At 42.3% G+C, this 278,369-nt stretch overlaps 13 protein-coding genes across 25 annotated transcripts; 6 read left to right on the top strand and 7 right to left on the bottom strand.

Annotated features, from left to right (window-relative positions):
- Positions 1–8,607: 8,607 nt before the first annotated feature.
- Positions 8,608–11,182, top strand: six7 (SIX homeobox 7). Its single transcript, XM_070929819.1, has 3 exons — positions 8,608–9,015; positions 10,520–10,683; positions 10,972–11,182. Exons 1-3 carry the CDS (start codon positions 8,608–8,610, stop codon positions 11,180–11,182), a joined length of 783 nt encoding a protein of 260 aa, XP_070785920.1.
- A 3,388-nt stretch (positions 11,183–14,570) lies between these two features.
- LOC139305632 (actin-related protein 2) lies at positions 14,571–20,792 on the top strand. The gene is made up of 9 exons (XM_070929545.1): positions 14,571–14,724; positions 15,676–15,786; positions 16,891–17,049; positions 17,366–17,495; positions 17,661–17,797; positions 17,907–18,056; positions 18,364–18,509; positions 18,635–18,767; positions 18,876–20,792. Exons 1-9 carry the CDS (start codon positions 14,677–14,679, stop codon positions 19,044–19,046), a joined length of 1,185 nt encoding a protein of 394 aa, XP_070785646.1. The 5' UTR covers positions 14,571–14,676; the 3' UTR covers positions 19,047–20,792.
- Positions 20,793–21,602: 810 nt separating this feature from the next.
- rin1b (Ras and Rab interactor 1b) lies at positions 21,603–34,472 on the bottom strand. Its single transcript, XM_070930144.1, has 11 exons — positions 34,329–34,472; positions 33,255–33,369; positions 32,962–33,034; positions 32,388–32,479; positions 31,211–31,392; positions 30,578–30,862; positions 29,662–30,211; positions 26,669–26,977; positions 25,894–26,025; positions 24,969–25,138; positions 21,603–21,926 (listed from the first exon to the last, which is right to left on the bottom strand). The coding sequence occupies exons 1-11, from the start codon at positions 34,470–34,472 to the stop codon at positions 21,603–21,605; spliced, it is 2,376 nt and encodes a 791-aa protein (XP_070786245.1).
- A 36,876-nt stretch (positions 34,473–71,348) lies between these two features.
- gal3st3 (galactose-3-O-sulfotransferase 3) lies at positions 71,349–74,032 on the bottom strand. Its single transcript, XM_070930121.1, has 2 exons — positions 73,950–74,032; positions 71,349–72,675 (listed from the first exon to the last, which is right to left on the bottom strand). Exons 1-2 carry the CDS (start codon positions 74,030–74,032, stop codon positions 71,349–71,351), a joined length of 1,410 nt encoding a protein of 469 aa, XP_070786222.1.
- A 29,272-nt stretch (positions 74,033–103,304) lies between these two features.
- Positions 103,305–109,230, top strand: ccs (copper chaperone for superoxide dismutase). The gene is made up of 8 exons (XM_070929727.1): positions 103,305–103,439; positions 103,691–103,763; positions 104,750–104,887; positions 106,287–106,461; positions 107,067–107,127; positions 107,576–107,653; positions 107,790–107,893; positions 108,324–109,230. The coding sequence occupies exons 1-8, from the start codon at positions 103,305–103,307 to the stop codon at positions 108,481–108,483; spliced, it is 924 nt and encodes a 307-aa protein (XP_070785828.1). The 3' UTR covers positions 108,484–109,230.
- Positions 109,231–111,976: 2,746 nt separating this feature from the next.
- Positions 111,977–117,238, top strand: rbm14b (RNA binding motif protein 14b). The gene is made up of 5 exons (XM_070929956.1): positions 111,977–112,325; positions 112,720–113,767; positions 114,121–114,533; positions 116,697–116,766; positions 117,229–117,238. Exons 1-3 carry the CDS (start codon positions 111,977–111,979, stop codon positions 114,431–114,433), a joined length of 1,710 nt encoding a protein of 569 aa, XP_070786057.1. The 3' UTR covers positions 114,434–114,533; positions 116,697–116,766; positions 117,229–117,238.
- Positions 117,239–121,065: 3,827 nt separating this feature from the next.
- Positions 121,066–152,397, top strand: actn3b (actinin alpha 3b). Of its 7 annotated transcripts, none has more exons than XM_070929951.1 (21): positions 121,066–121,363; positions 139,568–139,682; positions 140,148–140,267; positions 141,170–141,256; positions 142,332–142,419; positions 142,722–142,800; positions 143,498–143,579; positions 144,105–144,190; positions 144,362–144,454; positions 145,200–145,430; positions 145,799–145,946; positions 146,335–146,485; positions 147,469–147,577; positions 147,768–147,908; positions 148,160–148,342; positions 148,937–149,071; positions 149,514–149,693; positions 149,787–149,933; positions 150,245–150,310; positions 150,507–150,665; positions 150,849–152,397. In XM_070929951.1, exons 1-21 carry the CDS (start codon positions 121,229–121,231, stop codon positions 151,005–151,007), a joined length of 2,694 nt encoding a protein of 897 aa, XP_070786052.1. In that variant the 5' UTR covers positions 121,066–121,228; the 3' UTR covers positions 151,008–152,397. The 7 variants fall into 7 exon arrangements, with proteins under 7 accessions (XP_070786052.1, XP_070786053.1, XP_070786051.1 ...); XM_070929952.1 differs by having other exon boundaries at positions 150,245–150,320; positions 150,502–150,665; XM_070929950.1 differs by having other exon boundaries at positions 139,568–139,781.
- Positions 152,398–152,448: 51 nt separating this feature from the next.
- Positions 152,449–162,175, bottom strand: prkd4 (protein kinase D4). Its single transcript, XM_070929505.1, has 18 exons — positions 162,018–162,175; positions 159,817–159,955; positions 159,317–159,448; positions 159,043–159,197; positions 158,733–158,928; positions 157,991–158,074; positions 157,013–157,172; positions 156,549–156,672; positions 156,376–156,453; positions 155,845–156,058; positions 155,555–155,580; positions 155,385–155,457; positions 155,157–155,263; positions 154,880–155,041; positions 154,315–154,413; positions 153,958–154,225; positions 153,309–153,394; positions 152,449–152,845 (listed from the first exon to the last, which is right to left on the bottom strand). Exons 1-18 carry the CDS (start codon positions 162,171–162,173, stop codon positions 152,681–152,683), a joined length of 2,424 nt encoding a protein of 807 aa, XP_070785606.1. The 5' UTR covers positions 162,174–162,175; the 3' UTR covers positions 152,449–152,680.
- A 3,564-nt stretch (positions 162,176–165,739) lies between these two features.
- On the bottom strand, positions 165,740–172,427 carry LOC139305619 (kinesin light chain 2-like). Of its 6 annotated transcripts, none has more exons than XM_070929518.1 (14): positions 172,200–172,427; positions 171,716–172,060; positions 169,898–169,913; positions 169,517–169,718; positions 169,232–169,421; positions 168,964–169,137; positions 168,677–168,776; positions 168,034–168,083; positions 167,716–167,783; positions 167,298–167,406; positions 166,896–167,048; positions 166,491–166,615; positions 166,233–166,290; positions 165,740–165,873 (listed from the first exon to the last, which is right to left on the bottom strand). In XM_070929518.1, exons 1-14 carry the CDS (start codon positions 172,425–172,427, stop codon positions 165,790–165,792), a joined length of 1,902 nt encoding a protein of 633 aa, XP_070785619.1. In that variant the 3' UTR covers positions 165,740–165,789. The 6 variants fall into 6 exon arrangements, with proteins under 6 accessions (XP_070785619.1, XP_070785621.1, XP_070785620.1 ...); XM_070929520.1 differs by lacking the exon at positions 169,898–169,913 and adding an exon at positions 171,327–171,332 and having other exon boundaries at positions 169,517–169,733; positions 171,730–172,060; XM_070929519.1 differs by lacking the exon at positions 169,898–169,913 and adding an exon at positions 170,531–170,536 and having other exon boundaries at positions 169,517–169,733; positions 171,730–172,060.
- Positions 172,428–180,950: 8,523 nt separating this feature from the next.
- Positions 180,951–230,211, bottom strand: LOC139305660 (phosphofurin acidic cluster sorting protein 1-like). Its single transcript, XM_070929577.1, has 24 exons — positions 230,057–230,211; positions 201,505–201,592; positions 200,462–200,551; positions 198,916–199,041; positions 194,047–194,191; positions 193,860–193,951; positions 192,807–192,884; positions 190,134–190,193; positions 189,338–189,498; positions 188,354–188,447; positions 187,007–187,090; positions 186,587–186,708; positions 185,701–185,836; positions 185,293–185,397; positions 185,091–185,197; positions 183,945–184,099; positions 183,549–183,659; positions 183,319–183,421; positions 183,188–183,230; positions 183,064–183,106; positions 182,829–182,970; positions 181,747–181,985; positions 181,194–181,313; positions 180,951–181,069 (listed from the first exon to the last, which is right to left on the bottom strand). Exons 1-24 carry the CDS (start codon positions 230,209–230,211, stop codon positions 180,951–180,953), a joined length of 2,718 nt encoding a protein of 905 aa, XP_070785678.1.
- Positions 230,212–235,708: 5,497 nt separating this feature from the next.
- sf3b2 (splicing factor 3b, subunit 2) lies at positions 235,709–245,094 on the bottom strand. Of its 2 annotated transcripts, XM_070929742.1 has the most exons (22): positions 244,964–245,094; positions 244,452–244,498; positions 243,982–244,032; positions 243,321–243,551; positions 242,884–242,934; positions 242,460–242,547; positions 242,132–242,226; positions 241,775–241,883; positions 241,478–241,575; positions 240,953–241,207; positions 240,661–240,783; positions 240,477–240,557; positions 240,114–240,341; positions 239,840–239,989; positions 239,582–239,671; positions 238,904–239,011; positions 238,692–238,799; positions 238,118–238,260; positions 237,544–237,645; positions 236,999–237,098; positions 236,545–236,736; positions 235,709–236,085 (listed from the first exon to the last, which is right to left on the bottom strand). In XM_070929742.1, exons 1-22 carry the CDS (start codon positions 245,091–245,093, stop codon positions 236,014–236,016), a joined length of 2,652 nt encoding a protein of 883 aa, XP_070785843.1. In that variant the 5' UTR covers position 245,094; the 3' UTR covers positions 235,709–236,013. The 2 variants fall into 2 exon arrangements, with proteins under 2 accessions (XP_070785843.1, XP_070785844.1); XM_070929743.1 differs by lacking the exon at positions 242,884–242,934.
- Positions 245,095–249,551: 4,457 nt separating this feature from the next.
- capn1 (calpain 1) lies at positions 249,552–270,461 on the top strand. The gene is made up of 22 exons (XM_070929993.1): positions 249,552–249,671; positions 249,955–250,259; positions 252,688–252,757; positions 254,576–254,694; positions 260,548–260,681; positions 261,477–261,645; positions 262,809–262,892; positions 263,872–263,957; positions 264,501–264,575; positions 264,811–264,971; positions 265,619–265,779; positions 265,964–265,975; positions 266,110–266,321; positions 266,590–266,629; positions 266,720–266,785; positions 266,872–266,929; positions 267,043–267,107; positions 267,232–267,300; positions 267,538–267,616; positions 267,790–267,906; positions 268,068–268,126; positions 268,300–270,461. Exons 2-22 carry the CDS (start codon positions 250,005–250,007, stop codon positions 268,324–268,326), a joined length of 2,118 nt encoding a protein of 705 aa, XP_070786094.1. The 5' UTR covers positions 249,552–249,671; positions 249,955–250,004; the 3' UTR covers positions 268,327–270,461.
- Positions 270,462–270,575: 114 nt separating this feature from the next.
- On the bottom strand, positions 270,576–273,766 carry pnp5a (purine nucleoside phosphorylase 5a). Its single transcript, XM_070929710.1, has 6 exons — positions 273,585–273,766; positions 272,613–272,782; positions 272,431–272,534; positions 272,067–272,242; positions 271,695–271,885; positions 270,576–271,290 (listed from the first exon to the last, which is right to left on the bottom strand). The coding sequence occupies exons 1-6, from the start codon at positions 273,605–273,607 to the stop codon at positions 271,073–271,075; spliced, it is 882 nt and encodes a 293-aa protein (XP_070785811.1). The 5' UTR covers positions 273,608–273,766; the 3' UTR covers positions 270,576–271,072.
- Between the last annotated feature and the right edge of the window lie 4,603 nt (positions 273,767–278,369).

Raw genomic sequence — 278,369 nt, 5'->3', positions numbered from 1 at the left:
GGCCATTGGGATTGGAAAGCTCACATACACGTGCAAAACTTCAATATTAAATACACAAGAATTAGTCAAAATGTGAGATGTGACAGACAACACTATGTAGAGACATCTCAACAACTGTAGTACAAATTATAACTCATTAAAAGCAGGTCAAATTATTATCCAAGTGTGAGGAGGGGCTAAAGAAGTTCAACATTAAAAATAACTGAACTTTAATTTGTTTCAGATAATACCCAATAAACAAAACCCACCCCAAGTGCAGTCAAGTATCTGATGTGTGACTGCTGGACCACAATGTGTTCATGTTTTGGTCCATGTTGAAGACGATCCTCTCATTAGTGAGTGAGTGCTGCTCAGGGGTGACACATGTTGACAGATGTCACTATAAATGTCACATGTTTTCAACCACGAGCCTCTAGAAAACATTATACAAAGACACTAACATAAGGGTTTGTGTCTCTCCCTTAGCCCACCCCCCTTTTCAGGACAACTTAGATGGCTTTAATATGCGCAATGGTCCACGTATTCATCCTAAACTGTTTAGTACAGGACTTCCCTATGAACCAAATAATTACAGACCAGTTCTGACACATTTACTTTTGTTTACTTGTAGTCGCTGACAATATCTATAAAAACTGCCTTCATTTTTACAGCAAGACTTATAGAACAAGCGTCACCGTTTATATTTGTTTTTCAAAATAAAGTAAACGTAAGTGCAAGTTCAGCCACAAAACAGGAAAAACCAGTACAAACTGTGTCATGCTTCAACAGGGAGAACGCAGGATTTCCAGTTGAGGGACTTCATGCAAGTAGTAAATGAACTTAATCATTTCTTCCCCCACCCTAAACAAAGAAACTGTAACATACTATACTGCACAGTATGCCCCAAATCCCTTCGAAAATCAAGTGGAAACACACCCCTCCGACACACCACGCTGCGCTTGGCAGGTCAAAAATTGTCCACATCAGTGGCACGCCAATGCACACATGTACGCCTATCCTACAATCCCATGTTCCCGCCTTCCCCTACAATTTCCCTCTAAAAGACAAATTATCCTGCCAGGGCTTCTTTCCACCTGACAGCTGAGCGGTCTTTCTGTCGAGGCCCTGACAGCATCAGCAGCACAGAGGGCGAGGCTGGGCCGGGCTGGGCCAACCAGAGAGGATCAGGGGAACGTAAGTCACCAAAGCAGGAATTAATGAGCATTATAGTATTAGGTAAGAATAAGTCCCACCTTAAATCCCTCAGGATTCCTAAACAACTCCAGTAACACCTGTTACATATGATGATGGAGGGAAGCAGAGGGAGAGGAGGGTTTTATGACGAAGCAAGACAGAGGGTGTGATATGAATATCAGGCAATATTCGCACTACGTTTGTCTTACATAAAATGACAAATAAAGCCTTGTCAACTTTTGTTTTACTTGTTTTTTTAACTCGGCACTGTATGTAGAAGCTGCTCTGGTTGTGTTGTTTCATGTCAGAAAGTCCGTTTAACTAAAACTAAAAATGAGAACAATAATCAGCGTTTTACTGAATAATTGAATGAACCCATAAGAGCAGCTGAAACCAATTAAAAAAATGCAGATAATAACAATATTATACAGATAGTAACAAGTCAGATATGCAGATATGAAAGTTTTCATGCTCCTGGTATTACTTTAATAAAGTCTACACAAGATTAAACCTGCAGTGCCATCAATCAAACTAAACCTGAGAGAACGTATGATTTATTTAACACTTACTGGACACATTAATTGAGGTGATGGCTGTCCAACAGAATTCATTTAAATCATCCAACATTTTTAAGTTTTTATTGAGTGTAATGTGCAGCAGGCCCTCGAAATCCCAACAAAACAGGGACAACGCATTTGATCTCATGTGATTCTTTCAAACAAACAACAACAACAACAACAACAACAGTCAAAGGGTTTCCAGGCTTTGTTTGGGCTGAACATCGAGTCTGAAAATGGTCCTATTTGTACTCTGTTATATCACCTTCTGTGCCGCCCAGACAGTCAGCTCTCAGTATTCAAAGCTCCATGGCCACAATCAGCAAACAAGAAAACAAATAATCCAGTGCTAGCAGTGATTTGCAGAGCTATTTTTTTAAAGGCTTAAATTAGAGTTTGCCAGCTAACCGTGAGCTTGCGGTAAGCTGATCCCTCAAACAGCGTACATGATACTGTCTGAGGGTGGTTCATTGTACTGCAGGGAACAACAACCCAATCCACCGGTTAAAGATACCTGGAAAGAACATCTCATTACACAAATAATCTCCAGACTTCTCACTTCACACCTTGAAGTGCAAAGGAGCTTGTTGCTCTGTCTCACTTATTAATTCTCGCAGAGGATTTCCCTGGAAATGTCACGATACCGGGCACAGTGACACAGCACTGCATAAGAGAAGTGAATCACGTCAGCTGCCGCAAGATCAGTGACTTTTAAGACATTTCCTTCTGGGCTCCTGGTACTTTTTGAAAGCCTAAAGGAGAAAATTGATCTCTAGAATATGCTTGTCATGACGTGATTATTTCCTGATCTACTAACTATTAGCTGTAAAACTCCTGGGAAGTCTGTTATTTCCTTATACACATCTTGAAATTCATAGAAAACCAGACCTGACTCATTTCAGGTCAATAACATTTATTAACAACATATTCCCTCGACCATAAGTGCTGACACTCTTATTTCTGACATAACTACGACTTCTTCCATAGCTACGGATTTACCGTGACGATAATTTGGTTAACATTAGCGTCAGTATTCTTTTAGTTTATTTAGTTAACCTCGTTATTTTGGTCAAGATATATATACAAATTGAGGCACAATACATTTATTACTTAAACTGCATATTTGCTGTGAGACCAGGGTTTAACGTAACACTAAACTGGTCACAGAAAAAGAAAAATAAGAGAAAATAAAAACAGATTGATTACACTTCATGCACTCTGTATATAGACAATACAGTGGAAGTAAAATAAAGTAAAATAGTTTGTTATCTGCAACAACTTTGATAACACTGGCGACAATTTTTGTTGAGTTAGGTCTGACAGCTGTTTTTAACTAATTTTTGGGTGCGGAATCCAAAACTGATCTCAGTTTTTCTCTATCACGTCAAGTTTTTGAACTATAGGATCCCCGTTTTCTTAATAAATATGAAAAATACTGTACTTAACAGATATGTGTGTGATAGTACTGACCTATTGGGAGCTGCACACACCTCTCACCGCACTGTCTCAATTGTGACTGCACAAACAAGTTGCCACGTAGCTGTAGATGAGTCCAATCGTAATCAGCTGGCAAGTCTTACTACAGCTAATCAGTGGAATTTTGCTTATCTGGAGGGTAAGCTGTGGAGAAAAAACTTGACGTGCTAGAAAAAAACTGACTGCAATTTTGGAATCAGCATGCCAATTTTAGTTTTAATCAGCATAAAAATCTAACTCAACAGAATTTTTTTTTCAAATTGTTCCCCAGTGTTATCAATTGATCATTAAAGTCATTTTTAAGCCAAAATTCAGCTTCTCAGAATGAATATTTTGCTAGTTTTAGTCGTGATAATGAGTAAATTTAATATCTCTGTGTTTTGGACTGCTGGTTTGAGAAAACTATTTGAATTTGAATACGTCAGCTTGGAGTCTGGGTGGGCATTTTTCACTATATTCTGACATTTCAGACACCAAACAATCCAAAGCAATCAGTAGATTCATTGACATAATCATTTGCAAAACTGGCTGTCACAACTGGACAAAATTAATAATTATATAAGTTATAAAAAAGCCAAAACTGCAAAATAGAAATTTCACAAGCTTTGCATTACCTCTCTTTGGGATCACAAAGTCTCTCAAAGTGTTTATTAGGCAGAAACTTATAATATACTACAACCAATAAAGCTTTTTAGATATTCACACGGGTTTAGCATTAATATAAATTAAAGAAATAGATACACATACACGTGTATGTGTATCTATTTCCTTATTTATATTAATGCTTTATATATATTCAAATATATAGCTGGAGATTTAATTTAAACCTCTATTTGGTTTTAAAATTTTAATGAAATCCCCCATCAGTGTTTGCAGTCCACATTTACTTTATATCACCTGTGTCTATTGAATCAAGAGATCTACCTCTGTCTCTCCTCCTCTCACCCAACAGCGGCCGATGGGGAAGCAGTTTTTGCTGTTTGTTTGGCGAGTGCCCCCGGCGTGGGCTGAGAGGTAAAGCTAACACACAGTATGTTGGGGACGAGGGGAGGGGAGGATGCAGGGGGATAGACCTGTCTGAGAGGATACCGCTATTGAGTTGCAAATGAGCTTGTAATTAGCCCTTACACATTTGCCTGGAGGGAATTAGTGTGTGTGTGTGTGTGTGTGTGTGTGTGTGTGTGTGCGTGTGTGTGTGTGTGTGTGTCATTGTGTGTTTTTTAACCCATTTTCCTTAGAATAGGGGTTGATGGTGATAAGCAGATAATACTAATTACTTCTCCTCCCAATTGCTTGTTAATTGTGCTTGGTGTGGATTTATACAGCATGGTAATACCCCCCATTCCACACACACACACACACACACACACACACACACACACACACACACACACACACTCATGCATGCATGCCCCCTGCTTTGCCTGTTGGCAAAATCAACAGGTCATTTTTTAAGCAGGAGGCTTCTATTTAAGCCACTAATTAATTATGCCAAGTGGGGTTCCACCATCTATGGATCCGGGCAATGAGGTGGTGTGTGTGTGTGTGTGTGTGTGTGTGTGTATTAATTTGTAGTCGCTAACAAGTTTAACACATTGTCCAGTCTGTTCTTGCATTAAAACACCATAGTGACCAAAACAGTGACCAAAAATATCTCCTGAGGACAAAATGTCTTTCTGTTTATAGTTTACTTCACATTACGGTGAAACCGGAAGTTTGATTTTGTAAAATGTAAAATCATCCTTTGTCAACCACTTGAGCCACAGAACAACATATCCAGCCATTTCCTTTACTCGTTTACCCTGACAGGAAGCCAGTAAGTATTGGGCAGGAGGCCCTGCACAGGTGTGAGTCTATCACGGGGTTAACACTGATAGAGCTGTGGAACAACTCAGGGACTGGATCCCCTGAGGTGTGCAAGACCAGACTTGTAACAGGCCAATAAGGCTTGTCCCATGTCAAATGAGGAAGACTCTGCAAGGTATAAATAATGGAAGATGGTTAATCTCCACTGTTTTTCTTATTAGCAGCCTATAAACCCGGAAGTTTTCCATGGATTTAGATTTGGTTGACCATTTGAGGTCAACTTCCTGACAGAAAACATGAAGATTTACCTGCAGCGTTGGTCTCTTTCATTTGACATCGGCTCAGTCTGGCCTTCAGATCTGGTGCTTTATGTCCTGTGGATGATTCACCACCTGAATTAGGATACAGCAAAAGACACGCTACGTCATCTACAAGCAATTATGGCTTTGAGTGTGTTTGGTCTGTTGAAGGTAACCTCAGAGAACAGGTAAACTCCACACAAAAACAGGTTCAAACCTTGCTGTGCAGTGAGCTGTTCATGACTTATCTTTAGCAGTGCTTCATTCTATGATGTGAAGAGATAAGATTTGAAAATCCTGAATGTTTCCCTTTAAGAGAGCTGCTGCTCAATTCCTCTCACCTGATCCTTTAAAGGATCCATGACACCTGATGAAAATCTTTGTAGCAGCTATTTAACATTAATTTAACATAGCAATTTTGGCTATGAATTTCAAAATAAAAGTCGGTGCGACATACAGGAAAAATATAGGTTACATATTTAATCACTAAAGCAGATTATTAATAATAATTGCCTAGAGGGTAGTAATTCCTTAATATATCGATAGCACAATCAATATGTACAGTATAATTAACCCCCCTGACCCCCCACCCCTCTACAAACACATACATCATCTGCTCATCCCATCACCATCTTATCATTCATCCTGTCCCAACGGCTTGGGAACGCTTAAGCAGATTTTGGTTCAGTCTGCCCTCAAAGTGTTAAACAGATTGGGTCGGGGGATTTCTTGTAATGAAGGTGAGTGTGTGTGCATGTGTGTGTGTGTGTGTGTGTGTGTGTGTGTGTGTGTGTGGAGGTGGTCAGTGGCGCGAAGTGTCTGAAACTTGGAGGGGTTAGATTAACTGTGAGCATGATCTTCATTGAGCTCATTTCTCCCCTTCTGTGCCAAAGAGTGTGACACACACACACACACACACACACACACACACACACACACACACACACACACGTACAATCACACACACCCCCCTTTCCATTAGCCCACCAATCCCACCTGGTATTTTAATCTAGATTTAGGATCTAACACGTATCAAATGATTGCCTACTGCTTATAAAGTAATTCTATACGCTTTCTATACCCTAAACTCTAACGAACAGCATCTCAGGAACAGATCCTCCATGACTGCTGCTGAAAGGATTAGTCGACTAGAGAGAGAATATTAACTTACGTCTATTCTGATAATTGATTAATTGCGTAAAGTAATTTATAAATATTTGCTCATTTCAGCTGCTCAAACGTGAAAATATTCTGCCTTTCTGTCTTATATTATAGTAAATTGAGTATCTTTGGGTTTTAGGCTGCTCGTTGGACAGTTATTTCTGGTAGATTTTACTGTTATATAAAGTTACAAACTTAATATATAATAAACTAAACAATGAGTAAAATCATTTTAAAAAGTCACGCAACATTTGAACATTTCATTAAAAGAATATCTGTTACATTCCTGACAAAATAAGTTTATGCAAACCTGACACTATAAATACAGATTTTCAAGCAACTATTAATCAAAATAAATCATAATTTAAATCTTATTTGTAACTGTTTTGGGTCCTTTCTAAAACTGTGGTGTCATAATTGGTGATTAAGCTGTCAAACGAAGCCTCAGTCAAAATTACAATGTTGAGGAAAAAAAATTTGGGGGTAAAAGTTGCTTTATAAAACCGGACAAACATTTTAATTGCTTAATTAATAATTTATTAATTTATTTTCTTACACATGCAGTGTATCCATTCAGGAACAAAACTTGATATGTAGCATCTTTCAATGTTTCATCAGTAAATATTATCCTGACAAACACAACTAATTTGCGAGAAAAGGTATTGAGATGACGTCTAACTTACATGGACTTCACATTTTAATATCAACATTGATCAGACTCATGTAGTCCACAGTTCATTTCCATTTAAACTGAATTACTTCTGCAAGTCTATGTGTGCATTAGTAGACAATCATTTGCATCTACTATTGAATTGGGACTCCAGATATTCATATATCAGTGCTGAGTGTCTGGCAGCCTCGTATCTGTATTCTAGACAGATTTGTACATTTTAAGCCACTTCACCTTATTTTAAACCAGATGATCCTTCACCTGACTGCAACCTTTATGAAAAGCCTCATATTCACTCCAGGCACTAATCTATGCCTGCCTTCAGAGGCGTTTATTGTAGGCTTGAAGTGAAATTGTAAATATGTATAACTATAAACATTCTTTATTCAGGCTTTGTTCCACTGATTTCTGGCAAAAGTGACATAAATATTTTCCCTCTAGGCAATGATGAGCACATGAAGTGCAGCATGTTTGTATTATAGTTGACAGATGCTTACAGGATCCTTAACCTGATTAATAAGAAAATTATCCTAAGACTGATTAATGAGCTACTGAGATTAGAAGGACTGAACCAAGCAGCAGATCATTAATTCCGTGTCCTGGAGTTGCTCTCGATGTCTAGAGGCGTGTTCATTATGTCTTGTCGTGGGGAGAGGTCGCTGAGGATAGTCTATAGGTGTAACAATGTCTGTTTTAATTACATGGGTATTATCTGGTCGGGGATCTCTACAGCTTTGTGTCCCGACACGTCCTCTCGGCCAAATGTCGAGGCACATGGGATACCGATTTTCATGAGCACCGTGATTTAATCGTGCCATCCAAGTGTGTGGAAGAATTACTGCAACTTATTCACTCATTTATATAAAGGCAAAAACGACCTAATTTCTTGGCATTTTCTTCTTCTGCTGCTGTTAAAAAACTGAGTTGATTTCTGTTCTCACTCCATATTTACTCCCCTCATCATCTGCTCCTGAGGCAGGGCTCCATCTCCAGATCGGACCTATTAAATAACCTATCGTCGCTTGTTTGCTCTCTGCAGTCATCCTGGCAGTCAATGTATCCTCAGGCTAAGCCAAACAAGCTGATCAGCCAGTCACCTCTGTACACACTACCCCCCACTAAGAGGCTAATGGCCGGGACGTATAATCCTTCTCAAAACAACCACAGAGATGCTAATTGTATCTAGCTATAAATACAGTTTGACTCCTTGTCCTCTTTCTTTATTCGGCTCTCTGGAAACCTGGAGCCGCCGCCGCGCGCACCGGCTTCTCTGAAACATTTGCCCAAATACCAGGAAAGACTCGGTGGCATCAGGGCGGCAGCAGATAGATGCTGCAAGTGTCATTAAACTCGCCATCATCTCAAAAGCGCACGGAGCTTTACGCACGGTTGGATACACCATCTCATGCGTCTCCTGAACATTTCCTAACTTCTTCGGTGAGCTACTGAGAAGCAACTCGCCGAGATGTTCCCACTGCCGATGTTCACACCGGACCAGGTCGCTCGGGTGTGCGAGAACCTGGAGGAGACCGGGGACATCGAGCGCCTCGGCAGGTTCCTCTGGTCCCTGCCAGCCGCCGTCCCTGGCTCCGCCGGGGAAGCCCTGAACCGACACGAGTCCGTGATGCGAGCGAGAGCGCTGGTCGCCTTCCACGGCGGAAACTTTGATGCTCTTTACCAGATCCTCCAGAACCACCGGTTTACGCGCGAATCGCACGCCAAGCTTCAAGACCTGTGGCTGGACGCGCATTACCGAGAGGCGGAGAGGCTCCGGGGGCGGCCCCTGGGCCCGGTGGAGAAGTACCGGATCCGCAAGAAGTTCCCCCTGCCCCGCACTATCTGGGACGGCGAGCAGAAGACGCATTGCTTTAAGGTAAACACCATGCAGCGATACACGTTGTAGAGTTATAATTTAATGAATGTAGTGGGACCCCGGTACAACCCACGTGTCCCCCCCGTGTTTGGGCGCAAATTGAATTGATCAGCCGCTGTTCCGGACCTCATGTTATTATACCTGTCATAACATATACTCATTATATGAAATAGCATCTTAACATTGGAAACTACAGGTGCTCTCTTGTGCTTTTTAACCTGACGCTGCTGCACAAAGCAGCCTGGTCTTTGAGCTCTTAAGATGATAAAGATCAGAGCTGGTTATCCCTCTGCCTTCTGCCGTGAAGTCTACTGAACTACTTCAGACACAGTGGAACTGATGCAAGATCAGAGATCTCATATACGTTTTCTGACCAGGATGCTCATGCTTTGAGATCAGACAAATTGATTATGGCTCCTAAACTAATCATTTTACCACTGATTCTTGTGGAACTTGTGAATGCATCATGTTAATATTACTGATGTTCTTCTCACATTTGTCTCATGTATGATATATGGCTTATACTCCTAATTTCTTCTTAACTTATTTATGTGTGTGTGTCTAATGTGTTATTGTGTTAAAATGGTTCCTTCAGCATCGTTTTTTCTCTCATCTTTTTATATTCCATTTGCTGTGTGCAGCTGCCATAGACAGATTTCCCCACAGGGTTTATTGTTTATTTATTATTCTTTAATTAGCACCTACTCCTTTCAAATATGAACACCACTTTACAACTGTTATGAGCACAGGCCTGCAGGAGTCTAAATGAGCCATCTATCAGCTATCCTGGAGCCAATATAGAGACATTCATTCCATCATCTGCAGACTCCTTTTGTTAGAAACCACTAATGTCCTGATGTGCAGAGCATCTTGAGCACCATATCGTGTATTCAAAACATACAGAAACATTTTAATTTTTCAGTGTCATGGGAGCATACCCTTATTTCTTAAATTTCACAAGAGAGGAATGAGCTACAGACCCAGAAGAAAAAAAGTGGCCTCTTACAGGATTCACAGGTTAAGTTGGTAAAATAGTGCATGTTAGAAAGCAACAGAAGCATGCACCATGCCTCTTTATGTGTGTGTGATCTCCCTCATGTGGCAGGGTGACTATTGTTCATAAATGTAGTTAATCTTTAATTCCAAACCTCAGGAGAGATAGTCTCTCCAACAGCCTATTAAGCCCCTTAACATGATCCCATTTAGTGGATATACATTGTTATGTATACTTCTAATGTAGATTGTAATCATCTATTTATAAATCCAGACTAATACGATTATACTGAGCATCATATGAGAGTGATGAGATTATTGTGGTTTAATAGGATGATATCAAAACACCATATGGTGTCTTTTCAAAGTGCTATGCTTCAAGTTTTATTGCTCAAAATGTGCAATTCCATGCTAATAAATTGTACTTAGTACCATCTACTTAACATGCATTAGGATAGTTGAATGAAGAACAGCCGCCTAAATATTCCATACATTTCTATGTGTTCTCCAGGAAAGAACTCGCAGTTTGTTGAGAGAGTGGTACCTCCAAGACCCCTACCCCAACCCATCCAGGAAACGCCACTTGGCCCAGGCCACGGGACTCACACCCACACAGGTCGGCAACTGGTTCAAGAACCGCCGCCAAAGAGACCGCGCTGCATCCGCAAAGAACAGGTATGTGAGCAATGTTTATGCTGATTACGAATAAAAAGGAGGAAAGGGGCAGAAAATCAGCTGTTATAGACTCAATTTGTGTTTTGTCTGAGAAGCAGAACTCCTCTAAAGAAAATGTGAAAAGGTCAGTTGGCCTTTAGCAGTTCTGTTAAAAGGCAAACAACTGATATTATGAGGAAATAATGAGGAAAAATGCAAATGTATGTCTCTGCCTGAAGAGCAGCTCTGCCACACTGTTATAAAAATAATCCAGTATGGGACCTCACTCTCATCTCTGCCTCTACCCAGAATGCAGCAGGATCCTTCCCTCCTGCCCTCTGAGAGCTCACCTGACGGCTCCCTTCAGGAGCGCCGCCATCACCCCCACTTGTTGCCTGGCTCCCCTCGCCACCTGGGCAGCCCGGAGGCCAGCGACTGCAGCACAGAGAACGAGCGCAGAGGAACGGGAGCCTCCACCCCGGAGATCTCTGTCAGCAGCGACAGCGAGTTCGAGTCTTGAGATGATGGACTTCTTTTCACGGACAGACTCTCGTTGCCCTGCAGAGGCGAGAGCAGCATCCGTCATCAGACTCAGACGTATGTAAAAGACATTTGAACTGTCTGTGGACATACTGGATGTGTTCTCAGTGGGAAGATGAGGCCACTTGATGTGGCTGTGAGTGGACATTGTAAGAGAATGATATGCTAATACAACATGCACTTAAAAAAGCACCATGGCACATGACCTTGACTGTTGTATGAATTAGTTTACAGCTGACAATGACTCAGCACTGTTATTAGACAAACGTAGATCGGGTCCTTCTACATATGCAACAGTGTTTTTCAACGATCAGACAAAGTATTTATAGAAATAATGCCAATGGTCTTTAGACAATGTGAATATTAATATTAAGTTTTGATACAGGTTTCAGTAAATATTTTGGGATAGATGATTTTCTAATAGTTATTATCTAATCTACATGATTCATTTGTATGGAAATTGTGAGCACACAATGAACAATGCCTTGAGTAGGCTATTAATATATGTAACTACATTTACATGCACATTGCTACCTGGATTATCTTGGAACTGTGGAAAGAGTCAGGCAAACAATTTAATTGGTTTATTTCAAACACATAAGGTCTAAAGGTTAAAACATAACCTAGATTTTTGCTCAGTTATTTGATCATGTGCCATCAACAGTGGCACTTTGCCCATGCAGCAAAATGGTTATAAACCAAAAAGCAATGAAGCAAATGAACATAAAAACAGAAGAGTTCTTGTAGGGAAACCATGTAAACATTAATGTTGTTAATCAGAGTAATCAGGTTATAATGTGCATGTAAACAAATTGACTGACGAATTAAACACATTTCACTGCCTTAAAAAGGAACTAAGGGCATCACTCTTTTACAGTGCTTCAACAAATAATAGCATAAATTTAGACAGACTTTATGTAATGTATGATGCACATGTGCTGCTAAAATACAAAGCATTTTGTTACCAGCTGTGTTTTACCTGTTCACTTCTCTTTTGGTTACTGTTTGAAATGCGTAGGGCCTTTTTTAAACGCTCCTGAGCTGCTCTGATGATGAATCCCTGCAGGAGCTGAAACAGAGAAGTTGAAACAGCGAGAATGTAAAGCACTAATCGGTCTTAACTCAATGTGCCTATTACATTTGAGAACAGTGAGACCTCGTCGGAGATGATTGTGTCCTCGCGCCAGAACGTCACACTCAAAGGCCTACTGTTTGCTGTCTTTCTTACAACCATCATCATAACTCATTACTGCATTTGAATGAAAATATGTATTTTGTAAATGTTTTATGTAAATAAATGAACCTATTTTTATCCAAAGTTATACTGACTCAGTGTGTTGTTCTCTTTTTGCCACTTCCACATAGTGTAGAAAAGAACAATACTACATTAATTTATGCAACAGTCCAATTTTCAGGTTTGAACATGTTTCATATCTTATCAATTTAAGCTTATTTGGGCGCCAAACACCATTAATATTATTTTTGTAGCTCATTATCATTGAAATACCTTAATTAAATTGCTTTGCATTTCACTGGAAAGGTGTTTTTGTTAATTTAGGATCTGAGATTAAGTGTAAATTCTTACACAAACCAAAAAGATTCTGTCTAAAATATTGTCACTAAGTCCACTGAAGGTATGGGAGGACAATGAGGGAACACAATCTGTGCTAATTCAGATCAAAATAAAACACTGGACTCACCCAACAATTAAGTTAAAACGATGGGAAACGATCATTTTTCACCCAGGCTGCATAGCTTTCTTAGCCTCGTCTAATTCTACTTTATCTGACTGTCTTGTTGGTTAGTAATAGCAGCCTCCGTATGGCTATAAAACATTTTTGTATAATGTAGCCACAGAAGAATGCCCCCAAATCAAGTTGAAAAGTATGACTGCCACCATGTATTGCTCCATCTACATTTAATAACACAAACAGTGACAAAAGCAGAGCTACAATTGATGGAGTTGATTTATTTTGTGAATGAAAACAGAGATGGATATGTTATGTTTGATCTGCCAGAGAGTGATATGTCCTCCCGCTGTGGGAATTGTCTCAGGAGCTGAGCGCAGACAAAATCAGTGAATAAACTGTATTCTAGTCTTTCTCTTGCTCACTACATCAGAAAATGACACACATTATGTCAGACGTTTTCTGTCTTGGTCCTCTGACATTTCACCATTGTTCCCAAATGAGTCAAATTCATGAAACTCTCTCACATTTTATTAAAGCAGGAGAAACACAGGCGTAACTAATAACATTAATGGTTAAATGTTAGTGGTTACACCCCTGTTAGCAAGTGGCAAAATGGTCTATTCAAGTTAGCTAAGTTTCACTCCACATTTGCCCTTGTCACCTTATAAAGTTGATATGGCCCACAAGTTAGCGAACTATTAACACATCCAGCAGACACAGATCAACATAGAAAACACAGAAACATATCTGGCTCCTTTGCTGCTAAATGCTCCACTATGTTAGCAGCTAGCTAGTTGCTAACGTTGTCTGTTGTAGAGTAGCTATGTAGAGTACAGTAACAGTACTTTGAAAACCTCAGAGGTTGTTTCACAATACTTACCAACATTTTGAGGACGTTTCCAGTTTCCCAGAATAGTCTTCTACCCAGCTTGAACGAAAAAAATTGTTTCTGCTATGCAATGAAGAAGATTTTCAACACTGTTGAGGAGTTGCAACTGTTTACCAAACAAAACAAAGATGGCGGCCAGAAGTGAGTCTTTTTGCTTGGTAGCCAAAAGGCAGAAAATTATGAAGGGTAAGTTACAAAAGTGAATTGATAAAAATGGAAGTGATGTAAATGCATGCGCTATTGTAATTAGATTACATTACTTTTGTAATTTGATTACTTTTCAATTAATAAAAATATATTAGATAAAATATTTAAATTTTTCTGAAGTAATTTGTTTTTTATGTGATCTGTTTACCTTGGTAATTTAATTACTCTTGTAATCTGATTACTTTTATAATTGGGTTACTTTTGAAAGACATTTTTAAATGTAACTAGATTATAAAACTTTTAATGTAACTCTTCTAATTGGGTTACTTTTGTAACGTTGATCATTTGGTAACTTTTGTAATTTGATTACTCTTGTAATAAAATTACTTTTTAAATTTGATTGCTTTTGTTATCGAATTTTTTTGATAATTTGATAACTGATGAATTGACACATTTTGTAATTGGATTACCTTTGTAATCTGATTACATTTGTAATTTGATTACTCTTTCCTTAAAAAAAAGGTGAAGTGTAAGTCTCCCTCCTCCCTGGCCACAAAAAAAAATGGGCGTCTTCACATTCAGTAGTCCCTCCCACGTTTGAAGGAGTAGCAAGAAGACTTCTGCTTACCTGTCAGTCGCAGTCACGGCTAAATTCATGTGTAATAATCTTGAATTGGTTATTTGTTAGCCAGACCCCTGTCCTGACAGGAGGGAGTATCTTGAGCTGTTTACAGTACTTGTTTAAGCATGGACAGCGACGGAAGAAAAGTGGTGGTCTGTGACAATGGGACAGGGGTAAGTCAAGTGTCTATTTTGTACCATACAGTAGCTCAGCCTACTAAAAAACTTGTGGTTAGCTTGGATTCAAAGTGTTTTTGATGCAAACAGGTGTGTTAAATATCTGTGTTTTATTTTAAAGCAGCTGTTCTGACAAGGTAAGGTTTGCTTCTGGATCATGTAGTGGTTCACATCTGAAGGGTGTGAATGCGTAGCGCATACTGCAGCCTGATTCCAACATCTGTCTGGACTTGTCACTCTGCCTCTGATGTGCACACACAGCCATAAATGGTTGTGATGCTCTGAACTGAGCAGCAATTGGATGACAAGCAGGAAGAGGGATTTGAGCTACTAAAATGATACTGTATTGTGGCATGTAAATGTTGATATCCAGGCATTGCAGTTAAGACAAATATGAGTTATACCTGCAGCCAACAGCTTGTATCCTAGTTTTGCCTCTGCTTGGAATGTATTGCATCCCTCCAGGCTAAGGAATGTGTCTATGGCCACAAAAACGTGTTGAGACACTGCAGTATGAGGTGTAGTCATGGCAGGCAGAGAAGCAGATAGTCTGTAGTGAACAGCAGGCCATTTAAAAGCAATGCAACATTTTTATTTCCCTGTGCTTGTCAGATGAATCATTCCACATGCTTTTACAAATGTAATGACATTGAAATTGCGTTGTCTGATAAATAACAGACAGTCTGGTAAATGCATCATGAGAATATCCTCTGGGACAGTTTCCTGGGTACAGATTAAGACTAGTGCCAGATTATGCTGAATTGATCTGATTTATGAATGGAAATTATAGACAAAAAAAGCTTATTGTGGGAATTAATGTGTAGCATCGATTCAGGGCTGTACAAACAAACTTTCAGTTTCAGTCAACATACAAAAACGAGAACTTTAATTCACACACACACACACACACACAAAATGAAAATATTTTATTCTCACATCCCTCCACAGTTTGTCAAGTGTGGCTTTGCTGGATCCAACTTCCCCGACCACATCTTCCCCGCCATGGTGGGTCGACCAATCATACGATCGACCACCAAAGTTGGCAACATTGAGATAAAGGTGAGGTTACGACTTCCTCTTTCACTGAACCTGGCAGCATTTGGGTTGTGATCAGGGACAATTCAATAGAATAAAACATGAAAAGTCTGTAAACCTTTCTAATTTCATGTCTTCTTTCATTTTTTTCCCATCCAATCTGATGTAACTGGTTTTGACTTGAGATAAACGCAGCAACAGAAACCTGGATTCACTAACAGACCTTAATAACAAAAAACGGTATCTATATGTAGTTGTATTCTACTCAAAGCTAAGGTAATGACTGTCTGGTAAGTCTAGACGCACACTGTGAGACTTTTCCAGCTAATTAAACACCTGACCGACCTGTTCTCCTCCAGCGCTTCTTATCTCTCAGCTCATACGTTTTAAAGTGTCTTAGTACTGTACACCTGTTAGCTTCCTAAGACACGGTTAAGTTCATATGTTCGTGTAACCTGAGGTTATGCAGATCGTTCAGACCTTTACCCTTGTAATCCTCGCTTGACTGCACACAGACAGGATATAGAGCAGGAGAGCAAAGGCCACAAAAAATACATTGCGATGGTAAGTTTACCATTTAGCCAGTTTACCATTTAGCCCCTTTGTGAAGATAATTTTTTGGAAATGTTTGCCTTTATTTCATAATCAACAGCAGAGTCAAGACATCAGAGTTCCCAAGATAATTGTCTTTCTTTTTTCCCCCAAGTAAGATATGTTGAAACCTCAATCATTTTTGAGTACTGACCAAAATGTCTGTAGCATCGAGTATCAAAAGTTGTCATTTAGTCGGATTAGTCTGGTTATTCTTTCATATATTACTTATATACATTATTATAAGTTCTTGTAAGAATGATTGAATCAAAAGATATATACATAGAGAGAATTCTAAACACTGATGTATACATTAAACTAAAGTATTGTAAAAGTACTGTGCCAAAATTCAAGTATCGTATTGGCACTGGTATTGAAATGACACTCCTCCTTTTTGATTTTTAGTCATATTGAAAGAAAGGGTATGCTTTAAACTTCCGAAAAACATTTCCAGTCCTAATCCTGTATTTATACAAAGATCTACATCTTATAGTCGGCCTCTACTCAGGTTAATCTCCTCCTGCTCTCTTCCATCAGGACCTGATGGTGGGTGATGAGGCCAGCGAGTGTCGCTCCATGCTGGAGGTGTCCTACCCTATGGAGAACGGTATGGTGCGCTCTTGGGACGACATGCTCCACCTGTGGGACTACACCTTCGGCCCCGACCGCCTGAACATCGACCCGTCAGAATGCAAGGTAGAACATGGCTGGGCAGATGTTGTCGTTTCACCAAATGTTGTATGCTATTTGTATTTTGTTAGGTGCACATAAGAAGAGACAAGTTGCAGGAGTTGCACAGTGTAAACCTTTCAAAATAAAGCTCAGCGACATATATAATTATTGTAACATCATGTGACGTAACAAAATAAAATTCATAAAATACTAAAATGTTCTGTATTCCAGCAATAATATAAAAATATAAACTTTTATACTATGCATGGAAAAATAACACTACACATAGAAAGCTTTTAAAGCATTCACTTAGTTTGCATTTAATTTGTACTTCTTCGAGATCCTGCTCACTGAGCCGCCCATGAACCCCACCAAGAACCGGGAGAAGATCACAGAGGTCATGTTTGAGAAGTACCAGTTCCACGGCATTTATGTGGCAATTCAGGCTGTGCTCACTCTGTATGCTCAGGGTAAGATCTCAAAACATCAGCAGTAAATGAATATGTAACGGGTTAAAAACACAAGAAATCAAGCTGTTAACTTCTCTTTCCTGTTCAGTCTGACCTCCAGGATGGATTCACTGATTGTTGGAAATGATCATAAAATACTCTTTTGGGAATCGATCCTGTCTACAGGTTTGCTGACCGGTGTGGTCGTTGACTCGGGGGATGGTGTCACCCACATCTGTCCGGTGTATGAGGGCTTTTCTTTACCCCACCTCACACGCAGGCTGGACATCGCAGGACGTGACATCACACGCTACCTCATTAAGGTGAGCCGGGAGATGCCTGGTTCAGTGTTTTGGATCAAGGGTCTCAATATTGCATATGAGGAAAATTAGACAAAGTGAGAAAACACACCTTTTCTCTTCCCGCCATCAGCTCCTGCTCCTCCGCGGTTACGCCTTCAACCACACGGCCGACTTTGAGACAGTGCGCATGTTGAAGGAGAAGCTCTGCTACGTGGGATACAACATCGAGCAGGAGCAGCGCCTGGCCACAGAGACCACCTACCTGGTGGAGTCGTTCACGGTGCGTTGAAGAACAAAATCCCAGGGTAGCATTTTTAGTTTTAGTCTAGATGAAGTAACGGTTTGACATTTTGGGAAATTCACTTTCTTTCTGAGAGTTAGATGAGAAGATTGATACCACTCTCGTGTCTAAATATGAAGCTAAAGAAAGCAGTCGGTTAGCCTAGCTTAGCATAAAGACAGGAAACAGCTAGCCTGGCCTGGTGTTTTGTATGAAATACCACAACGGTGACTGTTAAATAGCAAAGATGGCTCCAAAAAGCGAAGATGTTCTGATTTTTCTTAACTGGTTCTTCCGTCTGGTGCAGCTCCCTGACGGGCGGCAGGTGAAGGTGGGTGGAGAGAGGTTTGGGGCCCCTGAAGCTCTCTTCCAGCCTCATCTCATCAACGTGGAGGGAGCAGGAGTGGCTGAGCTGCTGTTTAACACCATCCAGGCTGCAGACATCGACCTCAGGTCAGAGTCTCCCCACTGCCGTCTTTACTAATGACTGTAAAAAGACATAATGCAGAAGATAAACAGGGCATGTGGACAAACAGCACACATCATTTTCCCCGTCTACCATCTGTTTGTCTGTGCAGGGCAGACTTCTATAAGCACATCGTTCTGTCGGGAGGGACCACCATGTACCCCGGCCTTCCATCCAGACTAGAAAGAGAGATCAAGCAGCTCTACCTGGAGAGGGTGCTGGACGGAGACGCTCAGAAACTAACAGTAAGAACTTTAATGTCCACGGCATATCTGCTTTACTGGAGAATGATGCAGTGGGGTTTAATCTACCGTGTTTTAATGACCTCTCCTCTCTTTTCTTCACCCGTGTAGAAGTTTAAGATCCGCATCGAGGACCCTCCCAGGCGTAAACACATGGTGTTCCTGGGCGGCGCGGTGCTGGCCAACATCATGAAAGACAAGGACTCCTTCTGGCTGAGCAGGGCGGAGTACGAGGAAAAGGGCCTGGGAGTGCTGCAGAAACTGGGAGGTGGAGTCAGATAAAAAATAAAACAACGTCACCTAAATATTTCAATTTTTACATCAACCTATCACCTCTCATGGCCTGGCATGCTGGATGAAAAAGTTTGTATTTTTTTCAATTAATCAACTGACAAAATATTGACAACAATTTTGATAGTCGATTCATTGGCATTTATCAAACTAAAACGCCAAACATTCTCTGGTTCCAGCTTCTCAAATGTGAATATTTGCTGGTTTTCTCTGTTTATATCATTGTTAAGGGAACATATTTGGGTTTTGGACTGTTTTGGACAAAAGAAGCAATTTGAAAAAAAATATTTTCACCATCAATGACATTTTATAGACAATTACTTTACAGATTAATTGTTACAACAAATAATTGTTAGTTGCAGCTTTAATCCCTGCTGAGGTTAAGTTTTATAACAGAAAAACAATATCAGAATGTCCCATATTGTGCCCAGAGCTCCTGGGACTTTGTAAAAGGCTACTGGAAACAGGGGAAAGTTATGTTAATGTATGTTTTCTGACTGATGTAGAACATGTGAAATGTTTAAAATGGTAAATAATCATAAACCTTTAATTGTTATTTCTCAAAAGATTATAAAGAATGCAAATTCTTAACCTTGCATTTGGGAAATATCAGTCCTAATACCTTATTAGGCAAATGTATCAGGATTTCTAACAGTGTCATCTTTCTAAGATGCTAATTAAGTGTAAAAAGTGAGCAAGTGCTAATTTGTTAATAGCTGAAATCAAGTACAAAAATATAAAATCTCATTATAAACCTCACACCTTGAATAAATAACACATTTGAGGGTTTCTGGTAGTTAAACAGCAGTGGAGTAAACTGGTGTTGTTGTCTGCTGCCCTCTGGTGGTCGAGTTTGTTTAAGACATCAAATCACAACATTCACAATCCCATTACAGCACAAAACTGGATGTGACAACGTTGTGAACAGATATGGCAATTTTTATTGCGATACTGAGTTACCTGACAAAATACAGTAATGTGTTTTTACACTGAAAAGAAATAGTGAGCTCTCACAATGAACACATGCTTCACGCACACACGCACCACATTCGCAGAACCTTCACGTTAAATGAAAAAAAAAGCATGCAATAATGTTCAAAACACATCATCGTTCTCAAAATGAACCTCCTCAGCTGATTAAAAACTCCAGATATGTTGAAAATCCATACTTTTGATATCTACCCAACAAATTGAACAATTAAAAGTTAGTTTTAAATACACAAATATGATAATCCATAATGACACTGAGTTGAACAGTCAGTTGAAAGTGATGACTTGCAGCAGGAGTCACCAGCAGCTGGTGACTTTTTACATTTACATTCAACCAGGCACCATGAGGTCCTGGTTTATTGGTCAGACTGTCCTCTCAGTCCGGGTCATAACGCAGTGTTATTTTACAGCGCGGCCAAGAGAAACAGTAGAACTCAAAAGCAGTGGATTGAAACGTGAAATGAATGCAGTTGAAGATTTTAATACATTCGCAAGTCATTCAGTAGATCTGTTGCAGGTCGTCTCGGTGTGTCGATGTGTTGCTTCTTTTTTTTTTTCTCACATGGTTTTAAAAACAGAGAGCTGATGCTTTTCTATCACTTCCCTCCTACTCGCTCATTACTCCACCTGCCAAAAACACTTAATAGAATACGCGAGCAAGAAGGAGAGTCTGCGCTTTTTCTCAAAAAGCAAAAATAAAATAGTCTCTGTGGGTGATTCTAAAAATAAACAGCTGATTTAAAGCTTCCCTGGAGCTTGTAAACCTGATTTCTTTCAAAGTAAACACCTGTTGTATCACAAAATGGCCTCTCTTTATCTGTTTTTTCTTTTGTCACTTTGGTATTGAGGTTTGGTCTTGGCTATAACACATCTCACCTTTTTTGTCAAACTGTATTCCAGGGGGGGCACAGAAAGGTTTGTATCCCCAAACCCTTTAACAACATGGTTCCATCCAAAGATCTGCAGACTTTTACACATAAAAGTGAAGTAATAAAACATCCAAGTGTCTTTTAGATTTTGCCCAGAACTATACAGTGAAAGGGTTACATCACCACGGTGGACAATTTGCCTTCTCGTGCGCATACAGGAAGTGATTTAGTTTCCAGGCAACAGTAGTCTCACAGAATTTGTCTTTGGATTTGAGCCTCCTCATGTTTTAATGATGTAATCCCGTCATGGTATAACTCTGGGTTCATGTTTCAAATAACAACCAAATCCATTTATTACACATTTTCCATGTCACAAATAGTACACTCCTTTACACCAGCAGCCACACTGAGTGGTACATAGTACAACTTTTGGCAACAGTCCCTATGTTGGTCCTGCTCTGCTCTGCATGTTGGTCCATTTAGGGAAGAGTTTACCGTTTAAGGTCTGCTCCTAGTCGGGAGAAGGGCTGTAGTTTTTCACAACAAGTCCTGACCCACGACGAGACACAACACACCGCCGGAGAGAAAGAGACAGAACAAGAGAGAGAAAGAGAGAGAAAGCGAGAGCAACCATCCATCTCCTCCTCCTCCTCCTCTTCCTCCTCCCTCCTTCCTCCATTCCTCCCACTCACTCCTCACACACCGACTCGCTCAGGTCCACGGCGCCACCTCTGGTGAGCCGCCGCATCTTGCTGAAGTCGTGGTCGGTCCTCAGGTAGGAGAGCGAGGGGCCTCCCTCGCTGTGGCTGGCCAGGTCCTGGGGCTGGGCCTGAGGCGGCAGGGCCCTCATCTCACCGCCGCTGCGCCAGTACAGGGTGTATTGCTGCGGGTCGGACACTCCGAAGGTGGCGGCGCACAGCTGCGCCAGGGCCTGGCTGGTCTCCCCGGCTCTCCACTGCAACGTCCGCACGGCGCTCCGCTCCCCGTCCTGGAACAGTATCCGAACGCACCTCTGGAGGGAGGGAGGGAGGGAGGAGGGGAAGAGATAGAGAGAAAAAAAGAGTGAAAATATACTGTATTCATGCAAAACAGAGGTCAAGAGGCTTATGGAGTGAGGGCAAAAGAGGGGGAGGAGAGAGTGATGGAGCCAGAGGAGGAGTGAGAGCTGTGCGAGCACACAGGCTCATAATCCACTACAATAAATAAATGAGCCAAAATGATGATCAGAAAAGAAATACTCTCTCAAACAAAGCTTCTACTTCCCACACACACAACCAGCAGGTCCAAGAGCTTCATAGGAAAACCGTCTTCGTGAAATTGCTCTTTTCTCTGTTGCATGTTACAGCTTCATTGACAAACTCCCAGTATCAATCCACTACAGCATGTCCACGTCCAAACTGATCAAATAATAATCCATTAAGCTCGCTCTACCTTCTGGTGGAGTTTTCCCTCTGCACTTCAAAAACAGAAACTTTTTGACATTTTCAAAAGAACAAAAAGCGATCAAACACACAACTAACGACTCTGTCTCAACAATTGCCACTCTTCAAACACTTACCAGCAATTGTGCCGTACCTAAGCTATTATATAATGTCAGATTCAACCACCTACAGACGCCCTCACAACTCTCTTTAAAACACACACACACAATGAAAACATACTGAACATAATCCTTTTAGCAAACATCCAACCTCGAGAAACCAGTGACAATCCTCTTCTCTGCCACACACAAACACACACACCACACATCCTACCTGCACACACAACTACCCCCCCAACACACACACACACACACACATACACACACAAACAGATGGACAAGTGGCTAAATATGCTCAAAACAAAAAAAAAGAAAAAGAAAAACACACATCAGCAATTACAATCAACAGGTCTGCCATCATCAAAACTTACAGAGTCACTGAGCTCCTCGCTGTCCGTGTGCATATTGTGTTTGCCTGCTTCGATGGGTAGATGCAGCTCAATAAATTTCATGTTATCTGACCGCCCACTTCTTCATAGCACTTGGCTCACTGATCCCCGCCTGTGTCAGTGGAAAATCTGGCTGCCGGGTGAGTTAGATCGGCTATTTGAAGCCAGGAGAGGCACCACGTGACGAGACAGAAACGTTGTGGATGACAATGCCTTTTTTCCATGGCATCTGGTGGAACCGTTATACCAATCTGGGGCCGGGAGAGTGATAACAGGAGAGTGTAGGTAAAAGTCAGCATGTGTGTGTGCATTAGTGCATGCCCCCGTCGTAAGCCGACGGCCCCAGATCAGCGGATTACCTCCAAAAATGTCTAAAAACTAATCCCCTCAAATGAATTTGAAACGTGTTTGCACGCAAAGGAGGGAAATCCAGGTGTGTTGTCTGACTTCTGACGGATGACCCACTGTTCCACTGAAGAGCTTCACCTTTTGCGCGACCTCTAGAAAATTTGAGTACTGTCGTCAACTTCCCAAGCGGCAGCAGTAATACCTGAGATCAGCTCTGAATCAAATATGGGTCACTGTTCTGCTCGTCGTACCCCGCCTGCCATTGTCACAGATGTAGGATAATCTGATGTTGCTCAGCGTGCATCGCCATCAGCATAATTAATGTAAAGTCTGACCTCTTTGGACGGATTATCGCCTTGTTTTTGTTGCCGTTTGTGTTTTTTTTGTGCCATTTGAAAGACAGACAGACATAAAATAGGTTCAGGTGTGAATTGTGAAATGTGGAAACAGTTTGTCGATGATTCTTAGTGTCTGTTTGAAAACTTCTTTAAGTACCAGATAAACTGTTTAAGCCCAGGACATCAGGACAAGTACTCTAAAGCCAGGAACACATTAGATGACTTCAGAATCCAAGCTGTATTAAGACTCATCACATATGTATAGACCAAATTGCACAGATTACATTATTCTACCTGGTTGCTAACCAGTGGTGGAAGAAGTATTCAGATCCTTTATTCAAGCAGAAGTACTAATACCACACTTACACCACATGTAAAAGTTCTGTAACCATACCTTACTTAAGTAAAAGTAAAAAAGTGTTATCTGTGGTGAAAAATGTGGTGATACGTGGTTTTCACTGAACCGAAAGGGTATGAAACTGTAATAAGAAAAGTTACTGAAGCTGTCAGACAAATGAAGTAAAAAGTACAAGATGTCCCTCTGAGATGTAGTGGAATAGAAGTATAAAGTTATATAAAATGGAAATACTCAAGTAAAGCACAAGTACCTCAAATTTATATTTAAGTAAAGAACTTAAAAAGTAAATGTACTTCAATTCCAACACATGTGCTAAGTAGCTAAAACTACAGGCTCGGATTTGTCCACATTCCAGTTGTAAATATAGCATGTTTGTTACAACTGTGACCTTGATTGGTCCATGAGAAGGTGAGAGTTTTGAATCCTGGACACTATGTTATAAAGTGCCACACAATGACTGTTTTTAAGGTGCTTGCTTGCTCCACTACATGTATTTGATACCTTTAACTACATGATGTATTATCATAGGTGAAGATAAGATAAAATACTTTCTTGATCACAACTTCACAAGCTACCCAGCAGTATATAAACAGTAGAATTATGAATGCATGGCTTTTACTAGTAACAGAGTATTTCTACAGTGTAGTATTGCTATTGATCTGAGTACTTCTTCCACCCTCTGCCAAACTCCATCCAAATTAATGAGGATCCCAATAAACTATTAACAACAACTTGTATTTGGGAACAGTATCTGGAATAAAGAGAGAAAGGGACTTATGCTGTCAATCATGTTATATTACACAAATTACAAAAATACATATGTTATTTTCACATTAAAAAAGTTCAGTTTTTTAAGTGTAGTTTTGCCATTATGTCATTCATGGTACAGTGGAGAATATCCATTGAATTGTTTCACTGCATAATAAGCAGGAGTTCCTATTGTCTGCACATCAATCAGCACTTCACACAGGGCAGCTATGTGTGACAGCTATAAAGTAGATTACTGTACAAACCCACACATACTCCAACACTACCAGTGTCTCTGTGATGTACTACTACAATCAAAACATCTGGCACCTACCTGGCTCTGCTGGTTCTCCTTTTGTCTCTGCGCCTCTCGGCTCCGTCTGCAGCTCCACTCCTTCAGGGCCTCCTGGGCCTCCGGTGTCAGGCAGCCTGAGAACGGCTGATCCCTGTCCAGGCTCTGGATCAGACACAGGCTGGCGTACACACTGGTCAGGTAGTACCCACCTGGAACCAAAACATTCCCCAATAAAAACAAACAAAAAGAAAAAGAGAAGATGCTTCAGACTGAGAAAGAGGTAAAAACCTCACCAAGACTTAGCTTCTAATAGCTAGAAATAACAGCCAAATAGCCTGAAGTACAAATTTAGAAGAGGACCTAATGATTAATGAGCAGGTACTAGTAACAACTACTACTAGTACTACAAGTAGTAACTAATTACTTAATTAATTTAAATCAGTTCATTTAAAAACTGACTTGTTTTCTTAAGAATGTAAAAGTGACAGACAAAAGTAAAGTTATTAATAGTAAAAGATCATCTAGAGCTGAAATAATTAGTTAATTAATTGACTTGTCAATGGACAGAAAATTAATCAGCAACTAAAAGTCATTTTTTAAGAAGAAAATGCTAAAACTTCTCAACTTCTCTCAAATGTGAATTAGTAAATAGTAAATTGAATACATTTTATATATAGAATAATTTTGGGCTGCTGTTTTGATAAAAGGAGCAGTCAACTTGGGTTTTGTAAAATCGTGATATTTTTGTGGCATTGCCACTCACACCAAATGATTAATCAATGAAAATAATTGTCATATTGATAATGAAAAAAATAATTTGCTACAGCCCTAATTGCATCAGTCACAAGTAACTGGCAGTAAAGTAACTTCTGAGTAAAAACATAAGTGGGTAAATATCCATAATTATAATAACAATATTATCCTAAACAGCCGACAGGTAGCATTTTTAGAGTTTAGGTCGTACCCTCTCCTCCAAGCCAGGAGGGCTCCAGCAGCTCCATCATGTACTCCACCTCTATCAGGATATGAGGCCTGTTACACTCCACAATCACATAAGACAACGACGGCAGGAAGTCATCCCAGCTCACTTCCTGTCCTGGAAACAACAGGACAGTATAAGGGCAAGCTTTTTGACGCAGGTTGCTTATATATATATCTTATATATCTATAATTTGAAAAAAGATGTCTTTTTGGACCAAATCTGTGTTTCACGCAGGGTTCAAACTGGAAGAAAAGTCAAAACAATCCCACCACCATCTGTGTTTTCCAGACACACAAGAGCTTAAATTTAGTGTAGTTACCTACCTAATTAGACTTTACAAATGTTAGCTTAGTATACATATGAAATAAGTTACTATATTTAAATATATATATGTATAATTATTATAATATTTGACTGTACTGACATGACAATGCATTAATTTCCAACTGCGGCAGGTCGTGATGAAAAGCAGACAGGTCGTGCCAAAGCTCACACAGAGAAAGTGTGTCTGAAGTGTAGAGCTTCTGAAAGTGACAAGACACTTAATCCCGGCCTTTGATTGTTGACCTTCAATCCTTTTACAGGAAGGCTTTCAAGCAGCAAATACAGCTTGTTTAAAAAAGTTACAGCAAATAAAATATTTCCAGTTTTCTGTTTTTGTTGACCATCTCCCTCTGTGAATAAGGACTGCTAGTAATAAAGCTGTTTTTGTTTTTAAAGTTACAGCAGAGCCTAATAACGATGTACTTGGTCTCACCATGTAAGGACCCCATGGCCTTGTGGATGCACTTGCACACTTGCAGCAGCAGCAGCACCTTGTCGATGGGTGAGTGCGTCCTGTGCATCAGGATCAGCTTCTGCTTCACCCTCTCCACGCCGCGGCTATCAGGGACACCTGTCCGCACGCCGAGCCGCTCCATGGTGGCGTCCCCCTTCAGATGGAGCAGGTTTTGGGTGAGACGCTGGCTGGTCCCGTCCCGATTGTGCAACTCCACCAGAGCTTTTTCAAGGAGGGACTTCAGGGGCCTGAGCACGCAGGAGAACATGGCCCGCTCCAGCGCCAGGTCTGAGGACAGAGGTAAGGGTTCATTGTTTGGGAGACTGCAAAATATGTATGCTACTGTGAGACTGTTTTATTTGTTTGGTCATTTGCAAGTAGAGAAATGTGTCTACATATCTAGAGGCACTGGCAAGAGGCCCAGAAAGGTATGCTGATATTGCAATAGAAGAATTTGGGTGAATGAAGTGTCAAAAATAAAGGTGGAATCGCTCTTCCACGTTTAAATAAATAGATTTTAAAGAGTTGCTACCACCCTATACCCCAATTCCATTATCCATACAGGACGGATGCATTTTAAGCAATTAATCAAAACGAAAGTCCTATGAATTTACTCCCTGAATAGAAGTAGAACGCCAATCAATAAAAAAAGATAATGATATCTCCTGTCCCACATTGTATCTTTTCATTAGGACCTTACTTTGTTGAAGACATCAACATGAACTACCCAAAAAAGCCGTAAGCTTCAGCGTCAGTTAGAACTTAGCAAGCTGTGAGCTAACTGTCAGTGACTGTCAAGATGGTTTGCTGAAAATTGTGTGTCAAAGTTCACCACGTTTAAATTAACATGAAGTATTTGCTTGGATTTACAAGTGTTAGCATAAGTCAATGAGATACATCCTGTTAATTAGTGATCTTTAAAGGTGCATATTCTTGTTTGCAGGCTAACCTAGGCTAATCGCCCCCTGGCTCTTTGCTTAAAAACATGCTCTCACACAGACATGAGAGTGGTGTCAACCATCTCACTCTCGCAAAAAGAAAGCGAATAACTGTATTTCCCAACATGTTCAACTACTCCTTTAAAACCCCCTTTGCATTGTGTCAGAAATGCGCTGTCATCAAGCTGAAACAAGGCTATTTTTCTTCGCACCTGAAAAGCCAATATTCTGGAGATCTACACTCTTCTTTTTTTGGCCTGACAACAGTGATATGTATATACACAAACTCGTGGATATGTTACACATGCATGCTCTCACACGTGGAAACACACACACTCAGTGATTCTCCTGCAGTCAGTGGGCAGTCCTGACTAGTGGGTAACAATTCTCCAGAGCACACTGTTTTCCACTCATCATCAATATCCTCCTCTCCCTCCTCTCCATCCTTCAGGTATCCCTCCTGTCCTGTATAATCCCCCAACATCTCCCCCCATCTACCTTACTATATCATTCCCCCTTGTGATTAATCATTTACGCCCCCCATCCTCTGCTTCTCTACCTCCCTCTTCTCCTCCCTCCCAGCATGCCTCTCTCTTTTACCAGCTCTGGAGAGTAACACATTACATGTAATGTGACTACAGTCTTGTTAGTTACAGCCTAGTTCTGAAAAATGCTGTGTTTTTTAGCTATTACTCAGAGATCTGTAACTGATTACATTTTCAAAGTATCCTGCCTATTTCTATCCCTCCCTCCCACCCTCCCCTGAATCGTGCTGCTCTTCGAGTGAGCGTGGGACTGTGATATCTTTTTATGATAAACGAGGGGGAGAAAAAAAAATGCAAATGCCTCCCACCGACGCAATGCGAGATAAATCAGAATCAGAGCGCAGGAAGGAAGGACGGGAGGAAGGAAGGCAGCGGCCGAGCACTCTCCCCTGAAGCCTCTGCACTTGCCAGGCAACCATCCATCATCACACATTTACACACACACACACACCTGCGATCACACACTCGCAGCCTCACACAAAGGAGTCCAAAAAAGAAAAACCTACGCACAGGACTGTGTCAAAAGATCTGACTACAATCCTTCCAAAGTAACACCCTGCGATGTCTTTACAATAATGAGAAGAATCACACTTTGAATGCGATGGATGGGAGTGCAGGCGTGTCGGGCAGGGCTTTCCTAATGCTGTTTTCTAAATACCAGAGACAATATGAGCTCTAGTGAATGAGGCTCTACCCCCCCCACGCAAACTACTTTGTGTTGACAGTGCCTTTCACTGGTGCCTGGGCAGCCCACCATTTATCAGAAAAGGCTGTCTGTTTCCATAGACCTGCGTCCTCTGGCACTGTGCTCTATTGAATCAGTGTTTTCTAATAGTACAGATCTTTTTTTTTTTTTTACTCTCTCTCTCTCTCTCTCTCTCTCTCCTCCGGTCCCCTGCTGCACTCGCCGTCTCCTCATTGTGATGTGATAACCATATCACGCATGCACACCAAAAAATTCATACGGTTAATCCAGCCCAGTCAGCTAAATTCAATTAAATAATCCGTTTAGTTGTTTACAGTGACTGAGTTTCTTTGCCGACAGTCAAAAGTATTGAAATTGTGTAAAGTTACTTTAATGTGAATAGTTCCACAAACGGAAATCTGTTTTTTTGTGGAAACACTTTCTAATAACCCCCTTTTACGCACTATAAAGCCCCTGTAAGCATTCAGTACACCTGTACACAACCAACACTGGAACCTTTTTGTAATTGTTGTTTCAGCAAATGTCAGTTAATCATTGTGCAGTCAGACAAGAGACAATTTACTTTAGTTTGTGCAACAAAGTGAAGAATTCAGTGTGCTTATTTCTTTGCAATACTGTACTGCCTCACAAGGATTATGCACTCCTGTGAGTCCACAAGCCATTCGAAAAAGTCAGTCAGTATTTGAAAGACATGGTTCATGCTATGGTTCAAATATAATGTGTTTTGCTTTGGCGAGAACAATCTTGTGTATTGACACGTTTTCCAGGTTTGTGTTTGTTTACCTTTCTCGTTCTCTGGCACCAGGGTTTCAATGGGAGGCTCCAGCTCTCCACTGTCCAGCAGGCAGCACTTGGCCTGGGACAGAAAGAGGCGCAGACCCTGCAGGAGCTGCACGGAGGTCACACGTGACGAGGATGAAGAAGAGGAAGCCACGGATTTGAGCCCTTCTCTCTGTTCCAGGAGGAAGTCCTGAACCATGCCCCCAAAGGTGGAGCGCCTGTCTCTGGACAGCTCCTCCACCAGTCGCGTCAGCCTCTTGTCCGGAGCAAAGAAACACACAAAGGCCTCGCTCATGCGGTGCATCCCACCACGGCCTCGAGAGCGCACGAGCGGCGGGCGCTGGTAGATGTTAGTTTGGGCTCGGGCCATGCTTTCTGGATCTGAATCTGAGTCATTGTCCTCATCCATGCTGCTGAAGGAGCTGCTGCTGTCGAGCTCGGCCAGGGAAGGAGCCGGGCGGCGCTCCAGGGCCAGAACTGCCACCTCGATGCCTGCATCATCAGCTCGGGCGGACTGTTGGGGCTGCGGAGGCTCCTCCACCTTTCCAGATGTCTTGAGCAGGACAGAGGAGATCATTTTACAGCATGATAATTAAGTGATGGGTGCACAAACAATATTAGTGAATGAATCACACATAGATACAAGACAGAAAGGGGTTACCTAAAAACAATCACGACGGTATTGCCAGTAACAACTAAGAGAGTAGGGACAGGTGAGGAGAACCATTTTCCACTGTGTTTTTGAATAATAGACATAATAGGCTGGAGTACCAGATGAGCTGAGTTTACAAAATAAGAAAGCATACTTAGTTTGAGACATTCATGGTTGTTTATATCATTAAAAAACATTAATGACCGTAGACAGAGGGCTCCACATCAGTGGATCTGAAAGACAAATACAGATGCTAACACGTCTTACTTGTGGCACAAAGACAGACATCATGTCCTCTTCCTCTGCAGAACCCGGTGACACAGCAGGGGTTCTCCTCAGGACCCCTGCCCCAGCATGAACTCTTCTCTGTGGGTTGGTGCCGGCCTTCTGCAGCCTCTCTGACCCGCCGGGCTGCTCCTCTGATGAGGAAGGTGAGTAGGAGCCGATCCCCTCGAGAGACAGATTCATGGAGGACTCGGAGAGCCGGAGCCGCATGCTGCGCTTGAAGCGGTGCCGTTTATTGGAGGCACTGTGGTTTACTAGTTGTGGCTGCTGTAGAAAAGAAAAAAGTGGATTCAGTCCTTCATCTAACAAGAGCTTGTGGCTTTTTGAACTGTTTATTTTTCAAAGGGTATGAGGTGAAGGTGAATGGTAGCTATTTCAGCAGTCATGTAGGAGGACATATTTAGAGTACTTGTAATGGACGTAACTTTAAAAAAGTGAACTTTCACAAATAAATTCACACACGTTTTCAACTGGCTTTCATTGATCTTGCTCAATAATCCCCTGACACCCTATAAAGGACCATGAGACCTTTAAAATAAGGTAAAATAATAGAAAACCACAGAGTCCTTTAGTGTTCTCAGAGAACGCTCACATAACCACACCTTCGCTACTAACCTTGCTAACCTCCAGCTGTAGGAAGAGCGGGTTGATGAAGCAGAGTTTGCCTTGTCTACCTCGGGTCAGCAGGGTACATCGGTCCTGGATCGCCGACGTCTGACCCTGGCTGCCGCTGGTTGATGCAACCAGGTCAACCGGTCCGTTTTGGATCTCTGAAGCAGTTGGCGCATTCCAGAAGTCTAGTTGGAGGAAGAAAGTTTGGATACCAAAGTTTTTCAGTTACACATTCAATTCCTGCGGATATACCAACCAACCAATTTGATCTTTTCTAGTTTGTTTGCAGTAATTGTGCAAATATTTCAAAATCAATGTGTTTTAAAATTACACACATGGAACCTTTATTTTCCTCTTTCAGTACTAAAACACAAACAAGTTGATCTGCTGCAAGCTGAGTAGAGCAGACTGATACTGCAGAACCATGGTGAGAAATAGTCTTTTATCTTTGAGCTGCAGTCAGTGGCACATACTGTGTCGTACTTGTGTCATTTTTAGCCATCTTGAAGTCACACCTCGCTCCCTGCTTCTGCGCTGCATCAGTACATGTTGCCATGTTAAAATAGATGCAAGCTGGCAGTCTCTACTTTAGCCAGTTATTCCTTTAGTTTCTCACATTTGCAACACGTTTCTGAAGAGAAGCCATTGCAGAGTATCCTCACTGTATCCAGTACTGCAAGGAAGTCATTTTGACAGGTATCTGTGTGTAAAACATTTGGCAATATGTGTTGGCATGCTCTCTTTTTAATGTGAAAAATAGCATAAAGAGTGACTTGTAAACAAGACTAAGAGTCTACAGCCATGCTAGCAGCTCTGTGAGGCTAGCATTTGATTGCTTTGAGCTAAATGCTAATGTGAACATGTTGCCATGCCCACAATGACGATGCTAACATGCTGATGTTTAGCAAGTATGTGTACGTAACCAAAGTTTTTTGACCTGCTGATTAAAAGTCAAGTGATCACCAAAGTTATTACATGTGAATGATATGAATATGAACGTCTGTCCTAAATTCAATGGCAATTCATCCAAACGTTGCTGAGATATTTCCATCTAGACCAGTAATAGACCGACCAACGAACATTGCACAATGCTAGCGTTACTTAGTAAAGTAACTAATGTTATTTAGGGCAGGAGAGTACGTTTATTTTGAAAAGGATGAGAGGTCTTCGATCCCTGTACCTTGTCCCATGTGTGAGATGGCCTCCAGCTGCCTGTGTGTTGTGGCTTTAGCGATGGCCTCTGGTAGCTGCAGCGGGAAGGGCAACACATCTCTGCAGACAAGAAAAGAATGAACACAGACATGTTAAATTAAACCCTGAGCATGTGTGTGCACATGATATTTCCAGAGGGGTCTTGGCTGAGTACAGGTACACTGCACGGCCAAAAGTATGTGGACACACACACGTGATTGTTGCACATCTCAGTCCAAACCCATGAGCCTTAATCTGCTACTATAACAGCCTCCACTCCTCGAGGAACACTTTTACATATATTTTGGATGAAGTGAAGTTTTGGATGGGGTTGAGGTCAGCGCTCTGTGCAGGCCAGTTAAGTTCTTCCCCACCAAACTGGGAAAACAATTTCTTTATGGACCTCACTTTGTGTAAGGGAGCATTATCATGTTGTGAAGTGCTGCAATTCAATTCCCTTCATTTGAACTAAAAGGAAACCATGAACAAAGGTTGTTTGTTTGGGGACAGGGATGTTCACATACCTTGGGCCACTCTGTGTACCAGTTAAAACAATACATCACCTGCTGATACAGTAGAAGGCCACCAGTCGACACAGGTCAGGGAAGCTGAGTGCTGAGCTCTCCAAGGCGAATGCTGGTTATAGAACAGACAGAGTTTGATTGACAGCTGTGGAGGCAGTGGGAGACAAATCTAACAGGAAATATGGCAGCTGCAAATAATTTGGAGGACCCATCCTCTGTCCCACACTACTGCACCCAGCAAGTGTATGAACCGCACTGCACCACATGCGGTGAGCAGAGAAATGTAGTGTTATGTGGATAATACGTGCTAATCTAGCCTGTTTTATACTTACTGGAGTCCTCCTCACAGATGAAGCACTCCTTAACAGAGGAGGCACTTTTGTCTGCTGTCACTCTCCAACACAGCACCTTCCTCTGGCTGGAGCTGCATTTACGCACCAAAAAGGTCTGTAAGCACCAACCACCACCACCACAGACGACAAGAATAAAGCACAGGGGTGTTATTGTCTTTTTTTTTTAATATATTCTCTTTTCACAGGTTTTTCAGGAGAAGGCACAGATGGTGCAAACAGCAATGTAAAGAACAAAATAATAGCTACATAACAGTTTCTTGTTCATCTGTTCAATGTCAATTTTCATGATTTTCAAGCAAATTTTTTATGGATTTGAGTGTGTGGAGGTTGCTATTATAATATCAAATACATGATAACTGTGACTTAAATAGTAGTAAAGATTGGAGGCATGCGGAAACAGCTAGCCTGGCATGCTACAGCATTCTCCCCATAAAACCACAAATTGTCATTACATCTCTACACATTTGTGTACTAATTAACAAACAAGATATAACAATCAGTGAGCTTTAGAGGTGCTGGTATTTTTAAACTTAGCCAAGCAGGCCTAGCTGGGTCCCCCTGCTTCTGGTGTTTAGGCTAAGCTAGGCTAATCGCCTCCTGGCTCAAGCTCTATACTTAACGCCCAGACATGAGAGTGCCCTTTACCTGACTCCCAGAAAGGGAGTGAAAAAACAACAATTTCTTTAATCAAGATAAAACAATTACAATTGTCCCATAAATCTTAGCTATATGTCAAAGCCTCAGAAGAGCTGCAGTTTTCTTTGTTAACACAACAAGATACTGATGTTTTAAAGTGAATATTCATATTTCCCAAGATGTTGAAATATTCTTTTTCATGTCTTCAATCAAGATGAACAACAGTTAGCTCCTGCCTCTTTGGAAAATTAAAGTTAAATAGTTAAAAGTCTCACAGTTTTATGTGTAAAACTTGTAAAATGTAGTGGAAAATATGATTCTTTGTGTATCCTAAGTTTATCAATGGGCCCAAAAACGTATTCCTGTATTATTTTAACTGATAAGGTCGCATGAGTGAAATAATGCACTTGTCCGTACCCCAACAGGCTCTCTGAGCAGCATATAGAGGGCAGAGTCCTGGTTGAGTGACAGCTGCAGCCACACAGGATGTGTGAGCAGCAGACGATCCAGGACGCTGAAGGCCCGCTGAGAGCCTCGCTGGGTACCGCCCACCTCCTGCATCTGAAACACATGTACCAGGTTATTACACAACAACCGTCACATGAGTTGTCTTTGTCATTATTTCAGCCCCAAATAATGTATTTCTAGTGGTATTTTTTATTTACTAGAGCAAATTTGTTGTAATATGGAGGGCTGGAGAGGTAAACAAGTAAAATTAACACTATTTTATTATACGATATTACTGGCAAATTCCCCAAAAATAAAGAAATGTATATATTAAAAATATATATATAACAAAGAGGAAAAGGCAAAGAGTATCTAACGTTTTACTGTCTTTCATCTTGCTGAATATGTACTGTTCATTTCAGCTTTCCTCCATCTTATTGGCGGCACCAATCTCACTTACGCTACACCACCAGCATGACATCACAATCAATATCACGTTGTAGTGACATAAAAATCATGAAATCCCATCAGACTGTGACTGCATTACTGCGTAATCAGATTTGTGTCAGATTCGGGTTGCCAAGTAAATAACAATTAAAAATGTCATATTTAATGTAATTTCTTAAAACAGCAGATATTTTGTTTCATATCGCAGACAAATGCTGATTTTAGGCAGATATTTTATGCCTTTATTAGATAGCTATAGTGGAGAGATGACAGGAAATGAGGGAGAGAGAGACACAACAAATGTTCCCAGCTGGATTGGAACCGAGGACGTTGTGATTCATGGTTCACCTGTTCACTAAAAGTGGCTTTAACTAACTTATCCTTCACCAAACATCAGTTCAAAGTTTTAAACATTTTAAAGCAGCTTTACATCCTTCTGCTCATTCTATAATCTAAAGTGTTGTTGTGTGCTTCAGTGAGTTCTTCCAAGTGCTGTACACCTCTCCTCCTTCTGTCCTCACTATAACAATATACCAATGAGTGTTTGAAGTTACACTTTCTGGGGGAAAAATGCACCTTTACATGTACTTAAAACAACAGTTGTTCAGTTTGAACTCTGTGCTTTCCATATTTTTGGCCATTTAATGTTAACATTCAATCACAGATTTACTGTCTCTCTCTCTCTCTCTTTCTCTCAGATTGGCTTGCTGCTGGATGTCACACTGTGTGGGCTGCTGGCGAACGCTTGTGAGCGTAGCAGCAGATGGTTGCCATAGCAACCTGGGCCTACACATCCTACCAGGCATTCCCACTCAGTGAAACACCCTTTCTCTGACAAGTTGGAGATGCGCGTGCATGCACACACATACACACACCCACACACACATATTTATACCGTGTACACACACACACACACACAAACATTAACACACACTCGCACACACACACACTATCTTAAAGGTTTTCCGGGGTGCAGAGGTGTTTTATTTCTAGGAAGCTGTTTTATTTTGTATTTTTTGGAATAAGGGACAAATAAAAAAATGAATAATAAAATAAAAAAAGTGATGCCATTAATAATCAGTAATTATTTTTGTCGCTTCCTCCCTCACATCAGAGCACCAAAGTTCATTTCTGAACAATGACTGTTCTGCTCCGAAATCAGATGCAGCAACCTGTTTCAGTGGTATTAGAGGAAGCTTTATGAATATTGTTTTCATTCAGTAACACATTTGAATTGTTCACATTTTTCCTCACCTCCTGCCACTTATTACATAACTCTCCCCTCCTCTCGGGGGAACCAGTTATCCGTGCGCCAATCTGCACTCTGTGGGACCATTAGCAGTTAACAGTAAGCATGAGGGGGGTTAGGAATCAGGTACAGCAGATATCAATCATAGGAGGGGGTCGGTGTTGTATAATAATCACAGGTCTGTTCTGACAGCTGTAAGACTTGTGAAGAAACTCCTAGAGAGCCATACTCAGATAACAGAGAGTTCAAAATCAAAAATACAATAGCAAATATGTAAGGAATGGATTAAACAGTGAGTTAGTCTGCTCTAACCTAAGTGTAAATGCTAGCATGCCCGGCTAACTAGCGTATTACCTACAGAAGTATCCTTTCCCCAGTTTGTGCCTCTCATGTAATAGCACACATCAACCATCGGTTTCTCTAAAAGATAATTAACCAACAATGTTTGAAAAACCTAAACTAATGGTTACCTCTGTGACTCGAGTGTGTGCTAATACACTGGGGCTAGTAGGAACCTAGCATTTCTTCCAAAGGCAAGGGGCATGTTATTAGCTACCGACATTTTGTAGATTTTACAGATTAGATTAGAAAAATACCTGGTCAGGACTGACACATCCGATCTGTGGGGGCCAAGCCATGCTACTATATCAGTCTAGAGGAAGGATCTGCTGTGTATTTGGTTTGGGGAAGTTCATACTCAAGCAACTCCAGCCAAACTTGCGCTAGATAGCAAAAGCCAAACTCATTGATTCCTCATCCTAAAATCCTTTTCCAAGCTTGTCTTTTCTGTCATAAGCAATCAAACCATTCAAGGGTTATGTTAGAACAAATTAAATTCTTTAAATTACATTTTTATTTGATAATACAGCACTATAATATTAAGGCTAACTAGCTGGGTGAAGATGCTGACTTTTTGCCTGTAACATATCACTTTAGCCTCAGTCTTTTAGCATTATCATGATAATGTATACGGCCTGGGTGCATATTTAAGACCCCTTTATAGGTTTTTGTTTTAAAATGTCAGTCAGCTGGAAACACTCCGGCTAAAAAGTTAGCCGTAGTTAGCTACAGTTGATAAGATCTGCTAGCGACAATCGTCACTTCAGCCGATAAAATTGCCGATCGCCTGCTAGAAATGAGGAGCATGCTTTTATTTACTTGTCTGAAATCAAAGACCTATTGTTTCAGAAATTACTGTGAATTTTTCTGCCACCGTTATTTTTATTAACTGTGTTGTGCTAGAATAGAAAGGTTGACAGACGTAGGAGCAGGGCTTAGAAAACTGTCAATTGCAAATAAATAAAGCAGAGTATGGTTTTATACCTGATACACCTCAGACATTCCTCACTTCAAAACAGACACACTTCACATGAGCACCACATGTCAACAAGCGTCCTCATCTTCAAATTAAGAGTCAGATGTTTTATTTCAAGGTGTGCTTTAAAAGAAAAGCTGTGAGTGTGACTCTGAGTGGGCCTGCAGAGTCACCCCTTTGCATATCTGGAGCCAACCACCACGCAGATCCGCAGTCCGATGACCCAACCACACAAGGCTATATGACAAGCAGAGAGAGAGAGAGAGAGAAAACAGAGAGCAAGACCCTTGTGTTTCGCTAGCCATTTCCAGGTCCGCCTTACATAAAATGCAACGCTGCCCACACACACAGAAAGCCTTATGTAATTCCCTCTGAGAAAGAGATACACACAGAGAGGGAGAAACAGAAGAGAAAGATAAAAGATAAAATGATGAAGAGAGAAAAGAAAAGCCGGGGACTGAAAATTAAAGCTGGGTAAGGAAATCACAACTTCAGTGAGCCCGCAGCGCTGCAGTTCAAGCTCGCAGACTGGAAATGTAATAAGCAGAAGACGAACACTGTATATCTAACAAGGTGTTTCTGCACCTGAGGGCAGCAGCAGCAGCCGGGAACCCAGCGGGATAGACCAGAAAATCTGATGCTGCTGAACGCACTGAGCACTTAACAAGTAGATGAAGAGACAGTTAGGGCAAGACTTGTCTGAAGGGGGGTGGAGGGAGGGAAAGAGAGTGCTGAGCCCAGTGGTGGGAATCGGTGTGGAGTTGTAGAGGAAAGTGGAGTTTCAGAAAACCCTAAATTATGTTCCCTCTTCTGGGAGACGGGCTCAGTAGAGGGGGAATTAGGCTCGTGCAGGAGAAACTGGAGTGAGCATTTATAGTGCCAAAAAATCAGCAGGCTGCTAATGGGTATGTTGGAAAGGGTACATTAGATTTTATTGTTCAAATGTTGACTGACTGCTAGAGAAAAACCTGAGTAGTTTACACCTTTTTGCAGAAGAGATGAGGAATCTGGAAAGAAATCTGAACACAACAAAACTGGACAGAAGGACTGACCGACATGCTGGCTGAGCGATTGATGACGGAGCGGTGGCGTGACTCAAACACTTACAGAGGACAATCTTTTAGCAGAGCTGAGAAAACAACAGGTGCTGAAGGTATCAGTGTTGAGTTACATTTTCCTGTAGATGTTCAAGGTGTTGGTGGAATAAATAGAGGTACGATTTACGCAGAAATCAGCAGTCACTCATCTGGCCACGATGTCATGCATCTGTGCATCAGATACACAGTTTTTCATATCCTTGATTAGAGTGTATTTAAGGCAAATATGAAGGCTTTCAAGGCTGAAGGTGAAGCAGAAGTTAAATTGACCTAAATAAAGCCGAAGGAGGATGATAAAAACACAGATCAGAAGAACAGTGTAGGACGAGAGAGATCAGTGACAGTGAGCAGCTGCTCAGCGAGAAGCTCAGTCTGGTGCAGATGGACAACATCTTGGTGTCCAGATTTGTCCACCTCCAGACCAAGTGGCCCCATCAGGTTACAGAGAAGCACAGTAGCGCCCCCAAGGGACCAACGGTTTCAGCCTTATTTGAACAATCTCAACACCGTGCCTCCTCCAGATGTTCCCTCCAGATGTGAAGAGTTTTGTCAGGTGCTGCTAGGAGAACCACCTACAGCTCAGCGTCTGCAAGATGAAGGAGTTTGCAGGAGATTTCCAGTGGAGCCCCAAACACACTGGAACTACCCAGAGTGAGCTGGTGAATAAAGTGGAAAAAGAAAGAAAAACAGTCTTAAAGGGTCTTTAGTTGTTTATATGATTGTTTGTGTTTCATTTTTTGTTTTTTGATTGATTTAAATGCTCTTTGTAAAGCGCTCATAAAGGCCACAAAACACAGGTCTGACAATAAAGTCGATCTTGTTGCTGGACTTTTTCCCCTTTAAGGCGGTGAATAAGATAGAAGACACTGTTCTTCTTGGGGGCGAGTTTTCAGCATGTGAACGCACCGCCAGATGTTTGCTCTGGTGAGCTAGAAAGGCAACATAAGCATAAGGGATGCAGGAATATGTTAGAGGAACAAACAGCACATTTTTCAAAGCACACTTCAAGTGTTTAGTTTGATTTTCCACCTTCCAGGGAGACACCGGTCACCGCAGGATGGTAGCGTTGTGTGTTGTTACTGCATTCTACAAGACGCCATCATCCAAGAAACAACCAAATTTACACAAACTTCCATCCATATTTACGCATTTGTTGAAGGTTTGATTGCTCACCGTCATATTGCAGCTCAACACCCTGGTGCTCTACCTGTTCAGCAATGCAATAAAACAACAGAGAGCATACAGTGTAACCTAATTTTGACATAAATAAATAGATATAACTGAACCTAACCTCACTTTTTTAATTAATGAATTCCTGGAGTTAGGTGTGGTGATTTTGCTGCTTTCTGTTACTTCTACTCCAGTTGGTGATTTCCTACATTTCCCAGAATTACTTTCAGCAGCCTTCACATGCACATGAACTTGTATTCAGCTGTATTTTGTGTAGGTGGATATAAGCCATAATGACAGAGATAGTAAAAGCAAAAGAGCGCAGGTTCCCAGTGAAGAAAAACTGCCCTTTACACTTAACACAGCACGTCTTCGAGCTGGATTGCATTCCGGTCCCTTGAGGATACAGCCAGGATACAGAGATTAAAATGTTTACAGTTAATGTATTCTCATAAACTCAAGTGATAAATCATCTGTACTGTACATTACATTTCGCCAGTTTATCCACAGGAAAAAGAGAAACAACGCAAAACGTAACAAAATCAGACCAGAGACGGTTACAGAGACAGCAGCAGAGGGAGGACGAGGAGGAAACCGAATCCTCCACAACATCTCCCACCCCCTCGACACCGAGCTGATCTCCAGCCTCTGCTTCATCATCCAAGGTGCAACACAGAGTCTTCACAACATTTTTCTCCACGGATGTAACCTCCAGCCAACAAACATGTAACGATAGTGAGACTGAAAACAGACAGCGGTGTTGTGCACTTTGTTCACTGTCATATCCTGCATAAGGTATTTCCATCTGGAGATTCTGATAAGCAGCAAAGCACATATCCAGCCACTGTAAATTCACACGTTTGTCTTTATCATCTTGTTTATTATACATTTTGAAATTTTTATACGTTTTGGTTCTCTTACAGATTTTAGATATTTTGTTTTTTTGTTCTAATTTAATTTTCTGTCTGTTTCACATCTGTTGCACACCCACATGATGCTGTAATCCACACTTTTTTCATACTTTTCATCCGACCATGACATATATTCATGTCTACATGTTTACAGTACCTCAGACTAATCAACAATCTCCCTAATTTTCAACAGGTTTTACTGTCAGTGTGTCAACTTCACATTCAGGAAGCAGCAAACCTAACTTAGTTGTGACCTACTTGTACCATTACACCGAAGGAAATGACTCATATTCAATTTATATTCAAACTGTCCGTCAGAAAAACACACACTTACAGACATTTCCAGCAGGAAGTAAACCCCAAATTTTACTAAAACTTTTGCAGTCCACTCACAAAATAAAGCGTCCATACACACTGTCAATGCTCTGTGTCTTTGTGCAAACTGTCACTCTCTGCAGAGGCACCAGGATGGTAGAGTTGCTTATAAATTCAAAAACTTGAGTTTATACGTCTGCATTTTAAACCATGGCAGGTGCACCCCAACAAGCTGATCAACATCGCTCAGTAGTGGGTATGAAGAGTCTCCAACTACGACGATTATGCCAGGTTTTGTTTTGTTTTTTACAATTATCCACCACAGAGAGCCAGCGTCCTGCCGCCTCTCCTGGCTAGCCTCAGTTCCACCAGCTTCTGTCTCTTAATGAGGGATTTTACAGCCTTTCTGTGCAGGAAATCTGTTGAAGTAGTCATTTTAACACACTTCTCTGTGATGTAAACGGCTCTATTCAAACATGACAGGGTCCCAATAAGGCTTGAGAAAAACATTTAGTCCACTCCACTAACGCTAAAGTTGATAAATACGCTCACCTATTAACACACTGTATCTCGTCAAAAATGTTAAAATGACAGTTTGTGTTTTTACTGGGAGTTTACTGCTTTAACTGTTTAACTGGTGAACAACAGCTGGGTGGAGTAACTTCCTGTAGTATTTGTTGTCGCTGGGAGGTTGCTAGGCAGCCAGCGAAGATGCCACACAGCACTGGGCGGATGGACAAACTGTTGTTTGTCAATAAATAGCCACAGCTAACATCTAACATTGAGCCCTTGGAGAGAAAGGAAATAAGCGTTGCACCAGTTGAAAATAGCTATGAGAGGGGGCAGCACTTCAGCTCTACACAGGTAGACGGATACCTTATGAAACGAGTTCCTCTAACATAACAAACAAAGCTGAATAGTTGACCACACTAATGAACATTAGTTGTTTGTTGTCACAAACAAACTTTGTCAAACTGTGTACTTATCATTCATCTCTATTCATCGGGTTTGACGCCAACCGCAGGCATCAGTCTGTAAAATCTCTCATTTGCACAAGAGTGACCATGACGGTGGCTAAGTATAGCCAGCAGCCCATCACTGCATGCGTAGGATGACTAATGGAACAACATAATTGCAGTGGGCTATAAGTATCCGCAGGGGGCAACAGTGGGCACGGGGGCCTGCTGACTGATGACAGGTGTCCGTTTTGATGCCTGCTGCAAAAGCGCCGTAGCGATGGCACTCAGGGCCAGTGACAAGGAAGTGAGAGCTGTGTGTTACCGAGTGTGTGTGTGTGTGTGTGTGTGTGTGTGTGTGTGACGAAGTTGTACAAAGGCATTAATATGAGTCAGAAGTAACACTGGGGCTGTAGGAGAGAAGAAGAACTGTTAGCATAACTGTGAATATTCATAATTTTAGAAGCATCTCGGTTAACTGGTGCGGTGATTCAGAAGGGGCATCATCACAAATAGTTCTGTCAGACCAGTGGTGTGTGTGTGTGTGTGTTTGTGTGTTTGTGTGTGTGTGAGAGAGAAAGCTATAGAGTATCCATCATGATGTCATACAATCTTACTTAAAACTGTCTCATATATCTCCATGAATGGTCTCCAGTGTTTAATTTTTCTCTGCACTTAACTGAACTAAACCGACTCTGAAGTGACACTTTGCTTTGACTCTATAACACATATAATGGGCTGCTTGGGGTCCTATATTTACAAGTGTGAGGCCCTCAGTTAGTCCATGTATAAAATAATCAAATTGATGTCCAAAGCAATGACCCGTCTCCCACTGTTATGTGTCAAAAAACAAATTTTAATTAATTAATTTGACTAAATAACAAGTCCTAACAGGTGAGTGAGGAAGCTGTCAATCACTGTCTGCACCTGCCCACGCAGAAGAGATCTAATCAGCCACTATTATTGAAAAGTGTGTATAATGTTTTGATTGATGATTGAATAAAGTTTGAATTGAAGTTTGCTGATTATTTTTAATTAAGCGATGACTTATGAATATTTATCACTGAGTCTTGTTTTTTCTCACCATGTTTTTGCGCTTCTTTGTGAAGGCTGCACTTGGCTTACGACGCCAAATTCATCCATCTGAACCGGTCATCGAATCTAGCAATGAGTTTTGAAATAAATTTTTTTTTTCCCTCATAATAAGCAGAGAGAAAAAAAACTGGCCAGAATAACAATCTTTCCACTTGTCTCCCGTGAAAGCTAAAAACCAACTTTTTCCAAGATGCTGTCACTTGTTACTGTCACTCCTCAAACACACAAAACAAGTAGAATAATCTCACCGTGCTGTCAGAGCTTTCACACTTATTTTAATAAAGATGCTGAAAACCGGCTTCAATTGCTTGGAAACATTTGCATTTTTAAGAAAAAGACGAATGAAGTGACAAGAAATGTAAATATCTCTAAGGACTCGAGTAAAAGCATATTTATTTAACAGTATTTGTGGGGGGACGATACGAGATTCATGCACTTAAAAAGTCACATATCCTGCCTTTTCTGATCTGTTTTGACCTCTAGATGACTGTGTGATTCACAGTGTGACTAATGACGGATCGGCAAGAGGAGCACTTCATACATAACGTTATTTTTGTAAAGGACTGTTAGGTAATGTCAGAGGTTGTCGATAAGTGAGTGTGAATAATACTTCTAAAAAACCAGAGTTTTGTTGGGGATGTTTCAAGTAGATATTTGGCAAAATAGGGGCAGCGCAGGAGTACAAGACTTGTGTTAATTTCCAGTTTAACTGCCTTTTGAGACCTCGTTCTTTGCCGACAAGGATTTATTTTCTCTAAAATCAGATAAGATCAGTTAAAATCTAAAGATGTTTTTTCCAGAGAAAAAACAAAAAACACATGACAGGACAGTGGGTTAGCAGACAAAATATTTAGCATTTTGCGATGTAAAAACTCTTATTTTGCCCGTAAGACTTTCTAAATGTCTAAGATGTGTATGTTATATCCTGTTCCAGACCTCTCGAGGGTTTCTACACTCTCGTATGAATCCTCTGAGCGAAGCCTTGACAATGACAATGAGGGATCACTTTCATCCTCCATTTTCAGATTGTGTTAGAGTGACCACAAGAGGACAAACGCCTGCATGAATACTCTACTCTCTGAAGTGCTCTCCTCTTCATTTTCAACTTCTGCTCTGTTATCAACTCTTTTGAATATTTAAACGTTTTCTCAAAGCTTTTCGGAAAGGGACATCTGACTCCAATCACAGTCAGGTGTGTTGGGTTCGGCCAATGGGGGGAGGGGGGGTTTTGACACATGTAAGGAGTTCTTCTGTTGAGGAAGGAGCCCTTACTCTTTAATTCTACAAAATGATAATGTTTGATGTTATACTGTTGTACTGTATGTTATGTATGTATAAACTGATGTTATTGTAGCTACACTCGATGTGACATTGTCTATATTGGAGCATTTTTTACACCAGACTTGCCTAAGAAAAATACGAAATAAGCCTCCTAAAAATACTGCTCTGGTTGTCTAAGAAACATACCTCCATAAAAGTGTTTTAAGTGATGCACTTCCTGATTTAGTCAGTACCCAAATACTGCTGATGTTTGGGAACTAAAAAATGAATTCTGTTGAACTACATAACATCAACAGTGAGCTGGGAGGAAATGTGGGGGTGTTATAACAAAATCAGGGAGTGTGTTTTTCCTCTAAACTTAAGCGCATCTCAAAGATGCTAGCAACTAAGATAACCTCCACATGTGGCTGCACCTGTAGTAGAGATATATCTGTGTTGAAGTTTTGCTGTTGATATTTACCGTCTACAGGGTGGTAGGATGGTTAGAGGGTGGAGGTGTGTGGTAAAGGATGGTGTGGAATATGAAGGAGGTACAAAAAAGCAAAAGTCAGTCATGCTTTATTTTGCAGGTCCCTGAATTCCATAGCAACATGGAAAGTGGACGCAGGACAATATAATCAAAGGCAAAGATACAACAGTTAGACAAACGTAACGACTGTAAATAGAGGATAAGGATGAGGTGGAGAAACGGTAAAGAAAGGGCATAAACCAGCATTGAAAAATGGAAGTGTTTAGTTTGTACAAATCGCTGACTCATAATTTGGGTTTATAAGCAGCCACTTGGTAACCAAGAAAATATTAATTTGTAACTTGAATTTATCTGTAATTTACAAAACACACTGAAAACTTTGAAGTGTTTTATGTGTTGAACTGCACATTAGCATATTAAATAATTTCTTTAAAACTCTATCATTGGCGGGTAGCTACCAAATTACATAACCCTTTTTCCAACAAATGTCCTGAGAGTGAACAGTTACACACTCTGTGTTAGCTTGGAAATGTTTCCTGTAATTAGTGGGAAAGTGACGCACCCATGAAATAAAGTGTTACCTCATGTTAAAATGAATTCATATCCATTTTAATAAGTTGACACGGTGCTCTTTTCTTGTTTTTTACTCTTCTTAAGACGGCCTTATGACCCAAGGAATGCAGTTTTCAGTAATAAGATTATGTAACATTACTTATAGAAACGATTGATGTCACTGGTCAGTATTTGTCATTTGGTGCTTGTTTGTCATAATTTAGTGTTTTAACTTGGTAAGAAACAGCCCTCAACTGAAAAATAACTGAAACACTTCACAGCAGCGAGTTTTTCTTGCATGCCAGCCATCATTTTATACGAGTGGCTGCCAGATTTTTCAAAATGGTGGACATTTGCTTCAGGAATGAAGCGCATGTTAGTTGCATCGGTTCCTGTGTTGTGTTGCATGACGGTGGCACACCTCATGGAGCAGTGATGGGGGAAGCCTGCCATATACATGAGTCAGGTTACTGTAACGTGTCTGTCTGCGCACCACTTCCAGCACAGAGGACAGGCTGCTCGGCGAAGGACTGAACTCTGTCCAACAAGCTCTGAGCGTCATGCTCGGGCACACTGCGATCACACTCCTCCTACACAACACAGGGCAGAATGCAGCCCCCCTACACACACACACACACACACACACACACACACAAATATATACACACATTTGGTCATGCCACCTTCAAAATTAACATGTCATTCCACACTCAACAATCACAGACATCATGTAGGTAGGCTTCATAATCACAGCGAGGGCTTGTAAAGCAATCAGCCCTGCTCAAGGGGCCTCATCTGCATTAAAAAAACAAAAATCCAAAAATCAGCAGTCATGTTAAGTCACAAAACGTCACTTACAGTAATGTGCCTCTCAGAATTAACGAGCAAAACAACAGCAAGGAAGTGGGAACATCACATCCACTCCCACGCAGGCAGGATGGCACTTCAGTTTTAAAGTTATGTAACAGTCCAATGGTGTGAGATTACATTCACTTTGCCCTCAGAGGGGAGACGAGAGATCAAGATACTCGAAAATAAAAAGTCTGAGTGGCTAATGGAGCGTTGTTCTGGCTGCTAAACATTAGTTCACGTCTAAAGCAGATTTTAGTTGTTTGGAATATGATTTAGGTTAGCGGCAGGGAAACTGAACTTCTGCTCCTGTATGTAAAGAAACTTTGAGGCTTTTGTTTTCTCTGGACAAAAGGAAACCTGCATCACAGCGCTCAGATGTTTCCAAAAATCATCACCAAAAACTTAGAAGAAAGCCAGCTGTCAGACCACACAGTGGGAACAACAGCTCCTCTGACTACCTGAGCATAGACCTGTGGCTGGCAATAATCTGAACACCTACACTTTGTGTCTTCAATGCCAGGCTGAAACAATTAGAAAACCCTTTCACCTGTTTTCAGCTGAAAACTTCTCTCTTCACACAATCAAGTCATTATTTTTGGCTTTGGGTGGGCTGCACTGGCTGACAGCCTGAGTGACATCACCGCCATACCTCAGTTACGGTCGCCCTGATCACTAATTGATTAATTGGCAGAGCTTGAATGTCACATATGCATGAATCACCGAGCAGCATTGTTTACCAAGACGTCCCCTGCTGACCGGAAACTACGTTAAACAACAAACGCCAACGCGCTTTGAACTTGAGAATAGAAAGAAACCTTCAAAGGGAGGAGAAAAATATTAATACAGATACTGCAGCCCGCAGCCAGCATGCATGTGCCAACTCTCCAGGAACTCCCGCTGCATTCTTACTTCATTCAGTCTATTTTTTAAGCATGACAACCGACCGCGTCTTTCTTCTTTCTTTTAACGCAAATTCCGCTTCAAAAATAACTTACCTTCTTCTCTGAAGGTGGGAACAGGTGCTGCGCGGCGCTGTGCGTGCTCTGCGGTCTAATTAGGCGTCCGAGAGAGTTTTAATGGTTATGTATGAAGACAGTGCTGAGCCTCTGAGTCCGAGCACCATGCTGTGGGAACACGGGCTCGTCAAGGAAATGCGCACAACACTAGTGACAAGGCGGAGGAGCGCATTTTTAATTCTGTCTGAGCATCTGAAGTGATACACAGTCACATCAGACACTGTGTGTGCCCCCCCCTCCTCCCTCCAGCCTCCTCTGACACACACACACACACACACACACATATTATGCCACAGAAAAACGTTTATTTAGTCAGTCAGACCACTTATGTCAGTTAGAAAAATAAATAAATAATAGAAAAATAATAAAAGAAGGTGTTTCCGGTATAATAATCCTGTGAAATAATACTATGCAGATGTATTCAGTCCCTCAATGAATATTATAGTGATACCAAAAGGTATAAAAACTCCATAAAGGACAATATCATCCATATTAATGATGATGATTAATAATGAATATTATAACTCACCACTATGAAGCAACAATAGACTATAAACTCTAATATTAACAGGTTACAATTATAGAAAATATCATTAAGACGCCATAAGAACGCCACAGAGTATTAACTAAAAACCACCTAATCATCCTTTTTTTGTCCAGATATCCTCCTCTACATAAAACACTCCGTTTAGGTGGGAGAAAACAGCCAAGGCTCTCAAAATGCTAATTGAATCATTTTGCAATTCTCCAGTGAGGCACATTAATTAGAAATATCACAGTCCTCTAACACTGTGACCATGGGAAAGCTGTTAGAAGCGTCATATAGGCCGAACCGGAACTGGACTTTGACGCACGGTGCGCTTTTTTTTTTGTTGGTGTGTGAGCTATTTCTGGACTGCTGCATCCAGCATATTTTTTTTTTTCCTTTTTACAGGTGAGGAGATATAGTTCTGCTTCTGCTCACTAGGGGGCGCCACAGGCCGCGTTTAGCTTCACCTGCAAGGACCAAAAGCACCATGATCACCACTGAGGGGAAACATTCTGGCTCAGCTTGACGGATAAAAGGTTAAATAGGGTACGTTTTAGGAGCTGGTGCCTTGTTTGAGTGTCCATGTACTTTTGGCCATATAGTTATTGTGATTCAGACTTAAACTTGACTCCTTCTTTATGTTTTCATCCTAATCTCTTGCCACATTATTTAATTTCTAAATAAGATTAAGTCTGAAACGTGATAATGTCCCTGCACATTCCTCATTATTACATTTTCTAATTGCTCACAAAGTTTGTTGGTGCTCTGCCAGCTCCAGATGTTTGGTGTCTGGCTGCGGATCATTAATCTCCGGGCCTCTTTCCACGCAGCTCATGACCACAGTCATTCCTCTGCACTCTAATCGAATCCGCCTTGTTTTCTGGTTCCCAGTAAGTCCTTGTTGTCTTGTTGTTTTCATGCCTCTCTGGATTCATGCCTGCAGATGATGAGTGTAACTGTGAAATCCTGCCATTTTGAAAACGATGACGATGACACTTACAAACTGAGTGACTGAATGCGTTTACACTTCTCATGTTCTCCTCCATAATTTTAGCAGAGGTGCTGTTAGGAGAAAACAAATCTACTCTTTATCCCTTTTCTGCTCTTGGTTTGGTCACAGATCCTAAAATTAATGATTATTCATTATTTTGAATGCATCATAATGTTAAAAAGGTCAGTAGCCAGGATTTTAGAAATACTGATGTCATGAGTCAAAATCCCTGCTGTTTTTATTAATAAGTCTTATTTAAATGGAGCAGTTGTTTCAGGGAAATTCCTCTGGCAATCAGCAACTCACAAGTAAATAAACTTTAACTAAATAGAGCTTTGTCTCCATTTTCCCTGTCTGTAGTTCTTTCCAGAAACTTTCTAGGAAGTGTGAAATGCTGATTAAAGACAAAATAGAGTATGAGATTCAGTTGAAAGCTCCACAAAAGCTAGTAAAGGGACCTTGTGTTCAGGTTGTTTTCTCACACAAAAAGAATTACCAATTTATTCCCCAAAATAAAAAGGTGTAAATGCCGTTTCAAAGCTAACAGCTATCAGCATCTTCACAATGACAATGCTAACATGCTGACGTTCAGAAGTGTTTACCATGTTCACCTTAGCTTAGCATCACAATGACAATGTTAACATGCTAACATATGCACTAAACAGAAAGTACAGGTGAGGCTGATGGGAATGTCATTAGTGTATAAAGGTATTGGACAAATTTAAACTTTGACTTGATGGTGCTACAGGAAAAGTCAGGGGATGATCGATTTCAGTAGGATTCCTCCTCTGGGGACCATGAATGTCTGTACAACATTTCATGGCAATCCATCAAAACCAATAGACCAAAGTGATGCAACAACATGCAGACGTGACCTCAGTGTCCCCATGGATAGCTACAGCCCTGCTAATATTGACTCTGTCTTTATTTTGGGGCTAAATTACAAAATTCTGGTCTGCAATGAGAGGAAAAAAAACAAATATACTGTAACCTTTGTCTTTTTTGTGCACTTAAAGAAACACAGTGTTTAATAGGAATAGCTCATTTGTGGCCAAACTGGCACAAGAAGCTGCATCATTCCAAGGTCGGGATGTGTGATGTGTTTTTTTAACGTCCCATTTTCTCAAGCTGCGGTCTGCTGAACGCCTTCGGGGGGGGGGGGGGGGGGGGGGTTCATTGCTGGGTGTTTGCCATGTTAGGACAGCTCGCTCTCTCCAGCATCTTTCACATGCCAGATCACTGTGGGCCAGTTCCTCCATCCACTGAGTGGAAAAACCACTAGTGTGGCAATCTGCAGCCACTCGGAAACCAACAGCGCCGGGCTAATGCTAATTAATTGGAAAACACACACACACACACACACACACACACACACGAGTTATCGCTTTCCTTTTTGCCCTCTTGCTCCCTCTCTCTGCACACACACACACTCATGTCGCCCACAGCCCTTCAGTGTGTGAACTAAAATGGAAGTGATGTGTTGTGGTCTCAACGCTGCAGCAAAGCATCTCTGACTCACACACAGAGAAATGAGCAGAGACACGGACACTGCTCATGTAAAACACTGTCAGTGTGTGTATACGTGTGTGTGTGTGTGTGTGTGTGTGTGTCATCATGTTACACTCATGTCAGATACCGTGCGTGGGCTCATATCATATGCTGTGGGGCGGCCATGGAGACGGGAGGGTGTGTTGCTGCTCGGACCTCCCCGTGTCAACTCGAGAGCTCTTCAGGGAAGGTAAGATGACGGATGGATGACAGGAAGCTGCATAGCAACAAGTGGCGGTGTGTCTTCAGGAGATACTGCATGCGAGTGTGTGCCTTTAAGTCCACAACCACACATGGTAATAAGATTAACACTCTGTCACCTCATTAATTTTGCTATTTACACAGGTTAATTTCATTCAACACAACACTTACAGAATAAACATCACAGTTTGTTTGATTTCTAATCCGTTATATGAATCATTTGTTTCTTTCTTTGAGATTACCTGGTTGTTGGGGGAGGTCCCTTCCTGGTGGAGCAAAAGGTGAGCCTGAGGGCTGAGGACTCTTAAATCCCGGAGCCAGCTCATTGGGCCGAACCATGTGCTGCCATGTCACGGGGGAGGGATTTGGGTTTAGTTAGTTTTGCTTTGTATTTAGTTGTAGTTGGTGTCCATCTTGTTTACTCCTTGTGTGTTATTTGGTTTGGACGAGCCACTATATATATATATATATATATATATGTTCCCTCGTTTGTTCCGTTAACACCTTGTTTAAGTGTTGTTATATTGAGTATAGTTATGTTGCATTGATCTCTTTTGTAGACCTCATTATCAACATCTTGGTTTGTAATGTTTTTGCATTTCTTAGGGTAAATAAAAACCAAGTTTTCAGCTCCTGTTTCCTCGTTGCCTCACTGCTTGGTCCCTAACAGTCCCTCTCCATTCAAAAATGTGTTTTTCTTGGATGTTTGACCTTCTCTGTGCAGAGTGTTTCCACATTCATCTGCTGAAGGAGGAAAGTTGCTCTGTGCTCACCTACGAGAACACTACGGGTGCAGTATAAGACAACAGTCCTGCAATAAATCCCACCTTCATGAATGTTGAGTTTTTGTTCAAACGGTTGCTGTACAGAGAGGTGTTTCTGTTATTTAGACTACTCTCACTGATGTGAGTGTGTGTTTAGGGATTTCTCGCCCGTGTTAGCTTAAAAGTTGGGATTGAAAGTTCATTCTTGACCTTGGAAACAGGATATCTGAAGCTCCATCTGCTGAGGAAGACTGTATCAAAAGCTCCAGAACAGCTTCTAAATGGACCTCGTGGTGACATTTTGTTGACTACTGTTTCCGAGGTCAAGAGTTACTCTAAATTAAAACTCTTGTGTGCATGCAAAATCACATTCTATCTTTCTATGAAACCGCAGAGGACAAACAGGATGTGTTTTATGTGTTTTGCGATCAGTTCTATGCAAATATCAGAATATATTCTGCTGCAGTATGTTTGCTGCATGATTGCACTTTAAAGCTCTTAAACCGTCAGACCCACTGACGAGTCAGACAACACAAGCTCAAGCTGTTCAAACCCGCGGATTTACAAGGATGCCAAATACGTCCAGCTGAAAAGAAAATATGCTCAAGACATCAAGAATATTTAAATTTGAGAAAGCGGTGCAGCCATGAAAACAGAGAGTCTTGGGTTTGAGACTGTATCCACACACAGACATGCCAAACACACGTGCCAACACTCTCACATGCACATTTCCCATGATGCCCGAGGGGCCGAGCAGCATATGACAACAGGCAGAAGAGCTGACTTGGTGGTCCGTGTCCCCTGCACCCTGTTATTCCTCTGTCTGTCTGTTTGCCTCCCTTCATCACAGATCAGCCCTCCTCTGCACGGCTCACTGAAGCAGTCGAGTTGACACCTTGTTCGCGTCTCCTGGACTCAGAAACTGACAGCTGAGTCACAGAGTCGGGGCTCTGTGGCCGGATAACGTCCGCAGAGGCCAAGCAAGCGGATGCAGGAACACAGTAGGACTAGAACGAGCTGAAGGAGCTACACCAGGCTGATACTGACGACACTGTAATCAGTTAATCCTCAGTCTAGTCAAAAAGCAGCATGCAACTGCTACTCAGAGTGAGGAGTGAGGGTGTTTGCCAAGTGGACAGGACACACAAGGAATTTGACCTGGTTAATTGTCAGACTGTGAGAGGCTGAATTTATTGTCCATCAGGGTAGAAAATAGTCTTCAGCTCAGCAGGACACGGTCATATGTTTTTGGTCCACTTCTTCCTTATTCAACGATTAGTTACTATTGGACGTCAATGTCTCAAAGATCAACAGTAGCATTAGCAAGTGTTCTGGCTTGCTGATTAATCCTGTTTGACAAACAAATAAAAAATATGCACTCGATCGATAACTATATAAACACATGGATGTCATTTATTGCTCATGCAGAGCGCCAACTGATCCTGGTGTGGCTGGATATCAGACACTGATCCTGTTTATATACAGCAAGTCTGCACAAAATCTATAAATATAGTCATCTTCAGCTCTGCAGATTTAATAGTGGCAGAGAACCATCAGAGAAACACAGACAAAACATTAAATACTGCACAGGTTTAACAGGTCAGTTGTTGGAGTTTAAAAGCCGATCGCATACAAAAATACATCTTGAAAACGTTGAAACCCTCAACAGCTTATAAAGAACAGGCTATAAAGTCAGAAATCAGGAGTTTAAAATGCTCATCGTGTTCGGAAGATACCTCCCAAACCTCCCAAAGTTCAAAGCCTGTTCAGTAGTATCAGTATATCATATAAAATCACACATAGTCATATATCAGTCACTCAGTTCATAATGTCAGATTAGACATTAGTGCACTCTCAACTGGAGATCTGTACACTATTATAGTCCCTCACCTATAAATACTGTATACATAACATCACTGCAAACTGTTTTTATAGCTTCTTTCCAGGCTGCCATTTTCTGTCTCAGTTCATGTAAGAACAGCACGAGACTGAATGCAGCTTATAGCCGACTGTATGTTGCCTCGTGTTTCTTTTATTTCTTCCCTTGATGCCACTTTATGTCTTATGTAAAACTGCCTTTTCTGACATTAACTGAAACTAAACTGATGTTGTGCGATGGAAAATAATTATCAATAACCTGAAGGAAACGTGACTTTAATATCTATTAAATGCAGGATGTTGACGCGTTATGTCATCCACCTCTAATAAGACAAATGTTCTTCTGTCCGCCAGCACATAAATGAGTCTGTAAAAAAATAAATGCAATCAAATTCTATTTTCTTCACATTTCATGGATTCATTCTTAATTAATTTAATTCTTAATAAACCCCTGAGTGTCGCATGTCATTGACTAATTGTGCTCTTGTGTCAACCTTTATTAAACCCCAAAGCAATGTTATTAATTAATGCTGTTTGGTGCTTCCAGATGGTCTAAATGCTGTTTCAGAGGCTTTTTTTTTTTTTTGAGATGACATAGAAAAACAGAGCAAGAAACTGAAAATGATCATCATAAATGTCAATAATTAAACGTTTTGTTTTATTTAATGTGTGTTCGTGTGTGTGTGTATATATATATGTGTGTGTGTGTTAAAGAAAGACAGAAGGAGAACAAATAGACAGGGACAGAGAGAAGTCCCAGATCACAGCCCATCCACTGGAACAGGCACTTTATAAAAATGTTTTGACACCAACATCTGTTCGAGACGCCGCACGTCAGCTGAAGCCTCCTCATCTCCTGCAGCTGTCGTCTCGCTCGCCACGCCGTCGTCTGACTGAGGTGAAATCACACAATCCAAAACTGCCTGTACCTGAAAGTCTGTTCAGGTGTCAGAGCTGTTGTCCCTCACCCTGCAGAGTCTCGCAGTATTACACAGTGTGTGTGTGTGTGTGTGTGTGTGTGTGTGTGTGTGTGGACTGAATATACACTGTCAGGAATGAAAAGGCAAATAACTCAATGTACTTATCTTTATAACCCATAAAAGACGCTTTGTGTGATAAGATGCAGTATTTAATGTATTCTTTCTGGTGTTAATGAGAAATTTTCCAATTTTAATTTAATCTGGCTACAAGTGCTGAGTGTGAAATATGTGTCAAAATGGTGAACTCATACAGAAAGGAGCCCGTCGCAGACGCACTGATTGGATGGGGAAAGGGTTGTGTTGTAGTTTTCTACTTATCTCTACTTTTCCGTGTATTTCACACACAAGGAATTTGTCTTGGTGTTTTGCTGCATAACGGTCGCAATAAACATGATGAGAGAAAAGCAAAAACAAGTAGTGCAAAAGTCAAGAATTGTGAATAGAAAATATAAATGTACAATAGATGAATTTGTAAAATATATCTGTATTTAAAATAGAAACGAGAGAAAAGAGCTTTACAGTGTACAGTCTCCTGTACTTACTCCGTATCTGTATATAACTTTAATTCAATTTCTATTTATGGTTTAATTCTACTAGTTTTTGTACATTTCCTTTGTTTTTATCTTTTTTGCATTGTTATCTGGTTTGTCTCTTGTCCTGCCAGAAACACCAAACTTTCCCTTGGAGATCAAAAGATGTTATCTTATCTTAAAATAAATTACATTCCTTGAAGTAAAGTTACAGAAGAAGAAGTATACCTTAAATTCTTAATTCCTATTTTGGAAGGCAATATTATCCAAAAATACATTAAAATATATATTTAAGCATAACTTGTGTTGATTCCAGTTTATGATAAACTTAGTAAATTACTTCTGAATGCATTATATATATAAAATGTACATTTATATACTCTAGTACAATAATATGAACACTATACATATAGAGTAGCCCTACTTTAAGGGGTCTGTTTTGGTCTCTAACAACTCCTGAAGGAAATATCTGGCGCTTTAGCTGCTAAATGCTCCGCTACGTTCACCAGCTAGTTGCTGATGTCGTCTGTCTGCCGTTTGGTGCCGGGCAGGTAACATACAGGGGGTTTCTTTGAGATTTTTTTGCTATAAAAAAGTTGCCTGCTGCTTCTGGAAAGTGCTGATGAGAGCCGAGAGGGGGAAGCTGTGGGCCATAAAACCAAAACAGTGAGCTGAAAGACACTTAAAGGCTCACAGTCACAGGCTCACACATTGCACACAGTCATTTGACCTGTTGTGAACATAGAAATATTGTTTAGTGCAGCTTTAAGTACTTTTAGTAGGTGTTGTAACAGTATATTGGGCAAACAACTGGGTTTTAAACATCATTTTAATAATATTTTTGTCTATAAATCACCCAGCACTGAAACTCATGCAGTCAGTTGTTGTCAGCCGGTCACATTTTAATCCTCAGCAGACAGAAGAAACAGTCACTGATAATGAAAATGATCTGCAGTTGTTGTCTCACACACTAACACCCCCCCCCCCCACACACACACACACACACACACACAGTGAAAATAAAGCTCTGTGTCTCCCTTTCTTCTGTACATACATTCACATAAACACTCCACCTCCAGTCCTCTCCTCTTTGTCTGTGTGTCACCAGAAGCTCTTGCATAAGCATGCCACTGCCAGCACCATCAGGTCATCCTACAGAAAAAACCCTCCAGACAAGAGACGGATAGCAGCAGGAAGTGAGTGAGAGAGTGTGAAAGTGGGCTGGGGAGTGATGGAGATGTGTGCGAGGAGGCGAGAACGCAAAGGAGAATATGGTTAAGTGTCTTCTTTTTAACTGAGGATGGGGTGAAGCGAGGGACGTGTAAAGTGAGGGATGACAGGCGTGACGATCACACCTCTGGCTGACTCATCCTGCCTCCACCATCGGGCACATTCATCTGTTAACCGCTGAGAGGCCTGGGTGATTGACAGATGGATGGATGCATACAGGAAGTAGAATAGCAAAGAAAAAAAATATGTAGATATTGGTTTGCACTAAAAAATATATGTTATTATGTAATTCCTTAATACTGACGAAATGTTTATGCTCTGACAAAATAGAGAAAATGAAACTTTTTTTTCTGTAATTAGTCAGCCCTGGTTTCTGTGCACCACCCGACACTAGATGGGGTGACTTTCTCCAAATCAATTCTGCAAAGTATTTTTAATTGTTATTTCCACTTTATTCAGAAGAAACCGCATGAAAAATCACATGCGAGTGTCCTTGTTCCATGTTAAACCTGCATTAATGTTTTGGCCACTTGGGGGCAGCACAACAAGCTCTTGTAACATCACCCATATAAAGTTGTTACGGTGACTGTGTTAGCAAACATTTTCTTGTTTACATCCAGCGAATGCAGGCCAACATTATCATTCATTTGGAGTTGTGTTTTCTGTCCAATATTCACTCTTTTTAGCTGTACTCCCGAGGGAAATATCTGTCTCTTTAGCTGCTAAATGCTCCACTATGTTCACCTGCTAGTCGCTAGCGGCGTCGGCCATTTGGTGCTTGACAGGTGGCGTACGATGGGTTTATCTGAGCAGGAAACCGATAAGAGCGGAGAGAGTTGCGGGCTGTTAAATGAAAACGAGCTCAAAGATGCTGAAACACTCAGCGGAGCAGGGACTTCAAGCAACCCTCGTTCACACGACATGTAGACATTTGATCCATTCTTAATCTGGAAATATTGATGAAAGCAACTTCATTTTGGCATTGCATTGTACTGAACAATGTTCAGGAAATAAGATTTAAAATCTAATTTATTGGCAGCTTCTGCATTATATCTGGTTGTTGGATTTATACTTGTTAGCATTACAAATATTTCAAGAGAAAAAGCCAAATACATAAAAGCTGGCTCTGATAACTTTGGATTCCTGTCTAGAGATAAATTTTATCCCAAAATGCTCAGCAGCAAGCAGCTGGTCTGTATTTTAGATGACCCAAAATAAGCCCAGGGAGTGTTTTGGTTCCCTCACTGCTGCGGGGTGTGTGTGTGTGTGTGTGTGTGTGTGTGTGGTTTGGATGGGAGATAATTGTGGTTTTTGCTGAAGAGGTTCTCCCATTTTACTCACTTCTGCTTGAATATTTTGTGGTAATTATTCGGTATTTATCAGCAAGAAGCAGAGAGAGAGCAACAGCCTGCAGCAGAAAACAAGACACCAGATCTGTTCCTCCGAGCTCCCACTGAGCTCACCTGCATGTGTGTGTGTGTGTGTGTGTGTGTGTGTGTGTGTGTGTGTGTGTGAAAGAGTGCTTGGGGTGTCCCCATAGACAGTATGAAGCTTTGTCTCCGACGCCCCCCCTCCACCCCCCAGAGAAGAATAGGGTCAGATTGAGATTCAAGTTCACCGCCATCAAGGACACATCCGCAGCTGTGATCACCACACACACACACACCACACACACACAACACACACACACACACAACACACACACAGCATGGAGCGTGCTTTCAATCCGCATTCAAAGAGGGAGTCTTTGGGGAGAGACAATAACTGCACATGCATATATTTGGACATGTAATGAGGGCACAGCCCACCAATTAAGGAGGACTGGTGTGTGTGTGTGTGTGTGTGTGTGTGTGTGGACCACTAGTCCCGGCAGGGGATGGAGACGAAACCCAGCGGAGGGGAACCGACCCCATTCAGAGCTGGTAATCCAATTCTGAAAGCTGTCTCTCAGAGGAGGAGTATATGTGTGTGTGTGTATGTGTGTGTGTGTGTGTGTGTGTGTGTGTGTGTGTGTGTGTTCAGACCAGTCCAGGGTGGGTGGGGTTGAGGTGGTGGTGGTGGGGGGTGTAGAAGTAGCTGAGAGTAGTTCTTTAATGTGAATGCAAAGCAGAGGAGGGGTCAGATTACTCCCCATCTCTCTCCTCTCTCATTTGTTTTTTAAATCCATGACTCCCGCTCGCTCTCTTGGGGGGCCACGGCGGACAGTTCAGACCACCGCCACCTCACCCCCACCATGCTATCCTTTGGTTCGATAACCCAATAACTGAGTGCTTTTATCCGAGGCTCAAGTTTCATGCTTTCTCGCTCTTTGGGATCCTGAACATGACAAAGAGAAAAAGACTCATTAGTCAAAAAACACTTGATGAGATGAGAACTTTATTAAACTAAACTTTATAGGGAGGGTTCATTATTTTATGTTTTAATTTTTAATTTTTTAGTATTTCTCACCAAATAAAAGCTTGTTGAAGATGCTGGAGCTGATATTACAATGTATAATGATAGGAAAAGCACCTGTAGAGGCATCAACCAGCCAGTGTTTACTTAAAAATACAGTGAATCTATCTGTGTTCATGTTTGAAAATTAATAAAACTGAAAAAAAAATACACCGGCAAACAGCTGTTGTAACTGTATTAATGGTTAATAAATCATTTAGTAATGCCTTTTAGATCAGTTATAAGCTCTAACATTAAAAAGAACAACAGGTTCTGAAAGATCTCCTGCTTGTGAGTCATTAATAGTAAAGTCGTTCATAAAAGATCCTCGTGTGCACATATTAATGTTAATAAATGGGTTGTTTTGCTGATGTCCGGCAGCTCTTCAGTAGAAGGTCAGAAGAAGTCCCCTGAATGATGTATGGATGGATGCTTTAGACTGTTGCATTATTGAAACAAGACAACAGAAAAACAAACCCCTGCTCCTCTGCGAAAGACGCAGTCGCTCTCACATTCAGTCATAAACACAACAAAGAAAAAATGCTGAAACGCAGAGGTGAGATGCATAATTCACCTGAGTTTGGTCTAAGTCTGAGGTGTCGGGAGGAAAAAAGGTGATGTATTTACACTTTGATCTTTTCTGGTGTTGTCCATTTTCAGTTCTTAAGCTTCGTCTTTGGCAACGGAAGTGAAACTCTGCAACAGGATTCGAGAGAAACAGTCGGCGAGAGAACACAAGAAGATAGATAAGAAGGACGAGACAGAGGAAAGTAAATGATGTGTGTGTGTGAGAGAGAGAGAGAAGAAAAAGTGGGGCTGATAGTGAGCGGGGCGAGGGGTCCCTCTGTAAGGCCCACCAGGTCTCCATAAGAATGGAGCGCCGCAACAGAGCGGCCGTTATTTTCTTTGTGAGTCCAGGAAACCAGAGATGCTCCTCCGCTCAGCTACCGAGTGACATCAACCACTGGGGGAGAAGACACACATACACACACAAAAAACTTCCCTGCGCATTAACACACACTCTGGAAAAGAGACACACTCCCACAAACACATGCACACACACACACACACACACACACACACACACACACACACACACACACATCCCTGAGTCTTCTAAATGGCTAAATATTTGCATACACTGCTGCTCCAATTATCCTCCTGTCTTCCTCTTCTGCTCTTTTATCTGCGGGTGAAGACAGGGTCTGTGTGAGGTTTAATGAAAGTGAGACAGGCTCTGTCATCTCTCTGACACCGCCTGCTGTCTCCTTCTCGTTGCGCTATTATAGCAACAAAAAAAAAAAGGAACAAAAACAAAGACTGCCGTGAGGTCGTAGGCGTAGAGCGCGGATGACTGTACACAACATGTAAATATGCTACATCTGTCATCATACACATGTGGGGAGATTTGGTGAAATGAGTTTGATGCAACTGCACATTTTCCATGAAGGCAAAATGACAGTCAGGCTTTGGAATAAAGTAAGTAAGGAAAGTAAAGTATTTTGGCTTTTGTTTTTGCCCAAAAAACAATCCTATTTTGCCGGGATCAAAATAATACTTCAATCCTAAGTGGATTTGTTGCCTGAAATTAATCGTTATGTGACAAACAGGTGAATCCTGTTTCTTGGAAATGTCGTGCTGTATAATCCAATTTGTGGTGAAGGAAAAGTTAATGTTGACTTTGTGCCCGCAACATGTATGAGATTGAATTTTAGCGATATGAGTGTGTTCTCATGTAACAATCATTTTATGAAAGTTAGGCAGACCAGGGGCTGGTTTCACAAAATATGTCTAATTCTTTTGTCTAATGACAGTTGCAGATACAGACCTACTCAGTTTGTGGTGTGTTGTCTAGCAAGTAAGCTGAGAAGGGAAAAGTTTTTAGACACAGCAGGAAATGTGTTTTTTCTTTTTGCTGATGTTGCTTGACTCATTACTGAATTTCACTGCTAAGAAGTAAAGAGCTGAGCAGCTTGAATCTCTAGCTCAGTCAGCCATGCTTTAGTTCAAAAAGACCCTTAATTAACTAGAAATACTGAAAATGGGGCCAATTTAAATGAAAAATAAGCCAGTTTTGTGCGACAGACATTAGACATCTAAGTATATTTGTGAGATCTAAGACACATCAAAGTTCACTGTTGACAGATCAAACAGGAACATTTTCACTGTTTCTGAAATCAATGTTTTTTAACTGGGGTGCCAGCAGCTCCTTAATCTTAAATCTGTTATATTTTACATTAAATTTGGTTTACCAACAATATGGAAAATGATATAAACACTATGGAATTATGGCATTTTATTTTAGGTGATTGAAAGGAAAAGAAAGTTCTCTACCCAACGTCAGCCTGTGGCATTCCTCATGCTCTTTGTAGCTCTGCACACCTACACATAGTACACAGCCGTGGCCTTGCTTTTCTTGCTTGATGTTTGGAGCTAATGAATGTTTAAAGAGGACTTTCTACAAACAGCCAATAATAACGGCACAAACCTGACAGCTCGGTAGACAAATACAGACCATATAGCGTCCGCAAAGACACAAAATTTCAGCTGCTCAGTTTGCTGCTTTCAAGCCACCATATCGATTCACTAACTTCATCAGCAGGCAAACACACATTCGCTGTGCATGCATTCAGGTGTCAGACACACTCACATGCACACACGCCCCCACATGTTAGTTCAAGACGTCTCCAGTTGAAAAGAAACACGTTTCCCTGGGAGGTTTCCAGTCCTTTCCCTCTCTGTTTTCGATATCGAGCGGGGCTTCACTCTGCAGAGAACAAAGTGTTTGTTTTATTTTAGATCACAGCTCCTGTGTGGGCACGGGGTCAGAGAGTGGTGCACTGCGGAGGGAAGTATGAGGCGGGCTTTGAGCGGCGGCCATGGGAGTCTCAGTAAACAACAGGGCCGTAGGTGGAGGCTCTAGGTCTGCGGTCGATTCAGCCGCTGGAGCCGCTGCAGGCTGATAAAGACGAGGTGTTTTTTTTAATGTGGATTTTCACATGAATCTGTGTTTTCTGCCAAATAAGTGTGTGATGCAAAGACCGTGTCAAAGTGTGTATACCTCCATCTATACAGGTGAATAACTTGATTTGTTGGTTAGTGTACAGCACAAGCAGGGTAGGGGAGGATGTGTGTGCTGTCGTATGATTGAGTGTGTTCACAGTTGGGGTGTGTGATCAGCAATCAGCACAGGCATCCGGCACACAACTGACTTGATAGCACATGATTTCTTAATGTGTTTCCTCTAATTTTTTCATCACCCATAATCATCAATCTCCTTCAGTTTCATCGTTTTGAACCCTTTTTAACTTGTAAAGCTTTCATGGAAGGTTGCCATCTGCATTTCCGTCTTATTTCTTGTGACTCACATTTGTGTTTATTTGGGAAACACAGTGACCTCCTGACATGTTCGTCATCTTGTTGTGGCTACCTGATGAATGTAAGTCCAGTTTTTGGTCTCCACCAACTTATTCTTGGTGATAGCGATGTATCTCCAGTTTCCTTCAACGCATCACCATTTGTCCAACTAAGACTTTCCAATGGTTTCATTTGTTAAATAACATAGTTGATGCAGACACAATCGGATACGAGCGATCAAAGTAGCTTCTTGTGGTTGTCTGTCGACCGAAGGGTACAGGATGAGGAGTATAACCACTGCTCCGTCTCATTGAGAGCAGCCTGTTGAAGCGGCACCTGATGCCTCCTGGACGCCTCCATGTGAAGACATTACAAACACCTCCAACCGGATGGAGACTCTGGGAAGAGATCCAGAACACGTTCAAGATTATATTTCCCATCTGGCCAGTAAACACTTTGAGTTGGACCAGAGAGAGCTGTTGAGAAGGGGAGAGGTTTACTGCCACCACAACCTAGGCCTGCGTAAGTGGCAGGATGGATGGATGGATGGATGTTATTGCAATAAAAGCCAAAACCCTGACAGCAGCTTCATGTTATGTCATGTTTTGTTACATTCATTTAGTGGAAGAGCTCACTCTACACTCAGCCCACTTCCCACCGCCTCCTTTCAGGCATCCTCTGAGTCGTTCCCAGCCTTTTCTCACTGCTGGCCTTGCCATTTGCACGCACAGACAGCTTTGAAGGTAGCCGTCCCCCCATGGACCCCCGTGATGTTGTTTAATTAAGGCGTTTGTGAATCTGCGTGTCACTTTGTGAGTCAGGGCACGCGTACATGAGGAGCTGTGTTTTCCTGTGATGCCTTTATGTGTGTGTGCTGCTATTTGTTTATTTCATGTTTATGCAGGGCTGATTTAGCTCCTCTCTTTCTCCCTCAGGCTTGACACCACATCTCACACACACACACACACACACACACACACACTAGAGGGACTAATTAAGTCGGTCACAGAAATGAGACCTAACCTCCATCCCTTCACTGGCTCATGTGAACAGAAACGAAAACAAAAATGGCTGATGGCCGTCCATCCGTCTGTCCCTGCGGCTAAAACTTGATCACAGTCCCGGCCGTCTGCTGTGTGTGATCAGAGCTGACAACAACACATTCAGGCTTTCCTCTCATCCCTGAACCTCTCATCACTCCATCCCTTCATCCCTTCAACTGTCCACAACCTCTCCGAACATCTCTCTGCATGAGTAAAGTGTCTTCCATGTTGGCAAAGCCCCACTTCTAGAAATAAATAGCAAATACAAGTAGGTGGGGCTTGATGTTTCAGGCCACGCCCCCTCCAGCCTCAGTTTACACAAGTTTAGTCTCAACTTAAGGCTGTCATGCCAAAAGCTGACTCATATCATTTTTTGGCACTTTTTTGCTCTGTTAACAGTCTATCATCCAGACTGTGTAGTTCTCTTCCTGTATTGCAGTCATCCTCAGTGTGTCCTTCTCCATCACCTGAGCTTCACACCCGCCTACACACCTGCTCCCAATTCCCTCATCAGCTCCCCAGTATAAATATATATATATATATATATATATATATATATATATATATATATATATATATATATATATATATACAAGTCCTTAAGCCATTGTTCCATCCCAGATTATCTGGTGTGCCATCCAAGCTTTATACTTTTAGCCTTCTTGTCCTGTCTGCCTTTTTGGAGTTTTGCCTACTTCCACTTCAGACATGATTTCCTGATCTGACCGCCTGCCTGTTGCTGTTTCTTGCCTTGTTCTGTCTGTCTGTTGTTTTCTTTTGAGCAAGTAAACCTTGATTTATCTCACCTGTTCTGCCTTAAAGTCATGACCCAGAATCCACTGACAAAGGCTTAGATTTAAGGTTGGGGTCATTAAGATGGTTAGAGTATGTCTGCTATGTTTTCTTACTCTTACTCGGGGTCGAAAACGTTTACACACTGATTCATTAACCCAACCACAATTCACCTCAGAGCACTACAATTTCACTTTGCAGACTTGTTTCTTCACGTACATCTTCAGAAACACATTCATCTCACATTTTTAATTGTTTGGATGACATGTTTGCGTTTCAGACACTGCCTGTTTTTATAAGTTTGAAGGGAACGGGTGCAATAATCTAAACTGTGGAGGAAGTTTCAGTTAGCTCACTGGTATCTGGAAAAACACTGACGGCAAGGATTTCTTTCTTTTGTTCTTTCATAGACTACAGACTAGTGTGGCTCGGTTGAACTTGGACAATCAGCTAACCTAAATAGGTAGCATCCATTAGCTAACTAAAGGTTTTGCTAACTCCTCTTGCCTTTTTCACTGAACTTCCATACTTTTAATTCGCCCTAGAAAAACTGTAGTTCTTTGGCTTCACCAGTCGAGGTTTAAGTCACTGAATTATATAATTTCTGCCTCAGAGGAAGTCATGTAAAACTATAAATGCTTTCTCTTTAGAGGAGAGAGTGAAGACAAGAACAAAAGGTAGATTCGATGTCAGTGGCACCTCTGAGCCCAGCAGAGCGGTTATTCAGAGAGGGGATGAGCGCACATTATCAGGGATAAGCTGCTCTAACAGCCCACCCAGCCAGCCTCCTGCACTCCTGCATTGTTCCAACACGTTCTGACTCACAAAAGGCAAAAATACATTGAAACCTTGGTGCCGCGGTGCCTCCTTGCTCTCTGTGACTCACAAAGCTGGACTACATTTAGCCTGCAACATCCGTCGCCAACACAGCTCGACAAAAGAGCTGGAGAGCTGCATGCGTTTTCCTGCTGGTGTTAAAGCTGAAATGTTACAGCAGTGCGTAAAAAGAGGGACTGGTAACCAAGGTGAAAATTAAAATATTATGAAAAGACAGGTAGCAAAATAGCACCTCTAAAAGGATCAGGTTTGGTTTGATTATAGTTTATGAGATTTTTCCTCTGTAAGTTCTTAAGATGTAATTTTAGACTCCATACTTCTGAAATTGCTAGACTATCATTTCTGCAAACCGTCTGACATGATACCTGAAAGAATCAAGCGAATCAAGGTCATCAGTGACCAGTGACAAGAGCTAGCTCCGGTGTCTTTACATGACCTTGTTTTTGTAATTGAATCAGACTCAAGTCTACAGCTCTGCTTGTTTGATGTCTCATGTCGTCAGAGACATCTCCATCTCAAGTCTCAAGTCACAATTAAGGCCAAGTCAAGTCTGCAAATGGTAAATGGACTTCATTTACATGTCGCTTTTATCCAAAGGACCTCAGCTTGTAGTTGTCTAATTAAGCTGCTGTCGCCAGTCTTTATAAAAAGAAAAGTCAAGATGCAAGTCTCAAGTCTACAGCTCTGCTTTGTTTGAGACAGGTCCATCACACGTCTATCAGAGCAAGTCTCAAGTCAAATCACTGGTCTTCAGAAGAAAAGTCAAGACGTATTTCAGGTCTCTGAATCGTCCAGAGGCTACACAACCATCAACAAGCCATTTCTTTGTTAAAGTTTAAACTTTGTTTTAATTCTGTTTGGTGACTAAAAAGAAATTGCGTTACACTGTGGACAAATTCACTCTGTGACTTTTATTAGAATTGTTGTTCAAGTGTAAACATATTTAACCCCAGTGCCATGATTTTCTTCTGTGATTGCTGGAATACATAAAGGTTAGAAATGTACTTTCTCCTCGATGATGAAAAGGTGCCCGACATTTTAGACCCAATCATAGTGCAATCAAGGCAAAGCACTTGAGCTAAGCTATGACAATACACCGTCTGCTATTTACCCAGAGTTCCACTTCTGCGCTTTCAAATGAATAATCCCATAAATTGCAACACAGAACAGCTTGTACACAACACATAAATACATGGTTATGGAATTAATGAAGTCCATTGCAGTGGAGTGTTTGGGCTTGAATTTTCCTCGGTGGAAGTTCCCGTGTGTTTGTTGCATTGTTGGTGTTTGAGGTCTCATTTTGTTTTTTTGTGTCACGAGGGAATTTGTTTGTTTGTGTCGGAGAGGCCCTTGTGTGCATGTGTAAAAGCCTATTTATACATTAACAAGTGATTTAATGCGTTTGAGTGCCTGATGCGCAGTGCCCAGCTGTGTGTTTGTTTGAGTGTTATTAGGGAGTTAAATGTGAGCTTGTGAGTGCATGAAGCCTGATATCCCGAATGAGTGGCCATTTTGTTACCCACCCTATTATTCTCTCTGACATTCTTATTAGCTGTTTTCTGTGTAGGGAGGGTTTACTTTCACTCCAATGCTACGTTCATGTTACGCAGTTTGGACAGCAGATACTTTTTGACTACACTTGTACAAAAAGTACAGCTGAGACTGAAGAGACTGCCTTTAGTTTTTCAAGTATTTTGTCTTCAACCAAAGTAGCGGACACATATTCTCACCTGATGGTGGCGCTAGAGGAAAAGTCAGGGGTCACCAAAGTGTTAACAATTCATCCTGAGGGGGGCCTGAATGTGTGTACCAAATGTCATGTCAATCCCATATTTGTTGAGATATTTCTGTCTGGACCGACTGACACACTTACATTGCCATCCCCAGAGCTAGCATGGCTAAAAAGTCAATAACTAATGATGTGATTCATTAAATATGAAATTCATGTAAATTGTCAAGAAGTACAGGTATTTATACACATTCTTAATTTCACGTATCAGAGAATAGAGCTGGGGCATAAAGATATCAGAGTGGAGAAAAGAGCAGCGTGGGAACCCAACGTCTTGCGCCGTGGACTCTGGGGGTGATATTGAAATCTTATTTTTAATTTTCTCTGCAATGTTGTTACGTGTTTGGCACTCTGCCACATAGTGAGTCGCAGACACATACAGTGAATTTATATCAGGAGAAAGTCAAGAGAAAAGGGAAAGAAAGCAAATGGAACTTCGAGTGTTTTTTGACAACCTGGTATGTTTTCTTTCTCTTTTTGCCATCATTCTGTGGTCATTATGTTATTAGTGGTTACTGCAATTATTATAATTATGCTTATGATTAGATAATAATTATATGAAAGACAAGAGCAACAAAAAGAAAGGAAGCAAAGACGCGAGAGGACAAAGAGAGAGGTGCCGAGGCAGCCGGTCTGGAGGGCCGCCGGTCTGGAGGGCCGCCATGGCAACAGCAGGTCATAATGACAGACAGGCAGAGGGGGACACAGCATTGTGATTGCTTCAATCACAGTCATATCAAACACGCTGCTTTGCATTTTGTTTTTGTCCTTCTGAGAAGCAATTTGTTCATTCATTTAGGCGCGCTTGCTGGATGGAGGTAATTTCAAACGACTGATTGCAGGCTGAAATATCTGGTTTGGGTCTTCAGGGAAATAGAAACCGTTTAGAATCAGAATCTTAATTGAGCAACTGTCGCTGTGTGTTACGTATCGCTGCTGATGAAGAGTGTGCATGTGCATTGCTCCTATATTCAGCATAATTCGAGTCTGTGCATATCTGAATAAATCTGCATTGAAAAGAGAAATGGCAAGAGACAAAGACACGTCCACTCGCAGATGAATTGAAATCATTCAAACTTTATTCGTTCACTGTCCATCATTACAAAGCTTTGGGGCCCCTAGCTCTGATTGTCATTAGCCATTTGTTCAGAGCCCCATCACCCACCCAAACTCCTCCACTCAATCACCAAAATGAAAAGGAAAGTCTCATTCTTCTCAGTTCACAGATAAGTCCATAAACAGGGGACGGAAATAAATGATGAGCAGAGGAAAATACGGTCAGAGAATTATTAAGTATGCCACTTTCACTCGATGTCGATGAACTGTTTCTATTTTACTTCCCTGCGACGTAAAGACTCAGCAGGGACCCAAAAAATGACTGTGACACCACAAGAAAGAAGTCAAGTTTCATTTTCTAGCAAAACCAAAATAAAAAACAACAGCTTTGGGATGCCACTCAAAAAAAACAAAAACAAAAGGAGGGGCAGCTAATGTGAAGATGATGAGATTTTAGTGTACTGCTTTTACAGCCCCTCTGGCATTTTCAAAGACGAATAGCCAACACTTTAGACACGACAGCATGACCATTACTGAAACTCTCTCACGAGAAGCAGAAGAGCCGGGGCGAACAACTCGTACAATCCAAAGAGCACTTAGAGAGACTCACAGCCATGGAGAAATGAATCATAAATGAACAGTTGAGGGGAAATAAAAATATATTCTTCAGCTGGCTACCAGTCAGACAGAAACCTGGGAGGAAAAGTATTTTCAAATACCTATTTTGATTGTACTATTTAATGTTGGGTTTTTTTGTCTACAAATGGAAGAAAGTTTGACACAGGAATGCATTTGAGCATCAGCTTCATTATAGACTCTTTATACGAGTACCTGAACTCCACCTTAAGGATAAAAATCTAAATTTGTGCCAAAGACAAAATCTATAATATAATCATGAAATGATGAAATAATCCAACAAAATGTTAAAACTCAGCTCTTTGTTATAAAATGTTATTTCATCCTGCTTCATCTCACATTAACGGAGTTTATTTCTTGTCATTTTCACTTTGTCTTATTATTCAGACCCAAGCGAACAGCCAACAACATATCTGCCTTTGCCCTGTTTCTCTGATTTGAAGCGACTGTGGTGAAAAGTGGTATTATGAAACGGTCACTTGGGGAAAATGGTGTTGTTGTGAAATAAAAGCAGACTGAAGAAAGGACAATCTGTTACAGAAACAGTTGGAATCAAATAAAAATGAACTGCTGAGTTTTAAAAGTGTATTTGGATTATGTCACAGTTTTATTAGATTGGACTGTATTTATTCACATGATTGTGTATTTCATGGTCTTGTTTATTTATTTAATATTGAGCACTTTGGGTCTCCATAAATGCATTATTAGTGACAGACAAACACATAAATTCAGTGTTTTCTTGTATTATTATATTTTACAGCAGGTTGAAGCAATTCAAAATGTTAATGTCATTATAGTTGACGATCAGCATCACCAGCAAACTGATTTAAAGAATAAGGCTGGTGATATTCTATATTTCTCCTATTGTCAACAAATCCCATGAAAAGACCAAACACTGTGCTATAGACTTCTACTGTTCTATAAAACTATTAAAAACACATCAGTGTGTCACACTGGTCATCATTACGCTGATCAGGGGCACCATGGTTTATTTTGAGTCAATCAAAAAATGTGTATTCATCCACAGCTGAAAATAGTCCCAAACAAATGCACAATTTACTTCTGTTCAGTCACATTTGTTAAAAACTACAGTGACCAGCTGTTTTAGGAAATTACTGAGCCTTTTTTTTGTTAAATTAAACTATGTATTTGTGACCTGTTTTTAAAGATTTACAGCTTCAGTTGGAACCAATGGGCTTGGAGCTGAGAGCCACAGACAGGAAGTCAGAAAGTATTGAGAGACAGACTAGCACATTGTTGGCTTTGGTCTTTTCATGGGATTTGTTGACAGTCAGAAAAACATAGAAAAACGGCAGCTTTATCCTTTATAGAACCTTGTTCCTTAAGATCCCACACATCTGAACACATTTCAAATACCTGTAAATAAATAAAAACTGCTGTGCATCTCGTGCTTTCAAAGCTGAGGTTCCCCGGTAAGTTCAGATAAGCACACTTTGAATTAAAATATTCACAGCCGCTTCATAAAACTGTTTATCCTCTACTCAGGTCTGTTTTCCACCCGCTCCACTTTTCATTCTTGCCCGAGCAGCGGCGGTTTGTGTGTTTTTCATTATTGTAACCTACAGTGCGACTGAGTCCAACCACAAAAGCATCGTGTGGTTGAGCACTTAAGCGCTGCTGAATGAGAGATTAATTTTAAAGCGACCGCACTTGTTTCAATGTGCGGTTTTCAGAAGTGGTCTTTGTAGTTTTGCATTATGTAAAACATGTATATAATTAATTTTTTATATCATTGCCACATGCCTTGTTCCTCCTCGGTTGCCTGAAGTGATATGCTGAACAGGTTCCGCTAACTCGACGGCAAAGAACAGTTTTTATCCAGTGAGTCGTGAAAAATAACAGTTAAAAATACAGTAATGGGACTCTTCCAAGCCCCGATAATAAATAATACATAGTTGTAATAAATCTCACACACATTACTTCCTTTTGTTGCCATGCCAACTTGGCTGGCCATGGAAAAAAAAAATACGACACGAAGCAGAGAGAACCACTTCCTGACTCACACACACACTCTCACACACAAATACATACAGACATCCTTCCTCCACCCCCCCACCCCCCCAGTTACTTAGCAGTACCCTGCTGATCACTGGAGGAATAAAAGAACATTAATGACAGATTAAATATGAGCAGAATGCTTCAAAAAGGGATCACAGATGAGATAAGTGATCCCAGCCGGCCCACCAGCCTTGCGAGGCTTCAAGCAACACACGTCAAGGCTCTCGCTTTGTCCTACAGCGCTTCCAGGTTCAGAACGAGCAGCTTTCGCCTGGTCCTTGTAAATGTACGGCCATGTAACCCAAGAACATGGGCCATAGGAGGGCCGTGAGAGGAGATGATTAAATATTCAAACACTGCGACCCACAGGATTCAGGTCTTTGTCCTGTCAAGTCGTTTTACGTTTTTGTTTGTACCGTGTGGGGTTGCTGGTAGGTTATCAAATCCATGCCTTTCATATAGAAAGTAGGCCTGGAGATCTTATTGCAATAACGCCCAAGATTAGAAATAAAACCCCACATCCAGAAACCTTCCAACGTAAAGTCTCTACGATGCAAGATGTGATCTCAGCTGGTGGTCCGAGGGAGACTGCAATCGGAGGTGAACCGGGGTGAAGAAAGCAAGATGTCAGCGCTGCTCTCTGGATTGAGAGCCTGACCAGAGGGTAGCAGCAGGGATGAGAGGATGGAGGATGGAGAGAAGGATGCGGGGAAGGAAGCCAGAGAGGTCGGAGGCTGAGGGGACACAGGCTTTATGTGTGTGTTCAGTCTCAGTGTGAGTCACAGCGATAATGGCTAGCCACATTGAGTATCCAGCAGTCTTTAAGCTTACCCTCTGGATAAGGTCTCTCTCTTTCTCTGTCTGTCTAGCTTTTTAACCCCCCCACCCCAACCCCACCCCTCCCGCGCCTCCTCCCTCCGTCGCTTTGGGCTCTAGAGTAAGAGAAAAAGAAGGAGAGAAGAGTCGTTGATTGTGCTGTTGTATTAATGGTTGGAGGTGATCTCAATGTCTGTCTGGCCTCTTAGGAGGCTCTTTGGAAGCCTGACAGCTGATCCCTTTATGTCATTATGTCTCTCTCAAGGACTTTAAATGGCATATGTTAGGGAGCGAGAGCGAAAGAGAGCTCGAGAAACAGAGAATGAAAGCAAGTAACATGATACTAAACCAGTGTGATACACACAATGCCTACTCTGTGCCTCACAATGGGCCCGATATCGCCACTTCCCTATTGAGTCCTGGTCGCACATAACAGATTTGCTTCAAAGAACCACTTTTACCTAAAACCCTCTCCCATCCAGTGTGGTCGGGCGTGCAGAGGCGTGCAATTGAGCCGAGTCCTAGTGTAGATTTCTCCCGCCCCTTGTGTCTGTCAACCCTGTCACTGTTTCACAGACCAGAGAGGGGAGAGATTCAAGTTCAAGTCCAGATATGTTTAACACACCCTTTCCCTCTTTTTTGCTCATTTATTTTTAACACAAACTCTGTCTGGACGGGACAGGAGAGACATTGATTCAAGAACAACCCAGACTTTTTCCCAAGGACGGCCTTGTTTCCAACACCGCCCACCAGCCAAGCACTATTGTCTCAAGGGTCAGGATGGGTAGAACAATGCAGTCTGTTGGGCACTATATTCAAGTCTGTATTTTTCAGTTTTACGAAGTCTGGGTCTGTGAGGATTTAGGCCCTAACTTTGTGGTCCGACCTTGAGTTCCAGCAGCAGGCTTTGAGGTGGAGGTGGACCCTGTTCCTGATGCAGGACCAGGGGCCGCGGGGGGTGGTTGGCTGCGTTGCACTTGAGAATGCCGAGGCAGGACTGCACGTATCGGCTGCTGGAGGGGATGTGACTGCTGCGGAGGCCGGAGCTGGTAGCCTCGACGGTAGCGCAGTGATTGGGAACGTAGGAGCACCCGCGTGTACTGGACCTCTGGCATGATGAGCTTGAGGCAGAGCTCCTGGGCTTGGCTCGAGAACCCCCGGCTCAGATTTACCGGCAGGTCGTAACCCACAATGTCGACTTTTCCACTCGGCTGCCAGGGGCGGAGGTCCTTGTTTTTGATCTGCGCGGCTGAGCGGAGAAGTGGCATCCGCCCACCAAAGCAGCTTCTCATTAGCCTCTCCTGGGCTCGCCGAAGGAGTCGCACCTCCCTTGCCACACAGGCTGGACCCAGAGCCGACAGCTGGCGCCACAATGAGGCGTTGAAGTGATCGTAGAGGCGCGCATCTACGGAGTTCCAGGCACGGATCTTCGTAGGAAGTCCCGGAGTCAGGCTCCGCTTTGAGCTCGGAGTCCGCATGTTGAGTTTAACATACAGAATGTCATCCAGGTCCCAGGAGAGAAGATGGCGAAGGAGAACCAGCGACTCGTCAAAGTACTCAGCAATCATCACCAGGGAGAAAACTCGCTCCACCTCTGCCAGAAAGGCCCGCGCATACGCCACATCTGTTGCTGGGCGATCCTTGTCTCCGCCCAAGTCAAAGGTCAAGGTATTGCGTGCATACATGGAGTCCTTCTCATCTTGCCGGTAGTAGCGCCAGGGCTCCGCTAAGAAAGCCTCCAGGGAGCCATTGGGGACCCTCTTGAAGCTCTGACAGTACTGGTTGTAGTAACTGAACAAGGATTCAAACATGGAGCCGGGTTCTCTCAGGATTGTGATATATATTGTGTCGTTGGGCATCAGGCGCTGCAATTCGGCCATGTTGAAGCGCATGTGGCTGGTGATGATGTTTGGTGGTAGCGTGTGCGGGTGGACAAAGTGAGAGGTGAAGGAACGTGGGTAGCAGAACTGGTGGCTGCAGGCCTGCACGGGCAACGCCACCGTGAGGTTGTTGCGCTCTGCGAAGCGGAAAAGCAGGTTCTGCATGGTGGTGCTGGCCGTTTTGTGGGTCTTGAGGAAGGCCACATTGGTGTGCTTAGGTTTCAGGCCCGGGGCAGGGTGGGAACGGAGGGCAGGACAACCGAGGTGGAAGGCCTCCATGGTCCTGAAGGAAGAAAAAGAAAGTCTAATAATGTACTTGAAGCTCCATTAGCTGCAGAAAAAGGAGCAGCTTGAAAAAAAATAAGAGACATTAGAGACATAATTGCACACACAGTGGACAGATAATGGAGGAGATTGAAGTGGAGGACAGGACAGATGTGGTACAACAGTAAAGTAGAAATCAGTGTACATGTGAGCAGTTGAAAGGAGGAGAAAGAGGAAAGGAGACAATGAAGTAAGAAGCCACTGGAGGACAGAGCATCAGAAAATGAGAGTTCATGGTTTGATTAATCAATATTATCATTTATTGACTTTTAGTGGAATCATAGTGTGACGATATGAACTTAATGTGTTATCCTTTGGATATCCAAATGATTAATTACCAGCTAACTGTAATTAAAAACCACCACATTTTTGTGTTACATGTATAAAGAGTTTTGTCTGACGCACTATATCAATCTTCTCTGATGTGTGATTTACAGTCCTTTCCTTATTGTGATATGTATTGTTATTGGGAAAATATTCTTGTTATCGTAATAATGATTTCAGCCGTATGTCCCAGCCCTGCTACTTACTAATACTAGGCACATTTTTGCAATGCAATCTTTAAAACGTACAAGTAAAATGTTCTAAGTATGCATACAACATAAAGATCTGCATTTTGCAAAGCAGAACGGGATGAACCAGGAGTATCAGTGTAGCCAAATAAGATGAATATTCATGATAGAATTTTACCGTAGCAAAAAGAGCTAAATATAAAAAAATTATAAAAATATAAAATCATAGAAAAGTCCAATCATAGGTAGTATTGGGTGCTAACATACTGAATGCTCTGCAGTATAACAGCATGTCGCTGCAGACTGAACTAGAAGGTCAGATATTGAAAAGGTGTGGAAACAGGAAAATGTGAAAAGTAGAGAGACGAGAGGCAGAGCAATAACGTTCAATGAATGGAGACACTAAAGAGGAACGGGGAAGAAGTTTCATGAGCAAAACGTTAAGCTGAAATGGGTACGAGAACAGAATACAGGCTGTGAAAGATCTACCATCCCTTTACTTTTATAATTGGTCCCTCGACCAACTTGGAAATGTATCTGCACTCAAAGTCTCCATATCTGAGTATTATAATAAGCCAATCCATATATTAATTGCACTTTAAAGGAAAAAGACAGGAGCTGCCACTTTCAGATTTTTCACAGTAATCAGCACCATATGGACTTATAGAGAGATTTATAATGTGAGCAGGTGTGTGTTTGCATACGTGTTTCAATCACTCACCAGTTCAAGTGGCCCCCATGGTGCAGCAGAAGACTGACAGTACTGATGGCAACGAAGACCAGGAATATCTTCTTCTGCGACATCTCTCTCTGCTTCACTGGGACTGTGGGAGGTAGAGAAGAAGAGCGAGAGTGAATAGAGAACATAGGTAAAGGTAGAGTAGGAAAGCACGAGAACGAGGGCAGGTGGAGGTGTTATGAAAGAGGATGAGGTGGAAGGAGAATGACGGGGAACAAGAGGAGCAAACAAGAGGGAGGTTCAGAGTGGGAAAAGATGAAAGGAAGCAGAGATGAGGAGTGGAAGGACGGGAAGAAAAGGGAAGGGAGAAGGAAAGTGGCTGAGAGGAAGAGACGGACACAGTGAGGAGGATTTATCCAGCAAGTAATGACTGGGATCCATTAGCAGGAGAGGGTAGCGAGGCTTGGCTTTTGTCACTCTGCAATAATACAGTGAATGATACCTTCATTACCTTCCACAGCTGTAATAGTCACATTCACGGTCACACCCTTTTATATTCTCTTGGTTCAAACTGTGGACAGATGGCCCCGCACATTAGGTCCTGTCAGTAATGAGGGACATGCATATGTGAAAACCAACAGCACTTCGCAGTGAGAGAGCTCTGTGGCAGAAACTCCCCGTGTCACTTGACCCCCGCCGGCAAAATGCTACGACAGCAATGGAACCTGGGAAGGAGTCCAAGCGTCTCTCGGCGGCATCTCACTTGCATAACAATGGCCGACGTCTCTCTCCTTGATTACACTGTCCTGTTACTGTCCGCACACATGCCAACAGTCGCGAAAGCCAGCTCATGTTACTCCAAGCAAGCGGTATTTTACACTCGCATACGCCATTTGGTGGATGCTTTTATCAGAATCATGGCGGAGGAGCATGAGTGCATCAATTTTGAGCTTGGATGACCCCTGACCCCTGACCACGGCAGTGTTTCTGCCACCCACTCAAGTAAACAGGATCGTTAAGAGTTTGCTGCACAGACTGAGATTTTAGTATGAGAGTAAAATAAGTAAAATTTGAGTAAAATAAATAATTTCATTTCGGTGGCTAATTATTATTTTCATTATTTATTAATCTGTCATTTATGTTTTTGATTAATTGACTTTTGTGACTGTAAAATGTCCAACAGTGAAAAATGCCTGTCAAAGACGTCTTAAAATAGCTTGTTTTCTCCCAAAACCCCTAAATATTTAAACAGAGGTAAATGGCAAATCCTCACATTTGAGAAGCTGGAACCAGCAAATGTTCGGCATATTTTGCTTAACAATGACTTAAACTATTAATCAACCATCTAAATAGTTGGCTTTCTGTCAATTACCTGATTATTTCAGCAAATTACAGCAATTTGTAATCAATTTAGTGCATCATTTTAGTCAAAAAATGGAAATCTAGCTAGCAAGAATGAATACAAATGCAATAAAAACAGAATACAACAAAGAGTCACCCTCGCTCACAATGCTCATAAATAGGCATTAGATGGAACATCATTTCATCTGCAAATTAAACGACTGTGGTGGAGAAAAGTGAGCCCCGGGTTCTAAGTAAAATCAAGAAATGTTTCCCGAATACTAATTAAGCATTCGGTGAAGAATTGACAGCTGACCTCACGTCGAGTTGTAGAAGATTAAGAGAGAAATACTGACATTCATTTTTCAATTCCAAAACAGCTTGAACAGCTGGGATTGTGCTGCTTCACTGGTTGGGCTCAGTAGGAATGTGCATAAACACTCAAACATGGGCAGGCACACACAAACACACAAAAGCACTAAGCCTACTCTGACACTAAACAGGCATTAATGCTCTCACACTAATTGATGGGCAGATTGTTGTGGACACAGTTTGGTTGGTTTTTGTCCCTACTGAAGGCACGACGCACAACAGCATTTTCACTCTATCCAAACTGTCCGAACAACAGTCCAAAACCCAAAGAAAAAAAACAGAAAAACACCAGCCAATCTTCATATTTGAGAAGCTGAAATCAGAGACTTTTTTGTTGGCCTGTTAAATCGCTTAAAGGATGAATCAATTGTCAGGACTGACCAATGGTTTATGTATTCTTAAGTTATCAATTTGCATCACAACCGTTACCAGGGTAACTGGACACACCAGTGACGAGACATCAACACAAGAAACAGGAAATTCAGGACTGCTCCTGAAGGCCGTACAGCCAATTGTCCATCATATTTCAAACTGATGTCAGCGTGTGTCAGCAAGACCTTGAAAAAAAAGTTTGGCTCTAAGTGCAGGGCTCAGTCCTTCGACCAGTGCGTCCTTTTATATAAAGCACGCCGAAATTGCTCTCTGCTACAAGTACACATCGGCTTTGAGAGAAGGATTCAGGGAGATTCAGCACATCTGCGTCTGAAAACAACTCGCAGCACTTTTAAGGTTGTGAAAAGGCTCCTTTGTAGTCTTTAATAAATAAAATGTTCTTTTTAAAAAACATGCTTCCTCTCTCCCTTACATTGTTCCTGCTTTGTCTGAACACAGTCTGAGTAGTCGGAGATGTTGCCGTTCATGTTTTTCTCCCTTCAGAAGAAGCCATTTGCTGCCATTATATCTTTTACAGGATGAAAAACAACCTCCGGTGACTTGAAAATTGCCTGAGCTGGATAATCCATCGCATTAAACATGACACCTTAATGTTGTTCTGCCACAGTTTCTGTTTTATTTCTTTTTTCCCCGTGCCCGAGTCGAGGGTTTTCATATCTGTGCCCTCGTCACATCAGTCTCTCGTTACTGTTAATCACCTGACACAGACGTGGGGAGTCGTGCCAGGACGTACTCCCTGAAAAACACTTCACCTCAGCAACTTTATTGTCAGATCCCTTTGCATTTAGCAAGGGATGGGGCAGCAGTTTGGATTTTATAAACAACAAAGAAACCCCTAAGGTATGTTCAGGCTGAAGTGAATATTAGAGGTGGCATGATTGTATACAAACAAAAGGGAAATTCACCCTAGGTGGCCAAAATCTGTGTGAAAATTGCACTTATGCAGAAGCTGTAGGGACAAAAGACATAAAGAAAGAATCTGGATGAAAATAACTCTGTTTATTGGCTGTTTGGAGCAAATAAACATGGCCTGCGAAAACAATCCAGTCAAATTATCACGAACAAAGCCAGGTAAAAACCAGAGTCTGCAGCCATGCTGGCAGCTCTGTGAGGCTGAACTTTGAGCTAAATGCTAACGCCAGCATTCGTTTTTCTTTACAGCTACATGCCTAACGCCAACATCCTTATACTTAAAAACACGTGCATGAAGTGGAACAGGATGAACTTTCCATCGCTATCCTAAGAAATGTAACCTTTTCCAAGTTGGTCAATTACACTTAGTTACACTGCCGTCTTCGGCTCAGGGTGAGGTCCCATTTGCATATGAAAATGTCACCATAATACCTGTTTTGAATGAAGCGCTAATGAAGCGAAGCTAAGACTGATCCACCCTGATTCAGAGAGTAATGGGATGCAGTAAAATGCAGCGCAGCAGAGATGGAGGGGCTGTTTCTTGAGGTAAGAGGAGCTGGTTCGTAACCCTGAGTGTGTGTGTGTGTGTGTGTGTGTGTGTGTGTGTGTGTGTGTGTGAGAGAAGGGATGGAGGTAGATCAGGTGTCACAGAGAGTTAATAAGAAAGGGATTTAAGTGGCTTTCAGCAGACAGACTCGACCTCTCCCCTTCATCCACCCTCATCTGCTGCCATCTTCTCCTCCCTTCACCACCACATCCACCTCCTCCTCCTCCTCCTCCTCCTCCTCCTCTTCCTCCCTCTTCATTCTGCACCAACACTCTGGCCTCTTTAATTATAATGGTCTGATTAGGTTTCTCTTACGATCGCTGCAGATGTGAAAGCATAGTGAGAGGACACCTGATCCCTCCGTTAGCGGACAATGATTTAGAAAAAGGAGACAGACAGGAGAGAAGATACCTATCTTATTTGTGTATTGATTTAACGATTAAATGAGGGATAATCCACAAGGAGGTGTGTGTTTTATAGGATTTCAACACATGGAGGTAAAGAACCACCTGACGTAAAGCGCCCTCAGCGGAGGATTTTAACTAATCCTTTAATGCAGACCTCAGAGTGGATTATCCGTTTTACATCGTGGTCAGTCGGCAACTATTTTAAATAAGAGCATTCGCTGGTTCATTCTTGAATGTTTTGGACTCAGAGGTAGGAGGTTAGGTCGCTCCCATATGGTTTGCAACGTAAGTGTAGGATGGTGATTAAAACTGAGCCAGAGCACATGTGCATATAAGTGTTTTAAGACTGGAGACCAACTAATTCTGGATTTTCGAGGCTGACGCTGATATTGATATTTGAGAACAAAGGTCTGATAATGAAGGATCAGCCAATACTTGTTTTGTTTTACACAAAAATCATGTTACATATTTATGGATCATATTATTTTAGGGAATTTAAGCTTTAAAGTTCATTACTGACCTAAGAAAATACTATTATATCACTCGGTGGTGGCCAGCATCATCTTCCAGGGCAGCAGGGTGCTAACAGACTTAATAAACTTGTCAGGAAAGCTGGTTCTGTCCTGCGAGTGGAGTCTTTGGTGGAGGATACGTACCGCAATGTCTGACAATATCAGCTGATAATATTGGCCTGACATTTTATCAGCCGTGCTCTATTTAAGATACACTCTGAGCTAATTACGAACCAAACTGTGAGCATCACATAACTTTTGCCAAAATTTGACTTTGCATTCGTATAACTGGAATATTTTTAGTTTGTGTGACATTTTGGATTCGAGCTTATTCTTTTGCCACTCTGTGTGGCTGCGCCTGCTTACAAACACAATGTGCCTTCAGATGGAGACGTGTGAAGGAATTATTCTCACATCTCCCTTAAATTCTCCCCGCAGGTGATTCAAACTTTATTTTCTCTTTTTTTACCTGCACTTATTTTCCTTCTGTCTCTGCTATCTTTTTGTCAGCTTGCCTCCATCTGTCCCAAAGGTCCTTTTTTTTTTTACATCGCTCCTGCTGCCGTGTGAAAATGTGGTATCTCCAAAATGTCAGCTCTTATGAATCAATGCAGAAGAATGGGGGAAGTTTTTGAAAGAGTTTTGTCTCCTATGTCAGCTAAGTTTGAGTGTCACAGTCCTCGGCTCTGCAGAAACACAGCAGTGAGACAAACAAATAGAGAATTAAAATTCAAAGACACGTAATACACACAGTACACACTGAGACGAGCCCGACATGCATTACATGATACAGGAACAAAAATAACAACTATAGTCCCCACACTGGCACACACAGATGTTCACCACACACACACACACGCACACTTTTCCCCACAGACACATACACACTCACACACACACACACAGCTGACTGCAACCTAATGAGCGTATGAAGGTAGCTTCATGTTCAACCCTTCGGGGCAACAGCAGCTGCTTCGCTCTATGATCTTGTCATCTGCACTGATCTGACATGATGACCTTTGACCTCTCCTAAGGGACTTTTATACCTCAAATGATCTGTAAGGTTTCAGAAAAATACAAACACACACATCGTCCAAACCAGCCAACATACCAAGCCATGGCAAATGATAGCTTTTGCACATATGTCAGCTTGTCCCCCCTTTTCCCTCTTAAACACACACACGCACACACATGCACAGCTGTTCAGGGCGCAGCCACCAGGGAGATGACCCACAGTCCGGCCATCAGTAACAGGATGACTGTTGCTGCGGGAGACCAAGGGCAAAGCCTGACGTACCATCTAACACCGTGAATAGATGCACACTAACACACACACAGAGTCAGCTCTCAGGCCCGAGGGGTGCATTAGCATTAGTGCTGCCCTTCAACAGCAATGTGGAAAATGCTACTTTACGTCATGCTAGCAAGTGAGCGATCCTGGGGTAACAGGCTATGTACGCTAACATAAACAAAAACATGTTCCAACGGCAATCTGAACCTCCATTCCCAATATTAATGAGAGCTCCGCCCCAATATAATGTACGTTAGCAGCACTGAAATACTACATTTAAAGAGTACTCCTGACATTTAGTATTACATTTACATGAAGTTGGGGGATCCTACACTTCCCACAATGCAACTGGATAGCATCACTCCTTATGTCATATCAGAGCTATCGTAATTCTCATTTTCTGACTTCAGCATTTCTAATCCTCACATGATCAACCCTGCAGTCACATGACTGTCTTGAGCCGTAAACATGGACATTTTTCCATCTGAATACAGCATCAGCCCGCTCCTGTCTGCAGTCCATGCCACAGTCTTTTTGTTACAAACCTGTTGCATCTAAACCTAAACTGAGATTACTTATTTATCACAAGCTACTCCAGAGCCACACACGACATTATACAACTGTTTTCACAAGCTGAGTAAGCACTCTCTACGACTAGTAAATTGACTTTTGACATAAAATGTCCCTTAAAACAATTTAACAGCAATATGTCTTTCCAGAAATAATGAGCGCACCTCAAAACCCAAGTAAACAAACCTTCCAAAGTATTTCACATGGCTCTGCCAACACTTCAAACCTCCACCTGCTGAAGAGGGCTGTGGTATACGCCCGAAAGCTTTAGAGTCAGATATCTCAAAACCTGGCTGCATACACTAAAACTAGAGGTACGTTTTAAAGCCCCTGTGGTAGCGTTCGAGCACCCGTCCTGCTGAAAAGTCCTTGAGGAAGACACTGGATCCCTCCCAGCTCGAGGGCTGCTGACCCTGAGGTCTGACCTGCCAGTGCAGCCCGGCAATTTTCCGCCCTGCGGGGATTGATAGGTATCACATCTGATTATTACTATTTACAAGGTGCAGTGACTCGGGTTTGACTTTGTTTTAAAGGCGTTGAATTTCACGAGGTGACCTTGTTGAAAAAAAAAGAAAAAGAAACAACAACTGGACAGGCCGTGGCGTCGAGGCTGTGCTGGTAACAGCTGCAGCCTGATACAGAAATGTGGCTGCTAACATCTGCAGCTGCCACTGAGTTACAGCGCAAGGACAAAGACTCTATTTTCTTAATGATTTGAGGATTTACTCAAGTGAAATGCTAAGACCTTTTTTTTTTTTTACACTGTAGAGAGCTACTGTATAAATCATGAGGGGTGTGTGGGGGGAGGGGGAATAAAAAAACATGGTTAAGTTCTAAGAAATCCTCAAAGGCTGTTCTGGGCGATCTAAGAAATCCGTTCATTTTCCAGGAAGGCTGTTTGCTTACGTCTGAGGCTTTATCTCTGAAATCCTCAAAATCAATCTGAGATATGAGGCTTGAAATTATTTTCCACAGTTATGCCTCCTCTCCGCCACCTCCTCCGCTGCTCCACCCTTCCACTTTATGCCATTTGGTGAAGCCAAAGATCCTAAAGAGCAGTTATATTTTTAAATCTATTTCATACTCGGGTTAGATACATCAAGGCAATATCAGGAAGTCATGTCATCCACAGCCAACAAGACAGAGGTTCGTCTTTGTTGTTTGCGGCATAAAAACAGTCTATATGACCCGCTGTGATGAGTGCATCACAGAGTCCTACATGAACATACTGTGTTTTGTATTTTGAAATATGTACAAGAAAGTAGATCCTGGTAGATTTACTTTGTAGCGTGATCACATGTCGACTGTTTATCTTGTGACTGTCACGTTAGAGGATAAAATGTTTGTGATTCAAACTCTTGAATCTACTCAAACTGGACTCCCTAGATCTTTTGATTTTCTCACCAGTATTCTTTTCTTTGCTTTACTTTATTTACAAGGACAGATAGTGTTTGCTGAAATCACAAAATTGTTTTCATTTGCTAATTTGCATCCTTTGCCTTTGTCTTTTTGAGCACTGAACCCAAAAATAATTTAATTAGCATCCAACGTGTTTCAAAACTGTGTAAGATGCTTTTTCCGTCGCCGCGGCTGCCTCGTTTTAAAACCTCAACATGAATTTTGTAACACAGTTCGATTTGTTGTTATTTATAAACAAAAGCAATTGGGCGTGTGATAAGCAGAGTTTACGACACGGAGGTTGGAGCTCAATACAAGCAGCCGATGAACACTTTGCTGCATCAGTGTGACTCAAACACCGATGAGCATCACAGCTTCTGTCTGCACCCCTGCAAAGACTCTTTCTCTTATCGCTCTCTCCCCACAGTCTCCCTCCAATCCTCATTACTTTAATCTGAACTGCACCTCACTGACTTCTTCCTCCTCTCCACTGGGCTTTTCCTCCCTCCATCACTCCACCCTCTAACCCTTTATCTTCACAGTAAAGGCAGCCTGGACTCTCTGGCCAGTGTCCCTACGGTGCTTTTTAAGCATCTGCCCCACCCTGTTCCTGGACCTGTTAGAGACGTAGAGAAAGAGGGAATGAAATCGAGTGTATGTCTGTGCTCAAACATGTATGTTAATGTGTGTGTATGCAGCTGTGTTCGCTCGCATGTGTGTGTGTGTGTGTTAGTGCATGAGTGCGCCTGAGAGTGTGTCTGGATCATTACTTGTCTGCAGGGTAGACTCCCTGCGGACCCGCAGATACAGGCCTTATCTCGCCCTAAATGACCCCCCAGAGAGAGTGATGAGAGAGCGGCAGGGAGGCGGGGTGGGGTGTGTGTGTGTGTGTGTGTGGGGGGGGGGGGAATGGGGTGAGGGAAGGACAGGATGAGAGGGGGGAGAAAGGGGAGCAGGCAAAAGGGAGAAAGATGAGATTTGACAAAAGACAAACAGCGAACAAGAGAACATGGAAGGAGAAAATGAAAGAGGGCTGAGGCTGATTGAGCGGGCAGAATCAACATCAGGCCTTGTACTTGTGTGCTTATTGATGAAAGCCTTTTAGATCATTTCTTACTGGCAAGCGCCTTAAGCCAAATCCAGGGAGAGAACAAGAGGGAGAGACAGAAAACATCAGCGAGACAATTTTCCCTTTGGCGAAGTCAAATGACAAGTACATCTTTTGTTCTTTCCCTTTGCATATAAACACACTGCACATCATCTACGGCTTGATAACCACACTGGGACGTGTTGCGCTTCACCTCAACAACATTTTTGTGATAATGTCTGAATAACAACAGTGGCCGAGGTCAAAGGAGTATATTTTATTTTTAACAAGACTAAAGCTGCCAGGATTGGAGGTGGCTGTGTCCAATCATTTCTGTAACTTCCTGAAACCGGTGATCCAACATTCACACCCACTTCACGCCATGATTGGTCAGCTGATTGAACTTCCACTCTGGCCTTCTTCTTTACTTCTTCCACTACCACCAAGTGCAACACAAGGAACTACAAAGACTACAGCCATGCTAGTACAAGTACAGCGGTTCTTTGAGCTAATGCTAGCATGTTAATGTTGAATAAACATCAACATGCTAAACATCACACATTTATCAGATATAATGTTCACCGTCTTAGTTTAGTGCGTTAACATGCTAACATTTGCTAATTAGCACTAAACAGAAAGTGTAAGAAATGGAAAATCTTGATGATGGAGCTAATGAAAGGTCAGGAGATCAAAGTTTCAGCAGTTCATGCTCTCGGAAAACATGAACGTCTGCACCAAATTTCAAGGCAATCCTTCCATTAGATGGTGAGATATTTCAATAATAATTAGAAAAGGTCAACCTCATGGTGGTGCAGGAGGAAAACGCACCAAAGTCAGTAGGATTTCGGCCATCCATGTAATAGTTTTCAAGATATTCCACTCTAAACTACAAATGTCAGCCTCATGATGGCACAGGCAGAAAAGTCAGAGCTTCACCAAAGTCAGTAGCTTTTCTGGGGACCATGAATGTCTGTGCATTTTACGGCAATCCATCAAATAGTTTAAACAACACTAACCTTTGCAGTACCTTTTACATTATCTTAATGTTCTGTTGTGGCAATAATGAAGGCTTCATTTTCCACAAGAGAGAATCCATTCCACACAGAAGTACCTTTGAAACGCAGGCACATCGTTTTTTAAACAACAGCGGCGGCCACTTCAATTTTCTCCAGGCCTCGGCCAGAAATGAACAATCAGGAGGTTTCTAATTATTCTTGCAGACCTTTACGCTTTGTCACTCATATGAGGCACTACAGCACGCCTCAATCGCCACAGAAAAATAAAAAAGCAATTTGGATCATAAGCACTCCACAACACTCAAAAGGTTGCTGTTCCGCTTCTTCAGTCTGGGCGAGCGGTAAGTGTGTTTATGTGTGCTGTTCGATCCAGCGGGGGGTGATGTGTGTGTTTGTGTGTGTGTGCACGGGGGGGGGTGGGGGAGCACTCTTTCAAAATATCACCCCCTCCTCTTTATTTATCTGCATTCATATTCTGCTCAGGGAACTCAATGTGCTTTTGCAACTCAGCTGTTCATTTACATAAGACGCAGGCTTCCTCCTTGCCAAATTAATTTGATGTTTCGAACCCCTAAAGCACCTCCACCAGACCAAATCACTGCTTCCTGCCGGTCTGACTGGCCCGACCTGCAGAGTTCACATCACCTGAGCTAACCAGGGTGTCGAACACTCTTTGCTTTTGTTGCTCCTTTTACAGAACTTCAATTGTAGGTTTTTCCACAAAGCCCCCCGTGCCGCTGCTCTGTACGCCAATTACTAGCGCAGAGCTGAGGAAGCTGAGCCATCCAGCAGGTTCGTTTGGACCACAGCCTATTTTGTGTTCCTGCTTTTATTGGATGACAGTTTATTCTGCTGCAGTGTGCCGCTTTTTTCCCCCTCCTTCCCGCTAAAGATAAAAGAGACGGCCCCGCTTCATCAGCATGACAAACGAGCAAGATTTATGAATCCACACACGCCAGCTTCTCTCAGAGTTACTGTATATTTTCAGTCGTAGCCCCATACCAACCCCCCCCCCCCCCCCCCCCCCCCCCGCCGAGAGTATCTTAACCCAGGGAGCTTTGATTCTCCAGCACCAGAGCAGAAAACCAAAAGAGCTGCCTGCACGCTGCAATTAAGCAGAGACGCTGTCACGATTGGAGACAGAAGGAACATTAAAGGCGCCTCGGCACCACAGCGGAATATGTACAAGCTTGTATAAAAAGCTTGTCGGCTTTCATCAGCCAGCTGCAAATGCTACTGAGGTGGACAGACAGACAGGGTGGCCTGTGGTGATTAGTATTAAAAGAAAAAAGACCAACTGAACGGATACAGAGGCATGTAAGGCTGTGGATGAGGCAAGCACTCCGTCAGTGACAGAGTAATTAAGGATGCGCTCATCACTAATGTCATCAAAATGCATTTTACACAGAATTTCTACTAAAACTCAACTTTTGGCTGTCTGACACAGCTGGACCCTGTATATATACAGCCTGTGTACATGACTGAATCAACAGGTAAACAATCAGTAATGAAGTATATTTAAGAAAGTCTGCACAATTGCTCTGTGAAGCTTTAAAACAGTTTTAAAACATTATTTCTGTCACAGCTTTTAGGTCTTCATTATACCCTGGGTATGAGACAGAAGTGGAAAGCCATCTTACTTTCTGCATTGACCCCCGGCCCGCATTCACCAAGGGGCCCCATTAAGGAGCCCATAAGATCACAACCTCGTTTTAATGTTTTACTGATTTAAAACACTCACTCCTGTATTCTGTAAGGCAGAAAATATTAAAAGAAACAGGATTTAAAATCATGCAGTGGGCTGAGGGATCTATCCCTCTATTCTGATGGTATGCTGCATACTTAGTGACACAACTATAGTGTGTGCTTGGTTAAGACAATACATTTTAGATGATCATTTACATGCAGTTAGGATAATCACATCTGGAACAGTAGCTGCCGAGTACAGCCAGCATTCTCCCACCCACCTCAGGGGTTTAAACCAGTAACCCTACAGGTTAATTTAAGCTTTATATAACTGGCCTGAGGGGAGACTGTGTCTACTATAGAAGGTTCTCAAAATTGCAATCTTACAGGAGCAGCCATGAGGTGAATGAAACCAATAATCCTGGAGCAGAAACCACCAGACTTAGAAGATGAATTAGTACTACCATGTAAAAATGGCCGCGTTCACGGTATGTTAACATGCTTTGTGTGGAAAACAATATCGACCACACTGCAAAACAGTTACAGGCCAATGACAGAGAAACAACATTCAATAGATCTGATCTTGAAATGCCATTACCCCATGACGCTGAACCCTAACCCTTGCCAGCTTTACTCCCACATTTCCGCATCTACAAACGCAACACAGGCTAATGAGCCGATAAGTCCCTGTGCAAGCAGCAATAAACACGGTCCATACATACTAGATCAATATAACACTGCGATAGTGGAAATCCCTGCAAGCAATTAGATGCTACTTGAGGAGGCGGCGTCCTCGTTCATACCCAATTATGATTGGGTCAAATGGGCTTAATTGGGTGTCTAGTTTGTTGATTATCGCTGAAGCAAGCGAATCACACCGTTTATCACACTGATAGAAGAGAGGTCCCCAGTTAATTCTGGTCGCGTCTGCGGTGATGATTGGGAAATTAAAAGGCAAATAAGCCACAATATTGTGGTCTGTGTTTCAGGATAACTTGTGGAGTAATTAGTGAGAGGAAAAGGCAGAGAGGATGTCCAGTCCTGATTAGACCTGGCAAATAGAGGCGTTTCGCTCAGGACTGGCGGAGAATATTTATCAAAGACAGAGAAAAAAAACATTAAAGAGGGGAAGAATAAGAAGAGATTTGAATTTCAATCCTCAGGTGTTAAACTGAGCTGATTTTTACAATTTCAACCTGCAAAGCAGCACACAAATGTTGTAATAATAAGAAGTTAAAACCTGTTAATTAATTAATGTTTATCAGGGAAGCAGGCTGCAACTTGGAGCGCTAATATGTCTGTCTTGTTTTTACACATATTTACTTTTTACGCCCATTTCCTCGTATTAGATGGAGGCGTGATCAAGAGGAAGCGATGTGATGGTTGGACACCCATTGGGAAAGAAAACACAAGATGCCTAAAAAGTAAAAACTAATTTATTTGCTCATTTCAAATGTTTTAAAATAAATGATTGAGCTGGCTGACTCTGTTTGACTCTGGGGGGGGACCACCCGTGCGCCCCCTATTGGTGGCCACCACTGGCAAAGAGTCCCTCTGCAGTGAATACAAAGACAAGATGTCTTGTTGTGAACATGTCCCTCACACCCATGTGGCTGTCATGGCTTTGAGGCTCAGCTCCGGCACTCGTCGTGGGTCAAAGGATAACTGCTGGACTGACAATAGGAGCGACTGTCACTTCCGGACCGGAGCAGAACAGATTTGGAACGGCGGATTCCAAATTCCGGATTCTTCACAGAGTGTCAGTCCCGCTTTTGCCTTCAGATAGCCGACCGCTCCGAACGGAGAGCGGGAGTCTGAATAATTAACCACAATGGAACAATAAAGACGCTGTTCTCACAAGTTCTCCTCATTCTGAAAATGTCAAAAGCAGATGGCACGCTGCCTGCGGCGAAAACTTTGGTGTAGAGCGAAGAGAGAGGCGAGGAAAAAAAGAAGGGAGGCGAGATACAAAATAAGTCGGCAAGAGTGGGAAGAGGGATGAACGGCTGACCCGCGTTTTATTTGTGAATCTGCAATATGTCTGAAACAATGTCTCCTGCATGCCGTGAGATAAATGAGATGAGACTTTTGCACTGAATCGTGATGAAAATAGTTTATGTTTTAATATATCGCTGCATCACTGAAGACGGGAAATAAGGCAGTGATGGAAGAAACAAAGCAGGTGGAAAAACAGATATTCGGACGGCAGATGATCACACAGATTAGAGAAAAAGAGAGAAAATGTGTTGAGCTGAGAGAAAATATGTGGACAGAAGGTCGTCTAAACAACAGAGGCAAGTTGCAGAAACACCAGACTGAGAATAAAAGGACACTTCCACTTTAAGCAAATGTGAAAATCCACATGGTCTACTTCCTCGTCCCTGACCAGCTGAAACCCCAACTGGTGATATCCCGTCTGTCCATTTATTTCCAGGGTTAAACGTCTTCTACATTTTTGCTCGACTCCTTCAGTGAATGCAGAAATATGGAAACAGTGTAATGCTTTGTAGTAACTCAGAGAGGTCCTAATGTTGCTCAGACCATGACAGAGGAAAACAAACATTGTTCTACTTTAACTGATTAATGGACCGTAACTTAGCATGGCAGGCTTTGGACTTCTTCACATGCTAAAGCGCCGTGCATGTGGCTGTGATAGTAGGGATTGGAGGGTTTCTTTCTTTTTTTTAACCCACTCCAAAACAAAACACAAAAAAAGCAAGCGTTTTCAAGTAACTCCCACGTTAGCTTAATTAGTAAACTCATAACGTTAGCTTAATTAGCTAGTCAACAAATTCAACAGTGACCAGCTAGAAATGTGAAGCCTGCTTTTGTCCACTGAAATCAAGGACCCATTATTTCAAAAATGACTAAGAATTTCGAGGCTAATTCTGACACATCGAAGCAAATGTGACTCAAAACAAAAGTCTGCTTTGAGGCTACTGTTTGTCTCTGCCTCCTATGTGATAATTTCTCTCTGTTTCTCTCCCCTACAATTGTAGCTGTGGTGGAAAAACATTATGCACGGGAATATGCCCTGAGTGTACTTTTCCTTTAAAATTCTTAGCAGAACACACATGTTGGCTGTCACAGGGATCAAACATGTGACCTTTCAGCTACAGGAGAGTCTATCTACCCACTGGACCAGCTTGCAGCACCATTATACAGAGTAGCGATGCAGACCGAGAGACCCACAGAGGGGAAAAGGGAATATCGGGTGGAGGGGCAGCCAGACTGGGCAAGTGAGGCGGCAGTAACAGTGAGTGCCCTCCTGCCGCTGAGGGAAGCTGTGTAATGCTCGAGCTTCTCAACCAAACACCCAGACTCCTTCGCAGTCAGCCGGCCGAACTGATACTGATGTGTGTTACAGGAAAAGTAAAAGAACAGGAGAAAGTGTGTGTGTGTGTGTGTGCATCCATGCCTGTGTATCTGATGTATTTGTACATGCAGTGCAGGGTATGCCAATGTGTATCCAACTGCTTGCACACCTGTATTTACTGTGTTCCTGTGCCATGCTTGCTTTTATTTGTGTGTGTGTGTGTGTGTGTGTCTGTGATGTTGCTCTTCTATCTTTGTGAGGACCATGGTGTTTCAGAGCTTGAGAATGAGGATATTATTGGAACGTGAGGACATTTTGGCCGGTCTTCTTTGAAGGGCAGTTTGAGTTTTAAATTTAGTTTGTGACCTCTGCCACTGCCAGACTTAACTTACATCCCAGCGAAGAAGAAGAGCAGAGCGGAGGGGCACAAGGGCACTGTGGAAATATTAGATTTAGACATTGGCTTCGCCCAGCTCCGACATTTTATCATGCTGGGCAGAAAGTAGACATCTGTGAGATTACAAAAAGACCTTTGAAGACAAAACTGGGAAAAAATAACGTCTTGACTTTTCCCTTAAAGTTTACACAAGAAACACTATGTGACCAAATGTACAGTGTGCTGAGATCACCAATGGGCCAAGGTAAGTCTTAGATTTAGGTTGAGTTTAAGGTAAAACATGGGGCTATTAGACATGTACTTGACGTGATTGTTACAGGAAAATTATGATTGTATTTTTTCCATCTTTATATATATTAATATTATTTTTATTATAAAAATGTCCTCACAAGTATAGAAGAACAAACGTGCTTGTTCCTGTGTGTGTACCTGTGTTGGGATCATGCTGTTAGGACGCAGCCAGCTACTCTGTAATGGCCTGATAACAGAGACCCTCCGGCCAGAAAAAGGATTAATTAAGGGGCCAGACTTGAACCCCCAGGGGAGGGCGCCCTCTGCAACCCCCCCCCCCCCATCCAACACACACACACACACACATCTATAAACAAAGATGCTGGTGTGAATACATAAAGCACATGTGCACATGCATAGGCCTCGTAAACTCACAATCATAAACTTTCACACAGGTAAGCGTGCCACAGGAACACACACACACACACACACACACACACACACACACGCACACACACACACACGCACACACACACACACACACATTCCTGCCTGCCCCTGTGGGTTTAAAGTCCTTCTCTAACTAACACTGGCAGGGTTTGTGCGACTCTGGAGGAAACACCTTTAGCACTTTACAGAGGCTTTTACTCGCCTGCCTTGGCAGCTCAACACACTCATTAAGTTCCCCCGTGTTTATTAGACCAAACATATCGTTTCAGGATGAAAAAGGTGTGGGGCAAACTGAGGAAATGAAAGAAAATGAATCAAAAGGAAACTAAAATCTCAATTGTGAGTCAATTGTGTTTGTGCGGCCCTTAATCCGAGTTATAGCCCTTGAAAACTAACGATCCAGCTATCTTAAAATAAGATATTCTGGTGTATTCAGGTTGCACATTAAAATCTTGTCTTTAGGTAAAATAAACAGTATTAACATCGACTTTACCCCCCAAACATTAATCTCTGTCATTTGTCTGAAATCCTGAGAGGAGAAGAAGTGTAAAAATGGATATGTCTGTATTTATGCCAAATTCGTCTAAAGATTACAATGTTCGACAAGAAAATAGCAACGCATTTGTCAGCACTGTTCAGCCCTTGAAGGTGTCCTGTATTAATCCGTGTCCGAGTGTTTCAGCTTTCACCTTGTAGGCTATAAAATGATGCACTGTAATAAAAAAAAGCTCAGTTTGAAAGCTCTTTACTCAGAGGAGGCAAAGAGAAACACACTGTTAAAACCAGGCAACAAAGAAAATCTTCACTATCGTATACTGTACTTCCTTTTAAAAGTCAGTTGCATTTGTCGAACCCAGAACTTTGCAATGAAGCCCTTCATTGAACCAGACGCTGAAAGGTGATATTCAGTATGGAGTGTCTGGTTTCTAGATTATCTTGTGCGACGGATTCTATAGATAACGTATTGAGTGGCTCGTTGTTACAGACCCTGGAGTTGATAGCCAGCACAGTGTGTCTTTACTGACAAGTCTCATTTGTTCTCCTGGACGATGGTGCTTTGTTTGATGTGGCGTTCTGTGCGGTATCAGAGGGGTTTGTGTTTCCTCTGGGTTCATGGGAACAGCACCACGAAGAAACGACGTAAACATAACGCCCAACTTTTTCAATCAGAACTGTGATCTACACCAGGAAACGCCAAATGTACCTGCCCTTATTTCACCTCAGGTGAATCACTGACAGATTAGGAAACCCCATTTTAAAACAGTAAACATGACATCTGGTATGTGTGCACGCCAATAATTCACTCTAATCCCGTTTAAAGCAATAATCTTATTATAGGAACAGTTACGCAAAAACTCTAATCTCATTATCTTAATCAAAACATGTGATATAATCATAAATTGATTGGCACAAATGGCAACTTTCATGCTCAGTATTGTGATTTCTCAGGGATGGTTGCTTGTGCCCTGGGTCTTGCCTCTCAGGCAACATACAGGCTTCCCTACCTTATTGCTGGAGGTTGTCGGGGCAGTACACAGAACAAAAAATAATCATTTAATCTGTATTTCAATTTAAAGTTATTACTGTTGGATTGAAATAAGACAATAAAACAAAGCTCTCTTTGTAGTAACTATCAGAAAGTATCAGGTATCTACAAAGGAAGGTCACAACACAGAGGTTTACATAACATTTCTATATTTCACTTCTGAAACCAAACCTCTTACAACGTCACATCTTTTCTGAGTAAACTAACCTAACCTAAAAAACATCCTGTTACTGTTTCACTTTTATTAAAGTTATTCCGTTCATGGTGCTATTCAGAGTATTATATGTATGTAAACACAGCTCTTTGGTTTACACTGGAGATCACATAATCACAGTCTTAATGAAAGAATCAGGGTCAAGCTTTGACTTTTTGTCTGTCTGGTGAACCAGGGACGGCTCTGCCACAGGGAGGTTTGTCCGACCATAATAAAAACAGCCAAACTGAGATGCTCTCAGTATTAATAATAAATAATTCATTTTGTGTTGTGCGAAAACAGCAGGGCCATCCAGATACAGGACTTTGCTCCCATAATCTTCCTGCCCAGACCGTTTTAATCCAGGGTCTGCTGGAATCTGTCTGTCGGACATCTACAAGTAGATGAAAATGTTCACCAAGGGCAGCTCCCTGGAGCCGGGCCCAGACTCTGACAAAACCCTCGTCCATCTGTCTTCATCTGGCACCAGCGGCCACAGTCAGAACCAGGGCTGACACGCAACCACAATAAAAGCCATTTGAATTTGTGACAAGGGATAAAGAGCGTCGTAGAATACATTTTTCATTATTTGAAAACATTTTTGAAGCCTTTGCCTCCTTGATAACATTCAAGAACAAGTCTTGCTGATGTACAAACGTCTTGTCTTCAGCAGGGGGCTGATGGGATCTCTGGGGGATCCACTTGGTTTAATAATAAGTGACTGCAAGGGGAGGTCATTTTCAATTTTACACACTCTCTCTCTCTCTCTCTATATATATATATAGATATATATGTGTGTATATATATATATATATATATATATATATATATATATATATATATATATACAATACATAAAAAATAAATATAAAATCTCATTTGTGTGTGTGCATGTCTGCTCATCAAAATGAATCTGGTCCCGAGCCACAATGAGGTACCTTTACACTAATGCATCAAAGTGGTTGGAAGTTGGCCATAGTTCAGTATTTGTTTGTGTGTGTGTGTGTGTGTGTGTGTGTGTGTGTGTATACATGCTTCTGAGAGGAGGGCCACTCATGGCCAGCATTAACCCAACAGGGGATCAAGTGGATGGTGAGTGTGTGTGAATGTATTTATGTGTGTGTGTATTGCTCATGTTGTGGGGACATAAATCTGTTTACAAACCTTTTGGGGACAAAACATAATGTAAATCATTTAATTTTAGAGTGAGGACTTGGTTTAAGGTTAGGGTAAGTCTCCAGGGAATGAATGTAAGTCTATGTAATGTCCTCTGAAGTGATGGAAACGCGACTGTATGTGTGTGCGTGTGTGTGTGTCTGTGTGTGTGTGTGTTTGCAGGCTAACCAGGGTCAAACCAAGAGGTTTGTTAACATGAAGAATTAATCTCGCTTGGGCTCACATCCACACGTTGCAAAATAAATGCAAACACACACACACTAACACACACACACACACACACAGACACACATTCCCTCAGTTCTCTGCAGCGAGCTGAGATGCCCGCAAGTAAATTTTTAATCACAGGCGCTCTAATCACTGAGGTCCATCTTAAACACCAGTCACGACCTCCACTAACACACATCAAGAAGACTTGCAGATCCCGGCTGCCCCAGTCACAAACATCGCAGCACTTCCTGTCTAACTATACAGAGAAGAAGAAAGACAAAAACACTCTGTATCTGTGCTCCTGTATGATTCAGTTGCTACTTCCCCTTCATTCATTTTCTGGCTATTATTGTGAACAGCTGTCAAATCACCATCAGGAGGGTTTTTGGTCTCTTGTCAGCTCTCGTCATCGCAAGTAAGAATGTCATCTTGGTTTGCTTGTCGGGTTAAATAAAGGTTAAATAAAGGTTAAATAAAGGTTAAATAACACATCAAGGTGAATTACCTGACTGTGATTCTGTCAGTTTTTGCGAAAATCATCCTGACATTTCAAACAATACAGGCAACATGAGCAGTGACAAATGTGTATGTATATTAGAGCTGCAACTACGACTTATTCATCCTGTAAAATGTAAAAATCAATGACATTTAGTATTCTCTGCTGTTCTCTGCACTACTTTTTGTCATTTCATAAACTAAACAATTAATCAATTAATCGCAAAACAATCACAATAGTTGGTAGTTGCAGCCCTACTGGCCTGACCAACAGTCAAAAAAGTTCTTTTGGATTTATAATGATGTGAAACAGAGAAAAACAAGCAGCTGTGACCACCACCATCAAAAGTTTTGAAATCTTTACTTGACAAATGATGAAAAATTATCATTGATTTTACTACTTTCCAAAAACAAACTCATTTGTTGTTCAATTCTGTTGCTCAAAGGCACTTCGGCATTACCCAAACTGGCTTCTGAAGCTACAACATTCAACTTCAAGGCAACATCTGCAGGCAGCCTGGCAGTGACTCGGACAAATGGAGGAATTTATGTTACATACCAACAATTCTGAGTCATTTTTGCTTCCGGGGAAGAAGTAAACAGTGCTGCTTTTTGAGCTCGGGGGCCTGAAAACTACCATCTTCAGGGACAGTGTATACAGCAAGCAGGCACAGAGCTGTATATCATAGTCTAATATTGTATAAATAAACTCCTTTCCCGGAGCGCCGGCCTTTAAAGGGCGCCCTCAGTCCAAAAAGACTCTCGTGATGAGGTTTAACACAACGATGCAGTGAGTCTGAGTCAGCACAACACACTTTATCATATTGACTTTTTTTTTTCAAGAGGCTTTGTGTACGTTTGTGTGTGTGTGTGTGTGTGTGAGCCTCTATTTAAGAGTGTGTGTGTCACTGTTGTACCCCCCCCCCCCCCACCTCCATTGTTATTCCCTGCATTGCCTTTCTCCAAACAGAGCACACATTCATCACTCGGTCTTGTGCCTTTCTTGTGGACATGCCAGTAAAAAAAAAAAAGGAACCTTTTCAGGTCTGTGCTTGTAAATGACCTGCCGCAAAAGGGTTTATTAAGTCACCTCCCCTCCCATCTCCTAACCTACTTCCTGAAAACACAGAGGAGGAGAGGGATGGAGACAGACAGACGGGCGGGAGCAGGCTTGGACAGATATATAAGGGGACGAAAGTGACGAGCGACAAACATTAAGATTACATTTGCCCTCAGTCCAGATTATGCTCAAATAGGTCTTCAACTAAAGGTGGTCTTCCTCATGTCCACCCATCTGTGATCGCCACGATCACGTAAAACAAAAGAATAACTGGGACTGAGATATGTCAGTTTACGGCATTTTTCCATCTTTCTGTGCAGATGATTGTTACCCAGCACCTGCACAGAGGTCATGGACGGGTGTGTGTGTGCACCTCCTGAATATGTGCTTAACAGTGAACCTTCGGGTGATGTCTTCAAATCCACCGTTTTGTCCGACCAGTGAAGAGGAGCAAATTCTCACATCTGAGAAGCTGGAACCAGCAACTGTTTTGCATTTTTTGTTTGATGAAAGACTTAAATTATCGATCAGTTATGAAATATTTTGCTTTGTCTGTCTGCGCTGGAAGAAGGACCCCTCCTCTGTTGCTCTTCCTGGGGTTTTTATATCTTTTTTTTTATCCCATTAAAAAGTTTCTCTTTACCCAAACTGAGCGTCTAAACATCCTGAGTGCAGATGAATTTGGGATTTTGTTCTATAGAAATAAAACCTGACTTGATTGTTGTCTACAATTTTCTGTCAGTGGTCTAGTAAATTAATTGATTTACTTTACTTTATCAAACAAGCTTCTTCGCCGTCACTCCTGCCTGTTTTCAGTTTATCCTCCAGCACTGGTTTGCTCTTTATCATCAATTACTTCAGTGCAGCCAGATTCAGTTATGTGCTGCAAATACAAAACCTGGATGACATATTGACAAAATATTTAATTGAAGTTGTAACAGATGGAAAAAGAAACTTCAGTCAATTTACATCCAACAACAAAACCACTCAGCTAATGGAGAGGAATAAACCTGCGTTGTGGAAAATATTGAACACACATGCAACAATTGAGGCGGCTATACTACATCCAATAAAGCTCCAGATATAAATAGTTTGTCATTAATTGCTGCCCCCTCTCCTCCGGGCGCACAAAAGGGGGTTCACGCAGATAATCTCGCGCGGTTCATCTTCGCGTGCAGTTTAATTAATTTGCCGGCATAGGTGTTCGCACGCTCATAATCTGAGTGAACAGACGAAATCAATCATCCCGACAAGCCTCGGGCGCTCAAGGAGGCGATCACGATAAACACCACCACCCCCCCTTCCCCTCCTCTCTTCCCTCATCATCCTCCTCAGCACACACACACACACACACACGTAAGACGCGTGTTACAGGACATAAACAACTAAAACAAATCTCCTCAAGAGGTCTCACACCGCGAAATGTGGGCCAGATCAGATTAGATTTTTTTGGGGTCATGCTGAATGAAATCACTCCGCAGCGCTTCTCCAAATGGGCACCACACATGTCGGCTGTGAATACATTATTTCCTGAAGACAAAGTGTCAGCCGTCCATAAATCCGTTTTTATTAAAACGACGCGGCTGTCGGTGCGTAATTGTCGTCCTGCCACAGAGAGCAGGGGGGGGGTAGAAAGCGGAGCACTGGCACACCAGAAACCACCAGAAACGCCTCTGAATGCCCTCTTGTACCTCACCGGCGCCGTTTTCTTCTTCACACCGCACCAGACATGTCTACTACTACTCTGCTACGGAGATTAAAGGCGCCATGTAGGACCGGGATGCTGATATTACACAATGGGAGCACACCGTCACCCACCTTTGTCATCTCGGAGCTGTGATGTGATGTGACGGTGGTGGCGGTGATTTCTCCCCGTGGATGGGCTCCGTGTCCCGGCCAGCCGGCTGACTGCTGCCTGCCCCCGCTTTCCTCTGCTCTTCTTCCTCTTCTTCTTCTTCTTCTTCTTCTTCTTTTTCGTCTTTATTTTTGGTAGGAAAGCCTGCGGTCCTCCTCCTCCTCCTCCTCGCCTACAGTTGGCTCTCCTTCACTGGTTTGGGGTCGGTGCTGTTTGGTGGTTCAGGTGTCGCAGTCAGTGAGGCGGCAGATCTGCTGTCTGTCTGTCACCAGAAGCTCCTCGCGACTCCTCGTGCAATAAAACGGGAGACGGTTGCCTCTCTCTCTCTCTCTCTCTCTCTCTCTCTCTCTCTCCCTCTCTCTCTCTCTCTCTCTCTCTCCCTCTGTCATCAGCCAATGCGCGCGCGTTTGTGCCTGTGATGCGGTGATGCGTACCGCTGGGTTGGCACGCGCACAGCAAGCACACATATGGTTCTCACACACACACACACACACACACGAGCATGGACAGTCCTAACGGAGACTCACCCAACTGAGCCTCTAATACAGTTGTGTGGACTTCTGGTGATCCGGGTGACAGTCTGATATAACGACTCAGTGAGTGACAGCTCTGCTTGTGTCCCGTGTTCTTCATCATTAGCTAGTTGCTACTGTGCTGAGCTTCAATATGAAAGGTGCTGTCATGCTAATAAAGTTAATTTGAATTTGAACTGGCACTTGATAGCAGACTGATGTGTAAATTCACAGCAGTTTAGCGATTAGTGGGCCCTATAGGCAAAAACCAATGGGGCCTCCCTCATGCATTTATTCTCACCCTTTTACCAACAGACAATGTTATTGGTATTAATGAGGATACTGATTACCATGGATGCAAGCATTTACCTCTGTTCCTACATGCAAACAAACCTCCTCTGTGCTTGAGAGTTTCTGGATTGTGATCTTCTAAAAGTGATAAAAGACGGTGAAGATCTGTTCACTTATCATTGGGAGTAAAACCAGTATGTCCTCCCAGTTAGGCAACAAAATATGTTGTTTATAGCTGCCCTCCAACATAACACATATAAGCCTAATCATTTCCAAAAAAACAACAACAACCGCTCTGGTTAAGGTTTAAAACGACTTGGTTACAGTTAGAGAAACGTGTCTCGTTAAGATAGGGGGGACTTCGTTGTCATGGTGACAATGATAACCTAGCTTGGTTAGAGTTAGAGATCGACCGCAGTCATGGTTAAAAGAAACCAGCGCTGAGTGTCGGTTGGAAACAAACAGTGATGTGATTTTGTTGACCTATCACTCCGACCTCGTCCCTCTGTGGACTTTCTGGCTCTGAAACAACGTCAGCAGACTTCCTGTTTTGCTCCCGACGGACAAGAGTCATAATAATAATAATAATAATAATAATAATAATTTCTCCGGCCACTAAAGGGCTTTACTTAACTTGTGAAAACAGTTGAATATTTTAGGTTTAGTCTTGAGACTTTAAAGTTGTAACGGAGGACATGCTTTATAAAATCAGAGCACAGAGTTTGAAAGATGTGGGCTGGGGAGGGGTCTAATGAAGAGATGCTTTTAGTTGCATTATGGGAAATGTAGGACCCAGTGTTTTTTGGAGCTTGGCTGATACTAGAGACAAGTCAGGATATCTCTGCTTCTCTTGAGTTTTGAATATTCCTTTCTTAGACATGTTTCTTGTGAGTCCTCCAACATACAGACGTTTTCTCTAGTGACCCTTTAATGGTCCCTTGCAGGGGGTATCCCGTGGCTCAGGGTATTAAGACACTATCGCAACTCCCCCCTCTTGTAGCATGTTGTCTCCTATCTCTTTCCCCTCACTCTCAGTCAGTTCTACACTGCACACTATCCAATAAAAGGCAGAAAAAATACATTTAAAAAGGCCTGTGTTTGCTTATAGTGCAGTGCAGCTAAATCCATTGTATGTGTCCTACAATAGAAACTCATCTACATTTATATTGACTACATTGTATATGGTAGAGTCATTATTCTTTATTCCTAAAGATGTTCACAGTGAGTTGCTGCTGCTCAATAGCAACTTTTTAAACTTTTATTGTACTTCGTTGACGTTTTATATCATAATTTCCAGTTCCAGAAGAGACTGATAATGAGTCACTGGTAGCCTACTTAAGAGACAATTTATAGCCGGTGACCTTATTGTGCTTTCTGGCTTTTACCTCCTATTAAATCCCACTACTTTTTGATGTTACATTGCGTCTCTGTGTAATTGCTAGATGTTTTTCCACCGGAGCTGCGGATGCTTGCTGGATCACGACACACAGATTGTTTGAGTAATGATCTGGACTCTGGGATGTAATGATTAAGTGAGGTATTGTGTTTGGGAGCCACACTGCAGCATGTTGCCTCCTCCGTATGGGTCATTATTCCAGGGAGGAACAGAAGACTTTGATTAGGCAATGCTGTCTCTTCTTGCTATTGATCCTCTGTGTGATGAGCTGTAGCGTTTGTCCATAGCTTGTTAAACACCCCGCTGGCATTATAATTAATAGTTTTTAGCTTCCTTGTGGGTCAGCAATAATGCATGACACCACGGTGCTGAATGGACGGTATTTGTTTAAAGGGCTATTTTCTTATCGATTGGATGCTTTCTTTTGTTTCCTCTCCTGCTGTTTTTTTTTTGCGGTCTGTGATTAATTTAATTGGAAAATGCAGCGACAGATGTTTTTAAAAATGAAATGTATGATTTTGTTTTCCTGTCAATGTAATGTGTTTTCTGCACATTTTAATGTCAGCCGCGAGTAATCTTTCCTTTTTCACATGACTGGATAGGTATTCATCTCAAAAGCAATCCCGTTTTAAAGACAGCTCTTCATAAGTCACTCACTGTGCTTGAAAACCAGTGTAGTAATATGTTAAGATCCACAACCCTTCCCTACACTTCACTTACCTATAATTACTTTTATTGACTTCATCCACACAGGAATCAAGCACACATGAAATGAGGGAAAGTGTAGAAGTGACGGCACATTCACTAGAAACATGATAAACTGTATTTCTGTCATGTGTCTTATCCTTACTTATATGAGCTATCTACGAGCAGAATTCATTTTTATGACCATTTTGCTTTCCCTTAGAGCCTGATCACAGCATACACTCAGGGTTTTGATTTAAAAGCTCCTCGTGCTCTGGGACTGACGGAACAACCTTATTCAATTTCTCGACAGTACGACAAAAGCAAAAGCAAATGTCCATCATTTTCCAGTGTGTTAATGTTACAGATCTGTCTCTTCTGAAGATTGAAAAGAAGAGAAACCAGGACAAAGTCACAGACCATGCATTTTTACAAACATGGTGCCTGCTCCCCGTACGCCTGCGGAGGTGGGAGGGTAGGGGGCTCCGCCGCTAGACGCCGTCCCCCCCCGGACACGCATGGCTTCATCTTCCATTTGAGCTGTCAGGGTGCAATCAGCAGACATGGAGAGCACTCTGGCAGGGCTGTGACATTACTCTGACCTCTGCGGGGTCCCACACACCACTAACAGGCCCCTCCACTCCTCTGAATAATTCAGCGTCATGAGGTTGTGGACGGTGTCGCCGTTAAAGCACGGCCGGGTTCAATGGTTTGATTCCCTTTGGGATCAGCTATAAAAAAAAAACCCTTCAACATCTGTCAGATAAACGTAAAGCTGCACAGCCAACAAGCTGAAAGCAACAAAACTTTCAAGGTAGAGATAGAGCAGAGTTTTAACCTGAAAGGAAACTTTTGATTCACAAATTCAAGCTAAACAGCAGACCAAACAATACAGATTTGTTTACTGCACGTATAGTTCAACACCTGCTCAAAACATGTCCCTCGTCTGTCGCTCATAAACAGACACATTTTTATGCTTAATGTGTAACAGGAGCCAAGTCGAATTCCTTGTGTGATTGTTTGGCCAATAAAACAGATTCTGCCGCTTAAATAACATGATTTATTTATGTGCTGTTGAAGACGGCAATGCAGCAATGCAAATTTAATGTAAATGTCAGTGGCCATGTTAATTCCTTCATGAATTTTCCATGCAAGTTTCTCAAGGACAACAACAGTGTATAAATTATTTAGGCTTCACTTACACTGGAAGCACATGAGGAAGGCCAGCATGAACAAAACCTGTTTAAATGTTCAAATGGGCACCTGAATGTTGTTTCAAGACGGGCTTGAAAAATTGTGAATTCATAAATAAATAAATGGACGTCCCCTGCACCTTAACAAGTGCATGTTAAGGTCAGAGAGTGGTGTACTTGTTGAGTCTGGCCGCACTAAAGCAACAGTTCTTAAAACTTATTTATCTTTAATCATCTGAAAAGAGCTGCTTTTGTGTTTTTTATGGTCCTATAGCTATGAGCGTTTGATTAACTTGCTGTGGTTGTGTTTCGATTCTATTGGATTTGATTGTTTTGGATGTTTTGTTCCCTGCTCTAAAAATAAAAGTTTCGCTTGCTTTGCTTCCCCGGTCTGAAACAAGAGCTGCTTTTTGAAGTTTTTAATAAGAAAATATAACAGACTCCAGGTCAGTGCTTATGGAGGAAGGAGGGAGGAAAGGCAGGGATAGTGCCTCATTTAGTGCAGATAAAACCTCTACTGTTCCAAACAGGGCTGTCAACACTTCCTGTCAGCACTGCCTGCGAACACACACACACACACACACACACACACTCCTCTTCATCAACTTCTTTCTTTTGCTGTCACTTTCCTCTACCTTCCTCTTCTTCCTCTTCCCCATTTGTCCCCATCCTCTCTCCTCTTTTCTTCCTTTCTGTGGATGTTGTTCGCGTATAGTGATTAGATTTCACTCTGCTTTCTAGCTCTGTGCTCTCTCTTGTGTGTGTTTCTGCTCGTATATATGTGTGTGTGTGTGTGTGTGTGTGTGTATGTGTGTGTGTTATAATGAAATCCCCCTCCCTTGGGCTCAGGTGTCACCTCCACTCCTTTGAACGGAGAGCTCAGCGCTGAGGATCAACACGAAGGCAAAGGTTTTCAGACAGTTTCCCATGTACCGAATAAATTAAATGCTGCTGTGTGGGCGATGTGTGTGAGACAGAGAGGAAAAGACTACTCGGCACACACACACACACACACACACACACATAAAAGGCAGTACTTATGTGTTTTGAGCCTGGTGCACATTGGCTCAGCCCCCTTTAAAGCCTGTGGTCATATTACTGAACGCGGGGTCAAAGTTCAAAGCCAATGAGCTACCACAAACAGAAGGAGCTGTGTTCTAACTGAGCTGCCACTCGGCTTTCTTCTGTGTGAAACATCGGCCTCTTGGCGTTGTTTTGACGTACGCGGCGGCCGTGTTTCTGGATCAACGCACACTACAGACGAGCGCACGTGCACGACGGTGAATATGTGTCACTCCCCATACTTATCATCCCAAATTTAGGTGGAGGAGGTTTGATTTAGAAGCTTTTTATTTTAGACTTTGCGACCCAGATTTTTACACCACATCACGGTCATCTGCTATCTCCTGTGGCTTATCAAAAGACGATGCCAAGATGTATGACAGGGATGTATGGGGATCACACACACACACACACACACTGGTCTTCTCTGAGCCTCTAAAAACCTGAGAAGCAGTCATCAGCTTAGTGGTGGTCTCTCCCGTACCGAATGTAGAGCTTTAATCTGCAGATCGACTTTGTAACAATAATCTATACACATTATGAAATTGAATTGGAGGCCACCACATACAGCAGGAAGTAATCATTATTAAAGCCTACAACCTTAATGGTGGTTTATCCATACACTACAATCTTCTGAGTCCAGACAACCCCCCTCCTCCCACAGCCTGACCCTGATAACAAAACCACCACATGCTATTTCTGCACTGTTCCTATGTGAACATACACCTGCAGTGTCGCCACATTAGTGCTTTGCAGGATTTGGCCCATTACATTTTGCTTTACATTACCGAGTTTCTTACTTCAGCTTTCAGAGATTTGAAACTTGGGTGTTATATGATATAAACTATGAGATGATAGAAATGTGTCAACCATCAGAGATTTTGCAAATAAATCAAGACTGCAGATGCAGGTGTTTCTTTAACTGGATTGGCCACAAAATTCATTCCTGGTTGGTTATTTTAACTATTACTGGTTACTCTAGTTAATTTCTTGCACTATATCACAATGTATAATGATGTCATGATATAAAATTACATATACCATGATATAAGATTTATCCATATCATCCATCTGCTTCTATAACAATAGACATGACTGCTACTGCTATTTCTGCTTCTGCTATATACTGCTGATGTGTTATTGTTGCATTGTGTGTGCAGATTGATTTGAAAAGTCTTGACAGATATATTGATTTTTTTTAAAAAAAGCATAAAACACATTTTCTTTGTAGTTTTTTTTTTTTTTTTTTTTTTTAGAGAAGTGGAAGAATTACATGCCCCTAGGTTGAGAATTGTCTATTATTAAAAAATTTAATATCACCAACCTTAAAACAAGACAAACATTTTGACATTTTGGAGATACTTGGTTTTCCCTGGACAGCAACAAATCTGCACAATACAACTGTACTTTTACTCCACTACATTCATCCATTTGCTATATATACCAGTTACATTGCAGATTTCACATATGATCATATTATAAAATGTAACGCATTGCTATAGATTAACCCATCCAACAGTATGAGTGGTTAAGTAGTTAAGATCAGTGACAGGGGTCATTCTGCTGCAATGAGTAGGCTGACATTTTTAATGTTTTATATTTTGGTAGAAATACTTATTTTTTTTGTAGCATTCCACATCCATCTTTTATTTTGTCAGGATTTCAACCAATGAAGCCGAGGAGAGAGACAAGAGAAAGCCATTAGTCTTCTCCACAAGACAAAACAGAAAATTGCAGTAGCAGGTAGTCGGCACGTGGCGGCGGTAACGTGCGGTGACGTCGCTATGACCTCACGAACATGGCGGCGCCCGGTAGTAAGTTCAGTTGGTTCGCTTCCGTTTCTAGAAAAGTGGGAAGTTATCTATTTAATTCAGTTTTCATGGCCCAGGCGGCGACGTGCGGTAACAACATGGCGTCGGAGAGGCCAACTAAGGTTCGGCAGCGACTTTGTCGTGTTTTATGCTCATGTTTTCCTGCGTCGCGACATCATTTTAGCCGTAATAATATTGTCAAAACAAAAAACATGCCTTATCCAGCTGCTGTTGTGACAAGACTGCTGCGTTGCATGACTGCGCAGTTAGATAACGGGCAGAGATAACGTGCTGCTGTTACAGATGTCATATTGTCCTTACATGGTTTTAGCTAGTAGCTACAGGTGTTTCATGTCTGTTTCTTCCTCTGCAGCTGGAGTTTGCGGTGCAGATGACATGTGAGAGCTGCGCAGATAAAGTCAGAGCTGCTCTGGAGGGTAAACCGGGTAAGAAAACATTTAAAGGTTCTCCAGAACTGTAAAAGGAGCTCTTAATGCATGTTTACGCCCTCTGAAACAGCTCCTTGTGCAGTGACTGTTAGGCTTGTCAGCTGTAACCGACAGCTCTTTTTAACTGCTCTAATTTCAGCTGATGTCGATTACACAGCAGATAAAGTCAGTCAGCTCTTCTCTGCCGCTTGTTTATGGCTGGCTTCATGCATTCCAGTGCACACAGTGTAGACGTTGTTAACAACACTTCCAGCATGTCATGTTGCACAGTAAAGCAAAGCAAGTGTATTTATAAAGCACATTTCAGCACAAGTAAACTGTATATAGAAACAAGTAACGTAGGCTTTTACGGTTCTGTAAATTCCCAATAATTTTCCTGGGAAGTTTTCTCAAAATAACTATGTAAGTTGGCACGATTTATAGTCTAAACAGAGGCTAATTAATTAATTCCAATTGAATGCTAAACTAGTGTAATCCAGAGACTTTAAGCCAGTGCTTAGCAGGTCAGTTGAACATGTGTGATATGTCTACAGGCTAGCATACAATCAACATATATGAAGAGTAATAATTTCCAATAATGAAGAATTATGAAATAATATTTACTTTTAGTTTAAACGGAGCAGCTCTCTCAAGGAAATTCCTCGAGAAAACTTCATCTTAACACAGCTAATTAAAATAAATGTCTTAGGACGTTGTCTCTCTTTCCTCCTATAACTGCTACCACATTTCATAGTTCTTTCCAGGAAACTCTTTAGAAATTACTTGTAAACTCAAGTGCTATCAAAACACCCACATACTGTATCTATTCCACAGGCACAGGCACAGAAAGCATGAGAAAATAACAAAGGGTTCAGTTTATTTTGAATGTTTGTCATTTTGCTTGATTCATCGATTATCAAAACGTCTGCATCACTCTGTATGTTTCAGTCTGTCTGCTTGTGTATCCGCCATGATCGTCTTCATTGCTGTTAATGTGTTTGCAGGAGTGGCGTCTGTCAGTGTTGATGTCAGTAAGGAGGAGGTGTTGGTGGAATCTGCTCTGACCAGTGCAGAGGTGCAGGCCCTGATAGAGGGCACCGGACGCAGGGCTGTGCTGAAAGGCATCGGAGGATCAGAGCAAGGTGAGAAGCCACGGGATGGGAGTAGGGCTGCGGGTCAAACCTCAATACCTTTTGGTACCGACCAAAATGCGTCTTTAAGAAGAAGAAGAAGAAGAACTAGCATCAAATTGACAAGTATCTAGTACCAAAAGTCTGGTCAGATTTGTAATCTTTACCTTTTCTTGAATCAGATATTTAATTATTTCAATAAATTTGCCAATTGTAGACTGTTTTATAAGACTACAAGTTACTGTACAGCTGCTTGTGTTTAGACAACATTTAAGAACTTTGGCTCATTACTTCTGACTGTCTTAAAGTTACCCTGTGTAGTTTTCTTATAAACAAACGTTTATATGTTTATAAAGTTATGTTTACATTCAGTGTTTCTCACCAAAATGTGTGAGAATGTGTTGAATGCATTTCCTTCTTCAAAGCTGACTTTTCTTTCTTTCTAAATCCAGCATTGTTTACATCCATGTTAACTAGCTAGCAGCATATCTTGGCTCATTACCGCCCCCTGTAGATCAGTGGAAAACTGTGAAACCATTGGCAGGAATGTGTATTAATTCACCCCCATGTAAGTTCCCGATCCAGAAAGACGGCTCCATAGATTTACCAGAGGTCAAAAACCCCACAGGGAACCTGTGAGCACAATATGGTAATGTTAATTTAGCCTTTAGTAGATGGATAAATTGGCCGACAAACTTCTCCAGAAATACAGGCTACTAAAACTAATGGTGCTGTCATTGATCTCACTGCGGAGCAAATATGCTTGATAATTGAGATTAAAATTCAGCTTCAATTGTTGAGACACCGGTGCTGTTCACACATGTCAATAAAACACGTTCTGGATAAACATCACAAGTAGAAAGCTCTAGATTGACGTGTTATTGCACATAATTAGGGTGCACAGGTGTCTGATCACTCAAGTCACATGCTGAGGAGATCAAGGGGGCACATATGAGACCTGATATGCTGTGTGAATGCAAATGCATCCCTGACCACATTGAGGGAGTCGACTTTGTAGTTCATGTTTAGCACAGTTAACCTCTCAAACACATTTGGTTATGGTTGATTTGTCCCTGCACAACATATCAGACAAGGATTTTAAGTCTGTATTCTAGGCGATATATATAAAAATAGCCACCACAGTCTGCCTTTCTACCTGTGTGGCTGAGCATGTCTCAGCTCACAGTTTCCCTCCAGATAAAACCAAGTGTGAGCTGAGAAACATAATCTGATCACAGGCAGTCACTCGAGACGCATTTGTAATGCATTCTTATTCCATATGTGAACTGCAGTAACCTGTAAAGTAATCTAAACAGTCTGGTTGTATCTAGATGTGAAGATGCCAACTGTGAACGAGATCACAGCCATGAAAATACAAACTGTTTAGGATCTGTGTGTGTTTCTGTGGCAGACCTGGGTTCAGCGGTGGCCATGCTGGCCGGTGTGGAGAAGATCCAGGGGGTGGTGCGTTTCCTGCAGCTGTCTGAGGAGCGCTGCTTGATTGATGGGACCATTGATGGTTTGGAGCCTGGACCCCATGGCCTCCATGTCCACACCCTGGGGGACCTCACACTGGACTGCCTCAGGTGGGACCACTGTATCATAAGAGCTGCATTAGGCAGGAGCATGAATGAGGTGGACAGGCTGGTCTGGTTAACATGAGCATCCTTAAAACCCTGGTTTACAGTGTTTTGGCCTTTGTTAATGGTTTCTACAATATATGACTTTACTTCAGCCATCCTTGGTCCTCTGGGTGTAGTGCAGTTTTCTTTTAATGGCATTCTCAATGGTCCTCAACACAAGAGTCTCATAGATAATTAACATATACAATAGGCTTACTATTATTTAAATATGTGTATTGAATTTATCAACATGAACTCCAGCCTATATACAAACATAGTATAGTTGATAGTATAGTTTTATGTTACAGCCATCATCTTTATTCCTGAAGAATCATCTTTACTATGATACCCATGAGCCTCAGCTCCCATTGTTTTGGAGACGGAGCCAGGCAAAGCCAGCCATCATTGTCCCGGGTATTTTCACAGTCCAGCCGCCATTTGCCAAGATTAAGATCAGCATTCATTGTCTTATATTAAGAAATATTAGACAAATAGGAGCTATGAAATTGCACTACAAACTAACTTTTTTGCCTTATATTTAAATAGATTTAATTTCTTCTTCTCTACAGTTGTGGAGAGCACTACAACCCCTTTGGAAGACAACACGGCAGCCCAGGGGACTCTGAAAGGGTACGGCCATACCTGGTCCCTAGAACTCTATAAAAATCACTTGCCATATAATCATTCATTTCTACAATTGCTGGAGACTACTTGCCAGAACACTTAGATGTAAGAGGATCAAGGAGCAAAACGTAAAGTAAATAATGGATCCTCTCATCATAAATTCTGACAAAATCACTCCTGAGATGTAATAAAACTTCAGCACAAGCCAAATGTAAGATATGGTACCCCTCTCAGATGCCAAATTTGTCCCGCAGGAGCCATTTTGAGCAGTTCTGCTCCAGGTGCTACATTTTCAATAAAGTGTGAGAAAGAGCCACAAGTCTAAGGCAGTGTTTCCTGGCTGTCATGCTGTGCACTCCTTGTGAATTTATTTTTATGGTTCAGTGTTATTATTTATTCACTGTGCGTGACACGTTTGTGTGTAATTCTTCTCACATGCAGTATTGTTGTACAGCATGTAGGTGATCTGGGAAATATTGTTGCTGGACCAGATGGCAGAGCCTCATTTAGACTAGAGGACCGTCAGCTAAAGGTAACACACACAGCCATATTTTGCACTGATTGTAAGGCAGGCAAAGATGTCGTATACCAACATCTAATGTACAAAATAACTCCAGATGGCAGCTTTTAATCTCTTCTTTATTGATACCTTGGTGCCCTCGCTGCAGGTATGGGATGTGATTGGTCGATCGCTGGTAGTGGATACAGGGGAGGACGACCTGGGTCGAGGCGATCACCCTCTCTCCAAACAGACCGGAAACTCTGGAGAAAGGTGGGTCAACAGTGGTGGTTTAAGTTGGTGGTACAGTAGAGAGCTGGGCATTCATACATTACATACATTACAAGGGGTGGACAAAATAACAGGAACAAGTTAAGCACAAGTTGCCCAAGTCCCTGAGAAGTAGTGATCCAACTCTGGCACTTTTTGAGTCCATAGTATGTGATGATCTTATTTTGGATTGCATTATGTTGTAAGGTGTTTCTATTAATGTGTCCACTGGCTATTTATACAGAGGGTGTAACTGTCTTAGTTTTTAATGTGTTTATAATTCTGTGTTTTGATATTGTGATAGACTTTCCTCACCTCAAGGTCAATTTAGTAGCCGTTCTTGAGAGTTTGCACAGGTGTACAAACTACTAGCTCCAAGTTTGAGACTTTTTAATTTTTAATTTTCTTCATTCCCTTTTCCTCTCCTCGCCAGACTGGCCTGTGGGATCATCGCCAGATCAGCAGGTCTTTTCCAAAATCCCAAACAGATTTGTGCCTGTGACGGGGTCACGCTGTGGGAGGAGAGAGACAGGCCGATAGCTGGCAGAGGTCGAAGCAAGGCCAACACAGAGACGCCGGCAGCACACCTCTGAGCATAAACGGCAGACACATCTGTAACCTGTGTGGGGCAGTTTGAACAGAAAGAAAACTGCAGAGGACGTTTGTCGACAGAGGGTCGGAGCTGAAGCACGGAGAGACAAAGCACTGAGGAATATGTTTCCAGACAGCTGGACAGATGACCAAAGAAAAGGCCTTATTTTCTTGAAATATTTCTCTGTGACAAAATCAAATACTCTGCCCTTTGAGGATTATAAAAGCACTAAAGCAGATTAAAACAGCCTGGGAGTTTGTAAAAAATCACCTCTGATTAGCTAGATGTCCATTTATACTGTTTGTATAACCGCCCTCTGACACAACTGTCTCATCACTGTCTTAACTGATGCGCCTGTAAGATTTGAGGTATCCATGTTGGCTGTGTACTGGCTGGGATAAATGCACTTCGCTTTGCTATTAAAGTGTGTAAGTTAATCATGCAAGCTCCCCCCAAAACAGCAGTAGTAAAAAAAAAAACACATTCCACTGCTAACATCCTGCTACCCTCATCACATCAGCTAACATCATGTGCAGCCATGGATCCACCACAACGTGTTATCTTGACAAATTCCATCTAAAAAGGGAACAACGTAGAAAGGTTTGGGAACACTGGACTGACTCAGGACATGTAGAGGGAATCTGCATTTGCGTGTTCATTTTAAATCCATGAGGTGGTGTGAGTGACTTGGGTAAGAGAGATTTGAAAGAGCTTGGGAGAGAGAGAGAGAGAGAGAGAGAGTCAAATTCCATCCAGAGTGAAAGAGCAGGAGGGGGTAGAAATTTAGATAGGGTGGTGGGGGGGGGCGCCTTGAAGGATTATGTGCTCAGCTGTTTTTTCAACATGGAGTTTGAGTGTACAGTTCCTTCATCTTGTCGCAGCCAACTTTAGAGCCATACAACGCAGGAAGCTGGCAATTTTGGGGGGGCCATTTTCTGCTCCAAACCCTCTGTTTCCTCTTGTCAGGAACTGTACACAATGATTGAAGTATAATATGATGATGATGATGATGTACAATACTTCTACCTGCTGACACTTGTTGATTTCTGTTAACACAGAAATGAAGACATCAGTATTGCGACATTGTGTGCGCCTTGTTGGCCATAAGAGTGTTTCGCAAGTTTTGCATTGATTTTCCAAATTGAGCGTCTGTCTTGTCCTGGTGATGCTTTAATACGCTTATTGAATTCCCCCCCAAATGTTCAGTTGGTGTCCATTTCCACTTATGTCTGATGGCTGTGAATGAATGTAGGGAAGGGAATGTAGTAACTAATGTTTGTTAAATCCCCCCCCCCCCCACACACACACACACAAACACCATTAATCCAGAAATCTAATTAATTTACACCAATAAAAATCAGTCAAATCCTCACATTTAAGACGCTGGAACCAGGGAGTGTCTGCTGTTGATAAATGACTATCAACATTTTTGCTGATTCATTTTCCAGCAGTATTAGAATGTGTGTGTGTGACTCTGTCATACAAAGCCCGCATTAGCAGTAATGTTGCACTTGATCTGTCCTCCTGTGGTTAAGCAAATGTGTCATATTTTTTTTTTCTCTTTAATTGAACTCACTTGTTGCCTGTCCCTCCGGAGCAGAGCCCTGTGGCTTTGAGGTAGCCTGTGTTCTGCTCGTGGCTCTAATAAATTAAACGGGCTTACACTGGCTTTGTGTGCGCGTGCTGTGTGTGCTTGAGTCATTTCTTGAGTGTTTTGTGTGTGTGTGTGTGTGTGTGTGTGTGTGTGTGTGTGTGTGTGTGTGTGAGGATTCAGCAGCATCCTCCGGGTGCAGCAGCAGCAGCAGCAGCAGCCCTCCCCCTTCGCAGCCTCTCCAGCAGTATGCCCGACATGCAAACGGAAGCAGGCGCTACCATTTTGAAATACAGCACCGCCTAGGTAAGATGGTAGATCCTTTTATTTAATCGCCTTTTTTACACTATTATTCTCACCCGAGCCGCATGGGAGGTAATTAATTCCGATTCGTCTTAAAGCTGAACCGTTTTTCACGGGTGTGTTTTAGCGACAAAACACCTTTAGACCGTGTTGTTGCCGAGGAATCACTCGGTGTTACACTGTATTCAGTCCTGTGCGGAAAAATGATCGTTACGTTGTATCGATCTGCTGTTGAGAGCCGGTTGTTTTTTTTATTATCAGATATTATGTGTTTATCGGGCGTGACGCGTGTTACAGAGTAAAACAAGTGGTTTTGTGTTTATTTTTTACGTGTCTGTTTTTGTCTTGGGACTTGTTTTGCTTTGGACAGCCGAGCGAGACCAACAAGCATCCCGTCTCACCGTTCACATGTATACTGCAAACGTGGACAATGCCATTAAGCCGTCCAGCGTGTTAACCAACTTTAAACTTGTGTCTTTTCGCCATTTTCCTTCGCTTGTGAATGACCCCAGCTGTGAAAATGTGTTGACTCAGCGTCGTGCTGCGTCATCAGAAAGCAGCTTCCCCCTGGTTATGCCTCAAATGAACCCAGTGTTAATGCAGCCGCCATATCGCAGGGGGTCACACTGCACACACATGTACAGGATAGAAACACTGAAGCTGATTACTTGCATCTCTTTTAACATGTTTTCTCTGAGGAGCAGCAGCAGCAGCAGGAGGTGTTGCTCAGTCAGGAGCAGCTGGCTGGAGCCTAAACCAAAAAATAGAAATGTCATTCTCTGGTGTCACGTTCCTCTTTGCCCTTTGATTTACAGCCAGCAATAAAGGTTGTTCAGGAAGAGGAAAGGTGTTGGTCAACCTGTAGAGACACTCCTCAGTTTAACCTGTAGATTTTAGAAGCTTGCGAGGGAAATCTAGGAGAGCTGAGGCAGCTTTTTCAACACAAAGGGGCCGTTCTCTAACATGCAAGTCTTTAAAGTTCTTATTATTATCACTGTAAATGCCATGTGAGTTGATACACAGTGCTCTCGCTTGAAGGTATTGGTGTAAAATGCTCCTTTTTCCTGTCTCCTGTGTATGAGTGTGACTCATAGCTGTATCGGTAATCACAGCCTCCTCTCAAGTGAGAATGAGATCTCCTACAGAGAGATCTTTAATGAGATCCTTTAAACTGCCTTTGCTCTATGGTTTTTATTGAAAATATTTAGCTGTTATTCACGGACATAATGCGTTTCGTTGGTTCCTGTAGGGAAACCCTCTGCTCTGTTGTACCCAATCTGAGCTCACAGGCAAATGTGAGTGAAAGCTGGATAGTTTTTTTTACATGTTATTTATTTCCCTTAATCTCTGGATAATAAAGAGAAGTTTGATTTAGGAGAAATGAAGTCTTGATTTTTTTTTTTTTTATATAAAAGCAGCAGCCCCTCCATCACAGACATTTTTAAGCCCTGACAAAGAAACTAAATAGCTGGGTCAGCTATGTCCCTGTGTACTGCAGTCCATCCCTGTATTCAAACAGATAGTTGTACTGTGAAGTTAATCCCCTCACTTATCTCTAACCACAGTCAAGTACATCACTCCTCTATTTCTCTGCAGCGCCATGGACAAGAGCCACACAGTGAAGCTCTTCGTGGGCAACCTGGCGTTGGACACCACCCAGGAGGAGCTGTCCGCCATCTTCGAACCCTACGGCCAGGTGGTCAGCTGCAGTGTGCTGCGGCAGTTTGCCTTCGTCCACCTGCAGGGTGAGGGTGCCGCCGAGCGCGCCATCCGGGAGCTCAATGGACGGGAGTTTCGTGGACGTAATTTGGTGGTGGAGGAGTCGAGGGGAAGGCCGTTGCACTCCACCAAGGTGTTTGTGGGTAATCTGAGTGGGATGTGCACCACTGAAGACCTACAGCAGCTGTTTCAGACATTTGGAAAAGTTCTTGAGTGTGACAAAGTCAAAGGTGAGCGAAGACCTTAGTAACACTTGAATTGTTTTAAAATGCTCCCAGTACCATCCGTCTCCAGTTGTGCTTGATGTTAGTAAAGTTGTGGAGCAACTGTATGCGTGAAGTCGTGCTGTAGTGCAGGTACGAGATTGTATCTGACTCTTATTCTAGTTGTTATTTTGAGTGCCTGCACAAGTTAGTCTGACCACGTGATATGTTATGATAAATTTCTCAGTGTGCAAAACAAGAGTTACTCCCACGTCCTTGTTGTAATGATGGACAAGGTGGTTTCCTTTGGCACAATTTATACTTTTTCATAGAAGTAATAAGTAAGTGCCTGTGGCAATGCCACTGTGATGCTAACTGTTGTCCCTGCGCTCAATGACAGCCAGGCATTCCTCTTCTGCAGGCTATGCCTTTGTCCACATGGAAAACAAGGAAGATGCTCTCCAGGCCATCGAGGCCCTGCACGGCACCTCGTTTAAGGGCCGCCCCCTGTCTGTAGAGCTGTCCAAGGTCCAGCCCAGCAAGCAGGCACCTACAGGAAAAATCCCCTGCGTTAACTGTGGAAAGCAGGGCCACTATGCTGGAGAATGCCCCGTGGGGAAGCCTTCTTTGGAGCAGTACCAGAGTCAGGCAGCGGTCCTGGCTGCCGCTGCTGCTGCAGCTGCCGGCCTGCCACTACAGGTCCAACAAAGCGTGCACAATTCTGTCTACAACACCTCCACCTTTGATCCCACATATGCGGCTCTCACTGGGATCACTACAGGCACACGCACCGATGGAAACCCGGTGAATCCAGCTGTTTATGGTGCCCTTGCCAGCCAGGTGTATGGTGCCAATGTTGCCAATCAGCTTTATGGAACGATGGCCAATCAGGCAGCTCTTGCATCAGGCGCCACTCACCAAATGTACGGCTCGATGACCCCCAACATCTACGGCCAGGTGGCTGCAACTCCGGCGGCTGCAGCCGCGGCTGCGGCTGCTGCTGCCTACGGAACTCCGGTTTACACCCCAACTGTGGCCAACTCCCCTGTCTATCTGGCTGCTGCTCCCGGATTAGAAATGCCAACAGCAGCGGCTGCAGTCAACCCTGCCTACACTGTAGCTCAAGCGATTTATGGCGCCGCCACACCAGCGTACGCTCACATAAGCGCCATGGGAGCAGCAGACCCTACCACAGCCATCTTTGAGGCAGCCAGGCAAGCACATTACTTTGCCCAGGGCCAGCAGGTTGTGGCCGAGCAGCACTCAGTGGCTGCCGCTGCAGCAGCGGCTGTGGCAAAATCTGGTGAGAGGGACCGCAGTCCCCTACGGAGGTCGCTACCTCTGCTACCAGACCCAGTGATGAAGCCGTTCATGTACCAGAGAGCCAAGCCGCGCCGACCCCTGCTCCCCACGCCAGCTGGCCGAGCGGCAGAAGAGGCAGCGGAGGCTGCAGAGGACCCCATGGCCAGGTAGGACATGGTCTCTGGTTCTCTTTACCATCAGCTATGCAGCACCACTGAAACATTCCCAGAGAGAGTTGAGTTTCAGTTTCTCTACTACTATTCTTTTCTAGTCTACCTCTAGGAATCTGGTGTTGCATGTTTTTGGTCATGCTTTCACAATCTTGTAGGCATAATTATCATGGCTGATTAATGCTTTATTGCATTTTCCATGCTTCTTGTTCGATTTATCACTCTCTTGTTACTCCCACTGTGTTGCCAAGTGCCACGATAAATGCCCTTGCTGACCCTCTTCCTACCTTAACCCTCCTCTCCCTACCTTAACCCATCCCTCTCTATTCCCCTATCCTCCCTACTCTTAGGTACTATGCGGAGTATTACCAGCAGCTGCAGCAGTACCCCCAGTTCCAGTACGCCTACCCACCACCGAGCACAGTGACTGCCATCCCTGGAATGCCGGGAGTGTCAGCGGTCCCTACTGTATCCGCGATGTCCGCCCAGTCAGTCGCCACGCTGGATGCCCTCAGGCCAGTGGTCCCCACCGCTGCGGCAGTGGCAGCCGCCATGGCTGCGCCCAGGGTGTATGAGCCGCCGTTGCCGCCGCCCACGCGCAAGGAGGCCATCCTCCGCCGCCCCGAACTCTCCCTTCACACGCCTGAGCCCCCGTTCCGATAGTCGCACACAACTCTCTGCCCCCACCCCTTCCTCTTTGCCCTGAACCCCACCCCACCCCACCTCTTCTACCCCAAACCTGACCACCTTACTGCAGCTGTATGTGAGTGTGTGTGCATCTGGGGGCTCTAAGTGTGTGGGGTGGGGTTTGAAACTGGGGGCTCCTTGGTTCATTAACCTGCTTTACGAGGGACTTGATCAGCTAACCTTGGTCCTGTTTGCATGCACACAGTGCAGCCATGAAAGGGAGGCTCTCATCTGTTGTACGGGCATTCTTTGTGCTTCTCAGTTTTACTTTTTTATTGTGCCAGTCTCACACTTGTGCCAGTATTAGACTGACCCAGTCAGTCGTTTCATATGCCTTTATTTCCGCAACCCAGTTATGATTTTCTAAGGCCAAATCTACGATTAAAGACATTGGTTTTTGAACCAGTCATCAGCCATCCTCCTTAGGCCTAGATGATCAGTTAGGGCAGCTAATTTGAAACCTTTTTTGCCTTATGTTGAAGAGTTCAGATTTGTAATGTAATCAGATGGGAAGGTCAGACAAACACATATTGTGTACTGGCTGCATTGCATTGTGTCCAACAGAACCAAGGTTGGCGTGTTTTGAGGGGCGGGGGGGGGGGGGGGGGTGTTTGTCTTGAATGTGATGTGGATGTAGTATGTGTGAAAGAGATATATATGATGGCTCCTGACCATGCAGCGCACAACCGCAGCAGCTACGACTGCGCCTTGCAGAAAAAAAAACTTAAAGCACACATAATACGTACTGTAATGTATGTTTGGATTTCTCCTTGACCCTTTTCCCCCACCTGTACTTTAACTACAACACTGGAAGACGCCGCTTCACCTCTCTTTCTCTTTCTAACTACAGCTGCCTACCTCTGACTGTAAATTTCAGTGTAGATTCTGGTCTATCCTATTATTATACTATATTCCACACTTTTCACCCAGTCAGCAGTTTATTTCCTGCTCCTCGTGAAGGTACAGGGTCAGCAGTTTAGGGAGGGAGGAGCCGGATTTCAGTGACAATGACTTTTGTACATATTCTGTATTAAGTCCTCATACATGTTCAGAGGCCTTTTTTTAAAAACAAATAGTGTTTTGTTTATTTTAGTGTAGTTTACATGTAACACAAGTCAACCTGGGGTGTAATGACATTACAAATGGAAAGAAAAACCCATGTGTGACTACTGAATGAGCTGTTTACAAAGGATCTGTACACTGCATCCTATTAGGAATCATGATATGTGACGAGCTCAATTATGTGCCTATAAGCTTTGAGTGAAGTGCATTAAGAGGAGGGATCCCCCATTTTAAGTGCTTATGACTTTTTAATAATTTCAAGGGGGGTTAACAGGAGAGGTTAGTATCCAGAAGGCTACGAGCAGTGAAGCTTTCTCGTGTACTTGTACTTCTGTGTTAGATCTGTTTCATATCATAGGGTTTTTTAAAAGCCACAAACGGAGCCTCACAGGTTCAGAATTAGCCGCTGGTTTTAAGCAGGAATGACAGTGATAGCACCAATGAAGCGAGAGATGGGGCAGTGTCTTCCAGTTGCCCCGACTATCCTACTTTTTTTTTCTCCAAATACCAGACCTGCTTCAGATTGTAATTGCAAAAAACATTTTAGTGTTCGTTTTAATCTGTTTTTTGGATCTGGTAGGTGGGATTTTCTGCATCAGGATAACAAAAGCTTGACTTGCTAGTAGGAGCTTCTCCTGAGTGGCAAATTCCACCCATTTGGTTCATCCATCATTAAAAACAATCACTTGGGAGTTTTTTGCAACTAGTATTTGACGGCGGTCTGATGCACACACAGACATGCCCTCTGAAATCACCTTACTGCCTCGCTGTCCCCCCCCCCCTCCCCGTGTGGTTTTAGTGGTTAAGTGACTTTTGCATCTCACAGTGTAATCTTTCTGTGTTGTATATACAAACACATACCAGTTGCATCCTTTGTAGAATTATGTGGTTTGCGAAATGTCTTGTTTGCCATGTTTGAGACCGTATTTTTTAGAGAAGTATTTTAATTTTGCCTCTTTTTTTTTTTTTTAGGAAAAGACAAAAAAGTAAAAAAAACACACAAAAAACAAATCAGCATGCTTTTTAATTGAGAATATGTAAACTATAATCATTATTATAATAAAGAATGTTTGGCTGACTACTGTGGTAAAAGAAAGCAAAGGGTTTGGACATTTCCCCTTCTTGTTTATGTTGTTCTTCTCCATTATCTGTTTCTCTTGTGTAAAATGACCACCAGACCCATTTGACTGGGGACCCAGTGGGAGACAGGTGTAGATGCTGGCCCAGCTTTGCTCTCTTTGGTCAGGGTAAGTGCGGGTTGGTGCTCCTTTCTCTCTCCAGCCTCTCAAACTGAGTGCAAACCAAAAATTTCTATGAAGGGGTTTGCACTTGGCCAAACGCTCTTGAGTATTTAATTCTGGCAAGAAAGACTTGATATGGTCCTTTTTATAAATTGCTTTTCATGCAGAAAGGACATCATACACACTGTGAAATCATGCTGAGAGCTGGGGAGAGGCACACAGATAGAATGGCCTGGGTGCATTTTGATCTGTGGAGCAGTCCTGTTCCTGGGGTTGATGGGTGTGCGTCTGGTCTGGTCTGGTCTGGTCTCTCCCTGCTGCACCAAATTCTCCCCCTCCGTGTGTCTCTTGTGTCCACTCTACTCTCAGACCTGCATGTGTGATAATCTGTAACTCTGCCGCAAAAAAAAAACAAAAAAAAAGCCCCGCGACAGTCCAGCTCTGAACTAACTATCTCAACTGAATTAGGTCACCGTGCCACCTGGAACGGCCAGCGTGCAGCCGTGCGTGAGCGTGGCGGCGTGAAGCCAGGGGGACGACTTTTAGCGCGACGCCACCGCAGTTGGGACTTGTTCTCTCTCTCTTCACCACCAAGGTAAATAAAAAAACGAAACAAAAACAAAAGCACTGACCTCTCCTCCCCCCACCTGCCGCCCCTCCTTTGACTGTGCCTTGACCAAACACCCCCCCCTCCTCCTCCTCCGCCATCACCACCTTTCCCCCCTCTCCCCACTCCGTAACTCCTCCTCTGCTGCAATGGCAGTGCAATCGGTGGGGGTGGCGGGTGGGGTGGGGTGGGGCTAGGACCCCCCTCCACAAGACTGAGTTCTGTCTCGCATCAGCATACAAGGCGACTGACTGTGCCCTCTCTGTCCCGCTGGTGTCTGAACTAGTGAATATAGGGAAGTGTGATTGAGTGTGAACGGAAAGAGAGCATGGATGTCTGAAAACTTTTTGGGTGGTGATTGGTGAGGCTTGGCACATGCGGACACACCCTTCCCCTTACCCTGCCCGCTAGTCAACTCCTCCACCGCCGTCTTCGCCGCCCTCACCCCCCACCTTCCCTTCCACCCTTCCCTCTTCCTCCTCCTCAACCCCACCCTACTGTCCCTATGCGCCTCTCCTCTCCGCCGTTCACACACACACACACACTGCGCTTTTTCCGCCGCCACCGCCGTCACCACCTTGGATCTGGGTTCGTGGCTCTGGCTCGGACTCAACTTCCCAGAACCACCCACCTGACCCAACCTCCCCACCCTCCTTTGTTACCGTAGAGGCCTGGGCGTGCCAATGGACAGTGTATGTGTGGTGGCCCGCCACCGGAACATGACACAGAGAGACTTCAATGTTGGACAAGTCGCTTTGCTAAAACTGTTGAATGCTGGGTTTGCTCCACATGGCTGTGGAAGGGATCTTAACTCCTGTTTCCCAAAATAACTTAGCTCCATTATATCTTACGTGATAAATCAACCTCAAACTACGGAATCTCCAACAATTTTCTTACCTTTAGGTCCCTCACAGCCTGTGTGCCAATCAGAAACGTCCTATAAGATAGGCCTAGGTATGAGGCCAGTCTGACCTGTAGATTCTCATCAATCTCAGGGTTCCTATAGGACTTTTCTGGCATGGCAGCTCTATTTCTGTAATACTGGGATCAGCTGGACTGGCTGGATATGTGCTCTGTATGTGTTCTTACCTGTTAAGATCGTCCATGTGCTGAGATAGAGAGCTTAACCCTCACACACACATGATCCCACACTCACAGGGATTTCAGTATGTCAAATGAGTTGTCCGGCATTTGCTCTGACAGCTGCAAGATGGAGTCGTGAGAAAGGGGGCATTGCCTTCTGTCTACCTAACAAACAAAGGAAAGGGAAGAAGAAGGAGAGGAATGAATAGATGAGTTGATTATAAGGTGAGTTAGTAGTGGAAGGCTCCTGTGTCTGAAGCTGCACCCTAACCTCACCTTCCTGATCTTGGAGGACCCTTCTGTTGATTGCCATTATAGATATACTGGCCAGAATCTTATTCTAGATAGGGCCCTGTTTACACTGGACATATGATTGTCTACAGTGTAACCTGACAATGCAGCGTTGACTCGGAGGTTTGCATTGTATGACACTGTATGCTCGCAAGACAAAAGAAAATGTGATCTCCTCACAGCACCAAATTACTGTACATGTGGTCAGGAAAAACAATGCAACTACAAGCAAATCTTATTAGAATTACCCTGAAAACAGTGCAGATCAGAATGAGTAGATCAAGGGCTGACTCCCTTCCCGGCCTCCATGATCAGGGCGCGTGGTGCTCCAATTTGTATTTCCTCCAGCCACCTCATCCTCCCCACTCTACCAACTCCTCACTAAAGGCTTCTTCGGGTGCTTGCGAGTCTGGGCTTCCCGTGCTTGGGTGAATGCAGCCACGCACGCATCTTTAAACCCCCCCCCCTTGCTCTGAATTCACAACCACGCTGTACTGACAGCCAAAGCTCGCTGCAGCCTCCTCCCTACTTCCACTTCCTCACCCACTCTTCCTCCCCGCCTTCTGTGGTCTTGGACGGCTTAAGAACTATAATCCAGATGCTCTTTATGCACACATCTTTGTATTGTGTTGTTTTACTGGGATCCAACAGGTTACATCTGTTCTCCTGCAGCAGGTATCAGCTGAGGATGTGCAAGTGTGTGCATCTGGAACATAACCCACTCCAGTTTTGGTTTGAGCACAACCCGTAGACCATATTGCCTTTAAGTTTGCAAGTTGAGATTCAGTAACCAATGTGACCATTACTTTTCTAGCTCCTCTAGCACAAAAGCGAATTTCATTTATCAGACTCGACTGCTGCTCATCCTTTCTTCAGATAAAGATGCCAGCGGTAGACTCATACCTCAGCCATTACCTCATCTACAGGAGATGGACCCAACATGAACACCTGAAGAATTTAATGCAGTTCAATACAATATCCCTGCTTTTATTTTTTATTAATTTCTGTTGACAATTATAAGAATTGGCAGTTCTTGATGCTGCAAGAACTGGTTGTGGTGGTGGTGGTGTTGTATTGGCATGCATTACATTGTACAGTGTTCACGTTATTTTGTCCATACCCTGCCTGTGTATGTTTAAAAGTCTCTTTCCGTTATCAAAACTCACATAGTTTCATTATGTTTACAGTGATCAACCCATCCAATTCCCTCAGCTCAGCAGTAGCACAGTAATGTACCTAATGCTAACCACAAATAGTCGCACAGTAGCTAAGATTCTTCAAGTAGGTTAATGGACCAAGCCCAGTGTAGTTACATTTAAATGCCTGATTAATTAAGAATATAAAATCATTCTAGTTTCCAAAGACACATCAATGGTGACAGAATAATGTGTCACCTCGAGAGCATAGCAAATTTGGATCTGCTCATTTCAAGGAGATTTGTTCCAGCACAAAGTCGAATGGGATCGAGGGGGGGGGGGGGTTGGATTTTAGTTGATGAATGTTAGATGAAATCTCTGCATCAACATGTTTACTGTGAATGACAAATCCTGCTATAAACACGAATTATATTGTAAGGTTGTGTATGCATATATATGCCTTTTAATCTGTATTTCTTACAACGTTCTGAGGCATTTTTCAGTCTGCATGCAAATCATGAATAAATTTTTTTTCTCATAAAAGTGCCTGAATCTCTTTTATTCTAATTGAATATCTACTGACACAAATAACACTGAATGACATGAATATTTCTTGATGGTAGAGTAGTTTATGATAATAAATAAACAGTATAAACTAGGCATTTACCTGCAGCCTCGTTTTCAGCAGTGTGGAACAAGATGGTTTGAGTTGCTGTCAGTCTTTGTAGTACTTTAACAGGCCCAGGGCTACTTTGCCTGGAGTGATAGAGAGTTGTATTCAGAGGGGAGACCTCTCCTAAAGTTCTTAAACGACTGCTTTTTAGTAATGTTAACTATTTATTTTGAGAATTTGAGATTCAGTTCTTTGATCCTGTTTTCTGGGAGAGGTAGGCTGAAACTACAGAGGCCTGGGTTTACCATTGAGGGTCACTAACAGCAACAGGTGCATTGCACAGGCCATAAAAACCTCTGTGGTGCGAGGGGGCGTAATTGACATCCCTCCACACCACTCACAAGCCCGTTAACCCTGCCCGCGGAGGGCTACCCCGCCTTTTACACCTTTTTAGGGTCAGAACCTGATACCCAAGCTGTCGGTTCCCATACTTATTGGGGTGCGGTCACGTGTGCCACTTTTGACCAGGAAAGGAGCACCGGCCAGCAGGGTCTTCTGGTAGTGGGAGCACCACCTCCGCACAGGCACCTCGCCCTAACAGTCTCTCCCCCCGAAAGCGAGACCCCACGTCTCAAGGAGGTTCTTGCCCTCACGGCGTCGTCGTCGTTTCTGTTGCTGATTAATTTTTTCTTACTATAAGCTGAGGGGGACCTGAGAAGTCCTGACAAAGGCGGCACGATGACAGCTGTCGAAACCCAAATGACATACAGCAACTCCTACACGATTCAACATGAAGAAGCGTACATGACCCAAGAGGATGACTGGGACAGGGACCTGCTGCTGGACCCTGCCTGGGAGAAGCAGCAGAGGAAGGTAGGTTAGGATCTGGAGGCGCCGTGCGTAATTACAGATCGACCCATTCCCTCACACTATCAATGACAGACTTTTAATGCATTTTAACATAACAAATCGCATGGTTTCGGAATCACTGGCCCTCCCCTAATGGTGTGTAAAAGTTTAAAACAGTCCAACATGAAACTGGGCATCTGAGCCTTCGCTGTCCTCGCACCTGGCACTTCGGTCCTGCTGGAAGCTGTGTGGGCAGATATTTTAGGCCGTGGAACTTTCTCAGTGTTGTCTTTCAGTTACCCCCGATTGCCATGCACAGACTGTCTAAATATAATACCAACCTCCCCAGTCTTTCGCCTACATTTCAATCATAACTTATAAAATACAATACGTTTATCAGGGTTTTAACAATATTAATAAAACCTGGAGCAAGTTTAAAACACGACACTGAATGCAAAGTGAAGGAAGAGAGAAACGGACCAAGTCGTTTTGATTGAAGTCAGTTTAACAGCTATTTTAAGTGGGGTCAATGTATAATTTAAATTAACAATACTTTAACAAAAATCCGCATTTTTTCCCCCCACGCTACTGATAAATACTGAATTTAATAGTTTGTAAATACAACTAAAAACAAGAAAAGATTTGTAAAAAAAAAGACTTTTTTTAGCCTGATGTTGTCAGCCATACTAAGCTAGCCTGGGGGAGGAGGCTAGCCGTTGCCTAGGCGACCAGCTGGCCTTCCCTCGTGGATGACGAGCTTGACAGGTGCGTTTAATGAGCTGTCGGAGCTAAAAGTCAACTGACACAGGTGACGTCTGCCGCCGCAAAACTGGGACAGAAACAACACCCGCAAAGGTTAATACAGTTTTATAATTTCTCTAAATGTTCCCCCCCTGACACACAAATTGTCCTGCCGCCCGCAATGTTTCAAAGATATCGTCCTTGGTTGGTTAGCTTAATTTAAGTTGTAGCTACTGGTTGCTACGCCATGGTCGCCATGTTGGATGACCGTTTTCAAAAAACTGACCACCGTTACCTTCTTCCACCACCGCGGAAATCCTGTGGCCCAAACTGAAAATAAGGTTGATAATGTCTTATGATTTAGACGTACCATTTAGTTATAACTTGTGCCAAACTTTCTGATATTAAGGTTATTACTGATAGTGTTTTAGGCCTGGATATTCCTCAGTCACTTCCTGTTTCGTTACCATCTTTTGTCGGCTGAACAAGAGTAACATCTTGGAAGACAATTCAAAAAGTCTTTGTAATTGTGAAACAGGTGTTGTTCCAGTCAAATAGAAGAAATGTAGAAATGTCTTCAGAACAGCTGTAAGTGTTGTCGAAAGACGTGTACTTAAAAATACATGCTTTATAATTATCAGAGGAAAAGTCTCAAATGCGAAAGCAGTGGTTAGCCTACAATGAGAGGCACAGACTTAGGAAATGTTATGTATCATGCCATTTTAATGCTCTTGTATGGCTGCATCAATGTTTTTTTTTATGTTGGGCACTAGTTTGATGATACAGACGCCAATGTGTATTTTGTGTAGTCTTTGAGCAATTAAAGAAGCAAAAAAATAGCCTTTTCACCTTTTAAAAATACAGTTATTCTTTGTTATGTTGATAGTTTATCATAATTAATGCTCCCCCTCAAAAATGGCAATCTGTCAATTGGTCAAATGCCAGCAGTAAAAATAATCAGACTGATATTATATTTAAAGTTGATATTGTCCATGCCAAAAGTATGCTGATATATTAATGCATTTATACAAATGTATATTATTTTTTTCTTTATTTTTGCGCACCTGTTGCCACAAGACAATTTCCCCATAGGGATAATCTTCTCTAATCTAATCTAAACTAATAACATAACATAATCTGCACTATTGGGGTGCATTACAGCATAGAGCAGCACAACAGTAACATTTTGACATCCACGTTTAGATGGTACATTGCAGTGAATCTGCAGAAATGTCCCCCACCTATTGAGCCAGAGCACTGTGACAGGCTGAGAGACCTCAACAGATGGTAACAGAGAGAGAGAGAGAGATGGCAAGGCTGGTAGATATACACCCGGGGTTGGTTTCACAGACCTACAAATAAACATCTTCCTAAAAATACTTTTCAACTTGCTTGGCTCCAACTTCCCTCCCTCCTTGCTGCAATCCCTTGCTTTCTTTCTCTCTCTGTGTCTTTTCTCCAGTCAGGTCGGACACTTCCTATTGCCACCATTCTTGAAATATTCCTTTGCACCCATCTTTCTTCACATTTTGTCTTGTTTTTTTGTCTTTTGTTCATTGGGAGAGTGACTCTTTTTTTACTTCCCATGCCCCTGTCAATCTTTTGACTGTAAGGCGATATAATAGGCCTTGAAAAAAGCCAAGCAAGCCCCTCTCTTCAGTTTTCACCTCTCAACCTCCCAGGGGAGTAGGTCATCGTACTCCATTGCTCTTCTCGGCATGTAAAATCTAGCTTAAGGAGCTGATATCAGCCCATAAATATAGCCAGTGCATCATTTTGCAATGAAATGAATATGAAAGGAAATCCTCGCACCACCTGTTCTCCCTTCTATCCTTGAAATTTCAGTGGAAAAAGCTGCTCACCACTTGACGCAGTAGTAAAGTGTTTGTCAACACACAGTGATGCCGAATCTGATACTGGACATTAGAAATAGTGTGTGCTTCGGTGTGTGTGTCCAGTCCGTGTGTGTGTGTGTGTCGGAACTGTACATCTTGACTTTGGTTTATATTTATCATGAAGCTAGCTTGTAGATTGCAAGCTAAATGATTCATGGCTTGGTTTGGACCAGGAATTTTGTTTGATAGGAATTGGCAAAAGTAGTGTTAGATATTGCATCTAGCAAAAGGGTGTCCGATGGAACGATTGGACAGAGCGAGGAGATTTGGCTGCGTCATGTTTCGGCGATATTCTTTCTTCAAAGCAACTGTAATCCTAGAAATACGAAGGGCTTGGTTGTCAGGCTGATTCAAGAGATGAGGAAAACTGGCCAGAAGTAGATGTTTCCATCCACTCTCAAAGCTTATTGATGTCTGCCTCACCCAGACGCCGTGCTGACAGCTTAGAGAGGTCTTACCCGAGCACGTCTACAAAAAGTAGTGATCTTTATAAGGGGGGTCAATAGCTGTTTAAAGTTTAACTCTCACTGCAGAGGACTGCACTCACAAGACCATCTGTAATGCTGAACACGTGGCTATTAATCAGAAAAAGGAGTGCTATGTTATAGTTGACAGTACTTCATGGCGTAACGTCCATCCATATGTTGTAGTTTGGCTACTTTTTCTGTTTGTGTAATGTATTAAAATATTAAAAGTAAATAGAAAATCTCACCAAAAAAAGTTCACCACTGTGACTAAAGTCATCTTCTGTTTCACATAGTTTAGCTGCTAACTGACTAAGTGAATGACTGGCCGCCTAGCGAAGCTTATGCTAGCAATAACCTATAAATACCCGTTACATAGGGTTATCAACAGCTGACCTATTAGCCACATGGTGAAGGCTGAGTATATACATACACACATCCACAAACACAGAAGACATCAGGTCTTCTCTCGTGTTCAAATTGTCTAAGGAAGTGTAAAAATAGTCACCCAGTGTTGTTGTCCACTGTCATACATTGTTGGGTTTACACTTAACTTTGTAAGGACCAAATTGATATTGTGATAATTATGTGATAATTGCTGATAATAATATTTCATACGTGATGATATTTACTAAAACAGTCAAAATCGCATGGTTAAACTCAAGTTCATCCCATCATTTAAAATGCTTTTTAGTGTTTGATGAAAGAAAATCCTGTAATTTTAGAGAGAGAATTTTGTCACGCTACAATCCAATGCTGAGATGAAATGTTAAATTATCACCCGGTCTCGTGAGTAAGTATCATGTTAATTAAACGAGTGTGACTGATGCATCAGTCTTAGGGCCGATTAAGTGGTCATTAAGGCGTAATTATGAACATGTGTTCCCAGGATTAACTGTAATCCTCATGCTTTCTGTTTCTTTAAAAACTGTACTTTAAAAGCTTTTATTTCTCCATACATTTTTACACTTTCTAAATTAGATTAGCAATAAATCTTCAATATTTCCAACAGTATTTTTCTGTTCCATTCCACAGGGTGTAAAATGAATGAAGTGGCCAAAAGACTGATCATCGTCAGATTCAAGTGTTATAAAGTTATATTCAGTAATGTGATATTTATCCACTCAACCTAATGTAATGTCCCTCAGTGTGGGCGAGCTGAGATCTTAGGGTGCTGCGTAATCAAATCTATTCTTGTCTAATCTCATTTTACACTTTAACAAATCAGCCAGCAGTGCGGCAGCCAGACAGGGTCATTGATCTTACCTACTACCTGATGTTTCGTGAGACAATACTAAAACACTAGCCCTTTTCAGTAAATACGTGGGCAGTGGTTTGCGTTGAAGAGGTAGCTTTACAAACATCTCTGTAAGCATAGCCTGTAAAACTTTTTATATATGTCATATTAAGAAAAAGCTTTCCAAACAGAGATGTAAAATGCTTTTCAAGTGCGAGACATTTTTGCCTTGAGGCCTGATCATGTTATCTGTATTTCTATTAATATTAGTAGCACTACATGAAAATAAATAAACAAAATGGATTTGCTTTGGCAACGTGGACGTCTTTGCTCTTTCTCATCCTCTCTGGTATGTTTTTAAAATGTTCCTGAGTTGCACATCAAGCTCACAGTTAAAATACTGAAATCACGTTACCACTGATTATGAGTTTTCCATGTGTTCCCTTTATGCTGTTGCATAATAATGTAGCATATAAGTTTCCCTCTCTTATCTGAGATGTGATAATGTGTTCATCCAGGTCTCAGGTCTCTTTTTAGAGGAGGAAATTACATGACTTTAATGTAAGCTGATGAAAGGAGAAGAAAGAAAGGAATTTTTCAATGATCTTTACCTCCTCTCAGTCTTTATTTGCACCATTAGTGCAGAAAGGATTTACAATTCACAGCATTAGATCGGCTCCACAGATTTGTGCTCACTGCCTGGGCTACAGTACCTTATCCCAAGATGCAGCTTGGAGAGGGGGGCATCTTAGGTTCCCTCCCATGATTCACTCTGTCAGGGTCATGTGATCCCAGTGCAGGAACAGTTACCCTGTCGAGTGAAAATATGCTGAGAGGTCCAGAGATCAGCTCACAAGGCCAGTGGAGCACACAGAGACTTCTTTGAGGGGCTAAAATGAGACAGCCAAGCAGGAATGTTCTGATTTCAATAGTTAATACGTTTAATATTTGCAAACAAACAAACAAAAAAAGACCGGACTCACAGGGAGCACTGGGCTGCAAGAACAGTGTGGAAAAGTAGTTAAGGTATCTCTTTGTACAGTAGATTGAGGTAGAAAGTGAGTTTTCCATTTGACAAGGGTGCAAAAAGGGCTGGGATGGAGTCCTCCTTGTCCCCTCCTGTGAACATCACTCGTGAGAATATATGCAACTCATCTTATCTATAACAAATGATTGAATTATTATGTTAGAATAATCCTTTCACGAATCACTTTCATAAAATCCCAAAGCAGTGTTTAGCATTAGTTCACTGTCTAGTGAGTTGGACATTATTAAAACAAAACTGTCCTTCAGACTTTGACAAACCTTTTAAAGATTACTCCAGGTGAATTGTGTCAAAATAATAGCATGAATTAGTGCACTGTATCTGTGTTACATGTGGAGAGTAGGTGTACGAGGGTTAAACGTAAGCGGAGAGGTGAGAGAGCTTGCAGTCAGATCAAGTAGCAGTTGCTATTCCAGAAGCTGTGTCCATGTAGGGAGGCTTCTATAAACTGCTTTAGTGCACTCGCAGGAGCCCTGGGAGGCCGTAGGAAAGGCTGAGGCGTATATATGTGTGTGCATATGTGTGACGTATTCTTTATACACTGTATTTTATTAGCATGAAAGTGTGTTTCCGGTGAGTTCTTATGAGGATTGGGACACAGTTTGAAGACGGAAAAGTTCTTGCAGAGTGTTGTAATGGCCAAAGAGGACACACGATACAACCGCGGTGTCAGAATCTGCCGGGTGAAAGTAGAAATGATGATGGATGGGCTGTGAGAGCAGCCATCTTGATGTGATCAGAGCAATCCTGTGGGTCTGTAAATAGAATAAAAGGTTGGATTAGTTAGAGAGAATTGCATGGTTGACAGTGGTGTTCCTTCCATTACAGTTATATCTGCAAAATACAACAATTTTTGTTGTCCACAAGTGAATGTGCAACCATCCCAGTTTTGGTTATTATTATTCTTTTGGCTCAGTGCTGGTGTTGAAAATGGAGACTTGTGTTTTATGAGGAAGCAGAGAGCCACAAGCTGCCAAGACTGTGACCTCTGTAACAAATGACACACAGAGGATACATGGCCACAAAATGTCACCTCAGGTCCTAATGGTGTCAGACTCAAATGCTGCGTTTATGTCGACCATTCAGTTTCCTGGAGTAATGAGACAAACTGAACACTGAACCCGTCTTTATGAGAAAAAATCAACTGAGCTAATAAAGTTAGGGCTGAATGCTGGCCGCATGCAGTGGATATTTATAGGAAGGTGGTAGCAGAAGTTACAGACGTCAGTTGGACGTCTGCTGAGATGATGGGTCTCTTATAATAGGACTGTGGTCATGAAGATATCATTATGTATAATGGCTTAAAAAGCTGCAAGTAGACAATTTAAAGTGTTAGCAGAATGGCATAATCTTTGATTTAATCTAACCTTGAGGTGTAACTTTATGTATTTCACTTCATAGTTATTGGGAGCATTTAAACATACCACTGTCCTGTTTGGATTTTGTGCAGTCAATAAATGACGGAAGATATTGTTATAGTATGAGCTGTTTCATGCATGAGTGAAAGATGTTTATTAGCTGTTGCCTCAGACATGCTTCAGGTGTTAACAGCGTTGTGCTAGCAGCTCTCAGTAGACGCTAAACAAGGACTTCCTGAATGGCCACGCATCGTCCTTCTGGAGTCACTTCACTTTCACAATGTACAAAAAACTAAAGTGTTGTAAGATCATAGAGGAAGAAGTAGAATCACAAGGTCGCCACTTACTCTTTTGGCTGAATGAATGCTGGGAAATGTAGCTGGGTTGCTTGTTACTATAGACAGCCTTACGTCAGTTTCACACATAGTTCTTTATGGTCAAGGTTGCTGTTAAGATGGAATTAGCTGACTCTAGATATGCTTGGACAGTTTTGCCTCTTATTTCAGAGAAAGAACTTGCCTTCTGAAATTAGACACAACCCTCCTCCTCCTCCTCCTTCTTCTCCTTCTCCGTCTCAGCCAGCCGCACTGTCATAAATCCTCCACAACCACTTACGCCAATTTATGTCTCTCGTGTCAGTCTCCGCAGTCCAGAGCTCATTAAACGACAAAAGACTCTGCATGCTGCTGCCGCCAACCATGAACCTGTACACTCACCTTTATTCTCCACCATCAATCACGCAGTCAGTCAATTCATCTGTTGACTCGTGTAATGAGAAAGAGGGTGATAGCACTATTAGAGTGAACAATGAAAGATAAGGGTGATTGTGTGTGTGCAGTGAAAGCAGAAAATCAGGGTTATTACATCCACTGACAATTTAAAGCCACAGCGGCATGAAAAATTACTTTTGACCTTGTTGGCTAGTTTTAGTTAGAGTATAACAAAAATGAGGTTTTTTTTCATCAAAAACACAATTTTCTTTCTTGAAGATGGCATATTTTTAGCCATGCTAGCAGCATGGCTCTAGGGATGGCGATGTCAGCCTGTTTGCCGATCCAACACTTGGGTCTAGCAATGAAATCTTGTACAGACATTCATGGTACCCAGAGGATGAATCTTGATGACTTTGGTGATCTCCTGACTTATCCTCTGGCGCCACCATGAGTTTGATATTTATGGTATTATTGGAGAAGAAACTAATGACATTCCCATCAGCCTCTGCTGTACTTTGTGTTTAGTGCTAATTAGCTAATGCTAGCATGCTAACACCTTAAACTAAGACAGTGTACATAGTAAATATTGTACCTGCTAAACATCAGCATGTTGGCATTGTCACTGTGAGCATGTTAGCGTTTAGCTCAAAGCACCAAGTACAGTCCCACAGAGCCGCTAACATTTGTTACCCATGACTTCACTGTGTACCAGTAAGCTTGCATACAAACTTGAATCATAAATATTTGAAGAATTATCCCTCCCATCGTGTGCAACCTTCAGTCTCTGTAATCCATCAACTCTGCCAGACAATTTGAAATCATCCGCCCCCACATTAGGCTCCACAACATCCTTTGCTGAAGTGAAATAACATCAAGAAAAGGAAACAAATTGCCACTTCATTCAATGTGATACAAAAAGAAAAGTAGTTGTTTTCTCTAAATAATTGCCAAAGCCTTCACTGCCCTGTCCTTCCTGTTCATTCTTGTTCTTACCACAGACAAATCCAAACATTTGAAAGATGTGTCACCGTGTTCCTGCTCTTCCTGTCAGCATTCCTGGTGCTTCTGAAAAGTGAACACCTGCACACACACATAAGAGACACTGCTGGAGGAGCACATTGTTAAGTTTGGCTGGCATTTCTGGCTGGCATCATCATTCTGGTGGCGCAGCAACCTGCAGCCATGTGGCAGAGGAACACAATGTAAGGCAGCATAATGGAGCAGAGCAGGACACAATGTTTCCCCGCACTGAGCAGAGGCAATTAATATGATGACGCAGACAGATGGCTGTGTCAAAACAAGTGATTGACTGAACCAGGTTAGCCATCCGTTCCCTTGTGGTGTTCAGCCGTGGACAGAAAGTAAATAGTACCTGGGCTATAGATGATGTGGTGCAGGATTGTCAGCTGTGTTTCCATGCGGCACAAGTCATTTTGTGTTTGTCGTAACCTTATTTCTTAGAGCACAGTGACACTTTGTGTGTTTGTATAGCGTTGTGCTCTGCGTGCTTGCTGTGAATCAAAAATCTTCATAGAGTTGTTCACATTGAAATGCTGCAGGTGATGTTTCAGCTCAGGGGTATCTTGATGTGTAAACACAGCATGGCATTGTGGATATACGTTTCAGAATGGAGCCTAATATGACGTTCTGTTTGTGCAAAACTCATCCTTAAATCTTTAAAACGTTAGCAGTGTTCTCACTGTGTTTGTGGGTGGAGGATTGTTGTCATTCATCACCTGCTCCATCTGTTCTCACCAGCTAAAATCCCTTGTGCCTACAGTATATCTCACTGGCATCTGGCACATAGCTGATACACACATACACACACACTTTGACTAGAAGAGGTGTCCTAGGCCTTTCATCCCCTAAACACAGACATAAATCCGTGGGTTTGGACTCGGGCCTTGTGTCGGAGGCCAGCGGTGGCCCTGATGTCAGCAGAGTCTCTGGGATATTATCCCGTTAATCCTTCATAGAGACGAGGTGGAAAGGAAGGCTGATAAATTGATGTTGGGGACTGATTCATTTACAGTTCAACCTGCTGAACAAGTACCTTAAAGCTGCTCTTCAGATAATATTCACTAAGATTTGATACGAGAAAGCTTTTTTCTTTATTTGAATTGAAAGAACATTTCCTCTTTATTTTCACTTTGTTAGGTTTCCTCCTACTTATATAGGATTACATATTTAAAAAAACTGAATGCCTTTATAATACCCTGAATTAATGCAAATATAAACATCTGTGTGGCTCAGTGGTGTGCAGTGATCACCTTTACATGTTCTCAGTAGATAAGTGTATCTTTTTTTAATAATAATTCAAATAATTTTCTCACTAAGTGTATTATATTTCTCAGGTTTTGTTTAATTTTAATAGGTGAATGTTTTTTCCCATCTTTCCTATCTTCTTGTACAAGATTTATTTGGAAACCACTGACCTTAGTTGACTCATAACTTTATATAGAAAACCACAATGTAGTTTTGTCAATAATCTTTTTGTAAGATAAAGTTTCAGCTTTCACAGATGTGAGCCTTAAAATATCTGGTAGTGATTTGGGTTTGTAAGGCCTCTGATTTAGTCTTTTGATCCTTTTGAAAATAATGAATAATTATAAAATGATCTGCAGCAACAGATATGACGCCCCAAATCTATTTCTAGAGTATGAGAGGAAGTTGGTCTGTCAAATGCTGTATGCGTAATAGTTGATATAGTTGACGTTATGGGAGGATTAGAGGTGAGTCCATGGGGCAGGAGAGTTCAGGTTGGCCTGTCAGAGGTGTGTGTTGGGGTGTAGGGGTCAACTCTCGGCTCTTATGTCATTTTCTCAAATCGTCCCTGTGGCACCCAAGTTCAGGGCTCCAGGTGTGTTTGAAGGAGGGTATTTAAAGCCCACAAGGGGAAGAAGAGAAGGAGTTGGGGGGGGGGGGGGGGGCTCTTAAATGTCGGCTACACCTGTTGTGTGTAACTCCTCTCCCTCCCTCCACGATGGTCCTGTCACTTTATCGGCTGCTGAAACTCGGTGGAGGAATTCAGGGTGGTAGTTGTTTACAAGAGACCCCTGACACAAGAAAGTGTTGTCAGACGTGAAATGTGTCAGTAGCACCGAATATATCAAACTGTCAGGTACTGAAAGCTGGCATCGAATGTGTGGTCAAGTAATCTTATTCACTTAATCTTCAATCAGATGGTTCCGGGTTGAAATTTTAAAAATTGCCAATTTTAGACTATTTTATTGGAACTTTTCTCTTGTAAAATAGAAAGTGTAGAAAGAAAAACATGTTCATGTTTATCGAAGTAAAGTATCAGTACGAAAGTCAGACCTCACTGTCCTGTACTGTCTGTGTTTTGTTTATGATAAATATCACCTTTTCAGGAGCGTAGAAAAAATGACCAGTTTAGGTCCAACTGGTTTTCAAATTTCTTCACTGTAGATTTGATTTGCGAACATCAGTCCTCATGAAGCTGTAATCGTCCAGAAAGTCACAGTCCCACACAGGAAACCTTCCTGTTTCCTCTGGGATGACAAGTGTTGATGGGAGTGTTGTTTGTCCACTCAGAGCTGATATGGCTTTACAGCGGCTGTTGGAACAAGCCAACAAGTGTTATGGTTGAGGACTTACGTAAGTGCTGTCACAGTGTTGGTGCTCCACACACTTCTGATGTGTGCAAATCCAGAAAAATGTCATCATGTCAGCAGTTCTGTGAACCGTTATTGGCATCTACGTTTGAATATTGTTGACACCCCCTTTTTGTGGAGGTCTCAGATGGATGGATGTTAGTTTTTATTTTTATATGTTTTTGAGTTTGATATGTTGAGTATTTTCTGACGTGAGGAGTTGAAGAGTAGAGCTCAGCAGTAGAGCAGTTTCCCTCCGTCAGCTCTGACAGATGAGCAAATTATGCTCTTTTCCTCCACTCTGTTATCTGCTGACAGATGAACAGAGCCTGTTACATTTCTTACACTGCCTGTTAGCTTTGTTCAGTTCATGGCTTCCCACTGAGACTCTGAGTGGCCACTGACAACAGGAAGTTGCATGCCAACAATGTAAATGACACTAAAAGAGTGAGATCATTTGCAGCGTTGTATTTGAATTTTGAAAACATATACTTGAAGCTTGCGTCTGTAGAGGATTGTCTTGAGTCTTACATTATTTACAGTATATCCTGCTAACTTTTACTTCTCATTTTTCAATATTAAAGTGGTGCAAAAGCGACTCATGTAAACTACTTTAATTTAAGATTTGGATTTCTTATTTTGGAATGAAATTGATTCTTGTTGCTTATAAAAATCCAATACCTGAGATGAGCAGACAGTACAGACTTAGAGCCCTTTGTGTTTTGTGTCTGTGTTTTTAATAACTACTGACTTGTGGTTTGTTGACAATGGAAGCTGCATTTTCTTTCCCTGTGGGGGGGAGGGTGCACCTTTCCTTCTCTGTGCAAACACTTATTACTGTCAGACAGGTGGACTGAAGTGGAGGTGGTCCAAAATCGTGGAGCTATTATTACAATGTGACTTCAGGATTTGGCTTAAAGTTGTAACTCAGATTGTTTAGATTAGTTTATATTATTTTTTCAGGTCCCAGCTACATATTTATGATATACAGTAATTGAGTAACTGAATCTAAATTTATACAGCTTTGTTATAACATACATTTATATATACTATCGATATACTACTACGATCTACCAATGAAAACATTTTGTTTGTGTCCTCGTGCATCACAAACATAGTGACCTTATAAACAGAAGAGCACAGTGTTTTTATGTGCTGCTATTATTGTGTACACTGTGAGTGCATGTGAGTGGGCTGTGATTTGTTAATGTGGCATGCGTGGTAATTTGTGTGTGTGTGTGTGTGTGTGTGTGTGTGTGTGTGTGTGTGTGTGAGCCCAGGACGTGACTTCTGAACAGGTGTGTGACAAAGTTAGCTGTAGTGGACAGGTATGAATGGAGTCAACCATGTAAACCTTGCAGGCAGGCTATTTTTACACCAGCAGTGAGACATAAATACCTGTGTTATATTAAGATAAGGCACATATACTGTGTATATACCGGCTGTATGTTAACCCTTTTAGATATACAGTAGTGAAGCAGTAGTGACACATTACAAATGAAGAATAAAAGAATAGAAGGGCAGACAGACAAAACAAAACAGATTTTTATCAGATTTTCTGCTACTTAAGCTCTGAAAATTGCATTTTCCTTCTGTTGTTTTTCTTCTTTCTCAGGCACTTTCTAACAATGTAGACAAAACATGTATTTAGTTAAACTAAATAGTTTATGGGCTCAAATACAGAAAAGGACAAAACATAAAAACACAACAGAGGAACAAGTAGAAGACGATGAAATAGAATACCTCTTATTTTTAAACTGGACTTGATATAATTGGGTTATGGGCTTAATGTTCAAAGCTGCAATAAAAGTGTCCTGTCTTAATCCATCATGCGCAGACAAGATGATTCTACTTAGCGCCGGTGATATAGGCTTCATACAGTAAAACGAATGACTATAGATTTTCTAAACTGCATTTGTGCCCCATGTGCTTCAGAATCAGCCCTTTAAAAAGCTCTGCTGATTGTTTTCTGCATTTGAGACTCGCTCAGAACAGCACACTACGGTAGCTTTGTGTCAACAGTCAAAAAAATTGTGAAAGATTGTGAAACACTTGAGCACACAGCTATACAGAGATAATGGGGAACTGTAGATGGGTGCATGCAGGCAGTGTTCCCTGTAAGTCAGATCAGTATGCAAGTTTTCTCTCCAGACAAACGCTACACCAGCATATTTCCCTAATTAGATCGTCTGTCCCTGATTGAAGGTGCTAATTAGTGAAATCAGCTACTGAAAACTTCTGTAATTAAATCTGCACACTCCTCTATAGCAAAAGTCTGGACGCCAGTGAGGGAAAATCGCAAAGAGGTTAGGTGCAAATTAAGATTTAGGTTTTATGTAATTATACATCTCATTAGCAGAGATGTAAAGTCTGACGTTTTATTTTTGTGTCAAAGGATTTTCTGAGCCTGAGAAACTGAGTGTAAGAGCACCTTGACATAGCAGGAGCAACACTCACTCTGGGCTAATAATCAGGTTAGCGACAGCTGAAGTGTGTGTGACCGTGTCTGTTTAACAGTGTGTGTGTGTGTTATGTGTTGAGATGGTCAACTGCAGGAGGCCATTTTGTGTGAATACACTGTGGTGAGAGTTATGTCACAGGTAAACACAATATAATCCCAGGTGAGACAGCAGCCATCCAACCAAGGAGCAACGTAGTGTCGACTTCATAATGAAAAGTTTAGATTCAATTTAACCAAAATCAGACTGATTTTTATTCAGAAAAATAAACCACGAATGTTTGCTTTTTTGTTTATTTTTTGCTCTTTATTTTTGTCCATATCATCAATGTACTTAATCGTGATTCCAAAGCAACAACGTTCTTGTTTTAGCTTGTCTCACCCGTTGTGTAGGCTACATCAAATGAGAAGAAGCAACAAGGCATCAACAACAACAATTGAGTAGAATAGAAAAGGTTATTTTGTTCAAGACATAGGTCAAATAATTATACTTCAATTTACGAATGCAGTCATTTCATCAAGCTTTTATTTTATTTTCATCATGTGAACTGTAATTCATGCAGAACAAAATGTAAAAAAAAAACACCTTTTAAACATGGCACGGCCAAAGGATGCGGCTTAAAGTGGCATGATTTTGTTCCTAATCCTGCCAGCATTTTGGAGGCCACACCGAGTTGTATTTTACAATATGAAGTGCAGACATTGAACAGGTCTGTTCAGAAAGTGTGTCCTGTTCTTGGCTTCCCATCTGAGGCCAGCAGCGGTAACTCCAGACTGCGCCGTGGTTGCGTCAGCTCTTTGATGGACAGCCGAGCTAGCTGACATTATTAAGAGCTCCGAGTCTGTTCAAATGGGAAGAGGGATGTATGTGTGTGTGTGTGTGTATGTAGGGACATGTGTGTATGTGCGTGTCAGCTGTATTGAGGGTCAGCAGCCCTGATTCCCCTGGGGGGGGGGGGGGGGGGGGGGCATAGTTATGACAGGCATTCAGCTGGGCCACCGTGACCTCATTTTACAAGAAGGACCTGTAAAAAGGCCCCGACCGAGCCGAGCCAGGCCAGACCGACAGGTGTGGACACACAGAGGAGAGAGGAGAGGAGGGAGGGGGGTGATGCCAGGATGGAGGGTGACTTCATGCCGGTGGACTCTGTAGACCACCACAGGCATTAAAACAAACCAAAGGGATGAGATAATAGAGCATTACATGCAGAGGGATAGAAATAAGAGCTTTAGCTATCACAGGTACGACAGATAATAGTTTTCTTTATCCTGCGGCGCTCTGTTAAGCATTTTGGATTTAATGAATTCTGGATTATGTTTGTATCTCCGGCTTTATTAGGTTATGCGAATCCTTGATTTCAATTACCACCCAGTTTAGTTTCTAACAGCTCTCCTTTGATGTTGACGAGGTTTCACCGCTCTTGTCTTACACACACTTTCTCCAGTTATTATTTTATACATCGTCATATTCTTCAATCCATTCCTTCCTCCCCTTCTTCTCCTCCTCCCCCTCCTCTTCTCTCTCTCCGTCTTGGACTCTTACAGTCCACCTCAGGAATCCTGCCTTCTCAGCTGTCCGGTGGTGTCCCATAGCAACTCGATTTAGCCTCCGTCACCACCCCCCCCTCCTCCTTCTTGCCCTCCACCACCACCACTTTTCAGTCTTTTCTCCTCCTCCTCTTCTACCTAATTTAGCCCCCACCCTCCCCCTCCTCCCTGCTCCTTCGGCTCTCTACCTCCTCCCTCACACACCTTCTCGTCTCCTCTCTGGCTTGGCCCGGTGGCCTGTGTGTGCTGGATTAGGAGCCTGTCTAAATTTGGTCATGCATGGCAAAGGAGACAAGCACCTGCTGGGACCCCGGCTGGTTGGACAGGCGGCCTCTTCTCCTCTGCAGACCCTTACATCAAATTACACCCGGGCCTGGGCATTCCTGTCACTCCTCTCACTTCTCCCCTTCGCTGCTTCTCTCTCTCTCTCCACAGGCGTCTTTCCTTGGCCTTCAAGTTCTGAAATTCACTTTGAATCAATTAATGTTTTACAGGCGGGACAATGTGTTTTTCTGTCCAGATGTTGTGCAAAACTTTAGGGAAGTTTGTAAAAAAGAAAATGCTTGTCAGCATGTTTTAATCAGCCACTACCAGTAGTGAAAGAAGTATTCAGATCCTACTAAAAGTACCAATACTACAATATAAAAATACTTCATTACAAGTAAAAGTGTTATTATATTGTTTTATTTTGCTGTATTGATATGAAAGAATCATTTTAAGATTGTGACTTGTCGAAGTGGAGTTAACTTTAACTAGTTTATATCCATATAGGTAGTTTCATCTATAATAAGACATCTTATTTTGTTGATAGAAAGAGGGTGAGTCAAGGTTATCTAATGAAAAGAGCACCTGTAGCTGCAGTATGATATACTGTATCTGGTACTTTTAACAGATTTATTTATGTTTTTGTGATCCAGTATACCATGTGGTGCTATTTCACTTTTTCAAAAATCTTTATTAAGCTTTTACAAGCCAAAATCAGCCGAGCATCAACTGTTATCTTGCAAATTAGATTTTATAATGCGCACATTAATTTCTCAATAAATCGTTTATCGCCCGGCCTATAAAATGTCAAAGTAGTAAACCCAAAGATAGTCAGTTTACTATCGCATAAAAGAGGGAAAAGCAGCAGAACTGAGAAACTGGAGCAAGATAACGTTTGAAGTGTATTAATTTTCTGTCGATCAAATAATCGTTTCAGCTCTAGATTGCATTTAGAGATGTGTAGATTCTCCCTGCACTGTTTCCCTTCACTCTCTCTCTCTCTCTCTGTCACCATCTCTCCTGTCTCTGGCGATTTGCTTCTGTCCTCTCATGTAGATCTACAGTCATGCTGACGCAGGCGATACATGTGGAAGCACACATGGATAAATAAATGCACACCCACATACTGTACAAGGACATATACATTTTGACTTTTTAGATTGTTTAATGGACTCTTTAATTTATGCTCTCTCCTGCTGAGCACAAACCCTGTTTCATTGCTAATTTATACAACTCTCTGTGTGTCTCTGCTCAGTCTCCCTCCTCACTCCGCCCACACTATCATCTGTAGTTAGTTATTCAGCTCTTGTACTTATTCTGCTTCTACGCCCACACATCCTCCAAACGCTGGCAAAGTTTTGGCTCTACAGAAGCAGCCCTAACACACACACACACATCCCATATTTGAAGCTAAACACCATGAAAGCCTCTCAAAATACCATTCAGCGATTGATTGAATGGCCTGAGGGAGCCGATTGAATTGTCCCCGACGTGCACAACCGACGCCATTAGGCAATTTTCCAGACAGACCCAAAAAGCAAGCACTCAGCTGCTGAGAGCCATTTACATCAGTGTCTGCCTAATCACCTAATGAACTGTTTGGTTTCTAAAATGAGATATCTGGCTTTTTAAAGAAGCAGCACCTGCTCCTGCAAAATGCTCAACACAACACAGAATTAGGACCAAATATAGGACTTTATAGCAGGCGACTTCCTGGCTTGGACTCATCACACTATACTTGAATGACCAACTCCAGGATAGGTGACGCCAGGACGTCAGGAGGCTATAAAATTCAGTGGTCAAACATAACAGTAGTTATAACAGTAGCACAATGGCACGAGACACAAATCATGAAAATAATTTGGAAGTCATGATGCGATGGTGTGTGTGTGTGGTTATTCTGTAGCAGCCTGGTGTTGTTTCGCACGCAGTTTAATGAAGGCAAACACAGTCGACGGACGTGTGTAGACGTGACACCTCTCAGATCGGAGGTTGCAGATTTATCAACGCATCTGTCCTGCTGCCTTCAGACAGCTGCACGGATTTAATGAACAGAAGAAGAAGAAGCTTTTTGTACAGTAAAAAAAAGCAGCTGTGGACAACAGAGACTGTAAGAAGCAATCATTTATGGGATCAATGCAGACTGATTTAAATTGATTAAATAACCTATCTTCTGTTTGGAGAGACGTTTTAAGCATTATTCATTTGTATTAAGTTAGCTTCAGAGTGAGGTTGCTCCAGAAAAAGACGTGGATATGAGACGTCTGTTATCAGCGAACTTCGAAGACCCAGTTATGTTTGGGAGTACGCTGCTATTGCTACATGAACTCTATAGACGTGATAGAGAAACAGCACATCTACAACATGAACTTTGTTCTTTTTAAATTCATTTATTTAATATATTTATCAAATATTATTCACATGTGATGCGTACAATTCAATTCAAATAATTTAAAACAAACAAATTATTCATTCATTTTGTGAGTGTTTTTGTATTCATCAAGTGATTCCCACAGGCACTGAATGATTTTCCTAAAAGACAATGAGCAAACAAACTAAACAGTGATTTGGACCAGAGGTCAGATTCACATTGTCCAGGACTGTCGAGTCCACAGCGGCTGTCAAACTGACGTGAAGCCGCGTGTGACAACAAGGTCACAAAGTGAAGCGGACAGTTCAGGCCTTGCTAAGCAGTTTTGACCCCGCTCTCACATCAAGTTGTGTGTATATATGTGTGTGTGTGTGTGTGTGTGTGTGTGTGTGTGTGTGTGTGTGTGTGTGTGTTCTTGTGTGTTATGGTGCTTGCTGTCAGTGTCTGTGAATGTATTATAGTCGTACAGTCAGACCAGTGACAGTGTACCTCTCTCTATCTTCTTCTCTCTCTCTCTCAGACCTTCACAGCTTGGTGTAACTCCCACTTGAGGAAGGCCGGGACACAGATTGAGAACATTGAAGAGGATTTCAGAAATGGCCTCAAACTCATGCTGCTGCTGGAGGTCATATCAGGTGGATCTCATCAACACACACACACACACACGATATACTGTATCCATGATGACGCTGTTTGGAAACTTTTCAAGATTTTTGCTATTTTTAGTTATAGTTGCTCCTTTCTGTCATTTTCATCAGTTGATACGATTATTTTAGATGTAATAACTTTGTCGGCTGACACATATCATGATTTCTCAAATGCTGAAGACATAACGAGAGTGGAAATTGTCTGTTTGTACTTATTAGGGCTTTAACTAATGATTATTTTCATTACCGATTAGTTGTTTGGTCTATAAAATGTCAGAAAATTGTACAAAAGACGTCTTCAAATGTCTTGCTTTTGTCCAACCAACAGTCCCAAGAACCAAAGAGATTCAGATAATGAAATGAAATCCTCACATTTGAGATATTTTTGCTTGAAGATTTTTGTTAATTAATCGATTATCAATGTTATTGATTGTTGATTGATTTGTCTTTCAGGCGAGAGGCTGCCCAAACCCGACAAAGGCAAGATGCGTTTCCACAAGATCGCCAACGTGAATAAAGCCCTGGACTTCATCTGCAGCAAGGGAGTCAAACTGGTGTCTATTGGTGCTGAGGGTGAGAGTCCTGCTCTGACTAACAACTTCCCCTCTATTATTTTTGTCTCTTTTAATTAATATACCAAGGTCAGGTAGTATTTGCATTTCTTGGACCTTTTTTTGAGCACCAGATGGCTGGTGAAGTTGAGAGCGTCAGGAGAATTCAGATGACTTGGCAGTGACAAGAAAGTAAACTACAGGCTGGCAACAAACATGAGGAATTAGCTGAAATACACACATGTTGTAATTCACTCTAAGTGAGCATATATATATATATATATATATATATATATATATATATATATATATGTATGTATATTTGAAGCTAGATCAAAGGACATTTTCTGCCTTTTTGTTTTTTTTTGCATTTGTTATTGAATAAGAGAGCTACAAAATAGCGTGAGACCTGAAGAGACAAGAAGTAGTTACAGAGAAAACCAATAATAACAGTAACTGAACTGGAGCATGTTTTGAACAGTGAACATGTTGATATTTTGTCTGTTAGCTCTCTAAATCTGCTCGACTCTCTGAGGTTAAAAAAAAAAAACTGCTCAGACTGAGTTCATGAAAACACGCTGAGAGGTTCGCTCGTGCAACGTTCACAGCGCAGCACTTCAGAGGCAGTTAGTGAAGTTTTGTGTGGCTTTAATTTTCTTCAGTCTAATTGCAGTCAAGATTCCTTTCGAGCCTTCAGGCCGCGTGAAATTCAATTTGTCTCAACAGCAATAGCTTCAAAAGGCGTACGATTAAACTTGTTCCAATGGCAGACACAGAGCTTCTAACCTTGTAGAGAGTCATGACTGAGAGGCTTTTAGTCTTTTATATTTTGTCTATTGCCGTGACGTGTTTGTGTGTGTGTGTGTGTGTGTGTGTGTGTGTGTGTGTGTGTGTGTGTGTGTGTGTGTGTTTTCTTTTTAACAGAAATCGTTGACGGTAACGGGAAGATGACCCTTGGTATGATCTGGACCATCATCCTGCGCTTCGCCATCCAGGACATCTCTGTGGAGGGTATGTATGTTTACATAAACTAACGCTGACTTTTATAATTAGTATATTCAAAACAACTTAAGGTAACATCTTTTTTCTGTTAAAGGTGTTTAATGGTTAAGGAATAACCGCAACTTGTCATTTTTACACTTTGGTTTTTGTACGAATTAAACAAACAAGATACAACGTGTTAATTGGTGAGCTTTAGAGGTGCTGGTGGATAGATTTTGTTACTTTGGAAAGAGCCAGGCTAGCTGTTTCCCCCTGTTTCCAGTCTTTATGCTAAGCTAAGCTAACCGGCACCATATTTAACAGACAGATGTGAGATATATTGGTATCAATCTATAAGTGCATTTCCCAAAATGATTCCACATCACATATCTGTCATGTGAGCACAACATACAGACCCGGTTTTAAATTTGTGCTTGTTGTGTCACACACACAAATAGAATTAAACACTGAATACTTCTTCTTGAAGTAGCATGAAAGTCTAGAAAGTTCACACATCACAGAAAAACTACACTTAAATTATACACACTTTGCTTGGCCACATGTGTGAACAGATCTCAGGTCAGCCAGCTCTGCATCCTCTCAGATTGTACTGATGTATATTTACTGCTCTGTGTGATCTGTTACACACTTGTGTACAGTAAATCATATTCTATGATTCAGCCCGTCTAACTTTATCTGCACCGCATATCATTTTATTCAACCTTCGTGTTGTCAGGCAGGTCAACTCCCAATAAATTCTTCTTCATAAAGTTTCGGACCTTGTTCACCCTGTCCCTCCGCACACCTCTGACGACCCTCACCTTCAAGTCAACTTCTTTAACTCTCCTTTTATTGCTGCTGCTCTTCAATATCTTCTGCTGTCATAGAGCTCGACTCCCTTTGCCATCAGCCTCCTTCTGACCTCAACCACTGGCTGCATTAGCTTGACTTTAAAAAGCATCTTCTTTACATGATTTATCCACTTTTCACCATTAAATCCAGCCTTTTCTTCTTAAAGATCCTGTATTCCCTCCTTTTTTTTTTAATGATAATGCTTGAATAAAATGCTACCATGCTCACCATCTCCCTCCCTTACTTTTCCCAGAGACCTCTGCTAAGGAGGGTCTGCTGCTGTGGTGCCAGAGGAAGACTGCCCCCTACAGGAACGTCAATGTGCAGAACTTCCACATCAGGTGGGACGACAGCGCCGTACTGTGGCATTAACAAGGAACTGCAACCGTCTTTCTTTTTTTTTTAAATGTCATGTTGTTCCTCTCTTTTCCGAATCTTTCGGTGTGTGTGTGTGTTCCCATGTAACATCCTCCTTCTCTACCTTCCTTATCCTGTTTTGTTACCTACCTTTTTGCTTTTTCCTTGCCCTCTTTTTCCCTCCTCATCCTCCTTTTGTCTCATGAATCTTCCCACCTTCCTCTCCCACTTTTCATTCATGTGGTCTCTCCTCTCCTCTCCTCTTCCTCCTCCTCCTCTTCCTCAGTTGGAAGGACGGCCTGGCTCTGTGCGCCCTCATCCACAGACACAGACCTGACCTCATTGACTACTCCAAACTGAGAAAGGTGCCCCGTCCTCCCGTCATTTTTTTCCTTTCTTCCTCTTGTGATTTGCTGTATTTTCTCTCCTCGTACTGAATTATGATGATTCTCAGCATCACAATCAGTCTTCGTGAATCTCTTCATAGATCTTTTATTTCAATACAACGTCTTTGCATTTCAAATACTCTGTACTATGAACAGCGTGTCTGCAAGATATGCAGTCTAGCATGTGATAACTCAGTGCAAACAAAGTGTCATAGCAGTATCTAATCTTTTGGGGATGTGAGATTTGGTATCCTACTCATCCAAATTCGCAGGCTTATACATAAGCCAGTGGCTCATAGTCGCAGCACTAATAAGTAGTATACCAGTGTATTGTTGCACCAGTATAGGATTTAATTTGACCATTTAGAAAAACAGAAGAAAAATATTTAATGCTCCTCCAGAGCTGTGTTCCTTTTCACAGTGGTCAGATAGCAAAGGGGAAAGTGTACACATCCACCCTCCAAACCTTTTTTTGGACAGAGGAAGGAAACAAAAATGAGATCCACACACTTGTTTTCTGTCCAAACCCAACATCGCTTTATAAAATGGATTTAATGCAGTGGATGAATCCTGACACTGGCTGTTTATTTTAACTGGTATCGTGAAGTAAATGTAGGGTTTCATGACAAACCCAGTGCGGTCCTACATGTCTCACAGCCATTGTGTCTGCCTGTAGGATGACCCCATCGGTAACCTGAACACGGCCTTCGAGGTGGCTGAGAAGTTCCTGGACATCCCCAAGATGCTTGACGCTGAAGGTGAGGCTGTGAAACAAAACCCTGAGACAACAATGTCTGTTGTCTCTGCGGGAACGTGTGTGTGTGTGTGTGTGTGTGTGTGTGTGTGTGTGTGTGTGTGTGTGTGTGTGTGTGTGTGCTGACACACACTGATAGCCTCCACTGCAGCAAAATACAGTACATGATGGCAGATGGTGCAAGGACGAGAGGTCTTTCTTACTTGAAATTCAACCATCTGCATTGAAAAATTCATTCATTTTAAATCACTTTAAAAGCATCTATTGAAGTGCTGATGTTCTGACCTGATGGCTGAAATGACACACATACAAGTTTACTTTAACATTTATTTTCAAATGAGGAACATTTTAAATTGAAATACGACTAGATACATTCTATAAATCATTTTATTTTTTTATGACAAAAGTGCTTTACAAAATATTATGGTGAGAAAATAAATCGGGTAATAATAATTTAACCCATTGACTGTGCCTTTCCTAGGTTTATAATATTTTATCTTTATCTTTGATCGTCTTTTTCCACCCTCAGACATTGTGAACACACCCAAACCTGATGAGAAGGCCATCATGACCTACGTGTCCTGCTTCTACCACGCCTTCGCTGGCGCTGAACAGGTCAGATGATATCTTGTTTTTATGTTGTAGTGATATATTTTATAAATAATGAAGTGATACATAAAACACCATCAACACGATATAACGGCAGTCCTAATGAATACATGTGAGAGACGTATTAATGTTAGTTGTAAATGTATGTTAATTTACATTACTCCCTCCCTCCGTCAGGCTGAGACAGCTGCCAACCGTATCTGCAAGGTGCTCGCCGTCAACCAGGAGAATGAGAAGCTGATGGAGGAGTACGAGAAGCTGGCCAGCGAGGTGAGAAAACCGCTGCAACCAAATTACTCCCACTCTCAGTCTGTCCCGCACATCCTCCTCTGCAACAGCTTCTCTCCAAACTTTCTGATCCTCCTGACTTCCCTGAAAATCACTGCAGGCAAAATAATAGTATGAAGATAAGTGAAGGACCAAGTGTCTGCTATTGATTATAATACTGGGAAAAGGCAGTTTGTTTGTAGAGGCAATTCAAAGTGCTGTCTCTTAAAATTCTGGAAAATATCAAAGGCGAGATTAGAGCCAAGAAGATGTTCAGCAGTTGGAAAAAAAGTTTTATTGTATTGATTATTCTATTGAGAGTTGTTTTGATTAATGTCAATCAATAAAATGAAGCTGTTGTTCTTTTTGGATCTGCAAATAACTAAAAGAGTGGAGTTGAGGAGAAGAGGGATTAAGAGACAATCAACAGCAAGTAGATAGAAGATATTGAGGAAAACAACAACAATGTCCTGGTGTAATTTCTAAAATACTTTTCCTTGTAGAGAAATGGTAAAGAAACAGAACAGCTGAGTTTTTTTAAATGTGAAATCCACAACTTGGCCTTTATAGTTCTCTGCAGATGAAGAAGACGCTCTGAAGTATTCCTCTTAGTATTAATGCAAAATGACACAGTTATAGGACAGTAGAGAGTAAGAAAAAATGTATATATACAACTTACCATAAATAATACAGACAAGAATAAACCAAATCTGTTGAATAATTCTTCACATTTCCGTTCTTTTCGCAGCTGCTGGAATGGATCCGCCGCACCATCCCCTGGCTGGAGAACCGCGTGGCGGAGCAGACCATGCGCGCCATGCAACAGAAGCTGGAGGATTTCCGCGACTACCGCCGCATCCACAAGCCGCCCCGCGTGCAGGAGAAATGCCAGCTGGAGATCAACTTCAACACCCTGCAGACCAAGCTGAGGCTGAGCAACAGGCCCGCCTTCATGCCCTCCGAGGGCAAGATGGTGTCGGTGAGCAGGACGGATGTTTAGCTTGGTATATTATTGTCACTTTGACGTCATTTGAAGGATTACCTCTCCCTATGTTGTTTTCCTCTAAAGCTTGTAAAATCCTTTCAAAACCCTCTGCTTTGTGAGCAGAAAAAGATAAGACTGTTCCCTTAACTACAGATACAAAGTCCTCACAGAACAACAGCAAGTTAAAATGAGAAAAGGTGGAAATGCACAAGCAGCTGATGCAAGTATCAGCTCCTGTAGAATAGTGACATCATTTCTCAGAAATGTACATAGATATTAAGATCTTCTCAAAGCATACGTTTCATCAGATACAAACTCTAGTTCTCAACATACAGAAATGATAAAGCCTCTCTCTTCTCCAGGATATTGCCAATGCCTGGAAGGGTCTGGAGCAGGTGGAGAAGGGCTACGAGGAGTGGCTGCTGACCGAGATCCGCCGCCTGGAGAGACTCGATCACCTGGCTGAGAAGTTCAAGCAGAAGTGCGCCATGCACGAGTCCTGGACTGGAGGTAGGCACGACAGAAAGATGTGTAATTGAGTGTAGTTTTCCCTCATTGAAAAATCCAGAATTTATGAATATGCAAATATTTTCACTACTGAAGACAACTGTGAAAACAGTCTTCTAGTGTCAAACTCCTCACTTTACACTGTCTAAAATGCCATAGAATAATCACTAAAAACTGGTAAGATCATGATAAATCACATGATAAAACTATCTGTAGTAATTTATGGGGATAATAAAATACTCTAGTGTGTCAGAGGAAAGGGCTAACTGCAGTGGAGGGGAGACAAAAGATCAGAGGACGGACTAAAGAGTATAAATGTAAAAAGTTTGTAGTCTGTGATCTGCAGTGGAAACGTTTCACTTCCTGATCTTCAAACGTCTGTGTGTCTCAGGTAAGGAGGACCTGCTGTCCCAGAAGGACTACGAGTCGGCCTCTCTGATGGAGATCAGAGCCCTGATGAGGAAGCACGAGGCGTTCGAGAGCGACCTCGCCGCTCACCAGGACAGAGTGGAGCAGATCGCTGCCATCGCCCAGGAGCTGAAGTAAGAAGCTGGGGACTGATAAAGCTGACTGATAGTCTTTGTTTTTATTTTTATTCAGCTTTTGGGTGGACTTCAGTGTTTTTTTAGGGTTTCATTTAGTTTTATGTCAGTGTAATAAAAGTGTGTGTGTGTTGTGGGGCTTTCTAATTTAAATAATATGAGGATAAACAGGAACAAACTGATGGAGGAGGAGAAATGAGAGGGAATAAGAATAGAGATGATGTTAGATTGAGGGCAGGAAGGCTTATTTGGAAGCTGTAGGGTGGACAGGAGAGGAGGAAGTGAACACCTGAAGAGCTTTAGGACTCCTAATGGTCGTGATACATTGGGAGCTGACTAGAATACAGTAAAGGACAAAAAATGCAACAGATGAGTGGAAAGCATATTAATGAGAGGGATAAAAAGATGAAAGGATGGTTCATGAAAGAGCAGAAACCTCTGATCTCACTTTTTCCTTATTCCTCACCAGCCCTCAGGGATTTTTTCACATAGTTTAGAGATGATCTCTTTGATGCTACATACAGTATGATACGAGCTGTTCAGCATCATAATGCTGAATATGTATGTGTGCCACCCATAATTTATCATTCATTACTTCAAAAGCAGTGCGTGTGACGGCATTAAATATTCTAATGTAGCATGATTCCAGATATTTGGGGAGTATAACTTGGGGGAATAGTTTGGCAGAGGGCCTTTAAAGGTTAGCAGGTGTTCTGCATCTTCATTAAATGTGACATAGAAAGTATTTTGTTCATAAACCAGCAGTAAATTTCACATTTTCACTTTTTATCTCTCCTGATCATTTAAAAGTAATCTCACAGAAAGTCCAAGAGTTTACTTTATATTGATGACATTATTTTTTATAATGACAGTCAGGTAGTGAGTAACTATGATGGATTACATTGCAAGCTAACATTCAAGATGATGGATTAAATTGAAATGTTACAATTTCCTGAGTGATAATTAATGGTGTTTCACTCCAGTGAGCTGGACTACCACGATGCTGCCACAGTCAACGCCCGCTGCCAGGGCATCTGTGACCAGTGGGACAACCTGGGCACCCTCACCCAGAAGAGGAGGGACTCACTGGAGGTACACACTGGCACACACTGGCACACACACACTGGCAGTATGGTAGTTAAGGAAGAGAAGCCACATGACCACAAATTACAATATTAATGAGTTTAATCTTCTTTACTTTTCCTAAAAAGCCAGTGCTTCTGCCCACCTTTTTATTTTTGTAATATGAGTCTGAACTGTGTGTGTGTGTGTGTGTGTGTAGCGTGTGGAGAAGCTGTGGGAGACCATTGACCAGCTGTACCTGGAGTTTGCCAAGAGGGCGGCGCCCTTCAACAACTGGATGGACGGAGCCATGGAGGACCTGCAGGACATGTTCATTGTCCACAGCATTGAGGAGATCCAGGTACATGACGACACAGCCGCTGTGTATTTTTAATGTTTCGGTATATATCTGTCTTTTATGTAAAATCAGACTGGTGTCAAATAGTATTTACTTTTTTTATTTGTCCTATAAATTATCTTATTAAAACATTGTCATTTACCTTCAGTTTAAGATGTGTTAATTCACTCTTGTTTGTTTTTTTTTTACTCGAAGAGCTCCACATGCAGTCTCGTCAAACACTGCATCTTCTATGTTTGTTTGTTCTCCTTCAGAGTCTGATCACCGCTCACGACCAGTTCAAGGCCACTCTGCCCGAGGCCGACAAGGAGCGCATGGCCACCATGGGCATCCACAACGAGATCCTGAAGATCGCCCAGACCTACGGCATCAAGCTGTCCGGAATCAACCCTTACACCACCCTCAGCCCCCAGGACATCAGCACTAAGTGGGACACTGTGAGTCAAATCTAACCATGTGGGATTCATAGTGGAGGATTATGGGAAATACCTGATTTATCATTATTATAGATAATTTATCTAAAACTAAGCAGGATGTGCTTTTATTTCTGGTTGGTGTAAGTTGACAAACAGGAAATGTTAACCTCACTCACACTCTGTGCGCTGCATTTGGTCATCTGGCTAATAATAAGTACAGTACAGAAATACTACAGTACATTTAGGTTAGAGCGACACTGAATACTGCTGGCTGCAAATCGAAATAACTGCAGAACACAATCTGTCAGAGCAGTCGCAGTGTGACACACATCTGAGCATCTGTGCTGAAAAAATAGATTTGTTTCCGTGGGAATCATGACATAACTAGTTAATCACTACACAAGCTGGACTGGAACAACTATATATAATTTGCAAACGCAAGACAATTGTGAAATCTAGAGTTGTAATAAAACAACTCACCTTCCTTTCCCCTGGTTACACAGTGGTTAGCATGAAAGAGCTGTCCTTCACATGACACATTTCTCTGCGTTAGTTTCTCTCACTGTTCAGAAGAAGCTCTTGTGTATTTAATTTATTTAATTTATCCACCTGCAGGTGAAGCACTTCGTTCCCCTCAGAGACCAAATGCTCCAGGAGGAAGTGGCCAGACAGCAGGCCAACGAGAGGCTGAGGCGCCAGTTTGCTGCCCAGGCCAACATCATCGGACCCTGGATTCAAACCAAGATGGAGGTACAGTGTTCCTATACCACACACACACACACACACACATCAGGCTGGACACTGGAGTTAAACTTGTTTAAGGTGATGCAGTCAGAGCTTATTGGTTCCTGTGGTGACATAATGTTGACCATGGAGTATAGAAAGGCAATAAAACAGTAGACAAAATGACAGAACAATGCAATACAGTAAAATATAAACCGTGTGTAAAGATGTGCTCCTTTGAACTTACTTTCAGCTCCTGCTCATAGATATCAGTCATTATTGCTCATTTCAAAACAAATTAACGTATGAGAAACTAACGAGCTGCACACGTATCTATATCCACATACACCTGTTATACATGAGCAAGAGGACTGCATGCAGAACAAATGCATTTTGACATGCACAGACTCCATGTCAGGACTTGTCATTAACATGTTTCATCCTTCCTCCCCGTGTCCCGCCTCTGCAGGAGATCGGCCACGTGTCCGTGGACATCGCCGGCTCCCTGGAGGAACAGATGAACAGCCTGAAGCAGTACGAGCAGAACATCATCAACTACAAATCCAACATCGACAAGCTGGAGGGAGACCACCAGCTCAGCCAGGAGTCCCTCATCTTCGACAACAAGCACACCAACTACACCATGGAGGTACTTTACTGCAGCCATGACGACAGGCTGACCCTCCACCTCTTCTTCCTCCTTTGCTTAAAGATAATCTTATTATTTTCTCCACCTCTGCAGCACGTCCGTGTGGGCTGGGAGCAGCTGCTCACCACCATCGCCAGAACCATCAACGAGGTGGAGAACCAGATCCTGACCCGCGACGCCAAGGGCATCAGCCAGGAGCAGCTCAACGAGTTCAGGGCCTCCTTCAACCACTTCGACAGGGTGAGGCGTTCACTGACCTTGAGGAGGAATTTGTAACTATGTGTGGCCTGGATCTTGATGTAAATTGGGCTCATTCAGTTCATGTTGTAAAATATTTTATTTTTTAAACATCAAAATCAATCTGACAGATATGGATGCATCTTTTTTTGTCCTTCTATTCACAAAAGTGTCAAGATCACACAACTTCAGTTAAAGCTTGATATTCTTGCACCAGTAAGAAATAAAAACATGGACTTATGATTGTAGGAGCTGCAGCAGGGATCTTAAATCTGAACTGTTAATTAAAACACAGTTGTGTTTTTCCTTTGCAGAAGAGAAACGGCATGATGGACCCCGACGACTTCCGTGCCTGCCTCATCTCCATGGGTTACGATCTGGTAAGTGCAACATGTACATTTCCAGGACAAAATTACTCTAATAAGTAAAAAGTTAATCATTAGTTTTGTTTAAGGAATGAAAAAAATCTCATTGTCCTCTCTCAAGAGATCAGAGCTAATGAAAAGTGATTCAATTGATTTAAGTCATTTAACATATTAACTGATGTTGAACTAACAACCCTTTTCTCCCTGACAGGGTGAGGTGGAGTTTGCTCGCATCATGACCCTGGTAGACCCCAACAACACGGGCGTGGTGACCTTCCAGGCCTTCATCGACTTCATGACCCGCGAGACCGCCGAGACTGACACCGCAGAACAGGTCATGGCCTCCTTCAAGATTCTGGCCTCAGACAAGGTGAGCAGACGAATCCAGCATCCCATTTAATTTACAGCAAAAACATATCTGACCTCGACAACATTCACCAGCAACAGTAGTTACAGTTTTAAACACGAGACGAGAAAAGAGATTTTATTCAAAAGTTACACCATTACAAAACCTTTTCTGTAAATAACATCCTGCCTCCTCTCTCGCCTCCAGAATTACATCACAGTGGATGAGTTGCGCAGGGAGCTGCCGCCCGAGCAGGCCGAGTACTGCATCAGCCGCATGACCAGGTACATCGGAGCCGATGGACCCTCCGGCGCCCTGGACTACATCTCCTTCTCCAGCGCCCTCTACGGAGAGAGCGACTTATAAACACAGCCGCTCCTCTTCATCTCCTCCTCCTATCCCCTCTTCCCAGCTCCCACTACTTCTCCTACGTGGAGAGCGCGATTTAAACCCCTTCCGCTGTCCTTCTATATTCTTTGTTCTTATCATTTTTTCCTCTTTCAAATCTTAACGTTCTTCCCCTTCTCCCAACTCCTCCCATCCCAAAAAAACACTGCCCAGAGAGGGTGAGAGTAGAAGGCTTTGCTCAAATCTTAGAAGCTATGTTTGGACGGGCCAGCGTGTCCCTCGTTACTGTCAGAGTGCCTTTAAAAACCAGGAACGTGTCGGGTATTGCACTGAACTTATGTAAGCAGCATACATATAACATACCTGCCTTTAAGAGACGTTAAGCAGAAGGAGGTAATGAGGGAGAGGAAAGAATCTTGAGTTAATTTGAGCAAAGCCTCCTGCTCTCCCCCTCTCTCCCAGATGACATATTTTTTTTGTAGAAGGGTAATTAAAGAAGAAAACGTGATGAAAAAGCTGGTTGGTCAGTTGGCTTGGTTGGTTGTGTATTTGTGCAGATGCATGCTATGTTGAAGTTTAGAAACGCTGTCTTTGTGAGTCTCGGACTCCTTCCTTAATCATACAAAAACACAAACGGTAGCATTAGGAGCTTGTTAACATTTCAGTCAGCAGAGGAGCGAAGCCAGTCGGGTGCTACGACGTTACGAAGCCAGAATAAATACCACAGCACTGTGAAGCCTGAATGTTAGCAAAGATAACATGTAACCTGAAGATCTTAATGCCTCACGCTCAGGAACACACGGAGGGTGAATGGGAGCACGTAAACTTTGAAGCACTGAATATTAATATGAAGACAGCAGGCAGAGAGAGCAACTCAGAGCAAAGCACTGTGGGTAAATAGAGACAAAGAGACGGCCATGGCTGGAACGAAGACAGAAAGACAAACTGTTACGGCCAGAGAGAACGAGCCCACACACCTCTCTCCTCTCCCCTTAGTTGGAGATGCGTTTCAGCTACATTTAACATCTAAACATACGAAGGTGGTTGTTGTTGTTATGGAGGAGGGACACAGACGGAGAGAGGTGTCGAGCAGTGAGAGACGACAGGGCAACAGGAAAGTTGTGGACAAAATAAGACGAATCGATACTGTAACGTGGGACCACAGCAGGCCTATGTCAGCGACGAAGCAAATAGGGTTTTGGTCCCATCGACAGGTCGGCCATGATAATCAGTGCGAGTCGACTCCTCCCTGTGCATGATGATGATATTTTCATTTCATAGGTGCTCCATTCTCCTCCTCCTCCTCCATTCATTCATTCTGTCCATCATCACCGATGCCATGAAAACTCACACAGTTAAAATTTAAAAACCACAACTTGGAATAAAAAAGGAAAATTCTATTACTAAACAGCAGTTTGTGTTGTTTTTTTTTTTATTACCAAAAAACGTTTTTCTCTATTATAAAAGTAGGAGTAATTGTGCTGTGGGTTAACGAGCATGTGTTTACTTTCTTCCCACCACAAAACCTGTTCAATAGCAGAGATGGTAACAAAAACATGCAAAGATCACTATATTTGGTTCACTGCTGATCGACAAATTCAGGATGTTTTTGAGCATGATGTCTCATCTCTTTGGTTTAATCTAAGCTGTACAGGCTATAAACTGTCCGACCTTTAACCTCCAAGTCGAGGTCACATGTCGGGGTCGTCGTTGGGGTCCCAGTAGAGGTGGAACGGGAAGCTCAGGCCTCTCTCCTGGGCGTAACTTATCCAGTGCTCCTCGTCCCCTTGGTGCGTTAGATACTTGCAGCCCATCCTCTGCTCGAACTCCCTGAGGTCGCACCACAGCTGGAAGTCCTGCAGGAGGGAGAGGAGGGAGGATGAAGGAAATGTATTGCAATGCGTGCATGCATGTAAAAAAGACTCCAAGATTAACTAACCTTGATCAGCATCTTTAAATGCTACTTAAATGAGTCAAAGATACTGAACACATATCAATTCAATTTGTTTCCAATGCAAATCAGTTGATTCACAGATTTTTTTTCTTAGTAATTATATAATATTTCTGTCTGTAGGACACCTTATGACCATGTTGCATATAAAAAACAAGCAAACATGCAGCATAATCACAGAAAATTAGATTTAAAACATGTAATGGGTTACAAAAATTACATAAAACCCTGAGAAGCATGATACTGTATATTCTACACATTTGTTTTATCGACGGTTTTCATGAACATGTTATTACTAAACTGACAGACTGATGACAAACATCTGCATACTGACATATCAGACTCTAAACAAGTGTAGTGTATCTGACCTGAAGCCAGGGGTGTCCCAGTGCTTTGCCCACGCTGAACCTCCGTCTGACCGACACCTGCAGCAGGTTGTTGATGAGACTCACAGCTGGGGAGGAGACGGAGAGAGACGTGGCTCAGAGGACTTTTTAAAAGTGGTCGACTGGAGTCACCCAGTGGCCAACAGGAGAAGAATACAAACTCATGTCACTCAGTGTAAAGATTATATAACTTCAATGAAGAGCTGGAACAAGCTGATGAAAAATACACCTGTGATACTGTCTGGTTCTTCGGAATATGAAGCTTTTTTTTTTACCTTAAAGACATTAAAAGTTAAAGCAAAATGGATGTTATGGGTTCAGAAAATATAACTGAAAAAGATTCCCGCTGCTCTCCAAAGCTCACTATAGTTTACAGTCATGAATGAAACTTTAAACTTACTTGAGGTTGCCATTATTTGATTTAAAGTTACAGTATCCAGCAGGTAACATCTTGAACTATGCTTGGTGATGCATTCAAGGACACACTGAATATGGCTTGCATCAAACCCAGAAGATAAACAAAACAAATCACACACAGACCGTGGCAAAATAATTATATAATTTGCCATATTTAAGTGTCCTTAAATGCATCATCAGAGGAAGTTTTCAAAACAAAAAAAGAAATCCTTACCCTCCAGTGAGATGGAGGCCCAGGGTTGTCGTGGGTACATGAAGGCAGCGTTGGTGATCTGCTGCTTGATGTCCTCGTCCTCGTTGAAGGGGAACGTGCCGCTCAGGCTGACGTACATGATGACGCCCACGGACCACATGTCCAGAGAGCGGTTGTAGCCGCTGCTGCTGATCACCTCGGGCGCCAGGTAGGCAGGCGTGCCCACGACCGAGCGACGGAAAGACTTCTCTCCGATGATGCGGGCGAAGCCGAAGTCGCACAGCTTCACCTTCAACGCAGACACAGAGGGGGATTCAATGTGCTGCTGTGACAACTCGTCCTGAAACGCCATCATATAAAACAAACGCACAATCCCACCTGAGGGAACGGGTCCGCAGAGGCCAGCAGGACGTTCTCAGGTTTCAGGTCACAGTGAGCGATATGTTTGAAGTGCAGGTACCGCAGAGCCTCAAGGATCTGCAACACACACACAGAGGGCAAGACCATGAGAAGGACTAGTCATAGTACAATATTTATAAGCTTTATTCATACAGGGGGTCACGCAGAAACGCCCAGGCTGAGGGACAGAGTTTATCTTTAAATCTATAAAAACAAGAGAAAAAAGAGCTAAATCTGTTGAGAAAACCACTGTTACTGGTGATGAAGATTGAGCAGCATCACTTAATAAACACATAAACACATTTCATAGACCTTTGGTTCCCAACCTTTAAGACTTGTGAAGTTGTCTAAAGTTGCACATGTCTCTGAGCTGTGATCAGATTAAAGATTAAAAGAGTGATATCACTTTCTCAGATTATTTAATTTGAAAACCAAAGAAAGAAAAACCCACCAGGGGACGTGTTTTTTTTCCACCTTATTAACCCTCATGACCCCTCAGACCCCCCCCCACCCACATAAAATTTGCATCAGCATGTGATCTTACCTGTGTGACCAGGAAGCGTGTGTTGCGTTCAGGGAGCCGGCCTGTCTCACTGGACAGAATCATCTCCAGCATGTCTCCATGGAGCTTCTCCATGACGACAAAGACGTGCTTCACCGTCTCGAACATCCCCTCCACCAGGACCACACCGAGGTGGGACAGATTCTGGGCAACACACACACACACACACACACACACACAAATATAATGTTACAGATGTTACAGAAAATAATCTTACAATGGAGCTAAAACATGCAGATAATGTGAAATATATCAGCACCTGTAAGATGGCCACTTCGTTCCTCAGCTGTCTCTCTTGTTTGGTGGGGAATCGCGTCTTGTCGATGACTTTGATGGCGACTGGCCGACCCGACTTCCTGTGAGTACCTGAAGAATGAGAAATACCTTTATTTGACTGGGAAAGGGCCTCTGTGAGTTTAAAAGTAAACTGGGGACCCATAAAGTAAAGTGCAATAGTTTTACAATGTGGTCATCATCGTCAGCTCACCCCTGTACACCACCCCAAACTGTCCTGAGCCCAGAACCTCATCTGTGAAGATCTGATACACCGAGCCGATGTCCTGAAACACACATTAACAGTGTACAACAGGAGGAGGGGTAATAAACAGAAGGTCCGTGTGTTGATTATAAATTCAGCAGTATGGAGCCGATCCTTACCACGCTGTCTCTGTGCAAGCCTTCATCTGTAACCAGAACAAGAACGAAGATCATTTTGTGGAAGCAAATCATCATTTAACGAGAGCTTACTGTCTATCAAGACCTCTAAAATGTTCAAAAGTGTTCTCTGATTCATCTTTGTCTGGAGGTCATCTGACTCATTAGAAGCCATGTTCTCAATATATGAAAAGAACTTGATAAAGTAGAATGAAGAAATTAAATGGCTGTAATTCATTCTCATTAATATCTATTAATGTGAATGTCCGGAGGGGTTGTGTTTGTCGGCTCACCCTGGCTCTCCTCGCCGCGCCCTCCGCTGCTCTGTACGGGCATCAGAGCCTGACGGATGGCGCTCTCCCAGGCCGGCCCGTTCTCTCCGGCCGCCACGCAGTACACCAGCGAGGCCGTCACCACCTCGAAGGAGTGGGCGCTGTCGCCCGGCAACGAGAGCACGGAGAGCTGGGCGGGGCCTCGGACCTGCAGCACCTCGGACAGAGTGATCTCCTGCACGAGCGGCGGTGGGGGGAGGATTTCATCATGTTCATGGAGGCTTACAGTTATATTATTGTCAGTTGCTAGCTCTGCCTAGATATGTGTTACTTAAGATAAACTGTCAAATTCACGAAGTACAAAGGCTTTTCATTTTTAAATATTCCATAGGAGAGGCACGTCTGAAAAGATTTACCTGCATTTATACGACTTTTATGAAAATGCATCAGCAGCAGCTGGTGTGGAAGGTATACCACACACTGATGTAAACCATTCACACTAAATAAAACCATCGGCACGTCACACAGGTGTTTGTGGGTCATGATGTCTACCTTGTAGTACTTGGTGCTGCTCTCGTTCTGGTACAGAGTGAAGCTCTTCCAGTCCAAGATCCAGTAATGACGTTTCCTCTGAAACAAACGACAGAGATAATTCATACTCTATGTGTGCAACTCTTTGGTAAACATGTATGATCTGTGTGTGTGTGTGTGTGTGTGTGTCTCACCAGTGTGTCAGTGTTGGTGTGATGCAGCAGCCACCCCTCTCTCAGGACTCCCCCGGCTCTCCTCTTACTGTGGTGCACCGTCTGGACGAGCCTCATCAGAGGGATGTAGCTGCTGAAACACGGACTGATGGAGGGACGGAAGACAAAATACAGCAGGACATGAAGAAGAAGAAGAAGAAGAAGAGAAACGGGGCAGGAAGAGCAGCTACATTATGTGGAGGTATCACTAAATGCCTCTAGGTGGCAGTTGGGCCCACAACTCTCTGACTACAACAAGTATGTCATGCAGATGAATTCAGTGATGAATGACCGGAAAGATGAGTGTGTGTTTTAGAGTGTGTTTTAGTGTGTGTGTGTGTGTGTGTGTGTGGGTGGCACCGGCTGACATCATCTGTGGCAGCAGGACACCAGAGCCACCTTTTGAATGCGATGACCTCACAAGAAGACATGAACAACGCTCTGACCTCATCGCCTCTCGCGGCTGCTCCACCTCTTTGTTGTCGGTCGTCGAGTCTCCGTCGGTGGACATCTCATCGTCAAAGGTTTCCAGTGTTGTCGGACCGGAGAGCTCCGACTCATCGTCCTCTGGGTCCGGGGGGCAGCTGTGACCCACCGCTGCGGATTCTGGGAAAGGGCTGCAACTAATGATCCTCTACACGTGACATTTTCAGTTAACTGATTAAGTGTTTGGTCTATAAAATGTCAAAGCGAGGTCTTGAAATTATTTCCACCAACAATCCAAAACCTGAATATATTCGCTTTGTAATGACAAAAGCAGCAAATGTTTAGCTTTTTTTCTCGACTTAATCAAAATGATTGCTGATTGTTGACATCAACTATATCATTTCAGCAAAAATATATATCTGTGTATAAATGTATGTGTTTTTTATTGCGAAGAGGCAATTTTTTCTCACTAAGAAGTTAGAATATCACATTTCTGCTTTGCTTTTTGTGATTTTGTCTTTCTAACATATTTTGCAGCTCTGTGAGGCTGTACTTTGGCTCAGAGATGCTTTGATGTAAATGCTAACTTCAGCATGCTATAACATGCTCACAGTGAACAGACGGATCACCAAAGTCAGCTAGCATGGCCAAAGACCACACAGAAATGTTTATCCTGAAGGGAATTATCCCACTATCATACAGGTAATATAAGACCTACGTTAAATCACGATACTGCGACTAAAAAAAGTATCTTTTTGAATCTCATCAGGCTTTGACCTCATCCTCCCGAATCATCATACCATGAATCATCACCACCACTTGGACAAATGTGATGTTTCTGGGAATCTAAAAACGAGTCCCGAATCTATCGGATACTCTTGAGATGGAGGGTGAATCAGCCTCGACTCATCACAGGGTTACGGGAACATCAGAGCGGGGGCTCTTTTACAAGCCCAGAATACAGAATGGAGAGCAGACCTCCAGGAACTGCTGCTCACCTTCCCCGTTGACGCCTCTCCTCTCTCCCGGACAGTCTCTGGGGACCAACAGCTCACAGCGACGGTGGCAGTTAAACCTGCAGTCTGACAAACGATCAGAGAGGAGAGGCGGCGGGTTGAAACACTGAGAGAAACAAGGATGCTGGTGAAAGGAGAGGCACATCGTGAGTTTTCTGAATTAAAATTCAGATTCTTTATTTCTGAGCTCTGAGACACACCCAGACATTTGGGAAAATTAGCAAAGATTCAGTCCAATCTGCTTACGCTGGTGTGTGGGATACACAAAGCTCTCTGCCAACACAACAAATGCATATGAGCCTCTTTGGGCCCAGTTTATGTCTCTGAACCTCTAATGGCTCATCAAAGTCAAGGTGCTGCAGCAACAGAGCATCTAAAAATGGCCACAGCAGAGGAATATGTTTTAATATGTTACATGACTCATCGCTGCAAACGACAGTTCGCAGGTTACAAAACATTCATCCTTTAAATAGCCATCAGTTGTTTGACCAAAAACATATTCATCTCAAGGTCCATCCTTTTTCCTGGCTTTTCTTGAGAGCTTCTAAACTCATGGAGGTCGCTCAATTGTCATGAAAATTACATCCATCTCTATGACAAACAGCATCCACTGAGGAAGACTGTGAGGTGTGGTTGAAAGATCCAGAAAAGGCTAGTAAGAGGACCATAAGATTTTTTTGACAAATGTTTTTTAACCCGAGCGGAAGTCCTCCAGCCCTCTCACCTGAGCACTGCAGCCCCTGTCTGAAGAGGCCTTTGAGCAGCTGGTGGCAGTACTGGCACACGGTGGGTTTGGTGTAGCTGTGGATGTGGAAGGTGTGAGGGACCTGAGCCCTGCTCTTGTCACTGTACCCGATTCCCAGCCAGACCGGGGGCTCTGCCCAGGACGGAGGCCTGGATGAGGGCTTGGACATGCTGATCTGGTAAACAACGGATGGTGAGAGCACGTGAAAGCTCTTTATTCAACAGTCAATCGTGACTAAATGGACTTCAAATGCCGTCATCCCTCTCTCACAGTACTATTACTGTCTTACCTCTTCCAGACTGCCTCCGGCCTGATTGGACAGGGAGTGTGTGCGGGGTCGTCGGGGAGGAAACAGGGACAGGCTGGTGCTAACCTGACGCCGTACTCGACTACAGTCATTGGGCAACTGGAAAGCACAACGTTTATGAAAGTCTAATCCACAACCTGAAGAGAGGGAGAGGAGGAGAGGAAGAGGCAGACTGGAGGTTTAGTTATAAAAACATTTCAAAGCTTTAAATTTAAATCATAAAGTTGAATAGTTCTCAAATATCTCAGTCACTTACCTTCACATTTTAGTCCCTGTCTCACGAGGCCCCACAGCATTTCTCCACAGTGGTGGCAGAAAGTGGGAGTCCGGTACGACTGGACCACCAGGGAGTGGGGACGGATCCTCATCTCATTCACTGACGCTGATTCTGAGTCAGATTAAAATAAAAGTCCAACATGTACAAGTAGCAATTATTAGTTGACATATTCACATCAGCAGTGCAAGGAGTGGAATATACTGGAACTTAGCAAATAGGAATAAAGAATAGTTGTTTGTCTGATCAATCAAAATGACCTGTAAGGAGTACTGAGCTTCATTTGAAATGAAGCTTTTGAGAGTGTTGCTTTTCCTGTCGTCTTCATGATAGAATTGTATTTCATTTCATTTTGTACAAAGTCTTCTTAAAGTATTTATGAAGAGTTTCCGTCCAAAATAAGAAATAAGATTAAGGGACGAGGGGATAAACAGCCAATAGATAACCCCCCCCCCCCCCGCTCTAAGCTGTTGACGTCTGACCTGCAATGACGACCTCAATGAGGTCTCTATCCTGCAGCTCGTCGCGGTCTGTCAGGCGCTGCAGCAGCTGCTCTGAGGCGGGCTGATGTCTGAACAGCAGAATCTTCTCCCCGGCGCCCACCACGCTGCAGCCGGGAGCCTGAACACACAGTCAGACAGTTGTGATCAAAGAAACAAGCTAAATTTAAAGTGTTGCTAGAATGCGTTAAATCCAGCAGCTGAGGTGAAGCTCAAACATAAATCTCTATATGTGAATATAGAAAATATCTATACAGAATTGCATTACTTATTCAGCTCTTTCAGCACAACATTTCCCACCTCAAACAAACAAAAAAAAAGCTTTACATAACTTTTCTCCATGCAGGCTTTGTTAATTTGATATTTCTTTATTTTCAGATCCACCAACTTTGATCTCGAGTCTGGAGACAAAGAACCTGAAACTCAGCCAGCAAGTCTTGAGGATCAAAACACTAATGATGCGGCTGTCTGTATGTTTCAGTGGACTAAAAGACAAAAGGTATCAGTATGTGTAACTGCTGAGTGTGGAGAGTTTAAATGCTACTGTTCCCAGGTCAGAAAGAAAGAGATGGATTCAGCACAACCTGGAGAAAAGTTCAACATTTAGAGGGACAGAAAGAGACTGAAACTATTCTGTCAACAATCTCTTTACCATCTCAAACCATGACCTAGTTACGCAGTAAAAATAGAAATCAGTCCTCTGTGCTCAGAAGATAAGAGATCAAAGATGATACGATCTGAAATATGGTGAAGAAAACTGTATCTTCAATCTGTCAGTCGCCATCGGCCTGTGCTGCATTCACGTGTGCGAGACACTGGTTCTGAAGATACTGTATGTACCGCAGGTAAGTGAGTGACATCATCAGGCAGGTCATAATCTCTATCATCTACTTTTTATTTTTTTTAACCACACGTTTAATTCTACCTGGACGTAATAAAGCTGTGGACAAATGAGAGAAATATAATGCGAATCAAACTACAGCTCAAAATTGACCATAAAGTTACATTTTTATTTTGCATAATTTCAAAACAAACAGCAGAGTTTGTGTCCACTTGATGATCAAAGTGGTCACGTAAAAATAAAACTCTAATTCAGATTTTTATGTTTTAACATGAACACAAGAGAATCAAACAAATATTTCTATATATTATTTTGATATTATAATACCCTAAAAAAGTTAGATTTTAGATGCACTAAATTGCATGACACTTCAGACACACACACACAAACACACACACACACACACACACACACACACACACTCTTCAGACCCTGCTGACCTGCTGCCTGGAAACCTGAGAAAACATGAAAGTTGAAAGGAGCGCTGGTGTGAGCGAGGCTGTGTGTGTGTGTGTGTGTGTGTGTGTGTGTGTGTGTGTGTGTGTGTGTGTGTGTGTGTGTGTGTGTGTTAGAGACGGGTGGGAGAGGCTGTGGTTGGAAAGTTTGCTGTGCTCTTGTCGACCACACAGTCCCTGTAACTGAGACCAGACCAACACCTGCAATTCATCTTCATTCATCTAACCTCAGCTGCAGTTTCAGTACACCATTAACCTGCTGGCTGGCCTACTGTTTTGTAATACTTAATTCTCCTCCCAACTTCTTATATACCATAAAGTTTAGCAAAGGGGGGGGTTATAAAATGGAGGGACACAAATGTTGACCTGAAATCCTGACCCTGAAACCACACAACACTACAGCCAAAAGCCCTGCAGCATCCTTCAAACTCGGCATCAGTCAATGATGCAGAGACGCGTGGTGGTTTCTCAAAAGCCACATTTTAAATGGGAGCCTACACAAGCCTCCTTCATGCATACGGTGACCTTTCAAAGTTCACTTCCTGACAGTTGTGAGAGGCCCGAGAGGCTCGAAAAGTCAACTGAATATTTTCCAAGTGGGACTGTGTTATCAGCTACAGAAGGTGTGTGTATGTGTCCGGCTCCAAAGACGCTGGATCCTACGATTCCCATGATGCAACTCAATAGCATCTTACATTAGACATTCCCTGCCTCCTAAATGCTTAACATTTCTCAAAAAGTCACATGACGAGTGAACTGAACTTCATGAGTACATTTGGTGAAAAGCCCCTTGAAGGCTCCTCTGCTTGTAAACCTTCCAGATCTACTGTGCAACATCTTCAGGACAGCAGCGTGAAACGAGGCCACCGGCCTGAGGCTTTGATTACCTTACGCTCTATGACCTCCGCAGCCAGCCTCTTGGCATGGCGATAGCTCAGGTTGCCAGCAGGGACTTGAACCACCTCCCTGAACAGGCCGAGCTGGAACTGGACCAGAGCCGGCGCTGCGAGACTGGTGGGACTGGAGGGGGTCACTGCGGACATGGAGAAAGATCCTGCAGCAAGATGGGATTAGTTTATGGATTATTACAACAACAAAAGACACATGAAGGACTGTGCCGTAAAGGTTTTAGTTTCAGAGTTTTTGATAAAAACAGACAAAAAGCTGCTGAAGTTCAATGTAGAAAAAGTTGATCTTTTCTATTAACTCATTCATCTAAAACAGCTGCAACAACTTCTCTACAGATATTTTATGAAGGGTTTAGCAAGTGACACATTTTAAGTAGCCAATACCTTCGAGATAACATAGGACACAAATTAATACACAGCATTATGATCAGGATATCATTAAGCTACATAAAGAGTCACATCTGAATAGGTTTTCTGAATTTCCTCTTACCAAACTAAAAACACTGAAACAGCATCTCAAGACACCTGATAAAAGTGATCTTACTGTCTAATCCCGGTTCATTCAAGCTCTGATCTTTCACCTCAAAACGCAGGATCGTATCTCAGCGATGTGACAGCTGATCAGTCTATAGTTGTGTTTGCCGATTCTCAACTTCAACTCTGGTGGGTCTGGTTTCCTCTTTGTGGGGCTCGGCCGCCGATGAGACAGGAAGTTGCAGAGAGAGAGAGAGAGAGAGACGCACCTCTGTGAAAGCGTATGGTTAACGCTACAAGGCCTGGCTGTGAAAACTCACACACACACACACACACACACTTTGATATGGTCACAATAAGTCTCAAAGGACGGTTTCTGACGGCCGAGATGTGGATGAAAATGTACGAGAGACAGAATCAGTTTGAAAAGTGGAGTTTGTCTTTATTGAACCTTTGATAAAATACACATTAGGTTGGCCCCTTCACAATAAGATCCATCAAATCATCAGCAATACAGGATTGAATGTAAGAGTCCCCCCCACACATATACAAGACCCTCACACCCACAACATTTACCATCCGTGGCTCTGAGTGAATGCACTGATCTCCATTAGTACATCAGAGAAACAAAGACGTGATTATCTTTGAGTCAAAATCTTCCTCATCAACCGTAGCAGTTTTATTGTTCTCCCAACTGTTCTACTGAGCAACACAGTGCGAACTTCTGTTCATATGTTTAGAGTGCGATTCATACCGAGTCCGAGGTGCCTGAGAAATCACAGAAATTTCCAGAACAGCACCAACACTGAGCCTGGTGAATGAGTGGCAGATTAATACAGTAAAGGATTGATTAGTATTGGTATTATAGTTTGGTGTGTAGAGGAAGCCACAGTCACAGGACTTTCGACAACCTTTATTTTTTTGAGGGGAAGAACTACAAATTTAGTGTTTTCACTACACGACTACATGGTGTTGAGATTGTGATCAAAGAAATTTCCCATCATTCTTATGAGTGTGTGAACAAGTGACAAACAGTAAACATACATATAAAGGTTGTATACGGATAATTCTGTACATTATTTGCTGCGAACAACACTTAAAGCACTTTTCCTCCCGCAGCGTCTTTCCAAAGCACTTTACATAATTCCTTTTTTAACTCCTTCCTGCTTTAACACACTTACTCTACTCCTTCTTTCCTTCATGCATGTATTTCTTCATCACTATCCCAAACCTGCGCCGCCTCGCACATTCAGCACAATCAGAAGCTGATATAATAATTTGCACTTTTTCTTTGATTCAGCAATGTGACATCAACAAAAGGTGATTTCAAGACAGGCGACTTCAGGTGGTCCAGGCATGTGGCGATGGTGTGCATGCACCATCGTTGACAAAATGCCTTCACAACAAACCTGCATCTCACCATTTTTAAAATTAAACTCAGGTTGTCAAGAACTAACTTTTTTTGCTTTCTTGTATTAGAAGGTTTAAGAGCAAGGTGGAGGAAAACTTAAAAAAGCAATTTCTTGACAATCTGGTGACAGTTGAGGAAGTGATGTCACAACTTGCTGAGCCTGATTTCGACTTGACATAATAAGACGTGTACATTCTGTGGACAGTTCTCTTGGTATTGGTCTTATTTTGGTGGAGCAAACAGCGCAACACAAAAGTCCAGTGTAAATGCCACCAGACCCCGCAGTCGACATAAAAATCAAACATTCAAATAATCAGTTTTCAGTACCTTCAACATAAAAGCTCTGAGCCAAAACAGGAAAACGCATCAGCACAACAAAATACATTGAGGATGGACGGTCATCAGTCAGATTTCTTCTTGATTACGACTGGTGAAGTCCATCCCTGACAGCATTAAAAACGTAAAACTGAGGATTGTTTGTTTGGAAATGACACATACTCAGAAACAGTAAATGAGGGAGAAAGAAAATCACGTTGATGAAAGTAAACATATTGTAGATGATGCACTGCATCAGCTTTGAACGCATAATTAAGGTAGTTACCCATATTTCTTAAATGAGGGTTGATTATGCCTTGAACATCCTGGTTTAATGATTGTAAACAAATTAAATTTAAATATCTTTCACAGCAATTTCCTTCAATATCATTCAGATTCATGGCTGTTTGCTAAAAGCCTGGAAATGCGACGTTTTTCGTGGCACAAGTGAGGAAAAAGTACCCTGAAAGTAATGATTATAGTGTTTAATTAAGCTTCCTGTTGTACCACATGATTGAGAGTTATTTGTGAATTTGCTTTTAAATGAACTTTCTGACTGCTGAGGCACCAAGAAAGTCAATTTGAAAAATAAGCCTGACCAGTAGAGGACGCAGTGGAAACTACTATGTACGGTGCTGTCGCGCTCAAAGTGCATTACAACAGCAGATTTCAGTGATTGAGGTACTAAATTTATCAGCGATTTAATATGTTTGTCCATTTCAATATTTCTTTTTTCATCTTTCCTTCTTTTCCAGTCTTCCCCTTCAGATAAGTAGTATTTTCTCCAACTGAGACCCTCTTCAACCCAATAAAGTGTAAACAAAAAGAAAAACAAAACAAAAAAAAGGAAAATCAAAGTGCACTATATACAAAGAATGAAATATCAAATAATTTAAAACTGTATATACATAAAAAACAAGAAGGCAAAAAGTGAGGTTTAGATGGTTAGTGCTAATGTTTTTTGAAAATCCCCAAAGATCTCTTGTATTCTCTTATCATACCTCTGCTTTCTCTGGTAAAATCTAAGCGGATTGTATGCATTCGATGGTTAGCTTCAGCGAACACTTCATGCTACTGGTGAAATATACAGAGTGCAATGCTTCTCTCTGAAGTGAAACCTGGAGTACATTTAGCCTACCTACGGTTGAGTGTCTGCACATGAGAGTGTAGATCGAAGACACGGACTCACCACAATGTGGACACGATGCTTTGCTACAGTGCTAATGAGTCAAAAACACGAGGCGTTCAGGTGCAGACATTCCACTTCCTAGTAAGCAGCATGCTGATTAATGTGTATCTAAATATTCTCTTTTCTGATCGAGGGCAGCGGTTTGTACAGCGAAGCAGCAGCAGCGGCGGCGGCTGTCTGACAGGATGACGTTTAGTGGTAATGCATTTCTTTTTTCAGTGTTCTTTAAAAAATATGCTGCAGGTGCAAGTGTTTGATCTCGCTTTGAGCTTTTAAGTGTGTTTGATCAAACCAAGCTGCAAACAGCCTCTCCGCGTCGGGCCGCTCTGCGTGTCTTCCGTGTCCTGCCTCCCGTCTCTTGTCTAGCCAATCAGGGAGCTGCGTCTGGATAGGTCCACGTTGCTGGCGCTTAGTCCCCTGCAGTCTGAGAGTCCGGAGTTGGCGTCCTAAATACAGACCGGTTAACGTTAAAACTACTGTTGGACAATATATACTGCGAGGTGACAGACTGTCGAGACAATCCTTTTCATATCTGTGGTCACATTAGTTCACCATTGTGAGCAATGTTGCAAATCAATGAGCTGGACTGATACAATATTGGATTTACAGGATTTAATGTGATTAAGCACCTGGATTAGTCAAGTGTTTAATTCACTGGATTATCCAAAAACAGATATTCACATTTAGTTATTGGTTCTTTAAACAGTTTATCTATTGAATTTTTTAGAAATGTAAAATACTGCAATATAGAAGTGTTTACGCAGGCCTACTAAATCGTGTGTACAAATGAATGAAAGAGTCGTACCTGTGTGGTCTCCTCAGTGCTCTTGTTGAGGAAGTTGAGGGAGCTTGCTCTCTTCATTCTGAGCAAAACAACACAATCAAACAACGAACCTTAACCATTAAAACCTCATTAACAGCACGTGTGGTGAATAAAGCCTGGTGTACTGAAGGAGAGTTGTGCGACGCGTTTTCATTCTGATGGATATGCAAATACATGTCAAAAAATAAGCCTATACCTAACATGTAAACTAACACACACACACAGACTAAGTAATCTTACCCTGGGTTGCGGGGCTCTTGTGGTCCGCTCCCCTGCAGCTTCTTCACCAGCATCTCGCTGCTCCTTCTCAGCGCGTCACGAATCTTCCCGAAGGAGCCGCTGCGACGCAGAGACCCGTTACCATCCTGAGGAAAGAAACATAAAACCAACTCAGCATTCACAGGAGACATTAAATATTAAGGAGATTTCCTGTTAAGGCCCGTCAGAGTAGAAAGACCGGGCTCCCTCCTCATGTTTTCTGTTTAATCACAGCTACGAGCTAAGCTGCCCTGCTGAAGGCCATTTCTGCATTTACTTGCAGACTTGTGTGCAAGGTTGCATTGACCGTGTACTTTACATGATGAACTTATTAATACTAACATTAGTGTTGAAATACTAGTGAAATGGACTGGACCATAAACTGACCCCGTTCCACTCAGCGGAGTCGTCGCCCTCGCTCTCCCCCCGCTGTCCCCCCGGCCCGTTGATTCCTTCCCTGCTGTGTCGTCTGTCGCCCCCTCCAGCTCCCCCGTCCTTCAGCAGCTCCACCACCTTACTCTGGTTAATGGCATCAATACCCTGAGAGAGAAGAATGATTAAAGCTCTTTTACAAAAGCTCACACAGCGTGTCTACGATCTTTACTACAATGTACACTCATTGTACTTCATTGTGCTTCATGACTGATCTTTAAATCAGTCTGGCATCGTTTATGGGCTAATGAATCACAGCTGGAATGCCTGATGAACCAATAAGGCCTGTTGAAAAGAGCCCAGTCGACTAATCTAACAGCAGTAATTCAGCCAATCACAGAGCAGTCTGTGTGGTACCTGTTTACGTGACTTGCTGGCGCACTCCTCCAGTGTTTCTGCTGCCTCCAGTTTGCCCTGACGACGGTACAAAGCCCCCAAGCTTTTGAGGGTTGTGTTCACTGTGGGGCTGCAAAAAAAACAGCAACTAAACGTGTTATTTACTTTTTTTACAGATGTTTTATGTAACAAGCCTTGTTTAAAAAAAAAAAGGGGGGCATTTCTCAGCCAAGTTAATCTTCATTTGGTTTTTGGGAATTGAGGCAGTAATACAGCAGTACTCATAGTAATACATACTTTAATCCATAGCCAAGGTTAAACTAATACATCAGATTGCAGAGCCGGTTCCTTTTATTAGATTTAGGAACTTTGCCAATTAGCAGTTTTATTAAAAAAAGATTCCGACATGTTTTCTAGTCAATTCAAATGTCTCACTCACCTGTCCACCTTGCAGGCCTTGTACCAGCTTCCATACTCTACATATGGGCCAGAGTCCTTGCGCTTACCCTAAGAGAGACGGTGATAGAGAGCGACAGAGAGAAAGGAAAGGGAGGGAGATAATGATGAAAAGAGGCAGAGAGCAAAAGCAGCCAAAATGAAACATTATTCCATTAAACAGCCTATTAAAAATGTCCCTGTTGTCATTTGCATAATCTGCTGTTCTCCATCACTTTTATTTTGCTGTCCAGGCCATTTACATAACAAGCTTCCTGCTGGCCAATGGCATCAAAGGAAAAGGTCAAACTAAATCACTGACCTTGCTCTCCTCTCTCTCCTCTGCGTGCATCCAGATTGGCTTGTTGTCATCTGCAGAATGAGGACAAAAATATTATAGGAACGCTGTTTGATATACAAGAACAATATTATTATTATTATTATTATTATTATTATTATTATTTTTAATTATTATGAGTGGATGACAACACAGAAAATAAGTTGCAGCAGAAACAAACGAGGAAAAGAATAAATAAATGAATTGACCAAGAATAACAAGGACCCCTGGACTGACCTACATTTCAAAGTGAAGCCTCTCTGTCCGTGTAAACATGATTTTACAAAAAACACACGGCTGCCTTTCATCATACTCCTGCTATGCCAAATTCCTGCCAAGCCCCTCTCTCGTGCTGAGCATGTGAGCACATAAGGGTTTGATGGGCTTAACGGCGACGGGAGAGAAACATCGACATTAAGCCGCTTCGCACACTTCGATAGCACGAAATAATCCCCCGACCCGCTGAGAGCACAGAGGGCGACGGCAGGGATCAGGGTGTGGCCGAATCAAAACCCGAATCCCAAAACACGACAACTGTCAGATGAATTAAAAATGGATCGACTCCTGGACATTTCCATTGTGAAAAGAAAAAAAAAATCATTCTTCATGTCAAATTTGCTCTACTCACTGTTGACAGATCCAAACTCCTTCTCGTGAGCCCGGGTCAGGATCTCTTTGTACAGAGCCTCAGCATCTTTGAACTTGCCCTGCTTCAGGTAGCAGGTAGCCTGAGGAAAGCAGCATGGAGAATGTTTTATTCATGTGTCTAAACTAGGAAAGCAAAGAAATAATCCTTAAAATAACTAAATATAAACTTGAGCAGGAAACACAGTACTGTATTGTTACCGAAGACTACGTGACTGGAATAGTTTTAAACATCGCTTCTATTGCGCAGTATCCTAATAATGTCCCCACCAGGTTATTTTTGGTCTTGGCCACGTTGGGGTCATCAGCTCCCAGTTTGGACTCGTAGATCTCCAGGGCTCGTCTGTAGTAGTACTCCACCTCGTCGTACTTCCCCTGGTTCTGACACAGCAGGGCCAAGTTGTTCAGCTGCTTGGCTACATCTGGGTGGTACTTCCCCAACACCTGGAGACAGATTGGTGTGTACACATTTGTAAGACAAATCACAAACGCATTGTCATAAGTATGCAATTTCTACATTTAGAGTTGTGGTTCTTACCTTCTCTCTGATCTCCAGCGCTCTCTTGCAGAGAGGTTCGGCCTCCTTGTACTTGCCCCTCTTGCCGTACAGAACAGCCAGGTTGTTGAGGGTTGCAGCCACAGCTGGATGATCCTTCCCCAGCGTCTTCTCTCTGATGGCCAGGGCATCATTCAGAAGGTGAGCCGCTTCTTTGTACTTGTTCTGATCCCTGGAGGCCAAAAACAAAACAGCAGCACTTTGTTAAAATTTGATACCAATTGATACCATTGATGTTTATCAAACCACCTCCTCTCCGTTCCCCACCTGTACACCAAGGCCAGGATGTTGAGCATCGTGGCTACGTCAGGGTGGTCGTGTCCAGACGTCTTCTCCAGGTCCTCCAGGGCTTGTTTGCACAGCGGCACGGCCACCTCGTACCTCCCCTGGGAGGCGTACTGGATCACCAGGTTGTGGAGCGTCCTGAGGCGGGCCGGGATCTCGTAGCCTCCCTGCTGGGCTGCCACTTCTCCACTGGGCTGGGCTGTGGAACCGAGAGGAGGATAATAAAATGTCTTGCAATCATTCTGTGATGGGAATATCTGTTTTCTTCTCCAACTTCTTAATTCTTTAACTGTCCAGCTCAAAGCTGTCCATCTCCTTTCCATTTTCTTTTTTTTTACATCTCGTTTCTCTGATCTGTCTCACTGCTTTTGCTACGATGCTCCCATACTATCCCACAATGCATCAGACTGTCATTAGCTCGTCAAAATCCAAGATGGCAGCATTTGCAAACCTGTCTATGTACATGTATATGAGAAGCCTGAAGAGCTGTAGAAAGTGGAAGACTTGACGAGAATGACAATGAAGAATTGAATGCCAGATCCCAGCAGGACAAGGGGACCCGCTCCAGGGATCAGCACATGGTTGCCCAATCCAGCTGCCATTTTATTCTTCTGTACTACTATTTTAATCTTTGAGTGGTGAAGTCCAGAAACTGGATGAAATCTAAAATCTACATAAAATCCTCCATTCTGCTTCTGTTAGCTTTACGTCTTGTGGCTAAATGTGCAGTCGACTTTAAAAAGGGAACATAAAGAAAACTAAGAGACAAAAGCATTTATGAGAATTCAGTTATTAATAATTAAAGAGACCAAGAGGAAAGTACTAAAGCACTCACTGTCCTGCTAATGGGGAGGAAAGCTGAACAAGCTATACATTGTAACACAGATCCACAAATCTATTCACAAGCCTGAGCTTCTGTTTAGACGGTGAATTTAGCATTAACCCATCTAAACTTGAACACAGTTGAAGGGTAAAGTGTGGGCTTGCCACGTATACAAGGAGCTGCTTGCGTGAACTCAGTGTTTAAATTACTCTTCAAGTTCAGGCTTCAGGGCAGTTGAGGCCTGAACATTTCTGTTTCTGAAAGGCATGAGTGTATTGAGCTTTGAGTGATTTTATTTTGACACTCCACACATTAAGTAAAAACTGCATTAATTCTGTTGCTGTGCGTTTAGGCCTCAGCAGCCTTAAGGGGGGCCTCTTCATACACACTGTCAGCGGTCTACAGTCCATGGATGACTTACATCCTTTGGCTACAGAGAGAAATGGGTAAGAAATACTGGATGGGGACTGTTATTCTCAGAAACCTGACACTGTTTAATGCCCTTTTTGATATACATATATGTTTTATATGTTATATTTCTCCTTTTTGATTCAATACTAAACAACGGCTTTGCCTAAATCCTTGTATAATTAGCTGCACCTGTGTTGTATCTACCCAATATTCAGGGCTCATGCGAGCAAAAATTATAATTAAATGTGTGCCCTCTCTTGACTTCAATGTGCATTTATATCTTCTAGACCACTGTGTGCTGCAACACGTCTGACTTGACTCAAGAGTGGTCATTATCACTGGAGAAAAGGTCAACCATGCAAAATGAGTGTGACTATCCAAAGCACAACCAATTATCTCTTCTTCCTGTGGTCCACCACTACCGCTAACTCTCCTCCAGTATCAGGCACCTGGTCCTCTGAACTGGGATGGAAATAAATTTGGACATTTTTTAAATAGTAGTTCAATAATAGCAAATAAATGTTTGCAGCCTTAAAGCTCTGACTGGTTTCCACACACACAAACCTACAGTCACGTTAGACAGACAGGATAGCAAAGAATCCTGTTTTATATAACAACCATGCATACAAATATGCTACAACCCGCAGGTTAGGATACCATCTTCCATCCCATAATAACAAATTTAATTTACAACTATTTTAATAATCAAGTCACTTTTCAGGCAATAAAAGCCAAACGTTTTTGGCTGCTTCCAACTTCTCAGATGTGAGGATTTGCTGCTTTTCTTTGCAGCAATTTGAATGTAACCTTGATCTATAGGAAATTGTGATTGTGATTTCTTTGTTTACAATTTTCTGACATTTTATAGAGAAAAGTACTTGATGAACTATGAACTGTGTGTGTGTGCATGTTATTATCTCCCAAAGCACAGCTGAGGTCTAAAATGCTGTTGATGTCATACCTGGTCCCTGGTCATCATCGTTGGGGAACAAGTCGTCCAGACTGTCCTTTGAAGTGTCTCCTCCTCCACTTCCGCCGCCGGAGCTCTGGCTCTTCTCCTCCGAGGGCGAGACGTCGTCGTCAAACTTCTTGATCTGGTTCATGAACTCCAGGTGCTTCTTCTCCTCCTCCAGCTGGGCGACGCTCTGCTCGCTGCGCTGCAGCTTGTGCTGCGTTCCCGCCAGCTCGTCCCGCAGCCACTGGTTCTCCTGGCAGAGCCGGCGCACCTGAGCGCGCAGCTTCTGCTTCTCCGACTCCACGGCGCTCAGGTGGCTCGACAAGGCGATGATCACCTGGGGAAAAAAAAAGTGAGAATAAAAATCATACTCTAGCTAGTTGAAATTTTAAAGCTACAGCAATTTTATTTTAACTAAATGACTGCTGGCTTGTTAATTACCTTAAGAGCACCCCATACAACTAAAAAACTCTCACCTGTGCCTCTCCCAGGCCCAGCTCGATGGCCTCCAGACTCTTACGGAGCAGCCCAGATTTCTCCTGGGCGGCAGGTGGCTGGGTGCAGTCCAGCAGCGAGTTGAGGAGCTGGGCGTGTTCGCCGCGCAGCGTCTCCAGGCCCTGCATGACGGCCTTAGTGTTGAGGACAATCTCATCCTGGCTCAGTCGCTCCAGGGCTTCTTCACGTGGATACACCATGGCGGACATTGCCTGGTTTCATACACACTGCGGGGATAAGAAAAGAAACAGAACAGGGATGACAAGAGTGAATTATTTTTATTCATCAGTGGTATGGGGAGTGTTTTTGCAGAATGTGCATTGTCTTTGTCTTGTCCTGCTGATTGTAACCACATCCTTTATCTGTTGGTCACTGAGGTCAAGTGGAGGAGGGTGGGACAAATAGAAAGAACAGATGAGATAAGAAAGGAAGAAAAGAGGACAGGGAGGTGAAGGAGGACAGAACAAAAAGAATGGAAATAGGATACAATAAAGATGAGTGGGGAGGAAAGAGACACTCCATGAGAAGGTCAAAAAGATAGGAAAAACAAACTGAGGTAAAAAGGTAGAAGAGGACGGACTAAATACAACACAAATGTATTCTCATAGGTTTCATTATGATGGTAAACATTAGGTGCAATCATGTCAAAGCCAAGAAGTTAAAATCTACTGTTTTCATATAAAACCCTCTAGGGAAGATTTCATGTCCAATATTTCCCTGCTGAGTGTTTTCAGAGACAGCTTGTGCCACAAACAACAGGGAAACTGCAGTGAAATTAACCTCAATGAAGAGAACAAAATTAGAAACACCGGCAACAGGATGAAGTTAACTGAGACACATTTACTGCATGATAGCACATTTAAATTCTGTACACATGATTACAAAGTTCAAAGAGGTGGACAGAGGGTATGAAATATAATGAAGTGCGAGACTTTTTTAAGTGTATCCTGTTCTGAACAGAAAGTAAGCTGCTGCTGCTGCAAAAAACTTTCCATCAGATCTCCCTTTTCTCTGTCTTTTCTCTACAATTTCAAAGAGGTCAACGGCTAAATAATAGTTTCCCATTTCATTGTTGCAGAACATGCCCCTCGGGTAGTTAGACTAGATGGACAGTGATGAGGTGTGTGTGAGTGGTACATGTTCAGATTACTACAAGAGGATTCCTCCCAGCTTGAAACTGACGCAGCACCTGCCAGTGACCAGTAAAGCCAATTAAAATGAGACGTTGTCACTCTACAGGTGTGCTACTCCAAGGAGAGACTGATTCAGAGTGAGGTGATAATGACAAAGTCAAATATCACAGGAGGATCTAAAACAGAGCCTGGCTGTTGAATCTGCATGGACGATCAGCTGATCACAGATATATCAATATCTGTGCATATGTCAGCTGATAAGTAAAACGTTTCAGTACAGAAACACCAACACCAGCTTTATTCCTAATGTAGTCTTTAGGAAAAGACAACATTCAAGCTGTATCTTGATATTGTATCTGGATGGTTCCATATCAATATATCAACATGCATCTCCCGGGAGTAGACAGGTCCAGGGAGAGAGCTCTGGCCCAGTAAATAGTCACTTTTCATCCTGAGCATGCGGCCTGCGGGTCTAAATATTGACCAGCTGTAAATGAAACCGTTGCAGCAGCAGACGGACAGAGGAGCCAATTGTGCAACATCGTGACTCTCTCTCTTTTCCTGCTTTGATGGCGGAGGCGCACCTGTTCTCCCCTCCTGCTCCCTCCCTTCCTCTCTCTCTCTCTGTGTCTGTCTAGCTCTCTCTCTCTCTCACCCCCCTCCCTCTCCCCTCCCATCCGCTTCATACACTGACTGCAATGCACCAATATTCACACTTCCCTTCCAAGTCCACCGTTTGCAAAACGCAGAGAGGGAAGCTGTGAAACGTCAACGTCAAAATGAATGTTCGCACTTATTCGTGCATCTTTAATTTGACTATTTTAAGGCTCAAATATATAAATGAGCCGGTGGATGGTCGAGGCCTGCGGCCGGGAGGGGCGGCAGCTTTAGTCTTGGCAGCAGATCAATCAAGGTGACCGACAATAGAGAGCACTGATCAAAAATACAAAGATATAACACATGATTCATAAAATAATTGCCATTCACTGCAAATGCGTTGAAATATCTGTTTCCGACATGTAACCTGTTTGTAAACAGAGCAGGCCCGAGCACCAAGAGGTTACACAATACACACTGATGCACATTATACCAGGCGAATGTACTGTGTTTACCATATACACAGATAACTATGTAATAAGGCACATTTATTTATCAAAAGTGCTGTTTCATACGTAAAAACTCTGGCGAGTGGTGCATGCGGATGACACATTTACGGACCTCGCCGAGGATGTAAGTTAACGTTTGATTTGACAGCTTGCTAAAAATATAGCAAATTAACTGCATAACTGCGACTTCATACGCATTTAAATATTATTTATCCGCATTTTTACCTTCATGGAAGACGAGTGCGATGCTTTCTGTCCCCCGAACAAAGCAGCAGGACAATGTTGTGATGCTCCAAACAGACCAGTGTCAAGTCTACTAACGTTATGTAAAACAAGCCGCTTCCGGGTGTAATTTTCAAAGTAAAACCTCATAGTAACGCAATGTAAGACGATAGAGGCTGCCAAACACGACAAAGCAGGTTATCAGGTAGGAGGAAATTATACTATTAAATGAAAACACGGTCCTTTTATTTCCATAACGCGATTTAGCGCAGCATTGGGTGCTAACGTCCGTTAGTAATTAACGCTAACCATTATATTAACGTTAGCTCTACTTTGAAGGACGCTGGGTGCTTTGGACTACCGCTAGGTTACCTGTCTAGTTAATTACACGCTTCTCACGTTATTTGGCCAGTACAAGGCACACCGAAATAGCTCCCACACCACGCAGTTTAGTTTAATACGATTACAATCACAGCCAAAGTCTGTAACTTCGCTAACGTTAGCTTATAACAGCCCCCTTGGCGAGCTCCTAACGGTCACTAACCTCTCCTTCACCTCAACTTACCCAGACTGTCAGCAAGAAAAGCTGTTAAACGTGTCCACACTTTGGCCGTTACTGACTGGTCATCCCCGGAAAAAACGTTTATACAGTAAATAAAAACGTTTATCGTAGATGTACTTTACATGTGACAGCTGGGAGGCGAAAGATGGCTGTTCTCCCGGAGTCCAAAACCAAAGATGAATTAAATTATCAAGATGATTCATCCATTTTCCAAGCGGGGACAAGGGCGGGAAATTCTCTTGCGCATGCGTACATCCGAAGTACAGCTAGCGTCTGATAAAATAGCATCTTCTGTAACTCTAGATTTTCTCATAAAGATTTTGTAACTATTTAATCAATCCTACTGAAAAACTGGAACATATTCCTGGAGATGTCTGTTTATATTATGAGATAAACTAACTACACTGGACATGTCACGTTGAGTATTTTGACAGATTAGGATGTAGGTGGAAGTGAACCTCTTGCTTTGCTCGTGATCTCTGTGTTGTCAGCAGAGGCCCCATCCAGAGACTGTATGAAGGGAGCAGGGAGGGCACCAGGGTAGTGTGAGGCCCGATGTACCACTGACCTGCTTCCCAAGCATCCTATGCGCTATTTATTTACACTGTCACTCTTTATATCACCTTCTGAAATACAATGTTTACAACAGTTTGCACTCCTGTTATCATTTGGAAAGTTATGATGAAAATATTTCACTATTTGGTGTCATTGCAAAGGTGAAATCAATGTAGTTTTTGTGCTGTATGATAAATCAAAGCTCTGTGGGAATATCTGTAGTGTTTGAATTTTTATTGCAGGTTTACTAGCTTATATTTTCATTTTTATACCTCTGCAACCCCATTTGTTCCATTTATTTGTAAAACATCAAATTAGTGTTATATATTGCAATCTTACCACGATTTTCAGTGAGTATAAAGAAGCTACAAACACACAACATACATATCCTACATTTCAAAAACAAGAGCCTGAGCTACAAATCAGGAATATTTTTATTTTAAAAAACAAATGAAACAATAAACACTTCCACTTTTCATCCCACATCTGTTTGATTGACAAACGTAATCATGAAAAAGCAGTACTACAAAACATGTCAAATTAAGAAAAACAAAAAAACAGAACTAGAATACAATATAACAAGTACTATCTTGATATATACAAGCATTATAGTTTATGGTAATTATTGTTATAGGCAAAAGGCAAAAAAGCTGAAGACTGCTGCTGAAGAAACAATGGCATGTGCAAAATACTCTCCACAAGTCCACAAGCTTAGGACGCTCTGCTCTGAGCAGAACCTCGTCAGGCAGAAATCTACTGCTTTCGTAGGCAAATCCCGTTCCCATGAGGACAGACAGCAAATTTACAAGCTGTGCGGGAATGGGGACAGTATCATTTAAGATGATTTCAGAAAGCTAAGCTTGTGGAAGCCTGGTGAAGAAGACTCTCTCATCGTCAGAGGGACAGTGGAGAGAAAAGACACTGCTGATCACTGACAGAGATTATTGATGGACCAAACAGCTCCTAATCTCTAACCACGACTAGTCAAGGACAGAGGAACCATCGTTACACCGTCACAAACACACACACACACACTGGTACAGAGGTACAGGTAAAAACACACAGGAACAAGTTCAAGACAGAACAAACAGCGTTTTCAAAGAGACTTTAGAAAAACATGTAAAAGGTAAGAATGAGGGGAAAGATCTAGAGGTGACAAAGACAAGAAAAGCTGCAGAATGTGGCTATTAAAAAAAAAAAAAAAAGCATTCAGTCCCTCCAAACATTGAAATGATGACTTTAGAGCAAGGATCACTTTGTTGTTAGTGTGTTTTCAGTTATCAGCAACCCAAAAACACTCCACAAATCAAACGATGTCTTCACATTTTAGTTTTGGCAGTGATTTTTGATTTTAATGCCTCTCTTTCTGTCGAATATTTCCAAGTTCGGTTCAATCAGTGAGCAGGGAGCCGGAGAGTCTGATGACCTTTAACCTCACTGTGGAGGCCTCAAGCGAGAGAGAGAGGCATCGATAAACTACGACTTTATACAATTTAGGACAAAAGTTTAGATTCACATCACTGCAATAGTCAGGCTAACAACACTACAAGGCAAAGAGCATTTTGAGTTAGCAGAGGTTGTCTCTAACAGCGGACACAAGATCACCGGCCCTCTGTGGTTACAGTTTAAGTTAAAAAATGAAGCATTTTCATTCCAAAACGTTATATATAACTTTTGGAAAGATCTTTCAAATTTAAAAATGTGGTACCCTTTCTTTATAAAGTTGTCACAAATTACTTTATTAAAGGTTAAAATGATGTAAACATACTAAACAGATCAGCAAGAAGCTATTGGTTAATGCATGAAGAAAGTTCTGGGTTGCCACATTTTGGTGAAGGATCCCTTCGGTTCATCTACAGTATATTGTGTACCTTTATCTTTTAATTACACTACGGAGCTTCTTCACAACCTGTTTGACTTATTAACACACATAACCGCGGGCCTAATGATAGTAAACTTAAAGCAGTATTATTAGAATGATTTTTGCCACTTGGGGGCAGCAGAGACAACATTGACATATTATCATTCTATAAAGTAATTACTAGTAAACAATTTAGTTAACAGTTGCCTATTTACACATCCAGCAGTTACAGAGCAACATTATCGTTCATTTGGAGTCGTGTGTCTGGCCACCTGATGAATGTGAGCCCAATATTCACTCTCATTTTAGCTGTTTTTGCTCTCTAACAACTCCTGAGGGAAATATCTGGCTCTTTAGCTGCTAAATGCTCCACTATGTTCTCCAGCTAGTCGCTAACTTTGTCAGGCTGCTTGAAACCCTTTAAAAGAAGCAAGCTGAGGATATATTGTATACTAACCAAAGGGATACTTCACTGAAATGTGGCCTCACAACACGTGGCAACCCAAAAGTCCTTTCCACTCATGCATAATAGCAGAACTTAAATGATTAATGAAGTCATTAGTGGCAAATTAGAAACCCGTTCTAATTATGGGTTATTTTAAAGTGGTACCAAGATGATAGTACTTTTTTCTTCTCTAAAGAAGATTAAGTTTGCTTTCATAACAGCAAATTTATGCCAAAAAAACGTTTAAATGTAATTAACTTTGGAATGAAATGATTAAACAACCTCAACGTCACACTACAGTACATCAGCTCACTGATATTCAGTCAGTCTGTCTGTCAAGCCCTTAACTGGTTGTCAGCAACACAAGTGAGAAGAAACTGCAGGTTTCGAGAGGGGCGTTTTCAAGAGGCCCATTGGCTGTTTGTTCTTTTGTTGTTTACATTAAAGAGTTGGAGAAAAGTATCCAAAGTGGCTCTCTGTCAGCTGCCCATGCAGACTTGAACATTTCATTTCTAAAATCTGACTTTAACTGTCTGTTTTAGGCCAAATATTAAAGTGACACATAACTCTACTTGTGCCTTAAAAGCGAAACTCAGTCCTTCACAAAGACACACGACAGCGCATGTAAACTAAATTCAATACATTCAAATAATTTGGAAGTACTTGAAATCCGCCACACTGTGTGTTTGTTCGGCGGCGACGGACGAGCTGTTAAACAAACAAGAGAGTGAACAAACAAAGCGAGCTCTGAAACCCGTCAGAGTGAAACCTTCAGTGTAACAGAAACACAGAAACATGAGCCGACTTTAAGACATCACAACTGTTAACACTGTAATATCCACACGGGGGAAAAATGGCCTAATATATTTTCAAACAAACAAAAACAGCATTTAAATCAAGACACTGGCATTAACACTATTAAAAAAAACTATTTTGCTAATACTTTACCGGAGTGTTACGATGTAGGTGACACAAGGCAGAGCTACACAGGCCTGGTGAGCTTCAAAAAAAACTGCTTTTAGAACAATTATTATAAACCACTCTTGCAGATACATTCTTGGATTCGCACCAAAGATGAATTTCAATCAAATTATTTCATAAAAGTCAATTTAATTTGAGATTTTGTTTGTTTTTAAGTGTTTAGTGCTGAAAAAAAAAAAAAAAAAATCTGCGTTCGCCTTGTGCCAGGCTACAAAGTAAACAAGACGACCACAGCAGCCCTAATCGGATAATCAATGATTTTGATAATGACCACATCATCAACACACAGTGCCAACACACACACACACAGACACACAGACACACACACACACACACACACACACCAATTGCATGCCCTCTGTCACACGGTAGAAAAGGTTTTCCTCCTATTTAGTGATATTTTTTTAAGTTTCTGACCACATTACATTTATTTCACCACATACACACACACTTGTTACCACTTACTGTACACTCACTAATCACCTCACAACATCCTACAGAAAGCAGGTAGCAGACCGGTGCCAAAATAACTGAAAACAACCCAAACACTTTTGGGTTGTTTTTTTCCTGGTAAAATAAAGGTTATTAAGGAGAAGAGAAATGAAAATCCTTGAAAAATTTAGATTTTTGACCATGTCTGCTGTTTTCACTGAAGAGAAGGGATATTTTGGGGGACAACTGGCAAACAACATTGTGCTTTAGTGCAGGTGATTAGCTCCCATTGTTGCGGTATAGATACTCATAGAAAAGCCGAAGAAAAACACGCTTTTCCCATCATATTCCCATCAACGCTGCTGAGTTTTGGACCGTTTAAATGTTGAGAGGGTTAATCTGTTTGTTACCAGCTGTACTCATAAGTGTATTCATAAGTGCATAGCAAATAAGATAAAGAAAACTGCACTGTTACAGTAGCCCCTGCTCTGAAATCCTGGAACTCTTCACAAAAACGTACACTATGCACCACAACACAGCGTTAAAGGGAAGGTTTTACTATTTTTCACTTGAGCACAATAAAAAAAAAAAAAACACTTCCCCTTAGTAGATTTTCTTTTTTCTTTTTTTGAAAGGAAACGTTTGGCATTAGACATCCAAATGACTTATTTTGGTACAGAAAAAATATTTAAATTATATGGAAGCCCTTGAAATTATAAATAAAAAAAAGAATGGGCCTGTTTTGAAGGGTTGATGTATCTGAGCACATGTGGAGGACAAATTCATCATATGCAAGCCTTTTATTTGACTGCAATTTTGTGAGCAGGAGACTTTTCTTTGTGTTTTCTCTGGCTCATGCAAACACTGAAGCTCTGTATGTCTTTTTTTATTTTGAGTTACTGTTTCCGGCACATGAGTGGTGTATCTGTTAGTTCGGCGCATGCACATGTGGACCAGGTCTTGAGGTGAGTAGGACCTGGAGGGGGTCAGAAGTTGAGGGTCAGACTTTAAGGGCTTGAAATCGGTGAGTTGTTGCATGCTATTGCATTCCATAAAACGGAAACGTAAATGGCAGTTATCTAATAAACTTGTGCTGTAAGCCCCTTGTAAACACACACACACACACACACACACACACACACAGTACATTCACGTGTGCATGCACACTCACCACACACACAAACACACACCAAAAGGAGCATTAAAGTGACTAGTAACAGCGCTGCACCCCAACACCTCCCTCCTCGTTCTCCCCAAAAGAGAAATAAGACGACTGTCGCCAAAATGAAATTAAAGAAAGAAAACAGTCCAGCCGCTCCACATCTTCTCTCAGCTCTGCGGGTGCTGAGAGGCGGGGTCTGTGCGCCACGGTGTGACGGGATCGAGGGAAGTCGAAGGTCAAGTCAGGGTTACAGGAGTCGGCGGGTGCTCACCCCTAGGAGGGGGGCTTGCTGTAGCCGAAAAGTCCGACAGGTAGGTATTTGACGTGAGTGGGCCACTGGGCGGCCAGCTGGAAGAACTTCACATCGTTCCACTCCACGCCGTCTATGGACACTGGAGGGAAACACACAAACGAGACACAAGAATAACAGGATGAAAGGGAAATAAGCAGGAAGTATTGAAACAAACACACATGAAAGAGATGGAGGTACAGAACCATCCTGGTCCTTCAGGTTACCTTTCAGGATGGTCTGTTGCAGCTTGGCGGAGCAGATGAGCCGGCTGATGCCTTCAATGACCTGGCTCTTTGAGTCTACGTCCTTCTCCTTTGGCTTCTTTCCCAGGAAGATGGTGGGAACTGAGGAGAGGAGAAATTGTGAAATCACGGTTTGTGTGTGCAATAAGGGGTACAACACGTGGGCCACAGCATTATGAGATTATGTTGGTTATAAAGTTCAGTGTGGGGTTGGATCAGAAAGTCCAACTTCACTTTGTTTCAATTCAACTTGACGGGATTCTTAAAGATTAAACCTGTGAGCTTAAACTTTTTTATTCTGTGGGAAATGATGCAGGGGAAAGATTAAAAATGTCTTTGACAGATGACTGGAATCATAAAGGGGAAGCCCTCGGTCACACTCGAGTGTCTTCATAGATTAAAAGACATTAATAGTATCCTTAGATAATGTCTCCTTCACATTTAGAGCCTCTGAATAGTATCATTATGAGCTTGAACCTTGAACATGAAATGAATAATTCCTCCAACATATCCACTCTTTTGATCCTCGTCTCACCTTTCTTGTTCTTCTCCTTGGTGACCACCGTCATGGCCATGGTGCTGACCTGGGCCTGTGGATCGCTGCTGCCCCCGCCTGGTAGCCTGCTGACCTGCAGCGAGCGGAAGGCGCTCTTCAGCGTGTTCTTGCAGCCGGTGTCGCGCCGCTCGCCCTCTCGCCGCTTCTCAGCCAGAGAGGCCAGCCAGTAATCCACCTGCAGGCCGATGGCGTCCACGCCGTGAGACATGCTGGGACTCCTGCGGACAGGAAGTGTTTATGAACATATATTAAAGCAAAAGCACTAGAATCGCTCTGAACTGCTGAAACCACAGCCGCCATTTCCAGCAGCTTTCTTCAGTCTAAGGTTTCAACAGAACAAATGTAAGGTCTTTGTGTTTGGTCCTTTTAAACCTTTATTTATCCCTTTTGTCAGCCTCTGCAGCACCTGGTCTGCCACAACTCATTTAAATTCAAAACTAGTTAAAAAAAAAGACGGAATTTGCGTTGAATTTTGCACATTATGCTCAACACTTGCAGCAAATGTGTTCTGCAGAGGGTGAAATAGAAAGATTAGATCAGACACAGCTGCAGTCTGTCTGGCTCTTCAGAGAGCGACTGCAGCAGGCAAAGCATGAAAACATGACTGAAGTATCAAAGAGCCCCTCACTTCTTGGAACTGGTTCCCAGTCAAGCTAAACTGCTGCCAGAAGCAAAAATATGCAACTCTTTGTTTATAGAACAAACATAAACAGATGGTTAAAAGGCTCAGTATTGACAGTAACATGTATATTAGTACAGTCTGAGTTACTGTGAGCTTTTCTAGTTTTACTTAACTTAAATTGTCCTTTTCACTGCACTGCTTTTATCTGAAAGCTACTAGTTACTTTAAAAGTCACATTTTTACATGCAAAACATACATTATGAAGCAACTGTATGTAATGCAGCCACACTGAGCGCTACCTGGTCCTCCTACAACATTAAAGCACTTTTATACATTTTGAAGGTAAATGGAATATTTAATTTAGATTGTGGCATCAGTGCTTTTTAGAATTTGAAGATAAGTGATTAGTGTCAGGGAGGAAAAGTAATGTCAGTCTTACCCTTGTACTGTCAGGACGCTGCCCATGGAGGGGGAGGAGGGAGGGGTGGCTGCCTCTTTAATCATCCCTGTGGGCGAGCCGTGGGAGGGCGGAGACGTTGAGGGGACAGCCAAGCTCACCGCCACGCCCTCTTCCGTATCTCCTTGACGACCACAAAACAAAAATGATCACATTATCAACAGCTAAAGTTTTATGCTCAGCTTGTGACGCGTTAAAACTCTTTCCAAACACTCACCTGTGGGAGAAGGCCCAGACTCGATGAGACCAACCTTCACTACCTGGAAAACAAAAAGTGACATCAGCAAAATATCTAAATAATCAGAAATACACTGCAGCAGCATGCAAAAACAGAATCTCACCCCTATAAAAGGAATAAACTTCTGGTAGGAGTCTTCATCTCGCCTGGAAAGGGAGAGAAAGGGAGAATATTAGAGAAAACATACAGACTAAATCCAGTTTGTGCTCGTGTTTGTGCGGCGTCTGCACTCACGTCCTGTGTTTGCAGGTGAGCATGGCCTCGGCGATGGGCAGCTGGTGTGTGACTGTGGCTCCGCTAATGTACTGGGCGATTCTTCCCGCTACATCCAACTGATCTGCAGGCGACAGAGAGAAAAAAGAAGATACAATTCACTCACGGACGCGGATACATTTGTGTGTTTGTGTTGAGCGATTTTCACCCGCAGAGGTTGCATGTGTTTGTCTGTATCACAAGTGCCGTACCCGTTTGTGGCGGCTCAGAGCGGCTGAACACGTCCCTCCACGGCCCGTCCAGGAAGGCGGAGCTATAGCGGTTGTCAAGGGCGCCGAGGTGCTTGGCAACCGGATGGGAGCCTGATGAAGACAATGGAGTAAAAGTGAAGAGAAAGGAGGAAACAAGGGAAAAAAGTGAACGTCAGCTCTGGAAAATAAAGTTAAGCTTTTCATGAGGTGTAACTGTAGTGCTGCAATTGGGCCAATCAGTGATGAGATATAATATTTCAGCACGCACACAAGTGAGCGTGAGTAATGGAGTTTGTCACTCCCCAGGCAGTTTCCCTCCCCAAAATAACCGTTGCCGCAGCATGACTCCGCAAGAACAAGAGCTTCTTAATCACCATGGAAACACAACTCTCTTACCCAGAGGCACAACCAGGAAGCGCATGTGGTTGAGCCAGTCGGACGTCTTGTTGGCGAGCTGAGTGACAAAGAACTGCAGGATGGCTCCAAGGTAACTCTGGCTGCCCACCGCCGCCACTTTCACCGCTCTGGGCATGGACGAGTTACAGTTACAGCTGCAGGGACAGACAGAGAGAGAGAGAGGGAGAGAGAGAGAGGTGTTATCAGTGCTGTGTGGAGGTGGATCTGCTGGAACTTCATCACATTGTCTCATCCATCAAACACCTGAAGAAAGATTACAGTAAACTGTGGAGACAAGAAAACAAATCATGCAGCTATAAATCCCTCAACAGAGAAATTCTACTGGTAGGACATTTAAAAATAAAGAAATTGGCACAAAAACCTAATTTCAACTGGAGAAAACTATAAGAAATCACGAAAACCATCAGGGGAATGCATCTGTAGTCCAATGTGACATCTTCAAATTACTTGTTTAATCTAACCAACTGTCAAAAACCCAAAGCTATTTAATTTACAGTGAAACTGTGAAAATGAGCATTTGAGAAGCTTTGTGTTTTATTAACATATTATCAAACTGTTTGTTAATTAATTTTCTGTCAAGTGACTAATCTATTTATTGTTTATTGTGTGTATTGTTTATTGTTATTGTTTAAGCCCTAAAATTGGAGATACATACAATCAAAGTTCCAGGTTTTATGACTCTGGTCAATGATGAAAAAGAAAAGCAAAACACATGGATATTAGTGTATTTGTACAATCAGATTGGATGTACACCATATATATATATATGTATATTTCTTTCTTTCTTTCTTTCTTTATCCCCTATTTTCTTTTCTATGCTTTGGCAAATGTCCAATAAAGTAAACTCAAACTGAAAACTGTGAGAGAGACAAAAAGGGTCAGGAGGAGATTAGGGGAGGTATATAAATAATTATTTTGGCATAAACAGAAGTTGTGGAGTCATGAGGGCAAAGACGAGAAGGGAGTGAGGTGTAGGATGGAGAAGAAGAAAGACAGAGTCAAACAGAGGACAGAAAACAGAGAAATAAAGGCTTAAAGCAGGAAAAAGGACTAAGAAGATGAGCCAGCCAGCAAACCATGGCACGCCATAACTCAGAATGTATGTGTGCAAACAAAAATACTCACAATTTCTGGATGCGAGTGAGCACAGCTGACAGCACCGCCTGGATTTCAGCCGCCGAACACGTGCAAACCACCGGGTGTCTCTGTACCTGCAGCTGCTCTGCAACATACTGCAAACACACACAAAAGAAAGAGAGTAAGACGCATGATGACAAATGTTGCTGGGAAAGTCTTTACACACACACACACTAACACACAGTCTTACCTGCCCCTGCCAGTCAGTGCCGTTGACCAAGATCAGGCTCTCGGGGAGCGCAGAGTCCGACAACAAAATCTGGTTCAGCTGGTCGTATACCACCTTCCTCAGGAGCTACACACACACACACACACACACGCTGAGTACATAACCCCCCCTACAGCAAGACATTTACTCTGCAGATGACTCATCAGCGCATACATAATTCATTTCTGAGCTCCAGGCGAGTCATAGATTATCAGGATGCATTTGTATTCTTTACTTTGGGAAAAGACAAGAAGAACAAATGCAGCAGCTTTTTTTCTAAAAAGAGTAAATCCCTCTGTGGGATTACTGCAACATCATGATGCATTTCTGTATGCTAGCTTAAAATGATGCCATATGTTGTGATAAGATCCCGGAGAGAATGAAAGTTACCGGCGTGCTGTGTCCCAGCTCCGGGGATCTCTCCGAGTCGGAGCTGTTGGTCCGTTCACTCAAAGGCTTGGACAGCTGTCTCTCCTTCATGGGAGTGCTGATGCGCTTCTGTCTGGGTGTGTGGCCTCCGTCCAACCTGCGCAAAAACAGGCTCATGTGACGTCATGCCTCTCCAACAAATGCAGTTTTAAACGCAGGGAACAGACTGCACAGTGTTTTTGTCTTCTGAGATGCTCGCTGTCATAAACTCTTGCCAAGAGACGTGACAGACTACCAATCACAGCATCACGTACGTATGTAGTTCAACTTGTAAATGTACTCAACTGAAAAAATGAACAGCTGACTCCTGAAAGTGTCTTAGTACAACGAACGCCTCTATCCTGATTGACAGGTCGCCTCTATTTTACTCTGAACGGGATCATAATTTACAAAATGAACATCATGCTGTGTTGAAGAAGACTTCAAACTAGCAACTGAGAGCATAAACTCTGATTTGGTGTAGTCCTTCTGACGGCCGGTTTGAGTTGCTCCAATGGGCCAACGTCTTGAAACCCTGACACAGACGTTGTCAGGGTCAGCTAGAGACGGCAAAAAAAAGCATACATGTTGGGATGTCTTGAGGCTTCTCAGATGCTGCATTTGTTGTAACCTTTGCTGAAGAACGTCCCCAGTGGCAACAAGTGGCAATTACAGGATAACAGCTAACTGAATTTCCCTTCATTCCCCTTCAGAAAGTCAGCAAAGTGACTCCGTAATGTCAGTTTCACAGCAACATGGCTGGTCATAGCAGACCAACAAAGGACGTGTCAGCAAAACCCCTCAATGTATTGAATTGAGAAGGGTGTGTTTTATTGTTTAAAAGTGCATAGAATCACAGACTCGTTACCTTGGTGATGGCATGGCCTGGGTTTCACTTTTGCTGCTCTTCAGGGGTGTACGGGGTTTCTCTGCCACTGACACTGTGATGCAGGGGCCCACCTCAGCAAACAGCTCCTGATCTGTTAGCTCCTTCACACACACACACACACACACACACACACACACACACACACACACACACACAGTCACAAAGACAGACTGTCAGTGTCAGAAACCGGAGATACTGGCAATCTTAAAGCCATCATCTCCGACGCTCCATCACTTTTTGTTTCTCCCTTTCTTCTGTTCTCTCAATCTGTCTCACTTACAGCACAGATGGCAGTGAATCCCCCTCGGAGTGATTTTAACAAAGATCCCGACACACCATTAATTCTCTCTCCTTCACACACACACACACACACACACACACACATAATGAGAGTCGTACCAGTGTGTCAGTCTCAGACAGAGCCTCCTCCAGGTTGCGGCTGCGGGAGGGTTTCATCTTCTCCAGAGGAGGCTGCTCCCCCTGCTGGAAAGACAAGGGAGCGGCAGTCAGTCTCCAGACTCAGTAAATAAAAGAAGGAGCAGAGATCATAATGCAGTAACAGGAAGAGAAAAAACATCCTGAACAAACTAAAATAACAGCAGAGATGTTCAACACATTTTCGTTTTCTCTGCTATTTCACGCGACATACAGCGTTTCATTGTACGTCACACTAATAAACTGGATTTAAAACTATTTACTGAAATGAAATCAGTCTTTTTTCCACTAGAAACATGTTTTTAGGAAGTGTGCAGACAGTAGTCACAACACTAAAAGACTCACTTCAGCATTGCTGGGAGGAAGGAGGAACTGCAGCAGAGAGACATTCAGTGAAAACCACTCGGCTCGGCGAGATTAAACACACTTTTTATTGAGCAGATGGCGACTGTCAAAGAGCTATTGATCTTCTGCTCCATTAAGGAAACATTTCTGAAATTATATATTTGCACACTGCCGCCCTGCTGGGCGATTTTCATGGATTCTGGATATTTACCAAATCAATGCAGAGTCGCATGCTGTTTTCAAAGCTTGTGCTGCTTGATTTTAAGGCGTATTTTTACGCTACTTTAGGTTAGTGAATGCTGTTTAGTGCCAGTTTTAGTACAGTTTTATCATCTTGCCACATGTAAACTGTGAGTGTGAAGCCCTTTGTGACATTAGCATTATGTTAGTGCCATGTGAATAAAAGTTATTGTGTACTTATTATTATAAGATTCATAGGAAGTGGGAATGATTTCTAAACCGCTAACTTAACTAAATTTAACTCTCAACAGAACAAAATAAACTGGAGCCTAAAAACGTTCAGTTTAAAGGGCTCAAACGCAACAATATAAAACATTTATATACTGCAAGTTGCATACGTTGACTGGTTGTGACTAGTTCAACAAAAGAGTGCTTATTCCTTCTCAGATGGTTCAATCTAGTAATACTTTTTTTAAAGGCCTAAAGAGGAATCTTTATCCAGTCCTTGTTAACCATCTCGAAACCCAGCAACAAAAACTTCAGTTCAGCAGTTATTCATCTATAAATCATCTTTCAGGTTTTACAGCTCAACACTATCACTGCACATCAGCTCCAGAGTTTTATGTAGTCGTGGGTGTGTATTGCACCTGTAACATCAGGTCTTGTTGTAAAGCCAGACAGCCTTTGGGGACAATAAAGATAGAAGAAGATAAAGATTTACAGCACTCATTCCTGCTGCTGATGCTGCAGCTGCTCCTTCTTCCTCCTGGATTCTGAGTTACTCACCGGACTGAACGTGTCTCGGCCCAGGCTGCCTTTGCTGTTCAGACTGCCGATCTCTGTCTGGGAGCTGGACTGGGACATTCCCTCAAAGAACGGCCTGAACACAGAGACAAGAAACGTTAAGGAAACTCTATACAAGTTGTGCTTTATATTTCACACTTTCACGTCTTTAGTGAAAAAGGCTATCTTTTATTAGTGGTTTCTAAAACAAACATATACATCTTTTACATTTGTTATCCAAAAGAAGCAAAGCTTTGACAGAACTGTGGCAGGGACAAAAGAAAGAGAGCAGCTTATCAGCATCTCATCACATTTATTTATATGGCTCCTTTCACATCACTACATTATAACCAGTTACAGAGCCGCCTTTCGCCATCAAATAGTGCTATTTTGTGTGCTTTCATCATTATTTTGAGGCTAATAAGAACAGAAAAAAGACACAGGGGCATGGAATCCAAGTCCAAAACAAAATAGAAAGTACATAAGACACAATCACAAGAAATAGACTAAAAATAAGTTTGAAGAACTATTCAAAAATAGTTTATCTGCTACTCTCTGTCTGTTTGAAATGCGTTATTGACCTCCTAAAATCAAGTTTTTAGATTTTTGACTCTGACGCTTTCAGACTTATTTTTAAAATAATGATGAGGATCACAGGAACCCCAGCTGTGAGTTTAAGGCTGACTCATTAAAATTTCACTTTACGAAACTGACTTTTATTTCTTACATCTATACTTTAAAAAAAGTGGGAATCTGGTTCATGAAAACCTCAAATAAACTTCAATATGTGACTGCAATGAGCAGTTTTCACCAACAGAGGGGGCTCTGAGTTGTCAATGAGGAACAGTGAGTTCTATCAGTGTACTGTACTGCATGAGGCATTGTCAGGAAAGCAGCACCAAGTGTTTGTAGGTGAAGCGGTAGATGTGTCTCAGTAGGTGACGTGGTGTGTGATTAGTTCATCTACGTCCGTGCCTGTGCTGCTACCTTAGCTTAGGTTTGGGTGTGCTGAGGATGCTGTCGGTCTCCTCCATCTCCGGCCCGCTGTCGCTGGGGTTGTACATCTCCAGACTGTCGTAGAGCTCGTCCAGGTCCTCCTCCACCTCCTGGATCTGCTCCCTCGACACGTGCTCCAGGCCAAAACCAACCTGGACGAGACACAGACGAGACACGTGACCAACAGACGCCACATGCCTTAAAAAGTGTCTCCTTTAACTGAGCAGTAATAACTTAAAGAGATACGTTGAACAAGTACCAATGCTCTTTTTATCTTTGTTGCAGAACAAAGGAAACAAATACTGAACTAATAAAACAACATGATTTAGCAAAATACAAAGAAAATAAATGCCTGTGGAAAACACAGACATATAGACAGCAATGGAGGTAAAGAAAGACACATACAAACAAACAAACAGACGCAGATGCAGAAGTGTGAGCAGTGCGAGATCAAACACACACATTTTGGTGGAATCGCTCCAGAATCACATTAAACACATTAAACACAGACACATTTCTATTTTAATCGACAATGTTTAGCGTTTCTTTTCTTGTTTGAGCTGCCAGCTGCATCTCAGTTGTTCTGCCACATCTCTCCCACGCGCCTCTCTGTGTCTTTAAAGCTACACTGAAATATATGTTGACTTCAGCAACACCTCGGAAGCAAACACACACTCTGAACCTCGTGCGTGACGTGGAAGTGTGGATGTGTGATATATAAATGATATCAGGAGGGCAAAAGCCACGAGGCGGAGGGGAGGAGGAAGAAAAAGTGAGCAGCACCCACCTCATCTGTCACTTTAAACCTCTTCAGCAAGGCGACAAACTTCTGCTTGATGTTGGGTTGCTGCGGAGGAAGAAAATGGAGAACGAAAGAGGACAACATGAGACGCTCAGGAGATGGATGCTCACATCTGTGTGTGTGGCGTAGAAAGAGATGACAGGAGCAGGATATAACGGTATAATTTCCAAGCTCGCATTTCACGCTTGGTGACTCAAAACAGCAGCAGCTAATGGATACAGCACTGGGATATATTTCTTTATGTCAAGTAAAGCAAAAACAGTGTTATCTGTGCAGATGCTTCTGTGCAGGCTGGGGTTTATTAAACTGGAATATGTGAGCGCGTGAGTGTTAGTGAGGTTATCAAGTCGACCCTCCCACTGCAGATGTTCGCCTGAATAAGGACAAAGGGTTTTTTATTCATTCAACCAGCTGAGTTATTTGAAAAGGAACATATAGTACATGTACAATTCATTAGCAGCTCAGGGTTTTCTTCAAATAAGCTTTGAAGCTTTTGAACGCCTGGAAAATATGACTGTTAGCTGGACTGTGTTATTCTGTAAAAGGCAGTGGATCTTCAGCTGCATACATTACTTTTGGCCCACATCTTTTCAGACAAAACCTTCTTTAAAACCTACAGTAACTACTATTTTTGTTGACTTGGGGACAGCCGAAACAAGTAGTGAACACAACATACACAATGACCTTGTAAGTTATCATTCAGTTCGACATCTTTTAGCTCTGTTTTTGACCTCTACCAACTCCTGAGGGAAATATCTGGCTCTTTAGCTGCCAAATGCTCCGCTATGTTCACCAGATAGTCTCTAACTGTGACAGTCTGCTGTCTGGTGCTGAGCAGGTGGGTTTTTAGAGCTTTTTTTTGCAGAAATCAGCTGCTGCAGCTGAAAACAACGCTATGAGAGTGCTGAGAGTGAACCAAACAGTAAAGTTGTGGGCCGGACAGATCAACAATGAGTTGCAACAGCTGGTTTAAAACGCCCAATAATGACACTAAAATTAGAGTCCTCCCCACATCTTAATACGACAACATTAAATCAAACCAATAAACAATGATTTATGACAATATTGGATTATTATTTTTTAAGTACAGACATATATGGGGTTTACATGGGCTCCACCTCTATTCACATTACTGCCATCACAGCATTAAGACTCGATGACTGGCACGCTTGCAAATAGCAGCTGATGGAAAGCGACACTTCTGACCTAATTTTTGTGCCAAAGTTTGTGGGGATCCTGATTGTTGGTGACAGAATGAAACATGAATTACTTGATACCTTTTAATTGGACATCAACATTTTTCCTGTCAGTGAAGGAAAATGTGTTGAAGTTAGTGGGTGTAGAAAATATTTCATTAGGCTCATTATTTTCATTCAAGCTCTCTATCCGTTTTTAGTTTGATGAATGAAAACGAGTAAAAATCAGATCAGATATGAAAACATAATTTGCAGTGTGAACACTGTAGTTTAACCACTTATTTATAAGATTTATTATTATTCTGTATGTTTCTGAGTTGTACTGGCTGTGAAAACAAATCTCCCTCTTGGGCAATAAAATCTAAATCTATTTTTATGCTTATTTAAAGGGAGTCTGGTGTATAACAAGAGGCTAATTTCTCTCCAGTGTTTCTCTTTACTTTCCATCATCTGAAACATTTTACAGTAAACTGTGTTGAGCAGCATCTTATTACAGAAGGAAACCCAACAACCTACTTTGAGCGTTTAAACAATAACGCTCTTTTTGAAAACCCTGGGTGTTTTTGGCGACAATCTGCTTTGAGCAAAGCTCTCATCAGCAACACAAGTGGATGTCTGAGTGGCTGCGGAGAGCTGTAGTGTTTCGGAGGTTGTGTCCCAATTTGCTGCTAGAAAGTGGAGAGGGCCGACTTCATGCTCGACTCTGTGGATGGAAATGTTTCTCTGTATGTGTGAGCTATGATGGTTCTTGAGTGTGTGTTTATGTTCAACATGTGTGTGTTCTTCAACTGCAGCAGTGCAATGCAGTGTGTGTGTGTGTGTGTGTGTGTGTGTGTGTGTGTGTGTTGGGGGCAGCAGTGACATGAGTGCTCCATTAATAACCTGCTGAGACAAACTCTGCTACACACACACACACACACACACACACACACACACACACACACACACACACACACACACACACACACACAGCAATACCAACACACATCCTTCAGTTCAATTGCAGGTCCATTGTAATTTTCAGGGTTGCTGATGATTAATCTGTGTTCCTGCTGAGTGTCTGTGAGAGAGTGTGTGTGTCCATGCATCCCAGGAAGCTGTTAGTATCATTGCGGGTGCTCGTGGTAACTTGTCTCTATGTTTTCCTCCCGGAAAATTGGCCTGAATTACATGTATCGAGAAAATGGATTCATGGAAAAACCATCAGGGGAGGGAAGGAGGGAGGGAGGGAGGGGAGAGAGAGAGAGAGGAGCAGATAAGGAGGAGAGGTTGAATGAGGTGAGGCAGATGAGGGGGAGTCCAGTCGAATCAAATTTATTTGAAAGCGCTTTTTTGAACGAAGCAGGTTTGAAGCAAATTGCTTTGCAGACAAAACAAACAGGTAGAGACAGAAAACCAGAGAGACGGAGAGGGGGGAGGGAGGAAGGGAGGGAGGGGGAGGATGGATGGAGGTTTTTCTTACTCTGGTGATGGCGGCATTGGAAGGGAGCTTACGCCTCGGCTTCTTCTTCCTCACCTCCTCTTCTTCGTCATATAGATACTGAGAGAGAGAGAGAGAGAGAGAGAGAGAGAGAGAGAGAGAGAGAGAGAGAGAGAGGGGGTAAATTGGTATTCATCCACTGCTTAAAATAGCCCCCAACAAATGTAGAGATACGGACTGCAGTATCTTTTGATGAGATTTGTTGACAATAAGAAAAATACAGAATATTATGAGCCTCATCTTTTAATGTCATAATTTTGGCCTGCTGACGTCTGGCATCATGGTGACACTGAGTCAAGAAACATGAGACCAGACAGGTTGTGTGATCATCTGACGTCTCGTGCTTCTTCATGCGTCCAACTTCTCTTTAGCGACGTTGCCGTGGTCCCAGATCTCAGCGGTTAACTTGGCGACTACAATGTTATTATCACAGATGGAAATTATGGCCGGATCTACAAAAAAATTAATCCTAACTGAAAAACTGAAACTGAACGCCAGCCGTGACCGATTTGCTCTTCTTCCCTTTATTCTGTCTCGTCTCACTGCTCCAGTCCTGCAGTAGCTTCCCTCACCCCTGTACCATCGCCCCCCTCCCCCTCCCATCGCTCAGCTTCCCTCCTTTCAGTCTTTTAAATCCGGCCTCCAAAGCCTTGTTGCTCCCTCCTTATCTCTCTCCGCTGTCTGTTTGCTCCTTTCACTCTCTCCTCCAATGTCTCGCACCGATTCCCCCCACATCCCCCGAGCACCGTCACTGTCTCTCACTCATAAGACGGGAGAGAGAAGGTGGTGACACAATGAAGAACCACCAGCTCTCTGCTTGTGCTCACACCAGCCTGTTTGTGAACTTCTGTAACAGGAACGAATAAAGATGGCAACAGGTCCCTGCTATAATATTTAAGCAAAAACTACTATTTTACGGTTTTAACTACAAATGTGATGGCATTGTTTACATTGTTTACGCTTCTTCCTAAGTTGCCTTAAGGAGGCTACAGTAACCATGAGGTGACAATCGTTTGTTGTAGCCCTGTGACTCACCTGTCCATGGATGGGGTCGTCGCTGCCTTCCTGTTCTGACGAGTAGCTCTCCTCCTCCTCTTCGGAGTAGTTGTCGATGTCTGGAGAGCGGTCTGGGGAGACATTGGAAGAATGGGGACATATTGAAAGAGGGGAGGACAAACAAACAGACGGAGAGAGACAGATGATGGTAAGATGATGTGCTTACCAGACATCTTTGCTTTGGGTCCCTCGTGGTCGATGGGCTGGCTGGACAGGGAGTAGACTCGGATCTCTGCGACGGGCACAGAGGCGTCCTTCAGCTGGCTGTGGAGCCCCAGGACCTGGGCCCCCTCGCTGGGGTGCTGCATCACCTAAAAAAAACACAGACGAGATTTAGACAACGTTAAATCTGTGGTTTTATCCTGACAGCCTACAGCTTTTACAAGCACAACAGATGATTTTAAGCCATATTCTTCCCCTGATGATGCTTTTTGACTTAACTGGAGGCAGCACAAAGTCAAATCTTATTACGTCTTTGTCCAAATGGGGCTTTCAGGAGATTTGCTTTTTATTTCACTGAGTCAAATAAGGAGAAATATATCATATTAGCATATGAAAAGCAGCCTCTAAAACCAGGAAAAAAAATATATCTAAGGTATTTCATGACAGCAAGATAATCCTAGATTATCTCATCACCTACCTCTAAGATACAGGTTTCTATACATATGTTTATATTTATATATGTTTCCCTAACTCTGAACGTTCCCATATAGGGTTTGAATTCTGATATGCTCCAAAAAGCAACTGTTTTCTTACATAAGATGCATCTGAATGCAAAAATAGTAGCATGCAAATGAAAACAACATTCAGGAAACATATTTAAATTTCCGAGACACACAGCAGCAGGGATAAACACTGGACATGATTTGAGCGGCATTAGAGGAGGAGGAGGAAGAGGAAGAGAGTCTGAGATAAAGGCTCTGCAGACAGAGAGAAATACAGAGAGACAGGTTAGACAGCAGCGAGAGAAGAAATGAGGACAGACGTGAAGCAGATGTTGAGAACAGGATGATAATGGAACAAGGAGAAAAAAGGAGGCAGAAGAAGATAAACAAAAACAGCAGTCAGGGATTAACAGAACCAGACGACAGAGAAGACGTGAACATGTGAGGCGTCAAATATCATTCCTCTCTGCGGCGGCGGCATCACATCTCCTGTGTGTGTGTGTGTGTGTGTGTGTGTTTTGTGCATCTAACTGAGTGACATCCAGCCTCCCTCAGCAGTCTGGTCACACTCAGGGAGTTAATGAAGTCTGAGCAGCTTATTATGGAGACAGCCTTAGCTGCACATTAAAGAGAGACATTACTGCTGTACATCCACTCACTTGGCTGAGGTTCAGCTAACCGGCTTCACATGCTGCTGGCTTTCTAAACCTTCCTGCAGCTGCTAATTTTAACCGTTTTCCAGTCAGAAAGACAATTATGTAAATATGACAAGGCAAACATCACGAACATGCAATATACATATTTAATGAGAAACTCTGGTGTAATTTGACCAATTTTCCCCATGAATAGTCTAAATCCACTGATGGATTTTCTGCAGGTTCATATTCTGAAACGCTGCCGCTGCTTTTTCAAATCCATTAAAAAAGAGTTAAACTACTGCCTTGACAAATGTAATGGGTTACGCTGAACAACACGCAGTGAATTCTTTCTAAAATCACACTTTTATCACACAGATAATTACAGCCTTACGTGCTCCGGGTGGCAGTGAGGAAGCAAGAGGAAACTTGAGGCAGAGCGAGGTGAAGCTGTGCAAATGCTAATTAAATGGGAAAACTGGGAGATTACATGATGTCGTGTTAGGAAAAAAATGCAATAAAACTGTGACTCTTTTAGCTGTTTTTAAAGTATTTTTGAGGAAATGGGAGCAAAAACTACTAAATACTTTTGTGGCTACAACACAGTTATCCTTAAAAGTCTCGGATTCTTGATCATTTCTCAGCATCATAAAAACACATTCACGATAAAACACATTTCAGGTCATTTTTATGTAATCTCACTTTCATTTACTGCTCGTAAAATAACGTTCTTTAGTGATGACTTCATGGCACTCATAAATATAACAACCAGTAATAATATTGGCTTTTTTTTAACAACCTTCCTTCACCAGAGACGTCATGTAAAAAGTGATGAAGTTTGCGCCCTTTTCTTTTATTCAAAGTTAAACTACGTCACTTTTAAAAGAAGAAATATCTTATTAAATATTTCTATCACAAATAACAGCTGGATTCATACGGGATAAAACGCACCCTGGTTCGTCTAATTTGGTCTGGTATGACCAGTAGCTTAAGATGGCTAATGTTAGCGAACTTTAGATAGATGCTGTGAAGTTTGTGAGTAAATTATCTGACTTCATGGCTTGTTTCTGCTTGTACTAATGTTTAGCCATAAATCCATTTTCTCCCTCTCGTTCTCGATGCATGTAATTCAGGCCAATTTTCTGGGAGGAAAACATTGAGAAAATTAGTTTTACCAAATTTAGTATTACTATTTTGGAGATCAATTCATCGTTTCAGTCCTTCAAGCTAAAATGTCAAACATACGCTGGTTCCAGCTTCTCACATTTGAGGATTTGCTGCTTGTTTTTGTCATATATGATGGTGAATGAAATATTGTTTGGTTTTGGACTGTTGGTCAGATAAAATAAACAATTTAAGGACATCCACTGTGTTCGATGGGCTCATTTGTCACTAATTGTTTGACATTTCATAGACTTAAACAATCACTTGAGAACATAATCGGCAGTTTAATTACTTGTGGAGTTCAGCTATTATTGCAGTACATCACATTACATCTAATGTGACATTATTCTGTAAAAACCACAAGTGGTTTAAGTTTATAGGCAAAGCTCATCCTCACAATACCTGCTGGGTCAGTGGAAACTACCCGTCATATTAAAGAAGCCCAATGCAATACAAAATGACAGTTCTTTGTGACTTCAAATGAGAATATAGGAACTGAAAACCTGAGTGTGTCCCCTATAGCATATTATTTTTCTGACACACACACAAACAGCTCTGGCCAGGATACACCAGCAGAGACGTTCACTGTGAAGGAAGTGAGTTATCCTGTCATGCGTATGAGTCTGCATTTGTGTCCTTTGCCCTCTGTAAAGCACTTTGTAGCCGAACCTGTCTGCGGCAAGAGCTTCATGAATAAAATTTGACTTTATTTTACATGCAGAGGCAGCCTTACAGAGCCAGCAGGCATCTCAAAAGACTGCAGAAACACACTATTTTAGATACAAAAAAGGACAGTCAGTTCGGCTTGGAGCTCACAAGAATAATTTCATCCTATTCTTCTGTATAATTTGGTTTAATTAGCTCTTGATAAAAGACTCGGCTAACTGTTGAGAGTGTAAACATCCTGGAGAACTACTTCTTGATTAAGTCTGTATTTATGTCCTTTTCTCTTCTCAAGGTGATTTGTACAGTAAATAACTTTGTACTGACTTCACTTTCAGACAAAGCCTGCGAAAGCCACCAGTCATCTGTAAAGTACAAGGAACATCCACATGTGCACACACACACACACCATAATTCACAACCCTTTTATAAAGGCTTCATATTGTGAGAGACGGAGAACGCGAAGAGCTTTTGGCAGAAGAGGCTTAAAATTTAATTGGAAGTTTGATTTATGGCGACATTTATGTTGTCTGAGAAGAGAACGCTGGGCCAAAGGTCAGAATCCGAGTTTGATTTTAAAGTGCACTTGCTCGAATTGAGTTTAGGTGAAGGTTAAATGAAGCTCAGCACTAAATGTGTTTTGAGAGGCACCGCCGTGAATAAAAGTTTCCTAAAGGAGCAATATGGAGGGATATATCTGCATCCATCCTCCTTTATTCAGGCCGATATTAGGTTAGAAATCACTTTGTGCCGACGCGCAGTTAAACTAAAGGGAGCAGAAGGCAGAGGCTGCATGTTCAGGGAAATGAGCCTGTGACCGGTAGTTTGTTGGGTCAACAAGCTCAGATCAGCTGGGACATTTGTCTGGCTGAAGTGGGATGAGACTCCGCTGACTCAACAACTCACAGCTGACGTGCCCTCAGACATGCAGCTCAACCTCCATCTGCTGCTGCTGCTGCTGGAGAAAATACACCAAGGTGAAGCCTTTCCTCCACCTATCCTGCAGCCATTAATGAGTCACAAGTCATTAATTCGCAAAACACTTTAAAGTGCAATTGCTACTTCATACTTTACTCAAGTAAGTAAACACCTCTGTAAATAATGTGAACAGTGTTTTAGTTTTTTGTTGTTACAGACTTCAACCAAATTGAATAACAGGAGCAGATTATTTAAACCCAGTTTCAAATGGATTTTGTGTCCCTATAAATCCAAAAGGTTTTGAACAGAACACACTGTTTATCGTAGTTTACAGTAAATTAGGTCCTCTTGGAACAAGGACAGTTTAGAGTTTGGAGCTGAAACAATCGATAAGTAAATCATCAGAGTAACCAACTATTTTGATAATCGATTAATCATTCAAACAACTGCCAAACGTTCCCTCGTTTCAGCGTCTCAGTTGTGAGTAGTTGCTGCTTTTATTTGGCTTATGTGATAGTAAACTGAGTATTTATGGCTTTTGGACTGTTTGCAAAAACAAGTAATATTAAGACATCATCTTTGGTTTAGGAAAAATGTTATCTTTAAAATTCTATTTACTGTACACCTGTTTTTAATTATCAAAATAAAAAATACCAATAAATTCCCAGATTTGTTTGGTTTTGGAAAAATAAAAATAGAAAATAATAAGCCACACTTAATAACAACACAACTACAAGATACAGTATATTCCCTTTTGGTACCCTTTTTCTTGACTTGCTGTCAAAATGCTTTTTTTTTTTTGTCTAAATGTGATAAATGCGGAGCTTTAAAGGCATTCTGGTAAAAGCGGGATAACAAACTGAAGCAGAAGTCAATGAGAAACACTGGGCCAGTGAACATCACAGACTGAGAGCTTCAGCAAATGGATTTTCTTTTAAACCTCCATATCGCATTTCAGTGTTACGTAGCTCAAGAATCAAGTTGTGATACCTCGGCCATGTTGATGAGTCCCAGGGCCAGGGTCTTGTAACCCAGGATGGTCCGGTTCTTGTATCGCTTCCGTCTCTGCAGCATGATCTGAAGCTTGTTGGCGTCCCTCTTCAGGAAGTGTGGGTACTGCAGGTACAAATACACATAAATACACACATACAGCTGACGGATAAAGCGATGACATTTGTTTCCCAGGTCATGATAGTTAGGCCGATCTAACTGGCTCGTTGCATAAGGCATTCACACCCGCTGACCTGTCTACGGCGTCCTGAAGTGTCGAACCACTGTGTCACATCCCAACTATGACATAACCCATCATTAAGCATCTCACCGGCTGCCCTATAAATGGAACAAAACCGAATCCTGTAACAATGTTCAAAGCCATGAAATCACTCTGCTGCTCGGTTTTAATAGGCTTCGTCTCTGCAGTGCTGCTGCTGTAGATAGATGAATATATAATGTATAATGTCTGGCTCACTGCACTCGGTAAGATCCAGAGAGAGAAACTCCCTGACCTTTTAGCAGCATTTAGAAACATGGAAATTGGAAAGGATAATTTAGAGCAGAAGAAACCCTAGTGGGGATTACATTAACCATGCTCTGCCCGAATGCACAGAGGGAGTGAATGTACAACGCTGTATGAGGGTGTGACGTTTGTAGCATCTCTGCATCTATACAACAAAGACAAAACTCTTCATGGTTTTGTAACCAAAAGCAAATCAATAGATTCTGATTTGGATCAACACTGTTCATGACAGATAAGGACGCTTTACATAAAGTGTGAAAAATTAAATGCACCATCAGAGAGCCAGAAAACATATGTTTCAACATATGTTGAAAAACTGCTCTTTCCTTTTACCTAATTGGAAAATAGTCCTCCAGGGTCTCATGGCAGTTTTGTTTGATTATTGAGGCCCAAAGTTAATTTGTAGTAACCTGTGACAATTTAAAACATCAACATCTAAAGGAATACAAGTCAACTGTAAACGTGACTGTTTAAGGAACTCTCTGGCTGTATGTGTACCCCCAAAATAGTGCAGGGGATACAGGGGGGCAACAAATGGTTCACCCCCCCCCCTCTCATGCAAAACATTGGGGGGTTGTTTTTAGCTCTAAAGGTGGTAATGTTAGTCTGTCGGTCAATCCACCACTTTGGCCCAGACTGAAATATCTCATCTACTTGATGTTTCGGCACAAAACCAGTTTGTGTCAAATGTCAAATACTTCGGTTTATGTTAACATGCTGACGATAGCATGTAGCTCAGAAGGCAGCTGCATCACAGCATCACAGGGCCGCTAGCATGGCTTTTGTTTTGCTTCCAGTCTACCAAATTTAGCTAGGTTATCAATAACAATCAGACAATAATTCCACATCCAACGTCCCCACAAAATTCAAAATAGTTCAGTTTGACAGAATTTGAGAAAGCATTTCATAAGGATGATATTAACCTTGTTATTTTTGGCAATTTCTGTTGGATAAAAAAGTCAAGCGTTTTGTTTGCTTTTGACTGACAGGCACCTGAGCCCACTGCACCTTTGTCTTTACCTGCAGGGAGAAGGTGAGCTGTAGGTCGGTCTCTGTCAGCCCTGCTGAGGACAGCAGGATCTCGTTGGAGCGCAGGATCCGCTTGGAGCCCTGAGTAGGAGAGACGAAAAGACAAAAGAGAGAACGTCGTGAGAGTAGGGAAAGAAAGCGGGGAAAGATGGAAAGATTACTGTTAGCATGCCCCGGCCAACTCCAGCAGAGTCAAAACAATGAACTCTCATCAACCACATGCAGGAAGCGTGGGAGCAAGGGAGGACGAGACAGAGGGAGGCGAAGAAGAGGAAATTGACTGATAGGAAGGAGCAGAAAGGGGAGAGGGGCTGCAGCAGCATGGAAGAAGAATTACAACAGCTTATAGTGTACTATGTGCCAGAAACAGAAGAGGATTTATTGGTTTACTTAAGATAGAAAACAAGATGGAGACGGCGAAGAGTGAAAACAAGCCACGGAGCAGAAAGTTGGAGTGGAGCCACAGCATTAAAGGGGGCTTTAAACGCTTTAAATTGTATTATGTGTCAACAAAGAATTCGTTGGTTTTCTTCAATTATGGACCAGATGGAGATGGCATGAAGCAGGAACACACTACAATCCAATGGAGTGAACACTGATAAACTGATGACTATTTTGTGGAACGACAGCAGACAAGTATATAAAAAAAACACAACTGTGGAGGAGTTGCAGAAAGTATTTTGGCTGTAAACAAAGAGGAAGTGTGTCCAGATCCAACAACCTGACTCGACAAAACAATGAACACTACAGACACAGAAAGTTGTGGCTTGTTCTGCAACATTTCAACACTAACTGGTTTGGTCCTAAAATACAATTTTGCTGATTAAAGCTAAAGAAATGAATTCCTGAATTAAAGCTGAGCTTGAAAACCTGTTGACTAAGTCAGCAACAGCAAACATTAAAAAAACATCTTTCCTGCAGTCAGGTGTTGATATTGTGTTAATACAGCAAAAACAAAAATCAACATAAATTATGTTTAGGTCACACTGCTGCTGCTGCTTAGTTATGTTTTGTCCGTTTCAGATATCTCGTACCTGCAGTTTGACGGCGATGACCACAGAGGTGAGGTCTTTATCCAGCTCCTTCAGCATGATCAGCTTCTTCAGAGTCAGGTTGAACAGCCTGCGGACAAACACAAGGAGACTTGGATGAGGAGACATCGTGGTGCCCATCAGTGGTCCATTCATGTTCCTGTGGAGCTGCGTCGGTTAACACGCCGTTGGCCACCATGTTTGTATCAATGAGCGTGGACATTATAACCTTCATAAAAGGTTGGATTTATTGCATTTATTGCTTCATAAGTTGAACCAAATGTATGCATTGATGTCAGGGGCTCAAAACCAGCTTGTAACCCTGGTAACGCGTCATCCTCTTTCTGCTTCACTCTCCAGTGGAACATCAAATAAAGCAAAAATAAAATGAAAAGTGACACCTGAAGAGGACTTTAGAGTGCAGCTTTGTGATTCATCTGATGACAAGCTGTTAAAAAAAGATTCAATTCGGCTCACAATGGGACTGAAAATGGATTTAGCTATTTTTGTAAAAAGTGTCCTTTTTCCAACTGAAGCCAACACTTTTGTCAGCGCACACAAACACAAAATTACACCGATGTCTTCCATTTGAAGAACGTTGAAGGAACAAGAGCTTGCGTAAGTACAATTTGTTTCCTGCCGTTTAACACACAAAAATGAAAACAAACACAAGGCAAACACACACAGACAGAAGAACACAGAAAGACCAGAAGCACTTAAAGAACTGAAATGGATTCAGAGAAAAGGCACACACACACATACACGCCACACCCAAACAGCAGCTGTGCAGCCAGGGGTCAGTCTGTTCAATAATTCATCTCCAGGGCTTTAGAGACAGAAAGTAAACCACTGAAATAGACCTGCTGGGGCTGGCTGGAGGGAATCAGAGAGTTAACGAGAAAATAAAAGGAAAATACACAGATTTATGACAAGAATGATAAGCAGGAAAAAGGCAAAGGCTGACAAAGGAACGGCAGATAGAGAAAAGTGACAAATAAAAAACAAAAGGAGATGTAGATACTGATGAATACAGAGAGGAGGAAACAAGGAAGCAGTCAGACAATGACAGAAGAGAGAGGGAGGGAGCAGGAGACGTGAAAATTGAGGGACACCTCAACAGAGAGAATAGAGATCTGGGGATGACAGATGCTGACACAACTGTCTGACATCGCTTTTTCTTCCAGGAGAGGAAAGAAGAACACAATACTTATTCAAGACATCACAAAGTGTGATAACATACAGTAAGACATTTCCCCGCCGAGGCCGTTTACAAAAACAGCAAAAGAAAAGGAAATTATTACACTGTGAGGGGGGAAAAAGGAATAATCGGCATATTATTTGACCCCCATAAAGATCATAACTCTAGAAAGCCCTAAAAAACAGTTGAAAGAAAATGAGTGAGAAAGAAATGAAATGCTCTAACCGTTATAGTCGTTTGTCAAGTAAAAATGCCAAATTTTATAGACTTGAAATCACCGAGCTGTTTCCGACAAACGACTTGAGTCTGCTGCTACTCTCACATGACATCCTCTCCTCACTGCAACATACAGTGGATGGTGCTATGACTGTTGCTGCATCTGAAAGCTATCCTGCGACTGCTGCAACAAGCATTTTAAAAGCCCTACCTCCACCCCAGCATCCACCAGTACGCTCTGAATCTAAGTTTCCAAGAGGTAAGCTATTATAAGCTACTAAAAACATAAGAATCCATTCCACGTGACTGAAAAGAATAGAAAAAAAAGCAATCAACACAATCAATAATGAAAACAATCAGCAAAGCTCTGCGCAGATCAATAGTCCGGGCAGGACAGGGGGCTATTTGATGACATCTAGAAAGAAGTGCTGAAACACAAACACACACGCTCAGACCTCTAATGCAACCTTTAACGACAACTATAAAGATTAAAGGCAGACAGAGTGGAAAGAAAAATTGCGTCCCTGATCCAAACACGCCTCTCCGCCCTCGACTCCCTCTCATCTCACCTGGGCCCTCCTCCAAATCCACCCCACTTACTGCCTTTCATCTTTCTTTCCGCGCTCACATCCCGACACTGAAATGGACAAGTGGCCCGACTGCTGACGCAACAGCTGCAACACTCTGCGACAAACACAGAGAGCCGTTGTCCACAGTCCCGAGGCTTTCTGCACCAGATCAAAGTGTCCAGGAGACGCTAAACCCATGAATAAAAACAAATCAATTCTTGCCTCTGATAGGAAGGGCAGCTAAGTGCGGCTTCTGCTTACACCTGCTGGATGTAAGTGGAGTGACTCAAGGTGGAGAGGCGGCAGAAGAGGCCGGGTGCCAGGGGTCGATTTGGGACGGGGCTGAAGCACCTGAGGTAGGCTATTAGGGAGGCAAGGGGAGAAAATGGAGACTGGAAGACAGATAGGCATACAGACAAAGACAGAGTAGGCATGCTGGTAGAGTCAGAGATGATCTGGAAGTCCAAGCCTAAACACTTCCACATAGTTTTGGTACAGACACCAAAATTATGCTTTTTGGACACCTTTCTTTGAAAACTTTGAAAGCTTTACTACAGAGTCCTGAAAATTATATTATATGCCCACAAGTTATCATCTAGTTTGCACAAAATCCACATCTTGTTCGTAGAAGTGAATATCTTGTGCAACCAACCCAATGGATCTAATCTCTTGCTTGCACAACATGATGAATCCAATAAAATATCATCTTTCGGGTCTTCAAGGGCTCCATAAAAACCTGATTATCATTTAACATAAAGGCTAGTTCTTAAATGTTGAATGTCAAATGTTGAAATTTCTAAAAGGACTCCAGTTTACATGATGTCAATATTGGAAATTGGCGCACATCAGAAGGACATCATTGATCTGGACCTGCTCTGTAGCGTTTCCCTCCCAGAGTGTGATCAATCACAGAGCTGATGAGACAGTTAATGTTTATGACACCACTGGGACCTTCATCATCGAACATCATAGCTGTACGTTATAGCTTTTGGAGGGGTCCTAAAACTCCTCGGACCAAGAGCGTGATGAATCAAAGCTCAAATAAACTCTCAATTTGCTGCAGTAATGATGTGTGCTGTAGCACAACACTGGTTCTTAATCAACTGCTCAGTGGATCATTACTTGCATGGTATAACGGCTGAACTAATTCAAAATCTCCCTTGAGATAAACTTACAGTAAACAGCCACGGTGTACTTCATTGTTATCAGTAAATGGATGCAAGTACCAGTGGGATTTCTGCGTTACTACTTCTGTACTCGGCTGAAACACAAGCCTTCCATTAAGTTTAAGTTTTCCACTATCAGATTATGGACCAAACATCTTCTTAACACAGGAAACAGCTGGTCCTTAGCTCCTGTTTTTATTAATTTTCTGACACTTCTCTCACAGGAAAATTGCCCGGGCACCTCAGCGGTGACCCCTGCACTCTTTACTTAACTACTGTAAATCCCTCAGGATAAGACAAATGCTTAAAAAACAGCTCCAGCCTCGACTGACACACGGTTACAGAGCTTGTCACCATAGCAGACGAGGGAGAATCAGCAATCACATGGTAAAGGTCACAACAGCCCGCCTGCCACAAGTGCTTCCTCTCCGGTCCAGTCTTCATTTTTCTGCCCCGTCTCCCCGACAGCCTGTCACTACACCTCGACAGTCACTACACATTATTATCAATCTGAGCAAAAGGACTGACAAGAGCAAAGGAGGATTCAAAGAAAAATATTCCCGCATGTGACAGCGAGGAGCAGGAAGCAACACTTTTGATTGTGCGGTAAAGGACGGGGAAAAAATGGGAGCAAAGCACAGCATTGTCTTTCTTACACAAATCATTACAAACCTGTTTCTACAACGCAACAGCTGGGATATAATTATAGGCTGCAATTCATAATGGACAAAACAACAAACCAATTTGTCTTTTAGGGAGTCTAGCTAAGCCAGGATTTTGATTAATTCCCAACAGGATCTAAATCTCTCGGACCCAAATCTGTTTCTTTTATACTGATACTTGGGTTCTCAAAAATGATGCCGAAGACAGAGTTTATGTATTCATCCACTGATATGTTGTTATAAACATGTTCATTTCAACAGTTAGACTCTGTAGAAGTGGAAAGGCTTCCTCCTTTCTTTACGTTCTTCTAAGTATTTCCAGCAACAGTTATTTTCATTACTGATAAATCTGCCGATTATTTTCTTGATTAATGGTGAAACATGCCCTTCACAACAGTCCAAAACCCAAAAATATTCAATGTATTATCATGTTAGACCAGGATAAGCAGTGAATTCTCACATTTGAGGACAGAAAATGTCATTTTTGCTTGAAACATTACTTCAAAATACAGAGATTAAGCAGATTACTTTTCTTTTGATTGATCGACTAATTGTTGCTCTCTATGTGGGACTGACTCAAAATAAGCCACAGTGTGTGTGTGTGTGTGTTCATTGTAATGAAGGAACATGTCGCCCAGTGCAACAGTATGACTCATTCATGCCTTTTTAATCATTTTTGGCCAACAATGGAGCTCTATGGCACAGAGGAATAAGCTATCAGGCTTTGACTACACAGATCAATTCACTGGTGGTTCTGGCCTTTTAATAGCTTTTGTTAACAATAAGAAAAATAAAGGATATTGCAAACCTTAGCCTTTAAGACTATAAACTTAAAATCAGCTGTAAGTAAAGTAGCTGTTTGTTTCAACCAGCAGGAAGCTCTAGCTGGGTGGGACATTTCCTTTATGTTCACTTGAAGTGTAAAGTAGTAATTACTCAAAAGTCTACTGAAACTGACTTTGAAAAGCTTTTCTGTGGTTGTCTAAACGTCCTGACAATCACTGTTGACGTTTGATGCACCCACCGAGGAACTGTAAAAAGTATGAGCAGATGCTGTTTGAGCGAGGTCTGCTCCTTTCCACAGGTCAATACATGGGTGTCCTTGTCGGGTAAAGTGCCTCCGCAACAGTTTTACAAAACAACACATCGTCTCAATGTGAGATCAGAGGAGCAGCTTTCCAGTTACAGCGTGCTTGACAACACATGATCAATAAAACACAGAGACGCACACAGATTTTCCCCGCTGTTTTTCGACTGTACTATCGACAACGTCAGGACGGAGCTGCAGCCGCCACAAGTGAGCGATAAAGCTGATGTGGAAGTGCCTCGGGTTGCAGTTCCTCTGATGGCTGCTGGCTCCAAAATATATATATAAAAAACTCCTACTAGGAAAACACACAGCTTCTCTTGAAATACGCGTCAACACATTCTTTCCTCACAACAAGCTAGTTCCACTTCTTCTAACGTGTGTCCTGGCAATTTCACAAATTCTAGTTCCAATGAAGAGGAGATTATGAGAGTACAGTACTCGGTTGGGTGTGTTTGTTTGATTGACAGCTAAATGTATAGATTTTTATGTATTGTAATTTGTTTAGGCTACAAACAGCTGGGAAGATGGCATCAAGGTTCAAAAAGTCCCTTCACAAACAAGCGGGTGACGTCACAAAGTATGTAAATGATAAGGATGTGATGCATTATTCTTACGATAAATCTTGAGTGTCCCACTTCTACCCGACATCTTTTCACCAGCTGATAAAGTCAATTCATCTGTAAGATGACTGGCAGACAATTAATCTATAAATGTAAAATATTCACTGTTTAAAGATCTGGGCTCTGGGAATGGTCAAATGTTTGCACGTTACGTTACTCGGACAAAAAAATAAATTTAAAGACACACGTGGTACCTTTTATTCACGCCTTTGTGCTGTGTTGTGAAACTGCGCTACAGTCGTTGGATATTACGTAATAAAAGACAAGACTTGAAAAGTGCACATGTTGAAAGAGACGTCTGTCTGCAGGGTGTGCGTTGGTGTGTGTCCTCTGTGGGTTACTGAGTGCATCCATTTGTCATAGAAAGTCTTCTTGGCTCTTTACGACAAACTGGAGAAGACCTCCCTGTCTGACTCACCACCCACCAAATTAATGTTTCATGCCCCTCAGACTGATAACGCCTCGTGTTTTCCCAGCAGTCGTTTGCTATTTGTTTGTTTATTCGTTGAAGGAAAAAGGCATGGGTGTATGAAAGGAGGGAGCTGACTGAGGTAGAGAACGGTTCAATAATGTCTGTGGGAGGATTGACCTCCGACATTCTGGAAAGGACAGTCTCTGGAGAAACAAAGACAGCTCATCTGTCAAAGATGACAAATGTAGTCACACACACACACACACACACACACACACACAAAAAAAAAAAATTAAGCCATGAAACAATATCAAAGCACTTGAAAGAAAAGCAAGCTGAAGCAAGATGTGAATTCTTCTTCAATTAACCCTTTAAAACCTAAGCCTCAAAATGTCCGCCTGGACTTTTTTGCTTATTTTGACTGAGAGGCGCGAGTGAAATTACATGACACCATATTGGCTGTAAAGCGCAACGTCTCTGCTTTCAGAAACCGTTGGAATTTTTCCGATAGCGTGATGTAATTATGGTAATCCAACGTGCGCAAACGTGTCGCCAACGACACACTCGGTGTTAAACGGTTAAGGAAGATTCAATTTACAATGCCGAGCAATGTGAAAAGGTATGCACTCTCGTATTTACCTCTCACGAAGTAGCATTAGTGTGTTGAGCCAAGGTAAACAGTCCCTAGGAGGAGCCCACACACTAAGACACTTGAAGTGCCTCTTTAGATGCACAAAAAGACACTAAGAGAATGTGTTATATATCTAACAGAGGACAAAGTGTGAAAATGTAATCCATTTCAAAATATTGAACCAGCAAATGCTGGCAGCATGGCTCTATGTCTGTCCAATACATGCGTGGTTTCAAGAGAAATATCTATAATATTGGATGGATTGTCATAACATTTGGTGCACTCATCCATGTTCCCCTCTGGATCACCTGTAATAACTTTGGTGATCCTCTGACTTTTCACCTAGCGCCACCGTCAGGTCAGAATTTTAATTTGACCAACACTTTGGGTTATGACCGATAACCTGCAAAACTGATGACATTCCCATCAGTAGCTTGTGTTAAGTGGTAATTAGCAAATGTTAGCATGCTCACACGCTAAGCTAGAATGTGCTCGCACTTATCTCAAAGCTCATAGTCTAGTTCCTATATTAAGGGACAATTTACAGTGACAGAAAAAAGAGAAAAGCAGCAAATCTTAACATTTTTTTGCTTGATGAATGACTTGAAAGATTAACAGATTATCAAAATCAAAACTAATCCATTGATTGACTAATGATTTCAGCACCAGATTAGTTTAAACTACAGCAGGAGGCTAAAATAAGGAGTAGCTTGCCATGGCCGCCATGATTTCCCCATGATGGAAATGAATGTGGAAGAGAAATTTAAGCATAAAAATGTCGAGATGTGCTTCAAGTGATTCTAGAAGAAGTGTGTGAGGCTGTGAGTGTGTGAGGCTGTGAGTGTGTGTGCGGGTGTGAATGCCTGTGGCTTTAAGAGGAAGGTGCCTATGGTTCCCTTGACAACAGGCCGTCATGGGAGTTGTGACCTTGTCGTGTCATACAAGCAAAACAACATGCTAAGTACACAGTGCAGAGGGAAAACAGTCCTTCCACCGACCTTCAAGCCGTGTCCTCTCATTTATTTTCTTCCCTCAGCTTTTCACCCTCAATAATCTCAACGTTCCTCCTGGTCCCATCTGACCCCCAACACTTCCTTCACTTATTTCCCTTTTTATGACTTCCTCTCCTCCTTCTCTTGCCTTTCCTCCTTTTCCTCTTGTCATCAGCACCTCGTCTCCTCCCTTACTTAAAGACGACTCCTGCCATCCTCCCTCCTTTATCCAACAGTAACTCAACTCCTCTCCTAAGTAACGTGGCGTCTCCTCCTCCCTTCGGTAATTGTGATCAATGGCAGCGCCTGTGCTGTCGCTGACAGAAAGAGTAAGAGTCTTAGCCTCCTTCTTTATTAGCTTCCCCTGCCCCTCTTTTCCAAACTCATTATCATTCCATAACATGGATTAGTCTGTCCCCGACACACAGCCGGGCCAGACGCTCCTTTTGGACACAGAGCAACACACACACACACACACACACACACACCTAGTGAGATCCAATATTTTATAGATGATAGAAACGATATTCTGAATCGATACCATTAGTATTTTAATGAAGATACAACACATATAATATTATGATAATAAAAATACGTCAAATATATATTATGATGCAAAATTGCATACATACAAACAAAACTTTAAGAATTAATTTTGTTTTTTTTTTAATTCAGTAATCAGAATCAGTAATTTGGACAACCTAAAGGCAATAATGGAAACCTTAAGGCCATGCACACACAGGCAAATTTACACAAACAGAAACATGCAACACTCACTCAGCATATAATTACACTTGCTGCAGGCATAGCTAAGAGTTAATCACACACACACCAGAATATGATCAGTGTAAGCACTTGGAGTGTCAGTCAGCCAAACCCTGTTTTCCCCTTCATCCACTTATTTGCCACCTTTCCAGAGTCACTTTGATCCAGGCAGATTTATGGTCGAGCTTAGTGGCCTTCACACACACACACACACACACACACACACACACACACACACACACACACACACACACACACACACACACACACACACACACATTTTAAAAAGGGAAAAAATAACCCACAGACATACAGGAGAAAGTTTCCACAGTGTTCAACCCCCGAAGTCCAACACAAACTTTAGACTTTGATCTTTGGGTGTTTGTGTGTGGATTTTCAAGTCAAGAGGTGATAGCTGATGTGGCTTAAAACCTCACATGGCGGGAGGTTTGATCCCGAGGCACTCATAAGCTCCACACACTGACCCCTGACACACTAACGTACACGTACAAACACACACAAAAGACAAAAATGCTCGTACAAATGAACTTGAGCATGAAATCCAGAGCACACATAAGCAGTTGTAGGCAAACACTGTGTAAAGACAGAGACAGAACGAGATAGACGAAGAATAGAAGAAAGGGAGAGAGAGTCAACAATATCTAGTAGTGTGGATGCTCGCAGGAAGCAAAAATAACAAGCATTTGGTTCCTCACTAACAACAGTCTTAAAATAGCTCTGGGCTGAGTGGAGAAAGCCTGTAAAGATGTCAACAGTTTGGCAGAGCAGCGCTGAATCCTTTTTTTTTCTCCTCTTGCTTTTATATTAAGATGCAAAACAGCATAATTCATCTGAAAACAGATCTCAAGCTATAAATGTGCATTATTATCAGAGGAGGATGAGTGACAGCGCAGCAGGAGGGCAAGATTGGTGAGGTGCAACACAAACGATGTGACTTGGTTGGAGAAAACACACAAAATGACTTTGTCAGCGACTCAAGGTAAGCCTCTTTTAGCTTTAAATGATTCTGCTGGGCGACATAGGAGAAAGTGTTGAGTAACTGTGGGTCCATTACTACATGAAATGATAAAGGAAGGTCATAAATTTCACTCTGAAATTTATTATATCTTTTTACTTTTTAGTCAATAAACGTCTCAGACTCATTAAAGTCTACAGACATTAAAGTCTACAGATGGTTTGGAGGAGCAGTGGTGGTCAACCCTCAAGGACATTCAATTTACAATAAAAAGCAGCAAATAATCTCAACCAAAAATGTTCACCAGACCTTCCAGAGCTTGACAGGATGGAGATCTGGCTTTGCGAGATCACCAAAGACCTGAACACCTGAAGTTGCTTTTATGTTAACTGAATCCCCCCCCCTGTAGGAGCACAACCTGCCTGCAGAGCCGAATGAGTCATGGAGCTCTGCGGTCTGCTTCTCATCCATGACCCCTCTGACAGCTCTAAGACAGCCAATGAGCTGCCGGTCAGGGCGGGGCTTACAGAGTGGAGAGGGGAGGGCTGAGGCGTGGCGTTGGACGGCCACAGCATCAATCATTGAGGAGAGAAATTGTGTTAAGTCTAGATGGGGTTGGAGCAAAATTGAGAGCTAGAACAGTGTGTATCTGTACTGTAGGTATATGTGAGTGTATATAGGCTATACCCCCCCTAGCCTGGTCTTATAGGTGATTAGCATGCTGGTCACATCAGCAGTCAGACTCCAGTGAGGCTGAGGCTTTCTGCTTCCTCACCCACAGTGGCGCAGCAGACTAATGCTCCAGTAACATGAGAATGAATAGGCAATATGGCAGTCTGGCAAATACTATTAGTGAGGAAAAGACAAGATATGTGTGTGTGTGTGTGTGTGTGTGTGAGAGAGAGAATGCATGAGTTGAAATGCTTTTGTGTTTTTAAATACAGTTTAAAAAGGTACCGTGGCTAAGTTTTTAGTCCATGACAAGAGAACTAGTAAGTGGACCTTTTACTATGAGTTCTTCTGCGTGAAATATTCGATTCAGTTCTAAAATATTACATATATCTTTGCCTCATAGCATTAACGTCACCGACGGAAAGCCTTTGGTGGTGTCCTTGGGTATTTTTTGTAGTTTGTAAAGTAATTCACAAGTGTGTGTGCATGATTGTGTAGCTTCTGTGCCGCTTCAGCTAACACCCCACTGATGATATTAGTATTCTGATACAGCTTCGCTCAGTAGCAACAGTTTCTAATCAGAGTCATGGGGAAACCTCTGGATGATGTGCTGTGAGCTTTGAGTCAACACACACAGCAGCAACAGCCTCCCGGCATATAATCTCTCCCCAGCTACAGTCGGTACGGACTTGTCCCGATTCAAATCTTATCAATGTTTGTCCAAAGCGAGCGCAGCGACAGCCCAGCTGACACACATTAGAAAACTGATAGCGCCGTCTGCACATGACTGAACTCTGGGAGGGAAGCAAACAAACATGTACTCAGAGGAAGCTAATTGTGGCTCGGCTGATCAATATGCATGAATGCTTTACTATTAGCTCCGGCACAGAGAGAGAGAGTGAAAAAGAGGGGGAGGATAAAAAAGGGAGGAAGAGCAGCAGGAGAGCAGGGCAACAGGAGACTAATCCAGTAGCTTTTAATATAGTGCGTATTGATCGATGCTGCATCCCTGCAGCCAGTTCAGGGAGCCAGAGTCTGTCTGTCAGTTGGGTCATGTTGATATTGCAGACGCATTATATTTAAATGTCTACCATATCCCATAACTTATAATCTTCACAGTCCTTTTGGCTGGTATTGATACAGATAGAAGTGTTATTGCAGTGTGTCCGGGTTGCACCAGCAGAGCTGAGGTGAAACCGTTCGCATGTCCTTCTGTCACAGACAGAAAATGCCTCTCTGCACAACTCTTTTCAATGTTCTTATACATTAAATTGAAAGGGAATTAAATTTACTGTAATAGTAATACACAAACAATGTGGCAAAAATACACAATACAAGTTACATTGGACATAAACCTCTATCATAATGACAAAATGCCATTCGGATCCCACATTTTTATATTTGTTCATCAAAGTTTTTAACTTAACAACAAGCTACATTTTCAGTGCATCACTACAGCTGTTCCATACACATTTAAACCAAGCCTTTAATTTTATAAAACAATAAGTTATTATTACAATTATTACAGCTTTCTTCTGAAGTATGAAAATTGTAAATGTATTTCCCTTTACTTCCACACAGTAAGCAACATATGTAACTTATATATGTGAACTATATAAAGTACAAAGCCGGAGTTAAGAAATTGAGCGTATTCACTCAGCTGTTACTTCAGGTGCGTCCTCAAATCCACACTTCTCATTGTGATGAAGCTTAAAACAGCCAGCAAGGAACAGCTACATTAATATACTGTTGAGTATGCAGAGCTCAGGTATTTTCACATCCCAGCTATCATGCTCAGGTGTTTAATAGGGTTAACTGGGATTAATTGGGGTTAAGCGTTCATTTACAAGCATTAATGCATCCTGGACTTATAAATGGGTCCACTGGTGCGTCCTGCCTTAAAGAGCTGCTAACCTCATTAGGTTTTTTTTCAATGTATAATCTTTTGCTCATGTGATGGCATAAAATGTTGTCTCAAGAGTCTGTAAGATGCCAGCAAGGATACAATTTAAAAAGAAATAGCAAACTGAAAATACAGCAACTCAAATACAGAAATATCTTGATCTTGATGATATCTTCATGTGCATTGCAGACACGCTCTGTCTGTAGCTCATTCATTCCCCTGTGACCACAAACAAAGGCTCAGCCGACAGACTTTAGAGGCTGTTGGAGGGATGTGAGCAAGCAACACCTCAAAAGCAGCAAAAGTCAGAAAGACAATCATCTTAAAATAAATGTGATTTGTTTTTCTAAAAATGCGCTTTTGGCTTCCTGTCCTCGTCTTTTCAGATCTGCTCAATGAATTACAAACAGGCATGACAATAATAGATCCCGAACTCACCTTGACATCCAAGGTGAGGTTCAATAAATATTAACAGCAAAGAAGGACGCAACATTAAACAAGCTTTCATCAGCTAATGGCTTTGCGAGACATCTTCCTAATCTTTCCGTCCACGTCTGCTTTTGTTGTTTGGGTTTGGGTACACTGGGAGCTTTCATGGCAATCCAGGAGAAGTGCTGTGTAAGTTAGGGACTATAATTAAATGAACTACGAGACACGATGGCCACGCTGGATGATAAAAGAGACGTTTGGTTTCTACAGGAATATTCTGTTCAGGAAGATTAGACGTTAAATGAAGCCGACCGTCAATCCTGCCAGTCTCTGTTCCTCCACTGTGACATTTCCCTTTTCCATGGTGTGTGTGTGTGTGTGTGTGTGTGTGTGAGAGAGTGTGTGGGAGAGAGAGAGAGAGACAGCCAGCATTTGCACACTGAATCTATTAATAATTTTTCCAGCTTGAGCCTGACATTGTGTGTGTAAGTGTGTTTCGGTAAGCGTCTAAATAGATCTAATATCACTGCTGAAGGTGTGACACCTGCATCAGAGGATGGCAGGCTCTTACAACAGGGTCACGGTCACACCGACACACTGCATTAGGACCTCTGGTGAAATGTGTGTGTGTATATGCTGCAGGCTCTTCAACCCCCCCCCCCCTTATTTCTTATCTCTCCCAGTAACACAAGCTGTCCGGACCACTGTCCGCCAACAAAAAAGCAGGACTATCTCTCCTCCTCGCCTCTCATCTCCTGCCCACTCCCTTCTCTTCATTCAAGGCTGATTCCATTTCTCCTCTGGCAATCCACAATTCTCCATCTGTCTCATCTGATAGTACCTTTGTTTCCCTCCATCCCATCACCCTGCTCCCCCTTCCACCAACCCACCCCGCCCGGCGGATTTTGTCTAATTGGTATGCTGGTCCTTACTTTTTTAAAATCTTTTTTTCAGTTCCATCTCCATCTCTGCTTACCTCTATCTTTCTCCTACATAGGATTTGGATTGATTTTGTGTTTTTTCAGTCCAGTCTGCTCTCTATGTGTTCTGTCTCTCTCCTTCACATCTATCTTCACTTTATGATGTTTGCCTGGTCCCTCTGCTAACAGTCCTTCGGTCGTTGTCTGTCTTTTAATACCTTTTTAAATATGAGCCATAAAGCCACATTCGGTCCATGAAATTAGGGTAATAACTAGTCCCATTAATATGAAATGAATGTCATTTCTGCCATGCTTTAGCCAAGTAAATGAAAAAAGGTTTGGTTTTACTGTTGTGAACTTTCCTCAGGCCTTTCTGTGGCGTCTCCCACAGCCTAGTGGTCTACTGGGCACATCATGTATTCGTATATCCCCTGTTTCCATTCTGGCTTGGGAGTTTTATAGCAAGTTATTATGCCCTTCCTCTCTCCACGTTTCCTGTCTGTCTCTACTGTCAAAGTCCAAAATATGAATCTTAAAAATGAGAACTGGATCATTACCATGGATGAAGAGACCAACTGCATCACTGCATCATCATCACACTCTTGTCCACACTGTCTAATTGACAAGGACCACCGACGGACATTGGAAGAAATTATTACGTTTTAATTAGAGATAAACTGATAAGTCGGCCAATATTAGCTTATGTTTGTTACATATTCATGTAAAAAAAATCATTTTGTTATCAGATTTTTTTAACTCTCAAATATCTGTGTCAGTATCGGCCTCAAAAATACAGTATCAATCGGGCTATAATTCAAAATAGATAAAACAACCTTCAGGAAGAAAGAACAGAAACAAAAAAAATACTCAAGGGTGAGGCAACTGTTTAGACCGTCATTTCGTAACTAAATTGGTCACGAGACAAGATGCGTCTGATTCAGCTCAGGAGATGACTGATCAAGACCTTACCACCTCCACTAACGGATTTACTGGGGGACACACCTACAACTACACCCCATCCACCCACCCCCTGGTGCAGAAAAAAAACTTCCAAGATCTAAAAGCTGCATAATTTCAGAGTGAGATTTATTACATTTAAAAACTATAAAATAAACTGGGGTCAACTTAGAAAGTTCTGTGGCCTTTATTGTGAAAGACCCAGCGCTGTGAAAGCCTCTAACATCAAATGTGTGAAGATGCCCGAGGCTGCCAAATATCAGCACAATCAGCTTACAAGATCGCCGAGACCTTATGACCTCTGTGCAGCTTGGCTGGCAAATACACACACACACACACACACACACACACACACACACACACACACACACACACACACACACACACATCTGCTGTCCCTCCCTATCCTGCCTGTACCATGTCTACTTATGATGCGATGATCTCCCACGCATGTATGTGTGTTTGCGCTGATGAATAAGCACATCAGTCTGCCAGCACATGTGTGTGTGTGTGTGTGTGTGTGTGTGTGTGTGTGTAAAGGAAAGAGTGTGTAAATGTATGTGTCAGTCTGAGTGTGTGGGAGAAACAGTCAGAGAAACAGAGTGGGTGAGTGTACATTGGCATAAGTAGGTTACAGGTAATACGTAACATGGCCGTGGTGTGTGTGTGTGTGTGTGTGTGTGTGTGTGTGTGTACCACATGGACAATATGTACTATATGCACCACAGAGCGTGCAGTATGTGGTTTTCCCATACAGCGCTGAGGCAGTTAGTGTATGCGTCTATCAGTGTGTGTTTTCCTGCGCTGTGACTCATATTTAATCTGGAGGCAGAGCAGAAGTGATTCCTCCATAACAGCAAAAAATATATATGTATGTGTGTGTGTGTGTGTGTGTGTGTGTGTAGACCTATTGCTCACCACAGTGCTCATGAAGACCTAATCCTGGCATGGCTATTCGCTGTGTGCTTTTGCCCACAGCAGGGGAGCTATTTGAGCGTGTGACTGCATGTAGGTGGGTGGGCACTTCATTTTCTGATGTTGTTATACTAAGCTATCTCGTGTGCGTATTGGTACGTGGGTGGCAGCTGCCTCATTTTGGAAGGCATGAGAGTCAACTGTGCAGTGTGTGTGTGTGTGTGTGTGTGTGTGTGTGTGTGTGTGTGAATGTGAGTGAGTTTGAGATGTTAGCTATTAATCAAATTCTTGGGGAAACTCAAAATTGAGAAAGATGGGGGATTGTAGAGGGGAGAAGGAGTGGGAGGTAAACAACATGGACCGAAACGGTTTTGGACAGTTCAGCAGTTCAGTGCTTAACATGAAATGACAGAAGAGAAGCAGCAAGAGAGAAAGTGCTGGAAATAAAGTGAAACCACATGAAGTGGATGCAATGAAATGAAAAAGGAAGAAGGGGAGATAAAAAAGCGACACAGGGGCAAACAAGTGAGAGAAAGTGAAGATGAACGCGTTGAATCACGGTGTATGAACATAATAGAGGTGTGCTGTTGAGGAGGTAAGAAAAAGACAAGTCACTGAATAAATAAATGTGTGTGTGTGTGTGTGTGTGTGTGTGTGTTTGTGTGTGTGTGTGTGTTTGTTTCCCTTGGGATAGTGTTTCCATCTGCACAGTAACGTGTAGCTCTGCTCTACATCTGGACTGGAAAAAAAACATTAAAAAACAAGGCTCACTGATCACATCCAATCTCCGCTACAAACACACACACACACACACACCATGGAAAAGGGAACAGCAACCGCAGAGTAATACACTTATCAGTCGGTTACATAACCCTTTGAACAAATGGCTTGCAGAAAACACAGAAGTGGAAAGTGTTTTTCTCAGCAATGGTGACAAATTGAAGCCTATGGCCTGAATTCAGTCTGTGAAACAGAGAGCGCATTATAAACCAGGAAGACACGGATCTTATGATGCCTTCAAGAGGTGTTGTGTTCACTGTGTTCGCCAGAAAAGCGCGCAACATTTTAATTTGACTTCAAATTTCTATTATGTTTTAGTAAGTACAACAGAGTGCATTAAGGATGCGGTTCAGCGTCACAACTGACACAAAACTGGAAACAAAACTTCCACTTCGAATGTGTCTTTGTCGTCTAAAGCACGTGATTGAGGTGTAAAGTCGGGAACTTCCAAACAGCATCCATTGTTGCTGTAGTTACAGCCAAAAGTACCTGAATGCACAATGCACAGTGCTTTCCACTTCAAAACACCTGAGAGAGAACAATCAGACAACTTGGCAGCAATCATCACCAGATACGTCTCATTTTTGACTTTCAGGGACTTTCAGGGACTTTCAGGGGACGGAAACTACCAGCCCATGTAACAGGATTCCCATCGTGCATATAGCAGTCCGGTATTTACAGTTTTAAGTTCGTAACTTTTCTCTTATCCGGTGTGACGCGAGTCCTTTAAAAAACAAAATAATTAATCGGAAAACACGCTGAAAATGTTTTAAAGAAAGTTAGTTAGCATATATCCTTTCAATTACATATTTAAGACACACTAACAATCGTGATGATATGATACTGATATTATTTTTTAGCTACCTCAGGCTATCTATAGGCTTACACAGTTCTTGGAAGACAGAGTCTTTAGAGAGGCCACTATTACAAGTGTGGGAGGGCTCCACACTAAAAAAGACAAAGAAGTAAAGAAGCTCCTTTGTTTCTGAATACAGTATTCTCCAGAATGAGCATACTGTGAATTATTTTCTTTGTGTCACAAACATTCAACAACTCCTACACACAGCATATTAACTAGTCCTACTGTCCCTCATGAAAGCATAAATAGTACAAATCGCACCTCTCAAAGATTTCCTGGAATCTATTTTCGGCGGCTGCATGTGACAAAAACAATTGCCACACCTCTGAAGTGAACACAAAGGACAGACGAAATGCTCAAATAAAGTACAACATAACAGATTTCTGTATCGGGCTGCTAAATGTAACACAAGGCCAATATAAGATTTATCTAATATAAGCTTAGCTCTTTCATTACATGTCTATTCATGCCTTGGCGCTGAAAAGGACACCGATTAAACTGCAGAGACTTTGAACCAAAACGGTGCTTAAACTGAGTAAAGACGCAAGGCCTCTGCATTCACTAAAGCTCAAAGCAGTTGCGATATAACGCAGCAGGACTGAAATGGAGTTCATGACTGTCATGTTGGTACCAAATCATTGCCAGCGGGTGAATCTGCACCAGCGCAGAAAGCCATAATGACACCTTGGGTGTTGCTCCAGAAAACAATAGCGGCAGAGGTGGAACGGCACTCAGCGGCAGATCCATCACAGCTGTGACTGTGGGGCACAGCTGTAATGGTGGCACTGGGAGGAAGAAGGCCAGCAGGGGACAGTGGATCAGATGGTTGAGTTATAGACAAGACTAGGACAGTACCCAAGACAAAAGAGCTCAGCGAGAGATGGATAGAAAGGTGAAAACGCAAGGAAATGAGAGTAGAGATATGAGGAGAAAACAAGAGAGACTAATAATGTGAGGGAGAGGAGGAGGAGGAGGAGGAGGAGGAGGAGGAGGAGGAGGAGGGAAGCATGTGGCAGAGTCTAATTCCTCCATCAGCTCACATCTCTCAGTCATATCTCCTCTTTGTGCCCCATGCAGCTGCTCCCTTCTCATTCACCAAATCACCCTGGCTTTGATGTTGTCCTTTTCTGATAAAGCCTCTCTCTCTCTCTCTCTCTCTCTCTCTCTCTCTCATCAGCCTCCCCCTTCTTCTCACCTTCATCCACTCGAGCCCATTTTCTCTCCTTCACAGCATAATCCTTTTTTTCTCCCTGCTCTCATCTCACCCTCTGCTTCACGCTCCCTCCCCCCTTGACTTCTCACAATGGGGCCCTCCTCTCCTCGTTCTCACCGACCTCCTCTCATCACCCTCCGCCTGTCTTGTTTCATGATTCGTGCATGATATACACAGGTTTTTTTCTCAGCTTCACCTTTGCTTGACATTCAGACCGACAGGCCGTTTTGTTATTACTCCATTATTCAGTGTGACATCGCCTTTGCTTTAACAGATCACTACTGACTGACGTATTGACGATGCTCTGACGTGATTTTCAGCTACGTTAGCCAGCGTACATCTAGCATAGTTAAGCAGCTTTCCTTGATGGAAAACACATTAGCCACTTAGCCAATAGGCTGAAGTTTGCAAGCTAGTTAGCTAACTTGTTAACTACCTACCGTTAGACCTCCCACCCTAAATTACCAATTTTCTTATGTTTAAAATATTTTCTTACAAAAGGAACAGACATTCAACTAAAGACTTGTTGTAACATTTAGTGGACTAACTGTCTCCTAGATTAATGAAAAAAATAATCTGCACATTAATCGACAAAGAAAATAATCGCCAGTTGCAGCCCTAGATTAACCTGTTGATCATATATTTATGATGTCCTTATATGTCCGACTGGCACAATCAGACAGATTAGTCCTGCAAAGTCCCAGCAAGGGCCCTAATTGGCTCGATTGTTTCTAAAACAGTCACGGTGAGCAACACCAGACCTTTTTGGAATCGCTGACAAAATCTGATGTGGCTGACAGTTCAGAGGTCTGGAACCAGGCGAACGTCACCCTTCACTTCATCATTTTCTCTGCTATGGTGCCCTGGAGACGCCTGATCCCTCTCTCCTCTTTTCCTCTTTCTTTTCCTACTCCAGTCTTTCTTTGCTGTGCCTCTGTAGAGAGCAACAGTCACCCCGCTGTCATGAGCTGACACTTAGCCTGAAGCGAGAACACCCTGCCATACACACATACACTATGTACACGCAGTAAAGCATTATTTGATGTAAATCATTAGGTGAGGCAAGATGATTTGCACTCTGTGAAGCACAAATACAGGGAGCAGCAAGGCTTTCCACGAGGATACGGAGTAGCCAGCCAGTGGGAGAAAGCAGCCAGCTCGGGGGGTCCAGGGGCATGAAAAATGAAAATTACACTGCTAAAGGCGGCATTCAATGTGAAAATACAACATGAACAAATAATTACATGCATCAACACACATACTCAACCACTATCTGATGTAATGTGCAGGTGAGACAGGCCAGATTTAAGTGCAGCAAAGAATGCAGTGAAGATGATACTTGTGTGAACAGCCTGTGTGGAAACAGTGTGAACAAACACACACACTCACACACTCACACACACTCACACACACTCACACACACACACCATTTCCATCCAAGGTAAGGCTGCAATGAAAATCACACAATGAAACACGATAACACATTTACACAGCTTTTAGCGTGTGACGGAAGATCTAAGTTCAGGCCAGATGCGGGTTCAAGAGCTTGTTGCAAATTCATTGCAGCGCTGTGAGAGAAGGCACTTAATGTGACAACAGCGCAAGCACACAATAACACACCACCTCCATTTGATGAAAGGTCCGTGGCGAGACGAGAAGCAGATTCAAGAGCAGCGAAAGGTGGTGAGCTGTATATACAATTTGCTTCGAGAGGTGGCCGGCTGCCTGAATATAAAGCATAGGACACAGAAGTTAACTGATGCTGTTTCAAAAGGAAGACTCTGAGATCTGACGGATTGAAAACCCCCATTAGTGCATTTTTCCCTTTTTTTTGTTTTCCACTTAGCCTTGCCTGTCACTAAAAATGCTACGTACCTCGAGGAAATGTTAACACACACGCAGAAGAGGCTTTACATGGTTGTGCAAACACACACACAAACTTGTTTCTGTCACTTAGGAAGACACTGCATTGACACCGAGTTGATTTACGTACATTTACTTACATTCATTCCCTAAACCCAACCCTTACCAGGCGAGGGGACGCGCTGGCCACGTACTGTGAGATAATGAAATACTATTCATTTTGAGTAATAGATCCAAGAGTTTTAAGTGTCATCAGACGTCAAAAAAACAATAATAACACATAACAACAACATAGCAACTTTTTATTCTCTCACTTGACAATCGTGACATAAACAGTAAACCCCGTTCATGTCACATAGGAATGTCTGATTGCACGTATTTTATTGGCAACCAATGAGCTTGCTTGATGCTCAGGTCCACATGGCGCATTAGTCAGATTTAGGAGGTACGAGTGGTGGATCCTCTGCGACTGACATTTAAGCCGGAACAACTAAAAACACTGTTGATTTTTGACGTGGTCGGACAACATGTCCTGCAAACCACTTCTTTTCTAGTATAACCCAGCCCTTAACCTTCTCTGCATAGACCAGCAGAGACAAATATAATCTTCCGAGGGGCATGACCTAGCCTAGCCCTAGCCACAAACCCAAGTTTTAACCCTAAAACTTAATAGTTTAACTTGGGTGAGTCCCCATAATGTGACTGTGTGAACACGCTTTAGTTCCCACAATGCAAGCAATACAAATTCACACACACACACACACACACACACACACACACACACACACACACACACACACACACACGTGTAAGCGAGGTGTCTTGTGTGTTAAAAAAGAAAGTGACCTCCTGCACTTTTGCTCTCTTTTTTTCTGCATGCTTTCCATCGTCTTTCTCTCTCTCTCCTTCATTCTGAGCCAACCTCTCTCTCCCCCTCTCTCTCTGTTCATCTCTTTCCGTCTTGCTCTACTTCCCACAGCCTGTTACTTCCTAAGGAGGGCAGAATCAACCTTTACACACACACACACACACACATCTACACTCAAACACACACATAGCAAACCCAACTCTGTCAAAGTCCATCACATATGTTTACAACCCACAAAAAAAAACCAAGTGTGTGACAAATTGGAGTTAGCACGTGTTGCAGCAAGTTTGCTAATCATGTTTTTGCTGGTTTGCACTTTGTTGTCCAGAGCACAGTGCTGCCCTCTCCCCCTCGTCTAGGCCTGCGAGACAGAGCATGTGACCTGCAGTAAGTGTGAGAGGAGAGATAAGACGGTGCTTGTGTCGAGAGAGAGAGTGGAAAATGCTTGCTTACAGGCCTATTCTGCGTGCATGGGTCTGCGTTTCATTAAATATGTGGGAGTTTGCAATGAAAATAAAAGGTTCCCCCGATTAGATCTCACTACAGGAACATATAGAAGTTGTCACACACACACACACACACACACACACACACACACACAATGTAATTGACCCTTCGTTAAAGCGATTACAGATTAATGAGCAGAGCACCCGCCTAATCCAGTTTAGCTCGAGGTGGGGAGACAATGCCATCGGAGCTCGGTGTCTGCCGCCCTGCACAACTGCGGAACGAGAAACGTCTATCTGAATGGGCATCGTATTAGCTTCCTGGTTATCAACCAATCCGAGCCGCTCCTGCCTCGATACAGCCATCATAACCGGCTGAGGGCATCAGAGTGACAGTGCGAGTGGAGGAGCAACTGCTGATCCAATAAGAATACTGAGGATATGTTATATAGGGATTTTACTTCTTAAGAGGCTAGTTTGGAAACTTGTTTGTTTGCTATGTTGCCAAGAGTTAGATGAGACAATCAAATCACATATGAAGCTAAAGCCAGGAGAAGTCAGCTTAGCTTAGCATAAAGACTGGAAACAGGAGGAAACAGCTGGCCTGGCTCTGTCCAAAGAAATCCACCTACCCAGGACCGTATTGTGTTTTTTACAGGCTAGCCATTTCCCCCTGAATCCAGTGTTTATGCTAAGTTAACCATCTCCTGGTGTTGCTTCATATTGTACAGACATGAAAGTGGTATTAATCTCATCTAGCTCTTAGCAAGAAAGACTGTCAAAAGAAATCCTTAATCTGTTGACTGTCATTTACAAAAAGCCATACTTACTTTTCCTTTAGTTTTAGTGGTCATATATTAATTCAGCACTGGGTGCCATTTTCAAAAGTGGTTTCAATTAGTACTGCTCTGTTATTGAGGTAATGTATTAGTGCTTATGTGGCACATCTCAAAATTAAAATGATGTCCTGAAAGGTTTCTGCTGCAGTCTTTGAAAACTATTTTCCCATCAATGTCAAATGAAAGAAATCCTGCACACTCTCTTGTTTACTCACTATAAGGTCCATGGTCCAGCGTCACAAACAGCTCCTTCTTATTTAAGGATGCATGCTGGGTAAATTATCCAATCAGAGGACCAAAAAAAATTGGATGAATTGAGAAAACACACGTTTTTAGATACAGAAGGTATTTGTTCTCTAAATAAAAAGAAAGTAAGTAGAGTAAGTAAGTAAAGTTTATCCATGGAGCACATGTAAACACAGCTTAAGCTGACCGAAGTGCTGTACAGAAGGACATTAAGGACGTCAAACAATTAGAAAATAATCATAATATTTGTCAACTAAAAGAGCTGTTTGAGCAAACTGCTGCTGAATTGAAGAAATGTCAATAAATTATTGCCAGTAATCCTTAAACACAGGCACCGTGTCAAGGTCAATCTGTGTTAAGTGCATTACAAGCTTGTGTTATCACACAGGTGAAACAGTGTGTAACTTGAGCTGCAGAGGATTACAGACGTGTGCACGCATTATTTGCTTGGGCATGCAGATATACAGTAGCAGCACAGACACAAATACAGGTACTGTTGAGTTATTTTATGGGTTTATTATGAGCCCATGTCTGTGTGTATCTTTGTGTGTGTGCAATAAACAACTGCAATTTCCAAATTTTAATAGTGTGATTGTGCTGTTAGGAAGAGACATGTTGCAGACAGCTTCCTCCCAAGAGACGTGCAAAATAGAAACAAACTCAGATCTGCGTCAAATGAGAAATTAAATGAGAAACTTTTATTTTTCCACCCAAGCATCCAGCTCATGTCTCAACAGGCTGAAAATGAGATCATGTAGAAAAACGCTTTGTCATAACACAATCCAGTGTGTGTGTGTGTGTGTGTGTGTGTGTGTGTGTGTGTGTGTGTGTGTGTGTGTGTGTGTGTGTGATTATGTACCTGTTGTCAGCATGATTTGTGTTTCACCCTCTCAGCACATCCTTTTATGTAACTGGATGCCACACTGTCCTTGTTTATAACACATTAGATGAAAGCGAAGCATATGTCAGTGACATTGTCCGTGAATAGGTGTCACTACACCTTGGAAATGGAAATCTGTGTGTGTGTCTGAGTGTGTGTGCCAGCTGCCAGATGGGAGTCTGTGATTCCACAGCAGGGGGATCACTGCCAGGAGACATGAGCCGTGTTGCTCTCAAAAAACACACACAAACCTTCCAATACCGCAACAAAGGCCTCCTCCAACCGCAGCAGATTTATAGCCCCTATCAGCCACAGCATCTAGACTGCAGCAGCAGCAGCAGGAGGAAGACAACTCAGCTTCACCACCTATACTCCCCTCTCCTCTTCCTCTCTTAAACACTGTGTGAGAGAAATGAAAACCAGCCATCATCCGAATGATTTCTGTGTGTCTGTGGTCACATAGCCACTCATCGCTGGGGGGCTCCTTTCTCTTTCAAAATCCAAACTGCCTTCTAAAATACTGACAGCGGCTGTCAAATGAACGGTCATTACCTCAATATTTTATTTACAAACATGTATGTTTTACTGGAAACCATATGTGAAGCAAGTTTGTATAATATAGTCCAGGACTAGGGAATTGTGTAATTACAACATCAGATATTCAGTGTTGCATTATAGGTTGTTTTTAGCCTTAATGTTGCTAGGCTAGCAAGTTTCTTCAAGTCTGTTTATAGTGTGTCAGCCAGTCCTGAAAGTGTTTATTTTCTGACAACTCGTGTAAGTCTTTTGCCACCACAGAGGAAATAAATTCCTAACGAGTGAAAATGAGTCCAAAGCGCTCGTTACCGACACTGATTTTTTTTCTTTTGACTCATTTTCAAGCCTCCAAATCGACATTGTTACCCGGCACATTTTACTCTTAGGAAGGTCTATAAAAAAGCATTTACTGTTTGGGCATTACAGCACTGAAAGACATACCAGTGAAATTGTTTTGAGTGGGTTAGCAGCTTTTTAAAGCTGGGTGAGAGGTTTCGCTGCAGGTTTTTACAGCCTGCCAGCCTTCAAGCTGCTGAGAAAAACATTTCTCCCTTCACTGCAAAGATGTTACTGGTTAGCCATTTCAACTGTAATACTATTCCTACTCTGACAACACTACACAATTACATTCCTGAATCTTTCCAAAGCCACTGGATAAACAGATCATTAAAGGCAATAATGGCATCATCTCTCATCTCTCCCTGAGGCCCGAGGTTGGACGGCTATTATCAGAAATAGTAAATAATCATGGAAAGTCAGGGTGAAGAGGAGGAGGATGAGGATTGTTCCACTTTATCTCCTTTCATCTCCAACAGGCGAGCTGAGCCTGCAGAGGAAACTTCAGACCTCTCGGGCCACTCAGCTGTGCGGAAGAACAAGCGGCGCCAAGGCAAGTGGCGAAGCCAAAGCTTCTTAATGACCACTACTACCCCGTCTGCGGGTGTGTGTGCATGTATGCAATAGCCTGTTGGCGCTCTCTCCGTTTCTTTCCATTTGTGTGTTCAGCAGCCGGGGTTTAGGGGGCAGGGTGGATAATATAACGCTGACACTCGAGGAACGAGTGTCGTCCCACTATTGTGTTGCAGGGCAATTACAGCAAACGAGTCTAACAAATGCTCGATGTATAATTCAGAACATCCTGCATTTCTGCACTGTGCATCTTCATGCCAACAGTATTCATTACCAGGCCAGCAGATTAGCATTTATTTTTAATGCAATCACCCTGCTGTTTTCACTTATTTATGTTAATTTTTGCCTCTAAATTTAGGCTTTTGGGTGATGCTAGTCACGCTTCACTACTTTGACATTTAAAGGCCGATTTGTTTGCAGTCTTACGGTCTTACTTTGATGGAGGGTTGACATCAGTTTGGCCTCTTTGCATTCAGTGGACAGACTGGTCTGAGACGTGCTAGCTTGGTGCAGCGACTTGTTGCAACTCCTCGTTATTCCAAAGATGTCTTAATCACATGTTTTGTGTTTTCAGCTGGTTTGCTAACATTAGCCACAGGTAAGCTCACAGTCAGGAGTCACCTAGTTCAGAGTTGGAGGTGCACAGCTGAGGTCGGGACTTCTGGGGAGCCGTGTGCAGTCACAGATGCTAAGCTAGCTGCTAGATGGTTAATAAGTCTCTCCAAATTGAAGGTCTGTTTGCTTGTCTTGGTTTCTTGGAGTTCATTAAATGCACATTTGACCGAGCTGGGCTGACTAACGCAATGCATTACTTTTGTAGCAGAGTAATTAGAAACTTTTTCAATTTGTAATGTGTAATGAGTAATTAATTACAGTTTTCGTAACGTCCAACATTGGTCACAATGTTGGGCCTCTTCTCTATGGTTTCCACACCCCTTCCTTCCTATAGATGTGTGGTTGCTCTGGGAGAGAGAGTCCCTACTCACTCACGGCTTGGAAGCCACATTAAAGCACAGACCCAGCATCCATCTATGGACCTGAGTCATGGGACTTTCCATTCCAGCTCTTTAAGGAGACCTTCTTTAATAATGCAAGCGAGGAGCTCTGCGACAGGGCCCATTCCTGGAATACCTGACGCAGAGTAGCTGCACAGGGAGGCCTTAACTAAACTCTGCTGGATGCTGGAATCCAAACCATTTGTGGTGTGAACACTAGCAGACACCATTGACATTCCACCTGACAGTAACACGAAATACACCTGAGAACTGCTAATCTTTATTCACAGCAGCCTCTTTATGAGTGAGGTGAGGCTTCGAGCCTGGTAGAGCAGCTACTGCACTCATCAGTGGGATTATTTGGCTGCAGAAAATGAAGGTTTCATCCCCTGAAGTGAGAGAGAAGAACCAATGAACCGAGCAGAGGGAATAGTGCCAAGCCCCTGTATATATATGTGTGTGTGTGTGTTGATGACACTGCAGAACCTCGAAGAGACAGCGGAGAGAGGAATCACCCACTACACACCAGTGAAAGAGCTGGTTTGGAGCCAGTGAAATGATTTATTCCTCTCTAGTAAAGAATAGAAAAGAAGGTCAGGAGGGCCGAACCCAGAAATGACCTCAGAGGCACTCACACTGTGTTGATGGATATGAGGAAGGGTGGAGCTGATGCTTCTGTACCCTTCAAAAACAAATATTTGTGGTATCCTGGTTGCTCATACTTGAAGACGGATCCTGTTAACTCGCAAGAATTTGACTCATGACAGCTCAAACAAGTGATATAATCTCTCCCGCTTGAATATTTCCTGTTACTATCCACTACATTTTTCCACAAAACAAACAGTCCTTGGTTGTTATGTTTAGTATTTTTCCAGGTTTTGCAGAAAATTGGGATTTGGAGTAGGCAGCTGTTTGTGCCTGCCAGGGCAAATTCAACCCACAGCGCTGCATAAGCAGCATACCAAGTGGCATTTTTGGGTAGACAGGAAGAGGTTAGAGCAACAACACCTCTGCTAGAGGGGGGAAGTTCGGAGTCCTTCCTGCAGCAGCAACGATTAAGCAACAAGAAGCAAATAGGCTACATTCAGCTGACTGCAAAACATCATCAGGACTGATTTTCAGTCTATAGTAGATGCAGGTTCTTCCAGCTCTGGAAGACTGTGCCACAGATTAGTTGTCAGCACCCTTTCTGAAAACGTTGCCTGTGTCTGTGAGAAATCCTATTTAAATGTTGATGACAGAGCAACCGCTTCTTCTTCCATCTCCCAGTCTCATCCTCTCTCCATTCCCCCTTTTTTTTCTGGCTCTGCGAGTCTCTCTCTAATGCTGCAACTGCAGTGAAATCAAACATATTTGACGGACCGTGACGCCTGCTGAAAAAAGGCCTAAAAAAAGCGTCCACAATCACATTTCGAAGCACGATGCCGAAGTGTTCAAAATCGGCTGTGGATATTATTGCGCAAACACAAAGAAGGTAATAATCCATGCCTCAAAAGAAAGGTCAGGAGGATAGATATTTAAAATGTAGGCTAACAATGGATGTTTATTCATGCGAGCTGTTCCAAAATACATTCACAAGCACAGACTCATGTCACATACACATTCCCAAAATGTTAAGAAGCAAAACATGAGGCTCTTGAGGCTTTGCTTCTAACACAAAGCATTTTAGAAAGCAGCACTAAGATGTCAGCATGATCCTTTTGCCAGCGTGCCTTATACAGTTCAGTCTCGTGACTTAGAAAAAACAACACAATTTAAAAGGGCAAACTTTCGTGTCACTGGAAAGTTGCAGATTTAAAAGCCAGATTTCACTAGTGAAAACAGCAATATAACGTGAATGTTTTTGTCAGCGTAAAAGATAAAAATAAATCAACTCTTCAAACTAAAAATATTTTTTCCTTGTCTACATTCCTCTTTTCAGCTTGATTTGCTGTGAGATCCATCATCGGCTCTCACACTGTATGCTTAGCCGGGGTTGTGAATCACACGAGCGGCACTTCAGTCACAGCAGTTAACCTTCGACCTTGAATCTAACTCATGACCACGGTTATTACTATGGCATCATAAATACAAGGGGACGGACTTCGGCTGGAGCACAGATATGGACATCATAAGCAATATGCGTCTTTTCATGCAGATGAAACGATCACAGGTCACATGAGCATAAGTGCATCTGCTTCTGTCAGCAGCGTGATACATGTCAGCCAGCCGAATCCCTCTACAGACTGGCTGTTGAGCCAAACAAAGACGCCTATTTGAATGTCTTTGTTTGGGACTAAGCTAAGGTGGATAAGGTGTCTCTCACCTACTCTGACCTTGCTGCATTGTCCACATGAACATCCACGACAACTTTCATTGCATCACAGCCCTAACATGTCAAGGAAACAGTTGAAACATGTGATCAAAAATGATTCATTTCTGCCTGCAGAGTCACCTTAAACATGCCCTCCTCTTCTTCTCCAAAACAATATGTCACAGCACCTGATTTTACAGCTGTATCATATGTGGAAACAAAATGTCCTTCTGTAGTTGCAGTGACAGTCTGCAACCCAATGCTCCATCAATCTCTGTGTCTGCATTGATCAGGTGGGCAACAACTGTGGCTTTCTGGGAAAGGCTGCAGCTGCTCCAACACAAACAGTCTTTATTTAAGATAACCGAGGGACATGCCTGTGTGTGCCGTCTACAACATTATGGTTGTAAAAGCTACTGGGGTAATGATTTGGGTGAGCTGGTGGTAGTCAAACTGGGGTCTGGGTGGGCTAAAGGGGGTCACAACAGGTAAATATCCCAGTTAGAGCAGAAAAAATGGTAATGCTTGCCTTTAATGTGACCTTACTGGTACATTAACAGCAACAAGCCTATAATATGAGGTGGTAATGCATTCAAACAGGCACCCATGGGTGTTTGTATATTTTAAATTCCCCAATGTAAACACACAGACTGGGTCATTTCCGCCCACAAAAGTGATATGTCATGCTCGCCTCAGTCAAACCCCTTTTCTCCGCCGTGGCCCCCTTCACATACCTCGGCACACAGCTGGGTGAGGAGCGGTCCACCTCCCAGGTAGCGTACAGGTTCATGTGGACCGGCCGGTTGGAGGTGATGCTGACCGGCTTGGAGGGCTGCATGTGCGGCGAAGGGACGCCCCCAGTCCGCTGGAGCCCTCCTCGCTCCGACATCCTGGAGGCTGGAGACGGGCTTTCAGGCGGAGATGAGAGGAGGAATACCCGTAGTAGCCTGGCTTCTCCGTGTGTGTGTGTGTGTGTGTGTGTGTGTGTGTGTGTGTTGTCCTTTTTTTGGTGCCTCCTCCTCCTTCCTTTGCCTTCTTTTTTTCGGGCTCCTGGTGGTGCAAATGCGTAAAACGCTCCCGTCTTCAGTGCAAACGGAAAGTTGAACCGTTTCGTGCTATTCGCCGCCTGGCAGTGAAACCATCGCAGTCGTCGGGGTTTGTACCCGAAGGCAGGCGGCAAATCCCCGCGTCCGTCTGTGTGTCCTCTCCGCCCGGCCCCGCGCCTCAACTTCGCGTCTGCTTCGGTGTGTGTTGTGTCGGTAGTGTTTGTCGGTGCAGGAAGCGGAAATTTCTCTCGCCGAAGTCGCACAATGAGCAGAAACCCGACGAGCAACGCCTCTTCAGTTAGGACGTAGAGCACGAGAGAGAGAGCACGAGAGAGAGAGAGAGCACGAGAGACAGAGCACGAGCGAGAGACCGAGAGGGGCTGGCCAATAGACTGCTGCGGTTATGTTACTGTGTTTTTTCAAATCCCGGGTTTCCATATGTTTCATCTATTCTTAAACTGACACTTATATATAGAAACACATCGCGTACTACTAGCTACTCAACAATATATTTGTATATATGTGTTTTTTTTGCATATGATTGGTTGTACTAATATTACATGTAGGGTGGTATTAGTTTACCTCCCAACCTTTAGATTATTCAGCTGTACCTCATATTAGTATTATTCAATTTCATTTTTTTATTATTTCAACCTTTAAAAAAATTATTTATTTATTATTTTGTATGTTTTATTATAGCTGACTTTTAATTTTTCATTACTGTTTGTTTTTGACTATTAGTCATTTTTATTCATTTTTTATTGTTTTATTATTATTATTATTCATAGTAATAATAGCCTAGTAGTAGTATTAGTAATATCATCATCAATAAAAAAGAAACAGAAAATATATTACTTTATATTATTTCAATGTCTTTAAATATTTTATTTACAATAAAACAAACATATTGTGAATCATATTTGATATAATAATTATTATTATATTGATATATATTATATTTATTTATTATTTCAATAGAATATGAACATGTAAGGTTTTTACTTTAATTATAATGTACTATTCTTCATTGTAATGTAGCATAGTATAGTGTATAGTGTGCTGTATATAGTGTAGTAATGTGTAAAAAGTAGTAGTACTCAGTATTTTCAACTTACATAAGAAATAAAATGCCCCTGCAGGTGCGGTCAGTTAGAAACCTCTATCAAGTCAATATAAACTAATGCATACTATATCAATTTAGGCCTGCCAGGTGAATATTTCCTGGTTATCATTAGACAAACAAATCAAATAGATGATTAACACCAATAGTGCGTAGCGAAACGACACCTTTTCCTCCTCAGAGTGGCATTGATTTGAACCTTAGATAAACCTCAGTGCCAATATTGACCCATCATTCACTGCTTTACCCTCACACCACCTGCAGAATTACACTTTGTATAAGAGAGTATTGCATTTGTATTATAAAGTATTAATGCAAACTCTCTCATACAGGGAAAAAAAATACATATCCTGATGTGTCTGAGGCCCATATGGCACACTGACTGGAGTCTCAGGTGTTGCTGAAATGATTCCCATTAGTCATACACACTCTCACACTGACACACACACCTTCTTTCAGCCATTGTAAGCAGGAAAATAAACAAAGGTGCAAAACCGGTTACAGTCTGTGAATTCAGTTTGCCTTCATTCCATGACTCTTTCCCTGAACTCATATATGACAACCAGACATGTTGAGGGAAAAAAGTTTTAATGTTCAGGAAAGAGTTTTCTTACCTTTACAGGGCTGATTATGAGGTAAAAAATGTAGTATGCATGTGGTTTAAAGCTGTAATTTGTGAGAATGTGTTTTTCCTTGTAATCACCGACTGGAAGCAACACTTCACTATTTTCCCTTTTCAACATGCTGCAGCCCTCCCTGTGTTTGGCTGCCTGTCAGTGCAGCATGAAACAGGTGCAGCGTTTGCAAACCCTCAGGTGACAAAGGCAGGGCTGCGATTACAATCTCTGAATCTGAATATGAATCAGAAGGTGACCTAATCACTCCACCAACGTCACGGCATGGCTGGCTGCCATCAGCTTGACGTCTCTCCACACGCAGATTATCACAGCTGTGATCGGGGTTTACAACAACATTATGTGTTTGAAATGTGCGTGGATGGTTTTTTAAACATGTGTGCTGCCCTGTATGCTACAGGGACAAATTTGAGCTGCTGGGCCCCTGTAACCCCCCATTCCTCCATCTCTTTGTGCAGTGTGTAACTAACTGTATTCATCTGGAATGGTACATGTACTCACGTTTTCTGTGTGGTAATACGATAAAAGTATAATGATAAGTACTGTCTCTGGTACTACTTCCTCTTTTTGTAGGAACTACTTTTGGTACTGGGTGAATGTTATATGTGCAACTAAAATATCTTCAGTTTCAATTTACAAGAGCTTCTCTCCTCTTGGGGAGTACAATTGCATATGTATGAAAAGTTGTATAAAGCCTTTTTGTGGCTCCAGTTTGATAAATCGCAGTCAGTTGGGGGCTGAAGACTACAAGTTTGAAAATCTGGGGGTGTGGAGTTAGAAAGAAGCAAGTTTATCAGACATCTGTACCTCTGTAGCCCGCTCCTCACCTCTGCATGAGGCTAGCGGCTCGAGGCTATATTAGCAGCTACTAGCATCCGTACACATCCGAATTTCCAACCGAACTGTCAGCAGTCACGTTGCATTGTGGGTAATGTAGGCGTCGGGTTTAGACAGAGAGTCCAACAATGTTATAGGAGTGCAATGCAAAGTACTCAGCGTTACTTTAATAATTACACTTACACGTGTAATAAAGGTGTGTAGGTGATAAACTGGCTTGTGAGGCCAATTTAATCACAGTAGGGCTCCCTGTTTGCATTTGCCAGCAGTTTAGTGTATTAGAGGTGGTAAGACTAAGTTTTAGGCCCTGTAGATTGCAGGTTCAGACTTCTTCATGGCGTCACTGGCTGGCTAGCTCTTCCTCTTAGACTGAAGGTGTGACAATCAGTGAAATCAACTGGTTCGCTCATGAGCTGGAATTTAAACCATGCAGACTCTCCGCCTGGCTGCCCATCCCTGTGCTCTGTCCCTCGCTCTGGATAATCAGCCAGATAACTTGAACACAGTGCAAACCCCCCAACCCTCCTGCTCTTTTTAACATGCTTCTCTGCTGCCATTGATAAAGAGCTTAGAATCATGCAGATTAAAAACACGGTCACGAGATAATCCCGGGTTACTTTTTACACAGCGCCCTAAATCTGCCAGGTCATCAAGTGACACTGCTCAGGCTCCAGAGCCAACGTCAACATCAATTAAGTTTATACCGTCTCTTATGCAACACAATCATACCCACATATGGAGATCTACTAGGGCTATTTTCATACATTTACAAAGTATTGTGCAGTGCATACAGTATTTGCAATAGAATAGTTTTGGATTCTTTGACGTTAAGCCTGCATTTTACCAGCTTTTAACTGAATTATACTGATTTGCAATATTTGTCTAAATGTTAAGGCTACGACTAACAATTACAATTTTAATTACTGATGAATCTCTTGATTATCTTTTAGTTAATTTTGAGATTATTTAGTCTATAAAATGCCAAACGATAGTGAATAATGCCCATTTTAACCAAAACCCGACGTTAATCATTTTACTATCATATATAACAAAGACTAGCATCAAATTCTCACATCTGAGAAGCTGGAAGCTGATAATAAAAGAATTGCAGATTAATTGTCTGTCCATTAACCAATTGTTTAATCAATCATTTCAGCTCTAATACAGTATAATGTTGAGTGTTGATTGCAGGAACAAACAATAGCAATACACTGGATGGGTGTCTCTGTGGGCAGTATCATTACAGTCTGTCTCCCACACTGAACCAATGAGAGTGCTGGCAAACAAAGGTAAGACACGCTTCCATGCCAGGAGATGATGTCATTTACTCCAGAATGGGCACGCGTCCCTCTCACAATGGTGTCACATTGAAACAACAACAATAATAATACCTGCTACAATCATCAGCTGTCCAACCAGCCAGGGCAGCTCTGTAGTATTGGCAGCATAGGTGCTGTTGTGTTTTTAAGACAGTAAAAGCCTTTTGAGCGGACTGTTGCTCCCTGTGTGTGTGTGTGTGTGTGTGTGTGTGTACTAGTGACCGAGTCAACATGCGGCTGCTGCAGCTATTTGGGTCACTGTGCTTCCGAGACGGTCAGGTGACTGTCACGTCCAGAGTCATCTACTGCCCCCTAGCTGCAGCAAGGCGCGCTGCAGCTTGCTGTAACGCAGTGTGCGTGTTTGTGAGAACTAATGAGTCATGACTTAAAGGTCTGAGGCGCACACCCTCACATCCCTCACGCACGCGGGGGTGCTCCCCTGACATCTTCGTTTTGAGCGGTTACCGTGGCAACAAGATAGGTTATGTGCCTCTTTATGAAAATGAAAGATTACTCGCTGTGGCAACACCGAAATTAAACTTTTTGGTTTTAAATGTCGTACATTTTACCACATCTTAATTCATTTAGGGGGTTATGTGCCAGACGATTTCTTGGCTCTGAGCAGTTGCCAGGCAACAAGCTGAGTTTCCAGGAAGTTGATGCTCCAAGCCAAGAAATAGTCCGGCACATAACCCTGTGTAAAATGGTTTATAGTAATTTTAACACTTCGGTTTTTGGACAAATTAAACAAACAAGATTTATGTTACCACTGGACAGAGCCAGGCTAGTTGTTGTAACACTTGGCAAGAAAGCAAGTAAGCGAATTTCCCAAAATGTCAAACTATTCTAATACAATATCCAACCAAACTGTAAAATGACTGATTTAAAAATATAATCATAAAAAGGTTCAGTTACATTTCCTGTAAATATTATCTCCCATCATTATGGTCTAAACCTTTCAAAGCCTTCTCCATGCTGCCAGAGAGGCACAGTAAGTTTTAGTGGAGAATATAAATGAACTTTTAGCCTAAAAATGGTTAAACTTTAAGTTATTTTATCCTAAAACATGACAAGACTAGGACAGCACTCAGTCAAGTCAGTCTCTAAAGTTTTGGACTTCCTTTGTTTTTTGGTCTCAAGCTCGTTTGGACTTGAACTTGTACTCGTCTTGGACTAAACATCCGTGGTCTTGACCACACCCCTCATCAGAGTCAGCCTTAAATCCTCAACCACGTGTAATATGTGTTCACTCGTACGGACATACTTCAATGTCCTAAATGGTAGCTAATGCTAAGTGAGAGCTCCTTTTCCTCCTTACGGCCTGTTGTCACTCCGCTTGTGACTGAATCTGCTGACTCAGATTATCTACTGTAAGTCAGCACTTACAGTAACTACCCACAAAATGGAAACCTGGGTTCAGCTGTGAACTCTTGTCATCACTTCATTTATTTACAAAAAAAAACAAAACAGAAAAAGACATTGGTTACAGAGAAAAATAACCAAGACATAAAATGTAGAGTCAAACAGAGGTCTGATTACATGACATGCGTCACAAATGCATCGTCTTTATAGTTAAAAAAACCAAAAAGGAACGTGTGTTTACTGCTACTAGTCTAACAGATGATTGATGTTGCAGTCTGCATCCTCCGAAGTTAAAATCTGAGCACGGCTCTTCCTCTTTCATTTCCTGTTGTGGCTCATTATCTTGCAGCGCTTCGTCTTGGCGTTTCTGCTCTAGAACTTGAACTCTTTGTATTTCTTGGCACCGCCTCTCGTGTCCTGTGGCTGGGCCTTCCTCTTTTTTTGCTGTATGGTGACGAGCAAGCAGAGAGAGATGGGGGCGGGGGAGGCAAGAGGCTATTAATATTCAAGTGTCACCACAAAGGGAAAAGTGAAATGACTGTAAACCACGCTGCATTAACAGCCTCCCACTTTCCTTTAGTTTATAAAAAAAACAAAACACTTGAACTTGTGGTTTTTTCCTACATAACCGGTTTATCATGTGGGGCTTAAATAAGACCGACTGTTCAACGTTTAGTGATGCAGCTGCTCATCTGCTATTGAGCAAAGGACAATCTGTGTTTCCGTTTAAACCAAAGTCATACAGTGCAACTTTACAAAGTAAAAGCAGCAAATTAACAATTTGAATATGCTGAATAAATAGTGTTTTATCAAGCAGGAAATCAAGAATAGAAAAAATGTACATTTATTTATATGAAGAAGGACTATAACTTTAATAATGGCACTGATTTGGTGTCTCTGTACCTTCTGTTTGGCAGCGTGCTCAGCCACCATGTCGCTGAAGTCCTCTTTCTCCACCTGGGCCTGCTGCTCTCGGACGTGCTCCTCGTACTTCTGCGTCATGGCCATGGGGTCCAGCTCCAACTCCTCCGGAGCCAGGGCCACCTCTACGCCCTGGGACTCCTGCCCTCCGCCCGCCTTACGAGCCGCCATGGCCTGAAGACAACGAGAGGAAGAGGTTTAAAGCAAGGCAACATACAGAACATTGCAGCGTTTTTATTTCTTTTTATATACGTGTACGTGTACGTGTACACACACACACACACACACACACACACACACACACACACACACACACACACACACACACACACACACACACACACACACACACACACACACACACACACACACACACACACACACACACACACACACACACACACACACACACACACACACACACACACAGTCTTACCCCTGACACGTCGTAGATGTGTGTTGAGGCCATCATGGCGGCTCCTACGGGGCCAGTTCGTCTCTCTGGGAGCACTGTGAACAGCTGTGGCGTCTCATTTCTATGAGCACAACAAACCAATATATTTTATTAGTCACTACTCATCATACATCCAAAATAACAGGACTGTGACTGGTGGCCACTTCCAGCTTTAACTTATACTGACCCTTAGAGGACAAAGTGTCTTACCATACAAAATACCTATGAACAATAATAATACTTCATAATAGTACAGAACAAATAGGATTGATCCACTAACACTTGTTGTGGGGCAGTAAAAGTCATTTTATTAAGATTAACTGACATATTCACTTTATTTTATCATGTTAATGTTGCATAAAAGTTTTTATTTTTCATATTCTAAGCTCTTTCAATAACCCCATTAGCTGGAAGTGCTCTCTCTGTTTCAGGCGTGTGGTGCTCCCAAAGAGCAGGAGCATTGCTGTCAGGAGTAAATGGGAAATTAAAACAGCAGCATTGTGGTGACAATACAGAGCGACACTCACCCATCCATGGCCTCCTCGATCTTCTTCTTCCTCAGCTCAATCAGCTCTGGGGTCTCCATGCCGGCAGGCACTGATGAGAAGCCTCCGGGGGTGATCAGCCCGCTGAAACACACAAAATGAGATACAGTACATGATGAGTTTATCCATGCGTGTCCGTCTCCATGAATGCATCTTTGTGTGCTTGTATGGATATTATATAATTTAAACCTATAGGCAGAAATAGGCCTCTCATGTATGCATACACAAAAACCCCCACAAGCAAGCAAATGACACAGATGGACAAGGACATGCACACAGAAGTCGCAAGTCAAGCGCCTCGTCCCAACTTAAATTCTAATCAGACCTGGTGCTTTTATCTGAAAGTTGATTTTATAATTGCATATTAATTATGGCAATGTCATTGTGTGTCTCAGCATTGATGAGCATGTAATGAAACATTTAACGTTGCTGCTCATTTCAAACAATGTGCTGTTATTGGCCCGAATTCCAGTTCCAGGAGAAGAACCTCTTATTTTGGAATGAGACTCTTCATGATTCATATGATGTGACTTCTTGATTTAAGTGATTTCAGTACCTGTCTGCTGGTGTGAAGAATCCAGTTTCGTCCGGTTTCTCCTCGTCGCTCTCCTCCTCCTCCTCTTCCTCTGATGACTCCTCATCCGAAGGCTCCAGTTCTCCCCACGGTGTGTGATCCACCTCCTCCTCCTCGGCTTTGGCCTGATCACGAACAATGACACACTCGTCCATAAGTCTGGCAATTAACAATCTGGGTGTGTATTGTAACAAAATGTATGACGTACAAGGAAACACTGGTATACCTAATTTAATATACCAGTAGACTGGAAACATGTCTGTCAGGATCACCAGTGTACCAATGATATCAAATATATTTTCTCTAATCCTGCTTGCTTTCTAATCTTATTTTCATTCATTTTGAGAAATGCAAATGAAATTGCATTTGTTCATTTATTTCAGCTGTGGCTTAAAAGAGGACACAGCCAAAGAATGGTGGCGATGATGTGCTGTGTACATTTCCAAACTTTGCCAGGAAGAGGAAGCACATCTTTCATATTATGTGAGATTTACAGTTTCTGCAAAAAAGAACAAGAACGCTGGTGTGTGAGAGAGAGAGGCGTTGTAGTCCTGACCTGGAAGTCTGCAGCATTGGTCCCAAACACGTCACCGTAAAGAGGTTTGCCCATTTCATCTACTGGCGGCTTCCCCCAGCCTCCGGCGTGATAACCGAACGTACAGTTCTACCAGGCAGAGGAACAAGAGGATGAAGAGAAACACACTAATTTGAACATCTTTGCTGAAGTACAATAATATAAATTTGATTATTATTGTATAGTTGTCTTACGTCTGGGATGGGGGAGTTGAGTCCGGGGATCTTGAGATTGGGGTAGGAGGGAGGGGGGCCGTACCTCTGCATGGCTATCAACCAGGGAGGAGGCACCTTGTGGGCGTTCTGGGGAAGACGAGACACTGACAGCGTTAGCTCGCTGTCCCGCACCATTTTCTCACTGGATGTTTTAAAGCAGTAGAGGGTGCAAAGCCAAAATTATTCTATTTGGATCCTTTGTGGAATACTGGGCTTATTCTCAGAGCTAAAAAGATGTTCAACATTCATTTGTGCATATCACCTTTTTAAAAAACAAAGACAAGCTGCCCGAGTACACATTGTATTTTATAACTGTCATTATCTCAGCTGTTGTGCTCCTCTCCTTGTTACCGTGTCGGTAAAAACAAGTCTCGTCACGTCTCGTATTACGGGGGAGATTCATTTTCACAGCCTGTACATTTATACATTTCACAGCAGTAACAGGGAGAGCGACACGATAATAGGGAAAGTGACACAGCAGCAGGGATAACAACACAATAAGACAGGCAACTGGAGCAGACATGTAGATATATATTGCCCAGAACTGGAACCTCATATTATTTAACATATTCTGTAAATATCATATTTGGGTATTTTTTGGGAGAAATGTTTTTGTTCAGTAAATTCACAAGAAATTATAATGTTACTGGATCTTACAGGTCCAACTGGCATGCCCAGAGCAATACGCAGCTCATCAGACAGATCACCCGGCTTCTTTTCTTTCAGACGAGTTTCAAACTCTTTCCCCTGCAGAGACACAAAAACACACACAGCAGGTCACTTTGTGAGCCTATTGGGTGATCGCAACAGAACAAAAATGAACAAAAATAAATTGAATGTCTCCCAACAGGATATGAAGAGTATTTTACTGAAAGGTAAGAGACATGTGAGTAATTATTCTCAGGGATCAGGTACCTCGTAGTAAAGGTCTCCGTGGATCGTGAGTTTGGGTTTGATCTGCCATTTGAAGAAGGCGTCGTGGAGCTTCTGGTAGTCGATGTCGATCTTTCCCATTTTAGGACGAACCTTCTCCCTCATTTTGGTTTTCATGGTTTTGGCGTCCTCCTGTAAACGGAAAATGAAAAGAAAAATGAAGAAGCTATGTCTGAAATCCTCAGTTTGTTGTTGATAAATAGAAAAGTTGAAAGGAGCGGCTGGAAAAGGAACAAATGTCTCTCTGGTAACCCACCTTCTCCTGCAGGGCCTCCCTCATCTCCTGGATACCAGTTTTCTTGATGAAATCAGGCAGCTCAAACGGCGGCTTCTCTATGCCTCTCTTGCCCTGCAGATACTTTCTTTTGAAGCACCAGTGGCGGGGCACTGGCACCGTGTTCCTGGTGGCCTTTAGGTGGACCAGCAGCTTGGGCTCCTGGGCCGTCACGTCATGCATCTCCACTACATCTGGACGAGCCACCAGCTGGAGCAAAGAGACAGGAAGAAGAATGAGGTTATTGATAGCACTGAAACGGCGTCAGCAGGGTAAAAGAAATGAATGATCACTCTCATTCTGTGTAATCATGAGTAGTAATTATGGCCATTAGCCTTAATTTACCTGTTTGAGTTCAGCCACAGTCAGCCTGTTCATCCTCCTCAGCTTCTTCTTTGAGAGTTTAGGTACATCTGGTCTAATTTCCTGTACGTGAAAAAAGGAATCCAAAAGTTTAAGTTTAAACATTTAAACCAGCAGGATTTTATTCTTTCTGTTCAGCTTTCCAAACAGATGGAAAGATTCAAACCTCGTCACTGTCGTCGCTGTCTTTCCTCTCATCCTCAAATCCTTTTTTCCGCAGCACGGCTGTCTCCTGCTTCTCTGCCTTCTCAGGCTCCTTCTCCTTCTCTTTCTTCACATCGTCAGTCAGCTGGGAAAGACAAGGAGATTGCTTCATTAAAGCAAAGCAAAACAAAAGCAAATGCAATAAAACAAAATATTCCACAAAAATATTCGCCTGTCTTTACAGCCTTCTGCGGAAGGGAAATTTAAAGAACATTTCGTTGCAGTACAGTGAGTCAGTAGTTCTCTGTAGTCACCTTGAATGCCTCAAAGATCCTCTTGAAGAAGATGTAGTTGGGGTCGTAGATCTCCGGCTCCTCTGTGATGTACTCGATCTCCACCTCTGACTCCTTCTCCTTCTCCTTCTCCTTCTCTTTCTCCTTCTCCTTCTCTTTGTCGCTGCCCTCCTCCTCCTTCTTCTGCTGCTGCTGCTGCTCTGCCGCCTGCTCCTTCTTCTCCTGGGCTCGCTTCTGTTTGCTCTTCTTCTTGCGGTTTCTGCGTCTGCGGTTTTTCTGAAGGGAAGGTTGGTTCATGAATTCATAAATTAGACTTAATATTCATTAAAAACATATATGTCCCTATGCACTTGTTTATCTTGGCAGGTACAATGGGTGATGCCCTGCAAATATGAATACACAAAGAGGACTGTATCACTGAATCAGCCTCTGAATTACCATAATACAATGAATAGAGTGCTATAGTAACAACAAACAACGGAAATATCACATGTACAGAACTGTAAAGCTGTGTCTTACAGCTGTGTAGCATTAATAATGACTTACATCTTTCTTAGATATCTGGCCGTCATCGTCTTCTGTCTCAGACATGACTGGTGCCGAGGAGTTCATGTCCACCTCTGCTCCCTCATCATCTTCCTCCTCTATTGACAGGAAAAGATAAACAGAAACAGACGAATCAGATTATGAATTCTAATGCCACCACATCTAAACCGCATCCCAGTGTCTAACCTTCCAATGGACAGACATTCCAGTAAAAAATAAATTATTATCTATCTTCTTCGGCATGCAGAGCAGCTTTAACTGTCAAAGCTCAAACAGAAAAGGTGCAGCTGTACTGACCTGCGGGATCGGTGAGCTGCTCCTGTCTGATCTCCTTCAGCTGGAGGATCTTCTCCAGAGCTTGAGGGATCTTGGGCCCACTGACGCTCACCTCCTCATTCTGCCAGGGCTGCAATGGAAGCAAAAAAATTTGTGACTAAGAATGCAACAGAAGGAAAAAGAACAATCACGTCCCAATAAACACAAGTATAAGCCATATTTATTTATCCTGCAGGTCCTCACAAATTGTGTGTGAACACTTGATACACTTTCAAGAGGCAAAAAGTTATGTCTAAAACTAGTTGTGTTCTTTCTAAAAATACAAATACTCCGTGTTCAATCTACTGTTGCAAAAATGCATGAAAAATGTCTGCTTACCTCTCTGTTATCTTCTCCTGGGGGAGGTGGCACTCTCTGTTTCTGGGTGGGCATCATACTCACCCCAGGAGGCAGCGGCCCACGAGGATCCAAACCTGCAGAGAGAAGTAGTTCATGTGATAAAAGTTTGTTACTTCATCATCATCATTTACACCAAACGTGATAAAAACAAAAGTCAGCCTTCAGAGTGAAACCACATCTATTTCTGGAAATGTATTTCTGTTTTACTGAAGAATGAAATGGTGATATTAAAAATAACTTCTTATGGGTGAGGCAATGTGCAGCAGGAATAAGAGATCTGAACATAATCACTACATCACCAACATACCTCTCATTGCGCTGACAGGGGGCATGGCTCTGGGCCCCCCCATCTTAGCCATCTCCTGCTGACGCTCCTGTTCCAGCAGCACTGCAGCCTGATATACAAGAAGGGAGGAGATGGGAATTTAATACAATGTTAAGGACAAGGAGTCGAATTGAGGGTGTAAGAACAAAAGAAGAGAAAAAAAAAGGGAGAGTAGAAAAGGATGCCCTAACGGTTATGATGGGATTATTCTAAACTGTTATAATTTGGAAATGTACAAAAATCTTTTGTTTAATGATTTTTGTGACACAAAAGTAAATTAAACGCACAACAAGAATGTTTCCTACGGGTTTTAATTAATTTTTCAAATCTGAAGTAAAGTTCTATCCATTGAGCCATTATCGCTCAGTGACTTAATCTAACAGGTGGACTATCTTCATTGTCTCACCCTCTTCTGCTGCTCCAGAAGGTCATGTTCATCCATGCCACGGGAATCACCCTGTGATACACAGAAACAATGAATGACTGAGCAACAGTCAAACTAAAAGTAACCCTGCAGTTTTTTCTATATCTTGTCCTGCATTTTCTTTCCCAAAAACAGAAAGTTCTTGTTGCATTGCTCTATAGTGACTGAAACGTTTATCTGGCAGCTTTCGCCTATAAGTGGGGCGGTTGGGTTTTGTCATTTGGATTCTATTCAGAGCAGATATTTTAGGTTGTTTTCGATAATTTGTGTTCCTTGTTTTGACTAAATATGTTTTTTTCCCGTTTTTCTTAATCCTACCATTTCACCGAGGGCTTGCATCTCAGTGTTGTGTTTGTGTTTGAAAGGAAAAGCCAAATGCAACAAGTAGATCACACAGTAAACCTGTGGTCCACCCTCACCTGCTGCTTGGCTCTCTCCTCCTGCTGCAACACCATGGCTGCTCTCTGCTGAACCATCTTCAGCTGATCATCCTGCGACAGGCCTGGAGGGGGCAAACCTGGGGGCTCCATGCCCATGTGGATGCCAGGTGGAGGGGGCCCTCCGGGCATCATGCTCATAGCCTGGAGCATGCCTATACCAGGAGGCATGGGTGGCATGGGCATCGGGGGCATGGGAGGCATACCTGGCATCTGGAGAGGAGAATGGTTTTATCATATAATGAGGAAGAAAACAGCAGCTGTACAGTTATATGTAAATAACCCCTATTTCCTTCCTATATCTTTCATTGCTATTTTGTCAAATACCAGCGCCTTTGACTATAATTAGTCAAGATGATGACACAAGATAACAAAATGACAGCATTTCTGTCCCCAGCGTTACACGTTCAAAATAGGATGTTAGATGCAAATATGTCATGCAATTCAAATATACAACATTAGTTGGTAATAGACACTAATTAAATATCTTCATCATACCCAGGAAATCTGGGGGATCCAACAACAGTATATGTAATCACACTCAAACTATATTTCAACATATAAACTAATAAGAGAGCAACGTGAGAATATAGTGCATAAGAAATTGCTCTTCCATATTTTCCATTTAATAAGTGACATTTACCTGGGAGCCCATTGGTTTGTCATCATTAGGTTTGCTGAGGAGGATCCCAGTCTGCAGAGAGAAACGCACACGTGCAAATGAATGAATGCTTTTATGTTAAAGACTTTTAGAGAAACAGCATCTGAGACGTTGATTGTGCATTGCTTCATTAATTGCATTCAGAAGGTTGAGGTCAGAAGAAGCGACACTAGCCTCTCTTAACAACTACATTTGAAACATGCATGAGCAAGGCACTATGTTATCGCTATCTAGTCATGTGTAGTTGCAAGGTGGTCAACAATACTATACTTGAAGCAGACTGCCCTCACATACACCTGGGTTGTAGTTAAGTAGCTGTTGAAAGAGTACAGAATGTGCTTTTCCTAGCTAGTTACATGTCAACACTAACAGGTAAAAACACTCAACATCAGTACATGGGAAATGCTGTAATATGGTTTAACTAAAGGCACTGACTTTATAGTTACATGTACCTGTATCATGTAGCCCTTCAGTCTGTCAATCAGCTCCTCTCTGGGACCTGAAGACCGACAAAAAAAAACTTAGTTCAAGGAAGACATATGGAGTCCACTGTTAACAACAGTCATGAGATAACATTGCACTGCACACTTCTATGACTGTAAACTGTATTTGCCACACTAGTTAAGCCCTAATCAACATTAAACTAACTACCAGAGAAGTTAGCTAACGTTAACTCTAACAAGTGCTTACATGCCCCTTTATTGAAGTTAGCCTACAAGCTAAATCAATGGGCTACTAACCTACAGGACTTCATACATGTGGTGCTTTCGACTCATTGTATTGGTAGATTGCTTGCATAATTAGATACCGAATATGTATTTCAAAGAGTGTAAACACACAGCAGGCCTAGCTTTAGCTTATTACAACGGAAGTGTAGCGTTTTGCTAGCTAGCATTAGCAACTGACTAGCTACTGACTAGCTAAACACAACCGTTCTTCCACGGCGCTCTCCGTCTTTTCTTACCCATCGTGGGCGCTCCCAGCTCCGCCAGCTTGGACTGAAGCTCCGGGTGGCTCCATGTGTTCAATGCCGCAATAGCACTCCCTAAATCGGACGGGAGGGAATCGGTGCCCGGTGGTCCGTCGGATGCCATGTTGAGATTCTCTCAATGAAACAACGGCGGCAGCGGAAGACACGCGAGCGGCGCAGAACGGGACTAGTGCAAAGCACGACGGGAAGTACTCCGCCGCACTCCCTTCTGGGACATGAAGTGCAGAAGGAGGACCATCGCATTTACAAATTATAGCCTCTTGATGTCACTGTTGACTCCTTGAATCTTGCTTGACATCCCTACATCAGAATCAGAATCACAAATTATCCCGTTCTCAGAGAAATTATAATGAATAGAAATAAGAAAAATAAGATGCATGTAAAAAATATGTGCATTCTACAACAATATAGATGACAATATATTAAACAATATGTATACCATACTGTAAAATATTAATTTGCAAGTTACAGCAGTAAGATACATGTTGTGGAGTAATAAGGACAATATTTCCCTCTGAAATTAAGTTTACAGTTGTTTGAAATATATGTTAAAACTTTATCTAATGCTACAATAATTCCCTACAATGTATGTATGTATGTAAATGTAACCTAAACAAGACTGAACTGCTTTATCAAGCAGGGTATGCTCTAAAGACAACAACTACATGAAAGCACAGAGTGTATAAAGCCCTCCCTTCCACTGTACTGTAGTGTGGTTTATGACTAGCGGGCACTGCGCAGGCGCTGTGGAGGGGGCGCATTAGTTCCAATAAATCAGATGAGAGGCAGCAGGGTGTTTCTAAATAATAAGCGCTGGTAGAGAGCAGGGGAGGAGCCGGACCCTAGCTGCATATTGATTGTCTCAATAGCTGCCTTTTTGTTAAGGAAACACCCGGAGAGGTAAATATAAAATTCCTTTCAACACTGGTTTGACTTGTATTGCAAGAAGATACGTGTCTTAAAATGCTTTTAACGTCCTAGCCTGAACTTTCTTTTTCATATGAAGAGAGCTTGAAGTTAGTGTGCCATTGCATTGCGAAAACTGTAACCAGTCATTCCTCGCACAAGACAACTTACACGACACCATAAAACCACGAAGTCTGCCAGTGTTGCGCGGTTATTTGCGCAAAAGATCTCGTTATCTCTCGTTATTGCTCGCATTTCTTCCCGCTCAGTGTCTGGTACGGAAACTATCTTTGATGAGAGTGAGGTGAAACGAAATGGGGTCGCCCAGCTGTTCGTGTTGCTCAACTTGGAAAAGTTGCAGTGTGACACCTCTACATTGTGTCTCCTCTCAGGGACCACACCTACCACCAGGACTACGCTATCTGTGTGCGCCATATGTCCATCTCAAACTTTATATTGCACGAGGATATGCTTTAAAATATACTCCGAGAGTCAGCATTTATTTTCCCCATTGGACACTGTTCGTGTCTGGTTTCTCTGCAGGTCTATTTTCTCCGGAACACCTTGGATATTTAATTTCAGTGATATGAATATGAACCCTGCATGCAGAAATACACCAGAGGCGGTCAGGGTGCTTACTCATAGCACAAACACCGGACCTCACACACCCACAGGCAGTAGTTAGTTACAACCAGCATGTGTTTAAGCAGTCTGAGTCTCTCAGTGTGTCGTGAGAGGGAAACCACTGGCAGACACTCATCAGCAGAAAAGCAGAAATGTCACACAAACTGAACTGACGTTTGTAGTGGTTTCAAACTCCTTGTGTGACTTCTGCTAAACTAATGTGACCCCTCATCTCTGTCTTTACTGCATGTTTCCTCTTATAGCTGCATCTCAAATTGCATAATAACAACTAACAATAACATAATATGTATGTAACCTTTTTCCTCCTTTAGTGAAGGCACCAGATGACTGTTATCAGGCTGGTTGCATATGGCTTTGAAGTTATTTCAGTACACGCCTGTGACATAGCACACACACTATGTTATGGTTTTAGTTCAAGCATATATTTTGATTGAGTTATTTCACTCCCTCATCTATTTGAATCAGCCCCCGCAGGGTCTTGAATATGCTTCTGTATTGTAATTCAGCTCCGTGTTGTTAGACTGTAGCTGCTGGTGAAAAAAGCCTGGAGGCTTTTCCTCATGTGTCTCAACATGCAGTCAACTGCTTGTCATTTCTCATAGATGTCACTACCTGCACTGACGTGGAGGATATGTGTGTGTGTGCATGTGTGTGTGTGTGTGTGTGTGTGTGAAAGGGGGTAAATTAAATATTCATTATAGCCAGATTGAACTCACGTGGAGCAGAGTGTGCCCCCATAACACGAAATGGTTGGGATGTTATACTTTGTTGTTGGTTACAGTAATGATGGCCACATATTTTCTTTAATAACGAAATGAAAACGCCATATACAGTAAATGTTTGCAGTCTGCAGGGATAGCAGCATTTCAGTGTAACGTGTGTTGTACTATAGTTATGGGGTCTGCAGTAATAGTTGCAGGTACAGTAATAATAGTAGAAGCAGCTGTAGAGGTAGTAGTCGTACTTTTAGCACTAGTCCATTTTTCATGGACATCCTTGGACTAGTGGGGTGACATCTTTATTTCGCATGAATAATTTACTTTTTATTTTTCAGGTTACAGTGTAATATTCATGACACACAGCACAAACTGTTCCTTATGTATGAAGAAACATGGTCTGTTGACACACGTTTAAGTATTTCTTGTCTCATAGAAAACAATTGAAGTGAAGAACTTTCTATGAAACAGAATTTAACCTAAAGTCAAAGATGTCTATGTGCACCCTTACGTTCAGGCAGACTACTATTTTCTACAGAGACAGACTGACATTTTTGTCAAAGTTAGTTGTTTGCAGTGTTATGTTTTATGTGAAAAGTTGCAGAAATGGTAGAAATAGTTTTAGATGTTAAAGTGGTAGTAGGAGTCATAGCTCGAGCACTATAGCTAGCAGTACTAGCTGTAGCTGTAGTAGCCTAGTAGCAGTAATAATAATTGTAGGACTCTTCCTAGTGGTAGTAGTACTTGTAGTACTACCTATACTAGTTGCATTTATAGTAGAAGTAATAGAATATTCTTTTAGTGCTAATAAGAGTATCTTAATTTTGGTATGAATGGCAAAGCAATACTTTTTGTGATACCTTATTTTAAAGAATAAAAGTACAAGCAGCCGTACAAGAATGTCACCTAAATAAACTAGTCTGAAACTGGCAGAATTATGATTAAAATCAGAAACTGTCTGATCAAAAAATAAGTAAAGAGGAGTACAATTCTGGCCAGACATTCAATGCTAGCTTAAACTGTTTTCGATACTCGATGCTACGACACATCTCGGTCAGTAACAAAAAAAGTATTGCCTTTTGTAGAGTAGTAGTAATACTATGTAATACTATTAGCGGTAGCAAAAGTGTCTGTAGTAGTGGTTTTAGTTATAACACTAGTAGGAATGGGAGTAGAAACAGTTTTATATTTAAGTCATAGCACTAGCAATGGCAGTTGTAGCATTGCTAGCTAGCTGCTGGCTGTAGTTCTACCCTTGCTAGCAGCAGTAGTCGTGGAAACCGCAGTTAAAGCATTAAATCTTACACAGTTTCTTATACTAAAACAAGTCTGTAAAACTCAGCAACAGACTAGGAAACCTGTTGTTGTAGCTACAGTTCATGTTCTGTTCTCTGGCTCTGCGAGCAGGAACATTTCTCAGTCAGTGAGCTGGGATGTTTCTAATGGGTGTGGTTCACAGTAGAAGCCAGAGCAGTGGAAACTGAAACAGGGCTTCTTCTTCTTCTTCTTCTTCTTCTTCTTCTTCTTCGTTTTCTGAGGCAATGAGAGCCAAACTCTTTTCAGCGTCTGTTGTGACTGACAGCCCGAGTCTTGAAACAGGAAGAGTGTTTGGATAGCGGAGAGTTGAGATAGTAAAAAAGAGACAGCGCTGAAAGAGATGTTAAAAATAAACCGGCCTTTTATGTTCATGTGTTTCTCTGTGTTAGAAAGGAGTAGAGAGATAAGATAGGCGAACTGAGATGAACTGTTCACGAAGCTCCAGTTCTGTCAAGAGTTTCAGTGGCAGTAATGACAGTTTACACTTCCTCCTCTGCTTAATTAAAGAGTTGGGAGAGAGCTTTTGCTTGTTGTCGGCCTCCTGCTGCCTTCATTGTGCATCAAGATTCACACAAAACCACACCTTCTGTTCTGTCTGCTCATAAACACGCCACACAGAGCCGCCACCCACTGCTTTGTTAATACAACTGTGTCATTAAACATTGACTTTAATACGTTTCTGACCGACACATTCAGCAGCACACAGTAAAAGTAGCACCGATATGCCTATTGTGACTAATCCCTTTGCTATGCATAGCGGGCATGTGTGTATACGGTTGACTGAAAAGGAAAAGGTAGGGCTCATTTGCCTTTTAAAGCCTGTATGTGTGTATAGAGGGCGTATACAGCTGCTGCTTTTGTCTGTGTCGCATGCACAGGTACAGAGCAACGTATGGACTTGCATCACTGCATGCTTTCTCTATAGTACCTAATTTTTCACTTCTTCTTTTTTAGGTTTTAGCTGCTGGTGGGACACAGAAGGACTAAAACCCTGCCCTCCTGCTGGCATCAGGACAAAAAAAATAGCAACTGTGATTGGTAGCTCACTGGGACAAGATCTGCCTTGGCCGTGAGGAGGACATCCCTCTCCAGAGCCTGTAAAGCTTCTGCCTTTTGTGCTCCTATGCTTGTGATTGTTATTGCATTCGAAGCTACAGCAGAACCACAAGTACCACAACCAAGCAGCAGCCTGGTCTCATCAATATTTAATAGCTTCTTAATGGCCACTGATGTTTCATTCTGATTTATGATTGAGTCTTGAAGTCATTTCCACCTTATATCAGATTTACATCAGCACTGCCGCAGTGCTTTACTTCAAAACTGTATCTACACACACAGTAGCCTCTTTAATTATTGACACGTCTTTATGTCTTATTGTAGTTCCACACAAACATCCAACAGAGAGTGACAGTTGACCCCACAAGCTCAGGATGGAGGAGCGCATTTATGCTACAGGCATGGCCGCCAAGCTGAGGAACCAGTGGGATCGCGATGAAGGTCTGGGACAGAACCACAAAGCGGTGAAGTTTCTTGGTCAGGACTTTGAGCGTCTGAGAGCCCAGTGCCTCCAGAGCGGGAGGCTGTTTGAGGATAGTTTGTTCGCTTGCGCTACATCGTCTCTGGGATTCGACGAACTCGGCCCGAGATCCTCCAAGACCCAAGGAGTCCGCTGGATGAGGCCCACGGTGAGACTTTTGCTGAAGATGTGTCTTTGCTGGGATATTATTATTAATTCTGACTTTTGAGAGTATTTTATAGCCAAATTATTACAAATCATATGCATACTTGATACATACTTAATGTTAAAGTCCTATTTGCAAAGCACACCTCATGGTTTTACATTTTAAAACACATTTTCCAGGCAGCTAGCTACTGGGTTCAACTCATGTTGATATGGTATAATACTCAACTTGCAGACACTAAACACACCCATCAAAATGATCATTTTGTCATCTTCATTTTTTCGTCAAAGTTGCATTTCCTTTGGTACCACAGCAACCTCTACCAGTTGGTGTGTGTGCTGTTGGGAAACTCCAACATCTGACAACTGAGAGACCAAACTGCAACCTTTTTTATGCAAAAAGCATGCATTATAGTCTGTGATTACAACAATATAGTGCGTGTGGCACTTGAACCCAGCACCTGGAATACCTAAAAACAAGCCGTAATTTAATTTCAAACCTTCATATTAAAGTAACTTTTGTGTAGCACTGACATGTAGATACATTTGGACAACAGCCATGAAATAATGTAATAATGGATGTATGTGATTTTAAGGATGTGGGTAAGTATGGTCCTTTGACTTTGTTTGGGAGAAATCTGTGAAGGAATCTTTCCTCACAGACTTGAATTTCATCTGTTCCTTGGCAACTAAACTTTCTGTCAGGAATGATGGCTATATATGCTTTTAATGCTCCAGTCAGGAGTTCTGTTTGCTCCAGTTTAGCCAGTTTGCAAGAGTCTCAGAGAGGCAGAGACCGTCTTAACATCTTTCTCTTCTTCCTGCTGTTTATCCTTCCACATCCTTTCCTGCTTGTCTGTCTCTGCGTTTCTTCCCCCTTCAGTCTCTCTTCACTGCTCACTACATTATAAATACACCAGGGTGCTCCTTGTCGCCGAATATAACACCAGAGAGCAAAGTGGGGCTGTCTTCATTAGGTGTTATCACGGCAGCCCTGAAGACGGCACACTCTCGTTACTGTTCGATTTGCGCATGCCGTGTCAGGTCGCTGTTGTCAGCCCTGTAACAGAGCAGCGAGACGAGTCGTGATCTTGAAAGCTCTCGGGGTCGTGATCATCAGCGTGACTGCAGCCTCTTAGCTCCTCTGGCAGCTTCCATTTGAGTGTGTGAGAGCCACGGTGTGCTTGTGTGTAGACCACTGCGTGTGCATGTGTGTTAACGTGTGTGTCTAATGCTTCCCGGGGTCTTGTCTCTCCAAAAAGTCTGATGTTTTATAATGCATGTGCCTGTACTGCACCACAGGATCTGTAATATTCACGTTGCACAAGAGGGTTCATGGTATTCACATTTCCCTCCAAAATCTGTGATCTGTGTGAGCCTGAAAAGGAGAATTTTAAGCCCGTGTGTGTGATGGTTAATGTTTCTGTGAATTCAACCGTGTGCCTGGTGGTTTGTGTGCAGCTGAGTGTGTGTTTGTGGGGCACGAGGATAAATGGAATATTTCTTTTTATAGCTTCATGTGGGGTTTCTCACGCTCAACAAGCTGTGTAGAAGATGGTCTATGAGGCAGGCCGATACTGGGATACGAGGCGTGAACAAGAAACACTAGAATGCAACGTTGTTTTTCCTGAAATGTTTATTATGTGATCTCTGCGAGTCCTCAAATATTCTGGTGTTCATTTTAGCCGTGCATTTTTTAAAGGAGCAGCTTCACATTTGGAGAAATATACTTGATATTCAGTTTACTACTACGACTAAGAAAACTAGCAAATATTCACATTTTCTAGCGGTGCTAGATTCAGCTTTGTACTTGTTTGCTGATCAGTTTTGCGCAGAACAGAGATAGCTTTGGGATGCTAGCTTAGCACAAATACTAGAAACAAGCACACAGAGCTAGCCTAGCTACGTCAAAAGCTGAAAAAAGAAAATACTTCGTTGAACAACTTTAAAACTCGCATGAAAGTGCTGCATGTGTGAAAGTGGCTAGCTTTCGCGGATATGAATAACACGATGACTTGACAAGAATTTCTGTAGGTACCACTGCGAGGACTGCTTCTAAAACCACAATGTCTTGTCACATTTTTAAACACACATTTGAAATAAAATCCAAATGGGAAGGCTTGGCAGATGCGCTTGGCTAGCTGCTTCACCTTTGCTGGATAAAACAGACCAACTGCATCCTATAGACATTTATTTGAGGCTTCTTTGAACAGTTTAAATACATTCTAGTGTCAGAAAACAATGTGAAAGGATTTTCTGGACAATGTGGAGGTTTTCAACAGCATTTTGACTTGTTGAAACCTGCATAAACCCTGTATTGTGTCATTTCTACTCTTTGCACAAGTCAACAGCATGAGAAACATGTTTGTAAAATGGGTACCCAAACGCAAGCACTCATTTGTTTTGTTCATGTGTTTGTGTGCATTTGACAGGAGTTCTGCAAGCGGCCCGAGTTCATCGTGGATGGAGCTACTCGCACAGACATCTGTCAGGGAGCTCTGGGTGAGTCCAGCCGGGAGAGTTCCCAACTGCTTCACTGTTACTACTGCGTGAGTCAGCTATTAGAGGAGAAGAGAGGGGAGCAGAGAAATAGCTTCGATTCAATCAGGTTGAAAGACAAAGTGAGAAATGCTGGCAGAAGCCAAAAGAAACTGGGTGACTGGAGGCTTGTCAAACTGGGAGAGTGTGGATGGAGGCTTTTCTCTCCCTCCAGAACCACAGACAACATGTCATTGAGTAAAATACTAAGCCTTCATTTATTTGATATGTCAGAGTAGTAATATTAAATTATAAATCTTAATAATAATATTAATAATGGCTGGATTCCCAGTTAGCTGCTTCAGTTTCATGGTCCTGGTATCTTGGACACCTTTTCCTGCTATAATAATTCAAAATGTCTGCTGTGAGACGAGATCAAAAACAGATGTAACTGTGTATATAAAAGAAATAGTTCGACATTTTGGAAATTATGCATCTGTTTTTTGTTGAGAGGTAGATGAGTAGATTTGTAGCACGAAGACAAGACAAGAGAAGGTTAGCTTAGCATACAGCTAACCTGGTTGTGTTCAAAGGGTAAACAATCCACCAGCACCTCCAACTTACAACTTAAAAAAACAAAAAAACGAGCGATCAAAGTCAGCAGGGCAAACTGAATGAGGATGTGAGTGACAGATGTTGATGGACAGTCTGAAGGAGAGTTAACAGTCACTGTACCAGTAACAGTTTGTTGCCTTAGATGTTTCTTGGTCGACACAGAGCTTCATTTATAATTTATGCTTTGTTTCTCTGCCTCACATCTGTGAACAAGGCCAGCCTTCCTCTGTTTGAGTAGGAAGTGACATCGCTCATCTCAGAGTGAAATACTTTACCCCCCCCCCACACACACACACACACACACTCTCAGAGGAGCAGCAAAACAATAACCCCAAAAATGTTGAGCCAGAAAACATAGTGCTTCACTTTGTCATACAGCCAAATACGTGAGAAGTCTTTATCAGTCGCATGGGGTTATCTGTTGGCAACCCACCAGCTGCTATCGGGGGCTGTTTATAGATTATACGATAGATAAGGAAGTAAATATGACATAAAAGCGGCACAGCCTGTGCTTTGTCCTTGAATTGCTTTTGGTATAGAGGTGCAGCAGTATTGTGGATCACTAACCAGCATTAATAGATGTAACAATAGCTAAAAATGAAACAGAAAGTCAAGAGTCGTGACCTTAGTTCAATCAAAAAGCACCGATATAAAGAAGAGAATAGATCATCAATCAAAATGTTAAACTACTCCCATAAAAGAGCAGCTATTGCTACACTTTTGTAACTGAGCCCCAGCAGGTCAGATAACACAACAAAGACCACTGTTTCTGTTTTTGACGAGATTATCTAGATGACATACCAGAGCCTGGATGTGTGGTGATACAGGAAAAGAAAGATACTACTAGAGAAACTTCTACAACAGCTATTGTGTGATTCCCACTAACAACATCAGTGACTTATTGTGGAGCTGTGGCCCCTCTCTCAAGTCCAGTGGAACAAGTGCCGCTCCCATTTCCCAGAGAGCAAGCCTTGTTCAAACAGAGTTGCCATTACTGAGCTGTTAATGGGTGAATTCCAGTTTTATGTGAGCGTCTTCCCACTGAGTGCATTCAAGTTTCATCTCAGCGGCATGAATGAATTAGACCTTTATGATAATAAGCATTTGACTTCATGTAGGGGTGAAGGAGAGGAATGATGATGGTGATGATGATCTGTTTTATTTGGATTTAGTGTTTAATTTTTTTTTAAAGAAATGTTGGTAACACAACTCTGTGTGTGTCCACAGGGGACTGCTGGCTTCTGGCAGCCATCGCCTCGCTGACCTTAAACGACAACCTCCTCCACCGAGTGGTTCCTCACGGCCAGAGCTTCGGGCAGGGATATGCTGGCATCTTTCACTTTCAGGTGACAACAGCTCCACTTCCTGCATTTACATGTATATTTCTGAGGGTAGAAACACAAACACACCACCGACACCTCCTCCCTCCCACTTTAAGCAGATCAATGTAGGAGCTGGGTGGAGGTTTAGACGGACATTTGGATTCAGTCGTGGGAAAGGAATAGGAGCCAGCAGTTCTGTACCAGCCCACTTTATTTGGTGTGTCTCTGCCGCAGCGCTTCCTGTTGTGTAATTTCCTGGTAGGTGCACCACTTGTTGCACCACTGTTAGACTGAAATCAAAAGCAGGTTGTTTCCCTTTGTTTGAAACCAAAAGTAGAAAAGTTTATTTTGATGCATTTTTGCACGTAGTTCTGTTTGACTTCACACTGATCCATTACAAGCAAACTGATGTCAAGTTCAGCTGCCAAAATACAGCCAGAGAGTTTTTCTTTTAAGCAGAAATGGTGCTGCTGTGAGAGATGTTATTGATCTCTGGCTGTGGTTAGATGTGACATGATGTCATTTCTGTTTTGAGCTACAGGAAGATTCCAGATAGTATTAGTTTCAGAAAATGATTTATAGATTGTTTGATAATGAAAATAATCAGTAGTTGTAGTCCTAATGGGAAGTTTGTTACTCAACCGTAACTTATTCTGTCTCTCTCCAAAATGTCCCAGCAAGACTGAGGGTTTAAAACAGCAATTCTTTCTTTCGTAATCTGCTCTTTTCACCTGTTAAACCCCACTGAGTCATCAAAGATAACTGACCTCAGATCCACACCCAGTCAGTCAGTCAGGCAACAAACGTTACCTGGGTGGATTTGTGTGATTTAAGCACACTCTCCTAAAGTGACCAACACCCATTTCCCCGTCTGATGGTTTTAACTGTAGCTCAGTATCACCTCTCACGCCTGAAGGACCAGTCCTGCCGCTTTGTGACTTAAATACAAAATGTGCGTTCTATCAGTTCTATATCTGTGGTGCGACCCTCTGTCAGAGTTTATCAGCTGAACTTTGCTTTGTACACAAAACCAAATACTCCAGAAAAACACACGGACGCACACTCAAAACCACAGGCAGCTTGGAGACCGTAGCTGCTGCACACTGGAGCAGCGACTGAGGCGATCATAAACCCGTTAATGCTGCAGTCAGTGAGCAGGTGAACAGCACATGCATTCACTACAATAGGAGATAGGGAAATCTTGCAGCAGTGGTTTATAATTCAATTTGAATGTAGTGTATTTTACAACCAAAATGGATGCAATTTTCATTTTTAATTATCTAATTTTGCTTAGTCAAAATCTGGCCCTGTGTTATGCTGAAATGTTGCTGCTAGCAGAAGCTTACGGGAGCTCTGACTGCAATGTGCGGCTACTTTTCTGTTGTGTTGTCGTTGATTTGTTTGGTATCCAGCGCCGGTCCCACTGAGGTTACAACTGATCTTTGTAGTTCATGTGTAAAGGTTAGATTATTGATTATACACTGTTGAAATAACTATATTTGCCTTTAGTGATGGCAGTCAGCCCAGCTCTTTGCTATTGAAATATAAAACAAACGTTTTGATAAAATGCTGCAGCAGGTCAAATCTCCACTTGTTCATTGCTTCAGTTCTTGACGCTGTACTTCTAAAACTAATGAACAAACTCCTGTCAGCCTTATCTGTACTTTGAGATTAATGCTAATGTAACCCACTTACGTGCTAAAAGTTTGCCTGTAATTAGGCGTGGCAATGCTGATGAAGCGTTTGAGGTGTCCTTTTTTCAGGCCAAACTTTACATTTTAGTGGAAAGGACTTGATCCCAGAATTTGGTGCATCTGGTGTGCATTACAGTCTCACAGGGCCTCTAGTGTGGCTATTTACTTTATTTATTTTAAGAATTTACCTGTTGCTTTTTCCTAAAGCAGCTTAAATAATTCGGCATGTGACTATGCAAGACACAGCAGTGCTAAGAAATGAGACGCCTGCAACGATTTAAACCTCAGAGAAGGGCATGTTAGACTGCAGTAAGTCAGTTAGTTAATGACTTCAGGAAGGGCTGTGGAGGAGTCCTGTGTCTGTCCTGTGATCCCACATGCCTCACTATCTGTGTGTCTGAGTGTGTCTGTGTGCGAGCGCTCACTCCTCTGATCTAACACGAGCATGTCTCCGGTGCTTCCATCAGTCTTGAACCCCAAAATGTGTTGCTAAGCAGCCCCTCAGGTTCCTCTTATGTTCTGCCAAAACAGCTGGAGATTAATATTTGATTATTTTTGTAGGACTCTTTATAAGTAAGAAGCAAACACAGGAAAAACCTTCAGTCAGTAATAATTTTCCACCATCTCGTCCTGCTTTGTCACAGAGCACTTTGAGTCGGATGCCCTCTTTGATGCAGTGAGCACTGTGCCAACCAGACTGTCAGCCCGCCAAGTGTTGACAAGGGAGACAGAGAATGAGAGACATAAAAAGGAAGCGAAACAGGGAGCAGAGGGGAAGCTCTCACACATCAAAAACACGCACGACGTGCATAGGAACCGACCTACAATGTAGGTCATGCACATGCACACAAAGATCCTGAATCACTTATGCCAGCCCGACTGCTCAGTCATGGAAGCTGTTGCACCAGAAACAGGCTGACAAATCAAATTGGCTGCTGTCAGCCGCCAGCAGTTGCACATACTGCGCACACACACACACACACACACACACACACACACACGCAGGTTAGGTTAAAGCAGAGTAGGGAAATCCATCCATCAAACCCTGAAGACAAAGATTCGAGTGTCTTGGTAAATGTCCACTTTTCTGAAGACACTGAAATCCTTTCAGCTCTGGGGCTGCTGCGCTGACTCATCTGGTATCGAAGGATTAATACATAACATCTCTCTCTCACACACACACACACACGCACTCACGCACACACACACAAACACAGCTGCCATGTACACATGTGTGCAAAGGCTGGTGACTCAATTACAGAGAAGTCAGCCAAGGGAAAGCAGAATATTTGGCCTGTTTTTCACTGATTGTTTCCAGAAACGCTGTGTTCATTCTAACATTGTTGAATATAGTCGTTCTCTATACATACATATATATATATATATATATATATATATATATATATATATATATATATATATACTGTATATATACATATATAGACACACTTGCTCTGTATGCTAGAATGAGTGTAAGTAATACTTTAATATGTTCTAAAGGCATGTAAATGTGTTTAATGTATATGCATGAAAGCTAAATGGCTCATGAATACATATGGCTGCTTTCCATTTTAATAAGGAGTTGCCCTACTTTCATTGTCTGTATGGGGTTTGTTTTTATCCTCTCTTCTTGGTGTTTGTATCACAGCCAATGACTGTTCTTATGCTTGCTTGTTTCCATTACTTGCAGTTTCTCCTTTTCCTTTTCTGTTCGAGCATGTTTTCCACTCTCTCCGTTCGCCTTTTGTGTGTGCTGTTGAGTCTCCAGGGCTTCCCCTTTGTATCAGTTTGGATCCTTTAAGCCTCTGGATAAATTACCCAGACCTGGATGAGTCATCCCAAAATGTAATTATGAGTGCTGGCAGTGGGAATCTTAATTGAAGTGGGAAAGAAAAGGGATGGGGTCTGTGCGAACGAGCAAGGCAGGCAAACAAAAGGAGGAAGAATGAATTATAAACTAGGCAATCTCAGTCGGAAACAAATGAAACCGTTAACTGGGGCAGAATCCTTTATCATATTCCGATTATAGCACACGTTTCACACAGAAAGTCTGAACATTTTGTTGAACTGTATGAAGGATTTCTCAAGCTTTAAAGACTGGGCAACTGCAAGTCACGACACCGATGTGGCAAGAGTTCGTTTCCCTCAGTGAGGCTGGGTGTTGCTCCCACATCGCTGTGAGATAAACGCTCAGCAGTGTCAGAGTGAAAGAGTCAAATGAAGAAGTTGTGTGTGCCTGCATGTTTGCCAGGGGCAAGCGTGTGTGTGTGTGTGTGTGTGTAGTCTCCAGTCAGCCGCATTGTGACACCGCTCCTCCCGGAGGTGGATGCAGCTCTGCAGGGCATGCGGAATCCATCCATCCATCCATACATCCATCTTCCTGCTGTAAAACACATTGCAGTGAACACACATGCTGACATGAAGTGCAGTCACAGATACATGCACACACGCTCCAGCTGTGGCCTTTTATTTGCTAAATGACAATGCTGCGGCTTCCCTCCCCCTCGTTCTCCGTCCTACAAATTGATTTGCGTTGACAAAGAAATATCTCTTTCGCGACACGGTGTTATTATACTGTGACCTCTTCTTTTTGCCTGAGATTACTACAAAAATGTGAGACTTGTAGACAACAAGTGCATTTCTAACTGAGTCTTCTAACTGATTGTACAAACTCTCTTTAAACACGTTTGCTGACAGAAAAGCTGCATGGAAAGCTAAAAGACAGGACTTAACGCCTCACACTGTCTACATCAGGTCATTATCCAGATAACATCATCCGCTCTGAAGACTAATTTAAAATATCTCAGACTTTGGGTGTCAAAAAAATGACGTAGATGCATGTCACATTTCCAGAATGTAATTTACACCTTGATGCATCTCAAATGCTTTGGTTCAGGTGTGATTTCTCTCTTTCTCCTAACTAGAGATTTCGCAGATTTCTCTGAGAAATGTCCTTGGTGCTTTTTTTTTTAACACATACATATTTTATTATTCTGGTATGCATCACAGTTTTATTGTTGACTCTGGTCAGTTTTGACCACATTGTAGTTGTAGTTGTAGTGACAGTATGTGATGTCCTGAGGTTTTTGTTTTATGTGAGAAAATATGTTAGAATGGCAATAAAGTATTGAATAACTTGAATCTTCCAAACTCTCAGTTATGCTCAGGTGGAGCACTGAGGGCACGTCAGCTGTAAAGTTTCCCAAATGTCAAGCATGTTGTTTTTGGTTGCGTTGCTTGGGAACAACAACAGAAACTCTGACACTTTGACTTCAGCCTATTTTGACCCTTTTTGAACCAGTTCAGCTTATAAATGGCATCTTTTCCTACGTGGTGTTGGTCTCTTCTGCTCCCTGCTGGCCAACAGGCACACAGCCATTGATCTTCATCTTTCAATCTCTGAAAACATTGCCGAGAGATTCACCCTGCCCTCATTTACCTCAGCTCACCTGCTGCATAGCAAAGCCTTGTTTTGCCTCCTGATTCATCATCTTGTCTGACAGATTGAACTCACTTTAGGTTCTCTCATTTTCTCTGGGATTGAGAATTGATTACCTCCGCTCTGGGTAAGGGCGAGGCGGTGTCACAGCTACTTTGGCTTGTAAACCAATGATTTGCTTGCAGGACTAGTTTGGAGATATTTAAATGATCGGTGAGGGTGCTGGAAAGAAGCAGTAGAGTTTAATGCTGCCCATTTAGTCTCCTTCAGGGTTGAAACACAAAAGCAGGCTGAGGACTACAGCATTTCTCAAATGTCTAAAACATGATAAGTTGCAGATAGTTTGTCTTCATTGTCGTTTTCCTGTATTTCAAACTAATGAGCTGTGAGCCGGCTGCATGATAAATTAGGCAGCACCAGAAATGAGACAGGGCTGATTGATCTGAGATCAGTGGTGGAAAGTAACTAGTACATTTACTCAAGTACAATTTTGAGGTACGATACAAAACACAAGGCACAACACCCAACACGACAATGCAAAAATGTGTTTAGATTTATGCGCACCATGAATCTAAATAAAACCAAATACAGAATATCTCTTGTCAGTTTGATGGATGACCAGCTCCCTTCCTGCTGATAATATCTTGTAACCTTCCTCACATACTGAATATCTTATTCGTAGTTTGTGCATCTTAGTAATCTGTCAGGTGAGTTGTAATATTGGTGTTTTTGTCTGTCATGCAGTTCTGGCAGTTTGGCGAGTGGGTGGAGGTGGTGATCGATGACCGGCTGCCAGTGAAGGACGGGAAGCTGCTGTTCGTCCACTCTGCAGAGGGAACTGAGTTCTGGAGCGCACTGCTGGAAAAGGCCTACGCCAAGTAAGACTGACAGACAGACAGACAGAGTTGAGATGTTAATGAACTTTTCAGAATGTCCACATTCAAATCATTTTTATTCATGACTTATAATAATAATCAGCAGATAATCTCCATGTTGGAAGCTTTATTTTTGTGCCTTAAAGTGATCACGTGGATTATGCGTTTTACCACTGTGAGGTTAAAGTGAATGTTCTGTTCTGTTTATTCCAGTTAGCGGCTCGTGTTTATGTTGAATCCACCTTGATGTTGTGCAAATTTGAATACATTTGTATGAGGTGTAATTCCTAAACTGTACAAAGACGCCTATGGTTCAAATCTCCAAACTGAATGTAGGAAGTCTGTGTTTTAGGACACTTGGAGCGCTTAGAGAGCTATTAAGACTGCAGCTGCTCCAGTGGACAGATGTGGTCTCTGTTGGAAATGTGGTTAGCTGTAACAGTGAATAATGTGAAAACACAGCTTTGTTGAAGTCAAGTGTGTCTGCCAGAGAGGAAACAGGAAGAGTGTGAGGTAAAAGTGAGATTTATGCATTGTTACACTTTCACTGTTTGTCTGCAGGTACACATTCATATAAGGTGGTGTAGCTGCAGAGCAGTGAGAGTTTCATCTGGCAGAGAGAACATACCGTACCCTTACTCTGAAGTCTTCTGACTGCATAGTTTATATATAAACATTGTCATTAATATCTATGCAGTCGTTAGTTCTGTGTTAGGCCTCCATTTAAGGCCTGCTCATATACCTAATAATTCTCTCTGAACGGTTTTGAATCCTCATTAATCTCTCCTTGTGTCTCAGGTTGAGCGGCTGCTATGAGGCTCTGTCAGGCGGCAGCACGTCAGAGGGCTTTGAGGACTTTACAGGCGGCGTGACGGAGATGTACGACCTGAAGAAAGCCCCCTCTGACCTCTTCAGCATCATCAGCCGGGCCATAGACAGAGGGTCACTGCTGGGCTGCTCCATAGACGTCAGTACTGCAACGTTCATGCATCCTTTGACCCAAGCAAATGGGAAATCAACTCAGATTTTGTCACAGATTGTTGCTTAACATAGAAACACAGGACTCTCCCGGACAAAGGAACAATCATATAGGTTTATGTTCAATTATTTCAACCTTGTTTCTGAGAAATCATGTTCTATCCGTCATTTTGGCATGGCGGACTGCTCTAAATACTACAATTCCCATGAGTTGGTGCGGTTGCCGAGTTGTTGCCTGAGTACAATCCAATCCACAGAGTTGTTGCAGCGGCATAGTCGCTGAATTCAAGCAAAGTTGTCCCCAAAATTAAAAGTGAAGTGATTTAAGCTGCAGATAATAAAATCAGTTGTGTAATCAGAACTATAAACTAAACAATACATCGAGAAAATACATTCATTATCAGAAAATAGGAAGTTGCATTGCTTTAACACTTGGTGAACGGTAAAATGTGGGGTTTTTGATCTGGGAGGTCACCAGGAGAGGGCAGTGAAGATATGGAAACCTGCGGTAAAAGAGGTGGAGCTGGCTGGAGTTCTCTGTAATTCTCAAGGACACTTTGGTGAAGCGGATGTTTGCAGACAGAGGGGACTGAACTCTGTCTGTCTGTCTTGTCGAAGGTCATTTTCTGTAATCAGTGTGCCTCCCTGTGCTGCTCAGTTTGGGTCGGAAGACCAGCCAATCTCGCTTATCTGGTAACTAAACATACAAGAAGACAAATACCGAAGAGTCGAAGAGCTTTCTGCACCAGAAATGAAGAAATAGTAAAATATTCAGATTAACAGCAACAAACGAAGGAGTTTCATTTTTACTGTTTAAATGAATAACATTGCATTCACAGTTTTTGCATTTATTGTTTTAGATGTGACCAAGTGCAAATAGTTTCATTAAAGAAAAATAATGGTATGCATGTCAGTCATGTTTCCCATTTGTTATGCTAATACAGTGATTTAGAGCATTGCGTAAATCTCTCAGCAGTCTTTGAATGTCGTCACGTCCGCAGCTCGACTGCAACGCGTCTGTGTTTGTATTAGTTAAAGCAACAAGTGACGCTAATGGAGCTGTCACTCTGCCCCAGTTTGCTGATGTTAGTGAATGAGCCGTGTTGTGACGGTGACTGTGACCTCTGTTTCACTCCGTTCTGTCATCCTCAGATCACCAGCTCGGTAGACATGGAGGCCGTCACATTCAAGAAGCTGGTGAAGGGACACGCCTACTCTGTGACCGGTGTGGACGAGGTGAGCAGTGATGAAACGAAGACTAAATACATGATGAGTCAACATAAAGTCTTTATAAGCCCAGTGTGACAAAAGGAGTGGATAATCAAGATGGATAATTCATTTGGGATAACTTCATTTTTAGTTTATTTAATACTTCTATTTGATGTTTATTTGACCAGGAAGATTCAAATCTCTTTTCAGACGGATCCAAAATGGCAGCACAGTTATTTCGGATCCAACTATTTCAGAAATATGAAGTGTAAGAAAAGGAGGAAAACATAAAATCACTGGTCATGACTATTTCATGAAACTTGAAATTAAACCCTTATCTACTGAAAGGAAACTTTATGAAAGGATTTGGGGAAATATGGACCAGGAGAGCTCAAAAACTGATCTGATCCACAATTTATCAGCCAAAACAAAAGCTGGACATAAAAACAATTCCATTTGCCCCTTTCAGCTCTCATAGGTTAAAGTGTCTGTAATTAATACGGTATTTGCAAATATCACAAGGTGCTAACGTTACCTGCTGTCAGTTTGTAAGCAGCCTCAGTGGTATAAAATCAAAGTTCATACGTTTAGTTCACTTTTAGCAGCAGTTAGATCCAAACTACAGTGCAAGTGTTGCATTTTTACTTAAATAACTATAGATTGAAGCCCAGGGTGTCGTGCTGTGTTCTCCAACAGAAATCACTGTTCTGCAGCATCTTCCTCTGTAACAGCGAACTCTGATGTCATTGTCACATGATTAAGGAAGACCAGCTGACACCGGAACATTATTGTGATCGGTGTTTTCCCGTTTTATAACAGATGTTCGTTTGATTCAAATGGGATGGGCTGATTTCTCCATCTATGATGGTTTGTTTTACTGTAACTATTCATTTCACACTAACGTACAGTAGATACACATGACTGTGTGCAGTGAAACCTGCTGCGCAACTTAACAAGTTAAGCAGTGAAGCGTGAATGTCAAGGGGTGTTTCTTCTTCGCCCTCAGGTGGTGTACAGAGGAAGCATGACCAAGCTGGTTCGCATCAGGAACCCCTGGGGGGAAGTGGAATGGACCGGAGCCTGGAGCGACAAGTAAGATTTTACTTTAGACTTACTCCACTACAACTGTGGTGAGATTAGTCCCCAAAGCCATTACCACACTCTCATCCCAGTAAGAAAACCAGGGGGGGAAGGGGGTTTACTGGGCTGCTCAGCCGTCCTCAGCTTGGAGAGTGGAGAAATGGGTGGGATTACATAAAATCACTATAGTTATGAAAGAAAACATACCAGACCAGACATTTTTTTTTCCCATTACAACATTGTGGCACAGTTTTCAACACTTCACACAGCATGAAACTTTGAATGTCAGTGCAAAGAATGTTCAAGATACAAAACCAGCTACATAACTTCAATAACTAATGTCAAGTAACATGAAGGTTTTTCTAAAAAGAAACTCTGTGAATTTACAGTACAAATGAGAAGAAATGCCAAAAAGCAACATTTTCTAATGATTTCACCTTAAAAGAGAGTAAAAGTCCCAGTAAAGCTGCACAGGCTGACACTCTCTGCAGTTGGTTTCAGGGTGGAAAAACAAAACCAACACCTGTCATTTTCTTTTCTTTGTGAAATCCTCAGCTCCAGAGAGTGGGACAATGTGGATCGCTCCATCAGAAGTCGGCTACAAAACCGCAGCGAGGACGGTGAATTCTGGTGAGTCTTTTTGTACATGTGGACTCTCATCATTACTTTTCTTTCCCTGTGTATCGATGTGTACCAATTATAGGAATATATCTGTATGTTTTATGTCATCTTTTTATTTCTGATGGCTATTTACATCAGTTTTCTTTCATTTTGAGTCAACGGAGCTGTAAATATGATCGGATACCTCCAAGACACTATTAGACTTAATGGTGGTCCTAATGGTGTATCTGTGTCCGTCGCTCAGGATGTCGTTCAGTGACTTCCTGCGCGAGTTCTCCCGTCTGGAGCTCTGCAACCTGACGGCCGACGCCCTGCAGAACAGCCAGCTGAAGAAGTGGAGCTCCTCGCTCTATCAGGGAGAGTGGAGGAGAGGCAGCACTGCTGGAGGCTGCAGGAACTACCCAGGTATGAAGTGAAGAAACTGAAGGTGTAAATGAAAGGAGAGAAAAGGAGGATTTTCCCCTGAACACTCCCGTAATTTCCTTTTCTTTGTACATTTATGAGGTTAATTCTTCTTTTAAGAGTTTCTCCTACTTCAATTTTAGGATGACATGATGGTGTTAAACTCTGTTCCAAAGACACTGAATCCAGCTTTTACTTCTGGACATTTTTTGGGGATAAAAAAGTGTAAAAAAAACAAAGAAACAAGGAGTTGTAGAAGGAGGGAGGGAGGATTTGGGTGAATCTACTAAAGGAATGTGAACCAGTGACTCCCATTTACACAGTAACTAACTTAACAATGGCCTGTTTTAAAATACATTTTGGAAATGCCCCCTCATGACTGAAGACATGCACGGAATTGGAGTCTGATTTCTCAAACACAAATTGTGTTCTTATTTTCTATACTGCTGATAAAAAATATACACAACTACTGAAACATTAACAGTCTCTTCAGCTGCGATGAGACCTTTATCGGTGTTCATCGCTCATAAAAGTGTCTTTCAGTATTTAATATAAGATACAGTTGCATATCTATTTAACCTGATTACTGAATACCAAATTAAAGCTAAAAGAAAAAGAAACCATGTGACTTTGTCAACTCTTCTTCCCAGCAACCTTTTGGCTGAACCCTCAGTTCAAGATTGTGCTGCAGCACCCGGACACTCCCAGCCAATCAGACTGCAGCTTCCTGGTTGGCCTCATGCAGAAAGACCGCAGGAAGAAACGGCGGGAGGGCAAAGACATGGAGACCATCGGGTTTGCCGTCTATGAGGTCAGCTGCAGTCCAACAAGCGCTGCTTGTAAAACTTAATATTGAAAGTAAAGTTTATACGCCGTCGCTGATTCCAGGACGTGCAGTGCGTCAAATGACTTCAGCCTGATCCCGTCCATCATGGATCAATCTAATCTCTCTCTCTCTCTCTCTCTGTCTCTCTCTGTCTCTCTACCCTTTACAGGTTCCAAATGAGGTATGTGTTTTACTTCTTTCCACTTTTCTGTTGTGATTCAAGAATGTCAAATGCTATCCAGACATCGTGAAATGCAAACGTAATGGGATTTAAAACATTTAACTTAGAAGAGTTATGACTCTCTCCCCTCTCAGTTTTCGGGCAGGTCGGGGGTCCACCTGAAGCGAGATTTTTTCCTCACCCACGCCTCCAGCGCTCGTTCAGAGCTCTTCATCAACCTGAGGGAGGTCAGCTCGAGGTTGCGTCTGCCAGCCGGGGAATACATCATCGTCCCCTCCACGTTCGAGCCGCACAAAGAGGCCGACTTTGTCCTCAGGGTTTTCTCTGAGAAGCCTGCCAATTCCGAGTGAGTGGCTAGAAGAGTGTGAGTGTGGATCTGGGAGCCAAATTTGATAAAATTCTTGGTGAAGTGTTCGCCGTGCATAAATGTAATGGTTGTATGTGCAGTTGAGGATGAAATATCTAAAATAAGCCAAAGTAAGAACAAATGTTCATAAATATTTATAAGGATAATTTGTCAGGAAGAATCCTGTTTGAAAAACTAATTATGATGAAAGAAACTATACATTTTAAAATAAGCAACTAAGCAACATGATTTCTTCTTCCAATGTCAGGGAGCTTGATGACGACGTTATAGCGACTCTTCCGACAGAGGTGAGAGGATGAAACACGACAGCTCACCACTAATGACGTGTGGAAAGAAACCAAATGTGTGCTGAAAAAACGAGACTGTTTGTGTTTCAGACCGAGCTAGACGAGAGCCAGATCGATGCAGGCTTCAAGAGTCTCTTCAGACAGCTGGCGGGGCCGGTAAGTTGAGCAGCAGCTCGGAGGAATGCTTCATGGTTTACACAGTCACATCTCAATTATTTGACCGTCTCTGTTTGCACCAACAGGACATGGAGATCAGCATCACAGAGCTGCAAACCATTTTGAACAGGATCATCAGCAAACGTTAGTGACAGCAGTAACCACTCTCGACTGTGCAGTGGAATTACAAGCTTGTGTTTCCATAACAGTATGGAATTAAAAATGTCTCTGTTTGTCTCTCTGTCTCATGCTAACAGATAAAGACCTGAAGACAGACGGCTTCACAAAAGAAGCTTGTCGCAGTATGATAAGCCTCATGGATGTATCCTTGAAATATAAAATATCAGTTCAGCTTTTCTTTTGTCTTGTTCTTAAAAAAAAGTATTCTGTGGTCGTTCTCGTTGATCAGAAGAAAGTCACTGTTGTGCCTTAACTTCCCGGCTCAGACGGACGGCAGCGGAAAGCTGGGCCTGACAGAGTTCCACGTTCTCTGGGAAAAGATTAAACGATACCTGGTGAGATGAAACACTGGTGGATCAGACGGAGTCAGGCTAAATAGTATTGATTCTGCTTCAGGGTACTTGCGTCAGCCTGTTGTTTATTTTGGTGTCTGGCCAGTGGACTGTTTTTTTTTTTCATCTTCTTGTTTGCTGTCTAAATACTTGTTTCTTTCTGTTCTTCATTTTCTGTTTCTCCTCTTTCTGTCTGTTATTTCCTTCCTTCTCCATCTGTTCGTGTCACCGTGACTATAGACTATATTCAGGGAGTTTGACGTGGACAAATCGGGCACCATGAGCTCCTATGAGATGAGGATGGCTCTTAAATCTGCAGGTACTGGTCCTTTTTGTTTCTATACAAGAAAAAGGAAAGAGAAACACAACAGTCAGAGGCATTTTCACTCTTCTTTGCACATTTAGAGAGTGGTCCCTGCTGGGTTATGGGTCGAACATCTTTTTCTCACACTTTCGTTTACTGTTTTGTTCCTCTTGTGGTCTCTCCTTCAGGTTTCACGCTGACCAACCATTTGTTCCAGCTGATCATCCTGCGCTACACGGAGGCCGACATGTCTGTCGACTTTGACAACTTTGTCACCTGTCTGGTCAGACTGGAGACCATGCACAGTGAGTCCCATTACTGCACAACTTCGGTGTCTTTAAAGGAACAGTTCGCCTGCTTTTCAGCCCATTTCAGTCGCAACATCGCCGTTTGTACAATCAATGTGTTTTGTTTAAAAAAGGCCAACGTGAAAGGTCACACTGCGTATTTGTTTCTGTCTCTGCAGAAACCTTTCAGACCATGGACAAAAATAACTCAAAATCCATAACCCTCAACTTCTGTCAGGTATGACCACACACACATTTACATGAACAGAAAAGCTACCATATACCCAAACAATGTATTTGCTTTTCATACAGATTTCATCTACTTTTGTACTTTTCTCACATTGTTTTGGACATTTACTGTGATTTATTCATAATTAGCTCTCCCTAATTCACATGCTTTGTGTCCTACAGTGGATTACCCTGACCATGTTTGCCTAGAGAAGAGTGGACTCCTCTGTAACTGTTGCATCCGGCTGCAGCTCCAGGCCCCAGTATGTGTTGTGTCAGAAGTGCCTTCTTTTCTGCTCCAGCTCTTCCTCTCCTCCACGCCGCTCGCTGCTGAGGCCCTCTGATGCTAAAAGACTGTAAATTCATCACCTATATTGGTGAACATGTGCCAATCCTATATTTGTCGCCTGTTTTGCCAACAGAAGGAAGCTCACTTCTCATAGCGTGGCAGTCGACTCTGCAGTAGCACTGACTGGGAGCTAGGCTAGGCAGAAATAAACATAAACATGAAATAAACATATTCATTACATTTCAGTGGGTGGAGGCAAAAAAGTCCCATGTTTTAGAAGCGATATGTAGCTTGCATGGTTGAAAAAAAAGCCATAAGTTACCTCCTTAGCCTAGCTGTCATTCATGTTTAAAGAAATGCTAACTTGTTGCTACGAGGTCTTAAAAGACCAAACCTGACCTATAAGAAAGTAGATGAATAAGTAGTCAAATGAATTGATAAGTTGACTGATAAATGCAAAAAGAAATTGAAGGGAAAAATGTGTATTAATTCTGCATTTACTATCATCTCAGGAGTTAGCTTAGCAGCAGTTAGCTGTCCATCAGCATATTTTCAACAGAATTCCTGAGCTGGGTTTACCTGACGTGCATTCATTTTTCTTTTTCCTAAAAAGTCTGGTTTGGTTCTCCATATCGGCTGAGGTATAGCCCGCCAAGTAAGCTAAGCTAAGCTAAAAGGTGTTTTTTGTTCATGTTCCATGTTTGCTTTACTCAAGTTGCCAAATAGCTAACTTTCACGTTTCACTGTAACTCAACCAATATGATTATTTTTGCTCCATAAAAACACAGTTTTTTTCCGCAGCCTTCAGGGTGGTCGAGTAGGAAATTTTAAGTCAATTAGCAGTTTCATTTTTAATGGTGTTTTTATCGGGATATGGCTATCAATGATTACTCACTGATGATCACTCGCACTAGGCTGGAAGGGATACGTCTGCATGGCTACATTTATCTGCATTTATCTGTGACTATTTTTACCATTAATTGACAAGTGAAAAACATCCTGTGGCGAGTCCACCAAGAGTTAATGTACTTGAGGACAACCTGACAATCTGTAAAAGGCTCCGCTCAGAGTTTGGAGTTGAGCCTGCTGTCAGTTATCACAACCTCAGTGCCGGATGTGGTCGATGTGGAGAGCTGTTGAGTGTGCCAGCTTGTTCTCCAGCCTACTCTTTAATGCCCTTCATTCAACGCATATGAATGTGCATAATATGTATCTCTACTATCTCGGCCTTTCTGGCACTTTCTGTTTACATCTTGTGCCGAACTTTGCTTTCACCTCAGCGTCAAGGGTCCACTCATGAAGCTTTGCTGGGCCGCCGCAGTGCAGAGACAATGGTGGCGTGCTGTATCATAGAGAATGTGTTGAGTTATATTTCTTTAAAACTAATCGTGCTTATTATTATGCATGGCACTTTTTACTGACTTTTGCAAAATATTAAGTAGTGGTTTAAAAAAAAAAAGGGATGTATCAGCCTTGTTTGATTTAGCCTTTCAAAGGGAACAAGAACACGTCAGTACTTTAGGTGAAGGTAAGAAGTTATGCAAGATGGATGGATATGTTGTATGCATGCCGTGTGAAATGTGATATATTGTCTGCCTGCCTACTTTCTGTTCAACCAGGGGAGCAAGTGTTTTATCTGAAAAGTTGTATTCCAAAATAACATGTCACTTTTTTGGGGGCAAAAAAAAAGACTTAAAAGCCTTTTAAGTATGGAGGATGTAAATGTCACAATGTTCTTATCAAGCAGAGAGTTGACCTGCAAGTGTTTCAAATACCAAAATTTGTTTGTTGTCAAATTTGTTTTCCTCCAGTTTTTGTCTTTTTTGTAAATGGAGGAACTGAATTTGAAACATTTAGTCAAAAAGTAACAGCAAAGCCCTCCGACAATGCCAGCATTCTCGTCTTCGGTTTTTGCAGCGTAATGCTTATGTAACATTACCAGATGTTTACATTCTGGGCCCCTTTGGACCCATTCATCATGCAATACAATGATTTACTGTGTAGCGCCGCTGTAAACCATCTATACACACTTTGAAAATAAACATGTTGAGGTTTTCGTGAGTCTCTGAAGTTGTATTTGCTTTGAATATATAAATCAAAATAAGGCTCCCCTCAACACCATAAAGAACACAAACTTCATATACATTAAAGTAATAAATAGTACCTTTAATAATAACATTCATATTAAAAAAAACAAGCACAATAAAATACCTTAAGTCCACTATTGTACACATTTCAACAACATCATAATGTTAAGATCTTTACAGCTGATTTTTCGCTCATTGTTAAGTTAAATTACAGACATTTATACAAGCTGATCACATATTTTAAGTTAGAACAAAAACGCCTCGTTTAAAATGATAAAAAAAAAAAAAAGTGAAGCGACTTCTTTTGTCTGCAGCCGCTCGGCAGAGGAATGTCAGATATCAGATAAGGCAGTGACATAAAAACAGAGGTTTATATCTAAGTGAGATTCTTCAGAGGACTACGATGCCATCATCTTTTTTTTGACCTACGACTAAAAGCAGCCCAACTGCTCACCTGAATTATAAACTAAGTGTGAGTTTCTTTGGGGCAATAGCATTAAATGTGAACCATAACCACTTTTAGTCTCCTCCAGTCAAACTGAAAGGCTAAAATCTAGCTTCTGACGGATCACGGCGTCTCTTAGGCGTAGTTGTTGTTGTGCTCGATCTTGGTCACCATGGTGGAAACCAGCCGCTCCAGCTGCTCCGCTCGCTGGTTGCCGGTCTGAAGGACCTCCTCGTGATTGGCCTTCTCTTCGCTGTCGTAGTCCATCACCGCCTGGTTGGTGATCAACGAGAGGGCGAAGACACGCATGCCGCAGTGACGCGCGATGATCACCTCATGGACTGTGCTCATGCCTGGAGAGGAAATAGTAAAAACATTGAGATGATAAATATAAAACAGGATAGATATAAATGAGATAAACATAACATGATTATTTTCGCCACTTAGAAACTATGAAATGTGATGTCACGCTGGCTGGTCCTGGATGTTTATATCAACAGAAGAAGAAGAAATGCAAAGCTAATGTTGCCAAGTCTAGCTTCGCCAGCTTTATAAGCTTTACAGGTTTGATTTCTCTCTCGGTCTCCATATCTGACACAAGAATTAATTATACACTAATAACAGGTGTGTTCTTGTTACATAATGCAGCTTTAAAAAGGTACATTTTTCATATATCTTGGCTGCCCATGTACTGTAACTGGAAAATATTCGGTATTGGTGGCTAATAACCACTATTGAGCCCATAAAAACTACTCACCGACAGCATCAGCGCCCAGTTTGTGCAGCATACGGGACTCAGCGATGGTCTCGAACGAGGGTCCGCCCAACACGCAGTAGACGCCCTCCTTCAGGAAGTCTCCGTAGCCGAGCTCCTGTCCCACGTCCATCGCCAGCTGCTGCAGCTCTCTGTCGTAGGCGTCAGACATGCAGGGGAAACGTACACCGAACCTGCGAGAAGAAGAAGTGGAGGGACAGGAGGAAGGTTTAGTGAGGGCAAAGGCCAGAGGAGACCTGAGGCTACTGTCGACAAGTAAGAGGTATTTTCACGGTGACACTTTCTCTTTGTGAGTCCGGTGCAGGAAAGCCATCTTTGAATGTACAGCATGTTTAAACACACACACCCCCCTACCTCTCATCGTTGGGTCCGGACAGTGGATTGTTGCCAGCGAAGCCCGGCATGTTGAGGTGGTCTTTGATGATCATGATGTCTCCCACTTTAAAGTCCTGATTGAGGCCTCCGGCCGCATTGGTCAGCATCACCGTCTCCACGCCGAGCAGCTTGAAGATGCGTATGGGCAGTGTAATCTGGAAACGCACACATACAGTACGTAAATATAGACATTATATAACCACCCAGAGGGCACTTTCAGCAGAGTGAGTGGATATGGAGCATTTTTAAAGGCCACAGATTTCATGGCAAAGTGCTCCAATCACCTCAAGTGAGTTCATGCGCTCTGAAACTTGTTGCAGCACACACACACACACACACACACCTTCTGGATTGGGTAGCCCTCATACAAGTGGAAGCGCCCCTGCATGCAAACACACGGCCTCCCCCTCAAGGTGCCAAACACCAGCCGACCTGCATGTCCGTGAACTGCAGGAAAGGAAAAACCAGTCAGTAAATACCATCAACAGTAAATGGAAACCAGTCAGTAGTCGTAGTTAAACTCACCGGTGCTCTGTGGAAAGTTGGGGATGTCCTTGTAGTTGAAGCCAACCTGGTCCTTTAACATATCAGCCAGCCCTCCGAGCCCCGAGCCGCACACGATGCCCACTGTGGGTCGGATGTCTGTCTGGGCCATCAGCCAATCAGCAGTGGCCTTGCAGTCCTCGTAGCTGTAGCTGGATGACATTAAAAAAAGGGGGGGTCGGAGGTTAGGATGACCAATGTCATGTCATGTCATGTCATGAGTTTTATGTGTAAATGAGGTGAACGTGCTTTTGTATTCAGCTGTTCTGCGACCACAGAAAGATCAGCAGTAACGTATCCAACAGTGACTTTCACACTTTTTGTGTTTCCTGTGCAAACTCTTCTTTTGCTGCAATAATGTCAGCTTCTTTCCAGAGTCCCTCTTCACCTCCTCTCTTTGCCTCCTAATTCATTACATAACATGTGAGGTGATCGTTATTATCAGATTACAGGATAAGAGGGGTTTTTTTTTTCTGAGAAGCAGGCCTAATCTGAGAACGGCTACTAATAAGGATATGACTTTTGAAGAGACACACACACACACACACACATTCCTCCAGAGTCACAGCAGTATCAGCCTCTCACACACTTTTTTTTTTTTGGTTAAGCATGGACCAATGGAGCTTAAATACTGTGCTATAAATAAATATACTCAGTGACACTACAAAGCAAGTCCTGTAGTGCTTTATTAACACCTTAAAACACCATTCTGTTACATAAAGTGTCCACCTGCTGCCTCAGAACAGCCAGGACTCCCTGAAGTTTAAATGAATAGTGTTTCATTTAACCTCAGCTGCCCACAGCGCATGTGCGCATTTTTTTTGTTTGGCCCCCAGCCAAACATTCCCGGTATATTTTTTACCCACAGTCCAGACCTGCCCGTGAAGGGGCCACGTGTTCCGCGGCGTGGGAAGAGGGAAGCAGAAAGTACAGCCTGTCCAAAAGCCTACTCACCCTTTGTTTGCCTCTGGAAACATCGCGGAAGGTTAAATACGTGTCTGATGAGGTCAGAAAAGTTAACAAATGCGCGACTGCACACTTTTTAGCGCAGAAAATCAAGTTCCAAAGCGGGAAAAGCGTTGAATCAGAGCCCAGCGGTTGAAAATGTCAAGTATTATAAAGGAAAGCAAAAAGAAAAGTTCGATAAGTTCTTCTCTTAAGTTTTTCTTCTGGTTTGGAGTCCTGTTAGAGTCTTCTTCTCACTTGTGTCTGGAGAAGAGGCGCTGTCTCCGGCTTTATTATAGGCAGAGCACCCCCCCCCCCCCTCGATCAAATCAAAATGACGCATGTGGATGCTGCAGCCTCATTGGCTGGCCGGACACACCTTCAAAATAGTATGCAATTTAGCACAGGAGATATTGACCCCCCCCCCCCGGCAGCAGTAATTGTGCTCACATCCTTAAGTCCATGATGTCCACCTCAGTGTCAACAGGAAGTTAGAGGTGTTGCAACATCCATTCAGCAATGATCGATCAGCCTCCTATTGATCAACACTCCAGTTATTTTCCCAGATGCAGAACAAGATATGATGTGCATTTTCAGCATGACTCAGGAAACATTTTGTTTTGAACGTCACGTGTCTGAACATCAGTTAATGTTTTCATGTACTGACTGGAATATACCATCACATACGTCAACACACGCCGACATTTAAACACAACATATCTCAATACCAGTAACTGAGTAAGTACCAGAGTACAATTTTGAAGTTCTTGCTTATTGACTATTTCCATTTTGTGCAACTTTATACCTGAACTTCTTTACATTTCACAGTTTCTTTGCAGATTAAATACAAAACATAAACTGTAATCAATGTATAAAATATGATGCATTGTTATAGATGGAACAATGAACTGTTATACATTAAACCACCCAACATGCATTCATAATTATATCAATAAAAAAAATACTAATATACTTATGATAATGTCTTTGGAGGGGGCCACTCTGTATCCTGACAACTTTTACTCTTTTGAGAACAGTTCTGTATGTTTAATTGAGTAAAAATGTGAATGTAGGGCTTTAACTTGTAACAGAGTACTTTTACATTGTGGTATTTGCTGCTTTTACTTAAGTAAAAACAGCCGTAGCATCACTTATGACTCTTTATGTGGAATATTCCTTCAATTGCCGCTCTCACGCGCAAAAAGCTGTACGGAGTTGCCAGGAAGTGTGAGGTTTATTTACACTATGTGTGTACATTTAAGCAATTTCTCAACTGCTGCAAAGGGATCTTTTGAGGAGCTGAAATGATGAAAGGGGACAATGCAATTTACTGATTTATAAAAGACGCTTTGGATAAAAACGCTATATAAATGCAGCCATTTGCCACTTAATACAGTATCAGGTTGCATTTATCAGCGATACAAGAGGTCTGGCTTTGTAACCACAATTTGAAGCACACAAACAAGGAAGGGGTCGACAAAGTGCAACAACACCTTACATGACCCACCTTTAATGCAGTTTTTCCAAGGGTAACAGTCCACTTTCATAAAGTGTTAATAGCATTTAGTCCCCCCCCAGCTTTACACAGCTTCAAAATAGATTGCATCATGATGTGTGTGTATTGTTATTGTTGCCAGTTCATGTGTGTGTGTTGTAAATGAGGCAGATTACAACCCAGTAAGTCATAAATACACACACACACAGTCACGATCAAGAGGATTGTTACCTAGACTGAACATCCGGTAATCGATGTGCCATAATAAATGTGAAACAGAATGGTACATTGAGCAGCGATGGGTAGTCAATGATCTACCAGCAATATGTAAATTTAACTGTCTAAATGTGCAGAACGGCCCTTTTATTTAATCTTCATCACCAAGGCATTAGTAAATGGTTAGGCGAGGATCCAACATGTCCTTTACCTGTGTTCAGGCCGAAGTGTCCAGCAGCAGCCATCGAACGCTTAAACTTACCGGATGCAAAAAGGAAACAAGATGGGATTTTGTTTGTTCATGGGGGTCAACGGGTCAGACATGATAATGGGCAGCTAAAGGGCAGGGAGGGGCTGGAAAATGAGAGTAGATTTAGCTTGTAGTTCGACCTCTAATCTAAGGTCGGAGACACAGTGTGTTGTGTATTTACTGAAGCCGACAGTAACACGGGAGAAATAGCCTATGAGAGGAAAAAGCTTTGATACACAGGGGCAGAGGAGGGTGGTCGGAAACCAAAGGTCTGCGAAGTGGAGTTTGGCTGTAGGGGTTTTGTTGGCGAGTATGTTTTGTCCCTGCTAACTGAAGAGGGTGTGAGATGGCAGAGCCTAAAGCAGCAAGTGAAAAACATGGCAGCCTGTACCAGTTAAGGTTGTATGTGCCAGTACAAAATGGCAGCGAGATGTCTGACCAGGACTCACAGCCTGAACTCGTGTGTGTGCATTGATATCAAGCAAGAAAGTCTTTCATCCTTTTGGCAAAAATGCAAACTATTAAACTATTTAGCGTTTATGTCAAGGACACCATCGCTTGTGGGGACTCGAAGCCTGAGAGCACAGTGCCAGGGACTTGCGCAAGAAGAAATCTTGTGTTAATGTTGCTGCACTGGTCACTGACGAAGATTACATAACGGCCCGCCCCCTTCGTTGAGTTTTATTAGCACAAGAATTATATGATTTACATTTTTGAGACATGGTAGTAAAAGCCACCTGGTGAAGGCCACCCTGTAATGATTACGCAAGCTAACATAAGCCATTATTGACCTTTGCCTTGGTTTACTTATGTAGGTTTACACAGGTACCTAAAGCTTGTCAAAGTCTAACACCAGCCAAAACATGGAGGGCCTAGACCACAACATACAGCCTGACGTTGGTGGACCTTGAGTTGTTGTTTGGCATAAGAGGACATAAGCGTGTGTATTATTATTTCCTGCCGAGCCGACCACCTCTCTGTTTGGGTTCTGGCTTCTTCATATCTCTTGTTCTTTTTCAGGACAGTTAACTTTGTCTGATAACAGGGTGGGAGTCGTTGACCCGTTGACCTCTTCTCCCCTCCCCTCGGTTATAACTAACACGCCTTTGGCTCAGCCAATGAGTGGGGACCATCTGACTGCAGCACGACGGCCCACAATAACCTGTTTACCTGTGCCTCAGTTTTTACAGTCAAATGAAATTGCAATAAAAATGTCCCAGAAGATTTTACCACTGTCGGATGTCTGGTGCTGAACACTGAGACCATATTTAAATGAAATTGTGATGCTTTCTGACAGAAATTGGTGCGAACACGGCATGAAAAAACGATTCTGTCCTGCAGAAAACCCATTGATCCCCAGTTGATGCCTTTCTAGATCACAGGCCTTGGAGAGAGAACGCTGGTACAGGAAGTTATGGATTCATCATCTTGCTTGAATGAAGATTTCTCATTGTCCTGTTTTTTTGGGGATATTATTAATTGTTTCATGATTTGTTTTGTTGTTACAAGCTCTTTCTTTGGATGATTGTTGTTTAGAATATGACACCTACCATGTTGCACTTTATTATATTATATGGCTCACTTGTGATTGGTTGTAACACTGCTGCCAGTTTGAATAAACAATTTAAATGGAGTGCTGCCCTGCTGTTTAGCTTTATGCGTAACAAACCACTGAGAAGACGACGGTTTACTCGGTCTCGTCTCGTAAATGGTTTGAGCTTTACTTGTAGTTTGATTTGATTTCTGACAACCGGCCATGTTGTATAAAACACACAAGACATCTCCTCAAATTTATCTTATACAGAAGCAGAAGGCAGCCTGATAACATGGACCCAAAGTCAGAGCGAGGTCAGTCCAACGCAGATAAACTCACATCTACGACGACGTATTAAGGCCATTGTAGGTATAAAAAAAAAACAGAATTGCAGAGAAAAAACTCACAAATTTACAGGAAAAAAACTCTCCGAGATTAAGAAGTCATATATTTGCCAGTTTTTGTACTTGCTAAATACAGACATTGGTCAGGCATGAGATACGATGTCAGCAGACCCTGCAGAGACACGCATCTCGATATGAATTCCACACCAATTATCCGCCGTGTTTGATGACATTTGCAAAGCTGCCAGAGCAGAGATTTCTCACACGGTGAAGTTCTGACCTGAAATCATTGGCTTTGGAGATGAAACAAGCTATTTTACTCGCCTGGAAGCTACTGTGACTTCACGAGACAGCTTTTAACATGGACATGCCATCGTCTCACGTGTCTGCTGAAAGGTCCTGCTCTCGATCCCACAGTCTTAAATCATTTTAGACCAATCCTGAAATTATTCTGCATTTCTCAAATTATGGAGAAAGGTGTTTAGAAGCAGCTTGTTTAGTTTTCCAGTCAGGTTTTTATAAGCTGCCCTGAATCTGAAGCCCTTCCACATATCTAGCTACATATCGTCTTGTCTGCCTTAACAGTCAAACAGTCGTAAGATCTATTGTGTTGGCTGACAACAGAGTGTTAGACACTGTGATTACTAAACTGTTTTGGCTGCCTGACCCTCAGAGGAGCAGCTTAGGCTCACGGGTGCATGGTGACATGAGAAGTAGTTTAAACAGACCACATGTTCACTCTGTATCAAGTCTTCTTATCTTTTACTTACCTCATTATTCTTCATGTTTGCTTTTTAAAAGAAAAACCCCACATAAAACACGATGTACATCTGAGGTTGTGCAAATCATTTTTGGATTTTTGATGTCACTGAAAAGACCTAAATCAACCTTTCACCTGGCCTTGACATCTTTCTAGGACTATGCAGCATTGGCTGTTCTGCTCCCCGTGTCCTAC

Source organism: Enoplosus armatus, chromosome 23 (genome assembly GCF_043641665.1).
Source record: "Enoplosus armatus isolate fEnoArm2 chromosome 23, fEnoArm2.hap1, whole genome shotgun sequence".
NCBI classification, from domain to species: domain Eukaryota; kingdom Metazoa; phylum Chordata; class Actinopteri; order Centrarchiformes; family Enoplosidae; genus Enoplosus; species Enoplosus armatus.
Note: the sequence above shows the minus strand (reverse complement) of the source record. Positions and strands in the feature narration are given on the sequence as shown.

Bases quoted from the DNA above. Each gene is read 5' to 3' on its own strand.
- six7 (XM_070929819.1), top strand. From the start codon at position 8,608: ATGTTCCCACTGCCGATGTTCACACCGGACCAGGTCGCTCGGGTGTGC. The intron at 9,016-10,519 runs GTAAACACCATG...TGTGTTCTCCAG, and splicing joins AGAAGACGCATTGCTTTAAG to GAAAGAACTCGCAGTTTGTT. The intron at 10,684-10,971 runs GTATGTGAGCAA...GCCTCTACCCAG, and splicing joins GCTGCATCCGCAAAGAACAG to AATGCAGCAGGATCCTTCCC.
- LOC139305632 (XM_070929545.1), top strand. From the start codon at position 14,677: ATGGACAGCGACGGAAGAAAAGTGGTGGTCTGTGACAATGGGACAGGG. The intron at 18,057-18,363 runs GTGCGTTGAAGA...CGTCTGGTGCAG, and splicing joins ACCTGGTGGAGTCGTTCACG to CTCCCTGACGGGCGGCAGGT. The intron at 18,768-18,875 runs GTAAGAACTTTA...TCACCCGTGTAG, and splicing joins GAGACGCTCAGAAACTAACA to AAGTTTAAGATCCGCATCGA.
- rin1b (XM_070930144.1), bottom strand. From the start codon at position 34,472: ATGCAGGAGGTGGGCGGTACCCAGCGAGGCTCTCAGCGGGCCTTCAGC. The intron at 30,212-30,577 runs GTAAGACGTGTT...GTCCTGCTCAAG, and splicing joins TGTCTGTCTTTGTGCCACAA to ACATCTGGAAAGGTGGAGGA. The intron at 26,026-26,668 runs GTGAGACCAAGT...TGTTGTTTCCAG, and splicing joins GGCCATGGGGTCCTTACATG to GACAGGAAGTGAGCTGGGAT.
- gal3st3 (XM_070930121.1), bottom strand. From the start codon at position 74,032: ATGTCGCAGAAGAAGATATTCCTGGTCTTCGTTGCCATCAGTACTGTC. The intron at 72,676-73,949 runs GTGAGTGATTGA...TTCTTCCTTCAG, and splicing joins CATGGGGGCCACTTGAACTG to GACCATGGAGGCCTTCCACC.
- ccs (XM_070929727.1), top strand. From the start codon at position 103,305: ATGGCGGCGCCCGGTAGTAAGTTCAGTTGGTTCGCTTCCGTTTCTAGA. The intron at 107,128-107,575 runs GTACGGCCATAC...ATTGTTGTACAG, and splicing joins GCCCAGGGGACTCTGAAAGG to CATGTAGGTGATCTGGGAAA. The intron at 107,894-108,323 runs GTGGGTCAACAG...TCTCCTCGCCAG, and splicing joins ACCGGAAACTCTGGAGAAAG to ACTGGCCTGTGGGATCATCG.
- rbm14b (XM_070929956.1), top strand. From the start codon at position 111,977: ATGGACAAGAGCCACACAGTGAAGCTCTTCGTGGGCAACCTGGCGTTG. The intron at 112,326-112,719 runs GTGAGCGAAGAC...CCTCTTCTGCAG, and splicing joins TGAGTGTGACAAAGTCAAAG to GCTATGCCTTTGTCCACATG. The intron at 113,768-114,120 runs GTAGGACATGGT...CCCTACTCTTAG, and splicing joins GCAGAGGACCCCATGGCCAG to GTACTATGCGGAGTATTACC.
- actn3b (XM_070929950.1), top strand. From the start codon at position 121,229: ATGACAGCTGTCGAAACCCAAATGACATACAGCAACTCCTACACGATT. The intron at 146,486-147,468 runs GTAAGAAGCTGG...GTTTCACTCCAG, and splicing joins GCCATCGCCCAGGAGCTGAA to TGAGCTGGACTACCACGATG. The intron at 150,666-150,848 runs GTGAGCAGACGA...TCTCGCCTCCAG, and splicing joins AGATTCTGGCCTCAGACAAG to AATTACATCACAGTGGATGA.
- prkd4 (XM_070929505.1), bottom strand. From the start codon at position 162,173: ATGTCCGCAGTGACCCCCTCCAGTCCCACCAGTCTCGCAGCGCCGGCT. The intron at 156,059-156,375 runs GTAGACATCATG...CCGCTCGTGCAG, and splicing joins GCAGCACCAAGTACTACAAG to GAGATCACTCTGTCCGAGGT. The intron at 155,458-155,554 runs GTAAGGATCGGC...TGTGTGTTTCAG, and splicing joins GCTTGCACAGAGACAGCGTG to GACATCGGCTCGGTGTATCA.
- LOC139305619 (XM_070929516.1), bottom strand. From the start codon at position 172,427: ATGTCCGCCATGGTGTATCCACGTGAAGAAGCCCTGGAGCGACTGAGC. The intron at 169,138-169,231 runs GTAAGAACCACA...ATCTGTCTCCAG, and splicing joins CGCTGGAGATCAGAGAGAAG to GTGTTGGGGAAGTACCACCC. The intron at 167,407-167,715 runs GTGAGTGAGACA...TTTTTTTTGCAG, and splicing joins AAGGCCTGCAAGGTGGACAG to CCCCACAGTGAACACAACCC.
- LOC139305660 (XM_070929577.1), bottom strand. From the start codon at position 230,211: ATGTCGGAGCGAGGAGGGCTCCAGCGGACTGGGGGCGTCCCTTCGCCG. The intron at 201,593-230,056 runs GTATGTGAAGGG...GTTTGTCCGCAG, and splicing joins TCACCCAGCTGTGTGCCGAG to GCTGTTCAACCTGACTCTGA. The intron at 199,042-200,461 runs GTAAAGACAAAG...TTGTACCTGCAG, and splicing joins AGCTCACCTTCTCCCTGCAG to TACCCACACTTCCTGAAGAG.
- sf3b2 (XM_070929742.1), bottom strand. From the start codon at position 245,093: ATGGCATCCGACGGACCACCGGGCACCGATTCCCTCCCGTCCGATTTA. The intron at 239,012-239,581 runs GTAAGATCCAGT...CGTCTTCCCCAG, and splicing joins TGGGCATGCCAGTTGGACCT to AACGCCCACAAGGTGCCTCC. The intron at 237,099-237,543 runs GTGAGTGTCGCT...TTGTGCTCATAG, and splicing joins ATCGAGGAGGCCATGGATGG to AAATGAGACGCCACAGCTGT.
- capn1 (XM_070929993.1), top strand. From the start codon at position 250,005: ATGGAGGAGCGCATTTATGCTACAGGCATGGCCGCCAAGCTGAGGAAC. The intron at 250,260-252,687 runs GTGAGACTTTTG...TGCATTTGACAG, and splicing joins TCCGCTGGATGAGGCCCACG to GAGTTCTGCAAGCGGCCCGA. The intron at 266,786-266,871 runs GTAAGTTGAGCA...TTGCACCAACAG, and splicing joins TCAGACAGCTGGCGGGGCCG to GACATGGAGATCAGCATCAC.
- pnp5a (XM_070929710.1), bottom strand. From the start codon at position 273,607: ATGTTTCCAGAGGCAAACAAAGG. The intron at 272,535-272,612 runs GTGAGTTTAACT...CCTTTCCTGCAG, and splicing joins CAACTTTCCACAGAGCACCG to TTCACGGACATGCAGGTCGG. The intron at 271,291-271,694 runs GTGAGTAGTTTT...TTTCCTCTCCAG, and splicing joins ACTGGGCGCTGATGCTGTCG to GCATGAGCACAGTCCATGAG.